The sequence below is a fragment of the Mobula hypostoma genome, chromosome 7 (genome assembly GCF_963921235.1).
Source record: "Mobula hypostoma chromosome 7, sMobHyp1.1, whole genome shotgun sequence".
In the NCBI taxonomy this organism is placed as follows: domain Eukaryota; kingdom Metazoa; phylum Chordata; class Chondrichthyes; order Myliobatiformes; family Myliobatidae; genus Mobula; species Mobula hypostoma.
The window spans coordinates 29,860,066-30,148,423 of NC_086103.1; the positions used below are offsets into that span (position 1 = coordinate 29,860,066).

The 288,358-nt window shown below is 41.0% G+C and overlaps 1 protein-coding gene and 1 long non-coding RNA gene across 4 annotated transcripts; one reads left to right on the plus strand and one right to left on the minus strand.

Annotated features, from left to right (window-relative positions):
* Positions 1 to 13,560: 13,560 nt before the first annotated feature.
* On the minus strand, positions 13,561 to 223,803 carry sgcd (sarcoglycan, delta (dystrophin-associated glycoprotein)). Of its 3 annotated transcripts, XM_063053189.1 has the most exons (9): positions 223,550 to 223,801; positions 220,455 to 220,512; positions 192,992 to 193,180; positions 131,841 to 131,942; positions 102,133 to 102,220; positions 91,972 to 92,091; positions 66,078 to 66,150; positions 30,561 to 30,684; positions 13,564 to 14,505 (listed from the first exon to the last, which is right to left on the minus strand). In XM_063053189.1, the coding sequence occupies exons 3-9, from the start codon at positions 193,178 to 193,180 to the stop codon at positions 14,329 to 14,331; spliced, it is 873 nt and encodes a 290-aa protein (XP_062909259.1). In that variant the 5' UTR covers positions 220,455 to 220,512; positions 223,550 to 223,801; the 3' UTR covers positions 13,564 to 14,328. The 3 variants fall into 3 exon arrangements, with proteins under 3 accessions (XP_062909261.1, XP_062909260.1, XP_062909259.1); XM_063053191.1 differs by lacking the exon at positions 220,455 to 220,512 and having other exon boundaries at positions 13,561 to 14,505; positions 223,545 to 223,803; XM_063053190.1 differs by lacking the exon at positions 220,455 to 220,512 and having other exon boundaries at positions 13,563 to 14,505; positions 223,550 to 223,802.
* Positions 142,255 to 151,054, plus strand: LOC134348876 (uncharacterized). The gene is made up of 3 exons (XR_010018510.1): positions 142,255 to 142,628; positions 142,822 to 142,884; positions 150,897 to 151,054. It is a non-coding gene; the product is annotated as an uncharacterized LOC134348876 (long non-coding RNA).
* Positions 223,804 to 288,358: the final 64,555 nt, after the last annotated feature.

Genomic DNA, 288,358 nt, shown 5'->3' on the forward strand with positions numbered 1-288,358 from the left:
ATCTAACATTTTAATGAGACTTCTACTGAAACGAGAGAAACAATTTATTTCAAGAGATTTGCAATAACAAGGTAATCACTCTACTTGTTTCTACTATGTTATAGCAAAAGCACTCTTAACACTGCACTGCAACGGGTGGCAATGTCATTCCATGGACATAAGCCACAAATCCCAGGGCAGCTAAAGTGATCCAGAAGTGTTATGATCACCAAAGACCATAGCAGCAATAAATAAGACTGTTCAATCTGTCAGCCTCTCTATCATTTATCATATGTTCAGGAACTACTCATGCATTCTTAATCATCTGCCTGGCACTAAGCCTATTATTCCTATACTCCCAACAGCATGGGAGTAGAGGGATAATAGGCAAGATTACTGCCCATCATTTTCATGTTTCAGTACATCCACCGCGCTGGGCAGTAATCTTTTCCTTAAGTGGCAAAGTTACGTCTTAAGTAATATTTTGCTTAAAGCTTCCCTGAGCATTATCCCAAAGTCCTAGTTCTTCTGGTTTGTGGGAAACACCACGTCCTTTTTCAGAACCCACCTTCATAAATCTATGCCCCTTCTCTCAATTTTCCAACCCATGAGTGATCACTCAGTTCATTTCCTGGCAGCCTGAAGAAGCATGCACAAGTCTCATAGTTCTTTCTTTATTTATTTGAGCAGAATACAAAACATCTTGATGGTATAACCCAAGTACTGACAACACATAAATTGAAAGTCTTTAGATCTCCATTTCTCTTATATCACTCACTCATTAAAGATTATTGCTTGTTGATTCAAGCTAACAAAAATGATTTTAAAAATACAACCTTGGATGAAAGCCGTTACTGTCAGAAGAATTTCTATACGTAGGGGGATAACAAATTATACAAGAAAATACACTTCAGGGGTGAAACTATGATGCAAAGATTGGTATAAATTGTTCTGCAATATGTGACATTAGTGTGTAGGTGGAGAATTGGCTGGGACAGGGGATGATAGAGGAAAATAGATGCCAATGCATTTTTTTTACAAGGAAGAAGGAATGAAGAAGGGGAACTTGAATCTAGATTACTTTCACGTACTTCCTAATCACAAACACACAGCACCATCAAAGGCCTTTGGCTGAATAATGCAACTTGAGACCTGAAAGGATGAGGGGAAAGAATAAAAAAGTGAAACTTATAAAAATAGACACTCGTGCTATGCATTTTGATAGAAATCAAAATATATACTTTCTCCTAGCCTACAGTTGAAAATTGGGAATAAATTGCTTCATTGCAATATAATGAAGGTAAAAACAAACAGTTTTTATGTCCTCAAACCTTTGCTTGCAACTCATTTGCACCGTTTATGTGATTGTTCAGCCTTCGCTTACAGCAGAGAACACTTATATTCTGGTCAGTCAAATATCACCAATCAGAATTAGGAAGCCTACAGAGTTCAGTTAACAGACCCAATGATGTTACTAAAACAAATTCCCTTGTGGCCTTGTGGTGTGGATGTTTTAATAAGTAGCAGAACTTATTGGTAATGTGTCATATAGAAAATCATTATGAACTAACAGAGCGTGCGGGGAATGCAGAGTAAGATAGAAAGTTGCCATCAGATACACAGAATAGCACTCTGTGTGTTCCCCTTTTTCTTCTTAGGTGGTCCCCTCTGATTAGGGAAGACTTGTTTTCAGCTCTTTTTGTGTGTTCTGAGAAGACTAATAAGGCCAAGGTGGGGCATCCAATCTTTACACAAATAGTATTGGATGTACCTGATTAAAAGGGCAAGTGGGTATTGTGGGATACGGCGTAATTTCCCTCTTCATGTCAGGCTTCTTTGTGTTGTTGATGCATAGGTTCAAGTTTCTGAGTGCCAGCTGCTCCTCTAGTTTAGGTGATTGTGAGTCAGGAATTCCAGGAGTTGATGGGGATGTTGCGTTTTTTTTTCAAGGACATTTTGAAGACATCTTTCAAAAGGTCAAAACAATTCAAAGTACATAACCATTAAGATATTATGGATTTAAGGTGAGTTTTTATTCACTTGTGTTTGGAGAAGTCTTGCACAACATAGTAGGAAGTTATTGACCAGTAGAGGGTCAGAATGTTGCAAAAGAAAAGGGGGAACCCAAATGCAGGACACTGGCACGGAGATTGAGTTAGGATGCAGACGAGGGTGTGAGAGTGGCTGGAGCTGAACGGCAAACAGGAGGGTGAACAGGAGAGCAGGAGGCGGGCAGAACTTATCTTGACACAGGGCATTGCTGGCGCTGAACGGAAAACAGGAGACAGGTGGCAGGCAAAACTTATCTTGACACGGGGCGTAGAAAGGCAAGCGGTAGACAATACTTTTCTTGACACGGAGAGATGGAGTTACACAGGTAATCCTCGGTACTGAAGTAGAACTTAGAATGCACAATCCTAAGTGGCCAGGAACGTTAATTACCACACTGGCTAAATAACGATCTGGCAACCAGTGGATGCAAAGTCGGGGTTTTTATGCTGCAGGTCTTGATGAGAACCAGGTGTGCTGCCATCAAAGGGAATTAGGAGAAAATGGGGAATTAGTGGTTGGGATCGTGACAGTAACCCCCTCCCCCCCAACAGAAGTCTCCAGGTGAACCACCAGGCTTGTCCAGATTGTCACTATGGATATTTCGGATGAGGGAAGGGTCTAAGATGAAGGAGCTGGGAATCCCGATGCGCTCCTCAGGACCGTATCCCACCCAATTGACCAGGTACTGGAGACCCCTGTCTCGGCGGCACACATCCAGTATTCGCTGGACGGTAAGCTGGGTAGTCGTTAATGACCCGGGTGTCTGGAGGAGGTTCAGCAGGAGGGCACAAAGGGCTGACAGACACAGGTTTCAATTGAGAGACGTGAAACGTGGGATGAATGAGCATAGATCTGGGCAGTTTGATTTTGAACACCGAGAGGTTGATGAGCTCTCGATTTCAAATGGTACGATGTAATGAGGGGCGAGTTTCTTGGATCCAGTTTTGAGAGGAATGTCTCTTGAAGAGAGCAAAACCTTCTGTCCAGGCCAATAATTGGGCACTGGAACTCGGTGATAATCGGCGATACTCCGGTTGCGGTCAGCGGAGGGGAGCAGGGCCGAGTGTGCATCCTTCCGGGTCTTGCGGCACTGGTGGAGATGGGCCTGAACTGAAGACACAGCAATATCGTCTTCATGGCCAGGAAACAGAGGGGGTTGATAGCCTAGGAAACATTCGAAAGGAGACATTCCGGTGGTGGTGCTGACCAGGGAGTTGTGGGCATACTCCACCCAAGTGAGATGGGTGCTTCAGGATGATGGGTTATTGGCGGATATGCAGCACAGTGCTGCTTCCAAATCCTGATTTGCTCGCTCCGTTTGACCGTTAGTCTGTGGATGAAAACCGGAAGACAGACTTACTGAAGCTCCACGGGCTTGACAGAAGGATTTCCAGACTTGAGAGATGAATTGTGGGCCCCGGTCAGAAACAATGTCAGAGGGAATTCCATGAAGGCGGAAGACGTGTTGGACAAGGAGGTTGGCTGTTTTACGAGCTGTAGGGAGTTTGGGAAGGGCTATGAAGTGCACGGCTCTGGAGAAACGGTCCACCACTGTGAGTACAGCAGTGTTACCATGTGAAGGGGGTAGTCCAGTGACGAAATCCAGAGCAATGTGGGACCAAGGGCAGCCAGGGACAGGAAGGGGACGAAGCAGCCCAGCAGGTGGCCGATGGGAGGCTTTTCCGCGGGCACACACAGAACAGGCAGAGACGAAGGAGCGAGTGTCAGCATCCATGGTGGGCCACCAGAAATGTCGCTTCAGAAGGGACAGAGTTTGATTGATTCCAAGATGGCAGGCGAAACGGGAAGCATGCCCTCACTGGAGAACCTGAGACCGGACAGAGTCAGGCACGAAGAGGCAACTGGGGGGTCCATTGCCCGGGTCAGGTTGAGTCCATTGGGCCTCTTTGGCTATGGACTTGATCTCCCAGGTGAGGTCAGCCACAACACAGGATGGTGGAAGGATGGTATCAGGGTTGGAAGGGCCCTCCTCGGAGACATATTGATGAGAGAGAGCATCTGGCTTCCTGTTCTTGGAACCAGGACGATAGGTGAGGGTGAATTTGAAACAGCCAAAAAATAGTGCCCAACGTGCTTGGCAGGAGTTAAGGCGTTTAGCTGTTTGGATATATGCCAGATTCTCATGGTCCATCCAGACGATGAATGGATGAATGGATGGACCCCTCCAGCCAGTGCCTCCACTCCTCCAAGGCGAGTTTGATGGCCAGCAACTCCCGGTTCCCAACCTCGTAGTTCAGTTTGGCGGGGGAAAGACGCGAGAGAAGAAGGTGCAGGGATGGAGCTTTTGGTCTGGGAAGGAGCGTTGAGAGAGGACCGCCCCCACCCCAGAGATGGAGGTGTCGACTTCCACAATGAATTGGCAGGAGGGGTCAGGTTGGACCAGGCTGGGAGCGGAGGCGAAACGCCTCTTAAGCTCTGTGAAGGCTGAGTCCACTTCGGGGGTCCACTTCGGGGGTCCAGTGGAAGGGGTTGTAGTCCCTGATGAAGCGACAGTAGAAGTCTGCGAACCCCAGAAATGGCTGGAGTTGTTTGAGTGTCGTCGGTTTTGGCCACTCTGCCAGCGCCCGGATCTTTTCGGGATCCGCCCTCACCTGCCCGCCGTCAATGATGTACCCCCGGAAACTGATGGAACGGGCATGGAACTCGCACTTCTCTGCCTTAACAAATAGCTTGTTCTCCAGGGGGTTTGTGGGGGCAGAGAAAGGGACCGTTGCTTGCTAAACACTTCTCCAAGATCATGATACTCCACAGGAACCTTGGACAAGTCAGGGGTCCCAGAGGCGGACAAGGTAGCGGTGACCTCCACTGGGGAAAGGACTGATTGCAGACAAGTGGAATGGCAGAACGAACTCCAGCTGACTATCTTCCCGGTGGGCCAGTCGATGTGGGGGTTATGACGGCTTAACTGGGATGGCCAAGATTTACAGGTGATTGAGAAGGGGACATTAAATTGAATCGTACCTGTTCCTGATGCTTTCCGGAGGAAAGGAGAAGCAGGGGTTTCGTGCAGTGCGTGACTTGGGCCAGTGGTCTACCGTCCAGTGCCCGAGTGTCCGGGGGGTACACAATGGCTCTCGAGGAATTCCAGCTTGGAAGGCTAAGTTTTCATCCAAAAAGTTTCCCTCTGCGCCGGAGTCCACTAGTGCTAACAGAGACAAGGACTGTTGGTTGTAACACAAAGTGGCTTGAAGCTGCATCCGGGGTCGGGGGACGAAAGGGAAGGTTGCCTGGCTCACCAGGGTCCCCACTGCTACTGGTGAGCCTTCCCCTTTTGGCCGAAGGGGACAGGTGGCAAGGAAGTGGCCGGACTGGCCGCAATATAGACACTCAACCGCTCTCAATCTCCAGTTGTTCAGTGGGAGATCTGTCCCAGCTGCATGGGTTCCTCTCACTGGGCGGTGGAAACGGCCGGGCTGGGAGCTACTCAGGGTACAGAAGGAGGAGAGAGGCTTGTTCTGGCGGGAGGGGGTAATGAGTGCCGAGAAGTGGCCAAAGGTGGTGGACAACCAGTTCTTTCTCTATGGCGTTCTTGGAGGCAATTGTCCAACCTGGTGGTCAGGGAGATCAGGGAATCCAGGCTGTCGGTGTCGTCTCTTGCCGCCAACTCGTCTTTCACCATGGCGCTGAGTCCATTTCGAAAACCCCCTAGAGTGACTCACCATTCCACCCCGAATTGGCCGCTAACATCCGGAACTCCAAGGAATATTCGGCAACACTGCAGGAGCCCTGGCAGAGAATGAATAGACGCTTGGCGGCACCTTTACCACGGACGGGGTTGTCAATCTTTCTCATTTCCACGTTAAAGGTGGCGAAAGAAGAGCAAATATCTGGTTGGTTATCCCAAACTGCTGTGACCCACGCTAATGCACTTCCCTTCGACAACCCCATGATATAAGCAACCTTTGACTTATTCATGGAGTAAGTTGATGACTGCTGTTCAAACACCAGGGAGCACTGAAGGAGGAAACCCCGGCACTTCCCCATATCTCCCACGTAGTGCTCCGGCTCAGGTATGTGAGGATCTCTTGGCGGGGGTGTTGCTGACACATGGGGGGTTGCCGCTACGGGCTGTCTGGGCTGGCTTGGCTGTGTTCCAGGAGTTGGTTGAGTGAAATAAGTGGAGACACGGTCCACCTGGTTACCGATCTGTGTGACATGAGCAGACAGGGAGCAGAGATTCTCCATGACCTCCCGGAGGAGTTGGTCGCGCTGTCCCGGTAGGGAACCCTGACTGGCGAGGGCTTGTTGAAGGGTATTTGTGCTCGCTGGGTCCATGGTGGCCAGATCGTTCTGTTGCAAAAAACATGGCGAATCCAAATGCAGGATACTGGCACAGAGATTGAGTTAGAATGCAGATGAGGGTGTGAGAGTGGCTGGAGCTGAACGGCAAACAGGAGGGTGAACAGGAGAGCAGGAGGCGGGCAGAACTTATCTTGACACAGGGCGTTGCTGGCGCTGAACGGCGAACAGGAGACAGGTGGCAAGCAAAACTTATCTTGACACGGAGCATAGAAAGGCAAGCGGAAGACAATACTTCTCTTGACACGGAGAGATGGAGTTACACAGCTAAACCTCGGTACTGAGGTAAAACTTAGAATACACAATCCTAAGCAGTCAGGAACGTTAATTACCACACTGGCTAAACAACGATCTGGCAACGAGTGGATGCAAAGCCAGGGTTTTTATGCTGCAGGTCTTGATGAGAACCACTTGTGTCGCCGTCAAAGGGAATTAGGAGAAAATGGGAAATTAACGGTCGGGATCGTGACATGGAATTTCTTTATGTCAGCGACATTATGATATTTTATTGTAAACCAAACAGATAGTTGTGCCTAGCAGTGATATCAGAAGAACTTTTACCAAGTGCTTACAAAAGCTTTTCTGATGATTAAAGTTGTCCTATATCAAAACACAAAGCCAACTGATGTCATCTTCCTTACGAATGGTTATCTACCCGAGATAGTTCCTTTGTTCTTCTCTCCACATATGCTGTTCAACCTGTTGAGCATTTCCAACATTCTCTATTTTAGATCATAAGCCCATAAGACACAAAAGCAGAAGGAAGCCATTCGGGCCATCATAGCTGATTTATTATCCCTCTCAACCCCACGCTTCTGCCTTCTCCCCATAATATTTGACACTCTTGCTAATCAAGAATCTATCAACTTCCATTTTAAATATACCCAATGACATAGTCATAGTCATACTTTATTGATCCCGGGGGATATTAGTTTTCATTACAGTTGCACCATAAATAATAAATAGTAATAGAACCATAAATAGTTAAATAGTAATATGTAAGTTATGCCAGTAACTTATGAAATAAGTCCAGGACCAGCCTATTGGTTCAGGGTGTCTGACCCTCCAAAGGAGGAGTTGTAAAGTTTGATGGCCACAGGCAGGAATGACTTCCTATGACCCTCTGTGCGGCATCTCGGTGGAATGAGTCTCTGGCTGAATGTACTCCTGTACCCACCCAGTACATTATGTAGTGGATGGGAGACATTGACCAAGATGGCATGCAACTTAGACAGCGTCCTCTTTTCAGACACCACCGTCAGAGAGTCCAGTTCCATCCCCACAACATCACTGGCCTTACAAATGAGTTTATTGATTCTGTTGGTGTCTGCTACCCTCAGACTGCTGCCCCAGCACACAACAGCAAACATGATAGCAGTGACCTTGACCTCCACAGCCATCTGTGGCAAAGAATTCCACAGATTCCCTGCCGTCTGGCTAGAGAAGTTCCTCCTTATCTCTTTTCTTAAGGGACATCCTGGTCCTAGACTCCCCCACTATAATAAATATCCTCTCCAAGTCCACTCTCTGTAGAGCTTAATATTCAATAGTTTTCAATGAAATTCCTGCTCAGTCTTCTAAACTCTCGCAGGTACAGACCTAGAGCACTTTAAGTATTAACTCCTTAAATCCCAAAATTATTCTTGTGTTCCTGTTCTAGACCCTCTCCAATGCCAGCACATCCTTTCTTAGATAGTAGATCCAAAACTTCTCACAGTGCTTCAAGTGTGGTCCAACCAATGCCTTATAAAGCTATCTTAGATTCCCAGCTCCTGTAGTATCCAATATTATCCTTCATACTGTGATAAAAACTCCAACAGTAAAAGAGATATTATTAAAAAAAAATCTATTTTCCTGGGGCTTTGGCAATGCATTATGGCTTACGGTATTCACATGAACCTGGTGCCATGAATAGGTTTAAATGATAAAAATATTCCCAGATTATCTTCGTTGAAGGAGTAAAAACCCAAGAGCTGTTTGTTGGCATTCTTCTGATTTGCAAGAGCGGCAAGTAGAGACAGTAAAGAATGCAGCTGCTGGAATCTGGAGCAAAAGAAAAACAAAATGCTGCAGGAATTCAGCAAATCAGGCCATATCTGTAGAGAAGAATCAACAGGTGATGTTTGAGTTGAAAACATTCATCTGGACTCTGAAGAAGAATGGAAAGTATTCTATTATTTTCCTGGGGAAAAAATTGCTAGCAGATGGAATGTGTGAGGAAATAGTACGTAATGAAGATAGGAATATGTAGTACAGATAGATTTTGATGAAATACGGTAGCTGAAACTCATAATAATGACCCTTTTCTGTGTTATAAATTTTTTATAATTCTTTAGTGCCATTTCACTACAGTTTAATTTCTTTTATTTACCTCAGACTTCTACCAATAAACAGCAAAATCACCAAAATATTGTTTATTTGAACTGATGGATGGACCTATTTACTCAGCACTGCTAGAGATCTAAGAACTCTGCATAAAATCTGGAATTGACTTCAGCAAATTGCAGAGGGAAATTGAGTAAATAATACGTTTTAATGCAAAAAAAAAAACAACCTCACACTTCACTACTCTTCTAAAAACACATTAATCTTTCCAACATGAACAGGTTTTACCTTCTATGACCAGTGGGTTCATCAATTACTGTAAAAAATATCAAAATGTGCATCAGACCGATAATCACGAGTCCAATGACAGGAAAAAAAGGGGTCTTTTTATAAAAATAATCTTGTGCTCCTGGTTAAAAGTTAAAGCTTACTATATGTACGATATTATGCTGGGTAAACTGAAACTTTATAAGATTGGCAAAATGCAGAAGCATCTCAGAACTAACCCAATGGGCATAGAACTGCTTCGTCTGCAGAAAAATTCTACATTATGTACTACATTAAGTACACAACTTAATCATTCCTCTAAGTGAGAATGGAGAAAAATAAAGCATAGAAGAAAATTATCATGATTTTTGTTCTGAGATGTGATCAGAGTGGTGACAATGATTATAGCAAAAAGGCATACAATTGGACCAAAAAAGACCAAGAGATGAGAGAGAGAAGATAATGCATTTCGCAAAAAAGATCTAGATAACAGTAGCAACAATGCCAGAAGATGCAGAAAACGCTTTCGTATTCAGATGATATCCATTACATTGGTAACAACTTTCTTATTGTATGGGTTGATATAGAGAGGCATGATACAAATTCTTGAATGCCAGTAATATTTTAATTTTGTTTAAGATTAATTTCATCTGACATAGTCAAGAACTTGAATTAGAAATCACAAACATTTTAAATGATATGTGTTTTCTTTTTTAAAAATATCAGATAGGATTTCTGTGATAAAATTGTTTAAGCTTAACTTTAGGTTATATAGCCAACAAATTGAATTATAAAACTCCTAACATTTCCAATAATGAGTGTTTTAAAATGAATCAGGAAAATCTTCTGATCTGTCTTTACTGCTCATCCTGCCCTGAGTTTTCCATTGTACTTTGCTCTTTTTTCCTAGATCTGTGTACTGCAAGTGACCCTACTCTTGCAGCCTTTGACAGGACACAAGGTGACATTTTACTCGGCCCTTCATCAAATCACAGAAAATGAAAACACTAGTTGATATATGGACTGTCTGACTGAATTCCCATCATACTGTTTTTGGTTAGGGATATTGAATGGGTGCTAGTATTGGGCTATCCTTCAATGCAAGTGTCTCCTGAAATGCAAGTACAAAGAGTAACTAATATTCTAGTGTTTGTTTTAGGATTAGTATCAAAATAATGGTTTTCTCAGTCATTGCTTTTCTGTGGAATTTCAAAAACAAACATTTACTTATTATCTTCTTATTAATTTTAATAAGCAGTTATTAATTTTAATATGACTGCTTATTTTAAAGAAAAGCAATACTAATGCCTTTAAATAGATACTGACATTTTTGCTGAGCTTTGGTCTACAGATTCAATTATCCAAAGGAAGAAATATTTTTAAGAAGAATGAAGGTCATTATCTTGTTGAGAAGTTGACTGCAATACTGGCACTGGTAGTGTGGCGGCTTAAATGACAACAGAGAAATTGTTTAAAATTTATCAGTTGAAAAGATTAGTCGACGTTTCGGGCCGAAACCCTTCGTCAGGACTGAAGGAAGAACTTTGGGGAGGGTTTGAAGAATGCTGGTAGTTGAAAAAAACAGTAATTTTAAAGACAAAGGGGTGGGGGAGGGGAAGCAGGGAGGTGATTGACAGGAGAACAATGTGAAGTAGTAGAAGGAGGCGGAACTATGAGGGAGGTGATGTGAAATAGGGATAGAGGAAGAGAGGGAGAGGGAATTACCGGAAGTTGGAGAATTCTATGTTCATACCAAGGGGCTGAAGACTACCTAGACGGTACATGGGGTGTTGCTCCTCCAACCTGAGTTTAGCCTCATCATGGCAGTAGAGGAGGCCATGTATGGACATATCTGAATGGGGATGGGAAGCAGAGTTGAAGTGGGTGGCTACCGGGAGATCCTGTCTGTTGTGGCGGACAGAGCGGAGGTGCTCGACGAAGCGGTCACCCAATCTGCGTCGGGTTTCACCGATGTAGAGGAGGCCGCACCGGGAGCACCGGTTGCAATAGATGACCCCAACAGATTCGCAAGTGAAGTGTTGCCTCACCTGGAAGGACTGTTTGGGTCCCTGAATGGTGGCAAGAGAGGAGGTGTAGGGAGAGGTGTAGCACTTACGCTTACAGGGATAAATGCCGGGTGGGAGATCCGTGGGGATGGATGTGCGGATAAGTGAGACGCGGAGGGATCGATCCCTATGGAAAGCGGAGAGGGGTGGAGAGGGAAAGATGTGCTTAGTGGTGGGGTCCTGTTGAAGGTGGCGGAAGTTGCAGAGGATAATGTGCTGGATCCGGAGGCTGGTGGGGTGGTAGGTGAGGACAAGGGGAACTCTGTCCCTTGTTGTGGTGGCGAGAAGATGGGGTGAGGGCCGAAGTGAGGGAAATGGAGGAGATGTGGGTGAGGGCATCATTGATCACCGTTGAAAGGAAACCACGATCCTTAAAGAAAGAGGACATTTGAAATGTCCTGGAATGGAAAGCCTCATCCTGGGAGCAGATGCGGCGGAGACGGAGGAACTGGGAATAGGGAATGGCATTTTTGCATGTGGCGGGGTGGGAAGAGGTATAGTCGAGGTGGTTATGAGAGTCAGTGGGCTTGTAGAAGATGTCAGTGGAGACCGAGAGATCGAGATCGAGAAAGGGGAGAGAAGTGTCCAAGATAGACCAAGTGAATTTGAGGGCTGGGTGGAAGTTTGAAGTAAAATCGATGAAATTGACGAGCTCAGCATGGGTGCAGGAAGCAGCACCAATATAGTAGTCAATGTATCGAAGGAAAAGTTGGGGAGAAGTACCAGAATATGTTTGGAGCACAGACTGTTCCACATAACCAACGAAGAGGCAGACGTAGCTGGGTCCCATGCGAGTTCCCATAGCTACACCCTTAGTCTGAAGAAAGTGGGAAGAGCCAAAAGAGAAATTATTAAGTGTGAGAACCAGTTCCGCCAACTGGAGGAGGGTAGTGGTGGTGGGGAACTGGTGAGGTCTATTATCCAGGAAGTTGCGGAGGGCTTTGAGGCCTTCTTGATGGGGAATGGAGGTGTATAAGGATTGGACATACATAGTAAAGATGAAGCGGTTGGGACCGGGGAACTGCAAGTTATTGAAGAGGTGGAGGGCATGGGATGTATCGCGGAGGTAGGTGGGGAGGGACTGAACTAGGGGTGACAAAATGGAGTCCAGGTAGGCAGATACAAGTTCGGTTGGACAGGAGCAGGCAGAAACTATGGGTCTACCCGGACATTTAGGCTTGTGTATCTTTGGGAGGAGGTAAAACCAGGCGCTACGGGGTGTGGGAATAATGAGTTTAGCGGCTGAGGATGGAAAGTCTCCGGAGTTGATAAGGGCGGTGATTGTGCAGGAGACAATGGTTTGATGTTTTTTGGTGGGGTCCTGTTCCAGGGGTAAGTAAGAGGAGGTGTCAGAGAGCTGCCGTTTGGCCTCAGTGAGGTAGAGGTCCGTTCGCCAGACTACTATGGCACCACCTTTGTCAGCGGGTTTGATGGTGAGGTTTGGATTAGTGCGGAGAGAGTGGAGGGCAGTGCGTTCAGAGGGAGTGAGGTTGGAACAGGAGAGAGGAGTGGTGAAGTTGAGACGGTTGATGTCTCGGCGACAGTTGGAGATGAAGAGATCGAGTGCAGGTAGAAGGCCCGGGTGGGGTGTCCAGGAGGAGGAGGAGGGTTGAAGACAGGAGAAGGGTTCATCAGTAGGGGGAGGGAAATCCTTGCCAAAGCAGTAGGCTCGAAGACGAAGGCGACAGAAGAAGAGTTCAACGTCATGGTGGGCACGGAACTCACTGAGGTGTGGACGGAGGGGGACAAAAGTGAGGCCTTTGCTAAGGACAGAATGTTCTGCCTCAGAGAGGGGACGGTCAGAGGGTATGGTGAAGTCATGGCAAGGGTTGGGGCTGGGGTCGGAGGAGGGTGAAGAGTGGGAGGTCTCAGGGGGGAGAGGGGGGTAGGGATGTTCAGGGAGAGCGGGGTTAGGGGAGGATGAGGAATCAGAGGAATAGATGGTCAATGAGGGGTAGAGAGATGTTTGGGAGTCGATGGGAGGAAAGAGGGTAGTGGGGGAATAGGATAGGCGGTGGGACCCAGCGGCAGTAAGAGCGGTTCCGGTTTGGAGAATTTCGGGATCTCCGTAGGAGCTGGATCCTAAACTTGGCATGGCGGAGACTGTATCCTGCAGGGCCCCAGAACTGAGGTCGGAGTCGGAAGCGAGTGAGTTCATGGCTTAATTTTTGCCAGGGGCTGGTTCCCCATTTCAGGTGATTGATAGGTGTATAAAAGCCAAATAACCCCCTCCCTATGTCACAATTGAGATACCATAATGACAACCAATCAACTGATTGATAGGTATATAAAGGCCAGGCATTCAGAGGACACACCATAAGTGAGCAACGCACTGATGATGTCTCCTTGTATGGTGACAAAATATCTGCAAATGGATTACCAAGATCAGAGAACAATTCAACCCAACCATGCAATTTGTTCTCCACCCAGCACTGAACTGGACATCCATTTAATATAACAGACATTTTTTTAGTATCATCTATTGAAGGATGAATATTTTATTAAAATAAATCCATGGGTTCTTTTACACCCACAAAAGCAGACAGGAGAAGCTTGAATAACTCATTAAAAACATGGCATCTTTGACAATACAGTACTCCCTCAGTACTGCATTCAATGATCATCTTAGATTAATTCAACAAACTTTGCAAAAAAAGGATTAAAAAGTGAAGTATTTATTAATTGATCAATATTTTATGATGTTAGACTTCAAAAAGAACAGTATAACTGGAGTACATTGATGTACCACAAAAGAAAATCCCTCAAAACGGGATTATTGTGATTACTGACACCCATCATCACACTACCTTATGGTACCTTAAGGGTAGAAAATAAACAACCATTACTTTGTTATACCTTCTTCTATATTATTTCATTTCCTTCCTAATATACACAACCAAAACTTCTACAGTCCATAACCTGATGATTATTGGGTTCAACTTCCATAATGGATTTTGATCAGTTTACATATTTTGTAATCTTTGCACTCCCAATTACACACATGAAACTTAAAAATAATGTGCTTTCCTTGCTGAGTGCATTCAGTTAAGGCAAAGGCATACTTTTGTTTTTCTCCCTCTTTGAACAGAGATGTTATAGGAACATGTCTCAGTATAAATGATTACTGTTTCATTTTTATCCCTTATACTGAAACAACAGGGTTGAAATCAGTCAGCACAGAGTCCATTCAAGAGGCCTTTTCCACAGTGTTCGGCAGGCTGGTACCATGCAGAAATGGCCACGCATTTGCAAGGTCGGAACCTGCCCGTTGGTGATGCCTGTGGATCTTGTCCCTCTGTAAGTTATTTTTATTTCCCCTTTATAGACAGGCACTGCTGCTTATTTGACAGGTAGAACCCACCCCTGCTTGTGACAGGAATAGTTTTCCATTTGGGCAGACGCACACCTCAAAGATGTTCTGTCGAGCAGACGGTGTGGAAGTGTACGACCCCATAGGTAGTCTGGGTAATTTTATCTTCCTGGCTTCCAAACTGATCTGAGAAGGAAAACAAAATATGTCATTAAAAAAGTCATCAGGGAGTTCACATGAGATTTTCAAACTCAGTACATCTAAAAAATAATAAAGAATTCTGATCAATGCCAGTGCAGTTTTGCTTTCCTTATCCATTTTATGCAAAGGATAATGACATTTGTCTTGTGTTCCTGCACTCACAAATGAAAATGTAAAATCAGAATACTGAGAGCATGTTGAACCATCCCTGTGTTAATAAATATAGTCTAAAAGTCATATGCAGATATCAATTGAAATATTAGGTACATTTCGACAGCCCCAATAATCTCCCTGTTTCTTGAACAGGAAGATTAAGATATATGATAAAGAATGGGGGAACAATTGATTGTGGAGATAATTGGAGGAAGTTTGATAAATTAATAAGAGACTGGGAGGTTAGAATAGGCAGCTTAAAATCGAATATATGAACACTGACACTCCCAATTACATTACACACACACACACACCCTATTTCTCAGAATGTTCAACTTTCCTATTCTCTCCGTAACCACAAATTTTAACCCTCCACAACCCTACTCTTGACTGCTATACACTGGCAACCTTTCCTCGTCTCTCTGTCCTGATACACGCTCTTGACTTACACCTTTAGCCTCCACAGGTGCTGATAATGTTTACAATATTCATTGTAATTCAAAATCCCAGCGTCTGCAGTCTCTTTTATCTAGATAGCAGTGAGAAAAAATCGTTATGTTTTTTTTCATTTCTCAAATAAATTGTTTGACATTGTACACAGAAGTTGAACATTTCACAATCTGCATTGAAACACAGGATGTCCTCAAAATATTTTTCTTCTCCCTTCCACAAGCATGACTCGTTTGATTAAGCTTCTACTTTTTGAGACAATCTTGCACTGCTCTTGCTCGTGACTGTCTGGTGGTCATGCTTCTAAATGTGAATGGGAAGTATTGGAATAGATATTGGTTTTGAACTACAATATGTGATGGTGGATTAATCACTCAATGCTGTATTGTGTCCAGTTCTATTTCTCTTCAGGTGGTTTTACATCATACCTATCCCATTGAGTCCAGCTTGTTGTTTAGGCCCCTTTACTGGGGGAAAAATAAGGCCACTTTCCATGAATTTTACCCTTCTAACTGCTTCTCCATTTCTGCAAATCAATTTCCAATGTGATTACCTCATTCAGAAGAACAAAGGAATTGAACATTTGATAATGTAGCCACAAAGAGTAGGGAAAAAAACATCATGGTAAATAGACCTTAGACTTTGATATTATTGAACAGGCAAGAATGTCACTGGCTGAGTGCTGGAATGTTGGTGTTACTTTCTAACAATGTCATCCTGCTTAATCTAAATAGAGCATGAAATAGAACTTGAAATCATGACAGAAATTATACTGGAACCATTTCTGCCAGAAGGTTTTAAGATTACAGTTTCAGAATGCTGACTTTTACACAAACATTTGAACTGTGATGGTTCAAGGGATATAATAATCTTTTAAATGTTGCAGAATTTAAATAGTTAACACTGTACATTCATTAATCCTTACAGCACTATGCAGTTATTATCTGATAACACCGCATGTTCATTACCTTTGCTTTTGATAGAAAGGGTACAATGAATGTGTTAATTTACCGCTTGTGCCTTGGCTGTATTGAACATGAAAATGCTGCTCTTAACAATGCTGATAGTGCTCTGCCTTCCATCAGTGGTGGCAGGTGTCTAGATTTATTAATGCTGTTAGTAAAGAGCCAAGAGATTCTATCACTCCTGAAGTGAAGTGCTAATTCTCACAATGTGGCTTGGGTTCACATTTTTGCTGCTGAGTCATAGTTTTAAATTGAGATCCCAATAAAAATTGCTGGTGTGCTTTCGGTGACCAGTGCGACTACATGATAAAATGACACAAGACACAATAATTAAATAATGAATTCAGCACCGGCATTTTGCATCATTAAATGACATTAGGATCCCTTGCCTTAGAAGATGATCTTCAGTGAACACCGGCAAATGGTGCTTCCTATGGACATATGAAAATGGTGGACAGAAAGTCGTGAAGGCACGGCAGCATGCCTTTAAGATCCTCAAGGTCACTGGCACTGTGATCCTTATGGATGTGTAGAGGAGGAAAGAAATCCTTTTTACCAAAGGGCCACTCATGATCACATGGAAGAACATTCAGCAGAAGGGTGTTACAGGGCAGTTCTCACAAGATAGTACCTAGAACACTGGGGTATTTCTGGAAGAAACGCCATGACCTTATCTCAAGATGAAAGCTCGAACTCTTGTGAAGATACTTTACATATTCTCTCTTTTTGCATCTCATGCCAACACACTGCAGCAAATTCCTCATACATGTAAATGCATATAGAGGTACGTGGGCATATGTGTGCTCTCTCTCTCTCACACACACACACACACACACACACACACACACACACACACAAAATTAGGCAGATGACCACGATGAACATGCGCAGACAGGCACATAAATGTGCAGGAACTAAGGAAGACAACAGTGTCATTATTAAACTTTGAAATATGTGTTCCCTTCTGTCTTTGTAGCTAGAATTACAAGGAGTCTGTGGAGTCCAGTTAGGCCAGTGGAGGTAGTCCTTCTCCTGTTGTATTTTGGGATAGCTCAGGCTCATGTTTATAGTAACACAGAAGTCCTGAAATTCCCTGAGGTACCAATGTTTTCTAATCATTCACAATTCCTCCTTTTCTCACTTGGAACAGGATCTGGAGTAATAATTATTTCGTTCCCCTTTACACTTGTGTACTGGAAATGATATTAAACAAACTTGAATCCTGAACTTCCCGCAGTTGAATGCTCATGACATGAATCCCTTTATTTGGGATTTATATCTCAGCCCAAGGCAGGAACATGTAATTCAGAAATTGAGGGCCTCAATGACCTTCTCATCCATCTTTAGAAGTGGCCTCAATGATATATTCCAGACAGAACATAATATTTGACGCTATAATAGAGCCTTTAAAGGAGATAGGGGGCTTTTCTGCAACACAGGCAGTCATCCACAGTCTAGGCAAAATGCGTGGGATATCTGGATGGGGGGTTTCTTAATAATATGGCCTCACTTTACAGAAACATTAACTACTTATAGAACATTTATTTTAATATATAAATGCCATTGTCTTTCATCATTATCCAAAATAATAATAATTTTAAAACAACTCAGAACTTACTTGCTATGGGTAACTTAAGCTCAGCTTACTTGGCCTAGCCCCCTCAGTCCTGACATACCATGCCCACCGCCTGCAGCGTGAAGGGAACCCCAGATGGCCTAGATGTGTAACCTCTTGTTTTAAGTTGGCAACTGCTGTATCCTGCTGTGAGAGGCCACAGTCTGAATAACTGGGGTAGAGATGAGATATTGGCCCAGGAAAATGACAGAAGAAGAAACCTTGGCACTCCGAAAGAGAGCTGCACTCATGACCTACAGAGTCTGAGGAGATCTCCTGGGAAATAATAGGTTGTGCCAGTGGATAATAGGTTGTGCCAGTGGCTGCGACATGGATAATACAACTTGCTTAAATTTTCAACACTGGCGTGCCAACACTAGAGACCAACCTCTGCAAAATGGGTATCTGCTCCCCTATGATTGTGCATTTGTTAAGTTCAGAATCAACAGCCCACCTCTGGAGCATTCCCAAACAGACTGCAAATAGACTATCCTTCTTTTCAGAACGTAGCCCTGTGAATCGTCATCTATCTGGCACAGGAATTCCAAGACATCTGACCAAGCATTGCAAGGAATATTGAGAGGATCATCAGGGTCTCTCTTCCAACCATCAGTGATATTTTCTGGAGTGCTGCGTACGCAGGGCACTTAGCATTGTCAATGATTCTTCCCATCCATCCAGCAATCTCTTTGACCCCTGCCATCAGGCTGGAGGTACAGCAGCATCAGGACAAGAACCATTAGGATGGGAAACCGCTGCTTTGCCCCCAGTCCGTACCCTATTGATCTCCTTGTCACCACCCAGGTCTCATCATAAATAAAGCATCAGTAGCACTATACTGTTTATTTTTTTAAATTGTGTTGTAAGCCCACCTGAATATTTGTTAATTTATTTATGGTAATATTAGTTCATGTATTCTGTGAGTTACATGAATTGTGTTGTGCACTTTGGTTTGGATGTTATGATGCACACCCAACTGTGCCAACTTCCAGAATGCCGACGCTCCAGTTCTTCAGCATGGATAGTTGGTGCACCCCCTTTAAAGATTCAGGACCATCTCGCAAATTGGATGCCATGTCTTGGCACCAGGATTTCAGAATCAGAATCAGAATCAGGTTTATTATCATCAGCATGTGACGTGAAATTTGTTAACTTAGCAGCACCAGTACAATACAAAACATAATATAGAAGAAGAAGAAAATAATAATAATAATAAATAAGTAACTAAATCAATTACAGTATACGTATATTGAATAGATTAAAAATTGCACAAAAAACAGAAATACTATATATTAAAATTGAGGTAGTGTCCAAGGGTTCAATGTCCATTTAGGAATCGGATGGCAGAGGGAAAGAAGCTGATCCTGAATCACTGAGTGTGTGCTTTCAGGCTTCTGTACCTTCTACACGATGGCAACAGTGAGAGAACAGCATGCTCTGGATGCAGGAGGTCCTTAATAATGGATGCTGCCTTTCTGAGTCACTGCTCCCTGACGATGTCCTGGGTATTTTGTAGGCTAGTACCCAAGGTGGAGCCAACTAAATTTGCAATCCTCTGCAGCTTCTTTTGGTCCTGTGCAGAAGCCCCCTCCCCCAATACCAGACAGTGATGCAGCCTGTCAGAATGCTCTCTACGGTACATCTATAGAAGTTTTTTGAGTATATTTATTGACGTACCAAATCTCTTCAAACTCCTAATGAAGTACAGTCGCTGTCTTGCCTTCTTTATAACTGCATTGATATGTTGGGACCAAGTTAGATCCTCAGAGATCTTGACACCCAGGAACTTGAAACTGCTCACTCTCTCCACTTCTGATCCCTCTATGAGGATTGGTATGTGTTCCTTCATCTTACCCTTTTGGAAGTCCACAATCAGCTCTTTCATCTTACTGATGTTGAGTGCCAGGTTGTTGCTACGACACCACTCCACTATTTGGCATATCTCACTCCTGTACTCCCTCTCGTCGCCATCTGAGATTCCTGTATCATCAGCAAATTTGAGCTATACATAGCCACACAGTTATGTGTATATAGAGAGTAGAGCAGTGGGCTAAGCACACACCCCAAGGTGTACCAGTGTTGATCGTCAGCGAGGAGGAGATGTTATCACCAATCCGCACAGATTGTGGTCTTCTGGTTAGGAAGTCAAGGATCCAATTGCAGAGGGAGGTATATAGGCTCAGGTTCTGCAACTTCTCATTCAGGATTGTGAGAATGATGGTATTAAATGCTGAGCTATAGTCAATGAATAGCATTCTAACATGGGTGTTTATGTTGTCCAGGTGGTCTAAAGCCGTGTGAAGAGCCATTGAGATTGCATCTGCTTTTGACCTATTCTGGCAATAGGCAAATTGCAATGGGTCCAGGTCCTTGCTGAGGCAGGAGTTCATTATAGTCATGACCATCACTGTAGATGTGAGTGCTACCGGGCGATAGTCATTAAGGCAGCTCACATTATTCTTCTTAGGCACTGGTATAATTGTTGCCTTTTTGAAGCAAGTGGGAACTTTTGCCCGTAGCAGTGAGACGTTGAAAATGTCCTTGAATATTCCTGCTAGTTGGTTGGCACAGGTTTTTAGCGCCTTACTAGGTACTCCATTGGGACCTTCCACCTTGTGACGGTTCACTCTCTTTAAAGACAGCTTAACATTGGCCTCTGAGACAGAGATCCACAGGGTCATCAGGTGCAGCAAGGATCTTCACAGATGTAGTTGTATTCTCCCTTTCAAAGTGGGCATTGAAGGCACTGAGCTCACCTGGCATTTCATCAGTATTTAAGGAGCACCTGAATGGAGGTTTAGTGCTTAATCATAAGCTCAACTTGGTTTATCACCTAGTGTCTTGTTCAGTGCTCAGTTCTTGTTTCAATCTTGTACCATGTCTCAATCCTAGCCTTGATACTCCAGCACTTGGGTTCCCTTATCAAGGTCTCTCATCACACTGGAGAAATGTTGTTTCATTTGGCGGCATAATAGGTACAGCTGAATGACAATAAAATTTAATTGAACTTGAACTTAATATGCACTTCTGCTCTGACAGGGGAATGACTGACCTAAGTTAGAAGGGCATAACCCAAGTTTCCAGAAAATGCTGTAAAGATCACTGGACAAAATTCCGTGAGCGGTCTGTGCAATAAATAAGAATATAAAGAACCCACTTTGAGACTGAAACTGGCCAGTCAGATTTCCCTTCCGGAATGATTTATTCAGGAATCCACAAAAGTAAGAACTTATCAAGCAGCTGTTAGACTGAGAGTTTTGCTATGTCAAAACAACTGTAAAGTAAAAATTGATGACAAGGATGAAATAAATCGATCAATTTATTTTAGTATTTTCCTTACATGTATCAGGCTAACTGTTTATAGGTTTCTCTTTCTTAAGAAGTGGATTTTATGAATGGAGAGTGTGCAGATAATTTGATTAACTATGTTAGTACAGTCTAATACAATGACCCATGCGATTTCCAGATCCTTTAAAAGAATAGAACTGCTGTACCCTGCCACGCATGTCGTAAAGGGTGACTAAGGAAGGTTGGGCATAGGGTTAGCAGCCCTATCCTGTAAAAATAATTGTTGCTACAGAAACATCAGCAGCATCAAAACCAAACCTGCCAGTCTTGAGAGAGGTAGGGCCTCTTTTGGAGAGCTGAATGACGTGGAGAAGTGAAAGCCGAAATGAAGCTCCTTCACCCAAAAACCTACTGTCAACCAAGAAGAGCTCCAGAATTGCCATCTGGAATGTGAGGACCATGACTTGTCGGGAAAACCCTACAAGTGGCAAAAGAATTTCAGAACAATAAATTAGATATCTTGGGACTCTGTGAAACTAGATGGACAAATTCAGGGCAAGTACAACTCACTTCAGGGGAAACTGTCATCTATTCAGGACACACGGAAGAGAACGCACCACACACTGAGGGAGTAGGATTAATCTTATCAAAACAAGCAAAGGGATCGCTTTTGGCTTGGGAAACATCAGGACCCAGGATCATGTCTGCATCCTTCCGCACCAGTAATAGAAGAATAAAGCTAAACTTTGTGTTAGCCCACGCCCAAATGACAAGGATACCATTGTCAAGGAAGATTTCTACAACTGACTGCAAGTACTTCTGGAGACGCTGAAAAGAAGAGACATCACCATCTTCATGGGAGATTTTAATGCTAAAATTGGAAATGACAACACAGGATTTGAAGAAGTAATGGGGCAGCATGGACTTGGAGACAAAAGTGAAAACGGAAAGCTATTTGTAGACTTCTGTGCATTCAACAAAATGGTAACCAGTGGCAGCATATTCCCTCACAAGCAGATCCACAAGGCAACATGGATTTCACCAGATCATCGAACAGGAAACCAGATCAACCACATCTGTATTAGTAAGAAGTTCTGAAGATCCATGCAGGATGTCAGAGTCCTTAGAGGTGCAAACATAGCATCAGATCATCACCTTGTTATTGGTAAGCTTCAGCTCAAACTAAAAAGGAACTATGCTGCAACAAGCAAAATGAAAAGCTATGCAACACAATTTCTGAAGGACCAGGGGAAAAGACAACATTTCAACTTAGTATTGCAGAACAGATTTCAAGCCTTGGAGAACCTAAATGAAGAATCAAGTGTGGAGGGGATCTGGGAACAAGCCAAAGATATCTGAACCGGTACATATGAAGAAGTTCTAGGTAAGAAAGACCGTCAACGTGAACCATGGATTTCTCAGAAAAATAGAGCAAAGAAAAGCAAAAAAGGATGCACTTAACAAAAGCAAAACAAGAGCATCAAAGACTGTTGCACAGAAAAACTATGCAGAAGCAAATAAGAAAGTGAAAGCAAGCATAAGAATGGACAAAAGGAACTATATTGAAGACCTAGCAAAAGAAGCAGAGCAGGAAGCATCAAACGGGAACATGAAAAGACTGCATGACACAACCGAGAACCTCTCTGGCAAATTTCAACCAGTAGAAAGACCAATTAAGGATAAAGAAGGGCAAGTTCTGACAGGAGTTGAGGACCAGACCAAAAGATGGGCCGAACACTTCGAGCAGCTCCTAAACAGACCAACACCACCAAAACCATCATCATCCCACAAGCAGAGAACAACCCAGAGATAGACTGTGGCACTCCGTCCAAAGAAGAGATCAGAATGGCAATCAAGCTCCTAAAGGATGGTAAAGCTGCAGGAATTGATGGCATACCTCCAGAGGCATTCAAGAGCAGTATGGACATATCTACTGAAATGATGCACAACATCATAAAAAAGATCTGGGAAGCAGAAGAAGTACCCAAGGACTGGAGAACAGGACATCTAGTTAAAATCCCTAAGAAAGGAGATCTCCAGGAATGCAAAAACTACAGAGGGATAATGTTGCTTTCAGTGCCAGGGAAAGTTCTGAGCAGAATCATTTTAGAGAGATTGAAAACTGTGGTGGATGAGAAGCCTAGAGATGAACAAGCAGGATTTTGACAAAACAGGTCTTGCATTGATCAGATTATAACTCTTAGGATTGTCATTGAACAGTCGCTGGAATGGAACACATCACTGTACGTTAATTTTGTAGATTCTGAAAAAGCATTTTACAGCCTGGACAGGGAGACATTGTGGAAAATAATGAGCCATTTTGGGATTCCAGAGAAGTTAACTAACTTGGTAAAAAAGATCTATGAAGATATGGAATGCAGAGTAATCCATATGGGTCGGTTATCAGATACTTTCAAGGTAAACACCGGGGTATGACAAGGATGCTTACTGTCCCCCTTTTCTCTTCCTGTTAGCGGTGGGCTGGATTATGAAGCAAACAACAGATGGCAAGAAGAATGGAATACAGTGGACATTGTTCAGACAGCTAGATGATCTTGACTTTGAGGATGATTTGGCACTACTGTCACATAGCCATGCCCAGATGCAAGAGAAAACAGATCTTCTAGACTCCACATTGCAGAAAATAGGGCTACACATCCATGTAGGGAAAACAAAATTACTAAGAGTAAATGCAGGAAACAACACAGTTATTGAGTCATTTGTCTATCTGGGAAGCATTGTCAACAAGAAAGGAGGTACAGATGAGGATGTAAAGACCAGGATCCAAAAAGCCATAGGAGCCTACATAATGCTACATTCAGTTTGGACGGCAAAAGAACTAAAGTTAAGAACCAATTTGAGAATCTTCAACTTAAATGTCAAATCTGTCCTCCTATATGGCTCTGAAACTTGGAGACTGACATCAGAAGTAATCAGAAAAATCCAGACGTTCATCAACAAATGATTGTGTCAGATTTTGGGGCTAACATGGACAGATTATGTGAACAATACAGAATTATGGCAAAGGACCAACCAGTCACCAATTGAGGCAGAGATCAAGAGAAGGAAGTGGTGCTGGATAGGACACACGTTGAGGAAGCCCCTGAATAGTATCACCAGACAAGCTCTCACATGGAATCCTCAAGGCAAGCGAAATCGAAGTAGGCCCAAGTCCACATGTGGGAGGGAAGTGTTAACCGACGCCAGGAGAATAGGAATGACATGGTCACAGCTGGAGAGATATGCACAAGGCAGGTTGATCTGGAAAGAGGCTGTTGATGGCCTATGCTCACTATTGAGTTGAAAGGAAGAAGAAGAAGAAGAAGAAGAAGAAGAAGAAGAAGAAGACGACAATGGATTTTATTAACTGAGACAGTGTATGGTTTTTATTCATGAAGCATGAATTTGGATCTTACTAATTGAAAGTGTGTAGTCCATTTTGTTAACTGAGGATGTGCATTGGATTTCCAGAACAGAGAGAGTGGAATAACTTTTATTATCTGAAGGATGAAATAGACTTTATTAACTGAGAAAGCTTAGTGCAATGGATTTTAATAACAAAAACTGCACAGTGGTCTTCATATTTTAAGCGAGTGCAGTGGATTACATTAACCAAGGCAGTATTGCAATTTATATTCACTGAGGTGGTGTTGAGGAATTTATTAACTGGGAAGTGCTGAAGATGCTTTTAACAGATGGAGTGCACTGGATTTTATTAAATAAGGCAGTGTCATTGATTTTATTAACCAGTGGAGTGCAGTTGGATTATTATCTGAACTAATACTATTGGTTTTATAAAATGAGGAAGCACAGTGGATTTTATGAAATGAGAGAATGCTCTATATATATGTATGTGGGTAGTGGCTCCATATATCACTACTACAGGGCATGACGACCCTGCCTCACATGAGTCCCGGGCTCAGCTGGCTCCGGCTGACAGTACCCAGTATGGGCCCCTATCCAGGGTTACAGATCCCATTGCTTTGTGGGTATCTTTGGGGAAGAGAAGGCTAAGGAGAAAAACCCTACACAAATCGGGAGTGGAGCCCCTAAGGCGGTTGGATGATGTGTCATATCAACTCCTGGCAGCTCCTGCAGCCAAGCTGATGCCAAACGTACTGCTTCATATTCCTTTGGACCACATTCGCGAGGCCGAGAGGGGGATCTTGATGTCTGGGCAGCCCAGGATCTCAATATTCATCGCCCAGGTCTGCGCCCCAAGCGGGCGCATCCATTGTCTACTTAGACAGACAGAGCCACATATATATTTATAGAGAAGTCCCAGAGAATGCTCTGGGACTTTAATTAATGAATCAGCACTATAAATCTGTGCATTTTCTTAACAAAGGAAATGGAGTAAGTTTTATTAATTCAGGGATTACAGTAGATTTTCAAAAGGAGTGCGGTGCATTTTATTAACTGTGGGATCATTCAGCATTTTATTAACTGAGGTGCACTTTATTAGTTGAGTGAGTATCAGCTGAGAGTACAGTAGTTTACTTAGTTGAGGGAGGCCAGTGCACATCATTAAGTGAGGGATGACAATGGAATAATTAAACTGAGAAAATGCACGACTGTATTCATTCAATAAATAATTATTAGTAGCAATGTTTTATCGGATAAGGATGTGCAGTGCACTTCATAAACTAAAGGATTCAGTGAAATTTATTATAATAGATGCAGTGCAGAGGAATTTTCCCTATTTGTCACATGTACATGGAAACATACAGTGAAATCCATTGTTTGCATCAGATCAGATCAGCGAGGATTGTGCTGGGCAGCCTGTAGTTATTGCCATGCTTCCAGCCCCAACAGAGCATGCCTACAAGTTGCTAACCCTAACCGTACATTTTAAGTGTGTGGAAGGAAACCGGAGCACCTGGAGAAAACCTACACGGTCATGGGGAGAATGTACAAACTCCTTACAGCAATCGGAATCAAACCCCAATCTGACAGCTGGCACTGTAATAGTATTACACTAACCATTACACTACTGTGTCACCTTACTGTAATGAATAATGCATTTGATTAACTGAAGGATCCCAGTGAGACTATGTAAAAGAATCTATATAAGGAATTGTTGAAACATAAAGAAGAATAACAAAAAGAAGTTTTCTCAACCGAGCTTCTGGGATTCAGCCGTCCAGACAATTTCCAAGTCAATTCATCAGAGTAAGAACTTTCAAAGGTGCTAATAAACTCATAATTTACACCATCAAAACAAATTTACTGTGAAAAGTGGTGATTGTGACAAGTTCATCAATTCGTCTGACAAATATGGAGATTTAGGCAAAAGTAGCACAACTGAAAAAGTAGTAAATGTCGTTGTGTAGCGGTCAGTGTGACACTGTACAGGTTGGGGCATTCTGGAGTTCAATTCCACCACTATCTGTAAGGAGTTCAGGTTTAAGATGGGTGCTACCAAAGATGAGTGTCAGTTTCCTGGCAGTTCAGAAAGCAAGAAATACAATTAAGTACTTTATTAATAATACTTTCCCTGTGGGAAATTGTGGTAAGTGACCACCGCAAACAATGAAAAGGTGAGTGAAGACGAGGCTGACCGGAGAGTCAAGGCGTGCAGGTGCAAGATGGAGTTGGAGTGAGACTGAGCCATGTTTGGGATGGAGTCACGGTCAGAGATGGAGTTACGGTCAGAGATGGAGTTGGAGCGAGCAGAGCAGAGGAGTTTTGGAGCCTGTCTATCTGAATCGATAGCAAGGCTGGATTGATCTAAGTGCTGGGGCGATTTGGAAAGGTCGGATAAAGGCCAGAACATGGCAACAGAGTCCAGGCCCAGAATGCATCCACGTGACGTAGCCCAGGTACCAGTGTGAGAGACCACCCGCTGATGTGACAATTTAAACTCTGGGCTGGATGGATCAAAAAGTTCCAGTGTCAGGGACCAGAGGCAAGGGTTGATCCAGTTCTACTTGCTGCTCTGCAATGGTTACTCTGTACTCTATGGCACTGAGACTGAGCTGTGGTCTGCTCAAGCTGTCGTGTCTGCGACCTTTGTGACAATTTGCCCTGATGTGTGATGAACTAAGGCTGAGGTTGTGATCCTGCTCCGGGTTTCATGAACGTGGACTCACTTTAGTTCTGAATGCTGTTGTTTGCTTTTATTATTTGCATGACATGTGTTTTTTCTCTTTCTCTGTGCATTGGGTGTTTGTTAGTCCTTTTTTAAAATGGGTTCTTTTGGGTTTCTTGTTTTGTGGCTGCCAGTAAGGAGGCAAACCTCAAGGTTGTATCACTCATACATACTTTGAACTTTGATTTCCTTCAGGTGCTCTGGTTTCTTCCCACAGCCCAAAGATGCACCAGTTAGAAGGTTACAACTGGTCATTGTAAATTGGCCAGCTGGTGGTGCAGTGACATCAGTGCCGGACTCTGGAGCGAAGGTTCCCAAGTTCGAACCCAGTCGGGCCACTCCCGGGCAAGCTTTCCATCTGTGCCAGATTGAGTGCCAAGCTCGCAACTCAGCCTCGTAAAAAAAAAACAGCACTGTGAGAAGGAAGTGGGGGACCACTCACAGAATCTTTCCTCCAAGACAACCACTTGAAAAAGTGGTCGCTGAGGCTCTGCCAGAGTATGGCACACACACACACAAAAAAATCCTTGATGTGCCCCAGTAGCACAGTGGCCAGCACAACACATCACAGTACCACCGACCTGGGTTCAATTCCTGCCACTGACTGTAAGGAGTTTGTGTGTTCTCCCTGTGACTGTGTGGGCTTCCAGTTGGTAGGTTAATCAGTCATTGTAAATTGTTTCATGATTAGGCTAAGGTTAAATTTGGCGTTTGAAGGGCCAAAAAAGACCGATTCTGTGCTGTATCTCAATAAAATAAAAGCAAAATGACATGAGGAGAGCTGTACAAAACATTAAAACTTTTACATTTGAGCGATTATAGCTGGTTAAGAATGGTGTGTCATGAGCTATTTGGTCACTATGATCTGTTTGTTATACATAATATTGATTGAGGAAGAAGAAACAAATTTAATGCACGAGGCTTTGATGCAGCTGGAGAACTCAGAGACAGGGTATCAGCAAGAACTACAGTAAATAGAAAATTATTACATGAAGATGTAGAGTGAATCTTATAAAGTAAGTGAATATCCGTGGCTGAATTTGGTGAGGTAGGAGATGTTAGTAATTGCACACTTGCAGGGAAAGGGTTTGTTAACTGTGTTAACGGGAGTTATTAATGGGTAGAGTGCAATGGATTTTTTTTTTACTTGAACAAGTGGAGTGAGTTTTATTATCTGAGAAACCACTGGCTATTTTCTTAACTGGGATGCTGTGAAATTTGTTCTGAGTATCTGACTTCTCTGTAGGAATGGAATAGATTTTATTGACTGAGGAAATCCTTTTGGATCTTAGCAATGGAAAAATTTCAGTTCATTTTATTAATTGAAGGAGTGCCCTACATTTTATTAACTGAGGGATTGCTGTGGATTTTGTTCTGAAAGAGAGGAATGGATATTATCGACTGGAACGACGAAGTGGAAATTATCAATGTAAGGAGTTCTATGGACTTTATTAACTGAAAAATGTATTGTTACACATTTTATTAGCTAAAGGGAAGCAGCAGGATTTGTTGAGTAAATGAATACTACATATTTTTTATTAACTGAGTGGAGTGAATTTTATAAACCCAGGGAATGCCGTCAACCTAATTAACTGATGGAATGTATTTTATTAACTGAAGGAGAGTCATTGGCTCAAAAAGAATGGTGAAGGAGACCAGCTGAGGGAGTGCAATGTATGTTTCCAATTGTGGGTGTACAGTGAATTATATTAACCAATGGAGTTTTGTGGACTTTATTGGATAATATAGTCTTCTGTAGTTTGGTAATTTAGGAGAACATTGTACTTTATTAGCCACAGGAATCTTTTATGTGGTGCTACAGCACAGAAATTTGACCAAAAATTCCATGCCGACCTGGCCTTCTGTCCAGTCCCATTGACCATAGTACTCCACACCCCTTCCGTCCATGTACTATCCAAACTTCTCTTAAATGTTGCAATCAAAACATTTAAATGTTGCAATCGAACCTGGATCCACCACTTATTCTGGCAGCATGCTTCATAATTGCACCACCCTCTGAGTGAAGATGCTTCCCCTCAGGTTTGCTTTAAATATTTTACCTTTCACCTTTAATGTAGACAATGTAGACAAGTATGAGATGCTGCACTTTGGGAAGATAAATCGGGGTAGGACTTACATAGTGAAGGGTAGGGCAATGAGGAGTGTGATACAACAGAGGGATTTGGGAATACAGATCCATAATTTCTTGAACGTGGCATCATAGGTAGATAGGGCGCTAAAGAGAGCTTTTAGAACATTGTGTATCATAAATCAAAGTATTGGTACACGAGCTTGGATGGTATGTTGAAGTAGCATAAGACATTGGTGAAGACTAATTCGGAGTATTGTGTGCAGTTCTTGTCACCTACCTACTGGAAAGCTATCAATAAGTTTGAAAGAGTATAAAGAAAATTTATAAGGATGTTTCCAAGACTTGAGAACCTGAGTAATAGGGAAAGTTTGAATGCGTTATTTATTTCTTGGAGCTTAGGAGAATGAGGGAAGATTCGATAGAGGTATACAAAATTATGAGAGCTGTAGACAAGGTAAATGCAAGCAGGCCTTTTCCATCAAGGTTGAGTGAGACTAGAACTAGAGGCCCAGATCCCGCTGCAAGCTTTGATAGTCTTCCTTGTTGTGCATTACACTTGCGTATCAGAGTCATCCACAAACTTGCTGATCCAATTTACTGAACGTCCAGATCATTGGCACGGATGACCAACAACAATGGATCCAGCAGCAACCCCTGTGGCACACTGTTAATCACAGGCCTCTGGTGAGAGAGGAAACCATCTGCTACCACTCTCTGGCTTCTTCTGCTAAGACAATGATGAACTAGTATTGGGGATTTCATTAGTATTGTTTTACCCACTCATTGGTGAGGCCTGCACTTCATGCCCATCACTAAACTTCTCATGCAATTGCACTAAGCTGCCCTGTTGAACCACAGAACTCACAATGATAAAGGGCACATCCAGAGCCTAGTTAGATGGGGAGCTCCAGCATGATGAAGGAAATTGTAATGATTTGTAAAGGTGCAACCCTCAGTGGGGAATTTGCCGGAAGTGGCATTTCTGGTCACTTGGCCCTCCTTGGCAGGAAAAGCCATGGATTGGTGGGGTGTTTTCAAAGAAACCTGGCAAGTTGTTGATATTCTCCTGCCCATTGTCTAAGTTGTATCATGTTATATTTACCTGTTAACCCTGTTATGTTAATCTACCATTGCTAATCAACACCTCAGTATCAAAATCCTCACCCTTGTTTGTACCTTCCTGCATGGGGATGGAGAGGTTGATCCTACAGATTTACAGCCTAATTTAGATGAGAGTTGAAGCTCAAAAATAGGACATCAGCTGGCTGCATATTTTAGGACAGGAATTGATCTCCATTCTTGTGCAAGTCTGTGCTAACCAATTTCACCCTTCACCATTGTACAATACAGAGGTTTTTTTCAAATGAATTAGATTTATTCACTCACTTCACCATCTTCGGATTCCAACTTCAGTTCCGTTCGACAAACTGCTTCCATGTTACCTGCCTCTGCTTCAATAATGACTCCTTTCGGTGCCTCCAGTATAAGCGAGCGTGTGGGTGATTCTAACCTAGGGTCAAAAAATGACACTGGTAGTTAGTGTTTATCACTTGTCCTTCATCAGAGAATTGGTGATGAATACATCTTGCAAACTCTCACTTGACAATCTACTTTAATGAGATAAATTCATTGGTTACAGTTTTTATCAAGGTTGGCGGGGGAACCTATCAGTCACAATGCTAGATGATGGATGCATAACATGGATAAGGTTTTTTTAAAATTTGTTTGACAATATGTTGATTAGAAGGTAATGTTATGGTAGCAGGTGGTTATCAGATAGGTACAAATGATTGAATAATATGATACATTCATAGTCATACGAGTCTCCATATTTACTTGAATGGGTAGATCTTCTTCTTAAGAGCAAGTAATATTCCCAGGCTGTTAAACTGTCCGAACTGAAGGTGGAGAAGGCCTATTGAAACCTGTCTCAAATCTGAATGCTGGAAGAAAGGACAGCCAAGAGAAAGGAATGCAGATCATCTGATTTGAGTTAATTCAGTATCTGGTTTAATATCACTGGCATGTGCTATTAAATACGTTGTCTTTGGCACCAGTCCATTGTGATACATAATAATAATAATAATAAACCATAAATTACAATAAGTATATATAAAAAATAAATTTAGAAGTGCAAAAAGAGATTTAAAAAGAAGAGTGAGGTGGTGTTCATTGTCCATTCAGAAATCTGATGGTGGTGGGAGGGCTGGGGTAAAGAAGCTGTTCTGAAATGTTGAGTCTGTCTTCAGACTCCTGGACCACTTTTTGAGGTATTGTCTTTTGACGGTGTTCTCAGTGCTGGGGAGGCTAGTGCCCATGATGGACTGGCTGAGTTAACAACTTTCTGTAGCTTTTCCAATCTTGTGCAGTGGCCCCTCTATACCAGATGGTGACGCAACTAGTTAGAATGCTCTCCACAGTACATCTCTAGAAATTTTCAAGAGTCTTTGGTGATATCCCAAGTTTCCTTGAACTCCTAATGAAATATAGCTATTGTTGCGTCTTCTTTGTAGTTGCACCAGTACTTTTGGCCCAGGATAGATCTTTAAAGATGTTGACACCCAGGAAGTTGAAACTGCTCACCCTTTCCATCGCTGATTTTCCTCAGTGAGGACCAGTGTGTGTTCCATCGACCTGCCCTTCTTGAAGTCCACAATCAATTCCTTGGTCTTGCAAAGTTGACACCACTCAATCAGCTGATCTACCTCGCTCCTGTATGCCTCCGCATCACCCTCTGAAATTCAGCCAGCAATAGTTCTATCATTGGCAAATTTATAGATGCCGTTTGAGGTGTCTACCCACATAGTGGTGCGTGCAGAGAGAGTAGAGCAGTGGGCTAAGCACGCATCCTTGAGGTGTGCCAGTGTTGATTTCAGCGAAGAGGAGATGCTATTTCTGATCCGCACTGACAATGTCTCCCGTTGAGGAAGCCAAGGATCCAGTCACAGGGGAGGGTAAGGAGGCCCAGGATTTGGAGCTTGTTGATTAGAACTAAGAGTATCATTGTGTTGAACACTGAACTTTAATCAATAAACAGCAGCCTGATGCACGTGTTGCTGTTGTCCAGGTATTCTAAGGCAGGAGAGCCAGTGAGATTACATCCACTATAGACCTATGTGGCAATAGCCAAATTGCAGAGGGTCCAGGTCATTGTTTATGCAGGAGTTGATTCTGGCCATGACCAACCTCTCAAAGCATTTCATCACAGTAATGTGAGTGCAACTGGGTGATAGTCACTGATTGGATAGTCTTGCACTCTGCTTTTTTTGGACACTGGTATGATTGCACCCTTTTGAAGCAGGTAGGAACCTCTGACTGCAGCAGTGAGAGATTGAAGATGCCCTTGAACACTCCTGCCAGTTGGTTGGCACGGGTTTTCAGTGTCCTGCCAGGTACACCATCAGGGCCTGACACCTTCAATAACTTTAAAAGTATTTAATTGTTTTAAAGTGTGTGACAGTGTTTTTCGTTGTTAAAATTAAAAGAAAACAAAATTGCTTTGATTTTCATTTTGCAATAGCTCCTGAGTGTTTATTTTGTGGAACTCAAATACATTTAGAAAAAGAAAATGACAGCTTCGTAGTCAGTGGGTCTCAGAGCGGAGCTCAACAGCTGTCAACACTGTTAAGTGCTGGGCGCTTCCAATCAGTGCAAGATGGCATCTGGGAACATAGTGTGGGGGAAAAAAAGAACATGGTCAAAAGCAGACCAGTCAGCTCAGATAACCTGCTACGCGTCTGACGATCTGCCCTTATGTCTCCTAGCAGGCAGAAGCGGAAACTCTGATTCTGACTCAATGTCCTCCAAATATCCGGACCTGCCTCTCAGCTTTTTGCACTACCTTACTTTACCTTTTCTATTTTCTATTTATGATTTATATTTTAAATTTTTACTATTTACTATCGATTTGTACTCCAGGGAGTGCGAAGCGCAGAATCAAAAATCACTGTGATGATTGTACGCTCTAGTATCAATTGTTTGGCAAAAATAAAGTATTGCTGTTGAGAGTGTTGGCAAAATTGTAAAGGGGAAGGCTCCCCAGTGGTGCCGAGAAGATAAATCCTCTAATATGCAAGTGAGCATCTGATGATCTGCAGGAGATCCAGCAGCCAATCTAGGACGCTACTTGGCAGTTAGTGCTGTGCCTGCCTCACAAGGGAAATAACTGAGGGGCACACAAGCTAATACATTTTGTGGCCTGGGGAAATAGAGTGCTGGTGGCAAGTGCACTGTTCTGACATCCACAAGAATGATCAATGCCAATATCCCATCAGGATTTTCTCTTCTAATCATTCCTCCACCACTTTCTTTAATTAGAAACTCAAATGGTTCATTTATGTTCATTGGAAGACACCTATCTACTTACTTGTTCTGATTTAGTGTTACTCCACAATGACAGAAATATGTTTCATCTGTGTTCATTGGTGACTTAATGGCAGTACGCTTATCTTTGAGTGAGTAACTTATAGGTTCTTGAACTCTCACATTAGTCATACTGAGAATACACTGCACTTCTCAAGGCACTTTTATTCAGGTCAGATATTAAACCAAAGCTCTACTTGCTCTCTCAGGTAGACATGTAAGATCCCTGGTACAGTCTGGAATTGCCCCCATCTCTGCACCAATACTTAGCTCTTAATCAGGTCTTCTAAAAGTGTTTATCTGGTCAATGCCATATTGCTTTTATTTTCTGGAATCCTTCTGCGCACAGATTGGTTGATGTGTTTCCTATGTTATGAGACATCACATTTCAAATATATCTCTTAATTTTTAATTTAATTTAGTAGGCATCCGTTAGTCTTGTGAGACCATGGATCTGCGCCTGGAAAGTCTTCACTCTCCAGGGCGCAGGCCTGGGCAAGGTTGTATGGAAGACCGGCAGTTGCCCGTGCTGCAAGTCTCCCCTCTCCACACCACCGATGTTGTCCAAGGGAGGGGCATTAGGACCCATACAGCTTGGCACTGGTGTCGTCGCAGAGCAATGTGTGATTAAGTGCCTTGCTCAAGGACACAACACGTTGCCTCGGATGAAGTTCGAACTCACGACCTTCAGGTCGCTAGTCCAATGCCTTAACCACTTGGCCACGTGCCCACGTGCCCATTTAATTTAGTACTTATGGCATAAATGATCTGAGGCAAAATAATTTAAATAAAAAATAGTAGGAATAGGCCATGTAACTCAGTATCCTTCCTCTGTTGTTCAATAAGATTATGGCTGATCTTTTAACTTGGTGCCACTTTCATTCAAACCCCACCACCCCATCCTTTGACTGTGTTAATGCTTAAAGATAAATCAATCTCTGTACAAAATTTATTCAATAACTTCAAATAGCCGAGTGTCTTCAGCGCTCTTAGATGGAATATTCCAAAAGGCTCACTACCTTTTAAGTGAAAGAGTTTCTCATCTCTGTCATGAACTTTCAGACTCTAATCATTGGTTCTAGACATGCTAACTGAGAAAAATTAATTATATACCTCTCCTGTCAAACCTCTTAATAACCTTGCTCCTTTTAATGAAATAGTGGTGGCACAGAAGTGTAGTGGTTAGCACAATGCTTCACACTAGCAGTGACCCGGGTTCAATTCCTGCTGCTGCCTGTAAGGATGTTCTTCCCCGTGACTGTGTAGGTTTCCTCCAGGTGTTCCAGTTTCCTCCCAGAGTCCAAAGATCAGTAGGTTAACTGGTCATTGTAAATTGCCCTGTGATTAGGCTAGAGTTGCTGGATGGTGCGGATCAAAGGGCTAGAATAAAGAAATAAATTCCTCTAAACTCAAGAGAATATTGACCTGGTTTGCTTAATCTTTCCTCATTCAACATGCTCACTAACCAGGATTCAATTCTGGTGGATTATCACTGCATTCTTTCTATCACAACTATATCTTTTTAGGTAAGATCACAAGACCTGTACTCAACATTTCAGATGCTGCCTCAACAAGGGACTATAAAATAAGAGTTAGACATCTTTATTCTTTTACTCAGATCCTCTTCTAATAATGGACCATTTGCCTATAAATATATTATATAATTGCAAACCTATTGATACCTGAAAGTAATCTTCTTTAAAGAGCCCCAACTTTTTACAAGTAAGGGGATGAATGAAAAAAAATTCACCATCTCCAGGAAGGAATGAAAAGAAACATGAGTAAGAGGGTTTCGTCTTTTATGTTACTGCGAAGGCTAATTAATATGGCTTCTTTGTTATGTTATACTTAGGAATGCTTCTTTGTTATGTTAAATGCTGAGAAAGTTCTTCCCGCTAGCAGTTTGTTGAATCACGTTACTGATAAGAGGATGTTATGAACCAATTGGGATAGTTGTTATGGTTTAGGTGTATTTGAAGATACTGTATGTGCGGGGTTTTGGGGCAGAAGGCGGGAGAGCGAGACAGAGGATGGACCAGGTGCTGTGATGTCCGCTAACAGGGTCGGACCCCGAGGAGGGCGTTTGGCGAGGAGATGGAGACGGACTCGTGTGGAGCGTCTGGTCGACCACCGTTGTTGGTCCCAGGCAGCCGGTCGAGGTGGTTCGAGGGGTCGCAGGGTGAAGAAGAAGGTTCTTGAGCTCCAACTGTTTTGCGCACGAAGAGATTGAACTTTGATAAGTGTGGCGCCTTTTATTTTCCTTTTATATTTTATTCCCTATTAATTATATAGTTCCAGCAATATCTATAAACTGTAAATCATTTAATCGTATCTGGTGTATTGTCTGTTATTTGGGCAGGGTGGGGTACATCACACAGTATCCAAACAAACTATTACCCAGTTTGGCGGGGCCGAGGCTGTTTCCCTAGGCGACAGCGACCCAAGCGACCCTAAGCGTGGCCAGGGGGGCTGTATTGTGGGGGCTTGTCCAGGATTGGCTCTACTGGAATGCTGTGTGGGTGCCCTGTTTAAATCTGTAATGTGTGTCTCTGTGGGTTATTTGCTGGTGATTGCTGTATGCATTGTGGGTGCGGTCTTTGTTCGAGTTCAGGCTGGCATTGACGAGTTGGAGGTGGCATTCGGGGTTGTCCATGCAGTTGGGAGAGAGAGGAAAGAGTGGTCTGATTTGGAGGTAGGGTCTGCGAATAAATGTTCTAGCTCTGGCAGGCTCTGCCTGCCACTTGGGATAGTGTCCACCCCAAGAGGGGCGGAGGCGTGCGAGACGTGGGCGGAGCGGATCTCTCGGTTGTTAGTTGAGTGGCAGGCTCAGTTGAGGGAGAGCGACAGGGATTGGTTGAAAGTTTGAGTAGGCGGGCTGGTGACGGTGTTAGAGCTGTCAGGTTCACTTACACCGCAGTGACAGCTGTCAGTTATTTGAAAGAGGGGGGAAAGTTTTCAGTGTGTCTTCTCTGGCTAGGAGGGCGGCTAAATTGCTTGTAGTGCCAGGGGGATCATTTCAGGGGATCAGCTGTTCAGCTGATCAGAGAGGGGTCGGGAAACTTAGTGGAGGCCCAGTGGGGGAACGGCTTGGGGTCTCTGGGGAAGCACGTTCCCAGCAATGTACCAATGAAGTTCTGCAAGGAAAAGACCCTATTCTTGAAGGCTTAGAGGGGCCACGCCCCAGGGTGTCGTTATGGATAGAGGGAAGCGATGCTAAAGCCATCCTCAACCCCGGGGCACAGGTCAAGTTGTTGTACAGTTCGTTTTACAACCGGTGTCTGAAGCATTTACCCTTGACAACCGCAGGGGCACCGGAGATTTTGGGTACCAGTGCCAGTAATTATCCAGAAGACAATGATTGGTTAATGACCCTGGAGTTTATGGGGGCATTGTCTGGGCACCCAGCGTGTCGAGTTGCTTCTGAGGACGTGTGTAGCAGCCTTGAGCCAGTACCGAATTTAAATGAGACCCAGCGGTGGTACGGCTTGGGGAGAGTAGCTGAGGGTGAGACCCTCTTAGTAGGCGCTCTGAACTACCACGAGGGAGGGGAGTTGACCGCTGAAGACACCTCAGTGAGAGAGAGGTCGCGGCAACTGGACCCTAGCGGCGTGGAGTATGAAGGCAGCGTGTGTGTGGATTATGCGATGTGGTTTAATGTGCTGGATCTGAGGAGTGGATGTTGCCAGATCCCGAGGAGTGCTGCTGTTGAGCCAATGACGGCCGTTATTAGTTCCCTAGGATTCTTCCGATCCGAAAAGATGCCCAAGGGCATATCCGGAGCCCCTGCATCCTTCCCGCGGGGAATGAGGAAGACCATGGGGGAAGTGAAGGTGTGTGGAGTTTTGGCGTATGTGGATGACTGCCTAGAGCTTGGATTCGCCTGGAGGGACGATGAGGCGAGGCGAGTGGCTGAGCCCGGGCGACTGAAGTGAAGTGTCAAATGTGGAGGAGTTTTTGGCCGGAGGAGTTTGGTGCAATGTGAGAAAATTGACCTGACATACCAGTTGAACTTCCTGGTGTTGGAACAGATGGTGGTGGACCTCGAGATGGAAACCCAGGTCGTCAATCTGAATGAGACACAGGGGAGAGAGGGGATTTGCACCGCTGAACTGAGTGCTCAGAAATGCCGGCCGGAGACTGAGTGCCGCACTTGTGGGACGACTATTGCAGACTTGGAATTCACGCTCGTCAACATGGAGAAGGAGCAACGGAATTCCGAGCCGACACCGCGGTCATGTACTGATGAATTAATCCAGCGAGAAGAAACAATGACCCACCTTCGAAGGGATCAGCAGAAACTCAAGACGTTGATTCAGAAAAGATTGGAAGACTTACAAGTTGGGGAAGATCAAGGAAGTGTTCTGACTAAGGCCAACAGAAAACCGAGAGCCTAGGGAGGGGAGTTTGACTACACTCCCGAGGAGGTGAAGAAATGGAGGATAGATCTCGGAAAAGGGAGGCGGACGCTTGAAAGGAACCTGAAGATGACTATCGCGAGTTTAAATGAACTGAAAAAACTGAAAGTTGACCTGGAAGACGTCTGCAGGAAGAAAAAACTGGAGGCTGAAGGGGTAGCCCCGGCTAAATGTTTCAGTTTGGAGAAACTTAAACAGCAGCTATCGATCGAGGGAATGAGGAAGAATACGGATTCGAAGGATGATGTGCTGGCATGTGGTGCATGCTGCCTTTCGCTAACTTCCCCGTGATTGAGGAAGAGTCCTTTGGCCCTTCTCCCACTGGGTCAGGTGTAGTGGGGAGGGCTAGCTGTGGGCAGTCTGAGTTATGGCAGGACCAGGAAGGAAAAGAAGTGGGGCCCCGGACACGAGACAGGGGGCTCCGAGCTGTAAAGGTGGCCTGAGTGAGAGAGGAGTTGGTAAGCAGGCCCGAGGTATCCCTAGTAGTGTCTGAGCCTTTTGGGCTTAGGTGAGGGGATACGGAGATCTCGGAGGGTTACGAAGCTCCCAGATAGGTTGGCCTATGTAGCGCCCGTGGGACGGGCGTAAGGTCCACTGTTTGGGGAGCACTGTCACTGTGCGTATCTGTGTATGTGTGTGTTGTGTGTCTGCAGGACTGGTTGGTGAGTTATTTAGCAATCATGAGGACATGACTTTATTTGGTGGGGAGAGGGGGTTTCGTCTTTTATGTCACTGCGGAGGCTAATTAAAATGGCTTCTTTGTTATGTTATACTTAGGAATGCTTCTTTGTTATGTTAAATGCTGAGAAAGTTCTTCCCGCTAGCAGTTTGTTGAATCACGTTACTGATAAGAGGATGTTATGAACCGATTGGGATAGTTGTTACGGTTTTGGTGTATTTGAAGATACTGTATGCGCGGGGTTTTGGGGCAGAAGGCGGGAGAGCGAGACAGAGGATGGACCAGGTGCTGTGATGTCCACTAACGGGGTTGGACCCCGAGGAGGGCGTTCGGCGAGGAGATAGAGACGGGCTCATGTGGAGCATCTGGTCGACCACCGTTGTTGGTCCCAGGCAGCCGGTCGAGGTGGTCTGAGGGGTCGCAGGGTAAAGAAGGTGGTTCTTGAGCTCCAACTGTTTTGTGCACGAAGAGATTGAACTTTGATAAGTGTGGCGCCTTTTATTTTCCTTTTATATTTTATTCCCTATTAATTATATAGTTCCAGCAATATCTATAAACTGTAAATCATTTAATCGTATCTGGTGTATTGTCTGTTATTTGGGTGGGGTGGGGTACATCACACAGTATCCACACAAACTAATTACCCAGTTTGGCGGGGCCGAAGCTGTTTCCCTAGGTGACAGCGAGCCGAGCGACCCTAAGGATGGCCAGGGGAGCTGCACATGTTTCAGTTACTTTGCATTCAGATATATTTCCTGTTAAATACAGAAACCTGGCACTTGCAGAAATTTTAGACAAGTCTATCATGAAGAACTGTTTGCAGTGAAACTTCTAAGAAGTTTTTCTTTTGTACTTGTAACAATCCTCTCAATTCATTCATTGTTGTAATCTTCCCAAAGTTGGCTACATTAGGTCCTCTAATAACACTTATTTAGCTTTCATTATTCGAACAAATAATGGATGATTGAAGTCTGTTTTCTCAGTGAGGTCTATAAGACATGTATAAATTGGAGTGGTTCATCTTGAACATTATGTGTTAACTGTTTCATGCAAAATCTCATATAGTTCAGAAATCTGTGAGCTCCCATTGTTTACTGTTTTTGAGAAACAGAAAACAAGTTTAAATTAGAAAAAAATCAAACACTTTGACAGAAATTGTCATTTTCAACTTCAAAATATTATAAAACTTTCAGTATCTGGCTTAGAATTAGGACTCACAAGCTTGCCTGTACCTGAAACCTACAAGACTCAGTTATATGAAGTAGCCAGTACTTAAGATGTTTATTAAGTAATAGGAAAACCATCATCAGATCACTTGAATTTAATTTCCTGTCAACAGTCGAGATGGAGTCCTTATTGACATTCACAGTTGGAAGCCAGCCTAGATGTCTGTGCCCTGTCAGCAGAGATCAACCTCCGAATCAATTACAATTACAGTGCAATTTTTTCCTAATTCCCTCTGCTGAAAATATCAGAATCAACATGAGAAATCAAGCTGTGTCATCCATTAACACCCTCTTTCAATATCAGTATTACTCTGTGAGCCTTTACAGTAATCACTGGCATGTTGGTAGATCTTGGAGTTACCATAGCTCAGATTGATCCTGGTACACACCTAGAGCCCCTGCAACTGGAATTTCAGTCTACTGTTTTCCTCCCTTCTTAATTATGAGATTCATCATGCAAATGTGTTTCAACTCAACCGTTATTATATAACAATACGGCTAGATAATCGCTAGGCAAGCCTGTTAAGCTATCAGTTACACAGCAGAAATTATTCTGTTGTCAATTACATAGCAGGAGTCAAACAGTGCATAGGAACCCAAAAGCAGCAGAGTATGGTCTGTTAATTCAATGACAGAACAATCAGGAGCGGACTATATGATGAACTTCGATTTGATATGTCAATGATTTGGGTGACGAGATTGATGGCATTGCCGTTCGGTTTGTGGACGATATGAAGGTAGGTGGAGGGGTAGTTAGTGTTGAGGAAGCAGGGAGTCTGCAGAAGGACTTGAACAGATTGGGAGAATGGGAAAAGAAGTGACAGATGGAATATAGTGTAGGGATATGTGTGGTCATGTATTTTGGTAGAAGGAATCAAAGCGTATTCTATTTTCTAAATGGGGAGAAGATTCAAACACCAGAGGAACAAATGCACTTGAGATTCCTTGTGCAGGATTCCCCAGAGGTTAACGTGCAGGTTGAGTCGGCGGTAAGGAAGGCAAATGCAATTCATTTCAAGAGGATGCAAATATGAAAAAACAAATATGTAATGCTGAGGCTTTATAAGGTATTGGTCAGACTGTATTTGGAGTATTGTGAGCAATTTTGGGCCTCCTTTCTAAGAAATGATGTGCTGGTATTGGAGAAGGTCCAGAGGAGGTTCATGGGAATCATCCCGGGAATGAAAGCGTTAATGTTTCATGAGTGCATGATAGATCTAGACCTGTACTTGGGGTGTTTGGAAGAATGAGGGGGGATCTCATAGAAACCTATCACATATTGAAAGGCCTAGATTCGAGGTGGAGTCTAGAACCAGAGGATACAGCCTCACTTTAGAACAGAGATGAGGAGGAGTTTCTTTAGCCAGAGAGTGGTGAATATGTGAAATTCATGGCTGCTTATGGCTGTGGAGGCCAAGTCATTGGGTATATTTAAAGCTATTTAATTAAACGGGGTATCAAATATTACAGGGAAAAGATAGGAGAGTGGATTTGAGAGGGATAATAAATCAGCTTTGATGCTTTGATGGAATGGTGGAGCAGACTCATTTTCATTTTCATTTTTAAAATCTTTTTTATTAATTATTATTAAAGATCAACAAAAAATACATTAATGTAATCAAGTCAATATGTACAATGAAGAAGTAAATTAGCAAATAACTGATTAACAAAGCTAAGCAATATATCAATAATAAGAAAAAAGTGTTAAGAATATTTTTTTGAAAGAAAAAAGAAAGAAAAAAAAGAACCCCTACTAACTAAGAGAAAAAAACCCTACTAACTATAAAAAGACAGAAAAAAAAAACCCATTGGGAGCACAACCCTGGAGCTGTACGTCATACAAGCTTCCATAAAAGAAAAACATCAATCCTCCAACTCAAATCCATTTAAACAAAAATCGGAAGGAAACCATATTAATTAACTCAAATCAGATGATAGTAGCGGGCAAAATGAACCCCACCTTTTCTTGAAATCAAATCGAGGATCAAAAGTTTGACTTCTGTTTTTCTCTAAACTAAGACATAGCATCACCTGAGAGAACCATTGTGTCAAAGTGGGAGCAGAAGCATCTTTCCATTTCAACAAAATAGCCCTTCTGGCCAATAATATAACGAATGCAATTACATGTTAGTCTGATAGAGAAATACCATGAATATATTGAGGGATTATACCCAAAAAACTGTCAATTTATTACGTTGTAAATTAATTTTTAAAACTTTAAAAATTGTAGAAAAAATAGGTTTCCAAAAATGTTTCAATACAAAACACGACCAAAACATGTGTGTCAATGTAGCTGTCTCAGTTTTACATCTATCACACTGACTATCAACATTAGGGAACATTTTAGACAATCTCTACTTTGTCAAATAGTAACAATGTACAATTTTAAATTGAATTAAAGAGTGACTGGCACAGATCGAAGAAGAGTTAACCAACTTTAAAATCCACAACCAGTCCTCTGTTTTCAAGGTCATGTTAAGCTCTCTATCCTAATCTTGCTTAATCATAAGTAAAGGGTAATTGTGCTGTTGTAACAATAAATTATAAATTTTCCCAGTAAAACCTTTCACTAAAGGTTTCATTTTTAAAATAATATCTAACAGGTCAGAATCCTGTATATATGGAAAATTACCTAAATATTCTTGTAAGAATTGTCTGACCTGAAGACATTGCAGGAAATGTGAATACGAGAGAGAGTATTTAGTTACGAATTTCTCAAAAGACATCAATCAGCCATCTTGGAACAGATCCATGAAGGAATAAACTCCTTTATTCCTCCAAAGAAGAAAGGTAGGATCACTTAATGAAGGTTTAAATAAATAATTTCGATAAAATAAACCAAAAAGTTTAAATTTTTTGAGATTAAAAAAATTACGAAACTCGAACCAAATTCGTAATGACTGCTTAATCACACGATATAAATTTAAATTAGCAATTTTGGCCAATTGTACTGGTAGAGAAGCTCCTAATAACGAGGTTAAGTGAAACTGTTTCACAGCTTTCAATTCCAAATCAGCGCAAGGTGGTCGTTCATTTTTAATAGCCCAATATAACCAAAAACACATATGTATATTAACAGCCCAATACAACGTTCTTAAATTAGGCAGAGCAAGACTTCCATCCTTTTTTAATTTTTGTAAATGATATTTACCAATTCTTGGTTTTTTATTATTCCAAACAAAAGATGAAATACAGGCGTCCCCCGCTTTTCGAACGTTCGCTTTATGAAACATCACTGTTACGAAAGAACTACATTAGTTCCCTGTTTTCGTTAACAGAAGGTGTTTTCACTGTTACGAAAAAAGTAGCACGCAAAAAAAATCAGCGCGCAAAAAAAAATCAGCGCGCGATAAAAGGCAGCGCGTGCCCCGAGCAGCCCCTCTCCCCTGGATTCGGAAGGCATTGTCGTTGGCATTGTTTGAACACATGCCTGTGAGCAGCCATTAGCAAGATAAGTCCTAAGGTATCAGAAAAGCCTAAAAGAGCTTGTAAGGGTGTTACACTTAGCGTAAAACTAGACATAATTAAGTGTTTCGATCGTGGTGAACGAAGTAAGGATAAAGTAAGTTTGGCTTGTGAAAGTTGACGAAGATGATGTTGAAGAGGTTTTGGCATCCCATGACCAAGAACTGATAGGTGAGGAGCTGATGCAATTGGAAGAGGAAAGGATAGCAATCGAAACCTCAGTGTCCCACCACCCCAAACCCCGGGCCACGGACAGATACCAATCCGTGGAGAATGCAGTGGTCCAGCGGTAGCCAGGAGGCACCCAGCACGTCTTTAAGAAAAAAGCCGAAATAAACAAGCTAATTAATTAGGTTTCGCCCGGCACGTAAATGTCGGCCCAGATCAGAAGCGATTGCCGATTTCACTTGCTCTATGTATTCGGCAATTGGCCTTGATCTGGGCCGACATTTACGTGCCGGGCAGCACCTAATTAATTAGCAAACAACAGGAATTCTGCAGATGCTGGAAATTCAAGCAACACACATCAAAGTTGCTGGTGAACGCAGCAGGCCAGGCAGCATCTATAGGAAGAGGCGCAGTCGACGTTTCAGGCCGAGACCCTTCGTCAGGACTAACTGAAGGAAGAGTGAGTAAGGGATTTGAAAGCTGGAGGGGGAGGGGGAGATGCAAAATGATAGGAGAAGACAGGAGGGGGAGGGATAGAGCCAAGAGCTGGACAGGTGATAGGCAAAAGGAGATACGAGAGGATCATGGGACAGGAGCCCCTTTTGCCTATCACCTGTCCAGCTCTCGGCTCTATCCCTCCCCCCCGTCTTCTCCTATCATTTTGCATCTCCCCCTCCCCCTCCAGCTTTCAAATCCCTTACTCACTCTTCCTTCAGTTAGTCCTGACGAAGGGTCTCGGCCTGAAACGTCGACTGCGCCTCTTCCTATAGATGCTGCCTGGCCTGCTGCGTTCACCAGCAACTTTGATGTGTGTTACCTAATTAATTAGCTTGTTTATTTCCGCTTTTTTCTTAAAGACGTGCTGGGTGCGTCCCGGCTACCGCTGGACCCCTGCATGCTTCGCGGATCGGTATCGGGTCGCTGCCTGGAGGGTGGGGGCCACTGCACCACACAAACTTCGACTCAGCTTAACACACCATCATCAGTGTGCTCGGCGCTGTCCCAATTCCGGTAAGTGAAACTATACTGTACATACATTATTTCTACTTTATATGGGCTGTGTATTTTTATGTGTTGTTTGGTATGATTTGGCAGCTTCATAGCTTAAAGATTGCTGGAGAGAGTGTTCTTGCCAACAGCGCTTGCGTGAGATTTTCTGCCGACGGCACTTGTGCCGTGTTTCTGCCAAGAGCACTTGCGTGAGATTTTCGCTACGGAGAACAATGCAGGCAATCGTTGTAGAGAAGTAGTTCTAATTTATATAGGCAGCGTATTTATCATATCATTCCTGCTTTTACAATTTGTTACTGTTATTTTAGTTTTATGTGTTATTTGGCATGATTTGATAGGTTATTTTTGGGTCTGTGAATGCTCACAAAATTTTCCCATATAAATAAATGGTAATTGCTTCTTCGTTTTATGACATTCCGGCTTATGAACCATTTCATAGGAATGCTGTACCTTCGGATGGCGGGTTTGTAACAGAGTCAAGCTGATCAAAAAACTTCTTAGTTAAAAAAAGGGGATATTTTGAAATACATATAAAAATTTTGGTAAAATCATCATTTTAACTGCATGAATTTGGCCGGCTAACGAAAGTGTAAGTGGATTCCAGACTCAATGAGCCAATTGGCCTAATTCTGCTGTATATCTTATGGCCTTGTGGTTTCCTGCTCAACTGCACAGTGGTACATGTGATTAGCGCAGCCTTATGCAAATCATAAACAGAAAAAATATGCCAACTGGTTAATTGGTAAAACCAGGTCCACCTGTCAATCCCAGAACACTAAAAATACTACTGTACTGTTGCCAATTGGACACTATTCACTGCTATATGTACACATCACAGTGGGTTTGGATACAAATTGCAGTGAAAGTAAGTTGCAACACAGTTACTCCTTTGTTGTTCTAAAGCATCCCTGGAGACCGAGTTGATAATAATTGCGCAGTTCCATCCATTTTCAATTGTTACTCCTCTGATGAAATATTGGCTTTTCAAACAAATGGTGCTTTTCTTTTCAGAACATAGAGATGCCAGCATTAGAATTATCAGTCTGTGAATGTACTAATGGCGAGATTGAGAGACTTTTGAAGAGAAAGGGGATTAAAGGCAACGAGAGGTGGGAGTAAGAACAGAGATACAAGCTCAGTCAGGGTCTTACCTAACAACAAAGAATTCCTGGACAGCTGGACTCCTTCCTGTTGTTTCTAATGCTTATGTTTTCATAGAAGCACAACATTCTATATTGCATGTCTAAAACACTTCTGGATTTATAGCATGGTGCCTGAATGTTCAGCAACTTGCATTGACATGAGTAACACGATTGTAGAATTCATAGATTCAACAAATAATTCAAGGATGAGCTATAAAAGTAATAATTTGCCTTGGAGCAGAAGTTAGAAGGCAATCATACTTTTCTCAGAGATCAGCATCCACCTGCATTTCCACAAAACAGGAATATTCTGAAGTCATGATCATTGTTTGCCGATGTTTTCCAAACTCTAATTCTTAACTCTTCATTGAGTTCTCACCCACTCCAGTGTATCAGTACAATAGTCCAGCTTCAGTAATGATATGGTATTTGCATGAACATCATTCACAAGAAAGAATTGTTTTTCCATTGACTTCAATAGTCATAGTCATAGTCATACTTTATTGATGCCGGGGGAAATTGGTTAAATCAAGGGAAATATTGTGAAGCACTAAGTCAACCATTGTTTTATGAAATATATTTAAATTATTTTGAAATTAATAGCTTTTATTATTTTAAAACATTTAATGAAATATTTTTATGCTTTTAATTTTTTGAAATAAATTTTAAGGGATCTTGGAGTCATTCACTATCTTTGACTTGTTTGACAGCCAGCTAAGTCACGAGGTACAGTTTAGCATGATATGTGGCTAGGCATAGCTCAAATACCATCTATAAATTTGCTGATGATACAACCATTGGTGGTAGAATCTCAAGTGGTGACAATAGGGTGTGAAGGAGAGAGATATATCAACTATTGGAATGGTGCTGCAGCAACAACCTGGCACTCAATGTCAGTAAGATGAAAGAGCTGACTGTGGACTTCAGGAAGGGTAAGATGAAGGAACACATACCAATCCTAATAGAGGGATCAGAAGTGGAGAGAGTGAACATTTTCAAGTTCCTGGACCTCAAGATCTCTGAGGACTTAATCTGGTCCTAACATATCGATGCAGTTATAAAGAAGGCAAGACAGCAACTATACTTCATTAGGAGTTTGAAGAAATTTGGTATGTCAACAAATACAGTCAAAAACTTCTATAGATGTACCGCAGAGAGCATTCTGAGAGGCTGCATCACTGTCTGGTATGGTGGGGGGGGGGGGGGCGGGCTACTGCACAGGACGGAAAGAAGCTGCAGAGGATTGTAAATTTAGTTGACTCCATTTTGGGTACAAACCTACAAAGTACCCAGGACATCTTCAAGGAGCAGTGTCTCAGAAAGGCAGCGTAGATTATTAAGGACCTCCAGGACCAGCGCATGCCCTTTTCTCACTGTTACCATCAGGTAGGAGGGACAGCAGCTTGAAGGCACACACTCCACGATTCAAGAACAGCTTCTTCCCCTCTGCCATCTAATTCCTAAATGTACATTGAACCCATGAACACTACCTCACTTCTTTAATATATACTATTTCTGTTTTTGCACAAGTTTCAATCTATTCAATATATGTATATTGTAATTGATTTACTTATTTATTATTATTATTTACTTCTATGTATTGCATTGAACTGCTACTGTTCTCTAAAACTAATATTAGAGATTCTGCTCATTGCAGGAGCTTTGGGTTGGTTCAGCTTGCAGAGGGCAAAGAGTAAATCAAAACTTTCATTCAAAATCATCACACTTTAAATTCCTAACAAAATCACTTTAGTTCCTCTGTGTTATAATTTGGGAGGACCGTCCTGGGCCCAACGCTTAAGTGTAATTATGAAGAAAGCTCGGTAGTGTCACCACTTCCTTAGGAGTTTGCAAAGATTCAGCATAACATCTAAAATTTTGGCAAACTTCTATAGATGGTTACTGGAGAGTATATTGACTGACTGGATCACAGCCTGGTATATAAACATCAGTACTCTTGAACGGAAGATCATTCAAAAAGTAGTGGATACAGCCCAGTCCCATCACAGGTAAAACCCTCCAACCATTGAGCACAGCTGCATGAAACATTGTCACATGAAAGCAGCATCCATCGTCAGGTACCCCCAACACTGAGGACAAACTCTCTTCTCGCTGCTACCATCAGGAAGAAGGTACAGGAGCCCCAGGATTCAAACCACTAGGTTCAGGAACAGTTAATACCTCTCAACCATTAGGTTCTTGAACCAAAGGGGATAATTTCACTCAGCTTCACTTGCTCCATCATTGAAATGTTCACCCAACCTGTGGACTCACTTTCAAGGAATCTTCATTTCATGTTCTCTCTTTATATATATTGTTTATTGATTTATTATTAGGATTTCCTTTTGTATTTGCACAATTTGTTGTCTTTTGCACACTGGTTGAAAGCCCAAGTTGGTGTGGTCTTTTATTGATTCTCCATGGTTATTATATTGTTATGGATTTATTGAGAATGCCCACAAGAAAATGAATTTCAGGGTTGTTTTTGGTTGCACATATATGTACTTTAATAACAAATTTACTTTGAAATTTGAACATATGGTGGAAATTGGAAATAAAAACAAAAATTGCCAGTATTATTCAGGAAGTCAACATATGTAGAGGAAGGAGAACTTGCAAGTCATGTCAATAAACTTAATGTTGAAAAGTTATTGCCCTGAAACAGCCTTTTTCAACCTTTTGCCCTGGAGGGACCCTTGAAATAATTTTCAGATCTCAGGGAACACCTGCATAAAAATTATTATGTCTACAGCTCGAGAACATTAGCGTGATCAGTAAGTTGTAGATATAATGATCCAAAAATGATTATCAATGCTCTTTTGAGTAGAGAATGAATTCTTTTAACCAACCTTTCTTGAAAAAAAAACAGGTAGTTAAGCTTTGCTTACATTTCTTGACATTTCTCTATTTCTTTCCCTTTCATAAATTTTAAAAACTCATAAAACAAGCATAATAAATTTCTGTTTTCAATAAAATTCAAGACATCCTGACTCTCAAGCCCAAGCAGCAGTGGAAATATTTCAATATTTCCTTTTGCAACATGATTTTTCCAATGATCCATTTCCTTTTAAATTCAAGAATCTTGTCAGTTGAAGTTAAAACATTTTCTCCAGGGCCTTGTAGACACTTGTTCAACTGGTTCATATGATGAAAACTGTTTGCTAAGTAGGCTAGTTTCTGCAGCCAATCTTCATCTTCAAAGCATTCAGCAAAATCTGGCCTACTATTTTCTTGAAAGTTCTCCTGCAATTCATCTTTCAACTGAAACACCTTATTGAGAATTTTTCCTCTGCGAAGCCACCAGATATTTGTATGTAGCAGGAGATTGGTGTGCTCTTTGTCCAGGTTTTCACACAGATTTTTAAACATTCTCAAGTGAACTGGTCTTTGTTTAATATAGTTAACAATTTTTGTCGCATCATCCAGAACTTTTTTCATTTCATCTCCAAGTTTTTGACATCAGCACCTCTGTGAAGAAAGGTGTGTGTTGAGGCATCAGGATTTTCATTTTTTTTACCAGAGAAACAAAACCTTTCACAAAACCAACTATTGATGGGGCACCATCAGTACAGATGCCAACACAGTTCCTCCAAGACGACCTTTTATTTCCAGATATGAAGACAAAACATTAAATATATCTTAGTCTTTTAATGTTTCAGGAAGCTCTTTGTAACAGAAAAAGTTTCCTGAATGTCACCATCATTTACAAATCTTACAAATGCTACAACATGAGATTTATTGATGAAATCTGTCGACTCATCAAACTGGATAGAGAAGCTGTTGTTTTACAGTTTATCACACAAAACCTCTTCAGCATCATGTGACATGTCATTAATGTACTGACTTGTCATATTGTTTGTGAGTGAAACCTTTTCAATTTCTTGTGTTTCATCTTGTCCTAACACAGGGGTTAATAAGAACAGCATAATAAGTTACTTAATGCGAAAACCGCAAAAAATACAAACACTTCACAATACAATTCACTTTTAACCTACCAATTCATCTTCTGCAACATTTATAAAAATGGCAAAACGGCACGCCAGCAGCTGATTCATGACATGTAAAAATTCCTTCTTTGGAATGAAAATTTCCCTCCAATTTTCTGCTACAGTGGTAGAATTTGTTTGCTCCCATAAGTCAGTCGGTGGCCCATAAGGGTAAGCTGGGGGAGGTAATTTGTGAGGGAGAAGCCGACTTCGCAGCCCAAGTTGGGCAAGTCCATTCAATGCTTGGAAATAGCACTTTACGTTCCTCGTCAGCCTACCATCCTCCCCTCCGTGCAATACATTGCTCAGCAATTATCGATGGCCTCCCCTAGCTTGCATCAAAAACTGAGATTGGGCTCAAGCAAGTACACATTGTCCTACTGCACACTGCCACGCTGGGCTGAGACAGCTCTCACGAAATTGCTAATGGGGATACTCAGTCACTGCCCACCACAGTGAGGCTAGCATCACACACTGTGCAAAGTTCAAAAAGCAATGTTTATTTTTTTTTAAATCATGATCTCTAGTGCTCCATGGAACCCCGGTTGAGAAACCCTGCCCTAAAATGATCTACTAATTCTACCTCCATATTTTCCGTCCACTCTGTTGCGAATCAGAGTTAAGCATCAAGCCTGACCTGGCACAGATGCTGGACAGAACCCTCTCCATTCAGTTACCTCTCAAACTGATGGCCTTCTCAAGGTTACATAGGCCATTTTCAACTGATAGATATAATGGATTGCATGTCATACTGTAAATGATTTGTTTTTCTGCTGTTGTTCGTAATATTAACTACAGCCAGCTGAGTTTGGCACTGTGTGAATGAGGGGAAATAGAAGTACAAGGTAAGTTGATGGCTGTCACAAACATTCTTCATGGCTGGTCGCACAACCTCATTGTCAAAGGCAAGTCTGTTAATAGATGATTCCAGTGGGACTGCACTCACTTCGGAAGGGTGTACAATGGGATTAAAATTGAAAGAGTATTAGATCATCCTGCTTATAATTTCTCCACCCTCATTTGGCCATACTTAAAAAAAAAAGTTTTGCTTCCGATTGATAAAGTCATAGCAGCCTCAATGCATTGAAATGTGAGCAGAATTTTAATTTCATCTGCACAGAGCACATTGCGTAACAAGATTTGACTTTCACTTGAGATGCACTGGACTTGAAGAGCCTGTCGACAACCATATAACTCACATGGAATCTGCAGCATTTATTTTAGTAAAAATAGCTCCAGCTGTGGTAGCATAATGAGGAAGGTGCATTTTAGTATGATTGAGTGGTTGACAATTACTACTTCAGAACAGCATGGCAAATTTAACTGTCCAGTGGGGGAGGGGGAAAAAAGATTGAAATTCATTTCCTCTGTGCTTTTTTCTGTTTGAAACTCTGCCATTTGAGCCTTAAAAAGCTCTGAGGCAGAACTAGAGGAAACCATTTATTATACAACATGGTTCCCATCCAATGACTTTGCAAATAGAAAGAATCTTGCAAAATTATCCTACAATAAAAAAAAATCAACTGCTGGGAACTTTTATTTGTGGATTCAATTCCTAATAATCATCTGTCATTATAGTTATAAAAGCTCTTGTTACAACGTGCACATTTAACTTCTAAGAAAATATATTTTGCTAATTAAACTCAAGCTGAACATTTTAAATTTTTGGGTAATTCTAGATTGCTCTGAGAGGAAAGGATAAAACAATTACAATGTATTTAAATTGTTGACCTTCTAAGAATATCCTCAGAGACTAGTGTAGGAGATTGCAATTCTGGCAGTAATTCTTGAGTAATCAGTACCTGATTAATATTTACATCTTGTTGTGTAGCTACACACAACAAACATGAGCAAAATACCCAGGAGTGGAAGGAATTAGTCAAATTGAATAGATAGACATATACCTAATATCTCAAGAGAAGAATATTCATTTCTCTCTCCTGAGTTATGAACAGGTGAAACAGTGTAGGAGGGACTTTAGAAATGCTGCTTTACAGTCTTTTCCACATAAACAAATCAGGGTTCCAAGAGCTTAGAGTCTGAGATAAATAGGCTAATTTACCAAGATAATATAATAGGTCTTGAGCAAATGGCATAAAATATACCGGCCAAACAGAGTGATTTCTGGGTATTCACACAAATAGAAAGCCATCCATGGGACAAATTTGTACTTAGAGGCAGAAATGTCAGCCTCTGCCCTCATTCTGAGCAGCAAATTATCAGACATGGAAAATGAAGAATCTAGTCCACGTGACGGCTGCAAAAAACGTCAACAAAGAATTGTCTTGATTCCAAACAGCTGTCAAAAATGCGGTTCTGAAATTGTGCCTGTGCGGGTGTTGCGCAGATGATAATTGTGTAGGCCTGCTTGATTACTAAAAAGTATGCAACAATGGGAATCATTTCCTTGAAAGAACTCTTATCAAAAATGCCATTAAGCTAAGTGGAAAGAGCCTTCCTTCAGAGAAAGGAGTTCACTAGACGAGTGCCTGAAGTACATCACACAGAGGTTTTATCTCTGTAACAATATCTGCGTGATTAATTCTGAAACAAATATTGTTCAACCAAGATTACTTACTATCAGAGGTATATTCTTTTCCTTCTGGTGTGGTGAGTATAATATATAAATCTCAAAATAAAACATCAATTAAATGTAAAAATATGTAAAACCACTTATTTTATTAGTGCTCTGATCTGGGTCTTAGCTTTTTGTTTCCTGCACCATATTGAGAATTTTTCATGACTGCCTGTAAGGCAGTATGTATGCCTTATGTTTGTATGTTCTCCCCGTGACTGCATGAGTTTCTGCACAGTCCAAAGACGTACCGGTTGGTAGGTTAATTAGTCATTGTAAGCGTCCCATGATTCGTTTAGGATTAAATCAGGGGATTGTTAGTTGGTGCAGCTTCAAGTGTCGGGAGGGCCTATCCACGCTGCATCTCAATAAGTAAATAAGAAAGCAGCTTTATAATATCTCTGGGTGCAAAAGCCATATATACATAGATACACAGATACTAAAAGATTACAGAGGAGGGAAGGAAGGATCTTAGAGGGCTGGAATGATGATGGACAGGATAGAAATCTATGCACATGCCCAAAAAGTTCAGTCAGCCTGGATAGAGCAAAGAGTACAGAACCATATTTCCCTTTAAATACTACCATTTGCAGAGAACATAGAGGTAGGATAGATCTTAAGAGTAAAATACATTTAACTTTGCTGTAACTAAACACCAGACTTCTTCAGGAATACTCCAGGCATAACTAGTATTCTCATCTCAATATGATAATTACCCTAAGACCAAAGTAATTTATCAGCATAAAATGGTTGTTACATACCTTCACACATACAAATATTGTGGAATTATCCCTACTGATGGAAAGCAGATGTTTAACTTCCAAAAGAGCAGACTGAGAATTGTGCGTCCTTTTGTCTCTGACAGCTGGATTCAAATCAAACTCCAGCTCTAGAAATGAGAGCTGATTCACTGTGACATCCTTGAGTGCCTCAGAACCGTGAATCAGCAGCCACGCTAGCAAGATTTCTTCATGTCACTTGGATATGAACCTAGTTCTACCATACACAGACAGTTATTGCCAGCTGGTAAAATGCAATGTGCTAAGTATAGAGATAGAATGTCTGATTTGTCAAAGTATTTAAATGCTCCGAGTTTAGAAAATCATTCAGCAAGCCCAGGTGAACTCATGAGCTCTCTTGGAACTTGCAAAATTCCCTATTATGTATGATACACTATTCAATCAAAGCAAAGTAAAATAAACTTGATTACATTCTGATTCCTCTCTGCTTCCTAACTTTTTCTGGTTCTGATAAAAGGTCATTGACCTGAAAGGTTAACTGTTTTTCTTTCCACAGATACTTCCAGACCTGCTGAGTTTTTCTGGCATTTTTTGATTTTGAATTTCCAGCATCTGCATTTAAAAAAAAAATCAATGAAAATTAGGGCATTTTGCAGTCTGTGGGATGAAATATGTAAGTCTCCAACTTGAGAAAACTTGCTTTTTTTTCTGTTTGCAAAAGGATTGTCTATTAGTGGGTCCTCAGACCAATCTGGGATCTACAAAATGGGTTCCCTGGCAAGTCACCACATGGTCCTTGACATATCAGAATTAGGGTGCAGTGGCACGGAGTGCAGGGCAACGGGGAACCCTTCACTGCTGCAGCTTTCCTCTGCCTTTGTGATGTGGCATCATCGGCAGCTCCACTGTTGTGGTCTTGGCTGGATTGCTCTTTGTCTGGAACCTCCCGCTTGACCTTATCAAAATTGGTGACCAGGAGCTAAGTGCAAGATGGCCAAACTCCAGACAGTATTGCTCTTGGGATCTCAGGAACTTGCAAGCCTCTCCAGCATGACAAGGTGATGGTAAAGTTACGCATCTGTTCCTAGAATGATGCTTTCCTTTCCAGGGCATCAGAGGTGTCCTTCTTCAAAAAATGTGATTTCCCTTTCTCTACCATTAATGCTGCCCTCACCTGCATCTCTTCTATTTCCCAGACATCTGCGCTCACCACATCTTCATGCCGCCTTAATATTGATAGAGTTCCTCTTGTCCTTACCTACCACCCCATCAGCTTCTGCATCTAACACATCATTGTCCACAACTTCCACCATCTCTAAAGGGATCCTACCACCAAACACATCTTTACCTCCTCCCCTCTCTCTGCTTTCTGCAGGGATCTTTCACTCCACGATTCCCTTGCCCATTCGTCCCTCCCCATTAATCTCCCTCCCGGCAGTTATCCCTGCAAGTGGCCAAAGTGCTACACATGCCCATTCATCTCCTGCCTCACCACCATTCAGGAACCCAGACTGTCTTTCCAGGTGAGGCAACACTTCACCTGCGAATCTGCTGGGGTCGTCTATTGCGTCCAGTGCTCCCGATGCGGCTTCCTCTACATTGGTTGGACTCATCATAAATTGGGAGACTGCTTCGTCCAGCACCTCCACTCCACCTGCCAGAAATGGAATTTCCTGGTGGCTCAACATTTTACTTCCGATTCACATTCCCTTTCTGACATGTTGGTCCATGGCCTTCTATTGTGCCACGATGAGGCCACCCTCAGGTTGGAGGAGCAACACCTTATATTCCATTTGGGTGGCCTCCAACCCGATGGCATGAATATCAATTTCTCCTTCCTGTAATTTTTTTTTCCCTTCCCCTCCCCTCTTCTTCTATTCTCCACTCTAACCTCTTACCTCTTCCTTTTCTTCAATGGTCCACTCTCCTCTCCTATCAGATTCCTTCATCTTCAGCTCTTTTGCTTTCCCACCCAGCTTCACCTATCATCTCCTGGCTATCTTTCTTCCCCTCCATTCACCTTTTTATTCTGGCATCTTTCTCCTTTTTTTCCAGTCCTGAATAAGGGTCTTGGCCTGACCTGTCGATTGTTTGTTCATTTCCGTGGATGATGCCTGACCTCCTGAGTCCCTACAGCATTTTGTGTATGTTGCTTTGGATTTCCAGCATCTGCAGAATTTACTGTGTCAAAGAAGCTTAACTGTCTATTATAAACGTCCATCATTTCACCCTCTAACAGACAAACTGCGCTTCACTATCTTCTCTGCGATTTAGGCTGAATTGTTTTCCCTTTTTTAGTTCTGATGGAAGTGTCTGACCTGAGACACTAATTGTTTCTCCCTCCACGTATGCTGCATGACCTGCTGAATTTTTCCAGCATTTTCTGTTATCACTATTGATTTTAAACAGTTCTACTTTGAGACAGAATAAATGATGTTTCATCCTCGATATAATCTGAGATATCCCAGGCTATTGATGTTAAACTGTACACTTAACACTGAGTTTCCTCACTGTCTTAAACAAAATGTCAGAATTACAACCACACTATGGGATGGAAGGCGATGAAAGGTCTGCTGCTTTGCAGCAGAAAGAAGCTGTAAAGTTACCAATCAACAGCACAAAACCCCATTGAATTGAAAGTTAACGGAACATTGCCTCTCTTCATTAAGACGAATCTGAGGAAGGAATGGAGAAGGGGCAGGGGTTGTGCTTATCTTAGCTCTAACCACAAGTGCAACAATGGAGAGGTAGGAACAGAGAGACAGCATAAGAATGGTATTTTGAAAAAGTTAAAAAATAATGCAAGAAGTATCAATAATTTCCTTTCTTGTGGGGCAAGTACGCAGAATGTTTAATACTTCTGATCCTTATATTTAATTGTTCATGAGTAGTAAAAGAGGCCCAACTTTATTTCCTATTTGCAACAAAATATGCCTGAGGGCAGAGCCCTCTTACTGTACGCTCCGGACCGGACAAACACGAGCTGGGCGAACCTAAGGGTTACATTAGCAATTAGCAAACATTCAATCTCGAAGCGAAGAATCTTAAGTGTGCCTACCTAAGCATAGTTGTGCGTTATTGAGTGGTCTGCAAAAGATACGGCTTCCATTGTTCCCCAGCTCCCAAACTGCCCGAACGAAGCATGAAGACTTTTGCTATGCTCCCACTCATGTGACTAGTTACCATAATAAATATAGTAGACATGCAATGCAGAACATAATGCAACTAGTGAACAGATACATGGCTTCTACATTTTCCTCGCACTCCATGTTAATGGATCTAATTTACTATTCTCCATTATTTCACAGCTTTTGTTTCTCTGAACTAGTCTCGGATACTTTCCATACCCGTCTTTGTCATTTTTTTTCCTTCTCTTTTCTCCCTTTTTTTTAATCCTTCCACAAAGAGTAAATTAAATTGCATTATGCCTTCTCCATTAGAAAAGACTCACAGATTACTTTTTTTAAAGAATTCCAAGCAGTCTTTCACTGGACAGATAACATCTCATGAATTCTACTCAAGTCTCAAAGAGACGTTTGCGAAAGGAAAAGATTTAAAGAAATAAAATCTGACATGTTTATTTTGGAAATATGTAGAAGTCTAAATATTTGGAAGAAAACTTCTACACACATCATACATTTCCTTTTAAAGATTAATGAAAGTAATATGTCCTGCATGCATATTGCTTTAATTTTTACTTCTCACCACAACATCTGTTTGTTACCTAATATGGTACTTTATAGATCAACTTTGCTATATCACATAACAAATAAAATTAGTAGAAATGAAATAAGTGTTCCATCCTTAGAATTTCCATCGGTGCTAAGCTGAATTAGTTTCTGCTGTGTAATTCTCCATCTGATAAACCATGTGCAGTCTAATGCTGGTGAGACAGGGTACAGAAAGATCAAGTTGAAAGCAGAGGCTCCTCAAAAGGATATCTTTACATGTATATAATCAATATGGAATTTTATACAACTGTCTGATTTTACAGGAAATACAGTGCTTAATAACCCATATTTAACATGAAAAACCCAACTGAAAGCCCCATTTAAATGGTTTTGTACTTTTTCAGGCGTTATGTTGAGTCCGACTCTTCATGACCTCATGGACTTCTGCACCCCAAGCCTCCTTGTTGGAAACTGCCTCTCTAAGATCCTTCAAGGTCATATGCATTGTCTGAGTAGTATTATCTATCCATCTAGCCTCTGTTGTCCTCTCTTTCTTTTACCTTCTGTTTTACCTAACATGAGAGTCTTCTCCAAGGAATCCTGTCTTCTTATGATGTGGCCAAAATATTTGAACTTTTGTCTCTTAATCAAGCCTCCTAGTGATCAGTCTGGCTGTCTCTCTTCAAGTATTGATTTGTTGGATCTTCTTGCTGTCCGATGAACTCTGAACACTTTCCTCCTCAGCATCCAAGTTCAAAGGCGTCGATCTTTTTGTATTCAGCCTTACAAAAGCTGAAAAGCTGAAACAAAAGCTGAACCTTACAAAAGGTTCAGCTCTCACAGCCTTACATCATAACTAGAAATACTATAGACTTGACTATACGGATCTTTGTAGACAATGTTATGTCTCTGCTCTTCAGGAAGATAGCAAGGAAAGATAAGGAAACTTAAAGGAGTGATGCAAAGAAGCTGAAGAAGCCAACAAAATTGGAAAAACAAGAGATCTATTCAAGAAGATTACAGAAATCAAAGGAACATTTCATGCAAAGAATAAAAGACAAAGAAGGGAAGGACCTTACAGAAGCAGAAGATATGAAAAAGACATGGCAGGAATACACAGAAGAATTGTACAGGAAAGTTCCCAGCAGCCAAGACGTTGATCGAGAGCTGGACATTCTGGAAAGTGAAGTTGAATGGGCAATAGAAAACATTGCCAATAATAAGGTTGCAGGATGTGACAGGATTCTAGTTGAATTGTTTAAAACTTTAAAAGACGATGCTGTAAAAGTGTTGCATGCAATTTGCCAGCAGATCTGGAAAACCGAATAATGGCCTTTAGACTGGAAAAAGATCAGTTTATATCCCAATTCCCAATAAGGGAAATGTAAAGGAATGTTCAAATTACCAAACAATTTCACTAATTTCACATGCTAGCAACGTAATGATAAAGATCATGCAAGCAACACTCCAGCAATATATGGAATGAGAACTGCCAGATGTACAAGCTGGTTTTAGAAGAGGCAAAGGCACCAGAGATCAAATTGCTAACCTACGCTGGATATTGGAGAAATCGAAGGAATTTCAGAAATGTATTTATCTATGTTTTATTGACTACTCTAAAGCCTTCGACAGTGTGGACCATAATGAACTATAGCAAATCCTCAAAGAAAATGGGGATACCTGACATCTGATCTGCCTTATGAGAAATTTGTACCAAGATCAAGAAGCAACAGTTAAAACTAATTACAGAACAACAAACTGGTTCAAGATTGGGAAAGGAGTACGACAAGGCTGCATTCTGTCACCCTCCTTATTTAATCTATATGCTGAACACATCATGAGGACTCGAATTAAAATGGTAGCCTATATGAACAATTGCTTTCCTTACTATTATTGGATAATAAGCACCTTTTAGTCTGTGGAGATAAGTTGAGTCAAAGGGCTCATTTCAGTGCTGTACGGCTCCTTGACTTCAGAAGAAATTGGTATACTGCTCTGCCTTTTGCAGACAAAAGATCTTACTATTGTCTTTTTCTAAATTTCAGAAGTATTTCCCTTTAAAGAAGGGTTGCGTACTGTAAGCTTCCAACTGTAAGTTTTCAGAAACATTGAATAGGTTAAATATTGGAATGTTTCTTGCCATTAAAATATCATACGACATACGGGCTTAGTGGTATGACAGCACATTGTCCTAATGCTGATTATGTGAGGCCCTTTAACTTTTAGGTTTGAATGTAACTGGTCAGTGGCACATGGAACAGTTGCTGGACATTATCCACTGAAGTTTTGCTACACCACCGATAAGGTGCTTTTGTGAAGCCAGGAGGAGATGAGGTTCTTATCTGTCCCATGCATCATCACTTCTAAATCTGTATCCAGAATCCAAGTGATGAGACAGAACATACAATGCTGACAATTTTGCTGGGATAAACTACCTGTGAAGAAGCAACCAACACTGTGGCTTTTTGTTTCAGATATGAGTGAGTCTCAAGATTCACACCCTGACCCTTCCAACAGCAAGGGCCAATTGGAACTGATACAAATAAATTTACCATTATAAATCCATTAGATACACATTTTTTTGCAGAAACAATTGATATTCAATGTCTTAGATCAACATTGTGCCCTGAAAACATAAAATCAGCTCCCTGATTGATCTTCCAGACAACAATGTATAAAAGAAACAATCTGCTGTGTTATTAAGGGAATTCAATGAATCCTCATTAAGTTTTGAGTTCAGCATTATGCCCATATTCTGCTCGCGAGACTGCTCTTATCAGCTGTGAAATATCCATAATGCAGATTTTTATTTTTAATTGTGCCATTTATTAGCATCTGCTTTCCTCTCAAGGTTAGCCAGTAGTTTAATATAAAGATTAATTACTGTTGCTAGTGTGGTACTCACCAGGGTGCAGACACTCTCCTACACCTGTTTGTTTTCACTAATGAGATCTCAGTTTAATTAGTTTGTGATGAGCCACCAAATATTGATCAGAGGTAGTGATACACATACAGAACCAGGAAGCAAAGTGCAAGAGGTGAGAAAGTCAACATGATAGGGATAAATAAGAAAAAAAAGCAAAGGTAGGAAGAGGGAAACACATCAGGAAGAGCTTGAATGAAGAAGTGGCTTCTATAGTAGTTGCTGATAACCGAAGAACACAATCTGATGGCAATCTTTCCATCAGAAAGACAAAAAAATAAGTTGTGTCCGTCACATGCTCCAGAGTGCTTCATGTCTAAAGGCCTAGATAGAGTGGATGTGGAGAGGATGATTCCTATATTGGGGGAGTCTAGGACCAGAGGGCATAGCCTCAGAATAGAAAGAAGTCTCCTCAGAACAGAGATGAGGAGGAAGTTCTTCAGCCAGGATGGCGAAGCTGTGGAATTCATTGCCTTAGACAGCAGTGGAGGGCAAGTTATTAGAAATATTTAAAGTGGAGGTTGATAGGTTTCTGATTAGTAAGGGTATCAAATGTTAGGGAGAGATGGCAGGAAAATGGGTTGAGAGGGATAATAAGTCAGTTACGATCGAATGGCAGAGCAGACTCAATGGGCCAAATGGCATAATTCTGCTCCTACGTCTGATGGTCTTATGGTCTTACTTCGAAACATCATCAGTGAATGGTACAATAAACATGTCCATCAAATCCCATAAGCAGCAACGTGATGGTCTGTTTTAGGATTACTGATTGAAGAGTAAAACTTGGCTGAATTTGGGAATTCATTTCAAAGTGCCATAGGATTTTTCTTTTACTTCCAGTTGGGAACAATCAGAGTCTCAACTCAATATCTTTGCAGAAAACAGAACCTGCGGCAATACAGCAGTCCCTGAGCATTGAATTTATCCAGAACATTTTGCTCAGGTCTGCAGGGAGGAACTTAATCCGAAACCTCATGACTCAGGAGCCAGAGTTCTACCAGCTGAGCCATAATATCATTGAACATTGACAAACTAATCTAATGCAATAATCACTCATATATGGATGTCAAGTTGAGAATGTCAGGGACAATAAGATAGCTGAAAGTATTCTCCTATTACCCAAATGTGGTAATACCAATTCACAAGTTGCTCATTCATTTCAAATCCATTTACTGACCACAAGTAAAATTAGATTTTGTTTATTTTAAAGTTGAAAACCTGAATGTATAAAGAATCTGAATATCCAGCTAGATTGATACTCAGCAGTATGACTGACTTCTGACTTGATCATAGACAGAAATGGTAAATGAGAATAATGAAACATTCAGGTTGTACAAATGTAATGTTGTTATCTTGAGGCTTTATAAAGCATTGGTAAGGCCTCACTTGGAGTACTGTGAGCAGTTTTGGGCACCTTATCTAAGAAAGGATGTGCTGATATTGGAGAAGGTTCATAGAGGTTCACAAGAATGGTTCCAGGAATGAAAGAGTTACCATTTGAGGACTGATTGATGACTCTAGGCCTGTACCCACTAAAATTCAGAAGAATGGGGGGGGGGGTCTTATTAAACGCTATCAAATGTTGAAAAGCCTCGAAACAGTGGATGTGGCATGAAGGGTTATGGGGACAAGACAGGAGATCGGATCTGAGAGGGAAATGGATCAGCCATGATGAAATGGCGGAGCAGGCTCGATGGGCCAAATGGCCTAATTTTGCTCCCATATCTATTGGTCTAATGGTCTTATCCGGCAGGTTGAAAGTTTAAACTTCCCTCAGAGACAGAAGTCCCATGCTAAGTTCCCAAGGAACACCCAGATATCATGGGGAGAATGTACAAACTCCTTACAGATAATGGTGGGAAATGAACCCCAATGGCTGGCCCTTGTAAAACGTAATGCTCATCATTACACTACTGTGGTTCTCAGGAAAATATTGTCCGTGAATAGTCCACACAGTAACATAGGACAGGAAGATATGCTTAAGGAGAGCCAGCCTGCTTCTCAGTACGTTGTGGGGTTGATATTCCTTTTCACTGCATCTGCAAAAAACTGAAGATAAGTCAGATGACTCTGGATCTCTCGGTGGCACTGGGTCTCCTAAGTGGACAGAGGCTCAGTACTGGCAGACAAATGATCCAGGAAGGGATGTTCTCTGTTAAAAATGCCCACGTCGTAGAAATAATTCGGTCACTGAAACTTTGCTGCATTTTCCCCCTCTGTGTGAATCTCAAGAGCAAGCTTGTACTCTATGTTTCCCATAGGATGAAGATTAGAACTAAAATTATTGAAGCCAGTCATTAATAGTTCTGAATTTGCTCTTTAGATCTTTCCCCAAAGAAAAGATTTGAACATAACTCATTTTATAAAGATGTGTTCAGTACTAAAGATGATAAAGATTATTGGGGTAGACTTTCTATTGGGCATTTTCAATTAGGTGCCATAATTTTGTCAAAACTCTAAGGAATGATTGTCTAGTTGTTATGGTAGTTTAGGAGAACATCTAGGCCATCTGTAAGGATTGATCGCTCACTGTGCTATATGACAGTAACTGCATGATATGTTCTATTTCCAGAATTCAGTTTTATTCGAGACAATGGAACTGCATCATTGATGCTGCATGTACCACTCAGGCAAAACTTTAGAGCACATTTAACACCACTGAATAGTAAACAAATATCTCAGCATGCTGCTGATGAATCCTTATCTCTTCAGACTCAGAAGAGATAAAGAAAAAAAAAATCAGCATTATCACTGCAACTTTTGAACAGGAGGGAATGCAAAAGGAATACGCTGTTAACTTGGAGCAACACCTCAAATTCCATTCAGGATGTCATGAACATTGATTTTACAACTTCAGGTAATTTTTTTCCCATCCCTCTTCTTCATTTCCCCAGTGATTTCTTACTTCTCCTCACCTGCCTATCTCTTCCCCTGGTGCCCCTCCTCCTTCCCTTTCTTCCATGATCCACTCTCCTCCACCATCAGATTCCTTCTTCCCCAGCCCTAAACCTTTTCCACTTATCACCACCCAGCTTCTTACTTAACCGCCCCACCCCCACTCACTTGGCTTCATCTACCACCTTAGAGTTTGTCCTCCTCCTCCTATTCCACCCCCCCCTTTTTATTCTGGCTTCTTCCCTCTTTATGTTCAGTCCTGACCGGTCTCAGACCAAAATATCGACTGCTTATTCATTTCCATCGATGCTGCCTGACCTGCTGAGTTCCTCCAGCACATTTGTGTGTTGGTCTAACTTCTGTAGTTGGATAAGGTATGTACTTAACCTGTACACAATGTCCTAGAATTTAAACTACACATTTTTCCTTTAATTTTATAATAATGAATTAATAGTCGTTCTACTGGTTACACCATGTGTCTCTAAGCATATTCAAAATTCTGTATATTTATATATAAAGCATGAATCTGCTCATTTATCAAAATCAGCCTTATCCTGCCCCTCTACCTGCAGCCAATACACATAAGATATGGCTGTCACAGGCAAGTTTTTAGTGCAGATTCCCAGAGGATGTTGACATTCTCAAATGTTGACATTTGATAACACTTTCATAAGACGCAATCATTTTAGCTAAACAAGTGTCCAAAACCATTGTAGCTAAATACCCGTGTGAGTCCCAGGGAAAGTGGGGAGTTTGTTATTTTAAGTCAGATTTTTTAAAAATAAGTGATTAACTTCGATAAATCCTTAGATTCAGATTTATTTATCACATAAGAACCATACAGTGAAATGTGCCATTTGCACCAAAAACCAACACACCTAAGGATGTGCTGGGAGAGCCCATAAGTATTGCTACACATTCCAGCACCAACGTTGCTTAGCAGAAGATAGATAGATATATAGATACCTCATTGACCCCAAAGGAAATTACAGTGTCACAGTAGTATTACAAGTGCACAGATATAGAAATATACAAATATTAGAAGAGATGTATGAAAGAATAAAAAAAAGTTACCTCAAACAGTCTAACAGGAGGGAGTCATCACTTCCTCAGTTATAGATTGATTCATTATAGAGTCTAATGGTCAAGTGTAAGAATAACCTCATATAGCGCTCTTTGGAGTAGTGCAGTTGTCTCAGTCTATTACTAGAAAGATTCCAGGAATGATTTTATGGTCTTATGGTCTTACTACTAAAAGTGCTCCTCTGTTCAGCCAAGGTGGCTTTCAGAGGGTGAGAAACATTGTCCAGAATTGCCAGGGTTTTCCATAGGGTCCTTTGATCTACCACAGTCTCCAGTGTGTCCAGTTTGACTCTAAGAACAGAGCCCGCCTCTCTAATCAGTTTATTGAGCCTGTTGGCATCACCCATGTTGATGCCACTGCCCCAGCACACCACCACATAGAAGATTGTACTGGCAACAAAAGACTGGTAGAACATGTGAACAACACATGCAGCAGCAACAAAAATAACAAATCAAGATAACCACAGCAAAACAGGCCCCTCTCCTACCCTCCCACCCACCCACTCACACAAAGTTATGATTCATTATTCAGAAATGAGAACTTAATTGATATTAGAAGACAATATATTAAATGTAAATCTTGAGCGTTTAAATCCAACCTTCATTCTTACATCAGTTTACATTTGTATAGTAACATTAGCGTAAAAAAACCTAAGAGAACTTTGCAGCAATATATTTGCCAAAAGCATGTAGAATGGTTGTCCGAAGACTTAGTTTTAAATGGGATAGGAAGGTGTTGGGGAAGTGAAGAGGTAGAATTTAAGTGCTTGGGATTTAGCAAAGCTGAAAACACAGCCATCTGTGGTGGGGTGAAGGATGCACTGACCTAGAGTCAGAAAAGGAGAGACCACTGTAATGAGGCGGAGCATTGTAAGCTTAATGTATTTTGATTGTAAGAACTTGTTATCACAATTCTTCCAGTTGCTCAAGAAAATGGCGTCATTGATGTGAATGAAACGTCATCAGTAATAGTTTTGAAAGGGAAGCAAAGGCTCTATCTAATTCTGTCATGTGACAAAGTCTTAAAGGAGTAGTTTGAGGTATTCCAGAGATTAAAATGGCAGTTTGCCTTGTGGCAGCAGCTGCACAGCACTGAGAAATCAGGGGGCCCTTAGTCCCTGGATCAACACTGTTCATAAAATTGAGCCCTTAAAGCAAATGATTGCAACTTTGGCATTCATGTCAACTATAGGAAAAACTATTTTCCTAACAAAGAACTGAAATATTGTTAAAACTAAAGAAACCTTGACACCAAATGTTCAGCGTGTTGATTTTTTTTAATGTCCTCTTCTTTATTTTACAGACTTTTTAAGTATTGAAATCAGGACAATAACTAAAAAAAAATGAAGATTTTTATAGATTTATGGGAATGCATCATTTAATAATGGAATTCCACATTTGAGGTATACAATTCAACACTGCAATTTTATCATGATTTTTATTAATATTGCAGTTTGGTGGTAATGAAATTGATCTTTGATGATTGTGTGAAATGGGTGCTAAACTTCAGTACCTTGTTTCAGAGCCAACCCATGATCTCATGGAAAAAAGATGATAAGTTGTGCTGTAAACGGAGTACTGACTCATAAGATGTTCATTTCCCACTGCCACCAAAAATCAGCTTCACCCCCTTGTGTTGCAAAACAAAAATGCTCAAAATTACACGTTCTATAAAGTAGAGCACTGAATTCTGGAAGCATGCATGCATATAAACCCTTGTGAGGTATGACCTGCATTAATAGTTAGTCTGCCTGTCCGGAGATCTAGTGAGACCAGCTGAGTACTTGTATTGTAATAGAAGATATACTCCATGCACCCCCATGGACTATGTCTAGTATTACAAGTGCAAGTACTCAGCTGGTCTACCCAGATCTCTGTATCCACAATTGTTCAACCATGATAAGGTTTCTATCCAAGGTTTGTTCTTATCTTGATAAAATTTTTTGAGAATTCAGTCAGACTTTTCCGCAAGCTAACTCTGTAAATTGAACTCACTTTAATGTTCATCACCAAGGGAAGAAAAATTATGAGAAATAATAAATGAAGTGAAAAAAATTCTCCAGTGAGTAAAGGAAAAGAGAACAAAGATACAAAGATGAAGAGAGTAAGAAGAAGTGAAAACAAAAGCATGAAGAAATATATCATCCTTCTTAACCTTAGAATACCCCCAAAGTGCTTCACTACCTTTGAATAATAGTCATTGTTGTAACGTGTGCAATGGGGAAGACAACATCTGCACAGCAAATCTTCATAAGCAGCAATGTAATAATAACTCTGTAATCTCCTTTTTATTATGTCGATTATTGGAAAAAATTGACCTTCCCTAACTTTGAACAAAATAAGGTCAGAGATTTTATTTTGTCCTCCTCCTTGACTTGACAAATTTTGGCTTATCCTCACACCTGAGAGATGATGCCTCTGTGGGGAGCGCATTGGAATGCCAGTGATAAGAAAGAGCAGCATAATGGGAAGGAAAATGAGATAGGGTATGGAAAAGGAGGATGAAAGAGTGAACAGAATGAGGGAAAAAAATCATAGAACGGGGAAAGTCATGTTTCATACCTTAGCTCTTTAAATGGTTCGGCCCGGATTTGTGGTGTTTCTAGAGAGCTCTCAAACACAGCCCCTTCAGCACCTAGAGTGAAATATCAATTGATGTTAATGAAGAAATATTATGATTCAGACTTCCCCAATTCTAAACCAGTCTCAATAAACTTTAACAATATTACATATATCAACACATATGGGTATAAACACACCATATAGAATTCCTACTCCCACCAAGTGGACTGCAGACAGCAGTAAGCTGATCTAAGCCTGCTGTTAAAATGTAAACCTGCTGGGTTTTGCACTGCTGCTTGCAGACTTCACTGGAAAAAATACATTTCACTGCATTATGTTGGTGCACCAAAGCATCGTTTCACAATATGGAGGGCTCCAGGATTGATCCCAGCTTCTTTTCCCTGGTTTTAAAATTTAGAAATCCTCCAGGAGAACTACAACCTGGTTCTTCAGGTTCAGGGTTTCAGCTCAGGCAAACAACCCTGCATGGTCAAAAAAAGTTATACAGGATCAGCAATGAAGAAAACCTCAATTGCTACCCTAAATGCCAAAGTGTATCAAGCAGTAACTATAAGTTAGAGATGGATCATGTTTCATCAAGAATAACCACCAAAAAAGATCACAACATCTTCAGGGACCCGGAAGTAATGGAGAGTATCACAACAGATCTCAAATTTAACTGAGAAGAAAGTAAAGAGCAGATCTTTTTCCTTCAAATCACACAAGAAAAAACAGCCCGTCAACTCCCCGCAACAACCTATTACCCAGCTCAAGGTACAAGCAAGAGATGAAATCTGAGGAGCAGTCACAAAATGCAAAGCTGTTTCTTTATAAATGGTGATACTGTTTTGCTATTGGTGGACAATGATCTGCTTCTTATTTCTTTCACTTTCAGATTCTGTGGAACTTGTAAATGAAAACCCGATTGCTTTCTAGGATTTGTTTCTACAGACAGTAGCCTTACACTAGTACCCTGCCTCATTGATCATTACCCGTTTTTGTTCTAACTGTACGCAGATTATTTAACCACAAGGTGGCCTCCCAGACATGTCTAATCCAGTCTCCACCTGAAACTCATGTGGATATTTCAATATTCAAGATTCAAGATTGCTTTGTTTCATTTCCAATGCACAAGTATAAAGGGGAACGAAATAATAGGTACTCCAGATCTGATAGAGCACAAGAAAAAGCGCGCGCGCACACACACACACACACACACACACACACACACACACACACACACACAATAAGTTAAGGAACTTAATAGAAAAAAACACAATAAATATAAAATGCGTAAGATAGCTTTATACATAAAGTGAAGCTAGGTAGGAGTGTCTTTACATAAGTCACTCTGACAGGAAATTATAAAGTAGTGGTGGTGGGGAGTATGGTATGTGAAGGTGTTGATCAGCCTTACTGCTGTGGGGCAAGTAACCATTTTTGAGTCTGATGTTCCTGCAGTCTGGAATTCCACAGCCATCAGGAAGTGAATCCTGAAACCCTAGGGGATCTGGTTTGTAATCCTGAAATAATGAAGGAGATTTAACTTTCTTATATACCCTCTCTGAGATTAGGTAATTCCGAACAGCCTAAGTAAACCCACTGAAGTTATGAGAAAGGCTTCGATGTGATTCCTGTTGTTCTGTCTAATAATCAAGACCTAAGTCCTTTACCAAAGCTATAGGCTTCAAATCAGATAAAGTGTATAATTAAATGTTTATAGGGCACAAAGAGAATTAGTTCCTGAGAAAATTGGTGTGGTGACTGGAACTCTGAGACACCCAAGCTTGATTTCTGCCAATGTGACATTGCCCAAATAAAAGAAAGTTCAAAGTTCAAAGTAAATTTATTCCACTCTGTAGTGAAAACTGAGAGGAAACTACTGGCATGATGAAGGAAGGCCTGAACACTGCCAAGGAGATGGAGGACCTTCATGTTACCACATACAACCATGAGACTGAAGTTGCAGTGACTCTAACCTATTATTCCCAAATCAGACCTTTAAGAAAAAGAATAGAGTTATATTATATATAACTAAAAACAATAAAGCTCTATTGTTCATCTTTTTAAATAAATCAGCTGAATATCTGGTATAAAGAATTACATCTATGCGTAAACCTTACATAACTCAAGGAAGTCATAAAGCCATTTTGAAGTGTAATCACTGTTGGTAGCTAAATTGTACATGATTATGTTTAGTGAGAGACAAAATACTGGGTCAGGTGCTGGGAAGAACTGACTTGTTCACTTGTTAAATAGTTCAATGTAAAATTTTACATCACCCTGAGAGGACAGCATCCAAAAGGACCATAACATTGTCGTGATTTGTAGGCTTGAGTGCCTCAGTAACTCAGAGAGCTATGCTGCCTGGAGTCAGGGCTTTATGCTTTGGCTCTCAGAAGGGTCACCCATGCCAAACAGGTCAAAGGATAGAGGCTAGACTAAGAGTGGTCCTCTGTTTCTTCTGGTTTGGGGGTTCAAATCAGGGCTAACAACCCTGACTGGTCAGACAAAACTGTTACGGAGACAGCAATGAAGAATCTTTCTACATCTGTATGCAACAGTGTTCCTGAGTCTCCAACTTGGATTTGCATGGCTGATAGTAGAGAAAGCTAAGAGGAGGAAACTGCAGGCATGAGGAAGGAAGCCCAGAACACTGCCAAGGAGATGGAGGACCTTCATTGTTGCCCTAAATGCCAACAGGCATAACAGGCAGTAAGTTGCGAGAGCACATGAGTTTAATGTTTCATCCACCAAGGATAGAAGCTCTGACATTGCAGCATTCCCTCAGCACTGGTGTGTCTGCCAACTTGTATTCCACTTTATGTACTTGGACTTAATTCATAGCATTCTGACTCAGACATGAAATCTACTCCACCTCCAAAGAAAATAATGTGTCATCTACAATGGGAAAGTAACTAACCACTTCTGAGTTAATGAAACATGTAACCCCTCACAGAAATCACAGCCTATCACTTCATCATTAATTGAGTGACAAAGAGATATTCCATAGGAATATTCTTTGATGTTTGAGGGACCAAATCATTGGCCTGTAGCGAGTTTGCTGAACTAATTCTGAAATTCCACCACACACAAAGCCCAGGATATTGCCTATGATAAAATGCCCTTCCACCTCAATAGTTCCATCACCGAAGGAAATGGAGAGCTAATATACTGTTCAAAACACAATAAGCAAAGAAACAGGAGCAGCACTAGATCAATCAACCCCTTGAGTTTTCTCCACCATCAGTAAGATTTTGGTCAAATAAATAAAGTAGAAGGTTGGAATAAGGGATATTGTGGTGGTGAGGGGTTTATTAGGTAGATGGTGGAATAACTGAGCAGAAGACAAGGAAGGGACATTCAACCCATCCTCCCGCCACCACACCAGTGACAGGGATTCTCTTGTCTTCACCTACCCTGCCACTAGCCTCCACGTCCAGCACATAATTCTCCATAAATTCCACCATACTCAATGGGATCCCACCAGCAAGCACATCTTTCCTTCCCCACCACTTTCCGCTTTCCAAAGGGGTCACACCCTACGTGACTCCATTGTCCACTTATCACTCCCCACTAATCTCCCTCCTGACACTTGTCCTTGCAATTGGAACAAATGCCACATCTGCCCCTACACCTTCTCCCTCACTTCCTTTCAGGGACCCAAACAGTCCCTCCAGGTGAGGTGGCACTTCACCTGTGAGTTTTTTGGGGTCATCTACTGCATCCAGTACTCCCAGTGTGGCCTCCTGTATATCTGCGGGACCCATTTCAAGTCAAGTCACTTTTTACTGTCATTTCAACCATAACTGATCTGGTACAGAACATAGTAAAAACGAGACAACATTTTCTAGGACCATGGTGCTACATGAAACAATACAAAAACTACACTGAACTACTTAAGAAAAAACACAAAAACTACACTAGACTACAGACCTATCCAGGACTGCATAAAGTGCACAAAACAGTGCAGGCACTACAATAAATAATAATAAATAATAAACAAGACAATAGGCACAGTAGAGGGCAGTAGGTTGGTGTCGGTCCAGGCTCTGGGTATTGAGGAGTCTGATGGCTTGGGGGAAGAAACTGTTACATAGTCCGGTCGTGAGAGCCCGAATGCTTTGGTGCCTTTCTCCAGATGGCAGGAGGGAGAAGAGTTTATATGAGGGGTGCGTGGGGCCCTTCATAATGCTGTTTGCTTTACGGATGCAGTGTGTGGTGTAAATGTCTGTGATGGCGGGAAGAGAGACCCCGATGATCTTCTCAGCTGACCTCACTATCTGCTGCAGGGTCTTGCGATCTGAGATGGTGCAATTTCCGAACCAGGCTGTGATGCAGCTGCTCAGGATGCTCTCAATACAACCTCTGTAGAACGTGGTGAGGATGGGCGGTGGGAGATGGACTTTTCTCAGCATTCGCAGAAAGTAGAGATGCTGCTGTGCTTTCTTTGCTATGGAGCTGGTGTTGAGGGACCAGGTGAGATTCTCTGCCAGGTGAACACCAAGAAATTTGGTGCTCTTAACGATCTCTCCAGAGGAGTCATCGATGTTCAGCGGTGAGTGGTTGCTCTGTGTCCTCCTGAAGTCAACAACTATCTCTTTTGCTTTGCTCACATTCAGAGACAGGTTGTTGGTTCTGCACCAGTCCATTAGTCGCTGCACCTCCTCTCCGTATGCTGACTCATCGTTCTTGTTGATGAGACCCACCACTGTCGTGTCATCGGCGAACTTGATGATGTGGATCGAGCTGTGTGTTGCAGCACAGTCGTGGGTCAGCAGAGTGAACAGCAGTGGACTAAGCACACAACCCTGGGGGACCCCGTACTCAGTGTGATGGTATTAGAGATGCTGCTTCCAATCCGGACTGACTGAGGTCTCTCAGTCAGGAAGTCTAGGATCCAGTTGCAGAGGGAGGTGTTCAGGCCCAGTAGGCTCAGCTTTCCAAACAGTTTCTGTGGAATGATTGTGTTGAATGCTGAACTGAAGTCTATGAAAAGCATTCGAATGTACGTGCCTTTTTTGTCCAGGTGGGTTAAAGCCAGGTGGAGGGTGATGACAATAGCATAGTCTGTTGAACAGTTGGGACGGTACGCGAACTGCAGGGGGTCCAGTGAGGGGGGCAGCAGGGACTTGATGTGTCTTATGACGAGCCTCTTGAAACACTTCATGATGATGGATGTGAGTGCAACGGGATGGTAGTCGTTGAGGCAGGACACTGAAGACTTCTTTGGCATGGGGACGATCGTGGCGGCCTTGAAGCACGTAGGAACCACGGCGCTGCTCAGGGAGATGTTGAAGATGTCAGTGAGAATATCTGCTAGCTGGTCTGCACATCCTCTAAGCACTCTGCCAGGAATATTGTCTGGTCTAGCAGCCTTCTGTGGGTTGACCCCGCACAGGGTTCTCTTCATAGCACCTGATCATTTGGAGGAGGGGTGGTCTTGCTCGCCATCACGTCATTATCCGCCTCAAACCGAGTGTAGAAGTTGTTCAGCGCATCTGGGAGGGAACACATCACCCACACAGTCAGGTGATGTTGTCATCTAGTTGGTGATTTCAATTCTACTTCCCATTCCCATTCTGACTTGTCAGTCCATGGCCTTCTCTAGAGCCACGATGAGGCCACACTCAGGTGGGAGGAGCAACACCTTATATTCCATCTGGATAGCCTCCAACCTGATGGCATGAACATCGATTTCTCGAACTTCCAGTAATTTCCCCCCACCCCTCTTTCACCATTTCTCACTCCTGTTCCCTTCTATCACCTTATCTCCTTATCTGCCCATCATCACCCTCTGGTGCTCCTCATCCTTCCCTTTCTTCCATGGTTTTCTATCCTCTCCTATCGGATTCCCCCTTCTCCAGCCCTTTAATCTCTTTCAACAATCAGCTTCCCAGCTCATTACTTTAAACCCTCCCCCTCTCCCGGTTTCATCTATCACCTACCACCGTGGACGTCTTCCTCCTCTCCCCCACCTTCTTACACTGACTTCTCCTCTTTCATTCCAGTCCTGATGAAGGGTCTCGGCCCAAAACATCGACTTTTTACTCTTTTTCATAGATGCTGCCCGGGCTGTTGAGTTCCTCCAGCATTTTGCATGAGGTGCTCTGGATTTCCAGCAACTGTAGATTTTCTCATGTTTGTGAAAGGACATGGGATGATGGGAGGATGGAGTGGGAGACACTCATCAGCATTGATGAGAAGTTAAAGAATGCACTCACTTGGATCTGGATGGTACTCTGCCCTCTCCAGTGGTGGTCTAAATGTAACAGTTCTTTGGCTAAAACCAATGAATGTCATCAATCGGCTACCAAAACTCAGCATAAAACTTTACGTGCATAACAATTTAGTTCACTGTATGTTTCAGTGCTTGATGTGCATGTGACCTATCTTCTTCTTCAACATGCAACATTTCTGCCATTGCTTTGCTTATCTACCTTAAAGTAGTCTAATGCTGACACATGCCATAACTTCCTAGTGTTTCCATGATCCTTGTGTGCTCAATAAAATATTTAACAATTGATATTGTATCAAAGGAGCACTGAATGTTCATTGTTGTCAATGCACATTTCCACTAAGCTTCTGTATACTAGTACATCATCTGAATGGAAGTGCCTGAAGGTCTTTGGTTGGCAATCTTTATTTACTCTGGCTGGAAAATGTCCCTCCAAGCCCAAAAGTCTGGCCACCTTGAGGATGATTTAATTTTGGGGTTAAATAAATTGGGTGAGCTATAACAGCCTGTTCTTATTTTGAGGTTCTCCTTTTCAATTCTAATTGCATCTCACCTTTCCAAAGATGTATGCTGCCACATAACAACAAATTTCACAACATATGTCAGTGATGGTTCCTGAGGTTGTCATGGTGGGATGGTAGTGGGGATAAACTCCCACTACCTATAAAGTGCTCCAAAATGGTGTGCACCTCCAACAGCCTCTGACACCCAAGTCCAATTCTTGGCCTTCACGTGTGGCTTAGCTACTGGGCCTGGTGGAACTGTTTCTACTGACAAGAGAAGGGCCAAAGGTGGACCACTGGCGCCTCTAAACCAGTTGCTTCAGGCGGGTGGGGCTCGTCAGTCTGCCTAGGAAAAGAAAACTCTGATTTTAAACCTCCACTGCCTTGCGGCCATACCCACCCATGGGAAAGGCTTCAGGAGTAAGCCCCATGGAAGAAATCTGGAACCGGGGTCCCTAAGGCAGTTTGATTTTGTTTACAACTTGGCAACCTCTGCGACAACACTGGCGTCAAGCTGTATCGGCGCTTGCACTTTCCTTGGACCACATCAGTGATGTGGAGAGTGGGAACCCGCTGCATGGGCAACAGCCAGTTCTTCAAATCTTCCTGCCCAGGCTTGCGCCCTGGAGAGGACACAGTCCACCAGAGGCGCAAACCTATGATCCCCTGGGATCGACAGCTTGCCTACTACAGGTACTACTACTGTGCCAGTGATATTGAACATGATCCTGATCCTGAATCTGGAGACGGAACTATTACATGTTTCAAATCATGTCTTCAGGTACACTGAAGGTAAATACTCATAATCTCCGTTATGGGCACTCAGACAGCTGTCCCACCACTGGGGAGAGAAAGGATAGAATCGTAAAGCACAGAAGCAGGACCTTCTGCCCATTGTCCATGCTAATGATTAAGCACCTATAATTTTTAGTGACAGAAGATTGTTCACTGAACCCCATGCCAGAAGTTTGAAACAGTCAAGCTACATACTGAGGAAAAGAGTCTGAGTTGGTGATTCAGTGGAAAGTGGATGAGCACAGCAATTGTAAAATTCCTATCTGTCAGAACATAGTGTGGAGAATTGGATGTCTCTTCTGTAGAGTCTGAAAGGAAAATTGTTTAGCTTGAGCAGATTCCCACATGTTATCACTGCAGATTTGGTACCATTAACTATGATAGAATGTTCTTTTCAAAATCCATATCTATGACACATACAAAAGTTTGGGCACCCCTGGTCAAAATTTCTGTTACTGTGAATAGCTAAGTGAGTAAAAGGTGACCTGATTTTCAAAAGGCATAAAGTTAAAGATGACACATTTCTTTAATATTTTAAGCAATATTACTTTTTAATTTCCATCCTTTATGGTTTCAAAATAACAAAATAGGAAAAGGGCCCGAAGCAAAAGTTTGGGCACTCTTCATGGTCAGTACTTAGTAACACTCCCTTTGGCAAGTATCACAGCGTAGGTGTTTAGCAAAACGGTCTCCCAGTCTGCGTCGGGTCTCACCAATATATCGAGGGCCGCACCGGGAGCAGAGGACGCAGTATATCACACCAGCCGACTCACAGCTAAAGTGTCGCCTCACCTGGAAGGACTGTCTGGGGCCCTGAATGGTGGTAAGGGAGGAAGTGTAAGGGCAGGTGTAGCACTTGTTCCACTTACAAGGATAAGTGCCAGGAGGGAGATTGGTGGGAAGGGATGGGGGGGGGGGGGAAACGAATGGATAAGGAAATCGCATAGGGAGCAATTCCTGTGGAAAGCAGAAAGAGGTGGGGAGGGAAAGATGTGCTTGGTTATGGGATCCCGTTGGAGGTGGCGGAAGTTACGGAGAATTATATGGTGGACCTGGAGGCTGGTGGAGTGGTAGGTGAGGACAAGGGGAACCCTAAATTTTCTTGGTCTTCCAGACCTCAACTTTACCTCCACCGTTCCCGATAACTCCCATTTTGCAATTACATTACAAACTGAGGAAACGGCTACCTGAAAACGCTTTGCTATCTTCTTATAGCCTTCTCCTGCTTTGTGGGCATCATTTATTTTAATTTTCGGAGTGCTAAGCAACTGCTTAGAGGAGCCCATGGCTGCTGATTTTTGGGACAAGGTTTGAGGAGTCAGGGTATTTATAAAGCTTTGAGATTTGCATCACCTGGCCTTTCCTAACAATGACTGTGAACAAGCCATAGCCCTAACAAGCTAATTAAGGTCTGAGACCTTGGTAAAAGTTATCTGAGAGCTCAAATCTCTTGGGGTGCCCAAACTTTTGCATGGTGCTCCTTTCCTTTTTTTCACTCTAAAATTGTACAAAACAAAAATAATACACTAATCTTGCTTAAAATGTTGAAAAGAATGTTTCATCTTTAACTTTATGACTTTTGGAGATCAGTTCATCTTTTACTCGCTTAGCTATTCGCAGTAACAGAAATTTTGACCGGGATGCCCAAACTTTTGCATGCCACTGTATATGTATGAAGATAGAGAATGGGTGGGAGTGGGTGTGTTTGATGGCGTTACTGACCCTGCTATGTAACTCAGCTTGCTATTGTATACAACAGTATAGACAATCAGCTACGGTATAAAGAAGGGCCAGTGATTTGCTGATACAAACCAGCTTATGCCCAGAATTATTTTTTAAATAATTCCACCTTGACAGCGGTAGCAGTTCCAAGGTCGTGTTGCACAAAATTTTCCTACCTATCTATATCCTGCCTGAACATTTCTTTAAACAAGTTACTACATTCAAGGCAATCATCATGTCATACCAGAGGAAAAGGAAAAAAAAATCCACTTTCTGAATCGCTGCCAGATTATTATAGACTGCCAATGGCAAAACCCAGGAGCTGCTCCCTTGATTGAATAAAGTGAGCAGCCCAGACAGACTTCCACAATACATCCATTTTAAATATTCATGTTGCTGTAACGAAGGTTTGTGCAGAACTAGCTTCTGAAGGGAAACATAACTAAAAACATTAGTTCTATCCTTGCAAATTTTACATGTTGGAAGCAATCTCATGCTGGAAGAAAAATATTTTTATTGAAGATGTAGAGTCTACAGACATCCCACCTCTGCCGGAAGTTCCGGGAGTCTCCCACATATTAATAGTGGCTCCCTGACGCCCGCAAATTATATACAATATCCCAGAAATCAATTCTTTGAGAGCGAGCAAGAGAGAGAGCGTGAGAGAGCGAAAGAGCGCGCGAGAGAGTGAGCATGAAAGCGAGAGAGCGAGCACGAGAGAGAGAGAGACAGAGACAGAGAGGGCGCCATGGAAGAGTGTTCCAAAAAAGAAAATATAAAACGTGTGCCACCCCAGACTACCCTAAAGTGTACCCCTGCCTAATAGGGGTCAAAAATAATGACAGTGTTGCTCGCTGCACTGTTGCAACAGTGACTTTTCTATTGCCCATGGTGGGTTAAAATGTAAAGGACATGTTGAGGTGAGTTTAACAGATGTCATTCATTCATTAGCATAGCTAACGTTATTTAAACTAGCTGGCTAGCTGCTAAGGAGCTACTCTATTGCAGACATCCCACCTCTCCCAGAAGTTCCGGAAGTGTCCTGCAAATTGATGGTGCTATCTCCCTGAAATGAGTATTTGCAGGGTGGGATGTCTGAGTCTATATATCAACAACCTCAGAGTCAAGATGAAGACACAAGAAACTGAAAAATTTGGAATCTGGTGCAAAGCACCAATGTTAGAAGAACTTAGCAGTTCAGACAATATCCATGTTTTTGAAACATTGACTGTCCATTTCCCTCTGTAGATGCTGCCTGACCTGTAAATTCCTCCAGCTTTTTGAGTGTTGTCACCTCAGAATCATCTTCCCAAGTACAGAGCTACTTGAGTGTGACTTGCAAAATCAGAATCAGAATCATGTTTATTATCACTGACAAGTGACGTGAAATTTGTTAACTTAGCAGCAGTAGTTCAATGCAATACATAATATAGAAGAAAAAATATAAATAAGTAAATCAATTACAGTATACATATATTGAATAGATTAAAAATTGTGCAAAAAACAGAAATACTGTATATTAAAAAAAATGAGGAGGCGTCCAAGGGTTCAATGTCCATTTAGGAATCTGATGGCAGAGGAGAAGAAGCTGTTCCTGAATCACTGAGTGTGTACCTTAAGGCTTCTGTACCTCCTACCTGATGGTAACAGTGAGAAAAGGGCATACCCTGAGTGCTGGAGGTCCTTAATAATGGACGCTGTCTTTCTGAGACATCGCTCCTTGAAGATGTCCTGGGAACTATGTAGGCTAGTACCCAAGATGGAGCTGGTGAGATTTACAATCCTCTGCAGCTTCTTTCAGTCCTGTGTAGTAGCCCCCACCGCACCCTCCCCCATACCTGACAGTGATGCAGACTGTCAAAATGCTCTCCATGGTACATTTATAGAAGCTTTTGAGTGTATTTGTTGACATGCCAAATCTCTTCAATTCCTAATAAAGTATAGCCGCTGTCTTGCCTTCTTTATAGCTGCATCGATATGTTGGGACCAGATTAGGTCCTCAGAGATCTTGCCATCCAGGAACTTGAAACTGCTCACTCTCTCCACTTCTGATCCCTCTATGAGGATTGGTATGTGTTCCTTTGTCTTACCCTTCCTGAAGTCCACAATCAGCTCTTTCGTCATACTGACATTGAGTGCCAGGTTGTTGCTGTGACACCACTCCACTAGTTGGCATATCTCACTCCTGTACGCCCTCTCATCGCCACCTAGGATTCTACCAACAATGGTTGTATCGTCTACAAATTTGTAGATGGTATTTGAGCTATGCTTACCCACACAGTCATGCGTGTACAGAGAGTAGAGCAGTGGGCTAAGCTCACACCCCTGAGGTGCACCAGTGTTGATCGTCAGCGAGGAGGATATGTTATCCCCAATCTGCACAGATTGTGGTCTTCCGATTAGGAGGTCAAGGATCCAATTGCAGAAGGAGGTACAGAGGCCGAGGTGAAATTAATTCATCAAAAGTTTTTTTTTAACGTAACTTAAAACCTCAGCTGGCTTTTACTGATTTCCCAATTCTTTGCAAAGTTGTGTTGTCCCTGAGTGATCAGGAAGAAGAGAGAGAACAACCCGAAGAAAGCATCAAACTGATCTGAAGAAACAATTTCATTTCTCCAGGAATTGCAAGGAAAGTTTTAGAAAGTTGCACAACCAGACCTTACTGTTGTTGAACAAGGGAAGGTCTTCACTTTCTTTGGCTAGATGTCTTTGCAACTTGCTCAGTGGAGCAAAACTGAGATGGCATCTCATAACTGATCCAGAGTGATTAATGGGAGTGAATTTACATGTCCACCCACCCAGATGGATGGGTTTAAAAACAGAATCTGATTGCTACTATGAAAGATTATGCTGAGAATAGAAAGTGTAGCAGTGAATACTGTTATACTGGTATTTATTTTACTCTGTCTGATGGCAAGAAAAGAGCTCCAATTCTGTCACAGAGGTAATGGAGCTAGATTTAATGGTGTAATGCCACAAGTTGACTCACAAATACAGGTTGCCTCAATACAACTGAAGTAATTTCTAGTTAAAAATAAAACATTATATAAGAAAAATGGATCATGCAAATTCTCAAATAAATCTGTCATTCAATTTTTGTCCTCCTTAGCTGTCAATCATTCTCCAAACTGCCTTTTGTTCCCTAAGTTTCTGAACATAAGGGATTCTGCAGAGCAACACACAAAATGCTGGAGGAGCTCGGCAAGTCAGGCAGCATCTATGGAAATAAACAGCTGATGTTTTGGGCCGAGACCCTTCCATCGGAACAGGAAAGGAAGGAGGAAGAAGCCAGAATAAGAAGATGCGGGGAGAGAAAGAGTACAAGCTAGAAGATGGTAGGTGAAGACAGGTGGGTGTGGGGAGGGGGGATGCTGGGGGTGATAGGTGGAAAAGGTAAAGGTCTGGAGAAGAAGGAATTTGATAGGAGAGGAGGATGGAACATGGGAGAAAGAGAAGGAGGAGGGTACCAGGGGCAGGTGATAGGCAGGTGTGGAGAAGAAGTGGGGGGGGGCAGAATGTGGAAATGAAGAAGAGGGAACGGGGAGGGGTAAAAAAAATTCTGGCAGACGGAGGTATCAATGCTCATGCCATCAAATTGGAAACTACCCAGAGGAAATATGAAGTATTTCTCCTCCAGCCTGAAAGTGGCCTCATCGTGGCAGAAAAGAGGCCATGGAGTGACATATCAGAATGGTCATGGGGATCAAAATTGGAATAGTCAGCCACAGGGAAGTCATTCTCATTGCAGGTGAAACGGAGATATGTGATAAAGCGGTTCCCCTGATCTATATCATGTCTCATCAATGCAGTGGAGGCCTCATCGTGAGTACTGGATAGAGTAGATGACCCCAGCAAATTCAGAAGTGAAGTGTTCTCTTACCTGGAAGGAATTTTGGGGCCCTTAATGTAGGTGAGGTAGGAGGTGAATGTACAGATATGGCACTTCGGCTATGTGCAGGGATCAATGCCAGGAGGGAGATTACTGGGGTGGGACAAATGGACAAGGGAATCATAAAGGGAACGATTCCTATGGAAAGTGAAGAGTGGGGAGAAGTTGAAGATGTGTTTGGTGGAAGGGACCCATTGAAAATGGCGAACACTGCAGAGATTGATGCTTTGAATATGGAGGCTCCTGGATGGTAGGAGAGCACAATAGAAACTCTATCCATGCTAAGGCAGTGGGAAGATGGGGTGAGCTTGGAATTCTGAGGAATAGAGGAAATGCAGGTGAGGGCAGCATCAGTGGTGGAGAACCATTCTTTGAAGAATGAGGAAAGCTGTGATCTCCTGGAATGGAAAACCTCATCCTGGGAACATTTGTGGGGGAGACAAAGGAACTTAGGAAAAATGGAATGGCATTTTTTTACAGAAGACAGGATGGGAAGAATTATCGGCTGATAGACAGTTTGTCCCCAGAAATAGAGACAGAGGGATTGAGAAAGGGGAGAGAGATATCAGAAATGGACAAAGTGAATTTAAGGACAGGGTGGAGATGAAATTGGTAAACTCAGCATGGGTGCATGGGTGCATGAAGCAGCACCAATGCAGTTGTCAAAGTAGTGCAGGAAGAGTTGGGGAGCATTACTGGAGAAGGTTTGGAACATAGAATGTGCCACACAGTCAACAAAAGGACAGGTATTGCTGCGGCCTATGAAGGTCTCCGTGGTTACACCTTGAGTCTGGAAAAAGTGAGAGGAACTGAAAGAGAAATTGTTGAGGGTGAGGATCACTGATTTGCTCCCCACTATGAATTCCTCTAATGGTTTCCTTCAGCAACAAAACCACATTAAAGCAGCAGTTTCTGATTCTGCGATACTCTGGCTGCTCCCTGTATTAGTATTTTCCTCATTTGCTCCTCAGTTCACAGCTCTGGTGAACTGGCCTTGTTCTATGCCATTCTTACCTAATAATTTCAGAGGATTCCTTAAGGGTGGCTTATGTAATATTAGGTGATACCCTGTGGCTTATGTAATATTGTGCCTCTTTAAGAATTATTATCCATTGCCAGCTTTCCTCTGTATGCTGTTATAAATGTGCTAAAGGCTGCCAAAAGCTGTCTCTCTCTGCAAGGAATGCTGCTTTGTGCAATGTAAGTTCTTTTGGAAATAAAGCATTCTCAGTTGTTAGTTTAATTTGCTGGTTCTCTTCCAGCACCTCACTGAGTGAATGAGAGAAACACATTCCCCAGCAATAGATTCTTCCTTTCCCTTTTCCACCGGCTTTACAATTTCTAAGTGACCTATCCTTTGTCCTCCTCCATTCGCATTGTCACAGATGACATAGATCTTTGTACCTCCGTGCTTTTGCTCAAATTTATAGTACTTCTGTGCTTCCATGAAAGCAGCTAAAGGTAATGTGTCAAGATCATCTCCAAATATTGAGAAGTCTTTTAAACTCCCCTCTTTTCTGTTCCTGGTTTTGTGTGGTACTCTAATCGTTCTGGAATAATGTTTCCGACTAAATAAGATTGCTCACAACCTTGTTGCTCAGTTTAAGCAAACTTAATAACACCTCCATCACAAAAGCATGAAATTCCACTTAGTGTCATCACCCCCCCCGCCACTTCCTCCTCTGCCCATTTATCACGAATATCTATTAGATAAATAATATCTAATAATTTATAATATCTAATAATAATTTATATCTAACATTATATATACACACTTCCTTTGCTTTAATATTTTCTGTATCTCCCATCCTTCAATTGTATAGAATTATATATAACATTTAACAACAATGAACTGATTAATAGTTACATTTGCATTGAGCCTGGACACTAAGAACTGCATTTTGTCATGGTTGAATATTGCAATTGAACAGAGCTGAATGAATGTAAAGGGTTGAAAGCAATAGTATAAGATATTAACCCTCCACTCATTCATGATTTGAAACTGCAGTGAAGATTCCTGACTACCAAGGTCAGAATTCTGTACAATCACACAGTCCATGGCCTAGAAATAGTATCATTCATAAAATGTGGACTAAAATGGCACTTGCATGAAAGACTTGTGCTGGTGTCTTCTGGCTCATGAACAAGTAATTCTTCTGCATGCACAACATCAAAGAGGTTTTGCACAAGAGCAAGATGATTCTTGGTCTTTTTTACAGTTATGCACAGTAAGAGCTCACAAACTCAGAAGTCAACAACTTTCATCTTCATCATGTTCTATTATTATATGTATGTACTTAACATTGTATCAGTGACATTAAGATGTACATTAAGTGACTGGTTTTACACCTTGCTTAAACCAAGTAGCACATAAAAGATATGCAGCACATGACTGAGTTTCTAAACCAGGGGTTGGCAACCCTTCTGCCTCTGTGGGCAGGATCGCGTATTAATCAGCAAACAGTGGGGCAGATAAATAGCATAAAAAACTTGAAATATGGGAATTATCCATTTAAATATATCTAGTTATGTTTTGCCTCAAATTAATGAATAACGCATGCTAGAAAATTATTTGTGCTTAACCAAGGATGCTAATTAGTAATCAAAGAGCTCAGTTTAGTTGCAATTTATTTCAATCAAGGTATCTTTTGAATCTATTAAAAGGACACAAGGAATCTTTAAACATAAAACGTATGAACATGCTGCATTGAATGGTGGTAAATTAAGTATAATAGAAAAGAAAATTTTAATGCAAACAGTCGATAAATCAATGTGAAACTTGATGCTGTTTGTTGCTTGAAAGCTTCTCAATATTGGGTGTAGACTTGATGCCGAGAGCAAGACATTATCCAAATGGGCATCAGTCAATCTTGTTCTCAAAATGGTTCTCGGTGTGTTTCATTTTTGAAAATAATTGCTCACATAGATTCGTGCTGCCAAACAATGATGCCATCTTTTTTGCATGGTCCACTAAGTTAGGTTACTTCCCACTTGAATGAATATATTTTCTATAGAAGTCAAGCATTGACACATCTTGAACTCATTTGCATGCAAGCAAAAATCAGCAAAACGAGATGAAAACTCTGCTCAATTTTTGGACCATATTCACAAAAATGCCTGGATCTTGTGCTTTACTTGTTTGAAAAGTGGGAAAATGTGCACAATTTCCTTTTTGAAGCTGGTACGCCCACAATTGCAGCTTTCTTTCAAAGGCCACAATATGACCATACATCTCATGTACCAGCTGATTTTTTTTTCCTTGAAGTTGTAAATTCAGGTTATTTAAATGAGATGTAATGTCCACAAGAAATGCCAAGGTTGCAAGCCAATCAAGGCAATGTGAAGCAGCCTCATTTTTGCTTTCAAGAAATATTGCCACCTCTTTATGCAATGCAAATATTCTTTCCAGCATTGACCCTCGGCTAAGCCAGCGTACATTGCAGAAATAAGCCAGGTCTCCATATCCTGCCTCCGTATACAACAAGGACTGCTGAAACTGGTGATAATTCAATTCACGAGATCGGATCAGGTTCACTGCCTTCACAACAATGTCCATAACATCCCTTAATTTCAAAGACTTGGCATATAATGCCTCTTGATGGATAATGCAATGAATTTTAACCAGTTTCTGTGCGATTCCAAGGTTTTCCATTTGTCCTTGCTGCAATGCGATGACACCTTTTTTCTGTCCCACCATTGCTGGTGCCTCATCAGTTGTAATGCCAATTAGCTTCAACACATTAAGTTACATTTCTGACATCATTTTCAACAAAACTTCAAAAATGTCTGCTCCAGTAACCGTGTCCTTCATAGGAATTAATTGAATAAACTCTTCAAAAATTTGAAAAGTTGAGGTCACTCCTCGCACAAACACTGCAAGTTGAGCAGTGTCTCTCAAGTCTGTGCTCTCATCAAGTGCAATTTAAAAAAATTGCAATTTGTTGCAGGCATCCCTTAAACAATTTTTAACATCTGCTGACATTTCTTCAACTCGCCGTGTGATCGTTCTTGCTGACAGGCTGATAGATGCAAATAAAGATTTCTTTTTGGGACAAACAATATCCACCATTGCCAGTAAACATTCAAAAGATTCAAAAAACTTTATTGTCATTCTAACCGTACATCAGCTCTGCAGGGCAGAATGAGACAGTGTTTCCCAGGAGCAGTGCAATCATAACATAACAAACGCAACACTAAATAATAAACATAACAATAAATAGCAAAAAACAACAGCCACATGTCAGTTAAAACCAAGTTATAAGTGTCCAGTGCGAGTTAAAAGTGTCCAAAGCAGAGTCAGGTAGAGCAGCTATTTAGCAGTCTGACTGCCTGTGGGAGGAAGCTGTTTAGTAGCCTTGTGGTTTTAGTTTTAGAAACATAGAAACATAGAAAATAGGTGCAGGAGTAGGCCATTCGGCCCTTCGAGCCTGCACCGCCATTTATTATGATCATGGCTGATCATCCAACTCAGAACCCAGCCTTCCCTCCATACCCCCTGACCCCTGTAGCCACAAGGGCCATATCTAACTTCCTTTTAAACATAGCTAATGAACTGGCCTCAACAGTTTGCTGTGGCAGAGAATTCCACAGATTCACCACTCTCTGTGTGAAGAAGTTTTTCCTAATCTCGGTCCTAAAAGGCTTCCCCTCTATCCTCAAACTGTGACCCCTCGTTCTGGACCTCCCCAACATCGGGAACAATCTTCCCGCATCTAGCCTGTCCAATCCCTTTAGGATCTTATACGTTTCAATCAGATCCCCCCTCAATCTTCTAAATTCCAACGAGTACAAGCCCAGTTCATCCAGTCTTTCTTCATATGAAAGACCTGCCATCCCAGGAATCAATCTGGTGAACCTTCTTTGTACTCCCTCTATGGCAAAGATGTCTTTCCTCAGATTAGGGGACCAAAACTGCACACAATACTCCAGGTGTGGTCTCACCAAGGCCTTGTACAACTGCAGTAGTACCTCCCTGCTCCTGTACTCGAATCCTCTCGCTATAAATGCCAGCATACCATTCGCCTTTTTCACCGCCTGCTGTACCTGCATGCCCACTTTCAATGACTGGTGTATAATGACACCCAGGTCTCGTTGCACCTCCCCTTTTCCTAATCGGCCACCATTCAGATAATAATCTGTTTTTCTATTTTTGCCACCAAAGTGGATAACTTCACATTTATCCACATTAAATTGCATCTGCCATGAGTTTGCCCACTCACCCAACCTATCCAAGTCACCCTGCATCCTCTTAGCATCCTCCTCACTGCTAACACTGCCACCCAGCTTCGTGTCATCCGCAAACTTGGAGATGCTGCATTTAATTCCCTCATCCAAGTCATTAATATATATTGTAAACAACTGGGGTCCCAGCACTGAGCCTTGCGGTACCCCACTAGTCACCGCCTGCCATTCTGAAAAGGTCCCGTTTATTCCCACTCTTTGCTTCCTGTCTGCTAACCAATTCTCCACCCACACCAATACCTTACCCCCAATACCGTGTGCTTCTGTAACGTTTGCCTGATGGCAGAAGAACAAACAGTTCATGGAGAGGGTGTGAGGGGTCTTTAATGATATACCGTGTCTTCTGGAGGCATCGACTCTGAAAGAGGTCTTGGACAGAAGGTAGGGAGACCCCAATAACCTTCTCTGCTCCCCTAACCACCCTCTGCAAGGCTTTTTTGTTGACAGCACTGCAGCTGGAGTACCAGGTTGTGATGCCAAAGGTCAGCACACTCTCAACCACGCCTCTGTAGAATGTAGTTAAGATGTTAGTGGGGAGTGATGCTTGTTTAAGCTTCCTCAGAAAGTGCAATCTCTGCTGGGCCCATTTCACAATTCCAGTGGTGTTCCTGGACCAGGTGAGATTGTCCGAGATCTGCACCCCAAGGAACTTGATGTTTTCCACTCTCTCCACTGTGGAGCCGCTGAAGCTGAGGGGTGTGTGCTCAGGCTGAGACCGTCTGAAATCGACGATCATCTCCTTGGTTTCGGTGACATTAAGCATCAAGTTGTTATCACTGCACCAGCTCTATAGGTGTTTGACCTCCTCCCTGTACATTGTTTCATCATTTTTGCTGATGAGCCCCACCACTGTGGTATCATCAGCAAATTTAATGATCAGGTTCTCCTTGAATCTGGCTGCACAGTCATGTGTTAGCAGTGTAAACAGCAATGGGCTAAGTATACAGCCTTGTGGGGATCCAGTGCTCAGTGTGATGGAGTCAGAGATGTTCCTGCCAACACGGACTGATTGTGGTCTCTCTGTCAAGAAATCCAGAATCCAGCGACACATGGCAGTGTTAAGGCCAAGCAGCGACAGTTAAGGCCAAGCTCTCCATCTGTAAAAGGCTTCATCTTTTCTGCAATACGTTTTGAGACTTCGTAGCTGGCACGGGTATTTCCTTCATTTTCACTGCTTTTCTTGGCAAAAAAATGACATTTGTTTTCCGAAACTAGCCTTCATTCGCTCAACTTCATCTTTCCTTGCTTGCCCAGTAAACTTGTTAAAATTTCCACCTATGGCGGGTCTTGTAATGTCGCCTGATATTTGCCACCTTCTTCACAGCAACATTTTCTAGGCAAACCTGCGCATGCACGGAGAGCATCTAATACATATTAATAAGGTAGTCTGTCTTCCCGTCATTCGTATATACCAGTGTTTGGTTTGGAGCAAAATGGAACTCAGGGCCAGCGTAACAAGACGCCATGCATGTTCCTCAGTGTGGTCGTGTGAAACACTCAGAATAAGGAAAAGTCGCTCGCGGGCCGGATAAGCATAGTATCCCAATATTTACTCGTGGGCTAGCCAAAATACCTTCGCAGGCCATAGGTTGCCTACCCTGTTCTAAACTATTGAGTTCTGTAATAATTGTGTAAGATCACTCCCTTTCTGATCCCTTTTATACACTACTCTTTTTCCATTTCTTTCTGTGTACACATCTGCTCGGTGTGAAGTCAATTAACATCTGTCAATCCAGCAAAACTGTTCCTTGTGAGAAGAAGGAAAACCATTCATTGTAGAGTGGATTAGTTGTTAAAATGAGAAATACAATGCATATAGTGAATTGGTATTGATCTGAACTTCTTAAAGTATTCTGTGACAATTTCTGCTCTCAACTCTAAGTAAGAACTAATTTTGAAACAATTTCAGAGATGCAGGTCACATAATTTCAAACATGCAGATTACATAAATTGATATGCGACAAAGCACAGTTACTTAAGGGGAGGCTGCATATTTCTTTAGTTGAAAGTGCTGATTGAAATTCCCTTCAAAAGACCACAGATCTGTTTAAGCCTTAAAACCAACATGCCTCTTCAGATAGCTCCCCTGGGTTTCCCTGCAGCCTACTAACTTACTGTGTCAATTTCCTATCACTTTGTCAACACCATTTAAGAAAGTAAAAGCCAGTTCTTTGAACTGGTGCAGCTGGAATCTTCGTAAATTTTTATGAATGCTTTTAAACCTATGTTTTTTGCTAACTGGTTCCATTGGTTGATTTCTTTGGATTTGCATCAAGAAGTCATAATCAGTCAACTCATTACATTCCCTGTTCTATTAAAGAACAGTATAAATGAGGAAGGGGGAACAATTGTGGCTTTCAGGCAATATTTGTAGGATCTACTTGGCGAACTTGTAGAATTCACTGTCCAAGAGATCTATTGATCTTCTGAGAATGAGTTTAAGGCAGGCATGGATAGATTTTTAGTTTGTATGGAATTTAAGATAAATGGTGTGAAAAGAGAGAGAAGTACACTCAATGGCCACACTATTAGGTATGGGAGGTAGCTAATAAAGTGGCCACTGAGTGTATGCTCCCAGTCTTCTGCTGCCGTTGCCCATTCACTCCAAAGTTCAACATACTGTGTTTTCAGAGGGGCTCGTCTACACATCACTGTTGTATTGGGTTTGAATTACAGTTGCCTTCATGCCAGCTTGAGCCATTCTAAACTCTCTCATTAACAAGGCACTTTTGCTCACAGAACTGCTGCTCACTGGATTTTTTTTGATTTTGCACCATTCTCTGTAAACTCGAGAGACTGATGTGCATTAAAATCCCAGGAGATCATCAGTTTCTGAGAAACTCAAACCACCCCATCTGGCACCAACAATCATTCCACAGTCAAAGTCACTCAGATCACCTTTCTTCCACATTTGGTTTGTACAACAATTGACCCTCTTGACATTGTCCACATTTTTTTTATGCATTGGGTTTCTGCCACGACTGGCAGATTAGATATTTGCATTAAAGAGTAGGTGTACAGGTGTACCTAATAAAGTGGCCATTGATTGTAGTAATAACCAATAAATGACAGAGCGGTTGCAAGAAGCTGGAGAGTCTACTCCAGCTTCTATTCCTTACATTCACATCTTCCTTGAATTATCAAACATTTATCCAAACAAAAGGATAATGCTATTCTCAGAACAAGAATTTTGTATTAGTGGGAAGATCATTTTCGTTGAGCTATTTATTGTCTCTGTGTAAGCAATCTCAGTAGTGATCAGTCTGAACTCCTGTCCAACATTAAGCTTGGAAAATTGTTAAGTTTACCCAATTATTTAAACAGGAGAAACAACTAAGGACTGGAAACTAATAAAAACATGGGGCTCTGTACCCAACGGTAACTTGACCCTTGGTACCATTCTTCAACTTGATCTGATGAATTCTACAAAACAGTTGGACTAGTGGAGGATAGGGTGATGAAGCTCCATGAGTTTACAGTATGCAAATCTCCTTGTCCTTGTTGTCCAATTTTCAATGGGATCTGTGCGGAGTGCGACCAATGGCTCTCCTTTAAATGAAAACGGACCTTCATTCAAGTTTGACTGTATCCCTCATAAGGCCTAAAGAGGCCAGTCAACAAGGGCATGCAAACTGGTCTAAAATGTAAAACATCACAAACATAAACTGGCAAAAACATTCTACATTCTTTTTCCACCCACTTAAAACTGGCTCTGCATTACAGCTAACCCCATTATTTACAATTACAGTTTGGTTGAAAACCATTGTGAAGGAAGGTATTAGCATTGTGTTTTGTATTAGATACTGGTCTTTGTGTTAGGAAATGCTATATCTTCCATTACATTAATCCATTACTAAAATACTGAAGTAGAACATTTGGCCTGAAAAAACTATCCAGAATAAACACTTGAGTATTTCTGAAATCTGTAAGGAACAATGAATTGATCAATGATATGTTGCAGAAATATTTTGCTTTCATAACTGAACTAATGATCTCTTTAGGGAGACAATAATCTCCTGGTAATATATTATGCGGGATATAATTACATTTTTAAAATATTTAATTGTCTTTCACCATTAAGCCATGGTAACACAAGCAATTAGGGGCAATTGCCACTTGGCAGTTTTATTTTGACATGATATGACATTTAGCAGAACTAATTAGCCCTTTCCAGAATCTTTTAAATCTTCAAATCCAAAATATCCCATTTTGGTTGGATTGTAGAGCAGGTGAGTTACTATTTAAAGAAAACAGTAATGTATTCTAGTGTTCGAGATCATAAAGAAGAAGCATAGTGCAGAGAATCAGAGCTTTAACAGCCCTGTCTCCAACCTCTATTTTTTCTCAGCAGACATCTTCACGTTCTTTTGCAATGACTGCCCTTCTCAATATTTTTCACCATTGTAATACCTTTGCCAACAATTTTCCCAAATCCATTTTTACTGGACTTCCACATTATATCTGCACAACCTCAACTGTCAGCAATACTCAAAATGAATAGCACACAAGATAATATTTTTACTTGATTGTTATCAAGTAGCCAAGAATCAAAAAGTTCACTGTCAAAGACAGTTAGGTCATTGTGCTTTTCCTGACTCTTTGTAGAAGCAATCCTACTTTCTGTAGCCATATCTGCTTCAAATACTTTTATTCATTGTCACCATAAAGGACATGATATTTTTATGCCTTAATACTTTAATGAAATATTCCATGTTTACAACCTTTATAGAGAGAGCAAGCAGAGGGAGTCTTACTTCAGGCAAGTTTCTATCTGGTGCTGGAACTTCCTGTGATCACAAATGATCTGACTCATTACCTGCTTTGCAGTCCTTGCTTTCAGGTTTAATGAAAAGTTGATCTAATTCCTTTTGCAGTGCATAAGAATGAACAGCACTCTTTGTCAAAACACACTCCTAGAATCATGTTCTGATCCTCTTCTAATCTCCTCCATATGTCACACCAATTAAACATCAGCAGCATCTTCAACAAAGAGATGCGGCCAATATCAATGAGAGTTTGCAAACATGGCCACTTCTATAAAACTCCGACACCCCTAAGAGTAAAAGTGATGTAAAGCTCAAAATCAATGTTTATTATCACTTGCTGTTTTATGCTGTCATCACCGATTAGCTGATGTCTGAACACTCTCTGTCACTCCAAAATCATACTTTATTTTACTTGTGCTTAAGAAGAATAGTATGGCCTCTATCAACACACTGTTCTGAAGTTTGAACAGAGAAATTCCATTTTTATATAGAATTGATGATTGCCTTTGGATATTGACCATTTGGGAAACAGTTTGTTTGAATTCCTTACTTGCAAGATCAATCACTATTCACAATAGAGGTGTTAAAAGGCAATAGAGTCTACAAGCTAACAACCGATGATACTTTGAAGTTAATAAGGCAATGGTCCTTTAGTTGTTACATGTGTTTCAGATACTTTTGCTTTATTTTTATTTCATCTCCAGTGTGGTTCCAGGAATATGGTCTACAATCACAAGCACAAGAAAGTATGAAGATGCTGGAAATCCAAAGCAACACACACAAAATGCTGAAGAAACTCAGCAGGCCGGACAGCAGCTATGGAAAAGAGAAAACAGTTGATGTTTTGGGCTGAGACCCTACAATCAGGACCGAAAAGAAAGATGAGCAGTCAGGGTAAGAAGGTAGGGGAGGGGAGGAAGATGTACCAGCTGATACTGGAAGAGGGGTAGGTGGTGAAATAAAGAGCGGGGAAGTTGATTGGTGAAGGAGATTAAAGGGCTGGAGGAGGGGGAATCTGACAGGACAAGATGGAAGATTGTGGAACAAAGAGAAGGAGGAGGAGCCCCAGAGGGAAGTGATGGGCAGGTAAGGAGATTAGGTGAGAGAGGTAAACAGGAATGGGGAATGGTGATGGAGTGGGGCAATTACCTGAAGTTCGAGAAATTGATGTTCATACCATCGGACTGGAGGCTACCCAGACAAAATATAAGTTGCTCCTGCAAACTGAATGTGGCCTCATCACGACAGCAGAGGCGGCCAAGGACTGACATATCAGAATGTAAATGGGAAGTAGAAGTGAAATGGGAGGTGACCAGGAGATCCCGCTTTTTCTGGTGGACGGAGCATAGCTGCTCGGTTCAGCAGTCTCCCAATCTATGTCAGATCTCACCGATATACAGGAGGCCACACTGGGAGAACCGAACACGATAAGTGACACCAACAGACTCCCAAGTGAAGTGTCGCCTCACCTGGAAGGACTGTTTAGGCCCCTGAATGGTAGTGAGGGAGGAGGTATAGGGGCAGGTGTGGCACTTGTTCCATTTGCAAGGTTAAGTAGCAGGAGGGAGGTCAGTGGAGAGGGATGAGTGGAGATCCCACCACCAAGTACATCATTCCCTCCCCCCTCTCAACTTTCCACTTTTTGTAGGGATTGCTCCCATGCGAATACCTTATCCACTTCATCCAGGCTTCACCTATCACCCACGACCTTGTACTTCTTCCTCCTTTCCCACCTTCTTAATCTGACTTTCACCTTTCCCTCCAGTCCTGATGAAGGGACTCGGCCTGAAACATTTTCCATAAATGTTGTCTGGCTATTCCTCCAGCAATCTGTATCTGTGTGTGTTGATCCGCTCTATAATGCTCTTCAAAGGTCTTTCTTACCTGCAACCAATCCTTGCCTGGGCGTTATATTAACCCTTGCCCCACCATAGCTTCCACAATGCCTCAGCCTTGGTTTCTAATGAAATGCTGGAAACACACTCCAATGACCTTTCTGATATTCATTCAACTGCCAGACAAGTTGTTCCAACTTCAAAAGAAAATAGTCTTGCTTTGCCCGAGAATATGTCGCTTTGTGAGACCGGTATAAAATCAGAAGAATAATTGTAATATATCCACAACATTAGTGAGATATGATACATAATTTCAAATACCTTTAATGTATCCTTTCATTTTTGGAATTATTGTATTTTTATGCTACCATTGGCCCACAGGAATTGAAGATGTTAAATGAACCCTTGTAATAGTCAACATTACATACATATTTACTAACGCAAAGAACAGGAATTCTGCAGATGCTGGAAATTCAAGCAACACACATCGAAGTTGCTGGTGAACGCAGCAGGCCAGGCAGCATCTCTAGGAAGAGGTACAGTCGACGTTAAGGGATAAGGGATTTGAAATTTGGAGGGGGAGTGGGAGATCCAAAATCATTTTCAAATCCCTTACTCACTCTTCCTTCAGTTAGTCCTGACGAAGGGTCTCGGCCTGAAACGTCGACTGTACCTCTTCCTAGAGATGCTGCCTGGCCTACTGCGTTCACCAGCAACTTTGATGTATGTTGCATATGTATTTACTATTCTATTTATGATTGGTTCACATGATTTTGTCCAGATGTTTTAAATTTTCCTGGCTATCCATAGGTTTCTGAAAAATATCATGAGAGACTTTTGCCATCAAAGGTCACTTTTTGAGCACAGGTAAATTATAAGTAATTGTATGACAAGAAATTGAATACCTAAGACTCGTAAACGATCAGCACCAACAACCACTTCTCTGTCCTCTGCGGAAAACAATAACTTCCCAGTATTTGAGTTGACTTCGAACCTCTTTCCACGTGCTTCTACAGCTTCACTTCCTGTGGAAAAACAAGACGACAAATAAGAGGTACTGGAAGTTGAGTCATGTCATTTGTAGAAACACAAGCAGCTGACTAGTTTCCACATTTTTCTCATTTATAAATGTTCCTTTGAAGTTTGGAGTCACTCAGTTACTGGAATTACTCAATATTTGGCAGTTATTCAGCTTGGTTGGAACACTAAAATGAATTGATTACTTGCCTGTTACCCACTTCATATGGTGACAAAGTTTATTCATTCTTCTTTGTTTCATTTTGCAATATACATACATACTAAGTTAAGATAACCACTGTATAAACATCACCCTAAACTAATTATTCTAGCTTATAAATATAGCTATCTTTCTTCCTTTCTTTAGTTTATGCTTCATGGGAACCGATGTCCAAATGGCGACATACCGTAATTATACGCATGTCTGTCACTATTAGGTCTGTAAAAGACTTTTCTGTTTTAAACTGTCTGAAAATACACCAATGTAATATCTTCCATCATCCCTGAAGGGTGAGAAAGAGGTGACCAGCAGTAGTTGCTGCTGTATTGACAAAGAGCAGAACCATTAAAAATAGATAAATCTATCAACACTGAAGTTAGTCAAGCGGCTAACTCAAATACTTTCTCTTTGTTCTGCCTCTACAGGTCTAAAAAGCAGAACGTTGCCTGTTAAAATCAAGTAAGCTGGCAATCATAACTATAATCATATCAGATTAATTTCAGCAGCTGTAACTTCAAAGTTAGCTCTCAGTTATCTCCCAGAAATATTTTTGTTGCATTCAATTAATCTTTGTTATTTTCCTCATCCTCCTTGCTCAGCAATATTCACCTTGGAGATGTGGCAATAGAATTTCATCCTTGTTTATGTGTGCTTCATGCTTTATTTAGTAGCCTGTGCATGTGGTACTCCACTTTGAAGATACAGATAGAGTAAGCTCAATGGAATTGAAACCAAAACAAGTAACTACAATATGCAGCTCATAACCACGAGCAAAGTTCCACCTTCTACATTCAAAATGGAGCAAGCTTATAGAGAAACACTCCTGAGTTTGAAAATGAGGTAGTCCACTGCAAAACCAAGGTCTTAAGTCAAAGCAATGGAAACTATTAAAAACATGATAGAAGAGATAACTCTGGTTGATGAGGACAGTATATTGAAAGGTATAATAGAGGACAGGCAATGGTTATTATTAAAAATATATAATGCCTTCAAGGTATATAATCTCAATGGTAAAAGTGATTCATCTGTGACTGACAAGAGAAATGAAAAATAGTGTTGAATTCAAAGTAGAGGTTTAAAAAGTTGTTAGAAATAGCAGTAAGCCTGGGAATTGGTAACATTTTAGAATTCAGCAAAGGAGGAACAAGAAACATAAAGAGATGCAAGGCAGAAAATGACAGTAGACTGGTTTGAAATATAAAAATGGACTATAAGGGCTCATATTGCCCTTCTAGACAGAGAGAAGAATTCTAGAGTAAGTAAACAGTTATTTTGTGTTTGTCTTCCCATACAAAAGCACGTAAGGCACACAAAAATTGCTGGAAATACTAGAGAATCCAGTAAGAATGAGGAATTGAGAAAAGGAAGCAGGAGTCAAAAATTAGTAACAGAAAGGTTGATGAGCTTGAAAGCTAAAAAATCACAAGGACCTGATGATTCACATCCTATGGTTTTGAAAAAGGTAGCTTTAAAGATAGTGGAGATTCTGTTATCATCTTCCAGCGTTCTACAGATTATAGATTTTTTCTATTTATTAGAGGGCAGAAAATGTGACCCCAATGATTAACACAGGGGAGAAAGAAAATTTGTTAACCTAATGTCAGTGGTATGGAAAACGTTAGTACCTATGAAGAAGGATGCAATGACAAAAGTAGAGGCAATGTGAACTTATGACAGGAATGCTACATTTCATTAATCTGGTGAAACTCTTTGAGGATGTTCCCACTAGAACAGATAATGGGGAATAAGTAGATAAGACATATTTTAATTTTTGAAAGGATTTGATATCACAGTACAGGAGATTGATCAACAGATTTGGAGCACATGGCATTGGGATGTAACACACTGATATAGATAAGAATTTTCTTTGACAGAAATCAAAGAGTGGGAGCAAGCAGATTGTTTTAAGTCATCAGGCTGTGATTAATAGAGTCCAATGGGGATTGGACTTGTCCCCTGCTACTCACAATAAATATCAGCAATTACAAGTGTGATGAAGATACTGAACTAGATGAGGATTATGAAGCACATGATGCCCCCAGGTAATAAATTGGTTCCCAGCTTTACAGATGCTCATAAATCAACTTTGTTCATAATTTAGAAAATACGCAAAAATCACATGATAGGATAACCATACCTCTACTGTATTGTAGTGAATGGCATCAAAAGGACACAAGGCTAATAAGAAAAAAGCAATTACTGAATGTGAAGAGAGTGAGGAAGCCATTTTTGCTTTTCATATTTATGCACATGTATCAGATTTTTAAATTTAATAACATTATTGGAGCTTGTTCATATTTAGTAGTGCCCAAAAGTCAGGTGTTCATAATCTACGGTGGCCTGTACTTTGGATGATTTAAAGAGATGTCAAAGGAGATGGGCAAACTGAGTGAATGGGCCAGATCATGGCACATTGAACATGTTTTGGATAAATGTCAGGTTAATTGCTTTGCTCTACATAGCAATAAAGCAAGATGAGAGACTGGGTGTGTTGATGTTGAAAGGGCAAATGAGTTCAAGGGCAGAGACACTGAAGGTGCACTAAATGATTAAGAGGGCAAATGGCACATCGGCCTTTATTAAGGGAGAAAGCAGTGAAGATTCATGAAACTATTTCCAGACATGGGCCAGATATGGTAGATATGCAGTATGAGGAGATATTGAGCAGATAGGGATTATATTATCTGGTGATTTTCTGCATTTTCAGACAGTAGTTTCCAGTCAGTCTCAAAAGAGTTCATTATATTGGTTGGGAGAAGACTAAGGAAGCGAAGATCCAGAAGGCCAATGCGTAGACATTGCTAATTCTCTGGGATCCAGAAGGAAATTAAAAAGTAAAATTGAATCTGTCTTTTTCATTCTGTTTTGGACCTGGTCCCATTTGGTGAATTGTTCTAGTAACTTCACTAACTTCTCAGCAAAAGTAGTTGGATGCTGATGATGATAATAGGACCCAATAATCATATATTAAAAAGTAACCTGGAGACCATAGGTCTTTGCCACATGCTCATTGGAGACAGGTGGTGGGAACAACAACTCCAAAGCAGGTACGTGAGTTGAGTGTCTGTAACTGCCCCACTGGACTACTACCCTTTGGGTGATCAGATTAAAAATTACTCTGGATCACTGTGTGAAGACATAATACCATAAGACTATATGACATAGGAGCAGAATTAGGCCATTCAGTCCATTGAGTCTTCCCCGCCATTACATCATGGCTGATCTCGGATCCTACTCAATCCCATACACCTGCCTTCTCGCCAGACGCTTTGATACCCTGACCGATCAGGAAGCTACCAACTTCTACCTTAAATAATACCCATGGACTTGGCCTCCATTACAGCCTCTGGCAGAGCATTCCACAGATTCACTACTCTTTGGCTCAAATAATTCCTCCTTACCTCCATTCTAAAAGGTCACCCCTCAATTCTGAGGCTGTTCCCTATAGTTCTGGATACCCCTAACATAGGAAACATCTTCTCCACATCTACCTTATCTAGTTCTTTCAACATTTGGTAGGGCTCAATGAGATCTGCTTGCATTCTTCTAAATTCCAGTGAATACAGGCCCAAAGCTGCCAAACACTTCTCATATGTTAACTCCTTCATTCCCAGAATCATGCTCATGTACCTCCTCTGGACTGTCTCCAATGACAACACATCCTTTCTGAAATATGGGGCCCAAAACCGTCGACAATACTCCAAGCACAGCCTGGCTAGTGTCTTACAAAGTCTCAGCATTATCTCCTTGTTTTAAAATTCTATTCCCCTTAAAATAAATGCCAATGTTGCATTTACCTTCTTTACCATAGACTCAACCTGTAAATTAAACTTCTGGGAGTCCTGCACAAAGACTCCCAAGTCCTTCTGCACCTCTGATGTTTGAACCTTCTCCCCATCTAGATAATACTCTGCACTATTGTTCCCTTTACCAAAATGCATTATCGTACATTTCCCAACACTGTATTCCATCACCCACTTTTTTGCCCATTCTTCCAATTTGTTTAAGTCCTGCTGCAATTGCACTGCTTCTCAGCACCTACCCCTTCACCTATCTTCATATCACCCACAAACTTTGCCACAAAGCCATCAATCCAATTATCCAAATCATTTACAAACAACGTGAAAAGTAGCAGTCCCAATACTGACCCCTGAGGAACACCAGTAGTCATTGGCAGACAACCAGAAAAGGTCCCTTTATTCCCATTTGCTGTCTCCTGCCTGTCAGCCATTCCTCTATCCACGCTAGTACTTTTCCTGTAACGTCATAGGATTTTATCTCGTTAAGCAGCCTCATGTGTGACACCTTATCAAATGCCTTCTGAAAATCCAAGTAAGTGACATCCACTGCCTCTCCTTTGTCCACCCTGCTTGTTACTTCCTCAAAGAACTCTAACCAATTTGTCAGGCAAGAATTCCCCTGACAGAAACCATACTGACTTTGACTTATTTTATCATTAGTCTCCAAGTACCCCAAACCCTCATCCTTAATAATATACTCCAACACTTCCCCAACCACTGAGGTTAGGCTAACTGGCCTATAATTTCTTTATTTTGCCATCCTCCCTTCTTAAAGAGTGGAGTGACATTTGCAATCTTCCAGTCCTCTGGGACCATGCCAGAATCAAGTGATTCTTGAAAGATCATGACCAATGCATCTGTTACCTCTTCAGCAACCTCTTTCAAGACTCTGGGATGTGGTCCCTCTGGCCCAGGTGACTTATCCAGCTTGAGTTTGCCTAGCACTTTTTCCTTTGCAATAGAAAATGCACTCACTGCTGCTCCGTGACACTCATGGACCATTGGCACACTGCTAGTGTCTTCCACAGTGAAGACTGATACAAAGTACCCATTAAGTTCATCTGCCATTTCTTTGTCTCCAAATACTATCTCACCAGCATTATTTTCCAGTGGTCCAGTGGAGTTATAGGCAGGTGGTCACACTGGGGCCATGGGAGACAGACAAGTGGGTCACAGTCAGGAGGGGGAAGGGGAAGAGTCAGGTACTAGAGAGTACCCCTGTGGCTGTACCCCTTGACAATAAGTACTCCTGTTTGAGTACTGTTGGGGGGAACAGCCTACCTGGTGAAGCAACAGTGGCTGTGCCTCTGGCATAGAGTCTGGCCCTGTGGCTCAGAAGGGTAGGGAAAGGAAGAGGAAGGCAGTAGGGGACTCTATAGTTAGGGGGTCAGACAGGTGATTCTGTGGATGCAGGAAAGAAACACGGACGGTAGTTTGCCTCCCAGGTGCCAGGGTCCGGGATGTTTCAGATCGCATCCAAGATATCCTGCAGTGGGAGGGAGAACAACCATATGTCGTGGTACATATTGGTACCAATGACATAGGTAGGAAAAGGGAAGAGGTCCTGAAAAAAGACTACAGAGAGTTAGGAAGGAAGTTGAGAAGCAGGACTGCAAAGGTAGTAATCTCAGGATTACTGCCTGTGCCACGTGACAGTGAGAATAGGAATAGAATGAGGTGAAGGATAAATGCGTGGCTGAGGGATTGGAGCAGGGCACAGGGATTCAGATTTCTGGATCATTGGGACCTCTTTTGGGGCAGGTGTGACCTGTACAAAAAGGACAGGTTGCACTTGAATCCCAGGGGGACCAATATCCTGGCGGGGAGGTTTGCTAAGGCTACTGGGGAGAGTTTAAACTAGAATTGTTGGGGGGTGGGAACCGAACTGAAGAGACTGGGGAAGAGGAGGTTGGCTCACAAATAGAGAAAGCTTGGAGACAGTGCAAGAGGGAGGATAGGCAGGTGATAGAGAAGGGACACACTCAGACCGAAGGTTTGAGATGTGTCTATTTTAATGCAAGGAGTGTTGTGAATAAAGCGGATGAGCTTAGAGCGTGGATCAGTACTTGGAGATATAATGTGGTGGCCATTACGGAGACTTGGATGGTTCAGCGACAGGAATGGTTACTTCAAGTGCCGAGTTTTAGATGTTTCAAAAGGACAGGGAGGGAGGTAAAAAAGGTGGGGGTGTGCCACTATTGATCAGAGATAGTGTCACAGCTGCAGAAAAGGTGAACACCATGGAGGGATTGTCTATGGAGTCTCTGTGGGTGGAGGTTAGGAACAGGGAGGGGTCAATAACTTTACTGGGTGTTTTTTATAGGCCACCCAATAGTAACAGGGATATCGAGGAGCAGATAGAGAAACAGATCCTGGAAAGGTGTAATAATAAAAGAGTTGTCATGATGGGAGATTTTAATTTCCCAAATATCGATTGGCATCTCCCTAGAGCAAGGGGTTTAGATGGGGTGGAGTTTGTTAGGTGTGTTCAGGAAGGTTTCTTGACAGAATATGTAGATAAGCCTACTAGAGGAGAGGCTGTACTTGATTTGGTATTAGGAAATGAACCTGGTCAGGTCTCAGATCTCTCAGTGGGAGAGCATTTTGGAGATAGTGATCATAATTCTATCTCCTTTACAATAGCATTGGAGAGAGATAGAAACAGACAAGTTAGAAATTGTTTAATTGGATTAAGGGGAATTATGAGGCTATCAGGCAGGAAATTGGAAGCTTAAATTGGAAACAGATGTTCTCAGGGAAAAGTACGGAAGAAATGTGGCAAACGTTCAGGGGATATTTGTGTGGAGTTCTGCATAGATACGTTCCAATGAGACAGGGAAGTTATGGTAGGGTACAGGAACTGTGGTGTACAAAGGCTGTAATAAATCTAGTCAAGAGGAAAAGAAAAGCTTACAAAAGGTCCAGAGAGCTAAGTAACGTTAGAGATCTAGAAGATTATAAGGCTAATAGGAAGGAGCTTAAGAAGGAAATTAGGAGAGCCAGAAGGGGCCATGAGGTGCCTTGGCAGGCAGGATTAAGGAAATCCCGAAAGCATTCTACAAGTATGTGAAGAGCAAAAGGATAAGATGCGAAAGAATTGGACCTATCAAGTGTGACAGTGGGAAAGTGTGTACGGAACCGAAGGAAATAGGTGAGGTACTTAATGAATACTTTACTTCAGTATTCACTGTGGAAAAGGATCTTGGTGATTGTAGTGAAGACTTGCAGCAGACTGAAAAGCTTGAGCATGTAGATATTAAGAAAGAGGATGTGCTGGAGCTTTTGGAAAGTATCAAGTTGGATAAGTCGCTGGGACCGGATGAGGTGTACCCCAGGCTACTGTGGGAGGCGAGGGAGGAGATTGCTGAGACTCTGGCGATGATCTTTCCATCATCAATAGGGACGGGAGAGGTTACTGAGGACTGGAGGGTTGCGGATGTTGTTCCTTTCTTCAAAAAAGGGAGTAGAAATAGCCCAGGGAATTATATACCAGTGAGTCTTACTTCAGTGATTGGTAAATTGATGGAGAAGATGTGAGAGGCAGGATTTATGAACATTTGGAGAGGTATAATATGATTAGGAATAGTCAGCATGACTTTGTCAAGGGAAGATCGTGCCTTACAAGCCTGATTGAATTTTTTTGAGGATGTGACTAAAGACATTGATGAAGGTAGAGCAGTAGATGTAGTGTATATGGATTTCAGCAAGGCATTTGATAAGGTACACCATGCAAGGCTTATTGAGAAAGTAAGGAGGCATAGGATCCAAGGGGACATTGCTTTGTGGATTCAGAACTGGCTTGCCCACAGAAGGCAAAGAGTGATTGTAGACGGGTCATATTCTGCATGGAGGTCGGTCACCAGTGGAGTGCCTCAGAGATCTGTTCTGGGACCCCTACTTTTCGTGATTTTTACAAATGACTTGGATGAGGAAGTGAAGGGATGGGTTAGTAAGTTTCTTGATGACACAAAGGTTGGGGGTGTTGTGGATAGTGTAGAGGGCTGTCAGAGGTTACAGCGGGACATTGATAGGATGCAAAACTGGGCTGCGAAGGTGGCAGATGGAGTTCAACCCAGATAAGTGTGAAGTGGTTCATTTTGGTAGGTTAAATATGATGGCAGAATATATTATTAATGGTAAGACTCTTGGCATTGTGGAGGATCAAAGGGATCTTTGGGTCCGAGTCCATAGGACGTTCAAAGCAGCTGCGCAGGTTGACTCTGTGGTTAAGAAGATGTACGGTGTATTGGCCTTCACTGATCATGGAATTGAATTTAAGAGCCGAGAGGTAATGTGGCAGCTATATAGGACCCTGGTCAGACCCCACTTTGAGTACTTGCTCAGTTCTGGTCGCCTCACTACAGGAAGGATGTGGAAGCCATAGAAAGGGTGCAGAGGAGATTTACAAGGATGTTGCGTGGATTGGGGAGCATACCTTATGAGAATAGGTTGAGTGAACTCGGCCTTTTCTCCTTGGAGCGACGGAGGATGAGAGGTGATCTGACAGAGGTGTATAAGATGATGAGAGGCATTGATCATGTGGATAGTCAGAGGCTTTTTCCCGGGACTGGAATGGTTGCCACATGAGGACAGAGGTTTAAGGTGCTGGGGAGCAGGTACAGAGGAGACGTCGGGGTAAGTTTTTTACTCAGAGAGTGGTAAGTGCTTGGAATGGGCTGCCAGCAGCGGTGGTGGAGGCGGATACGATAGGGTCTTTTAACAGACTACTGGATAGGTACATGGAGCTTAGTAAAATAGAGGGCTATGGGTAAGCCTAGTAATTTCTAAGGTAGGGACATGTTCGGCACAACTTTGTGGGCCAAAGGGCCTGTATTGTGCTGTGGGTTTTCTATGTTTCTATGTCCAGTATCAACTCTCACCTTCCCTTTCACTCTTTATATAACTGACAAAACTGTTGGTGTCCTACTTTATATTATTTGCTAGTATCTCATTTTTTCCCTTCTTATAGCTTTTCCATTCACCTTTTGTAGGATTTTAAAAGCTTCCTAATCATCCAACTTCCTGCTCACTTTTGCTACCTTATATGCCCTTTTCTTGACTTTTACGCAGTCCTTAACTTCCCTTGTTTGCCACAGTTGCCTACCTCTGCTATTTGAGAATGTCTTCTTCTGTAGTATATTTGCAAAACAAGCTAAGGCTCATTTTACCACTTCTCTTTGTTCAGCTTAGCTAAAAGTAGATATCCATGGCTGTCGTGAATTTGGCCTGAGCAGACCAGTGAGGAGCCTTGTGCAAAGTGATTGGGAGGATAGGACACATGATTGGTTTATCCTTCATCTTTTCACAGAGAAGTCAGATCATAACTTTTGCAAAGCAACAGGGATGAAAAAATCGAGCTCAAGATTTTCAGTCAATAGAATTGAACATGAGGGAGGGTCTGGGCGCTGGTAATCTGTCCAGCGTGTACATGGGAGCAGAAAATTCCATTATTGATACCTATTGCAAAGTAAACTGAGAGAATGAGTGTAATGGGTCTTTATGATTTAATATATTCATAACTAGCAGCTGCTACTAGGTCGACTAGAGTGGATGTGGAGAGGATGGTTCCATCTGTAGGAGAGTCTATGATCTGAGAGCATAACCTCAGAATAAAGGTCATTCAGAACTGACATGAGGAAGAATTTCTTCTGCCAGACAGTGGTGAATCTTTGGAATTCATTACCACATGAGATTGTAAAGGGCAAGTCGTTGGGTGTATTTAAGGGAGAGATTGATAGGTTATTGATTGGTAAGGGGATTAAGGCTCACAGGGAGAAGACAGGATGGCATTGAGAAAAATAGATCAGACAAAATTGAATGGCATAGATGACCCAATAACCTGAACTACCTAATTCTGCTCCAATACCTTATAGTCTTAAAGTACTCTTTTACTAGTATTTCTGCTGCATGTCTTATTGTTTTTTTTTTTAATATCCTGAGTGACGATCTTCTTTCTAGCTACTTTCAATAGATCCAGCTCAGGATCTGACCGCAGTGCGCTGTACCCTCTCCTTGATGTTCCATCTTACCTGTATTTAATTGCGTAACTGTCTGATCCTCACTATTGCGGATGCTCACTGTAACATTCCTAGAAGACTGCAAGTAAAGAGAACTATCCTATAAAAAAATCAGAGAAAACATAATTAGGTGCATACCTTCATGTTTGAAGCTCCATGATAAATTATAACTGGAACACTCTTGTTGCTTATGTACGGTATAAAGAATAAGTTAGAATAATGGGCCAGATCTTGTTGCATTCAATCTTCTATCTGAACTCAACAGTTTCCACTCACCTGCATTTGCCTTACTGAATGCTGAGACAAACAAGTTGATTCTCTGCATGACTGGAACAAGTTCCAAGCACTGAGGCCCCTCCCACAAAATTCCTGATGGAAATTGGCAATCAGATATTGCTAAAGGCTTTTGACTCTACAGTGTTTTGCCTCTATTATAGCCAATTAACAGACGATATATGCAGACAAAACATTTATTTTAAAGAACTAATTAAACCATCGTAAAATATTGTGAAATAATTAAAACATTCTCACATTATGAAACAGCTGTAATTTTCCCACACACAATAGGTTTCTAGATTTTAATATCATTTTTCCCCTCTATTGGAGCTGTTTCCTTTATGAATGGCACTTGCATTTATATACTAAAATATTTCGGGGTACTTGTAATGTATTTCCTCTATACAATAATTATGGTTACATGAGCAAATATGGCTGACTGTTGCTGACATCAGGTTGACTGACAGTTGTCAAACATGTAAGGAACAGCTCTTGGTAGCCTAGTTCGCTTCACACTTTCACAGAACCTTGCCCACACCTCGGAAGATGAAATGACCTGGAGGTTAGATTTTGGTATTCTAATATCATGGGGGTAACCACAGACTGCTACTTTTGCCTGCATAACATCCAATGCAGTGCATGAGAAACAAATTATAAATTAAGTTAAATATTTTGATGGATAAATACAAGAAACACTCATAAAGGGAACCACTTCAATGGATAAGTGGAAAAAATAATCGTCAAGGTCTTGAATTTCATGAAATGTTATTGTTTAGGGAGACAGAAATGCTAAAAACTATCACTGCTGTTACATCAAGAATGAATAGTACACTCAAATGCAGAAATTTAATTTGCATTGGTCTGTAAGTTATTAAGTTAATAAGGAATATATGAAAGACATTTTATCATAAGGACAGTGGTAACAATTTTAGATCACAATAAGAATGAGAACTGAAAGTCCTTCCTGCTTTCCAATATCTGCTTCATATAGATGGCTTACATAGTGAGCCAATTTTGTCCTTATTTTACACTATCTGGATGTCAACCATTATAACTGATTTTAAAATGCATTTAAATACTATTACTGTTCACTCTGGTAAATTAATAACATAAAACACTTGCCATGCTTGTTCAATCTATTAATGATAACAGCACAGTTAAGACTGTGATATGATTTTTCTTCTGCATCTGATGTACAGAGTTCATGCTGGCAATCTATAGACAATGGGTCATTTTGTTAACACAGGAATAAAACTTGTAAGTGATGTCTTAGAAGCTACACAGAATGCCATTTAAAATGAAAAGCCTATGACACATTATAACATGGAATGTGGGCCCTGCAATCATGCTTAATGGGGATTAACATAACTTGTTTTTCTGTACAGACTCACAACACAGAGGTTAATACCTTGTAGCACTCAGCTGAATCTGGCTTCAAGAAGACCATACAACCATAAGGTATAGGACCAGAATTAGGTTATTCAGCCCATCAAGTCTGCTCCATCATTCTCTCATGGCTGATTTATTATCCCTCTCATCCCTGTTCTGCTGCCTTCTCCCCGTAGCCTTTGATGTCCTGATTAATCAAGAACCTACCAACCTTAAATATACCCAATGACTTGGCCTGCACAGTTGTCTGTGGCAATGAACTTCACAGATTCCCAACCAACTGGCTAAAGAAAGTTTTCCTCATCTCTGTTCTAATTGGATGGCCCTCACTTCTGAGGCTGTGCCTTCTGGTCCTAGACTTCCCCACTATAGAAAACATCCTGTCCACATCCACCCTATCTAGATCTTTCAATATTCAGTATGTTTCAATGAGATCATCCCTCATTCTTCCAAACACCAGTGAGTACAAACCCAGAGCCATCATACACTCCTCATATGATAACGCTGTCACTCATGGGATCATTTTTGTGAACCTCCTCTTGACCCTCTCCAATGTCAATACATCCTTTCTTAGATACTCACAAGACTCCAAGTCTGACCAATGCCTTATAAAGCCTTAGCATTATATTCTTGTTTTTATATTCTAGTCCACTCAAAATGAATACTAACATTGCATTTGCCTTCCCTACCACAAATTCAACTGTAAGTTAACTTTTAGAGAAACCTGCATGAGGATCCAAGTCCCTTTGCATTTCTGATTTTTGAATTTGCTCCCTTTTCGAAAATAATCTAAGCCTTTATTCCTTCTAACAGAGTGTGTGGCCATGCACTTTCCTACACTATACTGCATCTGCCACTTCCTTTCCCATTCTTTTAATCTGTCTAGGTCCTTGTGCAGACTCCCTGCTTCCTCAACACTACCTTCCCTTCCACCTATCTTTGTATCATGTGCAAACTTGGGCCTCAAAGCCACCAATTCCTTCAGCCAAATCATTGACACTCTGCAAAATGTGAAAAGAAATGGTGCCAACGCTGACCCCTGTGGCACACCACTAGCCACCCGGCAGCCAATCAGAAAAATCTGCCTTTATTTCTACTCTTTGCTTCCTTCCAGTCCGCTAATCTTCTATCCATGCTAGTATTACTCCTGTAATACCTGGTTAAGCAGTCTCATGTATGGCATTTTGTCAGAGGTCTTCTAAAACTACATCTTTTCTCTCTTTATGGCTTTTCAATTGCCGTCTGTTGGTTTTTAAAAGCTCTACCTTCCCACTGCTTTTTGTAGTATTGTATGTCCCCATTTTGCTTTTACGCTATCTTTGACTTCACTTGTCAGCCATGTTGCCTCATCCTCCCTTTAAGAAACATTGGAATGTTTTTGGAATGTCTTTGGAATGTATCTTTCCTGTGCCTTCCAAACTTCCAGAACACCAGCCATTACTGTTCTGCTATCATTCCTTCCAGTGTCCCCTTCCAATCAACTTTGGCTGGCTCCTTTTTCATACTTCTGTAATTCCCTTTACTCCACTGTAATACTGACACATCCATCTTTAGCTTGGCCTTCTCAAACTGCAGATTGCATTCTATCATTTTACAATCACTGGCTTCTAAGAGTTCCTTTGCTTTAAGCTCCCTAATCAAATCTGGGCTATTACACATCACCCAATCCAGAATTGCTGTTCCCCATGTTGGCTCAACTAAAACGTGCTCTAAAAAGCCATCAAGTAGACATTCTACAAATTCCCTCACTTGGGATCTAGCACCAACCTAATTTCTCCAATTTATCTGCATATTGTAATACCACATTATTATTGCAACATTGCCTTTTTTACATGCCTTTTTAATTTATATCCCACATCCTGGCCACTGTTTGGAGTCCTGAATACAACTCCCTTTAGGGTCTTTTTACCCTTGCAGTTGTTTTAACTTTACCCACAAGGATTCTACTTCTTCTAATCTTATGCCACCTCTTTCTGAGGAATGATTGCATGTTTTTTAATTAAAAGAGCCACATAGTGTCTGCCTACATAGTGTCCTTACGATACAATGTGTAACCATGGATGTTGAGCTCCCGACTATGATTTTCTTAGAGTTCCCCAAAACATCATAACTGCCAATCACTAACTGCACTACAAGTTGATCTACCTTATACTGCATGCAATCAAGTATAACACCTTCAGTCCTGTTTTCATCACCATTTTTGATTTTGACCCCTGTTACACTTTAACTCATCCCACTGACTGTAGTTTTCGACTATCCTCTGCCTGTCATTCCTCACAGTCTGACTACACATTGCATTCAGCTGTACGCCAACTGCCCCATCCTTGGCATTTTTACTGCTGTTCCTGTCCCCCTGCCAAATTTGCTTAAACCCTCCCCAACAACTCTAACAAACCTGCCTGCGAGGATATTGGTCCCCTCGGGTTCAGATGTAACCCATCCCTTTTGTACAGATTATACCTTCCTCAAAGGGAACCCAATGATCCAGAAAACTGAAGCCCTGCCCCCTGCACCAATTCTCCAGCCATAAATTCATATGCCAAATCAACCTATTCTTACTCTCACTGGCACATGGCACAGCTCGCTATCCATGGATTACTACCCTGGAGATCCTGCTTTTCAGCTTTCTCCCTAACTCCCTATATACTCTCTTCAGGACCTCCTCCCTTTCCCTATCTATGTCATTGGTACCAATATGTACCACGACTTCCTGCTGTTCACCCCCCTCCTTTAGGAAGCCACGGAACTGATTTGAGACATCCGTGGCCCTAGCACCTGGGAGGCAATGTAAACATAGAAACATAGAAAATAGGTGCAGGAGTAGGCCATTCGGCCCTTCAAGCCTGCCCTGCCATTCGGTATGATCATGGCTGATCATTCAACTCAGAACCCTGTACCAGCCTTCTCTCCATACCCCCTGATCCCTTTAGCCACAAGGGCCATATGTAACTCCCTCTTAAATATAGCCAATGAACTGGCCTCAACTGTTTCCTGTGGCAGAGAATTCCACAGATTCACCACTCTCTGTTTGAAGAAGTTTTTCCTCATCTCGGTCCTAAAAGGCTTCCCCTTTATCCTCAAACTGTGACCCCTCATTCTGGACTTCCCCAACATCGGGAACAATCTTCCTGCATCTAGCCTGTCCAATCCCTTTAGGATTTTATACGTTTCAATAAGATCCCCCCTCAATCTTCTAAATTCCAACGAGTATCAGCCTAGTTCATCCAGCCTTTCATCATATGAAAGTCCTGCCATCCCAGGAATCAATCTGGTGAACCTTCTTTGTACTCCCTCTATGGCAAGGATATCTTTCCTCAGATTAGGGGACCAAAACTGCACACAATACTCCAGGTGTGGTCTCACCAAGGCCTTGTACAACTGCAGTAGTACCTCCCTGCTCCTGTACTCGAATCCTCTTGCTATAAAAGCCAGCATACCATTTGCCTTTTTCACCGCCTGCTGTACCTGCATGCCCACTTTCAATGACTGGTGTATAATGACACCCAGGTCTCGTTGCACCTCCCCTTTTCCTAATCGGCCACCATTCAGATAATAATCTGTTTTCCTGTTTTTGCCACCAAAGTGGATAACCTCACATTTATCCACATTAAATTGCATCTGCCATGAATTTGCCCACTCACCTAACCTACCCAAATCACCCTGCATCCTCTTAGCATCCTCCTCACAGCTAACACTGCCGCCCAGCTTCGTGTCATCCGCAAACTTGGAGATGCTGCATTTAATTCCCTCATCCAAGTCATTAATATATATTGTAAACAACTGGGGTCCCAGCACTGAGCCTTGCAGTACCCCACTAGTCACTGCCTGCCATTCTGAAAATGTCCCGTTTATTCCCACTCTTTGCTTCCTGTCTGCCAACCAATTATCTATCCACATCAATACCTTACCCCCAATACCGTGTGCTTTAAGTTTGCACACTAATCTCCTGTGTGGGACCTTGTCAAAAGCCTTTTGAAAATCCAAATATACCACATCCACTGGTTCTCCCCTATTCACTCTACTAGTTACATCCTCAAAAAATTCTATGAGATTCGTCAGACATGATTTTCCTTTCACAAATCCATGCTGACTTTGTCCGATGATTTCACCGCTTTCCAAAGGTGCTGTTATCACATCTTTGATAACTGATTCTAGTACTTTCCCCACCACCAATGTTAGGCTAACCGGTCTATAATTCCCTGGTTTCTCTCTCCCTCCTTTTTTAAAAAGTGGGGTTACATTAGCCACCCTCCAATCCTCAGGAACTAGTCCAGAATCTAAAGAGTTTTGAAAAATTATCACTAATGCATCCACTATTTCTTGGGCTACTTCCTTAAGCACTCTGGGATGCAGACCACCTGGCCCTGGGGATTTATCTGCCTTTAATCCCTTCAATTTACCTAACACCACTTCCCTACTAACATGTATTTCCCTCAGTTCCTCCATCTCACTAGATCCTCGGTCCCCCACTATTTCTGGAAGATTATTTATGTCCTCCTTAGTGAAGACAGAACCAAAGTAATTATTCAATTGGTCTGCCATGTCCTTGCTCCCCATGATCAATTCACCTGTTTCTGTCTGTAGGGGACCCACATTTGTCTTAACCAATCTTTTTCTTTTCACATATCTATAAATGCTTTTACAGTCAGTTTTTATGTTCCCTGCCAGTTTTCTCTCATAATCTTTTTTCCCCTTCCTAATTAAGCCCTTTGTCCTCCTCTGCTGAACTCTGAATTTCTCCCAGTCCTCAGGTGAGCCACTTTTTCTGGCTAATTTGTACTATCCAGGTGTCTCTTTCACCTTCACTCAGTGCCAAAGACGTGGTTGCTGCACCTTTCCCCTGGTAGGTTGAGCCCTGTCTCCAAAGCAGTATATTTATTCTAGAGAACAGCCACAGGAACACTCTGAACTAGCTGCCTATTCCCTTTCCCTGTCCTGACAGTCTTGCCTCCTGCAACCTAGGGATGATTACTTCCCTATAGCTTCTAAATATCACCTCCTCATTTTTCCATATGAGCCGAAGGCTGTCAACAATTTTACAAGGAAACTGAGGCAGTCTGTGTGGCTTTAACCAATGCTTAGCAATGTTTGCTGGTCAAAATAAACTACTTGATTTCCTTCACCAAACCCTTCCACTGTGTGATCATAAAAAATGTATTTTCAGATTGTTCATATTTTATGTATAAATCAATTCACATTCACTATCAAAATGTATCCACTGTACAACAAATGTCAAGCTGAAGTAGTAATGCCAGCTGCCTTTACCTTTCCTCTCCCTGGATCAAATCCCAGCACTAATCTAACAGGGAGCAGATCACTCAAAATGCAGCACACTAGGACACCATGGCCAATCCTAACAGGGGCAGGAGCTCCATCCATGATCTTAATGTAGTAAAACTCAGATAATCTACTGTCTGATTGTTCAGAAATCCTAAGGGTTCAACATCTGGATCATGGGCTTGCTGATGCCCATGCTGCCTTCAGTGCTGCAGGACCTGCCGTTTTTGTGTTCTCTTTAGTACACTGGGGGCCCTGGGTTTCCTCTCAACACACCAGGGCCTGAGATCCTTGTGCTCAATTTAACTGTGGTTTTCATGCTCCCTCCATACATTGGAAGCCAGTGATTCCTCTTCTCCCCTCTAGACACCGACGCCTGGCATTCCCGTGTAGCCTTGTATCTTATTTGAAGTTCTTAGATTCAGCCAGAGACTCATTCCACCGAGATGCAGCACTGAGCGTCATAGGAAGTCATTCCTGCCTGTGGCCATCAAACTTTACAACTCCTTCCTTGGAGGGTCAGACATCCTGAGCCAATAGGCTGGTCCTGGACTTTTTTCATAATTTACTGGCATAATTTACATATTACTATTTAACTATTTATGGTTCTATTACTATTTATTATTTATGGAGCAACTATAATGAAAACCAATTTCCCCCGGGATTAGTAAAGTCTGACTATGACTATGACTATTAATGCTGGACATTAAGAACCAAGTACTGCAGGTCTACCCCATCAGTGGAGCAGCTGGACTTCGTGTTAACTTAGGCACTGCCTGCCAAAGGAAGGCAATTGAAGTTGATGCACAAAGGTAGTGTGTGGTCTAAGTGTGTGTGATTGTCTTGAATGTTCCTCTTGCAATCTCAAGACCCTGTTGGACATTGATAATGTAAAATGCTGCAAGTGCATTTCCCTTGTTTGTTGGTGAGACAGACGGTTGGGAAGCTGTGTGGCCTCAGTCGGAGCAAGGACTGGGCCTCAAGCCATGGCTTGCCTGTTGTAGCAGTCCAAGGGAGGTGATACCAGAGGCATTATGGCATAGAGTCCATGCTGGGTAGGGGGCTAGCCCCTCCTCTCAGTGTTGCCCTCCAGTGTTCGATCATTGGAACGACAAGCTAGATTGTGTGGATGTGTACGTTCACCTGTAGACTGCTGAGAACTGATTGTTCTTCATGATAACACCCATGCAACGTCAATTTACAGAGCATGTCACTCAGGGAGTTGGACTGAAATATAACTTTCAGTGTGACTGTATCAATTACTGCTATCTTGCATATGCAACATATGCTATGTGCTGTGTATGACTGTTAGTACTATGTTTCGCACCTTGGCCTCAGAGGAATACTGTTTTGTTTGGCTGTATTTTTGGGTATCCATGTATGGTTGAATGACAATTAAACTTGAACTTGAACTGAATTAGAAGTGTAGGAATACGTTTAAATATAACCCAATAGTCCAGAAAATCTGCCAGTCCAGCGCTACTAAAATCCAAAGCATGCTGAATTAACAGTTTTCTTTTATTTAAAACACCGGAGGTATTAAGATACAAATATAAAATAAGATGACATAATCAAATTAAATAGAAGTAACACCTCTCCAGCATTTTCCAATATATTCACTAGTAAGAAAAAACAGAAAATATTGAAAAAATGTACATTAATGACTTAAATGAGATATTACTTTAAATTGAATATCCATTAACAAGGTATTCCAAGTACAATTCTTGTTTATATTCTTAGCATAATCATTTAACTGCTTGTGAGGTTGCTGTCATGTAAGTTCACTATTGCTGGACGACAATATGTTAAATAGTGGGAACAGATGGTGAGACAAAGAATGGCTTCAGCCTCCTATTATTCCATGCAAACACAGAACATTTTAATTATCTAGAGAGAATGGTTTTGATAGGTTTGAACAGGACTGACTCCAAGCAGGCTGCCTGCACAGAGACAATTGTTAGTAGTATCGGGATACACCAGGCTGGTAACCGTGGAATTGGAAACAAGGCATGCACACATTACAAAATAATCCCATCAGATAATTACAATGCACAAATATGGATAAAAATAGACAATGCCACAGAGAAAATAGTGAGATTCACCTAGCTAAATAGAAACACACATGTTTTGCCATGTTTGCACACATTTCTGGCAAGAGTCACATCCATTGGGAAATTGATTTGGGAAATGCTGAAGTCATTTTGCTCTAATACTTCATGCATGTGATATTGTCAACAATATCCACAGCATATAGTTTTCTCTTAAAACGGAAAGTGGATCGGAAGGTTTTGACCTATAACCATTATTTAGTCACAGTAAAACAAGAAATAAGTGTGTATTAAGTCAAGAACCATTTGTAAATAAAATGGTCGACACTAGACTTTATTTTTATTAACACTGATTTTTTTTCACCTTTTCTCCAAAGGGTAACATTTATAAATCAAACGGAAATTCAGCATCATGTAAAAAACAGCATCTCCTCAAAAGAGACTTCAATCAATGGTAGAAGCCTAATAGCAGTGTGCATTCTAGTGACAACACATATCTCGATAGATCTGCTCCATAGCTTGAGGGTAGGCCTATTACTTAACATTATGTCATTCAATCCTTGCCTTTTCCTGATTTCTGCCCTTCCCTCTCAACTTCCCTCCTCAACATTTTCTGATTTCTCTTGCCACTTCCTTCCATGTGCCTCAGCTTCATAAGGCATTCACTTTAAAGTTGACAGATGACAGCTTCTTCTGCCCTGCCATCCAATTTCTGAATGGGCATTGAACCCATGAACACTACCTCACTATTTTTTATTCCTATTTTGCACCTACTTATTTAATTTAACTATTTAATATACGTCAACAAATTTCTCGACACATGCCAGTGATATTAAACCTGATTCTGATTCTGCATGAGGGATACAGCAATTAAAACCCCAGGCAGCACCAACTGTCTTTGAATGCATAAGTCAGCTTCTCATATTTTAAATAGGACAGGAGCACAATTTTAATTTCATAAAGCAGGACTTAAATTTGAAATTCTTTTTATAATTATGGCGTAAGGTCAAACATTGAAGCCACTTTGCAACCAAAAAAAACTGCTCCAATATCGTATAATTAATCAATTAGTCAGTTATGTAGCACAGAACTCCACGGTTTACAAGCCATAATCAAGATGAAGACCAATATTTTCACCTTCCTGTTTGCATTTTTAACAATAAATATTAATGCTTGATCTTTTTCTGAGGACCGCCCTCAAGTAACATGCTAAAGATTTGGCTTTGTAGAAAGCTATGCTTGCCTTTTTGTTGGCTTTGAGGAAAACAGTCCACATTCCAAGCCTATACTGGTATCTGTCCCCCACTTTTCCTTCGCTACATCGACGACTGCATTGGCGCTGCTTCCTGCACGCATGCTGAGCTCGTTGACTTTATTAACTTTGCCTCCAACTTTCACCCTGCCGTCAAATTTACCTGGTCCATTTCCGACACCTCCCTCCCCTTTCTTGATCTTTCTGTCTCTTTTTCTGGAGACAGCTTATCTACTGATGTCTACTTTAAGCCTTCGGACTCTCACAGCTACCTGGACTATTCCTCTTCCCACCCTGTCTCTTGCAAAAATGCCATCCCCTTCTCACAATTCCTCCGTCACCGCCGCATCTGCTCACAGGATGATGCCTTTCATTCCAGGACGGAGGAGATGTCTTCCTTTTTTAAAGAAAGGGGCTTCCCTTCCTCCACCATCAACTCTGCCCTCAAACGCATCTCTCCCATTTCACGCATATCTGCTTTCACCCCATCCTCCCGCCACCCCACTAGGGATAGTGTTCCCCTTGTCCTCACCTACCACCCCACCAGTCTCCGGGTCCAACATATAATTCTCTGTAACTTCTGCCACATTCAACAGGATCCCACCACCAAGCACAGCTTTCCCTCACCCCATCTTTCTGCTTTCTGCAGGGATCACTCCCTACACGACTCCCTTGTCCATTCATCCCCCCCCATCCCTTCCCACTGATCTCCCTCCCGGCACTTATCCTTGTAAGTGGAACAAGTGCTATACATGCCCTGACACGTCCTCCCTCACCACCATTCAGGGCCCCAAACAGTCCTTCCAGGTGAGGCGACACTTCACCTGTTAGTCAGCTGGGGTGATATACTGCGTCCAGTGCTCCCAGTGCGGCCTTCTATATATTGGTGAGACCCAAAGCAGACTGGGAGACCATTTCACTCTGTCTGTCTGGCAGAGAAAGCAGGATCTCCCAGTGGCCACACATTTTAATTCCATGTCCCATTCCCAATCTGATATGTCTGTCCCTGGCCTCCTCTACTGTCAAGATGAAGCCACACTCAGGTTGGAGGAACAACACCTTATATTCCGTCTGGGTAGCCTCCAAACTGATGGCATGAACATTGACTTCTCTAACTTCCATTAATGCCCCTCCTCCCGTTCTTACCCCATCCTTTATTTATTTATTTATTTATTCTCCCCCCCCCCCCTCTTTTTTTTCTCTCTCTCTCTCACAATAACTCCTTGCCTGCTCTCCATCTTCCTCTGGCACTCTCCTCCTCCTTTCATTCTCCCTAGGCCTCCCGTCCCATGATCCTCACCCTTCTCCAGCCTTGTATCCCTTTTGCCAATCACCTGTCCAGCTCTTGACTCTATCCCTCCCCCTCCTGTCTTCTCCTATCATTTTGGATCTCCCCCTCCCCCTCCCACTTTCAAATCTCTTACTATCTCTTCTTTCAGTTAGTCCTGACGAAGGGTCTCAGCCCGAAACGTCGACTGTGCTTCTTCCTATGGATGCTGTCTGGCCTGCTGCGTTCACCAGCATTTTGTGTGTGTTGCTAAAGATAAAATTTAGCTTTATTTTTTACATGTACATCGAAATATACAGTGAAATGCACCAGTTGAGTCGAGGGCTGCGGTAGAGGCAGCCAACAAGAGTTGCCAAGCTTCACTGGAGTTTAGAAGAATGAGAGAGGACCTTCTTGTAACCTCTGGAATATTGAAAGCCCTAGATAGTGTGGACATGGAGAGGATGTTTCTGAAGGTGGGAGAATGTAGAAGAAGAGGGCAAAGCCTCACAATATAAGATGTACCTTTAGAATAGAGATGAGGAAAAGTCTTTTAGCCAGAGGGTGGTGAACCTGTGGAATTAATTGCCATAGACAACTGTGAAGTCCAAACCTTGGATATATTTAGGGCAAGATTAATAGATTCTTGGTTAGTAAGGCTGTCAAAGGTAAACAGGGAGAAGGCAGGAGAATATGGTTGAGAGTGAAAATAAATCAGCCATGATCACGTGGCGGAGCAGACTCAATGGGCTGAATTTTGCTCCCAAGTCTTATGATCTTAACTCTTAACAGGTTAGAACACTTGCACATCGAGAATTTCAATGTAATAACAAATTTGCTGTATCACAAGATGATTCTGCTTATTGTCAATTCAATTAACTACACCAAGTCAACGAGAATGCAATTGGTCAAACTAACCCACAAGTCAGAGTTTCAGATTCAAATATCACTTCAGAATTTAAGCAAATGTAACACTGAATTTTCATCACAATCCATACACGATCCAGTGTTGCAGCACAAGTGGGAAATCTCTGGTAATCAGCAGTGTGGCAGCTCAGAGAAAGCCTGTTTGAACAGAAATCTTGACCGTTCTACCAGAACTGTCAGCATTTCTGAAGGTGACTTGGTCAATATTGGCCTTTGTTAAATCAATTCTCGACTGTTTAAACTCAAGAAAATGCAAGCAAAGTTTATCCAGTCTCTCTTCATAACTTAAATGCTATGAGACTGTTATCATTTCTAGTGAACTTCTTTCCAATACTAATATGTCTCTCCAGACCCCAAAAGCAGCTTCGATGTGGAATTGACCAAATCTCATCCCTACTGAATTCCATTCTTCTTGAGATGAAGGTCATTAGCCTTTTCAGTTAGCTACTGTCTCCATGTATGACCTTTCCTGATTGCTATGCATAGTTGCCTAAGTTGCTTTGTTTCTCCACATCAGCCAACCTGTTATAATAAGAACAACACTCAGATATGTTTCTGTCAGGTTCAGGATGAAAGATTAAAGATTAGCTTTGTCAAGTGCACATCAAAACATGCAGTGAAATGTGTCATTTTGTATCAAATCAAAATAGCAAAGTTTATGCTGGGCAGCCACAAGTTTTGCCACACTGCTGGTGCCAACATCCAGTAGCATGCTCACAACTTACTACCTCGAACTGCATATCTTTAGAATGTGGGAGAAATCCAGAGTATCTGGAGGAAACCACGTAGTAATGGGAAGAACGTATTAACTCCTTACAGACAGTGAGTGACCTAACACACCTCATTCATTGTGGCTTTCCCCTCTTCCGAATTTACTCCATGTTAATATCCACCCTCATGGTCCAGCTCCAAAAACAACTGTGCCTTCTCTATATCATTTTGAAATCTGTATATTCAGCTGTTTGACTTGCATGCAAGTTAATAATAAAGAATAAGAAAAGCCAAGGTTCAAGGTAGTCGAATGACATCATTGCTTGTCAACCCTTCACAGTGAAGCAAACACCTTCCCCCATATGAATCTATGGTATTGGCATGGACTAAAAGGGCTGAAGGGCCTGCTTCCGTGCTGTTCTTCTCTATGATTCTATGACTCAATGTAATAAGATTCTTCCAAATCTATGCATTCTCACATTTGGTAATGCTCATTATCAAATGAATACTCAGAGTTCATATTGATGACTTCCAGTTTATTCTGAGGACAGGTAAATTACTTCAATATTACTCTTCTATTGAGGTTCTATATTTTTCTGAAATGTCTGACTATCTCCATCTCTATTCTTCCCTTACTTTTTGGTTGCCTGTATCTCACAGCAGGAGTTATGTCATTCCGCTTCCTATTTCTTCATTCTGTTCTCATTCACCTGGTATAGAGTACCAATTCACTCACTGGGCAGTGTTAAAGCTTTCCATCTTTATTACAGCATGCTACCTTCATCTGACTCTTCCTCCCAAACATGGAATGCTTCATATCGCTAGCGTGGTAATATTGATATTAACTCTCACCTTATTTAAGTGATAGGCCAATGCATTCAACCCATAATTTCGCTCCAAGCAGATTTGAGTTGTGGTAGTTTTACTGGGATTCTTTGGTTTCCTTTAGATGTACAGCTGCTTGATATCCATAAATCACTATCTGTTTGCTTTGAGCACTTTCAATCTGTATTGTTTCTGTACTGAACTCACAGTAAGATTGAAAGAGTGCAGAGAAGATTTATTAGGATGTTGGCGGGTCTTCAGGAGTTGAGTTACAGGGAAAGATTGAACAGATTAGGACTTTATTCCTTGGAGTGTAGAAGAATGAGGGGAGATTTGATAGAGGTTTACAAAACTATGAGGGGTATAGACAGAGTAAATATGAGTAGGCTCTTTCCACTTAGATTAGGAGAGATAGATATGAGAGGACATGGCTTTAGGGTGAAAGGGGAAAGGTTTAGGGGAACATTGGGGGAACTTCACTCAGAGAGCGGCGGGAGTGTGGAACGAGCTGCCATCTGAAAATGCGGGCTCACTCTTAAGTTTTAAGAATAAATTGGATAGATACATGGATGGGAGAGGTCTGGAGGGTTATGGACTGGGTGCGGATCAATGGGACTAGCAGAATAAAGTTTCAGCACAGACTAGAAGGGCCGAATGGCCAGAATGGCCAGTTTTCTGTGCTGTAGTGTTCTATGGTTCTATGGTTCTAATCTGTCAACTCTTCAAAGAATTACCTTTTTAAGATCCGTTAAGATCACCCTTCATTCTCCTAAATTCTAGAGACTATGTAGACTAGGCCTAGTCTACATAATGTCTCCATAAACAGCAAAGGTTAATGAATCTTTGTCACTTTCCTGCTATGGCAAAGATATTTTTTTAAGCAAGAAAATCAAAATTGTATGTACAGGTAATACCCTAAATACAGTCACATCACATAAATGCAGCATCATATCTATAATCTTGTGCTCAAATCCTTTCTTAATACAGGCTAACATATCACTTGCCTTTGTTATCGCTTGTTGCACGAACATATCAGTGTTCAGTAACCTGCGTGCAAGTACATCTAAATCCCTTTGAACACCAACATTTCCTATTTTCTTATCATTTAAAAAATACAGAAAAATGGATCATCTTGCATTGTTTTGAAACAAAACAGTTGCAGATATTTTAAATCTGAATTAAAAACAGAATTGCTGAAAACACTCAGCTAGAGAGAGAACGTCTGTGAAATAAGCAACAGAATTAATGTTTCAAGTCAATGACCTTTCACCAGCATGAGGAAAGTGAGAAAATTAGTTAAATTGCAGAGAGCGTAGGAGAGTAGAGGATAAAAGGAGCCTTTGCAACACAGTGGGGCAAAACGAGGGATGAATAAAACTAACAATTTATTTCTAGTTTTGGGTTCCCTCAACAAGGTTACTACCTCCATGTTTGCTTTCTCTTTCTCTCAAACTTTCCTGAGCTACTTACTGACCAGGCAGCTCTGTAAGTATTCACATCAACTTGACAGCCCTGGCCCCCCCGCATCAAAAATACTTCCTTTGCCCAATCCATCCATCCCCCATCCTCTCTGTAATTTTATTTTATTGTACTTTGAATGATTGCTTCTTGAAGAGAGATTGAGTAGAATGGTCCTCTAATCCTAGTAGTTTAGAAGAGCTTATTTCAACAAAACTTCAGACTTTGAGGTCTGTAACAGACTGACAGCTGTTATTTCTAAAAGGAGAACCTAAAAGTAGGAATATATGCTTAGGAATCGCAGACATTTCACAGCAGCCAGTGGAAGAGGTACTGATATTGAGAAGTTCTCCAGAGAATGATCCTCAGCAGCACAGCACATGAAGGAAATTATATAAATCCAAGTTAGGCCTGCAGGCCAAGTCCGGATAACCATGAAGAGAGGTGTCTAAGTGTACCAAAGTTCAAAGCTGTGGGGGGAGGTTGAGGAGATAGAGAATTATTCGTGGTCACCGATTTGAGAGATTCGGGCAAGGACTGTCTGCTAAAAAGTATAAACTGTAAATATGAGGTCAATGTGGTACCTGGGCATAGAGCAGGAATTCAAATGCGATGACTACAGGAGCTGCAATCAATGATGGTTGGGTAGAGGTGAGTAATTCCGATAACTAGGGATAGGGAATTGATCATTGGGAAAGTGAAGTTAATGAATGAGTTTGTTGTTGGGGAAGGGTTAGTTGCTACGTTGGTAGTGGTTGAAGAGGGGTTGACCAAAGGTCACAATTTTGGAGGGAGGAATTAGATAAGGGGTACTCTAAGAGAGATGACATTAGGTAACTGTGGGAGAACCATTAAACATCTACCTTGAAAGGGGCCAACGTAAGTCATTTCCTGAATGCCCGTCTAGATTCTCCACAGGGAATGCATCTTCAAGTTATACCAAAAGCAGGCCACAAAAGCAATGTGAAAGTCTTCTTCTGCATGATATCCATTGTTGCGAGACTGCTGCTGCCTGTGCATTAGAACTTCAGTCATAATGAAAAGCTAAGATATGAGAACTTTGGAAATTTACATGATGCCCCTGATCAGCAACCACTTTTTGCTTTAATAACTTAATGCTGTAGTATTGTGTGCAACATAATCAAATTTGCTGGTTTCTTTTTCCTAAAAAAAACAAAAAAAACAAAAAATTAATTTGCTGGCCAACAGTCTCATGATTAAGGTTGACCATGCCAAAGTGAGATCAGGAGAAGTTTCTTTATTTGTCTTTGGAATTTTCTCTGCTGTATGACATGACATTGGACAGTCTGTTATTGAGGATATTCAAGACCCAAGTTTCTTTTTTAAAGCAGCAGCTATATAAAAAGCGAAAGCGAGTCAGATCAAGGTTCAAAAACGGTCTTAGTGACAGAAAGAACAAGTTCAAAGGCTAAAAGCCTAGCCTGCTTCTACTCCTTTCTTCATTTGCTCCTATGCACTGCTCTTGTCTCCATTACAGGCTGTCTTTGTTTCCCTTCCATTAGACTCTTGTCTGAAAGAGATGATGATGTCCCATTCTTTTAAGACATTGATCACCCATTATGCTTTAGAATAGTGTCATTTCAGCATCATATTAATGTTCTGATGAGAACTACTTTGGTTATCTCTTATGGTTGAAGTTGACTCACAGTTATAGGTAGACCATGAGCTGCTTTAAGTCTTACAGGTGAATTTGGGAAAGTGAAGATTTTTTTTCACTGAGGTCTTCATTGTAGGACAGTCCTTGAAATATGGAACATAATCCAGTTTATACAGTTTACGTTTTTTATGTTGGAGGATGTTGTTGAGCAGTGAGGATAGTTGGATGGAACCTTTGTTTTTATTAATGTGAGAACAATTGTCTTAAATGCTTGACCTGCAGCTCAGACTGCAAGACTCTGCATGGACGCACAATAACTTAAGTATGGTGGCTTGAAGTCTGAGCTACTCCTGCTCCTGTTTCTTATGTTTCCTTGCTTTAAGTCATGAAAACTGCTGGATAATTTGGTGTAAATTTGCAGCTTATCATGTAGATTATGTATTTTCCAGCACTCGGTTTAAACTTTAATGTTTTACTAGAATGTTATTTCCCTTGGACAACAACATCAAGTTGAAGGCCCAGGCCCAGTTGCACTGAACTATTTGTTAAGCAGCTTCCTTTGACTGAGTTACAAAGAATGTTCTTAGATACAATGGTACTTCTTCAAAATTCTATATGATTACTTGCAATCCACAGTTACGGGTCACGGGGTAATGCAACATGGAAATAAGCCCTTTAGTGCAACTCGCCCATGCTGATTAAGATGCCAATCTAAGCTAGTCCCATTTGCCAATGTCCCTTTAAATCTGTCCTTTCCATGTATCTGTCCCTGTGTCTTCTAAATGTTGTTATTACACCTACCTCAAACACTTCCTCTGGCTGCTCATTCCATATACGCATCCCACTCTGTATGAAGAAATTATCTCTCGAATCCCTTTTAAGTCTTTCCTCTCTCTTAAATCTTTGATCTCTAGTTTCTGATTCCTCTTCTTCGGAGAAAAGACTGTGTGTGTTCGTGCGATCTAAATCCCTCATGATTTTACACATCCTTCTATGCATCGACAAGGTTAACAAAAAAAATATTTTTACTGAAGTTTCAGAACAACTTTAAAGGAATTCTGTCATCCTCTGGGCTTGCTTCATGCTTCCCTCCATCTAGAACAGATTGGTTTCTTACTTTAATGCACTGCCAGATACATTCCCTGCCTAAGTAATGTCTCCATGGTACAATTACATCAAATCAGTTTTGCTTCATGCCATAATTGCGAATATGGTGTAGAGGCAGCCAGCATTCAGTGCCAGGATCCAGCTAGAATGGGACAGAGGGAGGCCCCATGCAAAAGACAGCTTTATCTTGAAGTCAATACAGGCATTCTGAATACTTTAGATTTTGTGCAAGTGTGAAGTAGATTTTCTTCACAGCAAAGAATTCACATCGTTATATCATGCCAACTGAAATATTATACCAGTACTTGGAGAAGTAAAAAAGGAACATCTATTAATCCTCATATAATGTTATCTTAACTATGTGTGTGTTTCATGTTGGTTGTCTCAACAGAATTGTAATACTGGCTGATCATCAAAAGTTTTAAAATTCACATACAACTGTAGAAACGTTAGGTAAATATTGGGTCAATTGCATTAATTGACCTTTTTCTCTACATCAGTTGAAATGAAATTTACTTAACTCTAAGGTTTTGCCTGTCATATCCAAACAAACGTCAAATGGCTGGGGTTGTGTTTAACTACTTTTATTTCCACACCCTCTAGCATATTCATCTCAAAGAAAAAAAACAAAGTAATAAGAAAGAGGCATAATTACTTCCATGTGCTCACTTCCATCTGGCACCCATCAAATGTTCCACTCATAATACACAAATACCATTCACATCTGCCAAGAACTTAGTTAGTCCGAGCTTACTTCCATCCAGAAATACTCTTGCCTCCTGCAGTTTGTCAGATGAGAAGTTTCTGAGAGAAACAGAGCAAACCAACCTACGAAACCAAGTCCACCTACAAAGCTATTGAAAACAACACCCAGGTAGATTCATATGGCCGTTAAATTTTTGCAGTTTATCAAAGGAACTGAAGTCCCTCATCCCTGTAATTCTTTTCAGCATCCCCTTTAAGGCTTTCATATCTTTTCCAAAGGCTCACAGCTGAGATAGTGAACAATGCTCTAGTCATTGTCAAACTAATGTTTTAAAGAGGCTCCTTGCAGTTGTACTTTCTGATTTTATTATTCATTACAGAGGTGTACAAAATTATGAGGGGTATAGAGATGGAAGTTTTAGGTGCAGATTTAACTGTAACATTTAAGAGAAATTTGGATAGGTACACAGATGGGAGGGATATGGTCCAGCTGCAGGTAGATTGCACTAGGCAGAAACCGGGCATGTTTCTGCACTGAGGTGCTCTATGAACTCTATGACTTTGACTTTGCATTGACAACTTTCTTACTAGTGCACCACTGCAGACCCCCTTTACCGAAAGCTGTATTCCTGAGCTAATCTATCCTGGTACAGACTGTTCAAGAAAATAGCCAATGGGGAATCTCTGCAACTATGAGAATCTAAGAGCAACCAACTTTCATAGGTCAGACAGGGCAAATATCATGGACAGCTGACATCAATGTAGGGTGTTCTGAATTTATATAGAAGCCTTAGAGTGGCTGCTATTTATAGAAGCACATGTCAGTAGCATAGAATTAAATACTGACATTCCCCGATATATAAGTTCCATTATTATCTTTTTATTCATCGTAGTTGCTGATATTGAAACAACACAAGTACAGAGAAATGAACTTAAGGATATCAGAAATAGAAGCCCGCACTGCCTTGCATGCTTTGCTGTTCAATTCAATTATGCCTGATATTTAATCTCAGTGACAGTCTCCTGTAATATCTCCATATTGTTCAATTTCTCTGATATCCAAAAAATACTTAAAGGCATCCGTTAGTCTTGCGAGACCATGGATCTGCGCCTGGAAAGTCTTCACTCTCCAGGGCGCAGGCCTGGGCTAGGTTGTATGGAAGACCAGCAGTTGCCCATGCTGCAAGTCTCCCCTCTCCATGACACCAATGTTGTCCAAGGGAAGGGCATTAGGACCCATACAGCTTGGCACCAGTGTCGTCGCAGAGCAATGTGTGATTAAGTGCCTTGCTCAAGGACACAACACGTTGCCTCGGTTGGGGCTCAAACTCACGACCTTCAGGTCGCTAGTCCAATGCCTTAACAATATAGTGTTTCAATAATGTGCACAAATGTGCATCTCCATTATTTTTTGTTTAAAAAAGCATCTGCTATTTAATTTCCCAAAATAACTATAATATAACAGTTGATTGGTACAGCAGAGTGGATCCCTCATACTGAAACCATCCATAAACTACTTCCATGTAGCTGAAAGATACCACACACAAAAATCTGTCTGTCAGTCACATCAAGAAAACGTGAGGGGCCACAAACAATGTCACGTTTTCAACAATTGTCTCCAAAGGGTTTTCCCATTTTGCCAGAGACAGCAGATTTCCCTTGCAGTTGTCTGCAATATATTATATTGCTTAAAAGGCAAGATTAATTTAGAAGATGGTAATGGTTATGTGGTGACAGCTGGTCCCTTAGTTGCCTAATTTAATTTTCATGAATTTCTAAGAGTATCCACAAAAGTTTTACCCAAGTAATGAATCATATTTTACTTCTATGATTTTAACGGCAGCTTCGTATTCCACTCCATGAAGAATCTAGGCATCTGAAAGAATAGAAGAATGGAACAATTCCTTGTTCTGTGTCAACAAGATTAAATTGAAACTGGATAAAATGTGGAGTAAAGCTCCCTCCACTCTGCATAAATAATATATGTGACTCTATTGTTATGCCTTTAACATCATGAAGGTTCAATATATACAGATTGAGTATCCCCTATCTGAAATTCCAAAATTCCCAAACCTCTGATATCTGAAATCTTTTGAGCGCTGACAATGACATCACGAAAGGAAAATTTCACAGGTCTCTGTGCGTCACAGACAGTTCTGAGAAGTGACATCACATATGTAATGAACAGAAATTAATGAAAAATAGAAAAACACAGCATAACGGAAAAATGAAGGTCTTGATCGTGTATTGAAAGAGTGAATTGATCAGCGTCGGACAGAACATATGCCGCTTAATGGTAGGCTGATTATGAAACAAGCAAAGATCTATCACAACGAACTGAAAATTGAAGGTAACTGTGAATATTCAGAAGGCTGGTTGCAGAAATTTAAGAAAAGACACAGCATTAAATTTTTAAAGACTTAAAAAATTTTAAAGATAAAACATCTGTTGATCACGAAGCAGCAGATAAATGAAATGGTAACTTCATTGCTAAGATCGTCACTGTTGAAAACCAGGCATCAGAACAAGTCTACTATGCTGATTATTTTTTTATACCTTACATAAAACCTAAAAAGTAAAATACAACTGCTATGTAGTGTAAACTTTTAATCAAATCACGACATTGTAGGCGGAGACTGAAAGACTGCTGTCCTTTGTTGTTGTTCAACGACTGACTCTCTCCCGATGTTGTGCTGCTGCGTTTGTTACCCTGCACATATTATATTAATGGTATGTAATAATTTTTACTGTTAAGTACATAAGTGTGATGAACAATTGTAAGACAAAGACTGCTTACTTGTAGTACATAAATTTAGAGTCAGAGCTGATGGCAATTCCAGACTTTCTTATTATATATAACAAAATCCAAAAAAATCTAATCCTGAAATACTTCCAGTCCCAAGCACTTTGGAAAAGGGGTGCTCAACCTGTACTAATTATAGGTAATTCACTACCATGAGAGTTGTTTTCTTTTATTCAGCAGCCTCACACGTATAATACTCCTGTAATTCAATAGCAATCTTTAGGTCTCAAAAACAAAATTACATACATTAGGAGTAAGCAGCAGCCTAATTCAAATCCAGTATAGCTCAACACAAAGTGAAATATGTCAGCTAAGATTTATATTTTACAAGTAACAAAGATTAAATAGATGATATATTCAATATATTTTGTTTTGCATTTTTGCTATTGGCTTATGCTTTCAGTAGCTCCAAATTCAATTCAAAGCAAGATTCGTGCATACACCAGCCAATACTGTGATGGATTTTCTGGTGCTCATGAACTGATTTATAACAGTTATTGTATTAACTGAAGTGCCTTTGTTTGATAAGACCACAGTCAAACAACATCAAGATCAATGACTTTAGTTCTCAGATGTTCCTTTCCTTGCTATTCTTATTGGATCTTTGGATTATTTGAACCACGTCATCGATAATGGGATTCTTTTTATAACTAAGAAATACACATTTAAAGTATTAACATAAAATGATTATTTATTATTATTAATATTTAACTTTTGCTTCATGTGCCCTTAGTTTTTGTTAACTGAGAAGTACATTCATGGGAGGAAGATGGAGGCAGTAGCATTTCCTGTGTTTCTGCACCCTCATATCCTTTGATATACCAAGTTAAACATATAAGATGTATAGTATATCAGTGTGAAGATGTTGGGGAAGTTCAGAACGAGGGGTCACAGTTTGAGGATAGAGGGGAAGCCTTTTAGGACCGAGATTAGGAAAAACTTCTTCACACAGAGAGTGGTGAATCTGTGGAATTCTCTGCCACAGGAAACTGTTGAGGCCAGTTCATTGGCTATGTTTAAGAGGGAGTTAGATATGGCCCTTGTGGCTACAGGGGTCAGGGGGTATGGAGGGAAGGCTGGGGCGGGGTTCTGAGTTGGATGATCAGCCATGATCATAATAAATGGCGGTGCAGGCTCGAAGGGCCGAATGGCCTACTCCTGCACCTATTTTCTATGTTTCTATGTTTCTATGTATCTTTAAGAATTGAATGCACCATGTGGAATGACCTTTGATACATTGGTTCTGACCTTGAGTGCTGCCTGTGTTGGAGTTTGCATGCTTTCCCCAAGAGTTTCCTCTTACTGTTCCCATTTATTCCCAAATCCAAAGACATGCTAGGAAGTAAACTGGCTAATTACCACATCATCTAAGTTAATGGCAAAAAGAATCGAAAGAGAGATTGCTCAGCATGTGTGAAAGAGAGCAGATCTGAGTGGTACAGGAAAATAACAATGGGGCAGGGATGAGTTAAAATAATTCAGGTCAGTAGAAAACAATGTTCACTGGATACAACAGTGAGAAGAGCAGGCCATGGACACATGGATGAGGATAAATACAGAGATCCCACCCTGCAAAAACTCATCTCAGGGAGGTAGCACCATCAATTTGCAGGAGACTTCCGGGAGAGGTGGGATGTCTGTAATAGGGTAGCTCCTTAGCAGCCGGCCAGCTAGTTTAAATAACATTAGCTATGCTAATGAACGAATGACACCTGTTAAACTTACCTCAACATATCTTTTACAGTCTTAACCCACCATGGGCAATAGAAAAGTCACTGTTGCAAACAGTGCTGCGAGCAACACTGTCACTATTTTCGACCCCTATTAGGCAGGGGTACACTTTAGTGTAGTCTGGGGCGACATACGTTTTATATTTTTTTGGAACACTCTGCCATGGCGCGCTCTCCCTCTCTCTCTTGCTTGCTTTCTCTCTTGTTCTCTCGCGCTCTCTCTCTCTCTCACTTGCTTTCTCTCTCGCGCTCTCTCGCTTGCTTTCTCTCTTGCGCTCTCTCGCTTGCTTTCTCTCGCGCGCGCGCTCTCTCTTGCTTTCTCTCGCTCGTCCTCAAAAAAATTGATTTCTGTGATATTGTATATAATTTGCGGGCATCAGGGAGCCACTATTCATATGTGGGAGACTCCCGGAACTTCCAGGAAAGGTGGGATGTCTGATAAATACAGTCAGAACCATTTGCTTCACATTGCTAGTTTAGGTCTTTGATAAAAGATAAATAACCTAGTATTGTGGCCATGTGTAAAACACAAAGAAGACAATACTATATTAGGCCCAGAGGCATAGAAGACATTGATGAGTCTCTGAATCACAAACTATGAACAGGCACTTTGTTCCCTTAGAAGCACTTTGCAAGAGATTTTCAAGACTTGCAAATATGGTATGCATATTCAAAGATTGGAAAAATGGTTGGTCAACATATGGCCAGATTAAAGACACTGGAAAATTTGTATATTTATTATATTTATAATTATGGACACCGTTATGTATGGTAACAATAGTGACATAGGATGCGAGGTCATTTCTGTGTGAAACCCATCTTGAATAGTAATCTGGAGAGCAAAAAAAGTGCTGATGCTGGATATCTGAAGTAAAAAGAGCAAAGTCTGCAAATGTTCCATAGGACAGTCAAAATCTGTGGAGAGAGAAACTATCTTAATGCTTCAGGTCAATGACCATTATTGAAATGAGAAAAAGTATATATATATATTTCTATATATATATATATATATATATATATATATATAGATAGAAACAGGCACAGTTTGCAGAGAAGGACGAGGGCAAGAGAAAACACAATGGATGTTCATGTCAGGATGACGACAAAGAGACTGTTGACACAGATAGTTATGGACTAGAAAAGAGTGGTGAATGTTTGTTAATGGCCACTAATGGGAGGGGCAAATAGTGAAGGAGAGGGGAGGGAGAAACATCAGTTTGTGGCTTGAAATTGCCCACACAGCGGTTGTCAGAAACCTAAAATAAATGAGAATGCTGCGAAGGCCCAGCAAGCCAGGAAGGATCTGTGCAGAAAGACACTAAGTTGTATCAATTTCGGAGTCCACATGGGAAAACGGAAAAAGGCAAATATTGAGTTATTATGGAACAAGTGGCTGGGGGATGTAGATGGTAGAAATCTGAAACAAAAACACAAGAAAATGCGAATGGAAAGAGACCCTAGAATGAAAAAAGACCTTTCAATTGCTGGTCAATTCTTTTCATTCATTCCGCAGAGAATGACCTGCTGTTCTCACAAACACAAAATACTCTGCAGATGGGGTCAAAGCAACACTCACAACACGCTGGGGGAACTCAGCAGGTCAGGCAGCATCCGTGGAAATGATCAGTCAATGTTTCAGGCCGGAACCCAGCCCCTTCCTATGAACATAGAATTCTCCAACTTCCGGTAATTCCCTCCCCCTTCCTTCCTCTATCTCTATTTCACTCTGCCCCCTCCCCCAGCTGCCTATTACCTCCCTCATGGTTCCACCTCCTTCTACTACCCATTGTGTTTTCCCCTATTCCTTCTTCACCTTTCCTGCCTATCACCTCCCTGTTTCCCCTCCCCCACCCTTTTATCTTTCCCCTGACTGGTTTTTCACCTGGAACCTACCAGCCTTCTCCTTCCCAACCTCCCCCCACCTTCTTTATAGGGCCTCTGCCCCTTCCCTCTTCAGTCCTGACAAAGGGTTCTGGCCCGAAACGTTGACTGATCGTTTCCACGGATGCTGCCCGACCTGCTGAATTCCTCCAGCGTGTTGTGAGTGTTGACCTGCTGTTCTCACCTGTCTGAAAGGCAGCGTGCCATCCCAGAAAATACATAATGGAATAGTTTTGTAATGCAGGAGATGCACAACTCATCAATAGTTTTCCCCTTTAGAAGGACATTGCACACCTGGTAACATTTGACACCATTCTGGAGAGAAGTTTATGCCTGTTCCTTTTTGAATAGATTGAAAGGAAAAATTGGGAATGGTTACTAGGCCTAATGTAACACAGTAAGCTCTTGCAAAATACAAGATAGTCCTTCTCCCCTGCTATTTTCTAGAAAATGATAACAATTTGGCAAATTTTATTTTGAAAAACATTCCTTAGTGCTTCACCAAGACAGGAGGAGAAAAGAGTGTGTGTAAAAAAAATAAGAACTGTTCTAACAATGACATATTAAGTTGCAAGGTGGTCTGCCAATAGAAGGAATACAATGGCATATGATCTTAAAATGTTTTATGGAGTGAATCTCCAGGGAAATTGATCACATGAACCCAACCCAGACCACCAGGGAAGCAGAATGCATTGAGCTAGTTAGCACACCAGAGGAAACAAAAAAATCAATCCACTTCTTCTGCACAGGATCAGATTCTCTAAGAGAGGACAATGATCAGAATTAGTTCCAGGACCCAACTCCATTATTCATGAGCGTGGATTGAGGAGAATACGGTTTGAATGCATGAGTTTGCAACTCACTTTTCAATCATCAGCCGAAACATGAAAGGGTGGACAAAGCAAGGAGAAAAGCTGTCCTGTATCGCATGACAATTAACTAATTTGGCAACTGAATCTGAAATAAAAACATAAAATGAAGCCATGATATATCTTCTTTACATTGCTATAATTAGTATTCATCACAAAGAAATAACTAAGGGTTTTTATGTAAATTTGAACATACATTCAAAATTTATGTGAAGATAGATTTTTTTTGGAAGGAACACCACATCTTAAGTTTGCCAACAGATACCATTAGATATGAAAAACCTATTGAGAATAAACAAATAATTTATCTTATCCTGAATTTGGCTTGTCAAAATATTAGCAAGTCTTTTTTTTGAAAGTATTTAAAAGATCAATGCAATGAATGGTCTATTCTCATACTAATATGTAAAAAAATGTGCCGATTTTCATGGCTGCAGAATATTCTAGATTCCACTACATCTGGTGATACCTTTTTAGTTTTTAATATAGACATGTAGCAGCCAATTACTATGCTGCAAAGCCCCACAAACAGCAATGATATAAATGACCAAGGCGAGAAGCTCGAATTCCTCTTCCAAATAATACCGTGGGTTCCTCTACATTTATTTGAGAAGCAGGATGTTCCGATTTGGCAGCAAAACACGTTTGGTTTTTGCTACACTGTATTCCAACCCTGCTTAACCTCTCAAGTATGCAATTAATTTTTCAGTATCACGCCCTGCACGCTGCAAATTTACTCCATTGCGTCTTATTTCCAAGATTATATGGCCCGAGAGACTTTTCAGTTTCAATCTGTTTACACTATATAGCAAATATTCATCCTCAACATTAGTCTGCCCATGAGAGAAGTGAAAATCCATTGGAAAAGAAAATCATGTGAGTTGTATAACAGGTGGGAAATCTATTCTCTCACATCACCGCACGGCAAAGTTGAAGCTGCTCAAGTTAGATGTTAGTAACATCAACCTCTTTATTGGCTGCTGCGCTTCTGAAATCCTTCCGTAATTTCCAGCAAATAACTGCATTTATTACATAAAACCATTTTGCCCTTATTTCACAATCATCTACAAAACTGAAATCAATCTCACATAACACAGCAAAAAAATTTCACAACCAGTACCCTCTATGAGGGATGTTGGGTGGCAGACGATAATTAATTCAGGCCAGTCATATAAATTGGGTTCCAATTTAAATTTCTAGTTTTACTTTTCAATTCAAATTACCACATTTACATTTATGATTGAAGTACTTTGTTCTTTCATCTGTAATTACTCAACTCTACTCTTTAAGGTACTAAAGCAGCAGTTTTTGGAAAAGGGTAGTTACTATTGCATCGTGGTTAGTTTACAGGAACTCCTACCAAGAGAGAAAAATGCATATATGGTAGATATAACAAAGTGTTTTCAAGCAGAAAGGCCTTGATTGCCAATTGTGTTTACTGTACTATGTCTGCACTGCAGCTTGATGGCATTGCATTAGGACGCTGAAAACTGCAACAACCTGATTTTCATTGGCTGTGTTAGAGCAATTTTTGGGGTTAGCACCTGCAGCAATTAACTTAACCACCTTCAGCCCCTAGCCTTCAGATTCGAATATGCATTGAAGATTTTATTATAAATGCAGGCTAGAAAGACCAGGAAACAGGCAGGTAACTGATTGTCTACATATGCATGAATCCAATCAGCATCCCATGGCATGGTACAGCAGTAATTAACATTTATTTTAGGTGTGACGCTGGGAGGATCCAGGCATTTGAAACCGTCACATGTGTAGCTTAAAGACAGGATTGTAAATATGGGTTTGTTTGAATTGTCCTGAATTTTCTTTAATCTTTAGCACATAAAATGTTGTGTAGTGTTGGGCTAGGCAGACCTTTTTCAACCAAAAGGGTCTCCATATCATGCCACCCCCCGAGGGAGAGGGTTCCCCTTGTCCTCACCTACCACCCCACCAGCTTCCGGGCCCAACATATAATGCTCTGTAACTTCAGCCACTTCCAACGGGATCCCACCACCAAGCACAGCTTTCCCTCCCCCCATCTTTCTGCTTTCTGCAGGAATCACTCCCTACACAACTCCCTTTTCCATTCATCCCCCCCATCCCTTCCCACCGATCTCCGTCCCGGCACTTATACTTGTAAACTGGACAAGTGCTACACATGCCCTTACACTTCCTCCCTCACCACCATTCAAGGCCCCAGACAGTCGTTCCACGTGAGGCGACACTTCACCTGTGAGTCGGCTGGGGTGATATACTGCATCCGGTGCTCCCGATGAAGCCTTCCATATATTGGTGAGACCCAATCCAGACTGGGAGATCGTTTTCCTGAACACCTATGCTCTGTCCAGCAGAGAAGGCAGGATCTTCCAGTGGCCACACAATTTAATTCCACATCCCATTCCCATTCTGATATGTCTATCCATGGCCTCCTCTACTGTCAAGATGAAGCCACACTCAGGTTGGGGGAACAACACCTTATATTCCATCTGGGTAGCCTCCAACCTGATGGCATGGACATTGACTTCTCAAACTTCCGTTAATGCCCCTCCACCCGTTCTTACCTCATCCCTTATTTATTTATTATTTTTTATTTTTTCCTATTTCTCTCTCTCTCTCTCTCTCTCTCTCTCTCTGTCTCTTTTTCTCTCTCTTTCCCTCTCACAATAACTCCTTTCCTGCTCTCCATCTTCCTCTGGCACTCCCCTCCCCTTTTCTTTCTCCCTAGGCCTCGCGTCCCATGATCCTCTCCCTTCTCCAGCCTTGTATCCCTTTTGCCAATCAACTTTCCAACTCTTAGCTCTATCCCTCCTCCTCCTGTCTTCCCCTATCATTTCGGATCTCCCCCTCCCCCTCCCACTTTCAAATCTCTTACTAGCTCTTCTTTCAGTTAGTCCTAACGAAGGGTCTCAGCACGAAACGTTGACTGTGCTTCTTCCTATGGATGCTGTTTGGCCTGCTGTGTTCCACCAGCATTTTGTGTGTGTTGCTTCCATATCACGCCTGCTGTATCTTGTTTTGAGGAATAAAGAGGCTATTACATATCTACCAGTACTTTTCTCCTGTGACTTCATTCACGCAACAAAAGGCTACATTAGCTCACTGCAATGTGGCACACACACTATGTCACAGAGGGCTAATCCATCTGAGCAGAAAATGGTGCAGCTCGGTGTTTGGATCGCTGCTGACTTATATCCAGTAAAAGCAGTCCAATATTGTCTTGCCAGGTAATTAAGAAACTGCCAATGGATATGATTGATGGTGCTTGTTGCCTGCCATGTGGCACCACTGAGAGATTGAAACACTATGGTTGCTATGCTTCCTGTGTTATTCATGGCTTAAGTGTGAGCAGATGGTGTAATGGCACATAATCGACTGTATCCTAGACCATACACGCAGGACAGCTGTGCATAGCTACTGCATCCAGCACTGCAAATGTGATAGCATTGAGAAAAATACAATAAATTTATTTTGTATCACTGAACGTTACTGACTTGGAGTACACATATTATACCCATGCATCAGTGCTGACTGAATTCAACACTGCCCTCTCATAGCACTTATGGAATTCTTCACTTACTGCTTTGGATCGGATTTCTTTGGCATACAAAGGCTGCAAAAACTCAGATGGTCCTTCTAACCGCAGACCCTTGTCAGTGATTCTTAGATGCCCCATGCCATCCTGCAATGGAAAAAAAATGGTAATGTCAAACCAAGAGATAAATACATCAAACCCACATTTAGGCAATGAGCAAGTTCAATTTGATAGCAGCTCAGATAGTCACAGTCATAGTCATAGTCATAATTTATTGATCCCGGGGGAAATTGGTTTTCATTACAGTTGCACCATAAATAATTAAATAGTAATAAAACATAAATAATTAAATAATATGTAAATTATGCCAGAAAATGTCCAGGACCAGCCTATTGGCTCAGGGTGTCTGACCCTCCAAGGGAGGAGTTGTAAAGTTTGATGGCCACAAGCAGGAATGACTTCATATAACGCTCTGTGTTGCATCTCGGTGGAATGAGTCTCTGGCTGAATGTACTCCTGTGCCCAACCAGTACATTATGTAATGGATGGGAGACATTGTCCAAGATAGCATGCAACTTGGACAGCATCTTCTTTTCAGATGGCAAGGTGAAGAATCTATTCCAAAGATTGCTAGTTCTAGGAGTGATCTAATGGATCTCATTGCTTCTTCACTGATTTTGGAGTAAATTTAGTTACCATTGGTCTGAATAGTTCTCTCTGTCTCAAATCCTGCACATAGTATTTTTTAACAAACAAATAATGTAATTATGGAATAAAATATTATCTTAGCCACCAAATATTTGGAACCCAATTGTGCCATAATTTAGTTAGGATAGACCTTATTCCTCTGGTTAATTGAGAGTCCTGCCTTTTTCTTTTAATAAAAGTAGTTTTGGTTTTGGGGAAGGGAAGAATATTGAGCATATTATCTATGTCAAATCTTTATAGTGCTCCTTGTTTTCTTCTAACTGCTCCAGAAGTCCATAAGATTGAGCAAACATTGAAATATTCATGAACAGCTACAGTACTTTTATACTGATATACAAATAAAAATTGCTTAAATGTTCAATACAATGAGCTAAATCAGAACCAATTGCATTCTGAGACACTTTAATTATCCAATCCCTTCAAGTGGAGCAGTCTATAAACCTCAGCACACTCACCTTCTTAAAGAATTCTGTGAAATCTATTACACACTGAGCAGTTAGACAGTTCACTCACAGGTTCCCTGAGGACAAATTCACAGCTATCAGAAATTCCACTGAAGTAAATATGAGGGATAACTGTATGTAAAACAGATGCTCTTTACTGGAAGGGGTGGTTGTCAGGATAAGGTGTTAAAGAGCACTCCACCTTCTGCTGCTTCAGCAATGACCTTCCCTCCAAAGTAAGGTCAGATGCTCACAAGTGATTTCTACTTGCAAATGTTCAGATAATGATGCAGTCTGCATCTACACACAGTGAGACCTGTACAGCATTTAGACTTGAGCTGATAAGTGGCAAGTAACAGTTGTATCATAAAAAAGCCAAAGAAATTACCATCTTCAATTAAAGAGAGATCAATCATCACCCTTTGACATTTGACATTATTGTCATCAACAAATTCAATACCATCATCACTGAGCAGTCACGTAAATGATGCAGCTGCAAGAACCTGGGTATACGGTGTGCATTGGCTCACTTCTGACTTGCTACAAATTACTTTACTGACAGTGTCCGACAAAGTTCAGGAAATGCAACAGCATCCAAATCAATACAGCTCCCTTGACTGGTGCCCCAATCACCATCTTATATATATAAAAAAACTTACTCTGGCTCTGGCAGTGAAGAAGAAGTTATGTATGCATTCTATAATTTGCAATGTTAGCAATCCACCAATCTTCTCCAATAGCATTTCCTAAAACCATCAGGTAAAAGGGAGTCAATTACTTTTAAGATCACCTCCAAGTCGCTTACCCCATTGACATGGAAGCAAACTGGTATTCATGCATTATCGCTGAGTTAAAATCCTGGGACTCTCTCTCCAAGAGTATTGTGGGTAAACTATTATAGAGTCATAGAGAAGTACAGCACAGAAACAGGCCCTTTGGCCCATCTAGTCCATGCAAAAACCATTTAAACTGCCTACTCCCCACGACCTGCAGTTGGACCATAGCCTTCCATATCCCTACTATCCATGTACCTATCCAAACTTTTCTTAAATGTTGAAATTGAGCTTGCATACACCACTTGAGCTGGCAGCTCATTCCACTCTCTCACAACCCTCTGAGTGAAGAAGTGTCCCCTCATGTTCCCCTTAAACGTCACCTTTCACCCAAAACCCATGACCTCTGAGTGTAGTCCCACATAACCACAGTGAAAAAAGTCTGCTTGCATTTGCTGTAACAATGCCCCTCATAATATTGTATACCTCTGTCAAGTCTCCTCTCAGTCTTCTACTTTCTAAAGAATACAGTCCTAACCTATTTGTATAGACCACTTGAGCTGGCAACTTATTCCACTCACTCATGACCTGCTGAGTGAAGATGTTTTCCCCTTTATTCTCAGATCCCTTTGTTCTACCACACTCGTTGGTGCCCTGCCATTCACTGTGTAAGCCCACATATTTGGTCCCACCAAAGTGCAAAACCTCACACTAGTCTGCATTAAATCCCATCTGCCATTCTTCAGCCCATTTTTCCAACTGACGCAAGTCACTCTGTAAACCATGATAGTCTTCCTCGTGTCCACTACACCCCCAACCTTGTTGTTGACCGCAAATTTGCTCTCCAATTAGCCACATCATCATCCAGATCATTGATATAGGTGACCAGGACCAATCTCTGTGGCACACCACTAGACACAGGCCTCCAGTCAGAGAGCCAACCCTCTACTACCACTCTCTGGCTTCTCCCACAAAGCCAATGTCTAATCCAGTTTACTACCTCCTGAATGCCAAGTAACTAAACCTTCTTGACCAGCCTCCCATACGGGACCTTGTCAAATGCCTTACTAAAGTCCATGTAGACAACATCCCCTTGCCTTCATCCTCTTTCCTGGTAACTTCCTCAAAAAAGATCGGTTAGACATGACCTACCATGGACAAAGCCACGCTGACTATCCTTAATTAGTCCATGTCTGTCCAAATGCTTACATATCCAGTTCCTTAGAATACCTTCCAATAACTTTCCCGCAACTGATGTCAAACTCACTGGCCTATAATTTCCTGGTTTCAGTTTAGAGCCTTTTTTAAACAGCAAAACAACATTGGCTATCTGCCAATTCTCCGGTACCTCTCCTGTCGCTAAGAATGATTTAAATATTTCTGCTAGGGCCCCAGTAATTTCTGCACTTGTCTCCAGTAGGGTCCGAGGGAACACCTTGTCAGGCCCTGGGGATTTATCCACTCTGATTTGCCTCAGGCTAGTAAATAGCTCCTCTTCTACAATTTGTGTGAGGTCCAAGAAGTTGATGCCATTTTGCCTCATTTCTATAGACTCTGAATCTGTCTCCCAAGTAAATACAGATGCAAAGAATGCATCTAAGACCTCCACCATCTGTTTAGGCTCCACACATGGATTACCACTCTGGTCTTCCAGAGGACCAATTTTGTCCCTAGCCATCCTTTTGCTCTTAACCTACCTGTGGAATCCCTCAGGACTCTCCTTCATCTTGCTTGCTTGAGCAACTTCTAGCCTTCCTGATTTCTCTCTTGCATATCTTGTAGTCTGTAAGCACCTCATTTGTTCCTACTTGCCTATAGCTACTATGCACCTCCTTTTTTCTCCCTTATTATGACATGGACTGCGATGGTTCAAGAAGGGCACTCCTCATCAGCCTTCTCACAGGTAGCTTGGAATGGGCACAAAATGCTAATCTAAATAGATAAGTATTCATTGTTGAATCAATAGAAAATAAATTGTGCGTGAGCGTGTGGCCCTCACTCATTAGTATGTATGAGTGCTTTCAATTTTCATCCATAGGCACTACTGCAAAATTTCTAATATAAAAGTCATAAAGATTTTAGGCTTAGACAATTTATTCAACCTAAAGTTTCTACAGACAGGCTGAGCACCACACAGCTGACATAAAAAATTCAGTTATAGGGCTCTGCTGAGCTGTTTATAGTAAGCGATGACCCCAAACTGGCATGCTAAATAGTACTAGGACAGACATGATTGATCTGTCCTACAGTCTTCATTTTGCTTAGCCTCCCAGTGTAAATGAGAAGCTACTTCATGAACACCATATGTAAACTATGTTACTATGGTGGATGTGTTTTATAAGACTTAAAAGTAGCATAGCTAATTTCAGTTTTAGATTGAGTGTGGCTAAAAGTGTGGAAATATAAAGCTCGTAATGGAAACATCTGTAAAGGATTGAGAGTCATTGAATGATTTATTGTACATAAATTTACTTTTGAATAAAGTATATTTTGAAATTTAAAAAAATAGATTGAGAGGTGAGTACACAGTGTAATCTTTGAATTAGTTTTTAGTAAACATATTATAAACTTTCAAAGCAACACAAAATCCAGATAAACTGATATTATGGAAGGTAAGACACTGAAATACAGCTCCAAGCAAAACAGTGCTGTTCTGTCAAGAGTTTTCTAAGGACTGAATCTACCTGAAGAAATCCAAAGGCAACTTATTTTTACATTTAGATCAGTTCTGTTTTGTTGCAAAAACGGCTTAGGTTTTTTTTTGTCACTGCAGTACCAACTTAATGATATGTTGTCCTAAAGTATGGAGCAATATAATCCACCCACTGAGAGGTGCAAACGACAGCTGAGCATTTCTTTGCTACACGAGAGCTGTTATTTTTATGCGGCTGCTATTCCGTGTTCTGAGCTCACTACCTAATGTCGGAAATAGGTGAGGTCACCCAAAAGCACTGAAGAGTTGAGATCACGCTGAAAGACGGCTCACACCTTTGGAAGCTCCCACATTTCAAGGAGTCAAGAAAATGGGCCACTAACTATTAACGATTATTTTTTAAAAATAGTTTTATCAAGATTGTATCTTCAAGTCTTCCTTAATGTACAAAAGAATAATAACTAAACAAAATGGAGTTATCTTTTTGGAACACCCTTACCTGCTGGAAAACTGGACAACGCACTTGTGATTTAGAATTTACAAGTCTGTACTCCAGAATCCAAATCAGGTTTATTATCAGTGGCATACTGTGTGGTGTAGACTTTGGTGTTTTACAGTAGCACTGCAGTGCAATAGTATAAGTTACAATAAGAAATGTATTTAAAAATAAATAAATTGTGCAAAATGAGAGCAAAATATTGATGTAGATTTCGTGGCTTTGGATAGACATCACTGAATTCTTGTTTTGGTTCCAACTGGAAACCTTAGTGTTCAGCCAGTTGAGTGGCTGTAAATCTCAGACTTCCATGCAAGCTTACGATTGCAGAAATCTGGGATTTACAGAATTATAGATGGAGCTGCTCTGTCAATACATTCAATCACTAGGATCCACAGGGAGTCTAAGAGTGGGGTCTAGCTGAGATTCTGCAGATGGGTGTGATGGTGGTGGTGGGAGAAGGGATAGGCTGGCGATGGTACCACTGGAATCCTGAGACAGGATGGAGCAGCCGCAGTTCTGATAGCCCACCGATTTCAGTGAGAACACAAGACCAATGGGTTAGAAGACAAAGGAAAGATGTGTCCTTTTAATTATTTTGACTCAGCTTAATGTTTTAATTAAATATGCTTTTCATGTGTTTAATGAGGTTTCATGCCTTGATTTTTAAGCATCTTTTATTTTTTAACTTCAGTTTTAATTTAAATTTCTCTGACTGAATGTAATAAATACTTAATGCTATTAAAATACCTCAGAACTTTCACAGCTGGCAAAGTTCTCCCCAGCTTGACTGTTTGGGGCCTTCCAGAGGCATGGTCTCCACACTTCATTGCCTGAGGTCCAATTGTCATGCAGGCATTGCTCCTGGACTTGGCAGAGCCCAGGGTCAGAGGAGTCAGCCCTTTGCAAACAACCCAACAATGTGGGGATGTGCAAGGAATGCAAAATGTTCGTTCTTCCCTACAAGATCCAGCATTATATCATTGGCTGAATGTGCATTATATAACATGCAGTGCAAGTTTTATACAGCAGGGAACATGAGCATCATATTGCTAGGGTTTTACTATCATTGTGTGTATTATTAAACTCAGTGGCCACTTTATTAGGTACACCTGCTCACTAATGCAAATGTCTGATTAGCTAATCATGTGGTAGCAACTCAATGCATAAAAGCCTGCATACATGGTCAAGAGGTTAAGCTGTTGTTCAGACATCAGAATGGGGAACAAATATGATCTAAGTGACTTTGAATGTAGAATGATTGTTGGAGCCAGACAGGAGATTTTCACACACAACAGTTTCTGGAGTTTACAGAGAACGGTGGAATGGTTGAAAAAAATACCCAGTTAGCAGCAGTTCTGTGGGCAAAAATGCCTTGTTCATCAGAGATGTTGGAGGAGATTGTCCAAACTGGTTCAAGCTGACAGGATGGCAACAGTAACACAAATAACAACGTATTGCGACAATCGTATGTAGAAAAAACATCTCTGAACACACATGTCGAAACTTGAAGTGGACGACCTACGGCAGCTGACCAGGAACATACATTCAATGGCCACTTTGTTAGGTACAGGAGGCATCTAATAAAGTGGCCACTAGGGTATATTGTTATATATGAGATTTATATGACCGCTGATACAACCATTATATCTCTGGCAGTATGAGTTCTATAACAACATGGTGTGGATATTTTTTGGCTGGATGAGTACTGAACATCACTGGAGATATTAGCATGTTTTGCCAGTGAAATGATCACAATGTCACTAGGCAAGTGTGCTGAATACTGCTGGTGATCCGAATGTTAAGTAGACTTGGTTCTACATTTGTTATCAAGCATGTGCCCATTGGCATACATGCATTATATAGCTGACACAGTATTACAAGAATTCTGTACATTATATCACAGTACATGTGAGAGTTATATCTTTAGCTGAACATGCAGTTCTCACTGCATTAAATCAATGATTTAGACATATTTCATACTTTATGCCACTGGTGGATGAGAATTATATCACAACTGCTGTGCATAAAATATTGCTAGAGCTGTGCCTGGGAATGCTTTATATCATTGTTAAAATGGCTGAAGAGGTGTGCACTATATATCTTTAAATATAGGCAATATCATATGAGAAGGATGCATACATCGTAATACTATGTGTCCTGCATTTTTGCATATTATACACACATTATATTTCTGATTACTACTGCTGTTAGCAATGCTTATGTAATTAAGATCCTTGCACTTTTCCCTGCGTTTTACTTTCCAAGGGATTCTGAAACAGTTGACAATCTTGTTAGGAGAAAAAAAAGCAAGGTTTTATGTTGCAAAGTAATCCCACAATATGTAAAAAAAACAGTAATTATGCTTCAAATATTGCAAAACTATGAATCATTGGCTGTAGTGTAAATTCAGTAAGGTTAAAGGATGTAATATTATGGGATGAAATGTAGTGGCGTGCTACAACACTTTATTTATTAGCAACTAAACACGCACTCAGTGGCCAATTTTATTAGGTACACCTGTACACTAGCTTGTTAATGTAACTATCTAATCAGTCAATGATGTGACGGCAACTCAGTGCATAAAAGCATGCAGACATGGTCAAGAGGTTCAGTTGTTGCTCAGACCAAAAGTCAGAACGGGCAAGAAGTGACTTTGACTGAGGAACAATTGTTAGTGCCAGACAGGGTGGTCTGAGTAACTCAGAAACTGATTTCCTGGGATTTCTTCACACAACATACTCGAGAGTTTACAGGGAATGGTGCAATAAACTATAGAACATCCAGTGGCAATTCTGAGGGTGAAAACACAAAGGAGAATGCCCAGACTGGTTCAAGCTGACAGGAAGGTAATGGTAACTCAAATAACCACATGTTGTAACAGTGCTATGCTGAAGAGCATCTCTGAATGTATAACACATCAAACCTTGAAGTAGATGTGCTACAACAGAAGAAGACCATGAAATTATACTCAGGGCCCACTTCATTAGGTACAGGAGGTACCTAATAAAGTGGCTGCTAATTGTATCTAGAGTAAAAAAAAACTCTAGTTTATCTTCCTGCCACTTAAGACTTTTTTCAAGACTATTCCATCTCCTCTCTTTTCCACTAAATGAGAAAACAAGCATATCTAAAATTATTTTATCTGCCCATTGTTGCTGCTTAACTTGTTGAACAGTTTTGAGCATTCTCTGTTCATTGAAAAATGGAAAATTGGGCACTGTTGGCAGATGGAATTTCATCCCAACAGATGGGAAGTGATATATTTTGGGAAGTTAGGTGGAGGTAACATGTATACATTAAATAGAAAGGTGCTCAGGAATGTTGATGGACAGAGAGACATTAGGGTCCAAGTCCACAGTTTCCTAAAAGGTATTGATGAAAGCATGTGGCCTACTTGCCTTCATAGGTTAAGTCATAAAATATAAAATTTGGGACATTATGCTGCATTTGTAGAAACACAGGTTAAAACACACAAAGTATTGTGTGCAGTTCTGATTGCCACACTATAGGAAGGATGTGAATGCATTAGGAAGAGTGCGGAAGAGATATACAGTACCTGTGTTGTACACCAGGATACACCAGGAATTTGCCTGGCTTGGTGGACTTTAGATATGGTGAGAGATTTGATAGGCCGTGTTCATTTTCCTTGGAGCAAAGGAGGCTGAGAGAAGATCTGATAGAAGTATATAAGATTATGAGAAAGAAAGATAAGTTACACAACTAAAATCTTGGGCATCAAAAGGAAAAGGGTAAAAGTTTTTGGTGAGAGTAAGGAATTTTAAAGGGGGTTTTGAAGGAAAGGTTTTACACATAGAGAATGGCTGACATCAAGAATGCGCTGCTCAGAGGAGATGGTTGAATCAAGTGGAATTACTTCATTTATGAGACATTTTGTCAAACATAAACATGCAAGGCATAAAAGGGTACAGCTCTAATATGAGCCAATTGGATTGATGTAGATGGGCAAGGGCAGCATAGACATGGTAGGCTGATGAATACATTTCTGGGCTGTAAAACTCTAAATAATCCTCAGACAGCAATGACAAGTTACTTTGCTCCTGAATCTGACATCTAACAGAAAATATTAGAAACACTCAGTGAGTTAGGGAGCATATGTGTAGAGAGAAAAATTGAATTGATGTTTTAGTTCAAAGATGTTTCTTTGTCTTTTCATTTGTAATTACTGAATAAATACAGTGACTCCATTTCATTCAAACTACTAAATACTGAGGCAGCAGTCACTTATACACAATTCATTCTGGGGATAAAATTAACTGCAGTGATCTTTGGATTTCTACATGTAACTGTACTTTATTGAGTGACAGCGAGTGCCTATCATGTCCCAGAATCAGTTAAATACTGAAATGACTCCGTCATAATAACTAGGTTTTCTGTGTGACCTTTCCCAAGATCTCAGGCTAACACCCAACACTTCCTGACCATCTTATTACCAAATCTGTATTCATATCAGATGAAAGCATCAAAAAATGTAATGAGTCTTCAGAAAGAAATTAAACTCTCAGGCCTGATACACAGATCTCATATTGACAGCATTCATACTACAGTTAATGTATAATCCCAAAGGACAACAGGCCATTTGATCAATCTAATACCTTATTAGTATTCATTTCACCAGCCAAAATATTTTAAATCAACAAATGATTAGCCTCTACTGCAGCACCATCCTATTATTTGTTCAGCTAACAAGAGCACTTTGAGTAATCAATTCAAAATAGATTATACACACCAATAACAGAGCAGTAACCTGCAGAGCTCAATGCTTCTCACGTGGTAATGGTCTCCCACAAGGCCAATGACAGTCCCATCATCTAGAAGGCAATAACATACCCAATGTACCTCATCAAAGAGTTATCATGTTCGTAGATTAGATATCTCTTGAATAGCTGGAGGGAATGCTGCGGGTTACACCAATTATCATGACATTAGTTAGCACTGCTTGCTACCTAGGATGGTTGAGTGAAGGAAGCTTTCAGAAACTAGCAGAAAAGGAGGCTAATTTGTGACTTGCAAAATCCATCTAATTTGCAAAGCCTATATCAGAACAGATTTATGGATTACTTTCAGTCTGTTTTGTTTTCCAGTCATCAATTATCCTTTGTTTCCTGTTGCACTCTTGGGAATTTAAACCATTGGTTCTGGATGTATGGAGTGATTTTTATCCTGATATCAAACTGACATGATCAGAGAGATCACACGTTTTGCAATCCACTCAATTTTACTTAACATCCTATCACTTATTCCGCAGATGAACAGGTTAAAGTTCCTCCATACCCTCGGCACTAGGTACTTCATCAAAAGTTTTCCATTTAAATAACGAGCCAGTTGGTACTCTGCTGTGGCAGCAGTTCTGTAAATAACTACTGTTACAAGTTCAAGTTTATTGACATGGACGTACGTACCCAGGGTATAAGCTGCCCACACATCCTCTGACCTTCAGAGCATCTCTGGCTTCTGAATCAGGCACTTAAATACGTGTGTCAGAAATATGCTGGCGGTTAGATATTGGCACATCTGACACCCCACCCCACTGTGGATCCTGGCACTGCTCAGTGATAGATGTCACTGATTGGAGGGGCTTGGTGCACATTATCAGGCCCCTCAGCTTTGCTGTTGATAATACATGACAGCTTGCAAAGGGCAAATGCATTTTTATTTTTAATATGTCTTTGATGCTGGGACATGAATGCATTTGAATGAGATCACAGATATCCATTGAATGATTAAATTCAAGTTAAGGTAATTATTTACTTTTTGTTTTTCATTATATTTAAATTTTATCTAACTTACTATATTTTAATTTGATGTCTTAAATTTATATTTTTAACTTTTTTTAAATATATTTTATTTTATTTATTTAAATTAATAATTTTCAGTATATCTCTGAATATCATAGAAATATTAAAAATAAAAATGCCATTGTCCTCCACAGCAACATAAGAACATACAAAACTGGATTCGGCCATCTGACCTATCAAACCTGCTCTGCCACTCAGTAAGTTCATGACTGATTGGGCTGTGGACTCCTCTCCAAATAGCTGAGTGGGGGTGGGGTGGAGTGTAGGAAGTGGATCGTAGCAAGGTGTTTGTTGGTGACAGGAAGTGAGGGGAGGAAGGGCAGTGGGAGATATTAGGGCCTATGGGAAATATCACAAGATTGGGGGAAATGGATGGTAGTCCAATCTCAGGGGAAGTGCTTTGATAATGGAAGCATTCACTAATGTCTGATCCTGGGTTTTCATCCTCCCCCCCTCACTAATCTTTTGATGTGATATGGGCCCAGTCGAGCTGGAGGCCTAACTGCCACAGACAGTCTTCAAGGTGCAGTGATATGTGGGTAGATACTTGCCCCATGTGGTGTGTACTTTAATTTTCTTTGCCAGCTAATACTGTCAAAGGCCTTTGAAACTGGTCTAGGTGCTTCTGCTAATCTCACATGTTAAAAAGGCAAACATATATATAAATATTTTTAAGTTATTTAAAAATACACACCAAATTTATTTCAACACATATAACTGATAATTTTAAATACTGATTAAAATAAAGATGCAAAAAACTTACATTTACTAATCTTTTCCATCCCAATTAAATAAATATGCTAACAATAATTACCAAATCCATAGCTGCTTTAAAATTGTCAGATACAAAGTGTATCTGACTCCTCAAGTCAGCATGGCTGGATTCCATCCCTGGGTTGCACTGTAGAACATGGGATTTTTGTGCTGCAATATATGGTTAACATGCACAATGCCGTTAGCTGGTTCTTTTCAAGGTACTGCCAGCTGAAAGGGTGCAGACGTGTGTCGTGTATTTAGTATTTCAGTAATAGTCTAATAATATTGTAAACATATTGTTCAAATATTCTTTGTTGTTTACATAATTCATTCCAGATAATATGTATAAGTACATGAATGGCATACGTTATGATATCATCACATCTCGACTCACAACAGTAAAAAAGGAAGTATGCACGTTTAAGCCTGGGTCCCTGTGTTTTTCTTTTGATTAGTTTCACATTCTACAGTTATAAAACATAACAACGTGAACAATATAAATTGGAATACTGTATAGCAAGTTAGATTCAGGAAAAATGTAGGAGACTTTACCAACATATTACTCAGCAGTGGCCTGAGCAAATTTGAATGCTTTGAGCAACATAGGGAGGCTTTCAGGTGTGATTTGATCTCACAGTCAAAGTCTTCACCTTTCCAATACAGTATAATCAGAAAATAAAATGAAGATGATCAATGCCCTTTCAGCAGCCTTCATACAGAGGCACATCTTAACCACAGAGAACAAAGATACCAAAAGCACACAATACTCTTAGAGACTAACCCAACACACTTAGCAATCAGGTTTTAGGAAATGTTCATTCTTGATGCACACTAAAATGTTATGCAATTTGATAGAATTTCAAGGCTCATGTGTGTAATCATTCTATCATAAAAGGCATGTAGTACAACCCCAGGGAAATTTTTCCCAATTCTTTTTCACAAATCTGTTTCGAACCTTAATTTTCTTCATATGAATACATGAATACTGAGTGTGCTCTCAAAAAAAATTGCAATGAAGCCAATTGTGAAAGTAATTGGGCAGCAACGAAACCATCTGCACCAAAAAAGAAACAGGCATTTTTAATGTTTAAGTCCAACACTTGCTATCCCTATGGCTTTATTCTCACAAGTATACATTTATATAAGATACCTCTATGAAACATTGCTCTTTGCAGGCAACGTCCATCAGTTCAAATGCAACATTCACTCTACTTTGATTATATCCTCTACTTTATGAGGAAGCTGAAGAGAGGTGGACAATGCACGTCAATACTGACATTATTCTCCAGATGCACAGTAGCGAGCATCCTAACATGCTGCATCACGGCTTGGTACAAAAACTGCACTGTGGCAGAAAGGAAGGCTCTATAACAAGAAGCCAAAACTGCCCAAAGCATCATTACCATCAGCTTGCGTTCTTGCCGTCAAGGACATATTTACAGGAAGATGCCAGAAGAAGCACAGTAACATCATGAGGATCCCAACAAACCTGCTCATTGTCTGTTTGTCCGACTCCCATTAGGGTGGAGGTTACGTAGCATCCATGCCAGGATTAACAGACTCAAAAACAATTACTTTCCCCAATCAATAAGGATGATCAACACCTCTGCCCACTAACCTACCCCTCTACACCCTCAACCTCCATTACTTCATCATTTTCTGTCAGTCACCTTATGAATAGACATTCCTGTGCCTTGCCTCTCTTTATGGACAAGTAATCAATCTATGTATATTCATTTACAGTATAAGATATACTTATTGGGCGGTGTGGTGGAAATATGTCTCTGCCAAAGGTGATGTAAGGCGCTCCTTCCCTTCACTAGCCTGCAGGTCACCCTTGGGCAAAGTGTAGTGCTTAGCCCCCAATCAGGGTCATATGAAGTCATGGGAGCAGCTGGTGCATTTCACAAGTCCTGGTTATGTGACCACTGATGCCAGGCAAGCAATCTCTGAAGAATATTGATAATGGCTGGGGTCACCCATCTTATAGAGACACTGTCCAGAAGAAGGCAATGGTAAACCACTTTTGTAGAAAAAATTCCCAAGGATTATTATGGTCAAAGGCATGATTGCCCATGTCACATGATGATGATGATACATTTACATTTATTGTGTTTTTTTTATTATTGTGTTCTTTATCTTGTTTTGTGCTTCATCAGAGCTGTGGAGCTGGAGTAACAATTGTTTTGTTCTCCATTACACTTGTGTACTGAAAATGATATTAAACGATCTTGAACCTTGAATCTTATTTCAAGACTGGAGTGAAGGCCTGATTGTGCATGTCTGCATGCAACCGAGGCCACTCCTGTTGTTGAGCAGAAACTACCAGAGAAAACAAACTGGAAAGGAAGATTGTTTTAACACACTTAACCAAATCAATGGTGATGCATAATCTCTCAATAGTTTTTTTAAACTGGACTTGCTTGACAGTCTAATTGGATATCCTTGAGTTCCTTCTTCATTTACTGGGTGGCCCATTTTTATGCTCAAGAGCTGTTAAGGCATGGAGTGCTTTTTCATGACTGCTTGAAGTGAATATTAAGCTTTGGTAACTGTTGCATGGGTCCCTCTACATTATTCTGACATTCAATCAATACCTAGGAGAGAAAGCCTTCTCATATAATGAGTAACATTGTCAGTCAGTATTGATTAGCAGTGAAATATGAAAGAATTTGTGCCCATGTTATCTATGGGTTGAGGCAGTTTAAAATTATGTGGATTTACAGACATCTTGGAGAGGCTGTTGAGGTGGGTCAGATGATACCAGTGTTACAAAGATGAAACTAAGCATTCTTGCTAATAGATAGTATGTCACAATAACTTCTGCTCTGGTACAAACTTAATGCCAGGACTACAAAAGGGTATGACAAATGGGCGGAATAAGTCAAAAGGCAAGCAGATATACCCAGTGACAAAGCCTGGTGCCTATTGCTTCCAAATCAAAGGTCATTGTAATTTATTCAGGGCTTACTGTTAGATAAGTATATTGAAAATATAGAATTTGTTAGGGGAAGAGAGGAGAATTAAAACATCAAGCAATTTAGCATTAGGAAAATAACAGCTCTCTAAAGTTAATGAATGTTCCAGAGGCAAAAAAGCTCCGTAAAGGACTATAATTAAGAAATAAATTTTGTCAATCTCCAACTTTCTGCTAATGGCGAGTTATCAGTGAATGATGAGAACCATCAGATGGTTACAGAACTTTAATCCCTAGCTGAGGAATGTTTGGTCTCTGAGTTTCTACCCATCATTGGTTTTTATTTTTAGCATCTACTGCAACAAGTGCATACTCTTGATGTGAAATCAGGCCTACCATTTAAGTCAAAATATACAGCAACAGTGCCAAGTTTCATTCTGATCCTTGTTGCTGGGACTCCCGAATGTCTGAGCTTCAGTGGCAAAACATAATAATAGCATTACTACTTTCAGCAGAACATGGGAGAGACTTCTAAAATCAGAACAAATTTCACTCCACTTTCTTTATTTCATCATCAACAAGCAAATAATAAACAAATGCATTCTTTTATCATTGTACTTGTCTGCAATGTTAGTTGCTTCCAAAAACAGTTGAGGCAAGAAAATGGGAATTCTTTATTAAGTGGAAGTGCGTTGAAAACTATAGTGCAGTGGTCCCCAACCACCAGGTCGTGGACCGGTACCGGGCCGCAAAGCATGTGCTACCGGGCCGTGAGGAAACGAAATGAGTTGGCTGCACCTTTCCTCATTCCCTGTCATGCCCTGTTGAACTTGAACATCTGGTTGCCAGCTGTCCCATATTTGCCAGGTCATCCCGTATACTGGGCTAAATTGGTTTGTCCCGTACTTCTCCCGCTAAGGTAGAGCGTCCCTATGAAACCTTTCGTGCCGAAATGGCATAAAGCGAAGAAGTAATTACCATTAATTTATATGGGAAAATTTTTTGAGCGTTCCCAGACCCACAAAATAACCTAACAAATCATACCAAATAACACGTAAAACAGAAAATAAATAACACTAACATATAGTAAAAGCAGGAATGATATGATAAATACACAGCCTATATAAAGTAGAAATAATGGATGTACACTATGTTTGGGAAGATGAAGGCAAAACCGATTTGTGGGGGGGGGGGAGATAAAATCGGCACTTACTCGCATGCGCACATCACATGTGCATTTGACAGAGAAGTTAGCCTTATGAAAACCCTTAAAGTGGAAGGGTTGAAGATAATGGATGAGGGTAAGGGTAAAGGATACACATCAAATCACTAATGGATCCTTGGAGGAATCGGGAAATAGTGTTAATTAGCAATTCCAACCATGATGTGTTAAATTGAAACATTATCAGTAGAACTTAGAGATATCAGAGAATAAGAAAAAAAACATTGGAATGGATGAAACCATTAACACAGATGTGAATTTCAGAAATGAATGGCTGAGGGAGAGCAGCAGTAGATGTTAGCAATATTTTAGATGTAAAGGTTAATTTAAAAAGGTTGTATTAAATATTACTGAACCCATCCAATAAGCATCAAATGAGATCTGAAGCTCAACTTCGAATCAAGCAGGACATTATGTATAGTTTCCCATTGCCTGAAATAACAATCGGTAAACACATAGATTCATCCCAGGGTTAAAGAAATAATGTTCATTATAGATGACAATAACATCAGTCTTTTTTACAGCTAAGTAGTTTGACTAGCTCTAAATAACAGGTGCTTGCATAATTCCAATGCACAGGTAGCTAGCTATAAGATACTTGTGTTTGTTACTGCTGGTGATAGCAGCAGGATTAGGGTAAACAGATTCACCACAGAGAAAATTGCAGGAGGGTCTCTTTGCTCAGCTAGAATCCTGGCTAGATTTTATTTAATTAGGGATTGGTCCACCAGAGGTTGATATAGACATTTTTTGATAAAATATGGGATTAAGTTGTGCTTATGTGTCCCTTCAATGGTAGACCAAAGCTTTGGTATTACTGGAGGATCAATCAGAATAGAAGAATGCACAATTGTACCATAAACTGCAATATCTAATGTTCAATGGTGTGACTGAGCAAAATATTACGCAGTTTGAATGTCTAATAGGAATTAGAAGCAAGAGTGGAGCATATATACCTTCAATACTGGTTAACTTCCAATAAGATAGCATCTGATCATCCTACATGCTGAATCTCCATAACTCTGGATCCCCTTAGTTCAAAACTCTATTAATCAATATCTATGGAGAGGAATAAACAGTCGGTGTTTTGGACCAAGGCTCTTTCTTGTGTCAGCTGTAAAAGCGTTGAAGTTTTGATAGATTATAAACAGTTATAATATTTACATTTTAAGTAACATTATAAAAAATTAAATAAAAACAAATTGTAGTCCTAAAATAATTATAAATAATTGAAACTATTAAATTAAACTGAAATAATTTTTAAAAAGAAACTTATCTTTCAATTCACCTTTTAATTTACAGCCATATAATTCCCATCAAATTCAACAGGGTCTCCAATCCTGTGTCAGATTCAAAAGGCATAAATAGCACATTACAGAAGAACCTCAACAAGACCAGGTTCAATTGGAGTCTAGTGGTGAAGTGGACTGACACATATGGAGCTCCAAATCCAACAGTAACACGTGGACTTTGACAGCAGATACAGCTTCATTATTTTTCTAAGTTATAAGAAACATTTAAGTGTTGGCATTAAGAAAGATTATGGTATCTTGGAAACACCAAATAGGAAGTTGATGTGCAGGTACACCAAGCAATTATTGGCCTTTTTTGCAAGGCTGTTGATTAAAACTGAGGCACAAAGGGACTTGGGAGTCCTTGTGCAGGATTCCTTATGGGTTAATTTGCAGGGTGAGTCTGTGGTGAGGAAGGCAAATGAGATGTTAGCATTCATTTCAAGAGGACTAGAATATAAAAGCAAGGAAATCTTGTTGAGACTTTATAAAGAACTGGAGAGGTTTCACTTGGAGTATAGAGAACAGTTTTGGGCCCCTTATCTTACGAAGGAAATTCTGAAACTGGAGAGGTTTCAAAGGAAGTTCTTGAAAATAATTCCAGGATTGAACAGCTGGACATATAAAGATTGTTTGATAGGTCTGGGCCTATATTCACTAGAATTCAGAAGAATGAAGGGTGAACTAATTGAAACCTTTCGAATGGTGAAAGGCCTTGATAAAGTGGATGTAGAGAGGATGCTTCCTATGGTGGGAGAGTCTAAGACCAGAGGTCATAGCCTCAGTATAGAGGGGTATTCTTTTAGAATGGAGATAAGGAGGAATTTCTTTCACTGGAGAGTGGTGAATCTGTGCAATTAGTTTCCACAGACAGCTGTGGAAGCCATGTCTTCATGTATATTTAAGGCAGAGGTTGATAGATTGTTGATTGGTCAAAGCATGAAGGAATATTGGGGGAAGACAGGAAACTGGAGTTGAGAGGAAAATATGGATCATGATGAAATGGCGGAGCAGATTCGATGGGCCAAATGGCCTAATTCTGTTCCTATACCTTATTTGCAACAGCTAGGGCTTTAATTGTGTTTAACTTAAATGACAAGCAGTTTGGGTTTCCATTCCTCGGCAAGGATAATAAAATTAAAGAATTTTTGTGGTGTAAATCATTGGGATGAGCAAAGCAAGACGTAGACATTGATTTCTGCATACAACTTGCCCAGATTTTGCTGCTGAATGCCTGTGTTTGCATGGCAATAGCAACCACCATTTAATGCACTCCTCCCTCAATCCCCACAGACATTCAAATTCAGACACATTAACAACCTTGACAGACTTTAGAGCGGTAGGTAAGCTTTTGCCATTATCACATGTTTCCAGTGATACCGCAGGGTCAGGATTTTCCCTGTGCACCGTACAGGGCTCTTCTGCTACACAGATCTTATCAGCTGGCTCCAGATGATTTAGACCAACAGAATAAGTTCTCCAAGTTTGGAGCAGACAAGATTAGGTATAGGATATCAATATAAGCACCACCCCAAGCTTGTAAAATAAAGGGCCAATAAAATAGCATTGGGGACATGGAGAAAATATTAACAGCAACCTCACCATGTGAAATAACAGAAATCTGGAATGTAATTGCTGCCAATCAGGCACAGCCTGTATATGAAATATTCATGTTTTGCTTAATCAAAGTTTTAAAGTTTGCAATCATTTCCCGAGGCACTAGAACCTCAAAAGCAGCCATGCATTTGAGAAATGCTATGTCTTATCCCAACCTTCCAGTACATTGTTAACCATACTGTCTGTATCCTATACTGTGCTGTGATTAATGCCTTGTTCTGTCAGATGTTTACTCTTTGCATAAACAATCTCAGAAGGCTAAAAGTTAAAACACTTAAACTATGCTTTATTTAACTAATTTCCTGTCTCCTAAAACCCAAAGAATTAACATGACGATGCAATTAGATTGAATTATTCATGTTGGGGGATGAGCTTTAACATTTGTGCCATTTCATTTGTACACAGGTGCTGTACAGTCATGAATATGCAAACACGAATATTTGCATATTTGAAGATGCTGTTTCAGATTTATTATTCTATTGAAAACACTTGCATACAAGCCGATGGTTGAAATTTGATTTAGAAATGCAAAAATAAAAATTTCTTTTCAACTATAGTGGATTCCAGTTAATTGGGAGACATCGGGACTGGTACAATTTGGCCCAATTAAGCAGCTGCCCTAATTAGTCAAAGTTTCATGGAAACAGCTAAAAAGGTATAAAAAAAACAAATCATTGTTTACCTGAGTAACAAATTATGTAATTAAATGAAATACAGAACAAATTAGAGCACTACCCATACTAGTGCAGTACTATAAAAATACATATTAGTTCCTAATAATTATCGACAAAGGAATTCATCCAGTGTACACTGCAGTGTGCTATTGATTGACTGTAAGTAGACAATATCAGTGGAGACACTTAGTACAGATAATGGACTGCCTTCATACAATGGTTTTGATTATTGTATCTTCCAAATCTTCAATATATTTGTAATATTTGTGATGACTATTAATACTTTCAAATTCTTTGTAGGTCCTAAGTTGGTGAAGTAGTGATTTTTTTTCATTTTCACTCCCAGCCATTTCTGGCATCTCCAAGACTGAATGCTTGAAACCACAGTGAGCAAAATAGTTCTGAATTGTCTTACTGCTTAATTCTCGCCAACAATCAGTGACAAAAATCATTGCTTTTTGAAACCAAACACATGCAACTAATGCTATTCAAAAACTGAAAATAGCCAGAAAGGGAATCCTGGCTATTTTCTCAATTAACTTTTGCTTTTACCAGTTGTCCCAAATAAGTGGTTTCCCTGATTAACCAATGACCCAATTAATCAGAATCCACAGTCTTTGATACTGTTCATTCTCTTCAGTTCATCCCTTGAAAGGTAAATATTTCCTTATTGTACCTGAATGTTACAATTATCAAATAGCTAACTCTATAACTCTGTAAGTAGGGCAGCACAGTAGTGTAATTGTTAGTGTGATGCTACTACAGAGTGGGCTGCAATATCACAGATCAAATCTCACCACTGTGAGTAAGAAGTGTGTACATTCTGCGTAGATTTCCTCCGGATGTTCCGGTTTCCTCCCACATTCCAAAAAATGTATGCTTAGTGAGCTGTGGCAACACTTATAGGCACACAATCCTCGTTGATTTGAAATGACACATTTCGCTGTACATGTGACAAATAAAACTAATCATGTCTATTCTTATCCAGAAATCTGCCATACCAGTCATATGCTTAGCTCTATTCTGGGACAGGAATGATACTGCTATATTTAGCTGAAATCATGGCTTGCCCCTTTCATGTGTTGGTCAAATACTTTCCAGTCCAGAACTATTAGTTGATATTGCAAATACATTGCTTGTACAATGCAGCTCCAGGTCAATGTCTGGTTCAATAAAAATTTGAGCAAGTAAATGTGTTTCCACATTCTCTAGTGTTGATTTTGAAACGCCACGTAAGGGAATAACATCGCCTGACAAGAAGTGACAAGGGATCAATTAGCAACAGAAAAAAATGTTGGAGGAACTCAGCAGGTCAGGCAGCATCTATGGAAATGAATAAACTGTCACTGTTTCATCGGGACTGGAAAGGAAGAGGGAAGAAGCCTGAATTAGAAGGTGGGGGAGGGGGAGGAGGACAAGCTTGAAGGTGATAGGTGAGTAGGTGGGTGGGAGGGGAGGTGGTAAGTGGAAAAGGCAAAGGGTTGGAGAAAAAGGAATCTGATGGGAAAGCAGAGTGGATCATGGGGGCAAGGGAAGGAGGAGGATCACCACAAGGAGCTGATAGGCAAGAAAGGAGATGTGATAAGAGGATAAAGTGGGGAAATGAAGAAGAGGGAAGGGGGAGGGAAAAATTACTGAAATTTGGACAAATTGGTGCTCATGTCCTCAGGTTTTGAGGTTACATTGACGGAATATTAAGTGTTACTCCTGCAAAGAATGGAGGAAGAGAAACCCCATTCTTTGTAGGAGGAGGAGATCTCTGATGTCATGGAATGGAATGTCTCATCCTGGGAACAGATGCGCTGGAGTTGAAGGAACTGAAAAAAGGGAATGGCATTTTACAGGAGACAGAGTGGGAAGAGGTATAGTCAAGATAGCTTTAGGAATTTGGTGGGATGAAGTAGTGTTAACTCATTTACAGTCACTTAAGTACATTATTTCACTGTATTGTTAAAACCCAAGCACTAAGCTGTGAAAAATGATTCCATACAGTAGGTACGATATTAGCAAATGATCATAACAACTTACATTATGAACATGGATTATTTTCCCAGAGAAGCAGGAAAAAAAGCTTACATTTGAATGGTTTGTTTCTCTTTCTGGCGGAATAACTCAATGTGTTTAAAAGCCAATGAAGAGCACTTGAAGTACAACACATTTACAGTGTAGGAAAACACAGCAGAAAATTCATGCACAACAAACCCCCATAAATAGAAATGTGAGAAAGACCAAATAATCTGTAACTGATTATTTGGAAAGTTTATTGGCTAGCCACCAAGTTTAAAGTAGTCCAAGGTGATCTTTTACATGCACCTGAGAAACATACCAAACCTCAGTTTAAATTTCATGTACAAGGCCGCGTTCCCTCAGAGCAGTGCAGTGCACAACTTCCCTTAAAATTGTGATAAGGTAAGTACTATCAAAGAGCAGGAGAAGGTCATTAAAGCCTTCCATGATCTCATTGCCCATTATTTCCACACCTAATTCTTCCAAGTGTATAGAATGATTTAGCCTTAGCAGCCTTTTTGGTAGAGAAAAACACTGGGTTCACCATTATCTGGGTGAACAAATGTCTCCTAAATGGCTTCTCCTTATCTTTAAGCTGTGCTCCTGAAGCACCTTTAATAACTCCAAAAGACTGAGGTTTGGTAAAATACTGAAAGGCTTTTATTCGCTGTCCAATACGACCTCCACGGTGAGTGTCTGCCCCCGGACTGAGGGGGAGGGGCAAGGCGAACACCTTTATACAGGAATCTGTGGAAGGAGCCACAGGGTCAGTCAGCAGAGGGGCAGTTAACCCAGACAGTTAACCCAGTTACAACATATATACATGGTTTACCACTTTCACCCCTCCTTTTTTTTTAAAAAGAGTCCCGCGGGGTGAAGTGACTGACAATATTTACAAGGAGTATTTTTACAGGTCAAGTCTATCAGGCAGTCGAGTCTGTCGCTGTGATCTACGTAGCACCGGCGACGGCGGTTGTGCTGGCTCCGGCCTGACTTGAGGTGCCAGCACATTACGCATTGTTAATCCCGCGTGTGTGTGCGTCGCGCCCGGTATGGGAGTGTCGTGTGGTGTCTGTGTAGGGCTTGGAGTGCGCGGTGTCTCATGGGTACATACATCAGTGGATACGGGGTCAATAGTCACCACGGAGTGTTCAGGGTAGGGGCCCGGTGCTCCTGCGAGCGCCAGGTCACGGATGGAGACCGTGTCCTCCCACCCATCAGGTGAAACCACATAGGCATACTGAGGGTTCACATGAAGTAAGTGAACCCTCTCGACCATCGGGGAGTATTTATTGCTCCTCGCATGTTTCCGGAGCAGCACTGGCCCCGGGGACGTCAACCAAGTTGGTAGGGTGGTTCCAGTGGTCGAATTTCTGGGAAAAGAAAAGAGCCGCTCATGAGGGGTGGCATTGGTGGCTGTGCATAACAGGGAGCGGATGGAGTGGAGTGCCTCGGGAAGGACCTCCTGCCAGCGGGAGACTGGCAGTCCCTTTTACAGACACCACACGACACTCCCATACCGGGCGCGACGCACACGCACGAGGGATTACTGACGCCTAACGTGCTGGCACCTCAAGTCAGACCGGAGCCAGCACAATCGCCATCGCTGACGCAATCACCACTGGTGCTACGTAGATCACAGCGATGGACTCGACCGCCTGATACTCTTAACCTGTAAATATACTTCTTGTAAATATTGTCAGTCACTTCACCCCGCGGGACTCTTTTTAAAAGAAAAGGAGGGGTGAATGTGGTTAACCATGTATATATGTTGTAACTCGGTTACCTGTCTGGACACACACCTCTGCTGACTGACCCTGTGGACTGACCCTGGAGGGTAGAACTCTGCGCTTCGCTACGGGGTCGGTCGCTTTAATCTCCTCTAGATACGCTTCAAAGCAAGCCAGCCAGAGTTCGAAAGCGTTTCCAGTGTCAGGTGTTTGCGGATTGAGGTCTAATTTGTCTGGTCTCAGTACCTGTTCCATGTTTTAAAATGTACAGCGAATAAAATTGAAGCACCTTCAATAACTCCAAAACACTGAGGTTTGGTAAAGTACTGAAAGGCTTTTATTCGCTGTACAATACGACCTCCATGGTGAGTGTCTGCCCCCAGACTGAGGGGGAGGGGCAAGGCGAACACCTTTATTCAGGACTCTGTGGGAGGAGCCACAGGGTCAGTCAGCAGAGGGGCGCGTCCAGACAGTTAACCCAGTTACAACATATATATATGGTTTACCACAGCCCCCTTGGTTTGGACTTCCCAACGATTAGGACCATCCAACCCCTCCAGCCCTGTCAGGACTTTATACTTTATATTCGCCTTCACATATGTCTATCAGTCTGCTGTCGCCAGTATAACCTTCTATGCGGTGGTGTGCTGGGACAATGCCATCAACGTGGGTGATGCCAACTGGCTAAATAAACTGATTAAAAAGGCTGGCTCTGTTACAGGAGTCAAACTAGACATATTTGAGGCTGTGGTAGAACAAAGTACCCCATGGAAAACTCTGGTAATTCTAGACCATGTTTCTTACCCTCTGCATGCCACCTTGGCCGAACAGAGGGTCAATTTTAGTAATAGACTAAGACAAATGCACTACTCCAAAGAGCGTTATATGAGGTCATTCTTATGCTCAGCCATGAGACTCTATAATGAGTCAACCTATAGTCGGGGAAGTGATGACACCTCCTGTTACACTGTTTGCAGAAAGTTATTTTTTATTCTTTCTTACTTCTCTTTTAAGATTTGGTATTTGTGTATCTGTGCACTTGTAATGCTACTGTGACACTTTTATTTAGGGATCAATGAAGTATCTGTTTATCTATCAATGAGGTGTATTTCTTATTTCCCTGCACTCTAATGAATATGAACCGAATCATACCAATCACTTCTCATATGTCATTTCTCTCCTTCCGAGTATCAGTGTGGATTTAAGCCTCTCAACCACAAATGACATAAAGCATAAGCAAAAGAGACTTAAAAAGTTCACTGAGATTAAAGTTATGCTAGTAGTTAATGGCAACATTCTAATTTAGGCCTCTGTTCAGGGTGTGCGCAGATGAGCAATCCATTACTCGGTAAATGATTTGTTGATCAAAGGGTAATGTTTTGGGAATTGATTTTCTGAACATGGTGTAAACAACAATGTGGCAACACTCCTATTTGATCACTGTCAATTAGCATTAGTGGCTGGCATGAGACTGCCAAGTAGAATTGATCTAATCAGGCATGGAAAAGAAACACAGAGTATTAGATGACATGAATGATGGTAAAATCCATTTAACAGAGTAAACGGTAACGTTCAGGGGAGAAGAATATTATTGGCCCATTTATTTTTCCTTTCCAAATCTCCCATCAATTTTCGTGCAGGGTTTATTGAATACATATTTTCACATCCCCTTCTTTAGTCAGAATTCATAAAGCATTTCAATAAAATTGGGCTGGTATTCCATTTCAGTATTTCTAACGTTATATTAGCTTTATGATTCTATCATCAAAATATTCTGAGATACATTTTCTTTTTTGACATAACTTTAAACGATGTTGACCCTTTCAGATAAAGTGATTCTAGAGATTGAGTCATAGAGAAGTACCGCAGAGAAACAGGCCCTTCGGCCCATCTAGACCATGCCAAAACCATTTAAATTGTCTATTCGCTTAGAACCATACCAGAAATATAACTCTGCATATCCCTACTATCCATGTACCTATTCAAACTTCTCTTAAATGTTGAAATCGAGCTTCAATGTACTACTTGTGCTGGTAGCTCCTACCACACTCTCATGACCCTCTGAGTGAAGAAGTTTCCCCTCATATCCCCCTTAAACTTCTCACCCTTCACCCTTAACCCATGACCTCTGGTTGTAGTCCCACCCACCCTCAGTGAAAAAATCCTGCTTGCATTTACTCTAACAATGCCCTTCATAACTTTGTATATCTCAATCCAATCTCCTCTCAATCTTCAATGTTCTAAAGAATACAGTCCTAACCTATTCAATCTTTCTTCTTACTCAGATCCACCAGACCCAGTGACATTGTTGTAAATTTTCTCTATACTCTTTCAACCTTGTTCGCCTCTTTCCCGCAGGTAGATAAACAAAACTGCACACAATACTCCAAATTAGGCCTCCCCAACAAGTTATACAACTTCAACATAACATTCCATCTTCTGTTCTCAATACACCGATTTACAAAGGCCAATGTGCCAAAAGCTTTCTTTACGACTCTACCTACCTGTGACACCACTTTTAATGAAATACGGTCTTGTATTCACAGATCCCTTTGTTTCACCACACTCCTTAGTGCCCTACCATTCACTATGTAAGACCTACCCTGGTTGGTCCTACCAAAGTGCAAAACTTCACACTTGTCTGTATTAAATTCCATCTGCCTTTTTTCAGCGGATACAGATCCCTCTACAAGCTATGATAGTCTTCCTTACTGTCCACTACACCCCTAATCTTGGTGTCATCCACAAATTTGCTAAACTAGTTAACCTCATCCAGATTGTTGTTATAGATGACAAACATCTAGCACTGATCACTGTGGCACACTACTAGTCACAAGCTTCCAGTCAGAAAGCCAACCCTCTACTACCACTCTCTGACTTCTCCCACAAAGCCAATATCTAATCCAATTTACTACCTCATCCTCAATGCCAAACGACTGAACCTTCTTGACCAGCCTCCCATGTGGACCTTGTCTAACGTCTTAATAAAGTTTGCTGTAGACAATATCCATTACCTTGCCTTCATCCACTTTCTCGGTAGCTTCCTTGAAAAACTCCACAAGATTGGTTAGACATGGCTACCACACACAAAGCCATGCTGACTATCTTTAATCAGTCCATGTCTATCAAAATACTTATATATCTGGTCGGTTGGAATACCTTCCAATAGCTTTCCGACAACTGATGACAGACGGCCTATAATTTCCTGGTTTCTGTTTAGAACTTCTTTTTTTAAACAGCAGAACAACATTAGCTATCCTCCAATCCTCTGCTACCTCCCTGTTGCTAAGGATGTTTCAAATTATCTGTTAGGACCTCAGGAATTTCTGCATGTGCCTGCCATAGGGTCTGAGGGAACACCTTGTGAGGCCCCGGGGATTAAACCAAATTAGGCCTGATTTGCCTGAGGGTAGCAAACACCTCCTCCTCTGCAATCTGTATAGGGTCCATGAAGTTGAAGCCACAATGCCTCACTTCTGTAGACTGTCCATCTCCTAAGTAAATACAGTTGCATAGAGTTCATTTAAGATTACCCCTATCTGTTTTGGATTCACACACGGATTAACATTCTGGTCTTCCAGAAGACCAATTTTATACCTTGCAATCCTTTTGCTCTTATCATATCTATAGAGACCCTTAGGATTCTCCTTCACCTTGTCTGATAGAGCAACTTCTTGCCTACTTTTATCCTTCCTGATTTCTTTCTTAAGTGTTCTCTTCCCTTTCTTATATTCCATAAGCACCTCATTTGTTCCTGCTTAATTGTACCTTCTCTGTACTTCCTTTTTTCTCTCAACCAGGGCCTCAGTATCTCTTGAAAACCACGGTCCCCTGCTCTTGTTATCTTTACCTTTTATTCTGACAGGCACATACAATCTTTGAATTTTTTGAAGGCCTCCTACTTACCAAGTACACCTTTGCCAGAAAACAGCCTGTCCCAATCCACACTGCTGATATCATCAAAATTGGCCTTTCTTTAATTTAGAATCTCATGAACCAGACCTATCTTTTTTCCTGTTTACTTTTAAAACTAGTGGCATTGTGGTCACTGGATACAAAGCGTTCCCCAACACAAACTTTTGGCACTAGCCCCGTCTCACTCCCTAATTGCAGATCTGGTATCACGTGCTGATGAAGGAAGCTTTCCTGAACACATTTGACAAACTCTATGCCATCTAGAAAATGCTGGAGGAGCTCAGCAGGCCAGGCAGCATCTATGGAAAAGAGTATTGTCGACGTTTCAGGCCAAAATCCTTCGGCAGGACTGCAAAAAAAAAGCCGATGATCAGATTTAAAAGGTGGGGGAGGGGAGAGAGAAACACATGGTGATAGGTGAAACCTGAAGGGGGAGGGATGAAGTAAAGACCTGGGAAGTTGATTGGTGAAAGAGACAGAATGCCAAGGAAGGAAGAAAAGGGGTGAGGAGCACTGGAGGGAGTTGGTGGGCATGCAAGGAGATAAGGTGAGATAGGGAAAAGGGGATGAGAAATGGTGAGGGAGGAACATGAAAGGAAGTTTGAGAAATTGATGTTCATGACATCAGGTTGGAGGCTACCCAAACAGAACAAAAGGTGTTGCTCCTCCAATTTAAATGTAGCCTCATCACGACAGTGGAGGAGGCCATGGATAGGCATATCAGAATGGGAACGGAAAATGAAATTAAAATGGGTGGTCACCGGGAGATCCCACTTTTTCTGACAGACGGAGTGTAGGTCCTCAGCAAAGTGGTCTCCTAATCTACGTCGGGTCTCACCAGTAGAAGGAGGTCACACCGGAAGCACCAGACGCAGACTATGACCTAGCAAATTCACAGGTGAAGCGTCACCTCACCTGGAAGGACTGTTTAGGGCCCTGAATGGTAGCGAGGGAGGAGGGGTAGGGGCAGGTGTAGTATTTGTTCCACTTGCAAGGATAAGTGCTAGGAGGGAGATCAGTGGGGAAGGTAGAATGGACAAGGGAGTCACGTAGGGAGCGATCCCTGCAGAAAGTGGGAGGACAGAAAGATGTGCTTGGTGGTGGGATCCTACTGGACGTGGCGGAAGCTTCATGTGCTGGGTGCAGAGGCTGGTGGGGTAGTAGGTGAGGACAAGAGGAACCCTATCCCTGGTAGGGTGGTGGGAGGATGGGGTAAGAGCCGACATGTGTGAAATGGAAGAGCTGCAGTTGGGAGCAGCCATCTAGTCCTTTTACAGTATGGGATTTCCAGTCAATGTGCCGAAAGTTAAAATCACCTACTAAAGCAACCTTAAAACAATCTGCAATCCCTTTACAAATTTGTTTCTCTGAAACCCACAGGCTGTTGGGGGGGGGGCTGTAATATAGCCCCCATTAACATGGTCATAACTTTCTTGTTTCTCGATTCCACCCACAATACCTCAGTAGTCAAGTTCTCCAGTCTGTTCTGACAGACCACCGCCATGGCATTTTCCAAACCTCCTCCTTTAATCCGTCCTGCTCTGTCACGCCTAAAACAACAAAACCCTGGGATATTGAGCTGCCAGTCCTGCCCCTCCTGCAGCCAAGTCTCACTAATGGCTGCAATGTCATAATTTCACGTGTTGATCCGATCCATGCCCTGAGCGTATCTGCCTTTCCTACGATACTTCTTGCATTGAAATATACACAGCTCAGGACACTAGTCATACCATGCTCACCCTTTTGATTCCTGACTTTGCCTGAGGCCTTACCAACATCTCCAATAACTGTTCAAGCGCTCTGGTTCCCATCCCCCTACAACCTTAGTTTAAACCCCACTATGCAGTACTATCACTAATCTTGACTATGAAATTTTAGTAAAGGATGGAAAAAACAGATTTCTTATTCTGTGGTCAAATACTTTAATTTGAAAGATTACAGCAAACCTAATATAACAGCTGACATAAGAATGCCCTTCCTTTCTCTGTACCACTTCCTACTGTGAAGTAAACACTGTACATTCAGTGGCCACTCTATTAGGTACACCTGTACACCTGCTTGTTAATGCTTGTTAATCTAATCAGCTAAACATGTGACAGGAACTCAATGCATAAAAGCATGTAGACATGGTCACGAGTTTCAGTTGTTCAAATCAAACACCAGCATGGGGAAGAAATGTGACCTAAGTGACTTTGACCTTGGTGCCAGATGGGGTGGTTTGAGTATTTCAGAAACTGCTGATCTCCTGGGGTTTACATGCACAACAGTTTAGAATTTATAGTGAATAGTGCAAAAAGCAAAAACTTTAGAAACTTCTCAGCACCTGTTCTTGAAGAAAGATACCATTATGTAAGCAGACAACTTCTGACTGCCAGTATTCCTAAAATCTTCCTAAAATAAAACTCAAACATTCAACCTTTATTTAACGACAGCAATGTGTATGTTATAGTTGCGTGAATAATAAAAAAAAACACACACAGGAATTCTCTCTCCCTCTCTCTCTGTCACTATTTTCATAGCTGGTAGTTTCAAAGAGCATTGGTTCTGTCAAAGCCCACTAGGATATCCACTTTGTTCAATTTGTGGAATTATAAAACACAAGCTCTCTTTTATCAAAACTCTGTCTACAGAGCTGCCTAGTGCCATATATATAGGTATAGTTAGCCACTCTTACTGAATGTATCACAGCATACGGTATCAACAGACATTATCATCAAATTTTAGTTTAAGACTAAGCCTTAGATTGTATGCTAAACTTTAATTATAACCAGCAGTGGAAATATTCAATTACTGTACATCAACACTTATGTTAATTACAGTCACAGTCACTGTCTTGGAGACTCGCATTCAAGTCAATTTTTTAAAGATAAATCTCCTTTTGAAGTTACTCCAGGGAGATATCTCAATGGTCCATTTAGTAATAAAAGCAGCAGTTAAAATCAACCATAAACGATGAGATTTTAGTGGAGAGTTAAAATTAGAAACACTTTTAAATACAAGGGAAAAATCATGAGTGGGCATTTTCACACCTTCATTGCATTTGTTAGTTTCAGTTTAAAACAGTGTATCGTAGGGAATAAACATGCGTGTTGTTTTCGGTAATCAGTAAATTCTGACAGTGTGTGGGTATTACTGATCCACTGAGACATTTTTCCACCTGATTGGATAATCCCTAGAAAGGATTGGAAGGGCAGCATATGTTTCTCAGTCTAATTGAACGGGCAAAAAATGTAAATGCGCCCACAGAGCATCTGATATTCATTAAAACAACAGATGATAAATAGCGAGTGAGATCAGTTCCATCAGCACTCAGATTGTATTCTAGGCGTCCTGCTATGTGTAGACAGTGCATTAATGTGAATTATTCTGATTGTTGCTTATGAATCTAAGTGATCTGTAAACTGCAGTGAATGCATCTACAGCTAGACAACTTGTTTGACTTCTTGCAGTTAAAGATTATGAAGTCACACTAACAGTGTAGATGTTTGCATAATCATATCTGAACATTAATATTCAAAATATTAATACCCTATTCAGATAATATGATCTATCACTAGAAAATTCATAAGACCATAAGATATAGGATTAGGCCATTTGGCCCATCGAGTCTGCTCTGCCATTTCATCATTGGCTGATCCAGTTTTCCTCTCAGCCCCAATCTCCTGCTTTCTCCCCATATCCCTTCATACCCTGACCAGTCAAGAAGTTATTAATCCCTGCCTTAAATATATGTAAAGACTTAGCCTCCACATCTGCCTGTGGCAACAAATTCCACAGATTCACCACTCTCTGGCTAAAGAAATTCCTCCTTATCTCCATTCTAAATGGTCAACCCTCTGTTCTGAGGCTGTGTCCTCTGGTCGGAGACTCTCCCACTATAGGAAACACCTCTCCACATCCACTCTATCGAGGCCTTTCAACATTCAATAGGTTTCAAATAGGTCACCCCTCATTCTTCTGAATTCTGGTGTATACAGGCCTAGAGCCATCAAGCGCTCTTCACAGAAGAAGCCGTTCTATCCTGGAATCATTTTTGAGAACTTCCTTTGAACCCTCTGCAATGTCAGCACATCCTTTCTAAGATAAGGGGCCCAAAACTGCTCACAATACTCCAGATTACTCACAATATTCCTACTATTATTCCTGATATCATGCATAACAATGTAGATCTATAGCTACCGAGATGTAGCCTGGATTAGAGAGCACATCTTATGAGGAAAATGCAAGTGAGCTAGGGCTTTTCTCTTTGGAGCAAAGGAGGATTAGAGAACATCTGAATTAGGTGTATAGATTATAAAAGACATAAACAGAGTGGACTGCATGTGCCTTTTCCCCAGCATGACAACGGCCAATCCCAGAGGACATCCTTGGAGGAAGGTTTAGGGGCGGTGTCAGAGGTAGGTCTTTTGCATACCTGTGTGAAAAGCACTGTCAAGGGTGGTGGTAGAGGCTGATATTTAAAAGACTCTTAAATAGGACATAGATATCAGAAGATAGAGGGTTACGGGCTGTATAGGAGGGAAGGGTTATATTGATCATATATTATATAAGTTGACACAACAAAGTGGGCCAAAGTGCTGTTCCATTTTCTGTGTAAGATGACTGGTTCCACGATACGACTGACTCATTGGTGTGTGACTGACATAATGGCACACATTTCAGAGTTTCTGTAGTGACTGACTGATCCATTAATATAGAAAGCACCTTAATCTTGTGGAATTGACAAGCCCAACAAATGTTCTGCTCCCTTGCCTGCTCACTGACACTATGGTACAACAGGCTCATTGTGACTGAATGATCCAAGGATAGACCCTCTATTCTAATGACAGGATACACATGCTTGCAGTTGATAGACTCTGATAGACAACAGACTAAAACCATTATATGTTTTGGGATGCATTTCTGACAGAGTGATGAATGGCTTTCTCGAGGTTAAGTTTAGGTTATTCATTAAATAGTGAACTGACTTAAATGAGCTCATGAACGCATCAAAACAACAGTAACAGCAGGAGATGAAGTGAAATAGCTTGGGTAGTGGAGGTTGGGGGTTGGGCTTGTGGTGTGTTTGGAAATGAGCCGGGTTGTAACACTTTCTTCTGAAAGAAGCGATCCAAGGTTAGTGTCTAGACTGAATTTTCCTCCCATTTTAACTGGAATTTCCATTGTTTCAGTGCAATTAACCAATTAACCCCAGCACCCCAACACACACACACACACACACACACACACACACACACACGGTGTTGCTCCAAATCTTGCAATCTCATGTCCAAAGCAACACACTTTCTTGACACTTTTGACTGCATCATTTTCAGTCCTTTTAACAAACAGTACGGATTCAAAACATTTAACAATGGTCCCTTCATAAAATCACAGGCATTGCGGTACCTGAATCATGGCAAATCTTAACAAAATATTGAATACCTTGAAGCCACATGCTATTTACATGGTAAATGGGAGACCCTTTTATTTCTGAGTGATGTGGTTACCTTCATAACTTTCTCTTCACTCCACTCTGTATAGGAATGGTAAGATCAATGCGCTGAGGACATTCACTGGGGTTTTGCCTGGGATAGTGTGTGTTGGCATTGAGGAGACACTGCAAAGTCTAGATCTATTTACCCTGGAGCAGAGAAGGCTAAGAAGGAGCATGACTGAGGTATATAACATTATTAAGAGTATAAATAGGGTGTATGGTAGAAAACTTTTCCCCAAATCAGTGGTTGGAAAAACTAAAGGACATGAGTAAGATTTAACAGGGATCTGTGGGAAACCTTTATTATTTAGAGAGTAGTAAGTACTCGTAATCCATCGTCAGAGAAAGTGAGGAAAGTAGAGCCACAAACAGCAACTAAGGAATGTCTGGAAGAATACTTGGATTGCCTAGGAATAGGGGCTATGGGCCAAGTGCTAAAGATGGAATTATTACTACTGGGTGCCAGTTAGTCCGTGTGGACAACTGCTCTGAACAGTCTGTTACGACTTTATGACCCACCTCCGATCACTACTTCCTCAGAAGCTTAGAGAAACTTTCTGTTGTTCTTCAATCTGCCTTTGCTTCTCAAAGTTCTACCATTTGTTAATGCTGAGAATTTTTCAAATAAGTTTCTATTGTGGTTAATACTGTGTATACGATTGATCATTGTTCAGACCAAAATTAATGCCAAGCATTGTGAAGTGCTTAACGAAGGTTAAAACAAATTCTTCCCATTTTATCTGCCCCTAAGAAAAATAGCCTGGACTGTATTAAAACTGTTTTTGAGCTCCCATTGACCAACTGAGTATTGTGCTACAATTGGCTGTTAGTTTGCATACAGCATTTTTATTAGTCATGCATCAATGATGTTTGAGCCCTCATTGATCAAGTGTGAAGAAGATGGTTGCACTCAGCAAGAAGGGTAGATTGATTCACTAAACTGGTCAATCATTAAGCTGATAAATTAGATTTTTTAAATTTTGTACATTTTAGAATTTTTTGTTCAGCCCTAAAGCAGCAAAATTAATCAGATGTTTTCAAAACAGCACAGGCAGACACACTAGAGACTGCAAATGCTGATATCTAGAGCAGAACACAAACTGCTGGAGGAATTCAACAGGTCTAGCAGAAACTGTGGAGTTAAAGGGATTGTCGACATTTCAGGCAAAGACCCAAGATTGGGATTGAGAGTGTAGAGGGAAGATAGCCAACATAAAGAGGTGACAGAGAAGGGTGAAACAGGGGCTGAGAGGTGAAACCAGATTACTGGAAGAAGGGTGGTGGGCGTGAATAATGGGAAGATCGAGCTGACAGGAGGGACAATATGCTGAGTTAGAGGCTAGTAGCTAATGAAACAGTGCTTTGTGGTTGAGTACTGAAGCTGGGAACCATTGAACATGACAAAATGTTTAAAAACTTTAGAAATGACTTGCTTACATTTCATTTTTCTGGTCTTAAGGTAGGTGCTCAGATTCGATCAACAATCTACAGGTGGTGCAGGAAGTCCTTGTATGGGCAGGCTGTGAGTTCTTTGGAGCTCCTTTCCCACTTTCAGCTAACCCCTGAGCTCCTGCTGCAGAGATGCAAGGCACTTGGCAACTTCTCAGGCTTTTCTTCTGCATCTTGAGAGGTCAGAAAGCAGGGATTCCCATGAGTTGAGGCCATTGTTTCTTTTCAAGGAAGCTTAAGAACATGCTCGACTGTTATCTCTGTCTTTAAGGTAATCTTTTGCTCTACTGATGAGAGTGTTTGGTTCAGGAGGAAGGCATGGAGATAAGAACAGAAGAACATAGGAAATAAGAGCAGGAGTAGGCCACTTGGCCCGTCGAGCCTGCTCCGCCATTCAATAGGATCATGGCTGATCTGACCATGGGCTCATTTCCACCTACCTGCCTTTACCCCATAACCCCTAATTCCCCTACCATGCAAAAATCTATCCAACGTTGTCTTTAATATACTTACTGAGGTAGCTTCCACTGCTTCACTGGGCAGAAAATTCGACAGATTCACCACTCTTTGGTAAAAGCAGCTCCTCTTCATCTCCATCCTAAATTTACTAACCCAAATCTCGAGGCTATATCCCCTAGTTCTAGTCTCACCTACCAGTGGAAACAACTTTCCTGTCTCTATCTTATTTATCCATTTCATAATTTTATGTTTCTATAAGATCTCCTCTCATTCTTCTAAATTCCAGCAAGTACAGTCCCAAGCGACTCAATTTCGCCTCATAGACTAACCGCCTCATCTCAAGGAATAAATCTGGTGTACCTTCTCTGTACCACAATCCAAAGCCAGTATACCCTTCCTCAAGCAAGGAGACCAGAACTACATGCAGTACTCCAGGTACAGCCTCACCAGTACCCTGTACAGTTGCAGCATAATCTCCCTGCTCTTAAATTCAATCCCTCTAGCAATGAAGGGCAACACTCCATTTGTCTTATTGACAGCCAGCTGCAACTGCAAACTAGCAATTCATGCACAAGCACTCCCAAGTCCTTCTGTGCCACAGCATGCTGCAATCTTTAACCATTTAAATAATAATCTGACCTTCCATTTCTCCTTCACATTTACCAACATTGTACTCCATCTGCCAAACCCTTGCCACTCACTTATCCTATCTATATCTCTCCGCAGACTCTCCGTATACACTGCACAATTTGCATTTCCACTTAATTTAGTGTCATCAACAAACTTAGATACACGACACTCGGTCCCCTCTTCCAGATCGTTAAAGTATATCGTGAACAGTTGCGAGCCCAGCACCGACCCTGTGGCACACTGTTCACCACTGATTGCCAGCTAGAGTAACACTCATGTATCCCAACTCTCTGCTTTCTACTAGTTAGCCAATCCTCTATCCATGCTAATGCATCACCCCCAACTCTATGCATCCTTATCTTATGGGTAAGTCTTTTATATGGCACCTTATCAAATCACTTCTGGAAATCCAAGTAAATAACATCCAACTGTTCCCTCTATCCACTGTGCTTGTTATGTCCTCAAAGGACTCCAGTAATTTTGTCAAACAGGACCTGCCTTTGCTGAATCTATGCTCTGTTTGCCTGATGGATCCATTTTTTTCCAGATGCCTTGTTATTTCTTCTTTAATAATAGCTTCAAGCATTTCCCCAACTACAGATGTTAAACTAACTGGCCTCTAGTTAGCTGCCTTTTGCCTACATCCATTTTTGAACAGTGGCATGACATTAGTCTTCAAATCTGCCGGAACCTGCCCAGAGTCCAGAGAATTTTGGTAAATTATCACTAAAGCCTGAAATATAACCTGTGCCATTTCTTTCAGTATCTTTGGATGCATTCCAACAGGATCATGGAACTTGTCTATTTTCAGGCCCAAAACTTTGCTCAGCACTTCCTCTTTAGTGATAGCTACTGCATCAAGGTCCTTACCTCCAATCACATCCATATCATCTCTCCATCGACATGTTAGACATGTCCTCCACCACGAAAGATGAAACAAAATAGTCATCCAAAGCCTTGTCCTTTTCCTCATTACCCAATATCAATTCCCCCTTCTCGTCCTCTGGGACCTACATTCACTTTTTCCACTTTATATAATTATAAAAACTGTTACTATCTGTTTTTATATTTTGTGCTATTTTATTTTCATAATCTATCTTCCCTTTCTTTATTGCTAGCTTGGTAGTTCTTTGTTGCTTTTTGAACTTTTCCCAATCTTCCAGTTTCCCACTACTCTTGGTGAGTTTCTACACACAAGCTTTTAGTTTGATGCCTTGCTTTATTTCTTTAGTGTCCTTGCTTTTAACTGGAATATACTTTGGTTGAGCACCATGAAAAATCTCCTTGAAAGTCTTCCACTGTTCCTCCACTGTCCCACCATATAGCTTGTGTTCCCAGTCTATCTTACCTAACTCGTCTCTCATCCCATTGTAGTCGTCCTTGTTTAGGCATAGATGTGAACATTGCAAGTTGGATCCTGCATTTTGGAGTGACCTCATTAAAGAAGTTTCAAGACTATCTTCTGACTGAGTCTTAAGTGTGTCCTTGAATGAAGTACTTTCTACAAGGTTGGGCAGGAGAAGCTTGTGTAGTTCTCTTTGGAGTAATGAAGATTGAGAGGAGATTTTATAAAGATGTAGAGGACTTTGACTGTTTATATTGTTTCCATTAGCAGATGACTGTGGAGACAGATTTCAAGTTGTGGGTAAATACAGAAAGGATCTTTCTCACAGAGGGCCAGAGCCTTCAGACTGAAATTGGATTGGCATTTAAGGAGAAATAATAGGCTGGTGTAGAGAAAAGTAATGGGGGAATGGCACAGATAGCATTGCTCTATTAGGAGCTGGCAGAGAGCTGAGTGGCTACAATGACTCTCTGTACCTTCCACTGAATGTGCTTGCCCTGAAAGCTCACGTGACAGACAAAGATCTGCCAGACCAATGTTAGATGAGCTTATGAGGACACGCAGTCCTCTTTTATTGTCATTTAGTAATGCATGCATTAAGAAATGATATAATGTTTTTCCGGAATGATATCACAGAAACACATGACAAACCGACTTAAAAACTGACAAAAACCACATAATTATAACATATAGTTACAATAGTACAAAGCAATACCGTAATTTGATAAGAACAGACCATAGGCACGGTAAGAGTCTCAAAGTCTCTCGAAAGTACCATCATCTCAAGCAGACGGTAAACCTCCAGCGCCGCAAACTTGCTGATGCAACATCCTGGAAGCATCCAACCACAGTCCGACCCCAAGTCCGTCCGAAAACTCCGAGCCTCCGACCAGCTCTCCGACACCGAGCACTGAGCACCATCTCTGCCGAGCGCTTCGACGCCAGCCCCGGCAACAGGCAATAGGCAAAGCCAAGGATTTGGGGCCTTCCTCTCCGGAGATTCTCGATTGCACAGTAGCAGCGGCAGCGAAGCGGGCATTTCAGAAGTTTCTCCAGGTGTTCCTACGCACTTCTTCACGTCTGTCTCCATCAGATCAGGATTGTACATGGCATCCTACTTCACAAATACGATATCAATTTGGAACGGCCGCACATGCGGCATCACGCCACCAATTTCTCCTCCTGCCTATGTCAATAGAACTTTGATTCTTAAGACCAATGGCACACCGTGGATTGATTACACCAAATATTTCTGGGTTTAATTGACTGTTCTATGTCTTCCCTGTTGTACCATTTAATTCTAGAATGTACATATTTTGCACTGTAATGCGTGCTCGAGGCAGATGCATAAAACAGGTTAATTTGAAGAGAAAATCTATAAAGGCAATCAGCGATGGATATCAACATTGTTTGTATCGATGTGAAATGTTGCTGGAATGTCAGATCAATCTGTAATATTTAAATCAGAATTTTCAGAAAAGAGTTCACTAAATCTAATGAAAATGCAGGAAGAATGTACAGAACCTTTCAAATCTATTATGTGTCGCATAGATATAAAACATAGAACAATAAAATGTTAATCATCTCCGAAAGTGGAACTGTTAATCACTTCGTCCTCATTATTTTGTTAAGAATTTATTCACTTCAGGGTGCATTTAACAAGCAGGGATACAGGGATATCTTTTCTGATTTTCACGGTAACAGATGTTCTTTGATCGGATATAGTCCATGCTCCGTTTACAGTTAGGCTTCCCCAATAATGAGTACTGACCTGATATCAGAAAGCACCACGTCTACACCTGCCTGCTACACTGATAACTTTTAGCCTCATGAACTTGCTGCAGAACTTCCCGAATATTTTCCCCCGCTGTACTGGATTCTTACAGTCTGGTGATGTCTGGAGATTGGTACAATTTCAGAAAATGATTATAGGTCACTTTTATCTCAGCAGTGTGATCCAGTTTCAAGCCTGGGTAAAAGGAAACGCGAACTGCTCCACACACAAAAGAGACTGCACATGCTGGAATCTGGAGCAAAAAGCAATTTGCTAGAGGAAATCAGTGATTGACCAGCATCTGTGGGGAGAAATAAATTGTCTGATATGGGTTGAAACCCTGCATGAAGACTGATGCAGAGTTTTGACTGAAATGTTGATAATTTTTTCCCCCCACACATGTTGCTCGACTCACTGAATTCCTTCATTTGACTGTTTACTACTCCACATATGAATTAAAATGATAAAACTATTTTGTTTTCCTTCTACCGCTTTACTTGTCAAATAGGAAGGCAAATGCAACGTGTTTTCTCAATGGTTCATACACAACATTAATGAAATAATAGAATGTGCACTTACTCCATTGGTCTCTAGGTTTCCTGAACGTCCGATGATGTCTCATCAGAAAGCTGGAGACAACATTTAAGCATCACATGCAAATGAACCACTCTGACTTTTGTCTCATCAGAAAATGTTTCTCAATCCAGGATCTAAATTATGGGAAAATGCATTGGCAAGTTTATTTCCAGTTTGCCTCTGGCAGAATTGCAACTGTTAAGTGATGTTTATTAATTCTTGAAAAGACCTCTTCTCTTGTGATAGGTAGAAGTGGAGGGAATTGAAATTATTGCATCAGAGGTCTAAGATTGGAGTACGCCTGCTTCTCCCAGCCACCACTGTGCACATCTATAGGAAGCGTTGTCCCCGGAAAGCGGCGTCCATCAGCAGGGACCCCGTCACCAAGGTCACGCTCTCTTCTTGCTGCTGCCATCAGGAAGAAGGTACAGGAGCCTCAGGACTCACAGCACCAAATTCAGCAATAGTTATCACCCCTCAACCATCAGGCTCTTGAACCAAAGGGGATAACTTCACTCGACTTCACTTTCCCCATCATTGAAATGTTTCCACAACCTAAGGACACACTTTCAAGGATTCTTTATCTCATGTTCTTGATATTTATTGCTTATTTATTTTTTATTATTATTATTATTTCTTTCTTTTTTGTACTTGTACAATTTGTTGTCTTTTGCACACTGTTGAATGCCCAAGTTGGTGTGGTCCTTCATTGATTTTATTTTGGTTAATATATAGATTTATTCATAAATGGACATTGAAACCGTAAACACTACCTCACTTATTTAATCTATATTATTTCTGTACTGATATTATACTTATACTATAATTGATTTACTTGTTTATTTATTATTTTTTCCTTCTTCTTTATTATGTATTGCATTGAACAGCTGCTGCTAGGTTAACAAATTTCACGACACATGCTGGTGATTAATAAACCTGATTCTGATTCTGAATATGCCTGCAGCAAAATGAATCTCAGGGTTGCAGACAGTGAATATTTGTATTTTCATAATAAATATACTTTGAAATTTCAACTTTGAAGGAAATTTCTCTTTACCAATTGGTTGGCCTGGTGGGAAGCCCAATTTAAATGTTATCACTGAAAGTGTATATGTATTTATGAAAATCCACCCCACAGACTTTGAGTATTGCTTTCTCAGATGAGCATGTTACAGGCGTGATCAGTCAGTTCCTGACTGAAAGAGCATGCAGGAACACTTCAGGCAACTTTTAACGACCCAGGTGCCTGGTTAAAATTCCCTGCCCTATTTTTTAATGACATTTATTAAATTGAAAAAAATTGTATTTTCACAAGAAGGTGTAAAATGTGTATTCATGTCACTTCTTGAGAAAGAAAACAAGTATATTTTTTGCAAAATGCTATTAATTTGAATTCACTGATGTATGCTAGATAATTTTCCAAATGAAGTATAAGTTATCCTTCCCAGATTAATAAATGAGTTTCTTAAAATAAAGGGTGCTCTCAGTCTGTTTGAACTATAAAATGAGCATTTAACCCAGAGTTAAGTAACTGCAAGGGTAAAAGGTACCTGATACAGGACTCCCAACAGCAGCTGGGACATTATCCACAGATTACAACAGGAAATAGAAAAGGTGTGTCAAAAAGGCAACGTTATGATAGTTATGGAAGACTTTAACATGCAGGGCGATAGGGAAAATCAGGCTGGTAATGGATCTCAAGACAGTGAGTTAGTTTATTGAATGCATACTAGATGGCTTTTTAGGGCAATTTGTCATTGCGCCTACAAGGGATCAACTATATTGGATTGAGGGTTATGGAACTAACTGGAGGCAATTAGGGAGCTTAAGGTAAAATAACATTTAGGAAGCAATGATCACAATATGATTGAGTTCAACTTGAAATTTGATAGGGAGAAGGTGAAGTCTGATGTACCAGTACTTCAGTGGTGTAGAGGAAATTACAGCGGTATGAGAGAGGAGTTGGCCAAAGTAAATTGGAAGGAGATGCTGGCAGGTATGACAGCAAAGCGGCAATGGCATGCGGTTCTGGGAAAAAATAGGGAAGTGTAGGATAGATGTAGCTGAAAAATGAAGAAATACTCAAATGGCAAAATACTACAACCATGGCTGATAAGGAAAGTCAAAGTTAATGTAAAAGCAAAAGAGAGGGCTTACAACAAAGCAAAAATTAGCAGGAAGATAAAGGATTGGGAAGCCTTTAAAAACATACGGAGAGCAAATAAAAGAATCATTTGGAGGGAAATAATGAAATATGAAAGCAAGCTAGCAAACAACATCAAAGTGGATAGTAAAAGCTTTTCAAGTATGTAAAAAATAAAAGAGAGATGCGAGTGGATATAGGACTGCCAGAAAATGAGGCTGGAGATTTAATAATGGGGGACAAGGAGATGGCAGATGAGATAAATGATTATTCTGCATCAGCCTTCACTGATGTACTTGGAAACTAAGCACATGTGTGCCAAAGTGTGTGTATCTCTTAGTTACAATGGGATGTATTTGTTCATATTTTTGACGTTGTGTATAAAGTACAGGGTTGATGGGATTCTAATGTTGTTTGGTATTGTTTTTTTTAGAATTGCCACTACTGTATTAGTTTTGTATATTTTGTTTTATTTATTTTCATACTGCATACATAACAAGGGTGTGGTCTGAAATTAAACTGAAATTGTAACAGCCGGAACTGTGGTTTTTTAACTTCATTTCCTTATTTTTATTTTGATACCCTCTATCTACATTAAAACATCTAAATCAGAAAAAGAAATTAAAGACCCAAAAAAGTATTTGTTGTCTTGCGTGCGTATTTTTCCCCAGGCTACAAAATGTATATCGATGATTAAGATGCTGGAATAAATGGCTTTGTTGCAAAGCTTGCAAGTTAGGCTGCAGAAGGACCTAGACAGATTAGGAGATGGGTAAGAAAATAGCAAATGAAATAAAACGTGTATAAAATGATGAGAGGCATGATCACATGGATAGTCAGAGGCTTTTTCCCAGGACTGAAATGGCTAACATGAGAGGACACAGTTTTAAGGTGCTTGGAAGTAAATACAGAGGAAGTGTCAGGGGTAAGTTTTTTTACGTAGCGAGTGCTGAGAGCATGGAATGAGCTGCCAGCGACGGTGGTGTAGGCGGATACAATAGGGTCTTTTAAGAGGGTCCTGAATAGGTACATGGAGCTTAGAAAATTAAAGGGCTATGGGTAATCCAAGGTAATTTCTAAAGTAAGTACATGTTCAGCATAGTATTGTGGGCTGAAGGGCCTGTATTGTGCTGTAGGCTTTCTATGTTCTATGTTCTAAAATGCTGGAAAATGCATGGTCATGTACTTTGGGAGTAGAAATAAGTGTGCAGACTATTTTCTACACGGGGAGAAAATCCAAAAATCTGAGATGCAAACGGACTTGCAGGTTGAGTTCCTCGTAAGGAAGGCAAATGCAATGTTAGCATTAATTTCAAGAGGTCTAGAATACAAGAGCAGGGATGTGATGCTAAGGCTTTGTAAAGCACTCACTTTGAGTATTGTAAACAGTTTTGGACTTCTCATCTAAGAAAAGATGAGCTGGCATTTGGAGAGGTTTCAGAGGAAGTTCACAAGGATGGTTCTGGGAATGAAAGGGTTATCATACGAGGAACGGTTGACGGCTCTGGGTCTGTACTCACTGGAATTTAGAAGGATGAGGAGGGATCTCATTGAAACCTTTCGAATGTTGAAAAGTCTAGACAGAGTAGATGTGGAATGGTGGGGGAGTCTAGGACACAGCCTCAGGATAGAAGTGTGTCCATTTAAAACAGAGGTGCAGAGAAATTTCTTTAGCCAGAGGGTGTTGAAGTTGAGGAATTTGTTACCACTGGCAGCTGTGGAGGCCAGGTCGTTGGGTGTATTTAAGGCAGAGATTGATGAGTTCTTGACTGGACATGGCATCAAAGGTTATGGGCAGAAGATCAGGGACCGGGGCTGAGAAGGGAAAAAAAGGATCGGCCATGATTGCATGGTGGAGCAGACTCACTGGGCCAGTGGCCTAATTTTGCCCCTTGGTCTTATGGTCTTATGGTCTATTACCAACACACACAAAATGCTGGAGGATCTCAGCAGGTCCAAATCATTGACTGTTTATTTTCCTCCATACAATAGATGCTACCTGCCATGCTGAGTTTCTCCAGCATTTTGTGTGTGCTGTTAAAGATTTACAGCATCTTCAGAGAGTTTTTTGTGTCTCATCCTTGTTGTAGGACTTTTTTCCATGAGTGAATCATCAATCGTTTTATTGGTTGGTCCCATAACAGTAGCACATAGTTTTCAATTCAGTTTTATCCCCCCGGATCAGTCCATTCCTGCCTACATCTGTGACATTACTTTTCAATGATTTCATGTTCCCTGGCCCCCAAGTATTTTATTTTCACTATGGATGTCCAGTCCATCCCCCGCCAGGAAGGCCTCAGAGCCCTCCATTTCTTTCTGGACACCAGACCCAACCAGTTCCCCTTCACTGCCACTCTCCTCTTTCTAGTAGAACTTGTCTTCGCTCTCAATAATTTCTCCTTTGGCTCCTCCCACTTCCTTCAAAGAAAAGGGTAGCCATGGGTACTTGCATGGGTCCCAGCTCTACTTGTCTTTTTGTTGGCTACTTCAAACAGTCTATGTTCCAATCCTACATTGGTATCACTCCCCAACTTTTCCTATGCTACATTAACGACTGCAATGGTGCTATTTCTAGCACCCATACTAAGCTCATTAACTTAATCAATTTTGCCTCCAACTTCCCTCAAATTTATTTGGTCTATTTCTGACATCTTCCCTTTTCTCAATCTCTCTGTCTCTATTTCTGGAGACAGCTTATCTACTGATGTCTATTATAAATCCACTGACTCTCACAGCTCCCTGGACTATACCTCTTCCCACCCTGTTACTTGTAAAAATGCCAGCCCCTTCTCTCAATTCCTCTATCTCCACTGCATCTGCTCTCAGGAAGAGGCTTTTCATTCCAGAATGAAGAAAGGGGCTTCCCCTCCTCCACCACCAACGCTGCCCTCAACCATATCTTTTCCATTTCGCATACATCTGCCCTCACCCCAACCTCCCACCACCTCACCAGGGATAGAGTTCCTCTCATCCTCACCTACCACCCTACCAGCCTCTGCATTTATACTTGTAAGCAGAACAAGTGCTACACCTGCCCCTACACCTCCTCCCTCAGTACCATTCAGGGCCCTGAACAGTCCTTCCAGGTGAGGCAACACTTCATCTGTGAGTCTGCTGGGATCATCTACTGTATTCAGTGCTCCTAGTGTGGCCTCCTATAATTTGGTGAGACCCTTCGTAGATTGGGAGACCACTTCACCGAGCACTTACGCTCCATCCGCCAGAAGAAGCGGGATCTCCCAGGGAGCACCATTTCAGTTCCACTTCCCATTCCCATTCCGATATGTTAATCCATGGCCTCCTCTACCGTCGCGATGAGGCCACATTCAGACTGGAGGAATAACACTTTATATTAGAACATAGAACATTAGAATAGCACAGCACAGTACAGCCCCTTCGGCCCACAATGTTGTGCCAACCCTCAAACCCTGCCTCCCATATAAGCCCCCACCTTAAATTCCTCCATAAATCTGTCTAGTAGTCTCTTAAACTTCACTAGTGTATCTGCTTCCACCACTGACTCAGGCAGTGCATTCCACGCACCAACCACTCTCTGAGTAAAAAACCTTCCTCTAATATCCCCCTTGAACTTCCCACCCCTTACCTTAAAGCCATGTCCTCTTGTATTGAGCAGTGGTGCCCTGGGGAAGAGGCGCTGGCTATCCATTCTATCTATTCCTTTTATTATCTTGTACACCTCTATCATGTCTCCGCTCATCCTCCTTCTCTCCAAAGAGTAAAGCCCTAGCTCCCTTAATCTCTGATCATAATGCATACTTTCTAAACCAGGCAGCATCCTGGAAAATCTCCTCTGTACCCTTTCCAATGCTTCCACATCCTTCCTATAGTGAGGTGACCAGAACTGGACACAGTACTCCAAGTGTGGCCTAACCAGAGTTTCATAGAGCTGCATCATTACATCGTGACTCTTAAACTCTATCCCTCGACCTACCGTCTGGGTAGCCTCCAAGTTCGATTTCTCAAATTTCCAGTAATTCCACCCCCCCCCCACCATTCCCCATCCTCTTTTCCCTTTCTCACCTTATCTTCTTGCCTGCCCATAGCCTCCCTCTGGTGCTCCTGCCCCATTTTCTTTCTTCCATGGCCTTCTGTCCTCTCCTATTAAATTCTCCTTTCTCAGCCCTGGTTCTCTTTCACCAATCAACTTCCCAGCTCTCTACTTCACCCCTCCCCCCAACAAGGTTTCACCTATCACCTTGTGTTTCTCCCTTAACTTCCCCCCACCTTCTAATTCTGACTCCTCATCTTTTTTCTTCCTGTCCTGCTGAAGGGTCTCAGCATTTTGTGTGTGTGGGTTACAGAGTTTTTGAGAATGCAGTTAAGAGTTTACTCCTGTACCCCTAGGGACTGCTTGCAGTGTAGAGCTTGGAGCAGAAGATGTGTTTTGGGGGTCTGGACAAACTGACCTACCTGCCAATACAAACACTCAGTTCTGAGTATATTAGCCTGGGACAGGAATCTGACATTGGTTCTCTATGCTTCCAGTAGATTTGTAAAATGTTGCAGAGGCATCAGAATAGGCAGTGACAAATCTGAACATGGCTTTGTGATGTGAACCCTTACAGCAAATAGAATTGTTCTGCCATTGAAGGTCATTTGTATATAGTGCCTTGAAAAAGTATTCAGCCTGCAACCCTTTGTTCACTTACATGAGTATAACAACCAGGTGCTTGGACCTCCTGCCTGAGTCCCAGAGTAGTGTCCGTCTGGCCAGAGAGACATCTGACGTGATTTTTACAGCGTGTCAGCTGCAGAATAAAGCCCGGGAACAAAATCTCCCACCTTATATGGCCTATAAAAACATTTGACTCTAAATCGATCTGCTCTTTGGCAGGTACTGTCCAAAATAGGGTTCCTGGAGAAATACTTCAAGATCCTGCAGCTCTTAAGTAGTGATATGAGTGCAACAGTCATCAGCAACAGTGGCTCTGAAACAGCACCTTTTAACCTTGAAACTGGGGTCAAACAGTGGTGCATCATTTCCCCAGCTCCATTTGCTGTTTTCATTGCAACCATTCTCCACCTCACAGGCCAAGACCTCCCACGAGGAGTCCAGGCTCTCTATAGGACAGGTGGAGGACTCTTCACCCTTAACAGATTCAAGGCAAAGAGCAAGGTGTCAACGACTTCCATCATGGAGCTCCAATATGCAGATGACAATGCCGTCATAGATACTGTACATACCTCAGAATACATACTCAATCCATGCAATATAGAGAAGACTGTAAAGCAAAGATTCTGACAACTAATGGGATTCAGCACATGGCTCAGCACACCAGAAAAATGTGCAGTCCCCAGGGAAAGGCAATTAACAATACACAATTAAACTGCATTACCAGCAATTAACATTGCTCTCTTTCAGACATTATCAGTGTCAATTAATTAAAGATTCATACAGTATAAACATTTACAGAGTTTTTTTTCTGTCTGTCGAGGCACCTTTTAAAGTGTTAACAAATGGTCAGAGCAAAACTAATCATAAATGACATGAACCAACAAAAGTAAATATTTTGCACATAATAATGACATTAAATTATCCACAATCAGTTCATATTTTTGAAAATCAATTCAGACTGGAGGATTCAACCTGGGTTTTAGTCTCGTGTCACTTTGTAAGACTAAAAGTCATTAATTAAATGCAAGGAATCACAATCTATTTTCAGACAAGGAACTGAAGATGATACAATACTACACAATCCAGGAGAGAAGGAAGTAACTAGAAAATTCATATGGATATAGTGGTTCACAACTTTTTGTACGCATGGAGTTACTCACCCCCTAATTCTGACATGGGCACATCTTATACAGAGGGTGGTGGGTATATGGAACAAGCTCTAGAGGCGGGTACCATTCAAGTTCAAGTTCAGTTTATTGTCATTCAAAAGTACACATGCAAAACAAATATCCCTCCAGACCAAGGTGCATAACACAGTACAAATAACTTGCACACACATCACACATGAAGTAATATTACCACAAGTAAATTAACAAATTATAAGATGCATTTGCAACACAAATTAAAAAGTAAACAGTATATGAGACCTATGCAGTGACACCTGGGTGGTGGCAAAGAGCTCAGCAGTATAATATTAGAAATACATTTGGAGAGATGCATGTATAGAAAGATTTAGAGGAGTAAGAGTCAAATACAGGTAAAATGCACCGGCTCAGAAAGACCTGCATTGAGTTGGAAGACTTACTTCCATGCAGTATAACCCTATAACTCTGTGATTCCAAGTTATATTACATTTTAACCAAACAGGATGCTTGTATCACTTGTGGCCTGACAGATATCACCAGCGCCGATGACTGCTGCATTGACCACCATTTCATTTACTATGTCACTTCCATCATCCTGGCTAAAAATTAACAAAGGCACCAGTAACATTGTCACCTGAAAATCAATGTTGAAAATCTCAGACAACACCTCAGAAACAATCTGAAACCAATGGAACAGGAGCTACGAAGGTCAAGGCACCATAATTAGTATCCACGAAGAGATTTCTGATTTCAGTACCAATGAAATCCAGAACTGGTTTCAAGGAATCCAGTACTAATTAACTTCAAAAGCAAGTAATTATTGAACTGGAAGTACTACAATTCAAAACAAAGGATTCCTGACCTTGTGACGTTGCACATATTCACCACTGAATTTACCTTTTGCTGATCCACCATTTTCAAATTGCACTTCTTGGCTGGTCTGATCCCATGAGGTGAGGTACTGCACAGTCCAGTGTTGGAGTACAATCTGGAAATGATTGTCAGAAAGCAGCCAGCAAGCTGTGGCCTTCTGCATTCACAGATAAAGCCTGAAACTGATGGCACTTTTGACAGAATTTTTAGCTGAATGCTAGAAATATAAAAGATGCCCAAAAGCACTTTTTGAATAATATACTATATATTCCATGAAAAAATATCAATCACAGGAAATGAATTTTGTTATTTGTAAAGCAGAGAAAAAAAAGTGGAAGCGGAGAGAAACATCTTAGGAGTCATTAACAAGTGCAGAATGAAAGGAAATGATTGAATTAAGCAGGAACTTAGAGTTAAAGGAATGTGCAAGCAATCACCGTCAGTAGAAACAGAGTGCCGGGCAGTTAAAATGGTCCTTTAAATCTACTCACAATGATCTGTACTACATTTGGACCTGTAATTTTCTTTACAGTGCAGGCATAAAGCAATACGGTCCCACTTTAGTAATAAGAATAGAAGTTTGGGTTTATGGAGCTTTTAACATTATACTACAGCCTAAGGCACTTCACATTATTAAACTAAATTGGTAACAAAACCAAGTAATAATGAGGGAGATGTGATGGTGTTAACAAGTAACTTAAAAGAGAGAAAACAGACAACTGGACCAGAGAGTGAATATTAAATCCTAGAAGCTTTGGTCAAAACTATGCAATTTTTCTTTTTTACCCCCCAATGTTTTTCTCAAGACTTGAGAGTGAGGAAGTGACAAGGAGAACTTTGTTCGAGGATGAATGGAATTAATTTGCTGAGGTGGCAGAGAGGATTAGTGAGATTGTGGGTTGTAAGAGAAATTACTTCCAACAAAGCAAAACCCAATAGTATGAATGGCAGTGATGCTTCATTACCAGATGAACTCAATGCCCTCTATGCATGCTTTGAAAGGGAGAACACAACTACAGCTGTGAAGATCCCTGCTGCACTTGATAACCCTGTGATCTCTGTCTCAGAGGCCGATGTTAGTCTGTCTTTAAAGAGAGTGAACTCTCACAAGGTGGAAGGTCCCATTGGAGTACCTGGTAAGGCTCTAAAAACCTTTGCCAACTAACTGGTGAGAGTATTCAGGGACATTTTCAACCCCTCACTGCTACAAGCAGAAGTTCCCACTTGCTTCAAAAAGGCAACAATTATACCAGTGCCTAAGAAGAATAGTATGAGATGCCTTAATGACTATGGCCTGGTAGCACTCACGTTTACAGTGATGAAATGCTTTGAGAAGTTGGTCATGACTAGACTGAACTCCTGCCTCAGCAAGGATCTGGACCAATTGCAATTTGCCTATCGCCACAATAGGTCAATGGCAGATAGCTCTTCACAGGCCTTAGACCACCAAGACAACACAAACACCTATGTCAGGATGCTGTTCATCAACTACAGCTCAGCATTTAATACCATTATTCCCACAATCCTGACTGAGAAGTTACAGAACCTGGGTCTCTGTACCTCCCTCTGCAATTGGATCCTTGACTTTCCAACTGGAAGACCATGATCTGTGCGGATTGGTGATAACATCTCCTCCTCGCTGACGATCAACTCTGGTACACCTCAGGGGTGTGTGTTTAGCCCACTGCTCTACTCTCTATACCCATGACTGTGTGGCTAGCATAGCTCAAATGCCATCTATAAATTTGCTGATGATACAACCATTGTTGGTAGAATCTCAGATGGAGACAGAGGGTGTACAGGAGTGAGATTGGCCAACTAGTGGAATGGTGTCACAGCAACAACCTTGCACTCAATGTCAGTAAGACAAAAGAGTTGATTGTGGACTTCAGGATGGATAAGATGAAGGAACACATACCAATCCTCATAGAGGGATCAGAAGTGGGGAGAGTGAGCAGTTTCAAGTTCCTGGGTGTCAAGATCTATGAGGATCTAACTTGGTCCCAACATATCGATGCAGTTATAAAGAAGGCAAGACAGCAACTGTACTTCATTAGGGGTTTGAAGAGATTTGGCATGTCAACAAATACACTCAAAAATTTCTATAGATGTACCATGGAGAGCATTCTGATAGGCTACATCACTATCTGGTATGGGGGGGGCGGGGCTACTGCACAGGACTAAAAGAAGCTCTGAAATTATTTATTTATTGAGATACAGTGCAGAATAGGCCCTTTCAATTCTTCCACCCATGTCACCCAGCAACCCCCGATTTAATCTGCGCCTACTCATGGGTTAATTTACGCTGACCAATTAATCTACCAAATAGTATTGTTTTGGACTGTGGAAGGAAACTGGAGCATCCAGAAGAAACCCACACAGTCATGGGGAGTATGTACAAACTCCTTACAGACTGTGGCAGAAACTGAACTCATGTCTCCTGTACTGTAGACCGTTGTGCTGACCACTATGCCAGCATGCCAGGGAGGGGACAGCTGAGAAAAAATTAGGATGGGTGCCTGGGGAAGGGAAGAAAGAAAGGGTCCAATGAGCAAGGGGTGGGTGACTGAGGGAAAGTGAGGGTGGGAGGTTACGGGAGCTCCCATGGAGCTCAGATATTTGGATGTTGACCTTCCAATCCTGATACAAAATGAGTCTGAGACAGCAAACTCACAGAAGAAGGTTGTGATTACTTCTGCTTATGCAAATACAGAATAAACTTTGTCTTATGAGGTAGGTTTGGTTTCCAAGAATGACATCTTAGTAACTCTAGTGTGGAATAAGAAATCTCCCATGATCCTCATGTTCTCTCTGAGGTGAAACCAGGTCGTTAGCGTCATTAACACAATAGACAATAATTAAAAAAGCTACAAGGGACTCACTTGGCGACGCTAGATGGAGTAGGTCATATTTTGGCTGGGCTCTGGACATTTTTCAATTTTCTTATCACGCTTCTATTATATATATCAAAGTGTCTTTAACACCTTTATATGTTTGAATTTTGAAGTCTAATCGATGGAAATGTCTACCAGACTAAGAAAGGCATTAGCCGAAGGCAAAGAAACTGATAATGGAAACAGGAAGAAGGAAGGTACTTTTGAACAACCTAAACAGCCTCAACTTACTTTGCAAGCTATCTCGAATTTATTGGATGAAAAACTTGACAAGAGATTCGCTACATTGGAAGTAATGTTGAAGGAGAATCAAAGTAAATTGATAGCACTTGGAAAAGAGAGCAGAAAACAGCAACGGCAAATTTCAGAGCTTACTGAAGCAGGGAAACAGAGGGATTCCAGAATGAACTCTTTGGAAAAGAAATTAAATTCAATTACTTGTACATTGGAGCAGTATAAAGCTAAGATTATTGATTTGGAGAGTCATAGTTGCAGACAGAATTTGTGAATAATAGGACTCAGTGAAGACGTTGAGAGTGGGGATCTTACTAAATTTTTTTCTCAATTTTTAATGGAAGTCTTTGGCTCGGAGGTCTTCTCCTCTCCTCCAGTACTTGATCGCGTGCATCGATTGCTAAGACCCAAACCATCGGAAGAGTTAAATCCGCACCCTGTAATTCTTCGATTTCATTATGTGAGTACCAAGGAGCACTTAATTCGAATTGCGCGTTGGGAAGGAATTATTGTACATCAAAATCTTAAGTTTTGTTTGGTTGAAGATTATTGCCCTGAGGTATTGCAAGAAAGATCGTGTTTTAAATCGGTGATGTTGGAACTACATCAAAGGAATTTTCGACTAGCACTGCTATAACCCACCCGCTTAAGAGTTGTTTTACCCAATAATTCGTTTAAATGGTTTAAATCCGTGGAGGCTGCACAACAATTTCTTGAAGAACATTCTTTGAGTTTGGATGTTTAATTAATTTACCATTCCTTTAAGTTTGTATACATCTGGTTTATTAGTTAATAACAAAGCTTATAGATTCAGACATTTTAAGTTCGTAGAGCTTTGCCCTTGGGCTGAGTCCTTTGGTACTTTGTTTTCACTTATGTCTGCTCTATGTTTTTTTTCTATTTTTCTTGAAATATTATTAAGATTGTACTCTGTTTTATTTCTTAAGACCAAGTCTTTTAAAATGGTCTGTAAAGGGTTGATTTTTTTTTCATCTAACTGTAATAGGCATTCCTTTCACAATGTTTAGACTATGGGTGGTTTTTATTTTAATTTTTTTAGAATTGGAGACTTGCCGTCAAGAGAGATGGGGATTGGGTGGTTCTTAGACAGTTTACTGGCTGCCTATTGGCCAGGTTTCGGGGCTGTGGGAAGGGAGGAGGTTACTTTTACTTTAGTATTTTTCACTTGGGTTGACTTGAAACTACAAAAAATGTCTGTATTGTCGTAACTTCCGGTTCCTCTTTAAACTTCTGTTCCTCCTTCTGATTCTTGGGTTTATAGTACAATTAGGTTAACCCTTTACTTACCATATGGTTTATTTAAGGAAAATGGATAATATTATTAACTTTGTTTCATGGAACATGAATGGTTTGAACCATCCAATTAAACGGAAGAAGATTTTTAAAGTTTTTCATAGATTGAATGCTCAGATTATTTTTGTGGAGGAGACTCGTGAGGAAGGAGGATAATCAGCGTTCTTTTTAGGTTTTGGAAAGAGAAATAGTTTCATTCAAACTCATCGACCAAAGTGAAAGGTGTTTCCATTTTTATAGATTCTTCGATCTCATTTGTTCGTCATGATATAATCTCAGGTGCATATGGTAGATTTCTATTAATTACTGGTTTACTTTATAACCAAAAAGTAGTTTTGTTTAATGTTTATGCATCAAATTTTGATTATCCTGAATTCTCTAAGCATTTATTTGTATCTCTTCCCAATTTAAATGAATATATCTTAATAATGGGCGATGATTTTAACTGTTGTTTGAATCCTATGATGGATAGGTCTGCACCCAATCAGGCACATCCAAACAAATCTGCTATTTTTATTAATTCCTTTTTAGTTGACGCAGGAATTTTAGATGTTTGGAGGTTTTTAGACCCTAATGATAAAGAGTTCTCTTTCTTTTCTCATGTATAATCATAACTACTCTAGAATCGATTACTTCTTTATTGATTCTCAATTAGTTTCATTTGTCACTACCTGTGAGTATGATACAAACGCCATTTCCAACAATGCGCCTTTGAAATTATCAATTAAATTTAGGGATGCAATTTTTAGTACTAGACAATGGCGGTTCAATTCTATTTTGCTTCAGGATTTAAATTTTGATAATTTTATTAAAGAACAGATTGCATTTTTCTTTTCATCTAACTCAACGGAAGAAATTTCCAGTGGGATATTATGGGATACCTTTGAAGTATATATCTGTGGGCAAATTATTTCATACTCTGCTGGAGTGAAAAAAATGTATTAATAGTGAAATACGTACATTGGCTGATAAGATTAAAGAAATTGATAAAAAATATTCTATTGCTCCTAATTTGCAGCTTTATAGAGAGTTGAACTTCAGATGCAACATAGTTTGTTATTAACAGCCCCGATTAAAAATCAATTCCTTAAAACTAAGAGTCAATTTTACATACATGGTGATAAATCGAGTAAATTACTGGCTAATTGAAAGCTGCTTTGGCGAAATGTCAGATTAATAAAGTTCGTAGACGGGATGGTAATTTTACGGTTGACCATGATGAAATTAATAAATCTTTTCAAGAATTTTATACCAATATATATCAATTAGAATTTCCTGATGATCCTACCATAATGCATGAATTTTTAAGGAAACTAAATATTCTGAAATTACCAGCTGATGAATGTTTAACATTAGACGCACCCATTACTGAAGAGGAAATAAAGAAAGCAATTTTTTCGATGAATTCTGGTAAAACACTTGGCCCGGATGGGTATACAGTTGAATCTTATAAATCTTTTTCAGACGTACTTTCTCCCTGGTTACGTAGAATTTTTAAAGATGCCTTATCTGTAGGTAAATTACCACAATCATTTTATAAAGCATCTATCTCATTAATTCTTAAAGAAGATAAAGATCCCACTGAATGTGCATCATATAGACCTATATCTTTGTTGAATGTAGATTCTAAAATCTTTTCCAAAATATTAGCAATTAGAATAGAGAAGGTACCACCACAAATTGTCTCCAAAGATCAGACAGGATTTATTAAAAATCATTACTCACATTTTAATATTAGGAGGCTAATGAACATTGTATACACCACTTTAATTAAAACTCCAGAATGTGTTATTTTGCTTGACGCCAAGAAGGCATCTGACAGACTTGAATGGGAATATTTATTTGATATACTTAAGAAATTTAATTTCAGCTCAAAGTTTATATCCTGGATTCAACTGATATATCAGACACCTCTGGCTGCTGTATTTATCAATAATCAGAGATCCCCATTTTTTTAGGCTTTTTCAAGGTACTAGACAGGGCTGTCCTTTAAGCCCTTTACTTTTTGATATTGCCCTGGAGCCTTTGGCAAATTGCTATCCCTGATTCACCTATATATTTGACATTATTTATGGGAATGGGATGCATAAAGTATCACTATATGCAGATGAACTGTTACTATATATACCTAACCCAGAGAAATCCATGTGCAATTCCTCTGTCTCTGCTGCATCTGCTCTCAGGATGAGGCTATTCATTCCAGGATGAATGAGATGTTCTTCCTTTTATAAAGAAAGAGGCTTCCCTTCCTCCAACATCAACTCTGCTCTCAAACACATCTCTCCCATTTCACGCACATCTGCTCTCACCCCATCCTCCCGCCACCCCACTAGGAATAGAGTTCCCCTTGTCCTAACCTACCACCCCACCAACCTCCGGGTTCAACATATAATTTTCCGTAACTCCCGCCACCTCCAACGGGATCCCACCAACAAGCACATCTTTCCCTATCCCCCCCGCTTAAAACAGGGATCACTTCCTACGCGACTCCCTTATCCATTCATACCCCCCCATCCCTTCCCACCGATCTCTCTCCCGGCACTTTTCCTTGTAAGCGGAACAAGTGCTACGCATGCCCTTACACTTCCTCCCTTACCACCATTCAGGGGCCCAGATAATCCTTCCAGGTGAGGCGACACTTCACCTGTGAGTCGGCTGGGGTGATATACTGCGTCTGGTGCGGCCTTCTATATATTGGCGAGACCCGACGCAGGCCGGGAGACCGTTTCGCTGAATACCTACGCTCTGTCTGCCAGAGAAAGCAGGATCTCCCAGTGGCCACACATTTTAATTCCACGTCCCATTCCCATTCTGATATGTCTATCCACGGCCTCCTCTACTGTCAAGATGAAGCCACACTCAGGTTGGAGGAACAACACCTTATATTCCGTCTGGGTAGCCTCCAACCTGATGGCATGAACATTGACTTCTCTAACTTCCTCTAATTCCCCTCTTCCCCTTCACACCTCATCCCTTATTTATTTATTTTATATATTTTTTTATTTTCCACCCCTTTTTTCTCTCTCTCAATTTTTTCTCCCTCTGTCCCTCTTACTATAACTCCTTGCCTGCTCTCCACCCTCCCCACTTCTCTTTCTCCCCAGGCTTCCTGTCCCATGATCCTTTCCCTTTTCCAGCTCTTAGATCCACCCTCCCTCTCCTGTCTTCTCCTATCATTTCGGATCTCCCCCTCCCCCTCCCACTTTCAAATCTCTTACTATCTCTTCTTTCAGTTAGTCCTGATGAAGGGTCCCGGTCTGAAACGTCGACTCTACCTCTTCCTAGAGATGCTGCCTGGCCTGCTGCGTTCACCAGCACTTTTAAGGTGTATTGCTTGAATTTCCAGCATCTGCAGATTTGCTCGTGCCTGCAGTAATAACACTATTTGCTCAGTTCAGTAGTTTTTCTGGTTATAAACTGAATCTTGATAAGTGTGTGCTTTTCCCATTAAATATGGAAGTTCCAATTAATAGACAATCACTATTTCGATTAGTTACTGATTATTTTACTTATTTGGGTGTTAAAATTACTAAGAAGCATACTGATTTATTTAAAGTTAATCTTTTGCCCTTAATTAATCATGTTAAACAACTGTTTACTAAATGGTCCCCATTGTCCTCATCTTTGATTGGTCGAATTAATACTATTAAGGTGAAGATGGCAGATGCCATCTCTTTGGCCCTACATTCCTCCTTAGAACACCTGGAGAATAAAGATGCATACATAAGGCTCCTTTTCATTGACTACGGCTCTGCCTTTAATACCATCATTCCAAATAAACTGATTCCTAAGCTCCGGAACCTGGGCCTTAGCACTCAGATCTGCAGCTGGATCTTCAACTTCCTGACAGACAGAACCCAGGCTGTAAAAATAGGGGACAAGCTCTCCTCTACAATCACTCTGAGCACCAGTGCCCCACAAGGCTGTGTACTCAGCCCTCTGCTGTACTCACTGTACACCCATGATTGTGCAGCCAAGTTTCCATCGAACTCAATATATAAGTTTGCTGATGACACAACAACTGTAGGCCGTATCTCGGGTAATGATGATTTTGAGTACAGAGAGGAAATTAAGAACCTGGTGGCATGGTACGAAGACAATAACCTATCCCTCAATGTCAGCAAGACGAAGGAATTGGTTGTTGACTTCAGAAGGAGTAGCGGACCGCACAACCCAATTTACATCAGTGGTGCGCAAGTGGAACAGATCAAAAGCTTTAAGTTCCTCAGGGTCAATATCACAAATGACCTGACTTGGTCCAACCAAGCAGAGTCCACTGCCAAGAAGGCCCATTAGCACTTTTACTTCCTGAGAAAACTAAAGAAATTTGGCCTATCCCCTAAAACCCTCACTAATTTTTATAGATGCACCGTAGAAAACATTCTTCTAGGGTGCATCACAACCTGGTATGTAAGTTGTCCTGTCCAAGACCGGAAGAAGCTGCAGAAAACCGTGAACACAGTGCAGCACATCACACAAACCAATCTTCCATCCTTGGACTCACTTTACACCGCACGCTGTGGGAGCAGTTCTGCCAGGATAATCAAGGACACGACCCACCCAGCCAACACACGTTTTGTCCCTCTTCCCTCTTGGAGAAGGCTCAGGAGCTTTAAGACTCGTACGGCCAGATTTGGGAACAGCCTCTTTCCAACTATGATAAGACTGCTGAACAGATCCTGACTCAGATCTGGGCCGTACCCTCCAAATATCCAGACCTGCCTCTCGGTTTTTTTGTACTACTTTACTTTCCATTTTTCTATTTTCTATTTATGATTTATAATTTAACTTTTTAATATTTACTATCGATTTGTAATCCAGGGAGCAGGAAGCGCAGAATCAAATATCGCTGTGATGATTGTACGTTCTAGTATCAATTGTTTGGCAACAATAAAGTATAAAGTATTTTCCCTAAATTTCTGTATCTAGTTTAGACGGTATCAATTTTTATCCCTATATCTTTTTTTGATATTATTGATTCTAAAATTTCTTCATATATATGGTAGAATAGAAACCTTAGGTTAAGTAAGAAATATTTATAGACATCAAAAGAATGAAGGCGGTTTGGCTTTGCCGAATCTTAGATTTTACTACTGGGCAATTAACATTCCATATTTAACTTTTTGGACACAAGAATTGGATGAAACTCAAAGTCCACAATGGGTGAACCTTGAGCGGGAGTCTGTACAGGGATTTTCACTGGATTCTATTCTAGGAGCTGTGCTTCCCTTTGCACTTACTAATTTAAATAAACAAATGATAAATCCAATAATTAAACATACATTATGAATATGGTTTCAATTTTGTAAATTCTTTGCATTGAACAAATTTATCCTGTCAAGTTCTATTATATCTAATTTTTTCTTTCAACCATCTAGAATTGATCAAGCTTTTCTGCTACGGAAAACAAAGGGAATAACATGCTTTTGTTATTTATTCATGGATGATTGTTTTATGTACTTTGAACAGTTGTTTAATAAATATAATTTGCCTAGATTACACTTTTTCAGATATTTAAAGATTAGAAACTTTTTGAATGCTACTTTATCTACTTTTCCGATATCGCATCAAATTGAAGTTACAGAAAAACTTTTAGGTTTATACCCCTATCAGAAGAGTTTAATAGCACTTATTTATGATCTGATTATGAAAATACGTCTAGCTACATCTGATAAAATTAAGAACGAGTGGGAAAGAGAACTTCAAATATCTTTATCTGCAGAAAAATGGGAGAAAATTCTTCAATTAGTCAATACTTCCTGAATGTGTGCCAGACACACCTTAATACAATTTAAGGTGGTTCACAGAGCTCATATGTCCAAGGATAAGTTAGCTCGTTTTTATTGCCACATAAATCCTGTTTGTGATAGATGTAATTCTGAGGTAGCTTCCTTGACACAAATGTACTGGTCTTGTCCTCTTCTAGAAAAATATTGCAAAGATATTTTTGATATTATTTCAGTAGTTTTGCGTATTGATTTTCAACCTCATCCTACTATCCGCAATTTTTGGACTAGCAGTGATAGACTCTAGTCGCTTATCCTTGTCAGCTTGTAGTCTAATTGCGTTTGTTACATTAATAGCCAGAAGATCCATTTTATTTAAATGGAAAGATTCTAATCCCCCCACTACAGTTCAATGGGTTTCCCAAATGATAGCATGCCTAAACTTGGAAAAAATTTGGAGTGGTACTATGGATCCTTCGGTTAAATTTGAAGAAACTCGGAGGCCATTTATTCAATATTTTCATATGATGTAAGTTGACCCCTTCTAAATCTTTTGTAGTAATTTTTTGTTCGTATATAGAGGAGTGGAGTTAATGACAATAATAATTTTAGCCGAGGTAATGTGACAGCCCAAGCTTTGTTTCTTTTTTTTTAGTTTAGGGGGTTTCTTTTTTCTCTTCTTTATAAAATATCTTTTTAATGGTCAGTTACTATGAGATTGGGAGGTTAAATTATATTTGTAACTTGGAATTTGTGCTTGTACATGTTAACTGTTATTACCGTAATCCAGATCTCAATGTATCATTACTATTATTGGTATGTTTATTAATCTTGAAACATAATACAAAGATTGAAAAAGAAAGAAAAAAGCTACAGGTGAGTCTAAGGATGATCTGTTTGAACTGTGAGACAAACTGAATGACCTGGATAACTTTAATGACGGAATAGAAATACATGCAATCCTCTGGAAAATGGCAAGGAAGGGGAAGGGAAAGCCAACTAAAACAGAGTGAGGAAATACTTGGAGTATAGCTTTGTCTTCAATAACACGCTGTTTAATCAATGAAAGCTTACTCGGCCTCATGGAAAGATCCCCATTCCAGACATGAGCACATGTTACACAGATGGTAGGGGTTTTAGAACACATAACATAGACCAGTACAGCACAGGAACAGGCCCCTCTGCCCTCAAGTTGTGCCAGACCAATTAAATTAGTAATTAAAAGGCCAACTAAACTAATCTGTTCTGCCTACAGAATGTCCTTGTCTTTCTATTTTCCTCACATTCATGTGTCCATATAAGTGTCTCTTAAAAGTGTCTAATGTATCAATTGCCTTCAGCAGCACATCCCAGGCACCCACCACTCTCTGTGTACAAAACTTGCCTCTCACATTTCCTTTTATATTACCCCCTTTCACCTTAAGTGCGTGCCCTCTTGGACATTTCAACCCTGGGAAAAAAGATACTATCTGTCTACTGTATCTATTTCTCTTATAGTCTTATAAACCTCTATCAGATCTCTCCTCAGTCTTCTCAGACTCTCTCTAGAGAATACAACCCAAATTTATCCAAAATCTTGTTATAGCGCATGGCCTCTAATCCTGGCAGCATCCTGGTAAACCTCTTCTGCACCTTCTCCAAATCCTCGACATCCCTCTTATAATGGAGCGACCAGAACTGTACGTAATATTCCATTTGCTGCCGCACTAGAGCTTTTTAAAGCTACAACATAACTTCTTGACTTTTGAACGCAGTGCCTCAACTAATAAGGCAAACATGCCAAACACCTTCTTAACCACCCTATCAACCTGTGAAGCCACTTTCAGGGAGCTATGAACTTGGGCCACAAGATGTCTATGCTCATCAACACTGTTAATGGTCTTGCCTTTAACAGCGCACTATCTCTTTACATTTGACCCACCAAGATGCAACACTTCATGTTTGTCTGGGTGAAGCTCCATCTGCCATTCCTCTGCCTATGTCTGCAACTAATCTATATCCTGCTCTATTCCTTGCTAGTCTTTTACACTATCCATAACTTTACCAATCTTCATATAATCTTCAAACCTACGAATCCAACTATCTACATTTTTACCCAGTTCATTTATATACATCACAAACAGAAGGGGTTCCAGTACAGATCCCCATAGAACACCACTTATCACAAACCTCCAGCTAGAGTAAGTCCCTTCGACCACTACTCTTTATCTACTATGGGCAAGCCAGTTCTGAATCCAAACAGCCAATTCACTATGGATCCCATGCATCTTAATCTTCTGGATGAGCTTTCCATGAAGGACCTTGTCAGACGTCTTACTAAAGTCCACGTAGAGAACATCCACAGCTCTACCTTCAACAATCACCCTCATCAACTCATCAAAAAACTCAATCCATCAAGTTACTAAGAAGTATGTGGAACAAGCTGCCAAAGTAGCTGTAGAAGCAGGTACAATTTATACGTTTAAAAGACATTTGGACAGGTACAGGAATAGAAAAGGTTCAGAGGAACATGAGTCAAATGCAAGTTAAAAAGCATGAGCTCAGATTGACAGGCATTGAGCTCTATGACTCCATGTTATTTTACATTTTTATCCAAACAGGATGTTAGTATCATCTGTACCCTACCAGATAGCACCTACGCTAATACTGCTGCATTGACCACTGTTTAATTTGTTATGTTACTTCCATCTTCCTGGCTAGAAAAGAACAGCATTATCAGGAACATTGTCACCTGAAAATCAACGTTTAAAGTCTCAGACAACACCTCATAAACAATCTGACACCCATGGAACATTCAGCCATGATGACAGGTGGAGCAGATTCAATGGGCCAAATGGCCTAATTCTGCTCCTATGCCTTATGGAACAGAAGATACAGAGGTCAAGGCACCGCATTTAGTATCCATGAAGAGACGTCTGACTTCCGTACCAGTAAACTCCAGGATAGGGTTGATAAAATCCAGTGCCACTTAATTGCAACAGCAAGTAATTCTTGAACTGGAGTACTACAACTCAGGACAAAAGAAACAACTTTACAGTCACCTGAAGACTGAGGTCCAGTAGGAAACCTGTGACCTAAAGAATAGATGATGAAATAAAAGTGAACAGGACATCTAAATGTTCACTACTAAATCAAGTGCCTATAAACCCACCTCACTGAGAAATGGGACAAAAGAGAGATTATCGAGGGTAGAGAGGCCACCAGCATTCCCTGATCCAATTATCAGTCCAGCTAAATTGGAGCCAAAGGTCAGTTTTGATTTGTGACTGTGGACTGAGGAGGAAAAGGTTGTTCCTCAGAGAGCACCAAAAGCAACACCAAATTCTTGGACAGCAAGTCCATAGACACATGTGTTTCAGCCAGAGCAGACTGAATTGTATATAATGAAAAAAATTATTAACATTTCTTTAATTGGTCATTTTTAATTGCCAGCATTCATATGTAATCACTTTATATAGTTTTCATATTAAAAATAAATCATTTTCATTGTTGCTACTTACTTTCGTAAAATTCATGACTTTCAGGATCCATATTGTCAGAGCAAGATTCACCAACAGCAGAATCATCAAGAGGAGGACAAACAAATAAAGGCACCGCTTTCGCCAGCCGTAAATCCCAACTTTGTAGACATATTGGTTTTCTGAGGTCTGGATGTTGTTTCGTTGAGTCAAGTACTGTTCCTGTGTCATCTGAATAACAAAAAAGCTTATTAATATAACAAGAATGATCTGTTTCTCCACAAATCCAATATTAATTGTCAAGATTTACCACATTATTATTATCCAGACTATGGATTAAATTCTGATCTAGCCTGTCCAACAGTACATTGATGGGATCAGGTCAAGGTTTAGGGAATTATAAAACCTGTATCCCACCTACTCATGTGAGCTCTCCATGTCAGGTTTACATTTCATCTCCATCCTTATAGTCATGGTTTTCAGGAAAAACATTCACACATATAGAATGGTCAGATAGACTGCATATGGTAGGATTATGAAAAGGTGAAGTTCATTTAGTTTTTGACAGTGAGAATAGGTTGAGGTACATGACAGCTATGATCTCATTGAATGACAGTATGGTTTGATGAACTGAATGTCCTTTACATGGCCTTGTTGGTTTTTACTGTTCTCACAATGTAAAATGCCAACAAAACAATAGACATTGAAAATACAAAAAACTACACTTTATTAAATAAAAGACAACTGGATTTTCCTCATTAACCGAAGTGTATAGCATTCTGAGGCTCACCAATAGGAAATTGCTTCTGCCACTTTACCATGCCAATCAACATCATTACTGCCCCACTGAAATCAGTTTTATGCAACGACTGGCAAGTTTACTTGCTTCGCTTTATCTTCATTAACAACTCTTTGCCTCAGCTTCATAACATAATCACTTCATCCTCCTGTTTTAAGTTATACATATATCATTCTGAATGTATGATATAGTATGTACTCTGGATTCTATTTGTATCTGAGGGAGATCCAGTGCAATACGTAGGTTCAGTCTTAACACATTTAAAAGAGATCAAACCATGATATGATATCTTAAAGAAAGGACAACTCAATTACACAGTATTTTTTTTTGCATTTAAGGACTTGGTAGCACTGCTTTCTGAAGCACTATAATAGGTCACCCTAAAGTGTACAGAGTCCAATTTCTAGGCATTTCTCTCATGTGCCTCCTCCCTCCATAAAGGAACTCTTGACTTTAAATGCTATTTTGGCAAAAAAATGAAAATGCTTCTGATAATGCATTCTGCAACATGAAAATTCACACAAATTATCAGACTGTAAATATTTGTAAGGTTTGGTCATTAGTTATAAGAGCAAATGAATTGTTCATTGAGAGCTAATTCTGCTATTATTATCCTTCTGATGGTGATATTTTTCCTTGCAAATTAATGCCACAAGGTAATTAATATTGTTTTGTAACTCAGAGTTTCAGATTCTAATATCTGTCTACCTGCAAAACTGCCGTCACCAATTCTCATTCTGGTAAAAAAGCAGTAAAGTCTGGAAATCACTGCTGAAAGAGGGGTGGAGGCAGAATTTACCCTTGATTTAATAGGATGAGGACATGAAGACCTACTGAGCTGGACATCAAGTGCTGAGAAGTAGGGGAAACCCAAAAAGCTAATTTTTCTTTGAATTCATGGATACAATGATGTCCTTCTGAGTCACAAATTTCTGTTTCAATTTCAGTCAATAGAAACTCACTTTCCAGATTTCCTCAGAAATATTCTTTCATTTGCAAATCAAACTACAATACTGACACAATTCAACCCTATGACTTACTCAGTTGCCTTAAGCTGGCACTCAGTTCAAACAGCATAATCAGCACAGTTCATCAAATGTAGTCAGCTTTACATGAAACCAACAAGACTACATGGAGTCACCATTATTCTTGCTCAGAAAGGACGATGATTAGTTAATTTTTTTTGTCAGGCTGAAGCTCTGTAAGATACTGCAACTGATTTTATGCACATCATTTGAAAGCAAGTACGCAGTCATCACAGTATCTTAAAATTATTGGGAAAGTATGCTACTGTTTCAGTCAAAGTGTCTTTTGAAAGACTACAGACTGCTGCTGTAAAGTGATGCTTAAAGATTCTGTTGAAGAATTAGACACTGTCTTTTTAGAATCAAAGATTTTCTTATCTAATTCTCTCAGATTCTAGAATTCGCATTATTATAGTCTTTCTTTACCACCATTGCTTGTGTTCTTTTAAAGTACTGCTAAGTCATCAGAGCCCATCCCTGTTCTGAATCTTTTTGCTTCTAGAACTCCTCAACATCAGTGAACCTTGCTAACAATCAGTATGAGCAACTTGGAACATTAACAGCTTTATAACAGTTACAATATTTAACCTACAGGTTTTGCATTCTTGTCAAGTAATTTATTTTACATAAAATTAGACTGCAGTGTCAACTCGCAGTGGATCCTAATCAGCTTAGATCAATTAAGATATATATTCTTTCATTTTCATTTCATCTGATAAGAATTAATTTGCCTTTCTACATTAATAATGGAACGCTGATGAAATTTCATATACAGTAGAGATTGTTAACTTGAGTGTTTTGAGGTTGTTGCTTTACATAACTGCAGCATTTATTTACTGCATAATTGCTTCCTTAAATCAACTACAACTGCTTGTGTGATAAGGACCAAAACAAACATTTCAACCTATTTTTATGTTTATTTTCCAGAGCATATTTGGATAACTGAAGCACAAAAATGAAGCAATTGAATAATTACGTACATTATTAATCTTCAAACATTATTTGAATAAAATGCAGAGCTCCCAATGGATTCCCTTTTAACAGTTTTAATCACAGAGGAAAAAATGAATTAGAAGAAGCTAAACTTCAGCAAAACCTAAACAAAATCCATAGAAAATGTCAAATACAATTTTCACTTTGGATCATCACATCTCCCTCCTACCCCTCAACATTATTCTGATTTTTAAAGGGCAAAATTATTTTACTTACAAAAAACATCCATCAAAAATTTAAGTGAAAGCAATGTTGCTTGAACACACAGCACACAGCTAAAAAGATCACTGGATTAGAGAGAAATAGAATGTTTTGATGTTGGTTGAGGGTGGAATCACAGGGAAATAGACAGAAGAGGTAAGTTAAGAAGGAACTGAAAGGCTAATATTAGGATGGCCTCACTGAAATACAGGGAATAAGGTAAGAAAAAATCTAGTAAACCTTTCTTTTTGGCAAAGAAAGAAAATTCATGCGGCAGTTCCATCAAGGTGATAATTTACATAAGTAACATAAGACATGGTTCACCCTGATGATGTATGATTTGTATCATTGTAAAGAAAGTATTTGATGAAATTGCTGTCTGCTGCACTCAGGAAGATGATGGTGATAACCGTGAATTCAATATTCATTCAGTGACATGTTGAATCACTCATTTTGCTTCACAGTACAAATGGTCCAGTGTCGTGCCCCTTACATCTCCAGCACAAAGTAAAGTTTAATTGGAAATCAGACTGTAGTGTATGTTTAAGAATGGCTGTACGTAACATCTTTTCTTTCATGTGACTATACCTGTGTCGAAGCAACCCAGCCCAAATTAGATAAAAAAAACAATTAACTCCAGTTGATTCCAAATGATCTTTTCTACAGTTGTTTTTCTTCTAAAATGTGATTCTGCATTATAATACTGCTGACTATACTAATATTTGACTTTTAGTTTAAATAATATTTTCTAATAACATCAATACAAAAATGGTTTAAATGAGATCATAAAAAGCAGTAATGGTGGAGAGAAAAGAGGATGACTTTGGAGAGGAAGATGCCACTTAAGTGATTGCAAAATAATCATCTATCCTGAATCAAAAAGAGGCATAACTAGAATTAGGGAAGAGAAAAATATAGCTCAAAAACCAAGACTTTTAGTAGGTGGTTAGGATTAAACGTCTTCGCAGTATAATCCTAATATGTTAATACTGAGGTGCTACCACTAATTGCAAAACTAAATATCTAGAAGTATCCAATTGAAATCTCTTACTGTCCTTTCGATACTTTCTTCACCAGGAAAAGTTTTGGCTCTTCCCATCATTGTGAAGTAAATCTGGTTATCATTGGCTGATTCATCCACAAATGGAGAAGGTGAGATTAAACCAGTGAGACAGGCATTGCAGTTGGTGTAGTCATGACGGGCTGTAGTGCCTGCTTCTGTGCTTTGCAGTTCTATATTCTATCTTCTATCTTTGTGTCATCAATGAAGTTACTAATTGTGCCTCCCACATCCAGATCCAGTTTCTAGGTCTGTTCCTGTAACTTCTCCTAAACAAATGTCTATTAATTGCAATTTTAATTTTTTTCTAGTAATTTCTTGCTAATTATGATCACCTAATTGTAAAGCAATGGGGATTTGATTTTATCATTGGCTGCAGTCTACCATCAATGCAGGACAACAAATGTATATAATTTTCCAATTTTCCAAATTTTTTTCTAGTATCTTCTTGGCTAATTATGATCACCTAATTGTAAGGCAGTGGGGATTTATTATTGTCATTGAATGCAGTCTCCTATTACAGTGGGATTTATATGTATCCAGGACAAATAAGCGGGCAAGAAAAATCTATGTCGACATTAACACATCCTACAAACTGCATTTTACAAAAGCTCCCTTCTGGAATGTACTATAAGGGTATTAAAACAAAAACTTCACACCATCTTAAATGTTTCTTCCTCCAGGCAGTTAATATGATCAATCATTCTGGTGAGCCCCCACCCCCTCTATCTATTAGCTCAGTCACAGCACCGCATTGTAAAAATTTGAAACCACTTTTTATAATGCTGTTTATATTCTAAATACTTGCTAGCATTTATGTATTTATACCTATTTTATTCCATTTCCGTATTTTAACTTATTTTAATATACAATAGATTTGAGTTAATTGGTCCATCGGTTAATTGGGACAGGGAGTTATTTGTGACAGCTCTTAAAGAACAAAAACTAATCAAAAAATAGCCAGGATCCTCTTCATTTATTTGGGACACTATGTTGCTTAATTGGTTCAGAAGACAGTTGCTCAACAGTTTCTAACTAGGGTCAGTTTGTGCATTTGTGTGGCCATTAGACTATACCATGCTTGCAGCGAGCAATTTTACAGTAACATCAGTTGCATGTGGTTCTTCAAAAAGCAGTGATTTTTGCCACTGATAATCGGCAAGAAATAAGCAGTAAGACAATTCAGAACTATTTTGCTCACTGTGCTTTCAACATTCAGGATGTCAGGAACGCCTGGGAGTGAAAATGAAACAATTTCACTACATCAACAAGTTAGGACCTATGAAGAATTTGAAGGTATCAGCAATCATCTTGAATGTTACAAAGAAAATGAAGACTTGGAGGATGTAATCATCAAAAGCATTGCATGAAGTCAGTCCATTATTTGCACTTGGTGCTGCGCTGATTTTGTTCATTTACTGTCAAAAGAAACTGCAGTGTACACTGGATGAATTGCTCTGTTGATAATGATTAGGAACTAATACAGAGTTTTATAGTACTGTAGTTCAATTGGTTCTGATTTATTCCGTATTTCATTGAAATACATAATTTGTTACTCAGTTTGTCTTCTTTATACTTTTTTGCTACTTCCATGAAACTTCAGCTAATTGGGGCAGCCACTTAATTGGGCCAAAATGTACTGGTCCCAGTGTGTCCCTGTTAACCAGAATACACTGTACTTCTTTATTGTTTATAATTGTTGAATGTTCTTTTTGTTACACATCATAACAAGTTTCTATTTATTGTAAATGTATATGGCGAATGAAGTTGATCCTTGATGCTTAAGTTTTCAGAAGGGATGCGGGACTGTGAGGCAATTTATCTGAATTCAAGGCCATCATCAAATAGCTTGGACATGAAGTAAACTGCAGTAAAACTGTTAATGCTGCATGCTGAGGATTCAGATGGTATTGGGCTCACAGATGTCACTTTATTAAATGTTCAGTACACTTTTAATTCACTTATTTTTAGATATTTTACAGAATAATAAAATTTTCAGTAAACCTGTTAAATTTAAGGGGATCATAAAAGATGTATCAGGTAAGTTACAACTGGACATGGAAAATAGTACCAGGTGATTGAAAGAGATTGTTGGAACCAGGGCCCCAAGTGAGTTATAGGGACTATGAAAGCTGGGCCCATACTGGTGAAAGGGAGCGTGGGAAATGGAGTTTCTATGTATTGAATGGAGCACAGAAGCAACGGCCCAATGTGTGAAAAGCAGCTTGGAACTTAGGCGAGTTGTAGGGAACATGGGAGTAAGTTCTCAGTGAACTAGAAGTTAAACCATCAGGACTTCAAAATAGTTGGACAGAGATTATTGGAACTCTAATGTGTATGCATTGCATATAGAGAGAAAAACAATCTCTTATGAGTGGATGGAGTTCATTCAATATAAAATTATCTCCCCGGACCCCCTCACTCCCTACAAGAAGCAGCTCATTGATGTCTCTTGCTAGATAGACAGAATTTCTGCTTTCCCAACGGTTGTTACAAATGGATAATAATTGCCAATCCACTTCCTGTAAACATATATGAAACATCCTTTTCTCCAATCCTTGTGCATGGACTGGGAAGGTCAGAAAGAAATGAAATTAGATTAGATTAGATTCAACTTTATTGTCATTGTGCCGAGTACAGATACAAAGCCAATGTAATGCATTTAGCATCTAAGCAGAAATGCAAAGAATAGTGTTATTTACAAAATAACTGCGAATAAAAAAAGTGCTACAGCACACAGATATAAAAGTACTGAGACAGTACAATATGGATGCAATACTGCTTAGCGCTGTGATGTGAGGTTCATCAGTGTCACAGCCTCAGGGAAGAAGCTCTTCCTGTGCCTGCTGGTGCGGGAGCGGAGGCTCCTGTAGCGCCTACCGGATGGGAGGAGAGTAAAAAGTCCATGGTTAGGGTGCATCCCTGATAATGCTTTTCGCCCTGCCCAGGCAGCATTTATGGTAGATGTTCTCAATGGTGGGAAATTGCGTGCCGATAATCCACTGGGCAGTTTTCACCACACGCTGGAGTGCTTTGTGGTCCGATATGGGACAATTAGAGTTAAAATACATGGAAATTTGTTCTTTTTATTTAGTTATTTACTTTTTATTTAGAGATACAGCACAGTATCAGACCCTTCTGGCCCAACAAGCCCATGCCACCCAGTTACACCCACGTGACCAAATAACCTACTAACCCATATGTCTTTGGAATGTGGGGGAAGCTGGAGCAGCTGAAGGAAGCCCGAATGATCACAGGGAGAATGTAAAAACTCATTACAAACAGCAGCAGTAATGCAGCCCAGGTCAGTGGCACTGCAATCGTGTTACAGTAACTGCTACATCTCGGTGCCATGCCTAAATTTCTTGCTTACAGAGTAAGATTCTGATTCATGTCCTTGCCTGTCCAACCCAAAATGGTCCAAAGGGTGAATTAAGGCCCAGCATTTTTCAATACAGAAATGCTAGCAAACTGCAGTAAGATTGTGTGCGATTTACATTCCTCCGTATATTAGATACAATGGGTCGAGTGTTTTTCTGATTGTGAGGAATTTCAGATTTTCATCACATCGCATTTTAGATTGTTCTCCTCCCACCACTGCAATTTTGATACCAACTGAGGCAAGAACACAGTTCAAAGTTCAAAGTAAATTTAAGATGTGCTTGGAAGTACTGTTTTTCTGCAAATTTTTGTTTTCCAAAGTAAATGGAGAAACACAGTCTTCAATTATTTCCTCTGTGTTTTTCCTCTCCTTCTATTGCTGACACCATAGCAGAGTATTGAGGGGATTTATCAATGCCAAAAGCCTTCCTGAATCTCACCCAAAATAGTAAAGAAACTTTGACAATTCCTCCCCCACTCCCCCCAGGAAATGCTGTTCAAACCTCCCCCCCCCCCAACCCCTGAGTTCCTCCACAGATAGTTTCCTGCTCCATTTTCCAGTATTTACACTCTCTTCTGTCTCTATGGTAAGCTGGTCATATGGATTTGAAAAACATCATGACCAACTTTCATCCAAAGTCTGCATGCATTTATTTTCTGAAGGGGGTCTGCTGGGTATTGATTGAGAAAATGAATCTGATTTTTTTTCACCCTCTCTAATCAAAAGGCATTGAACAAAAGTGCAAAATCCCCCCTGCAACCTCCCGTATCACGAATTCCTCACAAGATGATGATCAAATTCATAATGTTTTCAATCTACGGGGCCCAGCTGCTTGCTGAGCCCTTGAGGGAATGGGAAAACAAAATCTGAATTGCCTTTTAATAAAAGATGTTCCTGATTTAGAAAGTCATGAACAGATGGATTATAAAACATACAACTCACTGGTTCAATACAGCCAGTTAACAGCTTTGTATTATTCAAGAGAAGAACAAGTTGTAGTTACCCTATACAACTAAGCTATGCTAGATCCTAGACCAAGGGGTCCCTACCCTACCCTCTCCTTAACTCAAATTTGCAGGGGATCTCACTTACCCAAGTTATTCCTGTGTATTAGCTTTTTTAACCTCAGTCTAAGTTTTCTCATCTCTTATTAGACAATACATCTCCTCTGTACAAACATAATTGCTACTTCAACTGCACAATATTCATGTTCCACATTGTCTTGGGACATGCTCCCCTGTACCCATTAAACATGCTTCACAGGTTTGAATTTATTATTTTATTTTCTTTGCTTTCATTGTTTTTGCTCATTGTTCTGCACACTAGTGTGTATTATTTCCTATTCTCCTTTGCTTTTTTCCCCTCTTTTCCCTGAATGATTCTTCCTCAAACTCCCCTCCCCCCAACTTCTGCTCCATTAAAACTCCAGATGCCCAGAGCTCTGACAGCTTTTTCTGATCTGTGTTATCAATTTTCTATCAGATTTCTTTCCTTTGAAATTATAACGTGTATAAGCACAAATCATTTATTTTTACCGTCATGGGAGAAAGTTTCCTTTGCTATAGAGCTACTGCACTCAATACAGTCAAGTTTCAAATGATGCAAGTGTTCGATGACAGTCCACCAATCAGAATCAGGTTAACTATCATCGGCATATGTCATGAAATTCGTTAACTTTATGGCAGCAGAACAATGAAATACATGATAAATAAATATAGCAATAAAAAATTGAATTGCAGTAAGTGAATATATGTCGAGTAACTAGTTAAGTTAAAATAAGCAGTGCAGAAAATAAAACCCAGAAATAAATAAAAAAGTGAGGTAGCGTTCACAGGTTGAATGTCCATTTAGAAATCAGATAGTAGAGGGAAAGAAGTTGTTCCTGAGTCGCTGAGTGTGTGTCTTCAGGCTTCTGTACCTCCTTTTCGATGGTAACAATGAGAAGAGGGTACGTCCTGGGTGGTGGGGGTCCTTAATGCTGGATGCCGTCTTCCTAAGACACCGCTCCTTGAAGATGCCTTGGATACAATGAAGGCTAGGACCCATGATAGGATTGATCTTGTACTTGTAACTGAATAATACTTTTAATGTATTGATATACACTCAGAGATTACTTTATTAGGAGCCTCCTGCATGTAATAAACTGGGCACTGATTCTACGTTCGTCATCTTCTGCTACTAAAGCCCATCTGCATCAAGGTTTGACGTGTTGTGCATTCAGTGATGCTCTCCCACACACCACTGCTGTAACGTGGTTATTTGAGTTACTGTTGCCTTTCTGTCAGCTTGAACCAGTCTGACCATTCTCCTCTGACCTCTCTCACTAGTCCACAGAACTGCCACTCAATGGATGCATTTCATTTTTTGCCCCATTCTCTATAAATTCTATAAACTGTACAGGAAAATCGCTGGAGATCAGCAGTTTCTGAGATACCCAAACCACACCGTTCTGGCACTAGCAATCATTGCAAGGTTAATGTTACCTAGATCAGATTTCTTAACCCATTCTGATGTTGGGGCTGAACAATAACAGAACCTCTGGATCATGTCTGCATGCTTTTATACATTGAGTTGCTGGCACATGATTGGCTGAGTAGATATTTGCATTAACAAGCAGATGTACAGATGTAACTAATAAAGTGGCTACTGAGACTTCATGTCAAATAGGATATGATAGCCCCCCTGAGCCAAAGCCCACAGAATGAAAAGCTGATTCATTGGAACATTGAAGGAAACCAGAGCACCCAGAGGAAGTCCACAGAGTCACAGGGAGAAAGTACAAACTCCTTACGGACAGCAGTGGGAATTGATCCCAGTTCACTGGCGCTGTAATAGTGTTATGCTAAAAATTATGCCACTGTGCTGCCCACTTCAACACAAAGACAGACCCTGATGCCTTACGGACCAGGTGCCTGGATTGAAAATCAGAGAAATGGCTTCCCATACTCTTCTCTCCCAAGACAGCTAATTCTCAATTCCCAGTTCTCAAGATTGTTTAAAGTCATTTCTGGTACACAAGTGTAAAGGAGAACAAAATAATTGATACTCCAGATCTTTTGCAGCACAAAAAAAACACCATAAGATAGAGAACACAATATAAAAAAAGCACAATAAATATAAATACATAAGATAACTTATACACAGAAACTGGCTGTATGTACATAAAGAGATGCTAGGTACAGGACTGCCTGTGCATAAACACAAGGAATTCTGCAGATGCTGGAAATTCAAGCAAAAGTGACTTTGACAGGAAACAATAAAGTGGCAATGGTGGAGGCTAAGGTAGGGTGTGTTACCATGTGGAGGTGTTAATCAGTCTTACTGCTTGGCGAAAATAATTATTTATGTCTGGTGGTCCTAGTGTGGTTGCTACATAGCTTCATCAAATAGTTTCCATATAAGTATGTGTTCTTCTGTCTGTTACTAACAACCCTTGCTGGCCCTGTCTAAGAGATGCTAGGATTGGATAACTTGATTCTTGACCCACACACCCAAGTCAGCCAGGTCTTACTCTGAAAATGATCAGCTCTTAGGGAAAGTCTAAGAAAAAAGCTTTAAACATGAAACATAATTTCATTTAATCCCCTTGATGACACTCGGCTTTACATCATTTTCAGTATTTTCCATTTCCCTTTCCAATTTCACTATCCACTCTCAATTTGCCCCTTTGGGATAATGGTTACTTTCCAGCATTCCTAACAGTGTAGGTAGCTTAAGAATGGGCCACTAAGCCATTGCAGCTCTCTGTCACCAGGGATGGTGCAGCTGCACATATATAACGTCTTCCTCACCCAGGCAAAAATAACATTTCTAGGAACCACCTTTTGCTGATGCTCACTTTAATTGGTTGTCACAGCATAATAATAGTGTTTTGCAGGAAGTTTGAAAAAAATCACCATTGTTCTGCAAAAATGTTTTACTTGAATCAAATCCACATTTATAAAAACTGTTGAGAATTTAACCCATTCCAATCTATATTCATCATTTTATTCTTAACTACAAGGAAACCTTTGCATGAGCACATACTCAGGATTATACTGAAGAACATATGTGGCCTTTGAGAGCGAAAACCTTTACCTATCCCAAACAATGCTGCTTTGAGGACGAAATTCATCCTCAGACTTTTTTTGTGATATTTGCTAATCAGCTGCTGTTTAAATAATTCAGCTGCTGTTAGACGAGTTGGTAGTTTATCATCGCCCATCACCTTGTACCCTATTGAAAAGACAGGATCAGAATATTCTGCTTTGCCAGTTTAGAAGGTGCAAAAATATTGAGTAAATTCAGGTCTGGAGCAAGTCCTAGGATTTGTGATCAAGAGCAGTGAAGAATGGTGGGTGTGCGTTAGGGGCAGGGTTGTGATCACGTGAGTCTCATTCATAGAAGGTTGTTACTGTGTACTTGAAGAGTTGTGATTCAGTGTTTGGAAGTAACAATGAAGGATGGACGTTGTGGCGAGGGGTAACAGTGTCAATAATTGACAAGAGTTTCCTGTATCATAGGTGTGTCAGGTGTAGTGGCAGATTTGATGGTGAGGATTGGGTTGAGAGATGGGCATTAAAGTTGTGGGAGTTACCATGAGTGGATAAAGGGGCTGTTGATAGTTGTTCTTTTTCCCATTCTCATTCTGGCTGCCGTCTTACCTCTCTTCTTCTCCTTACCTGCCCATTATCTCCCCTTGGTGCCCCTCGGCCTTCCTTTCCTCCTGTGGTCCACTGTCCACTCCTTTCAGATTTCTCCTTCTTCAGCTCTTTACCTCTTCCACCTATCACCTTCCATCTTCTCTCTTCATCCACCCACCCTTCCCCACACCTGGTTTCACATATCCCGTGCCAGCTTGTATTTACTTCCTCCAACTCACCTTCTTATTCTGGCTACTTTCCCCTTCCTTTCCGGTCCTGATGAAAGGTTTTGTCCCATAATGTCAACCGCTTAGTCCCCTCCATAGATGCACCTGACTGGCTGAATTCCTCTGGCATTGTGTGTGTATTGATAGTTGAATTGCCCAGAGAAGGGTTGGGAGAGAACATTGCAAAGGAAAGTGGCCTGCACTGTGCCCTATGTCTGCTCAGGAAGCTCGGAAGTCCCACTGAAACAAGCTACACAGTCTGGACAAAAAGCCTGCCTCAGCATGAATGTGCCTGATTCTAATCAAGAAACTTTCTGACATTAAAAAAAATTATAATATGTGAGAAATATAAGCTGATGTGAATGGGGAAGCTGTGTTAGTGCCAGGTCCAACCTAGAGCAGGTTTTTTTGCACCTTCTAAACTGGCAGAGCAGAATATTCTGAAACAACAGGAATTCTGCAGATGCTGGAAATTCAAGCAACACACATCAAAGTTGCTGGTGAACGCAGCAGGCCAGGCAGCATCTGTAGGAAGAGGTGCAGTCGACGTTTCACGCCGAGACCCTTCATCAGGACTAACTGAAGGAAGAGTGAGTAAGGAATTTGAAAGTCGTCTAACAGCAGCCCTCATGAGAATTTATGTTAGCTACTCCACAGTGACTGTTAGTGAATTTGTGCAAGCATTTTTCAAAAAGTAAAGCCGTTTTAACGGCATTGACTGATGGATAGATAAGACCAGAAGACCTTAAGGCATAAGAGCAAAACTGGGTCTTTCAGCCCATTGAGTCTGCTCTGCCATTCTATCATGGCTGAATTAGTATCCCTCTCAACCCTGTTCTCCAGCCTTCTCCCCATCTTTGACACTTTGACTAACAAGAACCTATGAAACTCTACTTTAAATATTCTTAATGACTTGGCTTCTACAGAAGTCTGTGGCATCCAAATTTACACCTCCAAGCAGCAGAGAAGTGTAAAGCAAAATCACATTCTCTGTCCAGCACAGCAATACATTGAGAGAGACATCACAGCTCCAAGGCATTTGTGATAGACAACACAACTCTAAGACATTTGTAATAGTTATCAATACTCTAGTGCTTCCATATGGATAACACAAAGCTGATGACAGTTTCATGGGAAATATTGATATTAGCATAAAATTGAGATCTTTTCTTGAAAAATAATTCTGCGCATCAGGCAAAACAGCCACCTTTTCACTTCTTCAAACCTTCCCTCAGTGGGAGAGGGAGATCAGAACTTTTGTTCATCCTCTAAATAATTTAGATTTGGGATTAGGGTGGACTGCCTGGAAAAACTCATAGTAGATTCAATATTTAATGGGAGTTGGTGCCTCCAAGAGATGCATTCTATGTAAGAATGTATTTTTGACAAAACCCTTTTGAAATATGACTCTGAAATACCCACAAAATTTAAATCACTGACTAATCCTAAATGCTTTTGATGGGATAATCCCAATCCTTATTTGTTCATTCTGAACTGGTAGCCAAAACTCAATGCAGTGGAAAGATGAAGCAAACTGAAGCATTCAAAATGCTTAGTAAGATAGTTAATTTAAAAAGTACTGTAAATTTTCAAACATGAATCCTTCATTAGAATTGGAACAGAGAATACATGTCTGACAACATTTTTTATGTTTCTACGCAAATTACTAGTGCCAGCGATAATTTTGTAACTTTATTCTCCTTACATAGAAGTGGCTGTAAAAGTCTGCTAGCACATACATCTCATTCGGAACTCTTCTAAATACCACCAAGAATGATCTGTTTTTAAACATACATCAGCAATTTTGTTTCCTCCAATTTGCCATGTTGGGAAGTTTAATATCATTGCACATTTGTTAAACATTACATGGAAATATTTAAATCTCCCAAAGAAATCCACCATATATTTTTGAATCTTATTTTTAGAAATGGTAAACCTCTATTCTATACAGGCATAAAACATTCTAAACAGTGAGACCATGGAGTGCTCTGCATTTGTATATCCCATATCAGTTTATAATCTTCCAAGGATTTCATGCTTTGAGTTACCCTGCCCTACTCACAAAATTTACTATCTATTACCAGTGCACATCTAAATCTAGCAGATGTGTAAGAACGGTGCTGGGGTGATGCATGGCTTCAAAGAACTTAATTACAATATAATAAAGAGCTGCAAGATGTTCAGACTGCTCTGCTGATTCTTATTTGTAGAATAGTATAGAATCTAGCTTTAAACTAGATTTGCAGGGGGATGGGAACCAGAGTGCCAGAGCTGACAGTGTGGCTGGGGTGAAAATAAATGATATTGAAAGTTTAAGCAAATCCGCTGATAGAAAGGTTGTGAGTGGTGGTAAAAATCTTCTGAGGTGTATATATTTCAATGCTAGGAGTATTGCGGGGAAGGCGGATGAGTTGAGGGCGTGGATTGACACGTGGAATTATGATGTTGTAGCAATTAGTGAAACTTGGCTACAGGAGGGGCAGGACTGGCAGCTTAATATTCTGGGGTTGCGATGTTTCAGATGTGATCGAGGCAGAGGAATGAAAGGTGGGGGAGTAGCATTGCTGGTTAGGGAAAATATTACAGCAGTGCTGAGGCAGGACAGATTAGAAGGCTTGTCTACTGAGTCCTTATGGGTGGAGCTGAGAAACAGGAAAGGTATAGCCACATTAGTGGGATTGCTATACAGACCACCCAATAGTCAATGAGACTTGGAAGAGCAAATCTGCAGAGAGATAGCAGACAACTGCAGGAAACATAAAGTTGTGGTGGTAGGGGATTTTAATTTTCCATACATTGATTGGGACTCCCATATTGTTAGGGGACTAGATGGTGTAGAGTTTGTAAAATGTGTTCAGGAAAGTTTTCTAAATCGGTATATAGAGGGACCAACTAGAGGGGATGCAATATTGGATCTCCTGTTAGGAAACGAATTAGGGCAAGTGACAGAAGTCTGTGTAGGGGAGCACTTTGGTTCCAGTGATCATAACGCCATTAGTTTCAATTTGATCATGGACAAGGATAGATCTGGTCCTAGGGTTGAGGTTCTGAACTGGAAAAAGGCCAAATTTGAAGAAATGAGAAAGGATCTAAAAAGCGTGGATTGGGACAGGTTGTTCTCTGGCAAAGATGTGATTGGTAGGTGGGAAGCCTTCAAAGGGGAAATTTTGAGAGTGCAGAGTTTGTATGTTCCTGTCAGGATTAAAGGCAAATTGAATAGGAATAAGGAAGCTTGGTTCTCAAGGGATATTGCAACTCTGATAAAGAAGAAGAGGGAGTTGTATGAAATGTATAGGAAACAGGGGGTAAATCGGTGCTTGAGGAGTATAAGAAGTGCAAGAAAATACTTAAGAAAGAAATCAGGAGGGCAAAAACAAGACATGAGGTTGCCTTGGCAGTCTAAGTGAAGGATAATCCAAAGAGCTTTTACAAGTATATTAAGAGCAAAAGGATTGTAAGGGATAAAATTGGTCCTCTTGAAGATCAGAGTGGTCGGCTTTGTGCGGAACCAAAGGAAATGGGGGAGATCTTAAATAGGTTTTTTGCGTCTGTATTTACTAAGGAAGTTGGCATGAAATCTAGGGAATCAATTAGTGAGACCATGGAAACTGTACAGATTGAAAAGGAGGAGGTGCTTGCTGTCTTGAGGAAAATTAAAGTGGATAAATCCCCGGGGCCTGACAGAGTGTTCCCTCGGACCTTGAAGGAGACTAGTGTTGAAATTGTGGGGGCCCTGGCAGAAATATTTAAAATGTCGCTGTCTACGGGTGAAGTGCCGGAGGATTGGAGAGTGGCTCATGTTGTTCTGTTGTTTAAAAAAGGATCGAAAAGTAATCTGGGAAATTATAGGCCGGTGAGTTAAACGTCAGTAGTAGGTAAGTTATTGGAGGGAGTACTAAGAGACAGAATCTACAAGCATTTGGATAGACAGGGGCTTATTAGGGAGAGTCAACATGGCTTTGTGCCTGGTAGGTCATGTTTGACCAATCTGTTGGAGTTTTTTGAGGAGGTTACCAGGAAAGTGGATGAAGGGAAGGCAGTGGATATTGTCTACATGGACTTCAGTAAGGCCTTTGACAAGGTCCCGCATGGGAGGTTAGTTAGGAAAGTTCAGTCGCTAGGTATACATGGAGAGGTGGTAAATTGGATTGGACATTGGCTCGATGGAAGAAGCCAGAGAGTGGTGGTAGAAAATTGCTTCTCTGAGTGGAGGCCTGTGACTAGTAGTGTGCCACAGGGATCAGTGCTGGGTCCATTGTTATTTGTCATCTATATCAATGATCTGGATGATAATGTGGTAAATTGGATCAGCAAGTTTGCTGATGATACAAAGATTGGAGGTGTAGTAGACAGTGAGGAAGGTTTTCAGAGCCTGCAGAGGGACTTGGACCAGCTGGAAAAATGGGCTGAAAAATGGCAGATGGAGTTTAATACTGACAAGTGTGAGGTATTGCACGTTGGAAGGACAAACCAAAGTAGAACATACAGGGTTAATGGTAAGGCACTGAGGAGTGCAGTGGAACAGAGGGATCTGGGAATACAGATACAAAATTCCCTAAAAGTGTCGTCACAGGTAGATAGGGTCATAAAGAGAGTTTTTGGTACATTGGCCTTTATTAATCAAAGTATTGAGTATAAGAGCAGGAATGTTATGATGCGGTTGTACAAGGCATTGGTGAGGCCGAATCTGGAGTATTGTGTTCACCAAATTTGGTCACCAAATTACAGGAAGGATATAAATAAGGTTGAAAGAGTGCAGAGAAGGTTTACAAGGATGTTGCCGGGACTTGAGAAACTCAGTTACAGAGAAAGGTTGAATAGGTTAGGACTTTGTTCCCTGGAGCGTAAAAGAATGAGGGGAGATTTGATCGAGGTATATAAAATTATGATGGGTATAGATAGAGTGAATGCAAGCAGGCTTTTTCCACTGAGGCAAGGGGAGAAAAAAACCAGAGGACATGGGTTAAGGGTGAGGGGGGAAAAGTTTAAAGGGAACATTAGGGGGGGGCTTCTCCACACAGAGAGTGGTGGGAGTATGGAATGAGCTGCCAGACGAGGTGGTAAATGCGGGTTCTTTTTTAACATTTAAGAATAAATTGGACAGATACATGGATGGGAGGTGTATGGAGGGATATGGTCCGTGTGCAGGTCAGTGGGACTAGGCAGAAAATGGTTTGGCACAGCCAAGAAGGGCCAAAGGGCCTGTTTCTGTGCTGTAGTTTCTATGCTTTCTATGGTTTCTAAAAGGAAGAGGCCCTTTGGCCCAAGAAACCTGTGCAAATCCAAACTAATTCCATTTGATTAATATCCCCCTATTCATGCGACTATTCTGTATTGGAATATGGTTCAAGTACCTACTATACTGTGTTAGAAATTTGTCTCATAAATCTTTAAACTTTCCCCCACAATCCTGAAAGCTATGCCATTTACTACTTGACATTTGCACCCAAGGAAAAAGACTCTAATTATCTACCTTGTCTCTGCCTCTCATGATGTCAAATACTTCTATCAGGTTACCCCTCAACCTCCAGTGATCCAGGGAGAACAATCCCAGCTTGCCCATCCACTCTCGTAGCTAATACTCTCCAAGCAGGACACACTCTCTCCAAAGACACTAGAATAGTTGCAAAAATCTGACAAAAATGTAACAACAATGAATTTTGTTTAGGCCTGACAGTGTCCAAATTTTACAGCCAATGTTATTGTTCTAAGTCAGAAGGTCAGAATCTAGTGGCCACTAGAGATCTGAATGAGGAATAGAAAACCCTGAAAATACCCATCAGATCAGGCAGAAGTCGTGGAATGAAACACAGTATCACCGTGTTAGGGCACAAAAATTTGTCATTAGAACCGAAAAATTTGTGACAAGTTTTAAACTGCAGAGGAAAAAGGGAGGGGATAAAGGCTAACGGTGAGGCTTTGTGATGGGGTGCAATGCACAAAGGTAAGGTGAGCAAATGCATAGGAACACAATTACCTATATGTCCCCAACCAAGTTTCATACCATCCTGACATAGAATTCTAGAGTCAGAGTGTTATACAGCACAAAAACAAGCCTTTCAGCCCAACTGTTGCATGAAGATGCCAATCCTTCATTGTAACTTGGTCTCAATTATGAAATTCCCTCACCAAAAGCACAGTGGCTGAATTATTAACCCTCTCAACCCTGTTCTCCAGCCTTCTCCCCATCTTTGACACTTTGAATAACAAGAATCTATCAAACTCTGCTTTAAATATTCTTAATGACTTGGGCTCTACAGAAGTCTGTGGTAATGAATTCCACAGATTCACTACCCATTAGCTAAAGAAATTCCTTCTCATCTCTATTTTAAGTGGAAGTCCCTCTGTTCTGAGGTTCTTCCTCACTGATACTAAATGCCCCCAGTATAGGATACAGCCTCTCCACATCCATTCCATCCAGGCTTTTCAATATTTGATAGGTTTCCACAAGATATCCCCTCTTTCTTCTGAACTCCAGCGAATACAGGCCCAGAGCCATCAAATGGTCCTCACGCGTTAACCCTTTCATTCCCAGAATCATTCTCGTGAAACTCCTGAGGACCATCTACAATGCCAACACATCTTTTATTAGATATGGGACTCAAAACTGGACACAATAGTCCAAGTACAGTCTGACCAATGCATTATAAAGTCTCAGCAATACACATTGCTCTGATACTCTCGTTCTCTTGAAATGAATGCTAACATTGCACTTGTCTTCCTTACCACTGACTCAACCTGCAAGTTAAGCTTTAGGGAATCCTGCAAGAGGAATCTCAAAACCCTTTGCACATCTGATTTTTCACTTTTCTCCCCATTATGGAAAATAGTCTATGCACTATTCCTTCTATCAAAGTGCATGACCATACACTTCCCTACATTATATTCTATCTGCCACTTCTTGGCATCAAAGGTTACAGGGAGAAGGCCGGGAACTGGGGTTGAGGAGGAGAGAAAAAAAAAGGATTAGCCATGATTGAATGGCGCAGCAGACTCTCTGGGCCAGGTGGCCTAGTTCTACTCCTATGTCTTATGGTCTTATAGTCCATCACAGGTAAAACCCTCCCCACCAATGAGCATATCTACATGGCGAATTGTCTCAGGAAAGCAGCAACCATCATCAGGGAACCCCCAACACCCAAGCCATACTCTCTTCTTGCTGCGTCCATCCTGAAGAGGGTATAGGAATCTCTGGACTCACACCACAGTTTCAGGAACATTTACGACCTGCTTTTGAACCAGAGGGGATAACTTCACTCAACTTCACTTGCCCTATCATTGAAATGTTCCCACAAACTAGGGACACACTTTCATGGACTTTTCCCTCATCCCATGTTCTCAATATATATTGCTTATTTAATTATTATTATTATTTCTCTCTATTTGTATTTGCACAGTTTGCTGTCTTTTGCACACTGCTTGATCTTTCATTAATTCTATTTTGGTTATTATTCGGTTATGGATTTACTGAGTATATGCCCCTAAGAAAATCATTCTAAGAGTTGTTTATTGTAATTTATATGTACTTTGATAATAAATTTACTTTGAACGTGCTTGTCTCACTGAACTCGCTGAACTCTGCCAGGGCACACATGCGTTGGCGGCCTTTGGAGAAAGAGAACTTAGCTGTGCAAGGGATGAGGTATCACTTCCACCAGAAGAACCACTGTGATGAAGTGTTTTGAGAGGCTGGTGATGAAACCTATTAATTATTGCCTGAGGAGCAACTTGGATCCACTCCAATTTGCATACTGTCACAACAGGTCAACAGCAGATGCCAGTTCATTCATTCTTCTCTCAACCCAGGAGGGTCTGGACAGTGAAGATGCATACGTCAGGATGTTCTTCATTGACTGCAGCTCTGCATTCAACACTATTAACCCCACAAAGCTAATCACTGAGTTGGAAAGACTTAGACAACTTGTGCAACTGGATCATCAATTTCCTCACTTGCAGACCCCAGTCAGTTTGGATTGGTAACAATATCTCTTCCACAATAACGATCAGCGAAGGTGCACCACAAGACTGTGTGACTAACCCCTGCTCTACTCATTTCGTACTTATGACTGTGGCTAAGTAGTGCTCCAATGCCATATTTAGGTTTTCTGATGACACTATTGTTGTCAACCTCTCACTCAACGCCACTAAAGCCAAAGAGCTGATTAATGACTACAGGAGGAGGAAACTGGTGGTCTGTGAGCCCTTCCTCATCATGGGATTAGAGGTGAAGAGGGTCATCACCTTCAAATTCCTCAGCTTTATCATTTCAGAGGATCTATCCTGATACCACAGCGTAAGTGCAATTAGAAAGAAGGCACAACAGCACCTCTACTTCCTTAAAAGTATGCAAAAGTTTGGCAAGTCATCCAAAACTTTAACAAAATTCTATAGATGCGCGTTGGAGAGTATTCTGACTGATTATATCATGGACTGGTATGCTGGCATGGAAACTCTAACAAAAAGTAGTGGATGCAGCCGTGTCCTTCACAGATAAAGACCACCCCACCATTAAGCACATCTACAAGGAGCACTGTCGCAGGAGAGTAGCATAGATCAACAAGGACCCCCACCATCCAGGTCATGCTGTCTTCTCACTGCTACCATCAGGAAAGAATTACAGAAGCCTTGGTCCCACATCACCAGGTTCAGGAACAGTTATTACCTCTCAACCATCAGACTCCTAAACCAGAGTGGAAAACTTCGCTCAACTCAACAGGGAACTGGTTCCATAACTTACAGATTCACTTTCAGGGACTCTACAACTGATGTTCTCAATGTTTATTACTTATTTGTTAGTATTATCTTCTCTTTATTTGCATTTGCTCAATTTGTTGTCTTTTTCACAGGTTGTTTGCCTGTCTTTGCTGTTTGCAGTTTTTCACTGATACTTTTGTGTTTCTTTGTATTTATTGTAAGTGCCTGAAAGAAAACTAATGCCAGGATAATATACGGTGACATATATGTACATTGATAATAAATTTACTTTGAACTTTGAATCCTGGTTCCCAAGAGTATCAGGTACTGGGATGGACAGATAATTTCTTGCATTTTGGCACTTTAGCCTATCTGCTGACAGCCTCAGGGATGCCAATGGATGGAGCGATAAGCTGTAACCACACGGTTTTAAACTGGGTCACCATCTAGTTAGCATTCTCAAAGAAACAGGGTTTCCAGATATGAAAGGGAGTCAGAGAGGGACTTTTTTTTTTTACTGCTGGCAGCCGTTATTAAGCAATAGCATTGGACCACCTCTTGTAAAGAAGAAGAAATTGAGAGTTTGAAACACGACAGTGGGGCCCTAAGTCAATGGTGCTCACTACGTGAAGGTCACTACGTTGGCACAAAGTAGGCTAAAGAAATTGAAGAGAAGAGCATTGAATTTGTATGTCATCTGGCAAAGATGCAGCCCCAAGACACAATATGAAGGGCCAAATGGCAGCCAGACCTTGTCAAGGTCCAGACCTTCATATGGAAGAAAGTTGACCTGTATACGTGGGACAAAGACCTATGGTATAATGACGTCCCGTCAAGGGAGTATGGGTCGTAGCCCTAAACTTCTCTCACTCACCGGATCTCGAACTGAGCGAAATGGCAAGCTCAAACTTTTTCATTGTTTATCAGTCAGTGGAAGAAGGTCATCAGTGACAGCAAATTCTGAGACATTATTTTACCATTGTTCTTGAAATAATCATCCTCAGCCTTGCTTCTGCACTTAACTGGCATAATTGGCACTGAGGCCAGAACTGCCGTGATATTTAATTATGGAGTTTTTGACAGAGATATGTCAGAGTCCCTGTGATTCAATGTTGCTGCTATCATTGAAACAGGAAAGGTATGGCCACATTAGTGGGATTGTATTACAGACCACCCAATAGTCAACGAGACTTGGAAGAGCAAATCTGCAGAGAGATAGCAGACAACTGCAGGAAACATAAAGTTGTGGTGGTAGGGGATTTTAATTTTCCATACATTGATTGGGACTCCCATACTGTTAGGGGTCTAGATGGTGTAGAGTTTGTAAAATGTGTTCAGGAAAGTTTTCTAAATCAGTATATAGAGGGACCAACTAGAGGGGATGCAATATTGGATCTCCTGTTAGGAAACGAATTAGGGCAAGTGACGGAAGTCTGTGTAGGGGAGCACTTTGGTTCCAGTGATCATAACGCCATTAGTTTCAATTTGATCATGAACAAGGATAGATCTGGTCCTAGGGTTGAGGTTCTGAACTGGAAAAAGGCCAAATTTGAAGAAATGAGAAAGGATCTAAAAAGCGTGGATTGGGACAGGTTGTTCTCTGGCAAAGATGTGATTGGTAGGTGGGAAGCCTTCAAAGGGGAAATTTTGAGAGTGCAGAGATTGTATGTTGCTGTCAGGATTAAAGGCAAATTGAATAGGAATAAGGAAGCTTGGTTCTCAAGGGATATTGCAACTCTGATAAAGAAGAAGAGGGAGTTGTATGAAATGTATAGGAAACAGGGGGTAAATCGATGCTTGAGGAGTATAAGAAGTGCAAGAAAATACTTAAGAAAGAAATCAGGAGGGCAAAAACAAGACATGAAGTTGCCTTGGCAGTCAAAGTGAAGGATAATCCAAAGAGCTTTTACAAGTATATTAAGAGCAAAAGGATTGTAAGGGATAAAATTGGTCCTCTTGAAGATCAGAGTGGTCGGCTTTGTGCGGAACCAAAGGAAATGGGGAAGATCCTAAATAGGTTTTTTGTGTCTGTATTTACTAAGGAAGCTGGCATGAAATCTATGCAATTGAGGGAATCAAGTAGTGAGACCATGGAAACTGTACAGATTGAAAAGGAGGAGGTGCTTGCTGCCTTGAGGAAAATTAAAGTGGATAAATCCCGGGGCCTGACAGAGTGTTCCCTCGGACCTTGAAAGAGACTAGTGTTGAAATTGCGGGGGCCCTGGCAGAAATATTTAAAATGTCGCTGCCTATGGGTGAAGTGCCGGAGGATTGGAGAGTGGCTCATGTTGTTCCGTTGTTTAAAAAAGGATCGAAAAGTAATCCGGGAAATTATAGGCCAGTGAGTTTAACGTCAGTAGTAGGTAAGTTATTGGAAGGAGTACTAAGAGACAGAATCTACAAGCATTTGGATAGACAGGGGCTTATTAGGGAGAGTCAACATGGCTTTGTGCCTGGTAGGTCATGTTTGACCAATCTGTTGGAGTTTTTTGAGGAGGTTACCAGGAAAGTGGATGAAGGGAAGGCAGTGGATATTGTCTACATGGACTTCAGTAAGGCCTTTGACAAGGTCCCGCATGGGAGGTTAGTTAGGAAAATTCAGTCGCTAGGTATACATGGAGAGGTGGTAAATTGGATTAGACATTGGCTCGATGGAAGAAGCCAGAGAGTGGTGGTAGAGAATTGCTTCTCTGAGTGGAGGCCTGTGACTAGTGGTGTGCCACAGGGATCAGTGCTGGGTCCATTGTTATTTGTCATCTATATCAATGATCTGGATGATAATGTGGTAAATTGGATCAGCAAGTTTGCTGATGATACAAAGATTGGAGGTGTAGTAGACAGTGAGGAAGGTTTTCAGAGCCTGCAGAGGAACTTGGACCAGCTATAAAAATGGGCTGAAAAATGGCAGATGGAGTTTAATACTGACAAGTGTGAGGTATTGCACGTTGGAAGGACAAACCAACGTAGAACATACAGGGTTAATGGTAAGGCACTGAGGAGTGCAGTGGAACAGAGGGATCTGGGAATACAGATACAAAATTCCCTAAAAGTGTCGTCACAGGTAGATAGGGTCATAAAGAGAGTTTTTGGTACATTGGCCTTTATTAATCAAAGTATTGAGTATAAGAGCAGGAATGTTATGATGCGGTTGTACAAGGCATTGGTGAGGCCGAATCTGGAGTATTGTGTTCACCAAATTTGGTCACCAAATTACAGGAAGGATATAAATAAGGTTGAAAGAGTGCAGAGAAGGTTTACAAGGATGTTGCCGGGACTTGAGAAACTCAGTTACAGAGAAAGGTTGAATAGGTTAGGACTTTATTCCCTGGAGCGTAGAAGAATGAGGGGAGATTTGATCGAGGTATATAAAATTATGATGGGTATAGATAGAGTGAATGCAAGCAGGCTTTTTCCACTGAGGCAAGGGGAGAAAAGAACCAGAGGACATGGGTTAAGTGTGAGGGGGGAAAAGTTTAAAGGGAACATTAGGGGGGGCTTCTTCACACAGAGAGTGGTGGGAGTATGGAATGAGCTGCCAGACGAGGTGGTAAATGAGGGTTCTTTTTTAACATTTAAGAATAAATTGGACAGATACATGGATGGGAGGTGTATGGAGGGATATGGTCCGTGTGCAGGTCAGTGGGACTAGGCAGAAAATGGTTCGGCACAGCCAAGAAGGGCCAAAGGGCCTGTTTCTGTGCTGTAGTTTCTATGGTTCTATGGTTCTATTGAAGGAGTCTGTTGCAATAAATTTGAGCGCTAGATAACAAAAGTGAATATTGCATTTATCTCTTGGATAAAGCAGAGTTTGATAAGTTCTTAGTTAGTCAGGGGTTTCAAAGGTTACAGGAGAGTGGGATTGAGAGGGATAATAAATCAGCCGCGATGGAATGGCAGAGCAAACTCGAAGAGCCAATCAGCTTAATGTCGCTCCTCTGTCTTATGGGCATATGGTCTTACAGACAGACTTCTTGACCTCACAGTCTACCTTGTCATGGCCCTTGTACTTTATTGCATACCATCACTGTAATTTCTCTGTAACTGTAACCATAACAGTGTATTCCACATTCTGTAATTGCTTTTCCCTTTGCACAGCCTCCATGTACTTATGTTTTCAAATGATCTGTATGGAAGGCACACAAAACAAAGTGTTCACTGCATCTCAGAACATGGGACCATAATAAACCAATCACCAAATGAAGTGTTGGTACGGCAGAGGAAAGAAACCAGTTTCCTAAGTTCATCTATTTATTGAATTAAGAAGAATACAAGACTCAGCTAAATGTACTGGCAATCCTAATTTTTCATTTCCCTTCCCCAATGCTGGAGTGACTTAAATCTCTTCCCTAATGCTGGGAACCTTGGCACAACAAAAACTTCAGCAGGATATCCTGTCAAACTGTGTGCACGGTCAATATTCTTTAAAAGAACACACAATAATGTTATTTTGGCTCGTATAAAACATACCATTTTCAACCATTTCCAGACAAAGATTAGAAGCTCTGGATCATAAAGATAAAGAGGTGCATATTGCTGGAAAATTAAGGTTCTGCAATTGATGTCAATTTGGCTTGAAGTGTGAAAATTTGACAATTCTGGTGGTTTAAGTGGCATGCAATGCATTGCAAGTCTCCAAAAACTGAAAATCCAACAAATACTATTCTGACCTTTGCCTTGCAAAAAAAACCTTACTTTAAACCTATCTATTATTTTTTATGATTTACATATTGAATACCTAGTAAACTTATCAGAGAATGCCAAGGCTGCTGGCTAAGAGTATGAGTATAAATACAACTTCACTCACCTCTCTGCCTCCAGCTCAGAACATTGGACTGAATAGCATTGGATCCAGCTTAAGCTTTGCTTTCTCCACCTGCAGGGGACCCTTGTCACACACATTTTTTGTGCCCATACATCTCCCTTACTCCAGCCTTTCTTAATGTTGTAGCATTGACACCACAGGCACTGAGAACTAAGACCCTACCTATACACCACTCCGACAGTTCTCTGACAGCTCGTGCTGTCAAAAAGCCCTTTGTACTGTTTCTAAATATCACCAATGAATACTTCAAAATAAATTCATTTAAAATGCCAAGAGATTGATGTACAAAAATTAAGCTTATTATTAATTTAAACAAGCCACTTGTCTTTGCTTATCTTTTAGTGAGATTTGGTGACCCCATTCAAATGAATAGAGCTGCACCACATACATACATTACTGCTCTTATCCAGTCTCCTAGCTCACTACATTATGGAACTATGGTGATGGATAGTCACTCCTTAATTTCCGCTTTTGAAACACAGCAGCTGCCACTTGTAAGAACAACCAGATATACAAGTAAACTTCCAACTAACAATTTGTTTAGCTTCAGGTAGTGGGAGTCAGTCTTCAGTTCTTCAAATGTAAATGGAAAGCAGTAATCAGTCTGAAGTTAAAAACTCAGCTTTGCAAACAAGCTCTATTTGTAGCACAGGCGCTCTCTCTGTGGAAAGTAACTACACCTGCTTTATTGCTGCTCAAGGTGTAGTATAAAACAATGGGTTATTTCATCTGGCTTGTTTAAAACAGACCAGCTGACTCTAAGTGGTTTAGTTCTAGGACGCTTGTAGATCAGATGGATACATGTAGCATATCAAATAACTGATTTATTAATGTTGGGAGTTTTATGTGCTTAAGGAAGCTAGCTTCACAGCATTAATTGTGAATTGTGAACAATATGCTGAGATGTATGTTCTCAAAAAGTTTTTAGACCATTTGTGTAAAAAGGATAACTGAGGAAATAACGTATATTTGTGAAATCATCATAGTGGCAAAGAAACTATATGAAACTGTACAAATATGGAGAGGAGTTCAGGCTTATTAAGAATAGGATAAGGAAGATTGTGAAATATGGAAGAAGCACAGGGTGAACTAAAATCCATTTGTCTAATTTCAATTACTGTAATGGACGGCTTGTTCATCTGCAACTTGTTGGTATGTCTTTTTAGTTTATAGGAATGGTACCAGTGTTTATAGTATGCAGTTTTTGGTTTATTTCCTTGAAAAAAGGTATTTCTTTATTAGAATTGGAGCAGAAGTTCATAAGAGGCTGAGAGGGTTGCTCTATGAAGCAAATCACTTAAGTTCACAAGAATTAAAAAGATGGTCTAACTGAGACAATATAATTTTTGAGGGGAGTTGGCAGTACTGATCCCAAGAGAATCCCCTAGCTACAGAGTCTTGGATTGAAATGGATTAGACTTAGGATAAGTTATCAGCCTTTAGGACTGAGATGAGGAGAGAGTTCTGTTCTGAGAAGATTGCAAATCTTTGGAATGCTGTACCCCAGAATTCTACGACGATTCACTTAGTGAGTGTTGAAGTTGTGTGATAGATTTGAATACAGAGGAAATCATGGATATGAGGATTAGTAAGGAAGATTAACTTGAATAATCAGAACAGTTAATGTCATAATATAGAAGGAAGCAGTCTTAACTCATGACTCACACTTGGTTTGTTTACCTTATATTTATTGCTCCTCTTGTACCTCCTGACTTTACTTCTTTCTCAAACTTTAAATCTAATTTGTTAAAGAGACAAGCTGTCAGTCTCATTGTTCATAGAGATACCACGTGTCTTGTTGCCCTCACCATATCACTATCAGCTTACACTTCCAGCAAGTAATAGATAAAAAATCAACAGAAGCAACAGCCTACTCATGCATATATGCTGTAGTCTTTACAACAGTAACCACTATAATGCTTCACAATCAAACAGATCACAGAAGAGCAAAAGAAATTGTTTTTATTATAGCTAAAATCAAAGTAAGTTAACAGCACAAAACAAAACAAACCTTGTCAAGGAAGAGCTTTTCCCTGAATCAAGCTTCATCAAGATTCAGGGAAGGACAACTATTTTGAATTTCTAATGCACCACATCTCAAAGGAATCCCCAGATAAAATATGCCAGTGAAGCTTTTTAATTAGGCTAGACATAAAATCAGTTTTCTTCAAAAGATAAAGACATTAGTGCTTTCTTTACAAAACCACAAGGATATAAATCTAATGATAATATGACTGCATAGACATAAAGGGGCTATTTGGACTGAAGTTATGAAAGCAAATTAGGTTGCTGTGTCAATGGTGGCTCAAATGATAGCACTCTTGCCTCTGTTATATAGGCTGTTCAAGTTCGACAGGCTTGAGCTTCAGAACAGCACTGTGTGAGTACCGCACAGCAAGAAAGCCCCACTGTTACATAGGACGTTAAAAAGAGGCCTTTGCAGCTTTTGTACACAACTATAAAATGATCTATACTCCTTCTAACGAGAAAAGGCAAGTGTTAAGAGTCATTAAGCCACAGTTGTCCAGCAGGGAAACAAGCCCTTCAGTCCCACTCATCCATGCCAGCCAAGGTGCCTACCCGTTGGTCCCATCTGTCTTCCTATCTCCCCTCTAAACTTTGCCCATCCATGTATCAAGTTTAAACCATTTCAAGTATGGCACAGACTAGATGGGCCAAAGGGTCTGCTTTCATGCTGTGTTGTTCTAACACTCTATGACTCTATGTGTTGTACTTGTTCACACCTCTATAACTTCCTCTGATGGTTGGTTCCATATACCCACTGCCTTCTAGATGAAAAGGGTACTTAGATCCCTTCTAAATCTTTCCCCTCTCAACGTAAACCCACGGCCACTAATTTTGGACTCCCCAGCCTTGGGAAAAGGTCTATGATCATCTCCCTTCTATCTGCCTCTCATGATTTTTATCAACCTCTATAAGGCCACTCCTTTGCTCCAGGGAAAACAGTCCCAACCTATCCTCTAGGAGTTTAACACATGCCCCTACCTCATCACCATTGACAATTCTAAACAGCTTTCATTGTTGTTCACTGTATTCAGCCCTCTCGCTGTGGCTTCCCCTACATCGGTGAGATGAAGCGCAGACTAGGCAATCACTTTGCTGAGTATTTGGTTCTGTCTGCCAGTGCTTTCTGGTGCTCCCAGCTGCTAGCTCCATATATCCTCCAAATGGTTCCTCTCCCTCCCCCCGCCCCACTTTTCGCATCTGTATACCCCATTTCCTTTTAGTTCCACATTCTAACTGACTTCCCAATCAGATTCCAGCATCTGTAGCCCTTCGTTGCGTCCAGCTATCACCTTCCGTCCTCCATTACTATTTCCACTGTTTCACCATCTCCTTTCACCTCTCTCACCAAGACCTAAATCTTGCCAGCTCCTGCTCTACCCCTTCCCCTCATCTCCTTATACTGATTATACTCCCACTATATCTCAAGGGTATCAACCCAAAACATCGACTGTGCATTTCATTCCTTAGATGTTGCTGATTTATTCCATCAATTTACTTCTTGCTGCAGTTTCCAGTGTCTGCAGTCTCCTGTACGCCCAGCCTATCCAGTCCCAGTTTGTAACTCAAGGGGTTATTGCCAGCGTTCTTAATCCACATGCTTGTCTTTCCTGTGTACAAACTCACGCCAGCATTTCCCACTTAAAACAACAATTGCACTTTTTTTTTGTAGTCCACTGTTGGACATCATGTTGCTGAAGAAGATGCTAGAGGTAGAAGATGAAGAAGTGCAGGTCATTCCATTTTCATTAGCTTTCCTCCAAGAATTGAAAGTAGGTTTATAAAATTTGTTGGACGGGGTATAAAGAGAATATTAAATCTCTGCGTGTTAAGATCTTTGGACGTGGAGGATAGGAGGAGAGGTGGATATTGCAAGAGAGAGAAGCAAGAGATTGTTTGTAGAAGCAAAATAAATATCAGCTCTGCAACATTAGCCTTATTTTAACTGCATAAAACAAAGTCGAAGAATGACACAGAAGATCAAACACTGGTCGCATTGAGCTGGTCAGTGACAAATAGCAAGGTCAAATAACTTGTCACCAGTATGAGTATGATAGGAAAAGTTCATAAGTATTTCCCCGGCATTAATAATACCAGCCTTTGCTGCACTTTATCACAATAGCCCACGTACTGAGTTAAAATATTCAGATAAAATCTGAAATTCGGGTGGCTCTGCAAGCAGGCATTAGTGAGGAAGGAGTGCTTTTACTGTCATCATTACTTTACATATCAGTGTATATACTTTCAAATTAAACATTCTATCAAAGTGGGGGGGGGGGAGGTTACTCCTTATGGAAAAATCATCCTGAACAAATTAACATGAAGCTGGAAAATGTTTTGATTTTCATTTCACTCGGACATTCTCAGTTAACAATTAAAAGCAGACACTGCTGCCAGCTGCCCTGAGACACTTTGAATTTCCTCCACTTCCAAACAAACTTGAGCGTTCAGGAGAACCTCCTTAAAAGCCGAGAGTTGTTGAGCAGCTGTCTAAATTTAGAGTGGCCCTGATGGCAACAGTAAGCCCTAAAGTTATCCGTGCTTTAAAACTCACAGACAGCTGTTGCTTCTCAGCCAAGTGCCTTTCACTATTTTAACTTAACTATAAAGTCACTCATTTGCAACAGGGAAAAAGTCTTTAAGCCTTTAATCTAGTACAAAAAAGCATGCAGCACAGATAAAAGCACACCAAAGAATGTGATTAAAGAGCAGCAGAACATTTAAAGTAATAGCACTTGTTTTTACCTTACCTTTCAGTCCTTTAATCTGAGGCAGACTGGGGTGTGTCAGAACATCCAGCAGAGAAGCGTCTTACCAACTATAGCATGTGGGCTGGACTGGGCTGGGATGGACTAGCAGGCCGACTCAAAATTTTCCAATAGTGTGTCCCCCAGCCAAGTTCAACCACAGGCCTAAAGAATTTCCTGAATCTTATGCAGAGCACAAGCACTGCTGACCAAGTAATCGTTCCATGACTAAATTCTACTCGGCCAGTCAGCCTGATTTACATCACTTTGGTCAAGTTCCAAGAGGGCAGCAGAATAGAAGGCAGCTCAGTTGATTTGGACCCTCTTCCACTGTTGTTTTTAGGAACCTAACCGAGAAACAAGGTCCTACATATCTTCTAACTCAGACATCAAGTTTCTTAAAAGTTGATTTTAAATTATGCACTATTCCTTGCTCTCTTTAGGAGGCGGTTTGTATTCAATTTAAACATGTGTAAACCATTAGTACTTTACTGGAAACAGTCTACAATTCGTATTCTTCACTGGTTTTAATTATATTTTGGGAAATGATATTTCTGTATCTCCATATTGACAATAGCCCTTTTTTTATTTTTACTGTGAACCATCTGAATTATTTAATTTTAATTAATGATAATGAAAAGGAAAGTGATCTGAGCAATATCTTCCAGCTAGGATGATCAAAGGTGAACAATCAAACAACGAGTGTTTATCTTAAGTCACTTCTCTTGTAATCGCAAGACCCTGTTGGACATTGGTGATGTGGAAAGCTGCATGCCCAATTTATTGGCTTACTGGCGAGTGACAGGAGACCTGCATGGCGCCAGTCATAGTGAAGACAAGGCCTGAAGTTGTGGTGCTATCTGTTTGCAGCCGCCCGGGGGAGGCATCGGAGTGAGGTGTTCCACTGGAGTGACAGAGGTGATGGTGGTGTTGTGTCTATGCTGGAATCAGTGCTATCCCATTGTGTTCGCTCAACAGAAGACAAGTTGCTTGAATTTCCAGAATTTCCAGAATTTCCAGCATCTGCAGAATTCCTCGTTTGCTTTTTTAAAGAAGACAAGTTGTATCGGATTCGACTAAAGACTGCTGCGACATGCTGGGGCTCAGGGACTTGCACAATATTTTTTTGTGTGATTGTATTTTACCGATATCTTAAATGTGCTTGCTAACTTATCTGTGCTATATGTGCCTTGTGTTGTGTATGACTGTTGATACTGTGTTTTGCGACTTGGTGCCAGCATAATGCTGTTTTGTTTGGCTGTATTCATGGGTATTCATGTATAGTTGAAAGGCAATTAAATCTGAATTTGAACCTGGACTTGAAATACCTTCCCTGAAATAAAAAGCCCCGAGAAGAATTTTGAGAAATGATTTGAATAATATAAACTGCAGCTTCATCAATGGGGTGGTTGACAATAATGAGTCAAGAATTTCCATTCAGAATTTTAGACTGCAATTTGAATGAACCCCACCCTTTGGAAATGAATATCAAGGCAAGGGTGTAAAATTTGGTTCTAGTTTGATCACAGTAATTTTTTAGAGCGTTGTTGTTCTTTAGGAAAACAAAGTCAATACATCAGAGACACCTAACTTTCAGGCATTATTATTTAAGCGATACATTGAAGGCACAAAAGATTAAGAATGCTGGAATCTGGAACAACAAGCATTCTGCTGGAGGACCTTGTGGGCCAAGCAGCATCTGTGGGAGGAAAGAAATCATCAATTTTTCAAATAAAAACCCTGTATACCTCACTAGAACCAAGCGCCAGTATTATCCATGTGGGTCGACATTTTATGCATGGAGGAAAAAATCTTGTAAACTTCACAACTCATGCACAAAGGACCTGACTGCATTTAGAAGTTCAGATTTGGATTAAATTCCTCTACATGGTGCACAAGAACATTTGAGCTACTCAAAATAATGTACACTGTTTGCTGCTCATATTAGGAATGTTCCCATAACCTATGGATTCACTTTTGAGGACACGTCATCTCATGCTCTCGATATTTATTGCTTATTTATTTATTTATATTATTTCTTTCCTTTTGTATTTGCACAGTTTGTTGTCTCTTGCACACTGGTTGAAAGAATGGTGTGGTCTTTCACTGATTCTGTGATGGGTTAATATTTTATTATAGATGTATTCAATATGCCCGCAAGAAAATTAATCTTTGTTGAATAACATACATAGTGACATATATGTACTTTGATAATAAATTTACTTTGAAATTTGAACTTTAAACTTTGATGTCTGTTTTTCAAGAGATGAGCCCTAGTATTTTGTTGAATATTTGTGACCGTATAAACTTTATCTATACTTTGTTTGACTTGTGTCTCCATACTCTCAGAAAAAAATTGTTCCTTTTCCTTAAGACCATAAGACATGGGAGCTGAATTAGGCCATTCAGCTCATCAAGTCTGCTCTGCCATTCCATCATCACTGATCCCGGATCCCACTCAACCCCATACACATGTCTTCTCACCGTATCCAATCAGGAAGCTATTAACTTCTGCCTTAAATATACCCACAGACTTGGCCTCCACACCAGTCTGTGACAGAGCATTCCACAGATTTACTACTCCCTGGCTAAAACAAAATCCTCCTTACTTCTGTTCTAAAAGGTCACCCCTCAAATTTAAGGCTGTGCCCTCTAGTTCTGGATACATCCACCATAGGAAGAATCCTCTCCACATCAACCCTATCTAGTCCTTTCAATGTACAGTAGGTTTTAATGAGATCCCCCTGCATTCTTCTAAATTCTACTGAGTACAGGCCCAAAGCTGCCAAATGCTCCTCACATATTAATCCCTTCATTCATGGACTTATCCTTGTGAATCTCCTCTGGTCTCTGCAATGACCACACATCCTTTCTGAGATATGGGCCCAAAACTGCTGACAATACTCCAACTGGCAGCCTGACTGATGTCTTAAAAAATCCTTAGCATTATCTCCTTGCTTTTATATTTTATTCCCCTTGAAATAATTGCCAACATTGCATTTGCCTTCTTTACCACAGACTCAACCTGTAAATTAAACTTCTGGGAGTCTTGCATGAGGACATTTGCAATCTTCCAGACCTCCATGACTATGCCAGAATCAAGTGATTCTTGAAAGATCATGACCAATGCATCCGTCATCTCTTCAGCAACCTCTCTCAGGACTCTGGGATGTAGTCCATCTGGTCTAGGTGACTTATCCACCTTAAGGCTTTTCAGCTAGTCTCGCACTTATCTCCTTGTTATAGCAATGGCACTCATTCCTGCTCCCTGACACTCATAGACCTCTGGTGTCTTCCACAGTGAAGAATAATGCAATGTACCCAGTAAGTTCATCTGCCATTTCTTTGACCCCAATTACTACCTTACCAGCATAATTTTCCAGTGGTCCAATATCAACTCTCACCTCTCTTCCACTCTTTATATAATTGAACAAACTTTTAGTAACCTGCTTTAGATTATTGGCTAGTTCACCCTCATATTTAATCTTTTCCCTCCTTATAGCTTTTTTAGTTGTCCTTTGCTCAATTTTAAATGCTTCCCAATCATCTAACCTCCCACTCATTTTTGCTACATTATATGACCTTTCCTTGGCTTTTATGAAATCCTTAACTTCCCTTCTCAAACATGGGATGCCTAGCCCTGCCACTTGAGAACTTCTTCCTCTGTGGGACATATCTATCCTGTGACTTGTGAACTTCTCCCAGAAACTTCAGCCTTCTCTGTTCTCCCATCATCCCCACCAGTATCCTCCTCCAATCCACCTGGGCAAGCTCCTCACTCATGACTCTATATTTCCCTTTATTCAATTGTGATACTGATACATGTGATCTATGTTTCTTCCGCTCAAATTATAGCATGAATTCATTCATATTATGATAACTACCTCCTAAAAGTTCCTTTACGTTAAGCTCCCTAATAGGATCTGGGTTATTACATAACACCTATTCTAAGATAGTCTTTCCCCTCGTAGGTTCAAGCACAAGCTGCTCTGAAAATGCCACCTAGTAGTCACACAACAAATTCCCTCTCTTGCAATCTGACACCAGCCTAATTTTCCCAATCCCCTTGCATATTGAAATCCCACATTACAATTGTGACATCCCCCTTATTACATGCCTTTTCCAGCTCCTTTTGCAATCTCAACCCCACACCTTGGCTGCTATTTGGAGGCCTATATATGATTCCCATAATGGTTTTCTTTATACAATGTAGGGAAGTGCTGTAATTAATTAACTGTGCTGGGAGCCGGGGTCCTGGACCATTGATCCAGAGAGATGAATTTTAATTCCACAGGTAGCTAAGTAGATCTGGATTTTCACAAACAGGCTAATCGATGTAATGACCTCTATGGACATTCAGGATTGCTGCAAATCCCACTAATCCATTCAGGGAATGAATTAAAATGCAGAACCAAAATGGTAATAATCTCTTGATTACTTGTTACTTGATCTCTCGTTAGTTGAGCCAAATGCAAATTAGCACAGAGTTAAGAAAATTAAATGTATTTGGTCAATGTTTGGTGTGGGAGAAGTGGGTTTGAATTTGTGGGACATTAGCTCCTGTATCGGGGAAAGAGGGAGCTGTTCCAAAGGGATGGGCTCCAAATGTACAATGCTAGGACTGTGATCCTGGTAAACCACATAATTGGGGCTGTGGATAGGGCTTTAAAGTATATTAGGGAGATTGGTTCAACAGCTTGGAAAAGTATAGTAGTGTAAAAGGGAAGCAGAGTGCAAGAAAGGTTGTTGAAGTCTCCAGAATAAAGAGTAAGATTTACCTTAAGAGGAAAGCTTGCCTGACAAATCTGTTGGAATTTGTTGTAATGCGAGCATTATTAAAATAAGTTAATACTAATTAGGATAATGGGGGGGGGGGGGTTCTACTTCCGTTCTTTTTGCTTCCAGTATGCTTTGTATTTAGTGTTCCTGCCATGCCGTACGGGTTGTGAAAGCCTCCGTACATAAACAACAGTTTTGACGTTCGAGACAAAGTTGTTTCTTTGGGCATGAAGTTGTTAAGTGTGCCTTTTCAAAGTAGAAATTTCAATTTTGTGGCCGAGCTTCGGCAGCTGTCGGAGCATTGTGATTTCGGAGCGGTGTTGGAAGACATGCTCCGTGATAGATTGGTATGCGGCATTAATAATGACGACATACAATGCTGCCTGTTAGGGAAAACCCCACCGCTGATTTTCAAGAAAGCTTTAGAGATTGCCCAAGGCATGGAGATGGCTGCTAATAATGCCAAGGATATCCAGAAAGGACATGGGGGGTCGCAGTCGGTGGCAGTGCACCAAGTCAGGATGGAGACTGGTAAACAGGCAAGGCAGGTGGAATGTTTCCGGTGTGGAGGGACGCACTGTGCAAATGATTGCAGATTCAAAGACACTGTCTGCCATGCTTGTAGCAAAAAAGGGGCATTTAGCTAAAAAGTGCAGAAGTTCGAAGGGTAAGATTAAGCCTGGACAGGGGAAAGCTCAACAGGCTCAGGCAGCCACACACCATCTAGAAGAAGCAGATGAAGAGGCAGCGAGTGCCTACAACATGTTTGCAGTGGAAACAGATGAGGAACCACCTGAACCATATTATGCCACAGTCACTGCCAGGGGAGAGGACATTAAATCTGAGATTGATTCAGGGGCTACTGGATCAGTCATTAGTGAGGAGACCTACAGGAGGACATGGGGGTCCAACCTGCCTCCCATTAGACCGTCAAAGCTCAAATTTAGGACCTATATGGGGCAGCCCATACCTCATTTAGGGGTGTTATATATGGGCATTTCAGCCGGGGGTCAGAAGGCTGAAGCCAGGCTAGTGATAGCTAAGGGCTGGGGGCCCAGTCTTTTGGGTCGTGACTGGCTTCACAAAATTCGGCTAAACTAGCATGAAATTAAGTATGCGCACATGACGGAGGACACTCTGCAGCGGTACAGTGACGTTTTCAGGGATGAACTAGGAACACTGAGGGGCGTGACAGTGAAACTCCATGTCGACCCTGAGGCTACACCACGTTTTTTTAAGCCCAGGTCGGTGCCCTGTGCCATGAAAGGCAAGTCGAGGAGGAGCTGGAACGTTTACAGGGGCTGGGCATTATTGAGCCCGTCCAGTTTTCAAGGTGGGCGGCTCCCATTGTTCCAGTTTTGAAGGCAGACAAAACGGTGAGGATATGTGGGGATTATAAGCTTACGGTGAATCAGGTCTCTAGGCTGGAGGAGTACCCATTGCCATGGGTGGATAACCTGTTTGCGACCCTGTCAGGGGGTAAGCTGTTCACCAAGCTGGGCATGAGCCATGCCTACCTACAGCTGCTGCTCGACGAGGATTCAAAGGAGTACGTCACAATTAATACGCACAAGGGATTATTCAAGTACAATCGCCTGGTGTTTGGGGTGGCGTCCAGCCCTGCCATTTTACAAAGGACAATGGACACTTTGCTGCAGGGGATTCCGCACGTGGCAGTGTATCTTGATGATATTTTGATCACGGAGGCTACGGAGGTGGAGCATCTGGCTAATTTAGAACGGGTGCTGAAGAGGCTCTCAGACGCAGGGCTGCGGTTGAAACGTGGAAAATGTGTGTTCCTGGTATCGAGTGTGACTTACCTGGGACACAAGGTCACAGCTGAGGGGCTTTGCCCTGTGGAGGACAAAGTGAGAGCTATTAAGGAAGCCCCAAGCCCTAAGACCGTCACTGAACTCAGATCATTTTTGGGCATGATGAATTATTATGGCAAGTTTCTTCCTGACCTCTCAAGGGTTTTGACCCCACTGTATAAGCTGCTTCACAATGACACTAAGTGGCAGTGGGGTGAAGAGCAGGAGAAGGCTTTCAAGGAAGTGAAAGAACTCCTCCACTCAGTGAAGCTGCTTGTTCACTATGACCCAGACAAGGAGATCACCCTTGCATGTGATGCCTCGCCCTATGGAGTTGGGGCAGTTCTCTCACATGTAATGGAGGACCGTTCAGAAAAGCCTATTGGTTTTGCGTCACGTACGTACCCTGACAGCTGCTGAGAAGGGATATTCACAGCTAGACAAAGAAGGTCTGGCCATTGTTTTTGCGGTGAAATACTTTCATCAGTACCTTTACGTATGCATATTTACAATTTTGCCGACCATAAACCACTGATGAGCCTGTTCAGTGAGACTAGATGCATCCCACCGCTAGCCTCAGCTAGGATACAGCGTTGGGCTCTTAAATTGTCAGCCTACCAGTACACTATAGTGTACAGAGCGGGTGGGAATAATGCAAACACTGATGCACTGAGTCGACTACCTTTACCTGAGACACCTGATATGACATATGTGCCTCCAGAGATTGTGCTTTCATTGGAGAGGCTGTCAGAGACACCTGTAAAGGTGACCCAGATCAGGCAGTGGACAGAGAGGGACCCAGTCCTGTCCCAAGTCAAACATTTTCTTTTACGAGGTTGGCCCAGAGTCAAGGAAGGAGAGGAACTGAGGCTTTATGCCAAACGCAAGACAGAACTCAGTCTGCAGGATGGCTGCATTTTCTGAGGGGCGACGGTCATCGTGCCTTCCCCTGGCCATTCACAGATTGTGGAGGAAATTCATGAGACTCATCCCAGGGGTGTCTCGAATAAAAAGCCTTGCAAGATCCTACGTTTGGTGGCCAAGAATGGATCAGGATCTGGAGAATAAGGTAAAATCATTCAGGCAATGTCAGACTAATCAGAATATGCCACCACCAGCTCCTTTGCACCCATGGGAGTGGCCAGATCACCCCGGTCTAGGCTACATTTGGACTTTGCTGGCCCTTTTATGGGGCAGATGTTTCTTGTAATGGTAGATGCGCATTCTAAATGGATGGAAGCTCACATCATGAGCAACATCACAGCCCCCCTCAACCATAGACAAACTCAGGCAAGTGTTTGCAGTCCACGGGTTGCCTGATACTCTGGTCACTGATAATGGCCCGACGTTCACCAGTGAGCTGTTCAGTGAGTTCATGCAGCAGAATGGCATTCATCACATTCGGACGGCCCCTTTCCATCCAGCCTCCAATGGTTTAGCTGAGCGAACTGTTCAGACAGTGAAGAAAGGCCTGAAGCAGGTGACAGGAGATTCTCTTAGCATGCGGCTTTCACGTTTCCTGTATAAACACCGCCTCACGCCACAGAATATGACTGTCCGCACTCCAGCAGAGGTGCTGATGGGGCGTAGTCCCAAGTCAAGGTTGGACTTGCTGCTCCCGGACAGGAAGGCGAAAGTGAAGAGAAAGCAGGAAAAGCAGAAGGAGGGACATGATCAACATGCACGAGAGAGGCAGTTAAAACCGGATGACAATGTCTACGTGAGAAACAATCAGCGATGGCTGCCTGGGGTTATTCTTAAGCAGAGTGGTCCCGTCTGCTATGTTGTTAAGCTGACTGATGGGCGTGCTTTCCGCAGACATCAGGACCATGTGCGCCTGCGACATGATACCGGCTCAGAGGCAGACAGTTCCATGGAGTTTCCATTTGTGAGAAAGCCTACTGTGGGAGCATGTCCATCAGTGACTTTGCCAGAGGGCGAGACGCTGGCAGAGGGGTCGGGGTCCCCTGAAGAGGATGGACATTCTCACGCAGACACACAGACCCCTCTCATGCCTCCAAAACCAGATCCACCCAAAACACCCTCACCAGTGGTGCCTGCTGGGTCACTGGGAGTAGTGCGCAGATCACAGTGCACTCATAAACCTCCTGACAGACTGAATCTTTGACGGGACAGTTTTTTTTGTTGTTAGATTGAATGTTGAATCTGTCATGTTTTCCAGATGTTTTATATTGATAAACTGTTGCTGAGATACCTGTATAAGTTTTCAGGGGTACGCCAGTTAATAACTCCACTGTTTTTATTTCTTAGTTTTTTACATTTGGGGAATTTTGGATTTTAAAGGGGGAGAAGTGCTGTAATGTGAGCATTATTAAAAGTAAGTTAATACGAATTAGGATAATGGGGGGGGGGGGTTCTATTTCCGTTCTTTTTACTTCCGGTGTGCTTTGTATATAGTGTTCCTGCCATGCCGTACGGGTTGTGAAACCCTCTGTATATAAATAACGGTTTTGACGTTCAAGATAAAGTTGTTTCTTTGGGCATGAAGTTGTCGGGTGTGCCTTTTCAAAGTAGAAGTTACCACAGAATTCTTTGAGGAAACATCAAGCAGAATAGACAAAGGAGAGTCGCTGGTTTATACTTGAACATTCAGAAGACCTTTGACAAGGTGCCGTACATGAGGTTGCTTAAGAAGATAAGACCCCATGGTTCTTGAACCAGCGGGGATAACTTCACTCAACTTCAGGCGCCCCATCACTGAACTGTTCCCATTGAACTGGACTCTCTCTCAAGGACTCTTCATTTCCTGTTCTCGGTATTTATTGCTGATTAATTATTATTAAATATGTTTTTCTCTTTCTTGATCATTTCCACAGTTTGTTGGGTTTTTTTGCATACTGGTTGTCGTCCATCCAGTTGGGGTCTTTCATTGATTCTATTGTGCTTCTTGTATTTACTGTGATTGCCACAAGGAAAATAAATCTCAGGGTTGTATATGGTGACATATTTGTACTTTGATAATAAAGTTACATTGAACTTTGAATGTTGGTATTACAGGGAAGATACTAGGGATTGAGGACTGGCAGAAGGCAAAGAATAAAACGGGGCTATTCTAGTTGGCTGCCGTTCACTAGTGGTGTTCCACAGGGGTTGGAGCTGGGACTGCTCCATTTCACATTATATGTCAGTGATCTGGATGAAGAAATTGATGGCTTTGTGGCCAAGAGTGTGGACAATATAAAGTGGCAGGTAGTGTTGAGGAAGCAAGGAGTCTGCAGAAGGACTTAGTTTGGGAGAATGGGCAAAGAAGTGGCAAATGAAATACAGTTTGGTAGAAAGAATAAAGTCATAGACTACTTTGAAAACAGGGAATGAATTCAGAAATCAGAGATGCAAATGACTTAAGAGTCCATGTGCAGGATTCTCTAGTGAACTTGTACGATGTATCATTAGTAAGGAGGTCATCTCGGGAGGAACAGCACTTGTGCTCTCACCCTGGAAATTAAACCTCAGCCCCTTCTACTTTGCACTGTGTGCTGCAGCCCTGAAGATTAGGGGAGCATCTTTGCTTCTTAAATAAATCTTATAATACATAATGTTTAATGACAATTCTCCAGAATAATACACAAGAATATATTTTATAATACCAGACCATCAGCCATCTTTGATTCTGAAAATACAAGAGGCTAGAGAAAAAGAAAAAATACAGCTTAAAATTGACTTTCAAGGTTATATCAGCATGAGGTGAGAGATGAGGGGGGGGAGAAAGGCTGGGAGAAGAGGGCAGATTATTGTTTCCATGAGTCTGAATCCTGCTTCACTGAAGGTTGCACAGTCAGAACAGATATAAGCCACAGCCCAAGGGTTGACTGCCAGACAATTTGAAAGCAATATTACATTTCCTAGGAGTGTGCTCCACATGACACAGGCCATCAGGCGTTTGGAGCTTTGCTCAGCCAGCCTTTCACACATGAAAATAGAAATACAAACAGAAGCAGGAGACAGACTGGCTCCAGTGGACTTGCTGTAAATGGCAAAAAAAGCAGCACTTCAGCATTTGTGATATTTACTCAATAAAAGCTCAAAGTAAAGCAAAAACTCTCTACTTGAACACATTGTCCTACAATACTATGCAATATTTAAAATCTTTGTTGTCATTTTCTGCTCTGGCAAAACTGTTTCCAGCACTCAAGAACACTGAATAGAGTTTCATCCAAACATATTGATGAACTTTCAGTTTTAAAGAACAGAAGATAATAAGTATTCTCATCTCTGGACCTTTTCAAGTAGCGTGTTCACCCTGGGTATCCTTAAATACATCGGTAAACAAGAAAAGTATATATTAATAGAAATGCTGGAGGAACTTAACCAGTGACGCCTATGGAAAGAGAAATTAGTTAATGTTTCAGGTTAAAGACCCTTCATCAGAACCTTTGATCATCTTCAAAATGAAATGTTAACTGGTTTCTCTTTCCATTGATGTTGTTTGAATGGCTTACTGCATCTTTTTTGCTTCAGATTCCAGTATCTGCAGTTTTGCTTGTTTTCCAAAATACAAATTTAGTGGCCGTTTTATTAGGCACACCTGTTCATTAATGCAAATATCTAATCAGCCAATCACATGGCAGCAACCCAATGCATAAAAGCATACATACATGGTCAAGAGGTTCAGTTGTTGTTCATACCAAACATAAGAATGTGGAAGAAATGTGATCTAAGTGACTTTGACTGTGGAATGATGGTGGTGCCAGACAGGGTGTTTTGAGTAGCTCAGAAACTGGGATTGTCACGTTCATCAGTCTCTAAAGTTTACATAGAATGATGCAAAAGAAAACAAATTCAGTCAATGGCAGTTCTGTAGGCGAAAATGCCTTGCTAATGAAAGAGATCAGACTGATTTAAACTGACAGGAAGGTGACACTAAATGAAATAACCACATGTTACAACAGTAGAACAGTAGTCTACAGAAGAGCATCTCTGAATGTACAACACATCAAACCTTGAAGTGGATGAGATACAGTAGCAGAAGACCGCAGACTTCCATTCAGTGGTTGTTCTATTAGGTACAGGGGATTCCTAATAAAGTAGTCACTGACTGTATTACGTGTATTTGTTGAGTACACTTGCTTAGAAATAATAATTTGAAATGGACCTTACTTATTCTGGGTTTAATCTTTATTCTACTCAATTCCATCTTCCAGGATTCCTTCTCATTCTTCTCTGGAATCACCCTTGAGAACCACTAACGCCTATTATCCTGCAGTCTAAAAAGTAATAGTTCAGCACAACTCTATGTTCTGTCCTTTAGCTTTTTTTTGTTATTCATGTTATTCTACCAATCTCCCTTCTATGAGAAACTGTCAAATACCTTTTGAAAATCCACATTCCTCAGGGAATGAACCTCATTCCCTTCAATAAAATTCTCTGGTAGCTCATCCAAAACATAGCACTGGATTAGTCAAACATCATCTACCTGTAAGAATTTGTGCTGATTCTCCTTCATTGAATCAAACTTCTCCAAATGCTATTTTGTTCAGACTATTGACTCTAAAAGTTTACTCATGACTAAGGTTAAACTGATTAGCCTCAAGATGCTTTCATTGCTTGAGTGTTCTCTCCATTTATTTCTCTCCATTTACTTTGTTCCGGATAATTATATTCTGCCAATAACAATCTTGGAAAAAACAGATCTAAGAAATAATATTAAAAATATTTTAAAGGCTGACTAATTATGCAGTCCTGTATACAAAGCTGCACACCTTTTGCATCCCCAGTTTGGATGTTGCCACTGCATATCCTGGGTATTTCTCTCAATACAGTGCTTTTGAATATTATGTGCTAACTTCATTTGACATTTACACTGAAGTAATATGCTTACTGCCCACCACAATTTGCTGCGGGTGTCACTTCCCTTGAATGTTATTTTTTTCCCCTGAAAATTTAAGTTGGTTCTTTCCTCTGTAGAGTTATTATGGCTTATCTCTTACAATACTCTTTATTTGGCACCGCCTCTCAACCTGCGAAAGACAACCATTTCATATAGGCCTCTACTTTCACTACAGAAAACAGACTCATTCTTGTATCTTCACTCATATGGAGTCAGGTAAACGGTCAGTAGGTGGATGTCTCAGATGTTCGGTTTGTCACAAAATTAAACCGGTGGGCCTACACACACCTGGCTTGAGAAGAATGAGGAATGATCTTTAGAAACATCTTTAGAAACAGGGTAGAGTTTTCTTTAGTTGACATCTCTAGAACCAAGTGGTCACAGTTTTACAATTAAGTGCAGGCTGTTCACGCAGAAATGGGAAGAAATTCCAGCAAGATGAAGTGAAGCTTTGGAATTCTCTATACAAGGGGACTGTGGAGGTTTGGTCACTGGGAATTTTTAAGACAAAGATCAATAGATTTTTAAATAGTAAGGGAATCAAGAGACATGGAGTTAGTGCAGGAAAGTAACTCCAAGGTAAAAAGTCGGCCATGATCTTATTGAACAGTGGATTACAAATGAGAGGCCATATAATCCTGTGTCGTCTTCTAATGCTGCGCTACTTCCTGCATTATTTCTTATGTTCTTTCTAGTCCCCATCACTACATTATTCCCTTGCATTAAGTAGTTAAATGAAGTCACTTGTTGGATATTTTATGCCATTCTGTTGCCTGTATGATCAACAGAAAATGGTAGGGTATCCTGAATGATTTATGCATCATTTGAATACAATGGATCAGAAATATTTTTTTATGGCTGTGGATAAGACTGATGTTTATCACAATAAATAATAGCAGGTATGAGTGATTGCATCTGGGATACTTCCGGTTCATGATTGGGATAATGAAAAAACACTCCAATTATTTTGCAAACAACAGGAATTCTGCAGATGCTGGAAATTCAAGCAACATACATCAAAGTTGCTGGTGAACGCAGCAGGCCAAGCAGCATCTATAGGAAGAGGCGCAGTCGACGTTTCAGGCCGAGACCCTTCGTCAGGACTAACTGAAGGAAGAGTGAGTAAGGGATTTGAAAGCTGGAGGGGGAGGGGGAGATGCAAAATGATAGGAGAAGACAGGAGGGGGAGGGATAGAGCCGAGAGCTGGACAGGTGATAGGCAAAAGGGGATACGAGAGGATCATGGGACGGACATTATTTTGCATTTACTTTTTATATGCTTTTTTTATATAGTTACAGGATATTCAGTGAAGTTTGTGAGGAGAATAATGTGAATGTTTTAATAACATAATGTTACATTTACCTACAAAGCCATCAGTCTTAACATTCAATAAAATAGCACGTTAAGGATAAAGTCACACATGAATAACCGGATGGCTCTCAGCAATAAAAAAAAATTTCTACATGAGCTGGCATTTTGTTGATAATTTTTTAGCAGAGCGGAGAATTCTATCTCGCGTGATGCTGCCATACATAGAATGCTATTTGTCTGAGAATGGATTTCTGTGTAGCATGGCATTAAGCAATCACATAACACACAGCAGTTCATGCCCACAGAGAATTAAGAAATGTCAAGAAGCTAAAATGTGTGGCTTTAAGCCATCCAAAAGACTGAATAAAGTATTGCAACTTGTAAGTTTCTGATGTTGTTGAATAAATATTATTATTTTTTACATGATAGTTGCAGATTTAACGCTTCCGAGGAAATTGGGGAAACAGATGTCTCTGTTGGCATTGAGAATACAAGGTTAGTACAGAGGCAGAAGTTATTTGAGGAGAGATCAATGTGTACTAACATCCAACTAGCGCTCCTAATTTCAGCTGTAAAATAAGTGAATCACACTTTGTTTCAGAAATAATATAAAAGTTAATAGGAATTATATGCAATTAAGATGGGCAAAAGTTCACACATAACTCCATTTCCTTTTCCCTCATTGAACTTGAACACCAAGAGCAATCTTTAACTTTAATTACTGCTTCAATGAAATCAGAGCTGGAAATCTGAAATAAAAAGAGAAAATATGAGGAGGATACCTTATGATCAGGCACTCCCAGTGGAAAGAGAAACTATCAATATTTCAAGTTTGGTTAGGGAACAGGAGAGAAGACTAAACCCCTGCACCATGTCCTTTGAATTTGATGTCTCTGCAGGTCTCCTTTTTGCTACCACAATGAAGATGAACTCACGCTGATCTGTCATAACATATTTCATTCAAGGCATCAACAACAATTACCAATGTGTGGAATCAACAATGTCACTGAGACATAAACTTAGTGGCCACTTTATTAGGTCCAGAGTCGAACCCAGTGATGGTCTTTTACTGTGGTAGCCCATCCACTTCAAGGTTCAATGTTTTGTGCATTCAGATACTCGTCTGCAAACCACTCTAGTTTTGTGGCCTGGGAAAAAATACACACACAGGACAACAAATATTTTTTCAGGTCTTAAATTGCTTTATTTTTTTTTAGTTGTTTTATTGCAGAAAGAGGGTATCAAAATAAAAACAACAAAATAAATTTAAAAAACAGTTCCCACTGTTACAATCTCAGTTTAACTTCAGACCACACCCTTATGTGTACAGTATGAAAATAACTAAAACAAAATATACAAAACCAATATGTTAGTGGCAATTATTTGGCACATGTGCGCTTAACTTCCAAACACATACAGGCTAGACCTTGAAATGAGTTCTCCTCGCTCACGCTACATAGGCTAATTAAGGAACTTCGCCATCACGCTATCCAGCGCTGATCAATTTACTCACAAAAACCTTTCCTCACCAAACTTGGGAAAAACATTCAGTCATCATCCTTTCTCGAACATGGCAACTCTTCATTCTACTCCACCCATGCAAAATGACATCACTGTTTTCTTTTAAAGGCACAGGTAGCTATTTTAGCATTACCAAGGTGAATACGTAAGTGCACTTTAACAATAAAAAATGATATGCAACAGTTACATTCTCCCCTGCAAACCAGTAAGTGTCCTCGATCACTCACTCGCTGCAAAAGTACTTTTAACCTCATTAATTGCTTCTCTGAATAGAATTGAACTTCGAGTGGCCAGTATCTGTGACATTGCTGCAAAACTTATGGAGGCCACACCTGGATCTGACCTTGGTTTGTGATGTGCGTTAGAGTGCTGTCCAGCAGTTACTCTTTTACTCCTGAGGGATGCTGCAACAGGAAGACTACCAACATCTGACCCTGTATCAGATGTCACCGGCACTATGGTCTCAGTTCCAGAAGTTTTGTTGTCAAGGCTAGAGTCAAGATTATGTACACCCTGTTCTCACACATCTTCTCCCAGTATCACACCATTCTCTGAATCCTCAGAATCTGATTCATGTCCCAGGGAAGGACTATCCTCAATTACAGGAGTTTGCAGTCTCCTCTGAGGAACTGGGGTGGGAATGTTCTCACTAGGCCTGATGTCTACTCTGTTTACCCTCTTGATAGGCCCTCCCCCCAAAGGTGCCATGGTGTATGTGTTGTCCAGCACCTCCACCCCAATTTCCAAGCATCTTGAATCTTATTGCAACATACTGGTCTGTTGCAGAGGTAATCAATCTTGGGACAATGAATTTTATCCTGTGAGGCAATGCGTTCTGCAGCCTTCGGTTCAGAGTATTCTTTTGTTCTGGCATGAGCATCACTCAGACGTTTCTGGTGTATGGTTAACCAGTCATATTTCCTGTCCATAGACTGTTCTCGCCCCAGAGAGCACCCACTGCCAAGTGGGGATCAACACCAAACAGCAGGTAATAAGGGGAATATCTGGTGGTTGCGTGAGGTGTCACATTATACGCATAGACTAACTCGGGTAGACGCTCTGGCCACCTGCGTTTCTTTTCTGGAGGCAACGTATGCAACGAATCATGCATCGTCCTGTTGAAACGCTCGCACTAAGCGTTGCCAGTAGGATGATGGGGAGTAGTACAACTTTTATTTACCTCGTACAATTTGCAAAGCCCAGATATGACCTCGCTTTCAAAGTTACGGCCCTGGTCAGAAAGCAACCTCGCAGGAACACCAAACTTCATGAACCATTCCCTCAAGAGCACCTTTGCTGTGGTATCTGCCTTTTGATCCTGAGTTGGGAATGCTTGGTGAATTTTGTAAAAATGTCGGTGACTACCAAGATATTCTCACGCCCATCAGCTGCCGGATCAATGCAGTGAAATCTACAGCGACGACTTCGAGAGGCAGGGAAGCAAGAAATGATTTCATGGGGGGACGGATCTTAGGTTGTGGCATTTTAGTTAAAACACAACGCAGACAATTTTTGATCTACTGTGCCACATCCCCATGCATCTGCCCAAAAACATCTGCTTCGCAACAAGTGCAGAGTATGCTCTATGCTTTGATGGCTGTATACACCCTAACACTTTACTCCTCAAGCTGGTAGGTAGCAGAAGCTGATGACACTCCCCGTGCTTCTCATCCTCAGCTACACGATACAGTAACTCCTTTTGCACCCTGACACTGTCCAAGAGCTTTAACAGAGACAAAACTGTTTTAGGCAGAGTTCTACGTCCCTTGCCATTTGGCTTTCTTTTTCTATCCCACAAGTTTCTGAAAACACTTAACACAGGGTCTTGCTGCTGAAAAGTGTGCCAATCCCCAGTAGAATAACCCAGGAAGGCTGGGCTGTTCCTTGCATCAGATCACTTACATCACTGGTGCCAGCTTCAAGAGCTCAAATTTGCTTAATCTTACAGCTTTTAAGACCAGTTATAACCAGTGCCACGTCAAGAGCAGTGCTGTGACCAATCAGACTACAGTTCACCACAGAACCATCAAACTCAGCCTCCTCTGAGATAGGCTCAGGCTCCCCTGCAAAAGGCTGCCTAGAGAGAGAATCAGCCACGGTATTGCCCCGACCTGGACGATACTGAACATTAAACACTGATAGCTGTGAGATCCATCTCTGCTCAATTGCCCCCAACTTGGCAGTTTTCAAGTGGGATAAAGGATAGTTATGAGTTATTACAGGGAACTTGGAACCCAATAAGTAACCACAAAATTTGACTATAGCCCATTTAAGTGCAAACAGCCCTAATTTCATGCTACTATAATTCCTATCATTCTTTTCAGTATTTCTCAGTCATTGTCTTGTATATGCAATAACCCTCTTTGTCTCTCCCTGTTGCTGGTATAAAACAGCTCCTAGTCCGTGACTGTTTGCATTGATCTCCACTATGAAAGGCTGTGTGAAATCAGCAAAGCCGAGGATCGGTGAAGTGGTCAGTTTCTCTTTGAGGAAGTCAAAGGAAGTTTGACATTTTTCCATCCAAGACTGTTTTAACAGCTGGTTTGCTCTACTAGGACTCCCTGCACCAAGACAAAAATTCACTACGTCATTCAGCGGACCTGCAATCTTTCAGAAACCCTGAATGAACCGTCTATAATAACTACAGAAGCCAAGAAATGATCATTGACTGTCGATGGTACTGGCCGTTGCTGAACAGCTGAGACCTTCTCGGGATCTGTGCCTGTCCCATTGGCTGATATCTGGTGTCCTAAGAACTTAACCTCTGACTGCAGAAAAAGTCATTTTTCCAATGTCACCTTCAGACCAGTCCCCCTGAGATGCTGAAGCACAGTGTCAAGCCTCTCCAAGTGTTCCTGGAAAGTCTGCAAATACACCAGAATATAATTCAGATATACCAGCATAATTTGGAAGACTAAATCATTCATGGTTGCCTGCATGAGTCTTTGAAAAGTTGCGAGCCCATGGGAGACCCCAAATGGCATGTGAATATATTCACATAGACCAAACGGGGTTGAAAAAACAGACTTATGCTTATTGCACTCCTCTACCACCACTTGGTGATAACCACTCACAAGGACTATCGTTGAGAAGAACTGCACTCCCCGCAGAGCATCAAAATTCTCATCAATGTGCGGGAGGGGGAAAGTGACCATTTTAGTCTTAAGATTCAGTCTCTGATAATCTATACGCAGTCTTACGCTACCATCAGCCTTCCGTACCAACACCACAGGTGAGGCATTCGCACCATTGCTCTCCTGAATCACACCCTTCTTCAACAACTTTGAGATGTGCTCTTTCACTTCACTGTACTGATTTGGCGGAACGCGATGGTATGGCTGTGAAATGGGCTCATCAATTAAATAAATTTCATGCTTGACCCGTCAGTGTACCCAAGGTCTTCATCTTCGACTGCAAAGATATCCAGGTAGTTAGCCAGTAAAGCTCTTAGCTGAGCTTGTTGTTCTTCACTACCCCCAATGTCGAGTTTGTCTAGAATTGACTTCAGCATGGGGTTACTACCCTCCTTTACACCAACAGTCACTTGTTTAATGCCAGCTGAGATCTGCTGAAATCTTACTGCACTTTGCTGATAACTATCTGCGCATTCTACCTTTGATTGTATACCCAGCCAGGTCCTAGGTGACAGTCATACATCCTCTCGAGAGAGGTTTAAAACCTGTACTGGTAATGTACAACAAGAGTCAACAAGCATGGGAATAACTACAAGACCACCCAGTAGAGGGGTATCAAGTGGCTCAAGTAACATGTTATGGTCAGTCACAGCATCTCCAGTGGCCTTCCTAGCCACAATGGTAACAACAGATTCAGCAGATATGTACTCAGTTTCTTTTCCCGATACTCGGGACTATAGCTTTCTTTTCAGTAGTGTGTATCTGCACTTCCTGGAAAACACCTCTCCTATCAGAATCCAACTTTCCTTCTAGGGTCATGTCAAATTTGGCGTAGACAAGTTGTCTACATTGGCTTATAATGTTCATGCCTACAATGCACGGGACGGGTTGTAGGTCAGTGCTAACAGGATCTCTGATGACTAGAAAGCCACAATTGGGTACCTTCATGCCCATCGCTTGAACCTCTAGCTCTAGATACCCAAGGTAAGGAATACCAAGACCGTTAATGGCTGTTAACCTAAGCCAGCCAGAGGTGGACAACATAACCTCATCCTCCGCATTCAAGTGTTCTTGAAAGATCTGCTCAGTCATGGTGCTCACTTTACCTGTGTCTAACAGACAACGGACAGAGACACCTGATATCTTAAGCTCAACAACTGGGCATGTCCCTGTGGTATGTTGCAGCACATGGTCACAGGATGGCTGTACATCATCTGAGACTGTGAGATTCCCTCGAAATGTCCAACTCACAACAACCTGAGGGCTGGAGGATTCAGGCTTTACATCCTTCGCACTTCGCTTCTGTGGGCAATTCTTTGCTACATGCCCTCCCATCTGACACTTGAAACATATTGGTTCCCCCTCCTTTGTGAACCTACCCTGTAACTTAGGTTTACTGCTAGTAGCATGTGGAACACCTCTCTGTATAGCAAGATCTTTCATTGCTTGAATCAACTCATTAATGGTTTTGCCCTGCTCTGCAACTACTTTAAGGACATCGTCTAGAATGACAAGACTTAGATTCCTGAGCTTTGAGAGTTGAGCACTGTGCCTGGCTACTGCTACACTTTGACTTTAAGGTCTTTGTACTTCCTTTTCTTCTGAAAACCACAGACAGGCCTCCTCTCACACTTCTATCTTGAGGTCTCAGGGTTGCTCTGCACAAATCAGTGGAGCTCCCTTCTAAGGAAAGGATCTTTGATGCCCTCTATAAATTGATCTTTGAGCGCCACCCTCTTATTGACCGCAGCATCAGGGGAATGATTTGGTAGCAAGTTAAGAGCTTGGGCTAGGGCATGTGAAAACTCCCTTATGTCTTCACCCTCATGCTGTTTGCGACTATAGAAGTTATGCAACAGCTGGGGTGTACTATGGTTGTCACTAAAAACTTCCATAAGACAGGTGAACAAGTCATCAGCCTGGTCCTCCTCAGCACCACTACGCATACCTGCTTCTTCTAGAGCTGCACCCCTGAGCAGTGACATAACAAAATCATACTGATCCCAGTCAGACTGATTTCTAGCATGAAGCACCCGTTCAACTTCTTCAATAAAGTCATCAACAGACCTCCCATCTTTCTCGACATCCCTTGTAAATGGAGCAATGTGTCTTTCCCTTGGAATGTATAAACAGGGTCTTTTGCTTAATTTATCTATAGTGCCATGGCTTCCTCATGTCTACTGTGTAACACTCTTATTTGTTCATTCAAATCAGATTCAGTTTACTCATTTTCTGAGTGCAACGTTTTGAAAACTCAAGTCTTTAAAGTCTCTACAACAAGCCTGGAAAAGGGGTTGCAGACATCTCTTGCAGAAAATCACTGCCAGAGTTCTACGTTCTGGTGTCAGTCCCATGTCCCAGATTGGTCTCAAGGCTCTACCACAGTCTCTGTGCGATAACAGGCTCTCCTTCCATCCCACGGGGGCAGATGTCTTGTTCTTCACCACTACTGTATAATGCATTGTATATTGTACTGCATACAAAAATCAAAAACCCTCTAAACTGGCTTGGAATTGTCCCACTCCGGGTACCAAATTTTATAGCCTGGGGACAAGACAACAAATATTTTTGGGGGGTCTTAAATTCCTTTATATGTTTTAGATGTTTTATTGCAGAAAGTGGGTATCAAAAAAAAAGACAAAATAAATTTAAAAAACACTTCCTGCTATTATAATCTCAGTTTAATTTCAGACCACACCCTTGTTACATATGAAGTATGAAAATAACTAAAACAAAATATACAAAACCAATATGTTAGTGGCACTTATTTGGCACACATGTACTTAACTTCCAAACACATATAGGCTAGACCGTAAAGCGAGTTCTCCTCGCTCATGCTACATAGGCTGATTAAGGAACTTTGCAATCACGCTATCCAGTGCTGATCAATATATCTGCAAAAATCTTTCCTCACCAAACTTGGGAAAAACATTTGAACATCATCCTTTCTAGAACATGCAACTCTTCATTCTACTCCACCCATGCAAAATGACATCATCGTTTTCTCTTAAAAGCTGAGGCAGCTATTTTAGCATTTCCAAGGTGAATACATAAGTGCACTTTAACAATAAAACAAAATGATATTCAACGGTCACCTGGTTACACTTGTAACATGATTGAGTTACTGTCGCCTTGAGCCAGTCTGGCTATTCTCCTCTGACCTCTCCCAAAAACAAGGCATTTTTGCCCACAGAACTGTGGCTCACTGGGTGATTTTTTTTTCACCATTCTTTTTAAACTCGACTTTCCTTTGTGTGAAAACCCCAGGAGAACAGCAGTTCCTGAGATACTTAACCACCGCTTCTGGCACCAACAATCATTCCATAGTCAAAGAAACTTAGATTACATTTCTTCTCCAGTCTGTTTGGTATGAAAACATGTGAACTTCCAGACCATGTCTGCATGTTTTTATGCATTGAATTACTGCCACATAATTGGCTGATTAGATATTTGCATTAATGAGTAGATATACATTAAAAAGATGCCACATAATATAATGCCACAATATTTTAGCCCAAGCTATCACAGCTAATATCTCAACAAATACTCGAGTCTGATGAATTGGTGAAGTTACTGCTGGCTGTATCAAACTTGGGCTTGTCAGGATATGATTTTAAACACAAGAGATTCTGCAGATGGTGAAAATCTAGAGCAACACAAAATGATGGAGGTCTGGCAGTAGCTATGGAAATGAGTAAACAGTCAAAGTTTTGGTCTGAAACCATTTTTCAGGACTGGAAAAGAAGGGGTAAAATGCCAGAATAAAAAGGTTGGGAGGGTGAGGGGAAGGAAGACTAGCTAGAAGGTGATAGTGAAACAAGATGCATGGGAAAGGAAAAGGACTGGAGAAGAAGGAATCTGATAGGAGAGCAGAATGAACCATGCGAGAAAGGGAAAAAGAGGGACACAAGGGGGATGTAATAGGCATGTGAGGAGAAGAGTTACAATGTCAGAGTGGGAAATAGAAGAAGAGGGAAGAAAGAGGGAAAATAATTACTGGAAGGAGAAACCAATGTTCATGCCATCAGGTTGGAGGCTACCTAGACGGTATGGTTGGAGGCTACTAGACAGAATATGAGGTGTTGCTCCTCTACCTTAAGAGTAGCCTCACTGGTAAGATTCAGGGACTGCTTTGTCAAGCAGCTTTTTTCCATCCACCTAAAGCAGAATTTCCTGGTGGCCAATCAACTAAAACCCAATCTCCATTCCCATTCTGACATGTCAGTCCATGGCCTCCTCTTTTGCCATGATGGTGCAGGAGCAACACCTCACATACACGAGGAGGATTCTCTGCGTTCTCACTCAATATCAGCAAGACCAAGGAGCTGACTATTGATTTCAGGAGCAGGAAACCGGAGGTCCATGAGCCAATCCTCATTGGTGTATCAAAGTTGGAGAGAGTCAGTAACTTTAAATTCCTCAGTGTCATCATTTCTGAGGATCTCTTCTTGGTCCAGCACTTAAGTGCCATTACAAAGAAAACACAGCAGTGCCTCTATTCTCTTAGAAGATTCTGCAACTCATCTAAAACCTTGACAAAACTTCTAGGAATGAAACTTATAAAATACTTTTTGTTACAGCATCCCAGAACTGATTTCTGTCAGCGATTCAAATTGAACAACCAGTGTTCAGCTACTGAAGCTGAATTAAGTTGCAGCATACATACATGCACACTGAAAGCCAAATAATGTCAGTTTGCTCCACCACTGGATTCCACATGCAGTCCAGCTGCAGAACCTTACTTTCTTGCTTGGTGCAACATTGGTGACCTCACTGATTTAAAAGGGAAATGTCAGGCAAAGATTCAGGGGCAGAGAGGAAGGTGAGGTACTATCTAAAAATATATATTTTGCTTTATTTTTATATGCTTTTTTAGTTAAATGGTACTGTTCATGTAACACAACATAGCCAATATCTATTGCCAAGGATTCTCACCATCTGTATTATGCCGTCTTCTTGCTGCAACCATTGGGCAACAAGAATATAGACCGTGGAGAGCGTTCTAACTGTTTGCATCACCATATTGTATAGAGGGGCTACTGCACAGGTTCAGAAAACACTGCAGAAAGCTGTAAACTCAGACAGCTCCATCAATGGCACCTTCAAAAGACAATGCCTCAAAAAGGTTGCATCCATCATTAAGGACCCCCATCATCCAAGACACGTCCTCTTCACATTGCTACCATTAAGGAGGAAGTACAAGAGCCTGAAGACACAAATAAAATGTTTCAGGAACAGCTTCTTCCTTTCTGCCATCAGATTTCTGAATGGACAGTGAATCCATGAACAGTACCTCACTTCTCTTCTCCTATCTTTTTTGTATTACTTAATTTATTTTTTAATATATACTTATTGTAATTTGTAGTTTTCATCATATTATATATAACAATGTCCTGCTGCAAAAAAAAATCACAAAATATGCTTGCGATATTAAACCTGATTCAGATTCTGATTCAGGAGCAACAGAGGCCTAAAGCTCAAACGCACTGATTAAAGATTTTCCTACAACTCTTAGGTTCCAGAACTGGCCTGCATAACTCTAACCCAGCCTCAGCAACGGAACATTACAGACTTCCTCTTGCACTACCATGGTCTTTTCCCTGGCTGTGTCTTTTTTTTTGCAATGATGGCTTGATTTTCAGAGTCTTTTTACTTCACTGTCTTGTATAGTTTATGTACAGTTCAAATTCTGTAGTTCTGTATGCACGCTGGTGTTGCTGCTCCAAGCAACTTCTTCATTGTACCCGTACCTCACCATATTTGTGCATATGACAACAAACTTGATGTTTAATACTTTTACTTCAAAATCATTTACTTCAAATCAACACCATGGGAAACAGTATGTAAACTTCACATAGACAGCACTGGAGGTTATGTTTGAACCCAGGCCATTGGAACTGAGAGATAGCAGGACTCATTACCTGCTCTATAACATGCAGGAGATGCAGTCCATACAAGCTGCAAAACCTTAGACACAATAAAGACAAGTATCCTTGATGTTTCCTTCACTAAAACTATTATCAGCTTGAACAAGATTTAGCCCCAAAACTACAGCTCAGAAGGCTTTTCATTTGTTATGATCTTTAGATAAATATCAGCAAGCCAAGAAGAAATTTTTAACAGCTGTATGCTGCTCAAAACTGCAGTTTTTAATCAAGCTTTTGACAGGGAAAAGACGCCAAGATAGCAGTAGCGAACAGCAACTCCTTGGGTGTTGTCTCTCAAACAGTCTATGGAACTGCTTATTTTCATTTTTTCCTACGTTTTCTATACCCTCTTTTTATCTTAAATGTGTTTCTGGAACTGTGACTTACACTTTGGAAATGGATTGAGTGATCTAGCACTCTGCTCTCTCCATGAAAATTCTAGGAGGGGAATGCGAATACAAACTGCCTCAAAGCAAAGAAGCTCAGAGGCGGGTCAGAAGCCTTGACTGACTCCATTTCTTGCCAATTGCCACTGTGCAATCTCTCAACTGCGAGTGATGGATCTTGGAAGGCCTCTGTGTTTGAATAGCCGCTCTCCTCGACCATGTTGGAGGATGTTATCGAAATTCCGTGATTTATGATTTGGGCTGTGGACCGTAGTTCATACTGGTCTCTTTGAGTTTTATGGGTATTTTTTGGATGCTGGGTTTTCCCCCCGTCTGTGTTGTTGCCTTTTGGTGCATTGAGGGTTGGGATTTGGGGTTTGATGTCCTTGTTGCTGTTTTCCTTGTGGAGCGATCTGTTAGCTTTTTTGTTCGAGGGAGGGGGTTGGGGGTCTGGGGTTTGCAATATTTGTTTTTGTGTGTGGGGAGGGAAGCATAGAAAACCTACAGCACAATACAGGCCCTTCGGCCCACAATGCTGTGCCGAACATGTACTTACTTTAGAAATTACCTTGGGTTACCCATAGCTCTCTATTTTTCTAAGCTCCAAGTACCTATCTAGGAGTCTCTTAAAAGACCCTATCGTATCCACCTCCACCACCGTTGTTGGCAGCCCATTCCACACACTCACCACTCTCTGCGTAATAAACTTACCCCTGACATCTCCTCTGTACCTTTCTCCAAGCACCTTAAAACTGTGCCCTCTTGTGCTAGCCATTTCAGTCCTGGGAAAAAGCCTCTGACTATCCACACGATCAATGCCTCTCATCATCTTATACACCTCTGTCAGGTCACATCTCTTCCTCCATTGCTTCAAGGAGAAAAGGCCGAGTTCACTCAACCTATTCTCATAAGGCATGCTCCCCAATCCAGGCAACATCCTCGTAAATCTCTGCACCCTTTCTATAGTTTCCACATCCTTTCTGTAGGTAGGTGACCAGAAATGAGCACAGCACTCCAAGTGGGGTCTGACCAGGGTCCTATGCAATATTACCTCTCGGCTCTTGAACTCAGTCCCACGGTTGATGAAGGCCAATGTACTGTATGCCTTCTTAACCATACAGTCAACCTGCGCAGCAGTATTGAATGTCCTAAGGGCTCAGACCCCAGGATCTCTCTGATCCTCCACACTGCCAAGAGTCTTACCATTAATGCTATACTATGCCATCATATTTGACCTACCAGAACGATACACCTCACACTTATCTAGGTTGAACTCCATCTGCCACTTCTCAGCCCAGTTTTGCACCCTATCGATGTCCCACTGTAACCTTTGACAGCCCTCCACACTATCCACAACACCCCCAACATTTGCATCATCAGCAAATTTACTAACCCATCCCTCCACTTCCTCATCCAGATCATTTATAAAAATCACGAAGAGAAGGGGTCCCAGAACAGATCCCTGAGGCACTCCACTGGTCACTGACTCCATGCAAAATATGACCCGTCTACAACCATTCTTTGCCTTCTGTGTGCAAGCCAATTCTGGATCCAGAAAGCAAGGTCCCTCTGGATCCCATGCCTCCTTACTTACTCAATAAGCCTTGCATGGGGTACCTTATCAAATACCTTGCTGAAATCCATATACACTACATCTACTGCTCTACCTTCATCAATTTGTTTAGTCACATCCTCAAAAAATTCAAACAGGCTCATAAGGCACGACCTGCCTTTGACAAAGCTATGCTGACTATTCCTAATCATATTATGCCTCTCCAAATGTTCATAAATCCTGCCTCTCAGGGTCTTCTCCATCAACTTACCAACCACTGAAGTAAGACTCACTGGTCTATAATTTCCTGGGCTATCTCTACACCCTTTCTTGAATAAGGGAACAACATCTGCAACCCTCCAATTCTCCAGAATCTCACCCATTCCCATTGACAATGCAAAGATCATTGCCAGAGGCTCAGCAATCTCCTCCCTTGCCTCCCACAGTAGCCTGGGGTATATCTCGTCCGGTCGTGGTGACTTAACCAACTTGATGCTTTCTAAAAGCTCCAGCACATCCTCTTTCTTAATGTCTATATGCTTAAGCTTTTCAGTCCACTGTAAGTCATCCCTACAATCGTCAAGGTCCTTTTCCGTAGTGAAGGTGCCGGGGAGGTTGATGTTTTTTCTTTGAATGGCTTCCATGGTTTTCTTTGTTTCTTGGCTATCTGGAGAAGATGAATCTCAGAGTTGTATACTGTATACGTACTTTGATAATAAATGAATTTTTGTCTTTTTTGAACATTTGAATGTATTTAAATGAAAAGTCTCTTCTTGGTAAAACTAACCAGTTATTATGCCTGTTAGCTTCTGATAAGGACAGGTAGGACCACTGCTTTAAATTGCAGCTATTTCAATAAACATAGCTAAACAGGTAAGATGAGTGAACTGAAGTCGTGGATTGTTTCTAGGGACTGAGATATTGTGTTCATAACAGAAATGTTCCTGAGAGAAGGCAGGACTGGCAACTCAATTTCCTGGATAACGATTCTCTAGGCATGACTGAGGTGCAGGTAAGATTGGAGGGGTGTTACATTTTGATAAGGAAGGACATAACAACTGTGCTTAGAGAGGAAATTCTTGAGGGATCATCTGACACGGTCATTTGGGTGGACCTTAGAAACAAGAAGGGGATTGGAAAGTTTTTAAAAACATACAGGAGGCAACTAAAATGCAATAGGGAGACAAAGAAAGAACTCTGAATGTAAGATAACCAGCAATATAAAAATTCAGATATATAAAGATTAAAAAGAAGCAAGAATAGACACAGGACTGATGAAAATATTACTGGAGAGGTATTAATGGGGAACAAAGAAATGTGGACAAACTGTAAAGTATATGTTTCTGTCAAGGATCAGAAAGTTTTCAATATTTAGCCGATGAGAAAAGTTATCAAACTTTTGAAGGAAGTCATGAGAAATAAAGAGTTAAATCTGAATACTTGGAGGTTACAAATGTCAACTGTTAAATGGTAAAAGGAAGGCAGTGTACATTACAAGAGTGATCTGAACAGCCTAAATTTCAGATCAAATGTTCAAACCTGATGTATAAACCCTCCAAGAACTCATGACTCTCTATTACTGTAACTTGTCCCAACTCAGCAATATCAGTGACATTTCCTGATCATGGGTTCAGTAAATTAGTTTAATCTGGATTAGTAGCTATGCCTTCAATTGCTCAGATTCCCAAATTCTGGATTCCCTCTCTAAGCTTTAATTTTATACTTTATACTACTTGTTAAGACATTCAGTTAAAATGACTTTTAAATATAAATTGCTTTGATTAAACAAGCAACCAAACAGTGTTTAAAGTGTGAAAAAAATACCATTGTAGTAGCATTAGTTAAATTAGGAAGAAATGCCTTAAGAATACCTGCATGTAAGGAACTCTTGTGTGCTTGTGATAGAATGCTCCTGTGCTCGTTGTTGATGGTTATATTTAAAGCAGAGGTTGATAGGTTCTTGATTAGTAACAACAGGTTCCAATTAGTAAACTAATAGTAACAGATTATTAAAGCCGTCGAAAAGGTTGTGGGGAGAAGGCAGGAGAATCAGAATCAGGTTTAGTATCACTGCATATGTCGTGAAATTTGTTAACTTAGCAGCAGCAGTACAATGCAATACACGATAATATAAAAAATAAATAAGTAAATCAATTACAGTAAGTATATATGTGTATATTAAATAGTTAAATTAAAAATAGTGCAAAAACTGAAATAATAACATTGAGAGGGATAATAAATCAACGACGATGGAAGGGCAAAGCAGACTGAATGGCCTAATTCTGCTCCAATGTCTTATGATGTAATTAGTTTTCATTGAAGAGCTAACATATGCTCTAAAGCTCTTGGCTTCTCCTCAAGGCTATTTAATGTAGTATTTAATATCTCTGCAATAGTAGCTCTTGGGCCACCTGCCAAAACACAACAATGATCAAGAAGATAACAATCTCAGATAATTGCCTGGAAATACTTCTGTGCTTTAAAAATTGTACCAAGACCATACTGCACAGGGACAACCCTGCTTATATAGTGATGTGGAAGAGTGTTATTCTAATTTGTACAACGTACATTGTATTATACCCATAATAACTGTATACCCCAGGCTTTCTGAAACACCACCTGTTGCAATATTCTCTGAAAACATCATGCCCTGATTTCACACAGTGTCAGCAGCTCATATACAAGAGTTCTGAATGGAAGCTTCAAATAATGAGGCTATTTCAGGCAGAATTTTACTTGACTGGTGAGATGGTGATAAAAAGCAGACACCATCTTTTATAATCACAGGAAATTCTAAAATAGTTTCCAGTAACGGGTCACCCATTTATGAGTTGAGGGAGTATTATCTCTAAGTGATCAGTGTGATGCTTTTATGACTTGGAGCATTGGAGTTTGATGTTCAATTCTGGCATCATCTGCAAGGAGTCTGTAGGTTTTGCCATGGAACGCGTGGATCTTCCCCGGGGTGCTCCAATTTCCTCCCACAGTCCAAATTCATTATGGGTAGGTCACTGGACATTGTAAACTGTCCCATAATTAGATTAGGATTAAATCGGGATTGTCAGGGGTTGATCAAAGGGCTCAAAAGGCCTACTTCACGCTGTACCCCTAAGATAAATATCCAAGGCTGAGGTAGATAGATATTTATACTACAGTGCAGGAGTTCCCAACCTAGGGCTCATGGACCCCTTGATTAATAGTAAGGGTCTATGGCAGAAAAATGATTGGAACCCCCGCTATAGAGGGAAAATAATTATGGAGATTCAGCAGAATCTAGGGGTCGGGCCAAAATCAGATCAATTCTGATTTTATTGAGGGAATATATACCCCCCTGTTTCTATTTCTCATGTTCACATGTTCTTATCTTTCTGTGCACTTAACTTCATCCTTTTGTGATTGTTTCGCTAAATTGTAGTCCACCCAATCAGCCTTGTCCAACTGTAACTGATTAAGTTTAGCTGCCTGTCAATGTCACTTAGACTGATTTATCGCAAAGTCAAAACACAAAATATTTTAGGCATCATATATAAAACCCAGATAAACAATGGTAAAAGTGCTATCCAGTTATATATTAGAACAATCCTAGCAATTCTATCAACCGGTATGGATTACATATTGGAATCTAAATTAAAATAGATTATATTTTCAATGTTATTCAACCATAAAACTGACTTACAATAGGCTGCCTGCTGCAGAAATTGCTGGTTTTCATTTTCATTCAAATTAATAGAAGAAAAATATGCCGTTTCCATGGGAGGAGTCACTTTTGCAAAGCATATTGTACCATAAGGCATCAAGTTGAAAATCTACCAAAATATTTATTACATGTTGTGCTTGATTTATTTGACTTTTTTTTCAAAAATATCCATGCCTCAGCTGTACTTTTCATCACCTGAACTCAGTGGCACTACTGCAAACTAAATAGTATTTTTATTCTGAAGAATCACGAAAGCTCAGGGAACATTCCCGTTATCTAAATCTCAGATGACTAAACACATTTCCAAAAGCTTGTAGAAACATCAGAGACAAGAAAAACAACAGGAAAACAGGCAACGATTTTCCAACAATCAATGTCTAGTTCGACATCTTGGGACTCAGTAGATGGCAGCTGGCTTTCTATTCTTGGCTGCCATCAATTGTTTGAAGTGTTGGTATATAATGAACACTGCTAAATACTAATTAATCTTCTAGAATTGATCTTCTGTTGATTGGACATGGTAACAAAGGCCTGTGGGAGGGTTTCAGGTGTCAGAAAGCAGTCACTTTGGCTTTCTGCTTTCCTTTCATTGGACAGAATTTAAACACTTTCTAATATAGGCTTTATCTATAAAAAAAGGTTATTTTTTTCTCTAAAATCAACTTATAGGGAGGACATAATGTTCTTTAAGGACCACTTTTCATAGGCAGCATTTTATAGCATGACCTAAATGGTTTATAGTAGCTTATTGGTTACAGTTAATAATTCCTTAGTGTTGGTTAGTGGAAAAAGAATCAAAAATGGAAATGAACAGAATTGGTTACAGAATACAGAGAAAGAAGAGGAGCAATAGGACATTTGCCAGCTAGCCAGAAATGAACGAGTCAAATGATCTCTGTCTGTGCTTTTAACAGAGCAAAAATATTTTAAGGCAAATAAAAAAAAACAATCAGTTTTCAGAGCTTAGTCTAGTGTCCCATTTGTATTTCAGAATCATTTTATTATGAATAACTTGCCAGTTACCACCACTATCACTTTTTTTAATGTTTTTCTCTCTCCACTGAGAGGCTCTTAAAATTTTGGATTTTTTACTATCATAATTTTTAACTAACTAGTGTCTTAAATACAAATTAGGCTGCACCTTCATCTTTAAGTTTCATTTGTTTTCTTTTATTCTCTTTCATCCATATCATTTCACTGTAACATCTCCACTTCATTGTTACAATTAGCTGCTTATTAAATGTAATGCATCATGGTTGGCATGGACGAGTTGGACCATGGGGAATCTTTCTGTGCTTTCTGTTTCTAGGATTCTAAAGGAAATACATTATTTCCAATTTCCAGTAAGAAATCAATAAGGAACATAACTGCAGCCTTTCTTCATTCTTATCAACACAAAACATTTATTCTCTCATACCAGATTCACTAACACAGGTCATCACTCCTAACAGCATAGACTACCACCTCATCAGCACAGACCATTGTTCTATCACATCAAACTCTTCAACACAAGCTATCATTCCATCACTCCACAGTCAGGCTGCATTTGTTTACCTTAATGATATCCAAGAATGGTAGCTAAAATGTAATTGAGTTGCACATTGGCCATGTGGTACCATTTCCATTTCTCGTTATTTCATTTTATATTATTTACTGTGACGGGATCCTGAATTACCCCTAGGAACTGTGCTTTTGAAAAGAGAGAGAGAGAGTTCTTTAACACCAACAGCTTGTTTTTAAAAGAGAGATAGAGATGAAGACTGCTCACAGGTTGTTGATACTTCTCAAGGACATTTGCCTGCTTGCATTTCTTACACAGAGAAGAGAAGAAGAAGTTATATGAATGACAGCTGGTATCCAGTACGGTGAGATAAATAGAAGGTCAGATGATGCAGATCTCAGACACATGTTTTGGGACACTGAATGAGCTTTGTTGTGCCCATAGAAAAAGTGGATTTTTGGAGGATCGATCAGGCTGATCAATCAGTCGCTCTTGCAGTGAAAAGGAAAGGGGTTGACTGGTGGGGAGTTGTCCATGTGTCCACCCTTGCCTAGGCGATAGCTCCACCACAGAAAAACGGTCCCCTTTGTTGAAGTCACAGTCATTGACTTTTAAAGAATTTCGAAGGACAACGAGAAGATCGACGGCATCAGCTCACCTGAAGACTCAAATCTCTCCCTCTCTCTCTCTCCATCACTACTCAACTCAATACTCTAGACTTAAAGAAGCTTGGTTTTTCATACATATATTTCCACACTTACTGATATACATATATATATATAATCATTGCTAACCTGTTTGATTTATCTACCTTTATATTACTGTATTGCATAGTTACTAATAAATATTATTAGTTTATAGCAATACTGGACTCCAAAGTGTTTTCCATCTTTGCTGGTTCTTTATTCCCGTCACGGGTTACGTGACATTACAATTTAGCTCTTCTGGCCCACCGAGCTACATCACCCAGCAACCATTGATTTAAGCCTTAGCCTAATCACGGGACAATTTACAATGACCAATTAACCCACTAACCAGCATATCTTTGGATTGTGGGAGGAAACCCACATGCACTAAGGAAGAATGTACTGGATAAACTTTCTTACAGAGAATGCCAGAATTGAGCTCCAAAGTCTGATACCCTGAGCTGTAATAGTGTTGTGTTAACCGCTACGTTACCATGGCACCCATAGAATATCTTATAAATTCAATCCTTGTTCCCATTTCTAAGCTGGACGGCTACATGGAGCTTAGAAAAATAGAGGGCTATGGGCAAAGCCTAGGTAGTTCTAAGGTAGGGACATGTTCAGCACAGCTTTGTGGGCCAAAGGGCCTGTAATTTGCTATTGGTTTTCTATGTTTCTATCCTATACTGGAATGCACTGTAGTTTTACTTCTTATTATGCATCCATTCTTCCTCCTGTCTACTGAATCATGCAACCGTAGGAGGAAGCAGGGGACGTCTACCAGCCTTACTGTAAATCGAGCAAAAATGTGTGGACGTCTGCGACAATCACTCTTGTCAAAGACTCTGTGTAGTTACACATAGGTCATCCATTCACTGTTAAGAGAAAAATATTGTTGCTCCATGGTGAAAAGTTATAGAAAGCATTTCATTCTTTTTTGATATACAACATACATATTTGTACAGTGCACTTGAAGTAACACTGTTCTTTGCATATGAGACTCAAAGTCACGTGTATATATATATCGGTGCAACCAGAACTTTTACCTCACGTGACAAAAACACTTATAAGAGTTTTATACATCTAAGCTGTAAACAAGCCAGTTTTTAATCCCATTGAATAGTTTGCAAAGTTCTGTCAGCAAATATTTGATAAGAAAGGGAATGAAAATTTAATTTCAGATTTTATTTAAATTATGCACCAAATGAGCTTTAACATCAAGCACGCAATTTCCATTGAAAGCATGCTTAATTTGAAACAGATAGTATTATAGCCACTGAATTTATTTCAGTATTTATCTGATACTGCTGTCTCATTTCCACAAATAATTATTGTCACCCTGTCCAACTGTGCTAATGTTCAATAGTTTTAATGGCTACTTTTGCTCTGTTAGCCTGTGCCTGGTCTTTGTTCCCCAAAAAGATGTTATTCTCTGCAAGGATTGTATTTTAAAATAGATTTAAGTTATAGCAATATTTGCAATTTTTCAAAAATTGTATTAAATTTGAGACCAAGAACAATGACCTTAACTTTGCAAATGCAAGGGTAATGAGATCCCCCTTTTTATAGAAGAGAAGCATGAAAGTAGGCTTTTTTTTTGTAAATTCTGAGGGATTAAAAGGTACTAGAGCTCAAAATGTTTTCTTTTGACATGCCGGTGACTGGTCAGGCAAAATCTGTGAATAGAAAATACATTTGAGGACGAACACCTATCAGGCATTTTATTTTTATTCATGATTTCCAGTAGTATTTTGTTCTGCATTTATACAGAGCTTTTAATGTAGTAAACATCCAATGACAATTCACATTAGAGTACCATGCAAATTTGATAAAGACAATAATGAGTTTGTAGCTGAAGATCTTGTTAGCAAATACATTGGAAGGTAATTAAAAACGTCTCACAATCAGAGCTTGTCACTCTTCAGAGGGTAAAGCCAGTTCCATTATATGAGGTTGGACAACACACTGATATCGCCGCCTAATTCACACCCATGCTAGTGGGTTGGTGTCTTGATGAAGGGTCAAAATAACAAGACACTTTAGACATAGACAACAAGACATTATTTAAAATTTAAAATCTGCAGCGTAGAAAATGTGCTGTTTACATCTCCACCTTATGTAGAGACACTGATGAGAGTGCATGCAATTGTTATCTTTCCATGAAAGCAGACCTTATTTTAAATATGCTGCCTCATAGTCAAAGTCATACTTTATTAACGAAAAGCAATTTCCCCTGGGATTAATAAAGTATGACTATGACTATGACTATGAGGCAGAGGCAGAAATAGACAGGATTTACAGGGAGATAGTCACCCCTAAAAGTCAGGAGACAGGTAGCTGGGTGACTGTCAGGAGAGGGAAGCGGAGTAGACAGAATGAGCAGAGCACCCCTGTAGCCGTTCCCATCAACAATAAGTATACCGTTTTGGATACTGTTGGTGGGGACGACCTAACAGGGACAAGTTGCAGTGGTTGCATCTCTGGCACCGAGGCTGGACCCTCAGCTCAGAAAGAAAGGAGGGAAAGGAGGAGAGCAGTAGTGATAGGGGATTCGATAGTTAGGGAGACAGAGAGGAGGTTCTGTGGGAGAGATCGAGAATCCCGGATGGTCTGTTGCCTCCCTGGCACCAGGGTCCGCGATATCTCGGAGCGAGTTCTCAGTATTCTCAGGAAGGAGGGTGAGCAGCCAGATGTCGTGGTCCATGTAGGGACCAATGACGTGTATAGGAAGGAGGAGGAGGTGCTGCAAAGAGAGTTTAGGGAGTTAGGTGAAAAGTTGAAGGACAGGACCTCCAGGGTTGCAATCTCAGGATTGCTACCCGTGCCACGTGCCAGTGACGCTAGAAATAGGAAGATAATGTAGCTAAATATGTGGCTAAGGAGTTGGTGCAGGAGGGAGGGCTTCATGTTTCTGGACAATTCGGCCTTGTTCCAGGGAAGGTGGGACCTGTTCTGATGGGACGGGTTACACCTGAAATGGAGGGGGACTAATATCCTTGCGGGAAGGTTTGCTAGTGCTGCTTTGGGGGGGTTTAAACTAGATTTGCAGGGGAAGGGGAATCAGAGCATTAGAGTAGATAGTGAGGTGGAGGAGGATAAAGGTCATGCAAGAACTGCATGTACAGTGCATGGAGTAAGGCTAGATCTAACATATAAAGAGGCTTTGAGGAAAGAGAAGCAGAATAAAGGGTATAAAGATAGTAAGGTAGAAGGGCAAAAGTGCGTGTACTTCAATGCAAGAAGCATCAGGAACAAAGGTGATGAACTGAGAGCTTGGATACATATGATGTAGTGGCCATTACAGAGACTTGGCTGGCACGGGGGAGGAATGGATTCTCAATACTCCTCGATTTCAGTGCTTTAAAAGGGATGTGGGGGGGGGAGGGGAGGAGGGGTGACATTACTGGTCAGGGATAGTATTACAGCTACAGAAAGTGTGTGTAATGTAGCAGGATCCTCTTTTGAGTCAGTATGGGTGGAAGTCAGGAACAGGAAGGGAGCAGTTACTCTATTGGGAGTATTCTATAGGCCCCCTGGTAGCCGCAGAGATACCGAGGAGCAGATTGGGAGGCAGATTTTGGAAAGGCGCAAAAATAACAGGGTTGTTATCATGGGTGACTTTAACTTCCCTAATACTGATTGGCACCTGATTAGTTCCAAGAGTTTAGACAGGGCAGAGTTTGTTAAGTGTGTCCAGGACGGATTCCTGTCACAGTATGTGGACAGGCCGACTAGGGGGAATGCCATACTAGATCTAGTATTAGGTAACAAACCAGGTCAGGTCACAGATCTCTCAGTGGGTGAGCATCTGGGGGACAGTGACCACTGCTCCCTGGCCTTTAACATTATCATGGAAAAGGATAGAATCAGAGAAGACAGGAAAATTTTTAATTGGGGAAGTGCAAATTATGAGGCTATAAGGCTAGAACTTGCGGGAGTGAATTGGGATGATGTTTTTGCAGGGAAATGTACTTTGGACGTGTGGTCGATGTTTAGGGATCTCTTGCTGGATGTTAGGGATAAATTTGTCCCGGTGAGTAAGATAAAGAATGGTAGGGTGAAGGAACCATGGGTGACAAGTGAGGTGGAAAATCTAGTCAGGTGGAAGAAGGCAGCATACATGAGGTTTAGGAAGCAAGGATGAGATGGGTCTACTGAGGAATATAGGGTAGCAAGAAAGGAGCTTAAGAAGGGGCTGAGGAGAGCAAGAAGGGGGCATGAGAAGGCCTTGGCGAGTAGGGTAAAGGAAAACCCCAAGGCATTCTTCAATTATGTGAAGAAAAAAAGGATGACAGGAGTGAAGGTAGGACCAATTAGAGATAAAGGTAGGAGGATGTGCCTGGAGGCTGTGGAAGTGAGCGAGGTCCTCAATGAATACTTCTCTTCAGTATTCACCAATGAGAGGATGAAGGTGAGGACAAAATGAGTAAGGTTGATGTTCTGGAGCATGTTGAGAGAGGAGCTGTTGGAGTTGTTAAAATACATTAGGATGGATAAGTCCCCGGGGCCTGACGGAATATTCCCTAGGCTGCTCCATGAGGTGAGGGAAGAGATTGCTGAGCCTCTGGCTAGGATCTTCATATCTTCATTGTCCACGGGAATGGTACCGGAGGATTAGAGGGCGGCGAATGTTATCCCCTTGTTCAAAAAAGGTTGTAGGGATAGTTCGGGTAATTATAGACCAGTGAGCCTTACATCTGTGCTGGGAAAGCTGTTGGAAAAGATTATTAGAGATAGGATCTATGGGATTTGGAGAATCATGGTCTGATCAGGGACAGTCAGCATGGCTTTGTGAAGGGACGATCATGTCTAACAAGCCTGATAGAGTTCTTTGAGGAGGCGACCAGGCATATAGATGAGGGTAGTGCAGTGGATGTGATCTACATGGATTTTAGTAAGGTATTTGACAAGGTTCCACATGGTAGGCTTATTCAGAAAGTCAGAAGGCATGGGATCCAGGGAAGTTTGGCCAGGTGGATTCAGGATTGGCTCGCCTGCAGAAAGCAGAGGGTCGTGGTGGAGGGAGTACATTCAGATTGGAGGATTGTGACTAGTGGTGTCCCACAAGGATCTGTTCTGGGATCTCTGCTTTCCATGATTTTTATTAACAACCTGGATGTGGAAGTAGAAGGGTGGGTTGGCAAGTTTGCAGACGACACAAAGGTTGGTGGTGTTGTGGATAGTGTAGAGGATTGTCGAAGATTGCAGGGAGATATTGATAGGTTGCAGAAGTGGGCTGAGAAGTGGCAGATGGAGTTCAACCTGGAGAAGTGTGAGGCGGTACACTTTGGAAGGACAAACATTATAACAATAGTTGTTCTAATCAAGCAGAAAACACTTACTGAAATGATAGAATGTCAAATAAGATTGACCCTGTAAAAGTTATTTAATGGCATATCTAAAATACCTTTGATTAGTTGCACTTCAAACGTCAAAATGCCTATAATGCAGCTAAGGGAAACACTACTCCGTATCCATCCTGTCAAGCCACTTAAGAATTTCCTGTGTCTCAATGAGATAATTATTTATTCATTTATAATGCTGAGAATCTATGCCCATTTTTATAAATCACTCCTCGTAGGTTGAACTATTCTGAAACATGATATCTTGGACTATTTAATTTCCAGTCTCAGTCACCCTGCAACCATGCTTTTGTACTGGCTATTTGAACCATAGCCACTATGTGTATCAATCACAGAAATAACAATCAGTTTTGATCTTTATGGCACTTTTTGCTGCTCTGCCTCTAGTTGGGGATATATTCTTATATATGTACGCTTGGTCCTTTCTTGTCAGATTTTTAGTAATCATTATCCATCTCACTACTCTGCACTAAACTGCCCCCTCCTCCCACTTCACCCATGCATAAATTTAAAGCCTTATCTATGACTCTAGTTACTCAAATACTGGCCGTAGTGTTAATGGGATCAGATTTATGTAGCTAGTCTTTAGATATAACCTTTTGAGAAGAGTACCCTCTTGACCCAATTGGTGTCCCTTGGTAGTCATTCACACCCAATTGGTGTCCCTTGGTAGTCATTCACAGACTTAATTTGGCAAAGTTGGAAAAAACTTGACAAAATGGATATTTAAAGCAATGTTATTATAGAAATAAATCCTTTATAATCTTTGTTTTACAGTTCTCAGATTTTACAAGAGCTTTATTTATTTTTTCACTTTTATGTATAAATATCAGTTCCAGTTTACTGGTGAAGCCACTTTTTCACAACTCAAACGCTAAAATTAGGGATCTTAATTTGTTATATCATTATTTTTGAATTCTGTTTAAATTAATGAAATAACTTCAGCTCCGTCTCTAGATTGTAAGTGTTTTACACCAAGTAATTATATAAAAGTGAAAAAATCAGGGAGTTATCTATTTGCTAATGTTCAGTTTCAAAAGTATGAAAAAAAGAAAATGCCTAGAGTTTTATGTCAACTGACAGTCTTACCTAGGATTATAGGAATTGACAAGTGTGGAAAACAAATTAATTAGAATAAAACCATTTACAATAGTTGCAACACTTTAGTGGTATACATTAAAGCATAAAGACAGCTAAAAGTTGCATATTGGAAATTTGAGCTTCTCCCTGGCATCAGTTGCATAAAATTCCTGCAAACAGGTGGGAAGGTTCCTCTCAGCATCCCGAGCTTAAATTGAAGCAATGCTTATCAGTCAATACCATTACATCTATGATCATTATCGTTCATCAACTTAGCAAACGTAAAATAAACATCTTGATACACATAGGAGAAAACATTTTCCCTAACTAGGAGAGTGTTGAAAACCAGTGTGAGTAAAACTGATCAGAATGATACATTGCATTGATGAGATATTTAATTTAATTGCAGAGGAATTTATTTTTAATTGAAGCCCTGAATGACAGATATTGCAGCAAAATCCAGCTGTGGCACATCCTTCTGATTCAGACTGAGACAAATACAACCAGCTACACCAATGCTATTTTGGCTACTTGCAAAAGGTGGCAGCAAATCAAACAGACAAAGCAAACACCTACTTTTCAATGAGCTGGTTGAAAACCTAATGATAGTGAAATATCATTAAATGTGCTCATGTACTGAACACTGACCACATAATGATTCAAGGATAGCAAGCTGAAATGAAGGCATTGACTTAGAGCTGAATGTGAGCTCCTGTAAAAATCAGGTGCAATGGGCTGAGAGGTGAATATTTTCTAATTTTCTAATCATTAATTTGTTTGATTGCAAAGTTAGCTCCAGGCAGTTCAACATAACTTAGAGAAGGGTACAATAATTCCAAAAAAAGTATTTGTCTTATAAAAGAAGTTTATAAAAAGAGTATCTCCCAGCAGAATGACACAGCAACTCGAGATGCTGTTGATACTTCGGCTAACCCAGCTTCAGCTCTTATGTCCAGTGCTGTCAATGCAGAGTTTCTATGCTCTGCATGTGGTCATGTGGGTATCTTTGAGGTACTCCAGTAGCCTCCCATATCCCAAAGACATATTGGGTCAGGAGGTAATAGTCTGAGTGAAGAATAGGTTTCCAGGAAGATTAGTGAGAGACAACGATTCATCTGTGAACTAGCATGAAATAGCCTCCCTCTCTCATAGAGATGTGTAACTTGACAGAGCAGACTGCCTATCTTAGAGAACTCATCTGATTTTTTTTTCATTGATTTTTCTTCAATTAATTCTAGATGAATTTCATAAAGAGTAGAAGTGCTACTCAATTAGTTACAGTAATTTAGTAAACAAGAGTATTTAACCCCCCTTGGATACAGCCATCATGTTGGAACCATGAGAATGTTGGAAGTCCTTACTACGATGTAGGGATACATTTGCTCACAGAGAGACACCATGATATCTTTCTGTTCTAAACACATTAAATGAATTTTCATGGGTCTAAAGAGTGCTTTATAAATGAGATACCACTTATGCTTCTTAAGCATCCATCATCTTAAATGTTTCACCAATGATGGAAGTGTATTTAACCGCTGAACCACTGGGCTTGGGGATTTTCTCCTTAAACCTCTCTGCCTCTACTGTGTTTTCTTCTTTAAAATATGTCTTCAACTTTATCCTACTGATTGTGCATTTTAATTATCCGTCTTAATACTTTCTTATGTAGCCCAATGTTAAAATTTGTTTGATAGTGTTCCTCTAGTGATAGCTTAATGGTGCTTCATTAATTCTAATTGCTGTGGTAAGAAGTGTGTGACCATTCTCCATAGACTAATAAAGACTAATACTTAACTAAATGAGATTAGGCCTTGACTCAGTATTCATTTTGTAAGATTAACAGTGAAAGAAATCCAAAATAGCTCCATACCAATGCTGAATTTAGAATCTGTATGAATTCCAGGGCATATTCTGCCCTTATATTCAGCCTCAAGTGGTGTTGGCAGTCTCTTATTCCACTGAGAAATTATTGTTGATGATTAGACTTGCCATTTTCCACTTCTCAACTTGTGATTATGGGCAGTATGCAACTGTGGGGGAAGCAGATCATAAAACAGAGATTTACAGTTATGAGAAAGATGGGTGCACAGTTCACTGTGTCACCATTTTTGTTTCCACCCCTACTACAAACACACATACTTATAACTACAAAAGATTTACTTAAAAGCAATATACTGTGGATTCTGGTTTATTGGTCCATCAGATAATCAGGGCAGACATTTATTTGGAAGAACTCATAAAGAGCAGAATCTAAATCGAGGAAATAGCCAAAATTCCCTTTATTTATTTGGGACAGTATGCCACTTAATTGGGACAGAAGACTGTTGCTGAATAGGTTCTAACTGGAGACAGTCACGTGCACTTGCTTGGCTGTTACATATTACATCTTGCTTAGAATGATCCGTTTCTAAATAGCGCCAGCTGAGTGTGTTCATGTTCATGTTCAAAAAGCAGTGATTTTTGTCACTGATAGTTGGTGAGAAATAAGCAGTAAGACAATTTGGAGATGCTTGACTCACAGTGATTTCAAGCAGGCTTAGAGATGCCAAAAATGGCCAAGAGTGAAAATAAATGATGTCACTACTTCAACAAGTTAGGAATTATGAAGGTATTGACAATCATCTTGAATGTTACAATGAAAATGAAGACCTGGAGAATGCAATCATCCTAAAGTATTGTATGAAGATAGTTCATTATCTTTTCTACGTGTCTGTGCTCATTGTGTTCATTTACAGTCTATCAAAAGTGCAGAGTAGATGAATTCCTCTGTTGATAACTATTAGGAACTAATACAGTTTTATAGTATTGTAGAAGTATTGGTAGTGTTCTAATTGGTTATGTATTTCATTTAAATACATAATTTGTTATTCAGTTAAATGGCAGTTTGACTTTTATACCTTTTAACTATTTCCATGAAGATTCAGTTAATTGGAACAGTTGCTTAATTGGTCCAAAAGATACTGTTCCAGATGTGTCCCAATTAATCAGAATCCATTATATATCCAAATAGCAAAAGAAGAGGGAGTCATAATAACTTATCAAACCAATCCACACTCTGTTGAGCAAACTGCAGTGATGGTTGTGTTCACCATGTCTCTTAATGAAGACAATCCACATCTTGAATCTATTGCACTCAATATAAAATTAAGTGACTTCAAAAAATACAAGGACTAAAATTCCATCAGCTTGTTTCAGTTATTTCAGTCTTCAAAGAAAGTACTAACCTGAAATCTTTAAAGCAAAGATGGATAAGAGAATGAAAGAGACCAACATAACTCCCTTCAACAATCATTTCCAGAAATACCAGAATCATATTATGACACTTTTATCACCAATAGCATCATCAAATTGCCTCCTGTACCTAATAATATAGGCATTGAGTATACTTTCATGGTCTTTTGATACTGTAGTCCATCCCCTTCAAGGTTCAACATGTTGTGTGTTCAGCAATGCTCTTCTGCATCCTGCTGTTTTAACAGTTATTTGAGGCACTCTTGCCTTCCTGTCAGCTTGAACCAGTCTGGCCATTTTTCTTTGACCTTTTTCATTAACAGGGCATTTTTTCCCCACATAACAGCCACTCAATTTTTTTTGTTTTTTTTTTGCATCATTCTCTATAAACTCTAGAGACTGTTGTGCATGAAAATCCCAGAAAATCAACAGTTTCTGAGATACTCAAACCACCCCATCTGGCACCAGTAATTATTTCATGGTCAAAGTCATTTAGATTAAATTTTTTCCCATTCTGTTGTTTGGTCTGAACACCAACTGAACCTTTTGATGATGTCTGCGTGCTTTAATGTATTGAGTTGCTGTCACATGATAGCTGGATTAATTATTTACATTAATTAACAGGTGTGCAGGTGTACCTAATAAACTGGCCACTGGGTGTATATAAGCACAGGAGAATTAGAAATAGGATGAGATGGCCCTTCAGTCCTGCTCCACCATTCATCAAGAGCATGGCTGATCTTCAACCTCAACATAATTTTCATGCACGATCCCTATATCCAGAAATCTACCAATCTCTGGATAAACATAATGACAGGACTTCTACAGCCACCGAGGGTAGTGAAATCTGCTTACAGAGTATATTAGAAAAATCCATGCTTATTTCTAAAGAATTTACAATCTAAAATACCTCTGAATAAAACCACATTACGTGTAATAGCCCATAATTAAAGTGTAATGAGGCATGGGTGTTTCTCTGAATTAATTTGCGAGTTTATTTAACATTCATTAATTTAAAGGTCAAGCAAACTTGAAAAGGTTATCATCGACATAAGGAAGAATCTAATTCTTGACAAATCTGTGAGAGTGTTTCCTCTTGCCAATTCATTCAAATAAAAACAGCGGAGCAGATCGTCCAGGTAGCCGCATTGTTGCTACAGCATTCATTATTTTCCTGAGTTCTCCATTACTCTTCCACCCTATCCCCATTACTGTTGCATTACTTAATGATCAAAATCTAAAGATCGCATCTTAAATATACTCAGCAACTGAGCATCCATTTACCCTCTGGCATAAGGAATTCCTGACAATGACAATCTATGGGTGGAAAAATTTCCACCCAGCTCCAAAAGCCCAACTCATTTTCTGGGCCGAGAAGTTCATTTCTCGTTCTTGGCACAGGGATGGCAGCCCTCTTCCCAAACCCGCTCATGGATTTAGAATGCTCTTCACTCTTCTCTCCCTTCCTCCTGGCCTGGCACACCAGCTGCTTTCTTTTCACCTACTCCCAAATTGCTCTGAAAATGATGGCCCTAACACTATTAGAAGGAGTGTACTGCAAATTTAATAAATCATCACTGAAACTTCAAGATTTAAAAAAAATTACAAATCTATGCCTGTATGCCTTATAATGCTAAATATTAAAATATATATATCTGAAATTTAAACAACTTCAAACATTCATGATAGGTATAGACTTTTTTTTAGCACATGAGGGAACTTTAGCAAATGGAATCAACCTTAAAATGAAGCCTGGCTGATCAACAGAGTAGTCAGGAATCAGTTCTATACACAAAGGGTGCAGGAAGTTGAAGCTTTCCAATGCAAAGAGCACTGGATGCAAACAGAGGTCATTGGAAAATCTGAAATGAATAGATTCTTGTCGTTAAGGGCACTGGGCTTAAAGTGGATAAATGGGGTTAATGATTTAAACCAGCCACTATCTCTCAGAGAGAGCTTGAAATACCTATTCTTGAATCTATATTTGTCTCTCTCCCCATCCCTTCCTAAGAAGTCTTGTACACTAGAACCGATAGCACAGTGGTACATGAGCAGATGAAAAAAAGCCTTAAAGATGTGCTGGGTGCACTCCGGCTACCGCTGCACCCCTGCATGCTTTGTTGCCCGGTATCGGTCTGCGGCCTGGAGGTTGGGGGCCACTGACTTACAGGACAACACAGCTTTTAAGCAGCAGTATATGAGCACAGAGGTTAAATTAATGGACTCGTATCCAGAGGACAGGACTATAGATCAGTGGGCATAAAATTAAACCTCGACCGGAGAATTTAAATTCAAGTAATTGAATAAATTTTGGGATAATTGCTGGTACAATATGGGCCACAAAACCATAAGGTTTTTACAGAACACCTCTAATACAGTTATGGCCCCAGGAAAAGAGATTTATGGCCTTTACATAGTATGCCCTCTATGTGATTCCTGGTCTACAGCTCTAGTATCTCAGAGTTGTCTGGCTTAGAAACAAGTTCCTCAGTATTCACATCTGTGCCAGCCATTATGCCTACCTGAACTAATGCTACTTGCATTAATTCCATATCTTTCTAAACTCTACTCATTGTCGTACCTGTACAGGTGCCTCTTAAATGTTGTTGTCTCCACCTCCTTCGCTGGAGCTTATTCCAGACACCAATGACTTTTTGTGTAAAAGATGTATCACTCATATACCCTTTAAACCTCCATCTTCTCATTTAAATCTATACCTTTGTGTTCTAAGCAATCCTACCCTGTTAAACAGACATTGTCTCTCATAAATTTATATCTACCTTTATTATGTTACCTCTCATCTTCGTTTGCTCCAGGGAAGACAGGAACAGTCCAATCACTAAGTCAAGCACTCTAGTCCAGATAATATCCTTGTGAATCTTTTCTACACTCTCTGTAGCTTAATCATATCTTTCTTATAGTGTGGTATCAAGAATTGCTTCAGTACTCCAAATGTGTACAACTGTGCCAGATCTTTACAACTCTAACATGATCTCCCAACTACCGCACACAATGCCTCAGATGAATAAGCTAAACATACTGTTACGTACCCCGTAACTGGGTTGCCAAACCAGCAGAAATGGATCACTCAGTTGGAGTCTGGAGTACTAGAACTAAGAAAGTTTTATTAAAGAAACAAGCAACACAGTAATCGAAAGGATAACAAATGCAACAGTTCAGCGATGATAAACACACATGTGCACAGAATTAAGATAACAGCATCAATCAAGCTCTATCATTGTCTAGGGGTAAATGACCAAATTTCAAAGTGACTCAAAGTTCAGTCCAGTAATCGTTGCCATGGCGATGGACATCTTGGGGGGAAGAGACAGAGAGAACAGGAACAACTGATCATTCAGAACACTGCTTCACTCACAGACCTGCGAGATGGCTCACAAGCAGCTTTCGGGCGGGTCCTTGGTGATGTCACCTGAGGTCACCGACTGTGACCCCTCCTCCAGATGTGGTCGATCCTCTGCAGTGAACCCGGCACCCAGGCAAGGGCGGACACACACCGGGTTCCCGCTGATCGTACCTTTCCACCCTGGTCGTTGTCTGGTACTTCTCACCCACTCGTGAGAGGCGCACCGCTTCCAGGGTCTCGTTACCTCGGGTGGCGTGTGTGTCTGTCTTAGCGAACCTGTCCCTTTTTATCCCCCTGCTGGGGTATCGCCTGTCCACCACTTCAAACAGTTCAGGGTTCAAAGGGGGGGAGCCGCTCCAGACAGCTCTCTCTCTCCCACGTCCCTTCATTACACATCTCCAGACGCTGCTCCATTGTTCCTCATCTCTCCTTCCCCTGAGGGCAGGTGGCAGACCAACTGCTGATGCCACTGATGCTAGCCCAGGCCAGCAAACATCTTAATTTTATGTGTAATCTCGTCACAATACCAAATGCCTTTCTCACCACCCTGGTGAATTATGTTCCCATTTCCAGAGAACTATGTATTTGTATCCCCAAGTTCCTCTGTTCAATATCACTTTCCAGAGCCCAGTCATTCATTGTATACAACCTGCCATGGTTTAACTTACCAAAATGCAACAGTTCACACTTGTATTATTATATTAACTCTCTTTCCCAGTTGATCTATATCTGATTGTACCTTAGACAACCTATTTCACTGTCTACCATATCCACCATATGCAGACTTAATAATCATGCCACCTACGTTCTCATCCATATAGATAATTATATACTCTATTGATCTCAAGGAAATTACAGCATCACAGAAACATTACAAATGCACAGGTATACAAATATTAGAAGAGAAGTAAGAAAGAATTTTTTAAAAAGTTACCTTAAAAACAAAATTTGCAAGTCAATGGTTACAAGATTTACAAGTTCACACTGACAAGATGGTAGTGCAAGAGTTGCTGTAATATTATTCAGTAGTGGGTGCAAATTCACACTGTCCAGTTAAGAAGTGATGATCATACTACAGGGTATTGCACAGGGTGTCCGCGATAGCAGAGTGTGGTAAACACAGCTTAAACAGAGCTCTGGTAAACAGAGGTTAATAACAGTATAACAGGAGGGGGTCATCACTTCCCCGGCTATAGATTAACTCATTGTAGAGCCTAATGGCCGAGGATAAGAATGATTCTTTGGAGCAGCACATTTGTCTTATTCTAATACTGAAAGTTCTCCTCTGTTCAGCCAAGGTGACAGGCAGAGGGTGAGAAACATTGTCCAGAATTGCCAGGACTTTCCATAGGGTCGTTTGTTCTACCACAGCCTCCAGTACATCCAGTTTGACTTCTATAACAGAGCCAAGATTTCTAATCAGTTTATTGAGCCTATTGGCATCACCCATGTTGATGCCACCGTCCCAACACACCACCTCATAGAAGATTGTACTGGCAACAACAGTCTGGTAGAATAAGTGAAAGAGAGGCCTGCATACTCCAAAGGACCTTAGTTTCCACAGGAAGTAGAAGTGACTCTGGCCTTCTTGTACACAGCCTCTGTGTTGGTGTTCCACTCAATTCTGTTATGCAGGTGCATCTCCAGGTACTTGTAGGTCCTCATCACATCCACATCCTCACCATCAATAGTAACAGGGAGCAGTGCAGGCTTAGTCTTCCTAAAGTCCATCACCATCTCCTTTGTCTTACTGTTGTTAATATACTGTATAGGACAAGGAACAGAAAATCCAACAGTACACCACTAGTTATAGGCCTCCAACCTGGAAAACAACTCTCCACTACCATCATCTGCCTCCTACCACTGCCAAGTTTGTATCCAATTGGCCAGCTCACCCTGGATCCCATGTGATCTAACCTTCTGGGCTAGTCACTATAGGGCGCCATGGTAGTGTAGTGGTTAGCATGGCGCTATTACAGATCGGAGTGTCGGAGCTCAGAGTTCAAGATCAACACCATCTATAAGGAGTCTGTATATCCCCCTTGTGGAAAGCATGGGTTTTCTCCAGGTGCTCTGCTTTCCTCCCACAGTCAAAGATGTACCAGTTAGTAGGTTAATCGGTCTTTGTAAATTATCCTGTGATTAGGCTAAATCGAGGGTTAAACCGGGGTTGCTGGGCAGTGCAGCTCAAAAGGCAGGAAGAGCCTATTCCAAGCTGTATCTCAATAAATAAATAAGTCTACCATGCAGGGTCTCACCAAAGGACCAACTAAAGACTACATAGACAACATCCACCGCTCTTCTCCTCAATCCTTTTGGACACCACATCAAAAAGTTCAGCTAGATTCATGAGACGTGACATCCACTGTGAGAGGTTGGTGATGAGGCCTATCAACTCCTGCCTGAGGAGTGACTTGGTTCCAGTAAACTTTGCCTACTATAACAGCAAGTCAACAGCAGATGCCATTTCACTGGCTCTTCACTCAACCCTGGAACATCTGGACAGTGAAAATGCCTGCATCAGGATGCTCTACATCGACTACAACCATCATCCCCTCAAAACTAATCTACAAGCTCCAAAACCTCAGCCTCAATAACTCCTTGTGCAACTGGATCCTTGAAAACATAATAAGATCCCATTTTATTTATTTGTTTCAGAAAAGGTAGTCTCAATACACATCAAATTGTACATTGGAGCCTGTATTTTCTTGATTTGATCATCAGTGATCACCATTGTTGGCCATTTAGAGGGAATTAGATGCCAGACCTGTGTAATTACAGAGCCTCTTCTTTACCTAGACAAAGAATTTTCCACCTGAAATCAGAGTCTGGTTACTTAGACTCCCTCTGGCAAGACAACGGAAAGGAAACAAAAATGATGAGGTGCCAGGGAAGCAAGATTCTTCAAGCTTTAGAATTTAAGAATTTTACAAATGTCCTTTATTTTATGTTATTGCGTGGAAATCTTGTTATTTTCAATGGATGGTGCAGAATCACGTTTCATCAATAGTAATCAGAATAAAGCCTCTCAGAAACTGCATAACTTGGCCAGTCGTCTTTTTTTAATCAGGAGGGGTTTTCGTGTGTAGAATCACCATCAACTCTCTTCTCAGTTTTTCATTTGTCAATGAAAACATGGGTCACTCTAAGGAGATACCATCAAAAAGTAAGGAGCACACAAAACACTTTTTTTCATTAATCCTACACAGTTTACAAGTTGTAATAAGCAAAGTAGCAAACCTATTTGTCTCTGTCATGAGATCAGCATTCTCTTGTACTGTAGATCCATCACAGTGGGCTGTGTGTTGCTACTCTCTGCTCTCTCGTGGCTTCATTAGCAGCTCCATCACATGCTGGGCATTGATGTCCCAGATCTTCAAACTCAGCACTGACAGTTATAAAGCACAACCAGCACCAACAAGATCAAAACCTTCATATTCTCTTAAATCTTGCAAGAGTTCCAAACACCCTCAGCCCAGATGGGCAAATGCAAAATGATTAAAGCTTTAAACACATAAGCTCCAAGGCATTGTGAGACACTCAAATCAGTTATTTTTTGTCATACTGTACATCCACGTTTTATCCGAGTATCATACTGATAAGGATGTTAGCTGCCGTTCAAAGAGAAGGCAAAATCAAGTTAGCTTCCTCCTCTTCTTCCAGCTTCCATTAGTATAAGGTAGATATTCCTGTAGCACTTGGCAGGTAGGATGTTGTGTGCATCACAGAGTCATGGTTGAAAGAAAAACGCAGCTGGGAGCTTAACATCCAACATCCCTGGTAGTGAAAGGACAGACAGGTAGGCAGAGGGGTTGGTGTAGGTTTCTGGTAAAAAATGAAATCAAATCCCTAGAAAGAAGTGACATAAGATCAGAAGATGTAAAATCCTTGTGGGATTCTACATCTTGTAAGAAATGGCAAGGGTAAAAAGACTCAAATAGGAGTTCTATACAGACCGCCAAACAGTAGCCAGTATAGGGTTACAAATTAAAATGGAAGACAGAAAATGACAGGAACGTGTGGTTATGGCCGAAATGCTGTAACAGCTTCAATACTAACTAAATATCACTTCCTAATGTCAGGCAAAATGGAAGTCTTCTTTCTCAGAACCAGGACATTAGGTAGGAAGTGCAGGTATTGCTTTGCCTTTAGCCAAGCCTCAGCAAGACTGGAATGAGAGGAAATACTACCACAATGAAACACCAATTGGCTGGAACATGCATACTCTCAAGTATGATTGCTAATCCCATTCTGCAGCCCTGCAAGGGTGCACAGACAGCGTGGCAGAGTTGTGGTTGTGACAGGAAATACATGTAAAAAGGGCAATATTATGATGGTAATAGGGGATTTCAATAGGTAGGTAGATTAAGAAAATCACCTTGGTGCTGTTTCATGAAAGAAGGATTTGAAGAATGTCTATGAGATGGCATTTTAGAGCTATGGAAAAAGCAGGCAATACACACAAAATGCTAGAGGAACTTAACAGGCCAAGCAGTATCTATGGAAAAGAGTACAGTCAACGTTTCGGGCCGAGACCTTCAGCAGGACTGGAGAAAAAATGCTGAGGAGTAGATTTAAATGGTGGGGGGGGGGGCGCGGGAGAGTAACATCAGGTGATGGGTGAAACCTGAAGGAGGTGGTATGAAGTAAAGAGCTGGGAAATTGATTGGTGCAAGAGACAGAAGGTCATGGAAGAAAGAAAAGGGGGAGGAGCACCAGAGGGAGGCGATGGGTGGGCAATAAGGTGAGAGAGGGAAAAGGGGATGAGAAATGATGAAGGAGAGGGGGAATGGGGGCATTACCAGAAGTTCAGGACTCCATCACCTCCTATGGGAAAAGCAGGTCTGGATTGGGTGTTACGTAATGAACTAGATTGATTAGGGAGCGTAAGGTAAAGGAACTCTTAGGAGAAAGAGATTGCAATATGATAGAATTCACCCTGCAGTTTGAGAGAGTGAAGCTAAAATCAGTTGTATCTTTAACACCTGAAGTGCCCAGTGGGGAAAACTAACACCTCCAAGAGCAAAGATGCCACGTTTTGGGGTAGAGATCCTCAACTCTAATCACTGGGGGGAATCTCAATTGGATTACAAGACACACCTGAGACTGACTGAGAAGTATTTAAGGCTGGTGGCTGTGTCTACCAGTTGCTCAATCTTGATGCTCTGCAGGTTAGAAGCATCTACTAAAGTTACTCTCCTGTGCTGGTTCTGTGAAAAGAGTTACCTGGGATCTAGCCTGTGGAAACACTTTTGTTTTGTGAACTGACTTGCCTGATTTTCTCCTGAAACTTTGAATCTTGGAGGACATCTTATCTGAAGCCATTTTGTTATATTCTCTGTGAACTCTTGTTGCCTGTGTATTATAGTTTGAATCTGAACAAGTGAATGTGACAAGACAGTTGTGTTGAGTGCTTCTGACTGTTGAAGTATGGTTGGAAGTCATTTGACCAATACTGTCTGCAATTGTGCTCAGACCTACCTGTGTTGTTACAATATCAGTATTACAGTGAGATAAAGGTAACTACAGAGGATGAGAGAAAAGGTAGCCAGTGTAAATGGAAAGGGAACAACAGTGGGGATGACAATAGAGCAGCAATAGCTGGACTTGCTAGAAGTAATTTGGAAGGTGCAGGATCAGTGCATTCCAAAGAAGCAGCATTCTAATTGGAGGCTGTGGCAACTGTGACTTACAAGATAGGTCAAAGAGAGCATAAAAACTAAAGAGAGGGTGTGGTGATATCATGTGTAAGAACGTGATTGGAAAGAGTTCTGAGCATGCGCAAGAATGACAGAATGATCTGGAACATGGCTTGGTAAAAATGTGGTTTGGTTTTGTTGCTGTAAATAAAAGTTCTAATTCTTCCAGAATATGATTCTTTATTGTTAATCCATGGTACGTATGAATATAAGAACACACATGGTGTCAGAAGTAGGTCTGGAAGAATAATACGTTCGCTAACACAGTAGAAGCGAAGATAATTGAAGAAAAGAATTCGAACTGTTTTGGTGTTCGTGATGTGACGAGAATACACATAAATTAAGATGTTTGCTGGCCTGGGCTAGCATCAGTGGCATCAGCAGTTGGTCTGCCACCTGTCCTCAGGGGAAGGAGAGATAAGGAACAATGAAGCAGCATCTGGAGATGTGTAATGAAGGGACGGGAGAGAGAGCTGTCTGGAGCGGCTCCCCCTTTGAACCCTGAACTGTTTGAAGTGATGGACAGGCAATACCCCAGCAGGGGGATAAAAAGGGACAGGTTCGCTAAGGCAGGACACACACGACACTCGAGGTAACGAGACCCTGGAAGCGGTGCGCCTCTCACGAGTCGGTGGGAAGCTCTTGGACGGCTGATCGGGGGATCAGCCTTAAACACACAGGGTGGAAAGGTACGATCAGCGGGAACCCGGTGTGTGTCCACCCTCGCTTGGGTGCCGGGTTCACTGCAGAGGATCGACCGCATCTGGAGGACGGGTCACAGTCGGTGACCTCAGGTGACATCACAAAGGACCCACCCGAAAGCTGCTTGTGAGCAATATCGCCGGTCTGCGAGTGGAAGCCGTTCTGAATGATCAGTCGTTCTCGTTCTCTCTCTCCCTCCCCCAACGTTGTCCATCGCCATGGCAACGATTACTGCGAACTGAACTAAATTGGACTGAACATTGTGTCACTTTGAAATTGGTCATTTACCCCTAGACAACGATAGAGCTTGATTGATGCTGTTATCTTAATTCTGTGCACATGTGTGTTTATCATTGCTGAACTTTTGCATTTATTATCCTTTCGATTACTGTGTTGCTTGTTTCTTTAATAAAACTTTCTTAGTTCTAGTAATCCAGACTCCAACTGAGTGATCCATTTCTGCTGGTTTGGCAACCCAGTTACGGAGTACATAACAGCGAACAGTTTTAAAAATGGAAGATTTGCAACCTCCACCGACACTTGAGCTGACTGGGAACGTAGCTGAGAACTGGAGAAAATTTAAACAACGTTTTGAAATTCATTTATCGGCGATCAAAGCTGATAAAAAAATGGGAGAAAACGAAAGCTGTGCTTCTACTCCATGTAATAAGTGACAACACAATTGAGGTATATAATCAATTTATTTTTGAAGATGGAGATAGTTTAAATTTGAAGTCAATAATGTACAAATTTGAAGCATTTTATATACCGAAGCGTACTGTGACATATGAGCGGTATAAATTTTTAAAATGTACGCAGAGAGCTGCTGAAACAATTGATCAATATGTTACTGAGTTGAGACACCATAGTAAAACATGCGAGTTCGGAGAACTGATGGACTCTCTCATTAAAGACAGAATTGTTTGTGGCATTCGAGATAATGGTCTGAGAGAAAGACTGTTAAGAGAACAAGATTTAGACTTGGGAAAAAGCTTTGATGCTTTGAAAATCTTCGGAAACCATGACGTCGCAGGCTAAAGAACTTTTCATTAAAAACTACAACGTAGATGCTGTGAGGAACTGTGAAAATATTTGAAAAAATAAAAAAACGACAACAAAACTGACAGAGAGCAAGATGTCATCTGAGAGGAAAAAGCTATGTGATCGCTGTGGGCGGCAGCACCGGCCTAAACAGTGTCCAGCATAAGGGAAAATGTGCAACAACTACAGTAAGAGTAATCATTTTTCACGCTGTTGCAGAAGTAGAAAGAAAATAAAACAAGTAAATGCAGTGCTTGAAATTGAACTTGAGTTTTATATAGATGTGCTTTGTGAAAACAAACTAAGTAAGAATGACTGGACTATTCCATTGCAAGTGAACCAAAACAATATTCTGTTTAAACGTGATACTGGAGCACAAGTAAACGTTCTTGCAGAATCTGAGTTTAATGCATTAAAGCCAAGACCAAAGTTACATAAGACAAATATAAAAGTGACTGGGTATTCAGGTGCAGACATTCCAGTTAAAGGAACATGTGTGGCAAAAGTATCACACAAAAATATTGTGCACATGCTTTCATTTGTGGTGGTGCCGAAGAATGTACAGTCAATACTGGGTCTATCTGCCTGTGAGAGACTGAACTCGGTGAAAATAGTATTAGTCCTGGACAGTGACAGAGAGTCAGAATACAGTGACAGAATGGACGGTTAGAAGTCATAATGAAAGCTTCCAGACCCATCTCTTTGTTACCAGCATCTGACAAAGCATTGTCACCAAAACGAGGAGTTGCAATTTTGCCCTCTGGAAGTAACGCCCATGCATCAATGGGGCATGCATTTCATCACAATCTCACCTCTGCAGGAGGTCAGAGACCAAAACTGCCAGTACAGTACAATACTGATCTGAAGCCAAAGAGTGACAAGAATCAGGATCCAATTGAAGAAGTGAAAGCACAAGTGAAGGAATTGAGAAGTTTTATTGAAATGATGAAGCCTCGGCATAAATAAGAGATTACACAGTTAATGAATGAGTTAGATGAAGACAAGAAGATTTGTATTTCATTACAAATGGAAGTGGAAGAATTAAGAAAGCTATGGTACTTGAAGCAGTACAACCCAGATCATACATGGTCCAAACAGAAGAAGGAGCAGTGTTAAGAAGAAATCACAAAGACTTCAATAAAGAGCCAACTTCAGAGTTTCAGTTAATTGATGCAGACCAGATAAAACATGGAAATAACAATAAAACACAAGAACTGTGTGAACCACTTAGAAGGTCTACTCATGTTCGTAAACCCCCAGAGAGACCGATAGAGACAATGTTAAATTATGCATTTGTTGTGGTTAATGTTGCTAATTCCTTTTCTTTTTAAGGAAAGGAAGATGTGGTGATATCACGTGTAAGAACGTGATTGGAAAGAGTTCTAAGCATGCGCATAAATGATAGAATGATCTGGAACATGGCTTGGTAAAAACGTGGTTTGGTTTTGTTGCTGTAAATAAAAGTTGTAATTCTTCCTGAATATGATTCTTGATTGTTAACCCATGATACGTATAAATATAAAGAACACAACAGAGGGCATACATCATAACAAAAAATAGTGGGGAGCTGGAGGATCGGCAAGCTTTTAAAAACCAATAGGAGGCAATTTTTTTTTTTAAAAAGCTATAGGGGAAGAAGATGGAACCCAGATTAATTAAACCCAAAATTGTAATGTTAGAAAGATGTACCTGCGGAGGGATGAAAGTGAGGTTTATCAATTTTTAAAAAAAATTAAAGAAATGTTATGCGAGGGCGGTGCAGGCTGGACACAGGACAGACAAAGAGAGAAATGCAGCATCGATTAGAAGCTGAAGACACAAACTGTTAAGAGTGGAATTAGTAGTGAGTATTTTTACCCTACTAACTTGAACCCTCAGGGTGAAACTCCTGGAGGAGAGACAATAACGATAAAAGATTTACTGAAACTACAACTGTAAAATGCAGCAGCTTTAACGAGACGATATCAGTAGAGACCAGTGTCCAAAAATCCCTACCATGTAGTTGGGAATTAGTTCTGCAAAATCATACCAAGGCATTTGGTAAAGTTTTGTGCAAGTTTGTGAATTGACTTACCATCGATGATCAACTATTTCATCCAACAAACCAAGATGGCAGGCCACCCAGCTGAGGAAACAGCGCGGGAACGAACTGTGTAATGATGCAGAGGATTTAATACGGTTGAATGTATAAGTTTATTTTTATTCGAAGAATCCGAATTTGATTGTTGTTAAAGGAGTTATACTGTGTATATATAATTTTTGAATTTAAACTTGCAGATATACTACCTGGAACTGAAACTGAAGTTAACTCTAATACTTGAGAATAGGAATTGTATTTTTTTTTTACTTATCCCTAGTTAGTTAGAAGAGAAGTTTAGTCTGTAAGCTTTTAAATAGGGAATAACACTAGATCTAATTAGAGAAATTGGAGTACCAAAGGTTATTCTAATGAATATCACTGATCCTAATTAAAAAGGAATTTGTTGTAGTTTGATATCTAAGATTTGGAATGTAAACAGAATGTTTGAATTTTGAATTTTTCTTGCTGATGTAAATATTTTGTATATATTGTTTTATTCTTATAAACAAAACCTTATTTCCATAAGTATTTAGTTTCTATTCACTGCCGAGACAGTTGAGTTTTTTTTAAAAAAGGGCAGAAGGTAAGTTAATAAACATTCATGACAGTAAAATACAACAACCAACAAGCCACATTGGACGTACAGGACAGTCAGCATTGTGGGGACATGATTGGCTGAAACAACCCAACCTGATTAGTGATCCATCCACAATTTGCATGCCACATCCCCTGCAATAGTCAACTAAAAGCAAATTAAGAAAAGTACTGGATGATGCCACAGAAGTGTTCAAGGATGCCATTAGAAAACTCAACATACCAGGAGTATAAAATAGTGTTAAATGAAAATGCCACAACCAAGATTTGCAAAATCCATCTGGTTCCTCATACCACCCATGATAAAGTAGCAGTGAGCTATATGGCAGCTGAAGGAATTCTTTCCAAGGTTGAGTGGAGCCCTTGGGCAACACCAATGGTTGCAGTAGCCAAGAAGAATGAGTCTGACAGGATCTCCAGTGATTTTTAAGATCACTATCAACCCAGTATTTAAAGTAAATCAATACACTCTGCCCAAGATAGAGAATATTGTTGCAAACCGTCCTGGAGGAAAACACTTCAGCAAAATGGACTTAGCTGAGGCCCGCCTACTGATGATAGAAGTGGAAGAAGAGTCTGAAGTATTTCTCACCATAAACACTCACAAAGGGCTTTACCACAATAATAGTCATATTTTTGTTGTAGCAGCTGCACCTGCACTCTGGCAGAAAGCTATGGACTAGGTGCTGCGTGACTGTCCAGGCACCTATTGTTACCAGTGGGGGTGGACACCCAGAAATCGTGGTTCATGTAGCTACCAATGACATGGGTCGGACAAGTGATGAGGTTCTGCTTTGGGAATTCAAGGTGCTATGTTAAAGGGCAGGAGCTCCAGTGTTATGATCTCAGGATTGCTACCCATGTCACATGCTAGTGAGGCCAGAACTAGAAAAATTATATAGTTTATATGTGGATAAGGATTTGCTGTAGGATGCAGGGCATAAGATTTTTGGATCATAGGGAAGGTGGGACCAGTACAGAAGAACAACAGGAATTCTGCAGATGCTGGAAATTCAAGCAACATACATCAAAGTTGCTGGTGAACACAGCAGGCCAGGCAGCATCTGTAGGAAGAGGCGCAGTCGACGTTTCAGGCCGAGACCCTTCGTCAGGACTAACTGAAGGAAGAGTGAGTAAGGGATTTGAAAGCTGGAGGGGGAGGGGGAGATGCAAAATGATAGGAGAAGACAGGAGGGGGAGGGATAGAGCCGAGAGCTGGACAGGTGATAGGCAAAAGGGGATACGAGAGGATCTTGGGACAGGAGGTCCAGGAAGAAAGACAAGGTGGGGGGTTGACCCAGAGGATGGGCAAGAGGTATATTCAGAGGGACAGAGGGAGAAAAAGGAGAGTGAGAGAAAGAATGTGTGCATAAAAATGAGTAACAGCTGGGGTACGAGGGGGAGGTGGGGCCTAGCGGAAGTTAGAGAAGTCAGTGTTCATGCCATCAGGTTGGAGGCTACCCAGACGGAATATAAGGTGTTGTTCCTCCAACCTGAGTGTGGCTTCATCTTTACAGTAGAGGAGGCCGTGGATAGACATGTCAGAATGGGAATGGGATGTGGAATTAAAATGTGTGGCCAGTACAGAATAGACTGTTTGCACCTGAACTGGAGGAGGTCTAATATCCTAGCAGGAAGGTTTGTTAATGCTTCATGGTGGGGTTTAAACTAGAGTTGCAGGGAGATGGGAACCAGATTGCCAGAACAGTTAGTCGAGAGGCTGTGGAGGCAGATGTTGGTGAGATCTCAGACAAAATTAGGAACCAAAAGTTTGAGCATGGTGCATCTAGTGTCCTGAGCAGCATATATTTCAATTCACTAAGTATCGTAGGAAAAGCAGATGGGAAATGTATGGTCGTGCACTTTGGTAGAAGCAATGTAAGGGTTGACTACTTTCTAAATGGAGAAAAAATACAAAAAAATGAGGTGCAAAGGGTCTTGGGAGTCCTTATGCAGGATTCCCCAGTGGTTAATTTCCAGGTTAGGTCAATGGTGAGGAAGGCAAATGCAATGTTAGCATTCATTTCAAGAGGACTAGAATTACAAAGCAAGGATGTAATGTTAAAACTTTATAAAGCACTGATGAGGCCGCACTTGGAGTATTGTAAACAGGTTTGATCCCTTTAAAAAGGATATGCTGAAACTGGAAAGGGTCGAAGGAGGCTCACAAATGTAGTTCCAGAATTGAATGGCTTGAAGAGCGTTGATGGCTCTGGGCCTGTATTCATAAGAATTCAGAAGAATGAGTGGTGACCTCACTGAAACCTATCAAATGATGAAAGGCCTTGATAGAGTGGATATAGTGAGGATGGTTCCTATGGTGGGAGTCTAAGACCAGAAGACACAGCCTCAGATTACAGGGGTTTCCTTTTAGAATAGAGATGAGGAATTTCTTTAGCCAGGGAATGGTGAGTCTCTGGAATTCTTTGCCACATGCAGCTGTGGGGGCCAAGTCTATATGTATATTTAAGGAAGAAGTTGATAGAATCTTGATTGGTCAGAGCATAAAGGTATATGGGGAGAGGGAAGGAGATTGGGGCTGAGAGGAGAAGTGGATCAGCCAAGATGGAACTGTGGAGTAGACTCAATGGGCCAAATGGCCTCAATTCTGCTCCTATTTTAGTAGGTCAAATATGATGACAGAATATAGAATTAATGGTAAGACTCTTGGCAGTATGGAGGATCAGAGGGATCTTGGGGTCCGAGTCCACAGGACACACAAAGCTGCTGCGCAGGTTGACTCTGTGGTTAAGAAAGCATACGGTGCATTGGCTTTCATCAATCGTGGGATTGAGTTTAGGAGCCAAGAGGTACTGTAATGTTGCAGTTATATAGGACCCTGGTCAGACCCCACTTGGAAAAATGTGCTCAGTTCTGGTCGCCTCACTATAGGAAGAATGTGGAAACCATAGAAAGGGTGCAGAGGAGATTTACAAGGTTGAGTGAACTCGACCTTTTTTCTTTGGAGTGATGGAAGATGAGAGGTGACCTGATAGAGATGTATAAGATGATGAGAAGCATTGATTGTGTGGATAGTCAGAGGCTTTTTCCCAGAGCTGAAATGGCTAGCACGAGAGGGCACAGTTTTAAAGTGCTTGGAAGTAGGTACAGAGGAGATGTCAGGGGTAAGTTTTTTATGCAGAGAGTGGTGAGTGCGTGGAATGGGCTGCCAGCGACGGTGGTGGAGACAGATACAATAGGGTCTTTTAAGAGACTCCTGGACAGGTACATGGAGCTCAGAAAAATAGAGGGCTATGGGTAACCCTACGTAATTTCTAAGGTAAGGACATGTTCGGCACAGCTTTATGGGCCGAAGGGTCTGTATTGTGCTGTAGGTTTTCTATGTTTCTATATCCTATGGTCTTATGGACATCATTGTTACTGGTAGAGATGAAAAGGAATGTCTCCAAAATCTCAAGATTGTGTTAAAAAGATCCCAAGATTATGGACTTAGAGCAAAATGCAACAAATGTGAATTCTTTAAATCAATCATCACTTACTGTGGTCACACCATCAACACATAAGAATTACACCGACGTACTGAGAAAATTCAAGCAGTATGGATGCCCCAAGTCCAAAAGATACGTCACAATAGTGGTCCTTCTTAGGGTTTGTCAACCACTATAATAGGTTCCTGCCAAACCTGGCTACTGTGATCCACTCCTTGATCTCCTTACTACCGACTGGGAAGAAATGGCAATGGATAAAGCAGTGTGAGGTGGTTTTCAAAAAGACAAAGGAAGTGGCGACATCAGACACTGTACTCACACATTATGCTGCATATCATCCAGTGAAGCTTGCCTGTATGCCCTGCCTTATGTAGTCATGTCACATATTATGTGTGATTGAAGTGAATGCCCCACTGCCTTTGCATTATGATCACTTACTGCTGCAGAGAAAAATTACACACAGATTGACAGAAAGGTCTTGAGTTTGGTTGGGGGTGCAAAACATTTCAAACAGTACTTGTTTAGGAGAGACTTCACCCTCTTTACTGATCATCAACCACTATTGTCCATTTTCAATCCATGGAATGGTGTTCCACTAACAACAGCAGCACAAATGCAGAGATAGGCTCGGTTTCTTGGAGGACACAATTAGAGCATTGAGTTTAAGAGGATGAACAATCATGGGAACGCTGATGGATTGTCCTGTTTGCACTTGGAAAAGGAAATAATGGAAACATTTGCGAAAATGGACAATCCGCATGACATATTTTCCTGAAGCAAATTGAAATTCTCCCTATTATGGCAGAGATAATCCAAAAGGAAATCAGTAAAGACTCCACACTGTCTCAGCTCTACATAGCCACCCAAAATGGCTGGAATGTGCAGCAGAAACTCTATTTCCCTGTTTTACCAGCACTGGGGTTAACTTGCTCTTGACCTAATTACGTTATGGTGGATTCAGAGTTGTTTTACCATCCAAGCTGAGTGCTAAAGTGCTGAAAAAACTACATTTTCTAGCCATGGTTAAAAATAAAGCTTCGACTCAAAAACTTGTCTGGTAGCCCGAGATAGTTCAACAGATCAAGCAGTTCATCACGCACTGCTAACATGTCCAGAAGATGCCAAGAGCAAAACCTCTCCATCCCTGGGAATGGCCTGCATAACCCTGACAGGAATCCATGCGGGTTTTGACAAACCATTCATGGGCACAGATTTCTTGGTAGTAGAGGATGCAGCTACACAGAGGACAGAAGTGTTCTCAATAGCTTCCACTACAGCCTTGCACACTGTTGATGTGTTGAGAAGTATTCCAGAACACTTAGTCAATGACAATGGACCACAGTTTGTTGTGGAACAATTTCATCCATTCCTGAAAATGAATGGAATAAGCCATATTGCATCTGCACCATACAGCCCAGCTACAAATGGCTTGGTGGAAAATCTTGTCCAGAATCTAAAGAATGCACCATGTGCAATGTCATCAGAACACTTACACTGTCACTGAATCAGAACCTCACCAATTTCCTTCTTTCATATTACAATGCAGCACACTCCATGGCCAACAACTCAGCCGCTTTGCTGTTTCTGGGTCATGCCTTGCGTTCATGCTTGGATCTCCTGAAAACCAGTCTCAAAGGGATTATGCAGGACAAACAGCTGAGGCAAATTGAAGGCTCTTCAAACAAGGAGGTGTGATGTTTCGCTCCTGGACAAACAGTCCTGGTGAGGGACTACAGGGATGATTAAAATCGGGTACTCAGAAGGATTAAGGACAGAACTGGACCACTTTTCTACGCAGGGTAGATTGCATCTGATATCATCTGGAGACAACACATTGATTAGTTGAGGACAATGGAATCAACTTTTAGAGAAGAAAGGTGGCTCCCGCTATTAGAACCACTTTCTGCAGTCTCAGATTCAACTACTTCGATTAGCATGGAGGAGACTCCAGACCCTAAGATTGATTCACAGTCACAAGTCTCACCAGCCAAGCAGAGTGATCCCCCCTTGTCAGGAAAAATGTGATCCCACAAGATTAATAAAGCCTGCACGGCAATTTAAAAATTACTGTACTGTAGATGTCTATATAGGACAAAGTTCAAAGTACATTTCTAAGGCATCCGTTAATCTTGTGAGACCATGGATCTGCGCCTGGAAAGTCTTCACTCTCCAGGGTGCAGGCCTGGGTAAGGTTGTATGGAAGACCGGCAGTTCCCATGCAGCAAGTCTCCCCTCTCCATGACACTGATGTTGTCCAAGGGAAGGGCAAGGACCAATACAGCTTGGCACCAGTGTCGTTGCAGAGCACTGTGTGGTTAATGCCTTGCTCAAGGACACAACATGCTGCCTCGGCTGGGGCTCAAACTCATGACCTTCAGATCACTAGTCGAATACCTTAACCACTTGGCCACGTGCCCACAAAGTACATTTACTACCAAAGTATATATACATTATACAACCTCCAGATTACATAATACATTATACAACCTCGAGATTACATAATACATTATACAAGCTTGAGATTCTTCTCCTAACAAGCAGCCACAAAACAAACACAAAAAAATCCATAAAAAGACCCTCAAACACACAATGTGCAGAGAGAAAAAAAAGCACATCATGCAATCAGTAACTGCAAGCAATAGCGTTCTGAACTGAAATCCGCAAAGGGAGTCCCGTAGTTCAGCACAGAGCCAGGTTGTGGAGCAGTGATCTGAACCCACCCAACTTTCGCCTCAGGCCCAACACCCTGACCTTTTCAAACTGGTCCAGCACCAAAATCGACGTCCAAACAATGGGTTCCATCGCCTCGATTCGCTCTTTTGCCAGAAACTCACTGCCTCGATTTGGCCTGTAACCAACATTTTCGATTCAGCACTAGAATTAAGCCTCCATCCAAAGTTCAGGTCCAATCGGATCGGTACACTCTGGTGCCCAGACTTTGCCGCTGCGATTTGGCCTTCAGCATGACGTTTGAAACAATCAAACCTCAGGTCTTCCTCCCTCTTGACAAGGGTCCACCACCTCGCCTTGCCTTGATTCTGCCACATTGAATTGTCTCCAAGTCCAAAGGGAAGTTACAGACTATTACTTGGGATGATCATTTGTCAGAAAAACTGTGATTAACTAAGTATAAAGTTGCTTTACTTGCTTTATTAGCCACCAGCCAGAAATCACTGAGGTTCACCAGTGCTATCAGTGGTTATATTATATAGTATATTGTGTTTATAAGTTGAGGTGCATTCTATAATGGGTTGGAGTTTCTGGCTAAGCAAGGAGGAGTGGCGTGTATTTAATATTTCAGTAATATTTGAGTTGTATATATGTTTGAATAAACATTCTTGTTTATTTCAATAATTAATTATGTTATATATAAATAATACATGAATTACATATGTCATCATAAGCACGTGATATCTGCGTGCCTCATTTAAAGTAAGCAAAAAGACATGCATCTCTCAGCTCTCCCGTTTTCCTTTGAAGTATTTAATGTTTTGCAGTTACAAAACATAACAGAAGAGATTATAAAGGCACCAATAGTGATCTTGCAAGATTCCCTAATTTCTCGAATGGTTCCGGAGGACTAGAAAATTGTAAATGTCACTCCAGTCTTTAAAAAGGGAGAGAGGCAAAAGACAGGAAATTACTGGCCAGCTAGCCTGACTTCAGTGGCTGGCAAGATGTTAGAGCCCATTGTAAAGGATGGGACTTCAGTATATTTGGAAGCATACAACAAAACAAGGCGAAAGCTATACTGTACTGCGTGTCAGATGTGGGATGTCTGGGAAACTCCCAGCCTCCCGGAAGGCCACATCTGCACCAGGTGCGTCGAGTTGCAGCTCCTTAGGGACCAGGTTAGGAAACTGGAGATGCAGCTCGATGACCTTCATCTGGTCAAAGAAAGTGAGGAGGTGATAGAGAAAATCTACAGGCAGGTAGTCACACCTGGGCTTCAGGAGACAAATAAGTGGGTAACAGTCAGGAGAGGGAAGGGCAAAAGGCAGATACTAGAGAGTACCCCTATGGCTGTCCCCCTTAACAATAAGTACTTCTGTTTGAATACTGTTGGGGTGGGGGGGGGGCAGCCTATCTGGGGGAGGCAACAGTGGTCGCACATCTGGCACAGAGTCTGGCCCTGTGGCCCAGAAGGGTAGGGAAAGAAAGAAGGCCGCAGTAATAGGGGACTCTATAGTCAGGGGGTCAGACAGGCAATTCTGTGGATGCAGGAAAGAAACATGGATGGTAGTTTGCTTCCCAGGTGCCAGGGACCGATTGTTTCTGATCGCGTCCATGTTATCCTGAAGTAGGAAGTTGAACAGCCAGAGGTCATGGTACATATTGGTACCAATGACATAGGTAGGAAGAGGGAGGAGGTCCTGAAAACACACTACAAGGAGTTAGGAAGGAAGTTGAGAAGCAGGACCTCAAAGGTAGTAATCTCGGGATTACTGCCTTTGCCACAGAACAGTGAGTATGGGAATAGAGTGAGGTGGAGGATAAATGCGTGGCTAAGAGATTGGAGCAGGGGGCAGGGATTCCGATTTCTATTGGGGCAGGCGTGACCTGTATGAAAAAGACAGGTTGCACTTGAATCTGAGGGGGACCAATATCCTGGCGAGGAGTTTGCTAAGGCTATTGGGGAGAGAATAACTAGAATTGCTGGGGGGTGGGAACCAAACAGAAGAGGTGGAGGAAGAGACGGTTGACTCACAAATAGGGAAAGCTTGGAGACAGTGCGAGAGGGAGGATAGGCAGGTGGTAGAGAAGGGATGTGCTCAGACCAATTGTTTGTTTGAGATGTGCCTATTTTAATGCAAGAAGCATCATGAACAAAGCAGATGAGCTTACAGCATGGATCAGTACTTGGAGCTACGATGTTGTGATCATTACAGAGACTTGAATGGTTCAGGGGCAGGAATGGTTACTTAGAGTGCCAGGCTATAGATGTTTCAGAAAGGACAGGGAGGGAGGCAAAAGAGGTGGGGGCGTGGCACTGCTGATCAGAGATAGTGTCATGGCTGCAGAAAAGGAGGAAGTCATGGAGGGATTGTCTACTGAGTCTCTGTGGGTGAAAATTAGAAAGAGGAAGGGGTCAATAATTCTACTGGGTGTTTTTTTATAGACCATCCAGTAATAACAGGGACATTGAGGAGCAGGTAGGGAGACAGATTCTGGAAAGGTTTAATAATAACAGGGTTGTCATGGTGGGAGATTTTAATTTCCCAAATATTGATTGGCATCTCCCGAGAGCAAGGGGTTTAGATGAGGTGGAGTTTGTTAGGTGTGTTCAGGAAGGTTTCTTGACAAAGTTTGTAGATAAGCCTACAAGAGGAGAGGATCTACTTGATCTAGAATTGGAAAATGAACCTAGTCAGGTCTCAGGTCTCTCAGTGGGAGAGCATTTTGGAGATAGTAATCACAATTCTATCTCCTTTACCACAGCATTGGAGAGGGATAGGAACAGACAAGTTAGGGAAACATTTAATTGGAGTAAGGGGAACTATGAGGCTATCAGGCAGGAACTTGGAAGCATAAACTGGGAACGATGTCCCCAGGGAAACGTACAGCAGAAATGTGGCAAATGTTCAGGGGATATTTGCGTAGCATTCTGCATAAGTATATTCCAATACATCAGGGAAAGGATGGTAAGGCTCATGATCCATGGTGTACAAAGGCTGTTTTAAATCAAGTCAAGAAGAAAAGCTTACGAAAGGTTCAAAAAACTAGGTAATGATAGAAATCTGGAAGATTATAAGGCAAGCAGGAAGGAACTTAAGAATGAAATTAGGAGAGCCAGAAGGGGCCATGAGAAGGCCTTGGAGAGCAGGATTAGGGAAAACCCCAAGGCATTCTACAAGAATGTGAAGAGGATAATACATGACAGGATAGGACCAATCAAGTGTGACAGTGGAAAAGTGTGTATAGAACCGGGGGAGATAGCAGAGATAACGAATACTTTACTTCAGTATTCACTACGGAAAAGAATCTTGGTGATTGTAGTGTTGACTTACAGCAGATAGAAAAGATTGAGCATATAGACATTAAGAAAGAGGATGTG

Excerpts from the sequence above, each read along its gene's own strand:
- sgcd (XM_063053191.1), bottom strand. The coding sequence starts at position 193,180 with ATGACACAGGAACAGTACTTGACTCAACGAAACAACATCCAGACCTCA. Across the intron at positions 66,151-91,971 it reads TGATCGTTTACGAGTCTTAG|GTGCTGAAGGGGCTGTGTTT; the intron begins GTATTCAATTTC and ends ATTTCACTCTAG. Across the intron at positions 14,506-30,560 it reads TGGAATCCGAAGATGGTGAA|ATCAGTTTGGAAGCCAGGAA; the intron begins GTGAGTGAATAA and ends TTTCCTTCTCAG.